This window comes from Sceloporus occidentalis, unplaced genomic scaffold (assembly GCF_023333645.1).
Source record: "Sceloporus occidentalis isolate IW3139 unplaced genomic scaffold, rSceOcc1.0.p SCAF_1, whole genome shotgun sequence".
NCBI classification, from domain to species: Eukaryota; Metazoa; Chordata; class Lepidosauria; order Squamata; family Phrynosomatidae; genus Sceloporus; species Sceloporus occidentalis.
The window spans coordinates 270,397,779-270,667,336 of record NW_028316981.1 but is presented as its reverse complement, the minus strand read 5'-3'; the positions used below and the strand labels follow the sequence as shown (position 1 = coordinate 270,667,336).

Genomic DNA, 269,558 nt, shown 5'->3' with positions numbered 1-269,558 from the left:
CAAAATGTTAAAAGACATAAATATAAAAAATTTAAAAACCAATTAAACATTTTATTATTATTATTATTAGCATAACCTACATAAAATAGTATTTAAAAATATATTTTACGTAGCATTCCACATACAATATATATAATAAATCACATTACCCTCCCATTTTGAGCAGGAATTTACATTTATATAAGTGTTTTTTAGCTTTTGTTTTGGAACTGATTGGCCTCCTTTGCAGTTAGGATGTCAGGTCACCCTGGACTTACGTCAACCTTATCACCGGGTTTCCTTGACAAGATTTGTTTGGAGGAGGTTTGCCCTTGCCACCCCCTGAGGATGAAAGAGTGTGACTTCTCCACAATCTCCCAGTGGGTTTGCATGGCCAAGCCAGGATTTGAACCCAGAGTCATAGTGCAACGTTCAAACCACTACGCCATACTGGCTCTCTGGATATCCTGTTATGTTTACTCTGATTTAAGTAGGGTGAGAGCCAACATGGTGTAGTGGTTTGAGTGACTATGACTCTAGAGATCAGGGTTCAAATCCCCACTCAGCCAATGAAACCCAGTGCGTGATCCAGGCAAGCCACACTCTCAGCCGCAGAGGATGGCTATAGCAACCCCCCTCTGAAGAAACATGCCAAGAAAACCTCATGATAGGTTTGCTTTGGGTTACCATAAGTCGGAAATGATTTGAAGGTACACAACACTAGTTAAGAATTTTGTGTTTACAATCCCTTAACAGAGGAATTTAAAATAATAGACTGGGAAAACATGTTAGCTTTTTGGCCGTGATTGCTTATGGGAGCACAACACTATTGCATCTCGGCAATGAAAAGTTCTTACGCTACTTCTTTGCTACAAAGCAAAGTCAAATAGTCAAGTGACAAAGAAAAATACATGCCAATGGAGCATGGCAAGCATCAGTGCAGAATCTGGCAGTATGCAACTCTAGACAGGAAACTTACTTGGCGCTGCACGAATTCTTCTAGATTTCTCAGGAACATTTTGCTGTTGTGTGCCCTTTCAGGACATTTCCAGTTTATGGAGACCCTAAGGCAAAACTATCACAGGGGTTTTTTTGGCAAGATTTCTTCAGAGAGGTTTGTCTTTGCCTTCCTCTGAGGCTGAGAGAATGTGACTTCCTCAATATCACCCAGTGGGGTTCTATTATTTACAACGCTTTATAAATAAAATGTAATAATAATAACATTAGTGCTGCATAAATATTCAGTGGAGTGGCTTTGGGCATGTTAGTCTGTGGAAGCAAAAACCCAATAGGCTTTTTCTTCTTTCCTCTGAGATAAGATTGTGTTGGTGATTTCATTCCTACTTCTCTTAACTGTGAACATAATTTTCAAAAATGTGGATATTTAAAGGAGGATTACTTGTCTCCAACAATATTCAATAGGTCCTTCCTATTGGGAAATGGGAATTAATACTGTAGCTGCACAGAGTAAGGTCATTAGTCCCTCATTTCCCCTGTCAAGACGTTATATAATATAGAATAATTCAGGCACGGGTAGAAAGTAGATCTGGACCCACTCTCTAGCTGATTTGCAGCTGATTGGCAAGGATTCCTATTGTACCAATATGGAAGGCTTCATTCAACAGCTTGGTATCTTATATATTAATATGTAAAAATATGCCAAATGGATTGTGGTCAATAGGGTCATATCTATGAAAGAATGAAAAGTATGGAACAGAGAAGCACTGGTAAAGATAATTGGAGTTAACATCAGCAAAAGCTACAGAACAGCCTGAACTGGTGGGAACTACAATCTAATGCCTACTTAAGTAAAAGTAACATGTAAAAGTGAACTCAGTGTTCAGTTCTCTTCTTAGGAGATATATATAACAGAGCAATCATTATGTGATGAGGAGACTAAGACTGATATATGGAAATGTATATGGAACTGATCTGCCGTGTGCTTTCAAGTTGTTTCTGACGTATGGAGATCCTAAGGCCATAACCTGTCACCTGGCAAGATTTTTTCTGGGGGGTGCCATTGCTTTCCTCTAAGGCTGAGAGACTGTGGATGTTATCAGACAAGGGAAATTGGAAGTATAATCCAATGGCAATCCGAATGCAATCATGGGGTTTAACGTTATTGCATGATAGACTACCACACACAGTTTCGGGCAATGGGAAGTCTGAACGCAATCATGGGGTTTCATGTTATTGCGTGAGAGGTGATCACACACAAATTCAGGCAATGGAAAGTCAATTCCAAACCAATTCGCATTCACGTAAATTCGCTGAACTAGCTAATTCACGTAAATGTGTTCTGGCCCCACTTTCTTTTCATTCAAAATTAAGAGAAATTCCTCATGTGTGATAAACTCCTGTGATTGGCCCAAGGTCACTCAGTGAGTTTCTGGGGATGAGCAGAGTTTCGAATCCTGATTTCCCAGAGTCCTAGTCCAGCAGTCAAATCTCTACACCACACTGGCTTCTGGACGTGATGTGGTGTAGCATAAATGTAAAATTATGGATTCATCACATTGGGCTATAAGACATTGTGTCTTGCATCTGCCAGTGCCACTTGTGTCAGATCAAGAAGCACAGTGTCTGTAGCTGTACATTTAAAGACTGTGGCGCAGTGGGTAAATGCCTGTACTGCAGCCATTCACTCGAAATCACAAGGTTGCAAGTTCAAGACCAGCAAAAGGGCCCAAGCTCGACTCAGGCTTGCATCCTTCCGAGGTCGCTAAAATGAATACCCAGACTGTTGGGGGCAAAGTAGCTTACTTGCTAATTAGCTTACTTGCTGTTCACCGCTATGATCTCTGGAATAGCGGTATATAAATAAAACAAATTAAGACTTAGCACAAGAACAGAGTTCAGTGCAGTTGGCCATTGCCCATCTGGTTCTGCAAGAATTGGTATATATACAGAGTTTCTGGTGCTTCTAGGAAACCAACACAATTTAACCAGCAAAGTTTTTTCCTGTCCTCTATGACTGCATTGGATCTAGACTGTCTCTCTAGAACAACCTATCGCAATCTTCTGTTGTTTTGTTGTTGTGTGCCTCCAAGTTATTTTTGACTTATGACAACCCTAAGGTGAACTTATCATAGGGTTTTCTTGGCAAGTTTATTCAGAGAAGGTTTGCCATTGCCATCCTCTGTGACTTACCCAACATATCCCAGTCTGCTGTCCTCCAAACATGTCAGACTGCACCATTCTTTCCACTGTTCCTTAGCCAAAATGTATTCTGGGGTGTATCACGTTGATGCAATTCTTGAAATACCATTTACATAGAATTTAGTCAAGGTGTAGTCACAAGCAGTGGTGACCCTGCTCCTTGTTTTAGAAGCAGCAGTAGCAAATTTATTTCATAAAATTTGCTAAACCATTAAGGGAGGGGAGAATAATACAAATAAATAAAACCGCATTGCTTGGTTTAATGGCACAGCTTTAATGAATGAATCAGAAAGATGCACCACTGAAAATTAAACTGGAAACTGAAATGTGCTAGTTAATTATGAACGGCTGAATTGCTTGTTGTGCAAATTGTCCACAGGCAGGAGAATTAGAAATGCAGTGTTAATTTTACAAGTATTGTAATCTCATTTTCATAACTAGCTGTAAAAGTTATTAATCAATTGCTCTGGCCAATCATGTGTAAAAAGTTCTTAGTCTATGAAGATGTTTTATTTTGCCATTAAGCATTACATATGCTAGAATATTTGGTCAGAACTATGGGAATAGTGGAATGGCAAAGCAAATTTGGAAGATAATGAAAATTATCCAATTACTTATGCCTTTAAAATAGGCTACCTGAGTTATTACAATATCTGACAGAGAAAAAGAATTTTGCTAAGCTATTTCTTTCTTTCTTTCTTTCTTTCTTTTTAAAAGGCACAAGAACTTTTGGATACTTGTTGAATTACTACAATAGTCCTACATATGCACACAAATGCACACAGAGAGCACCCCAGTAATTTTTTTAAAAAGGCATTCTGTAGTGAAAAGCCCTACACCTACAGGTTCTTTTTGCAGGATACTGATTTGAATTTTGTCCTCATTTTCTATGAGAGCAGGAAGGTCCAGTGGGCACAATGATTGAGCAAGCTCAGTCTTCCACTTCACATTTAAAATGTATGTCATCTATCAACATGTTCCCAAACAAAACCCTGCAGATCCTATGGTGGTGGGCAAATGTGGTAGAGTTAAGATAACCTACAAGCATAGAACACTGAGGCAGTCTGTACACTTTTTAAAAATGAAGTCACATGCGAAATCAAGAAAGAGGTGTTGCTTGCAAGAGTTGGGAATCATGTATCCCTCCAGGTGTTGTTGGACTGAAACTCTAAAAATTATTCACCATTGGTAGGATTACTGGGACTTATAGCCCAGCAGTATCTGTAAGGCTTTTATATGATTCCGATCCCTGTTATTGAAGGGTCTGGAAACCATGCCCTATGAGGAATGACTTAGGGACCTGGGGATGTTTAGCCTGGAGAAGAGAAGGTTAAGAGGTGATGTGATAGTCCTGTTTAAATACTTGAAGGGATGTCACATTGAGAAGTGAGCTAGCTTGTTTTCTGCTGCTCCAGAGACTAGGACCCAGAGCAATGGGTGCAAGCTACAGGAAAAGAGATTCCACGTCAACATTAGGAGAAATGTCCTGACAGTAAGAGTTGTTTGACAGTGGAACACACTCACTCAGAGTGTGGTGGATTCTCCTTCCTTGGAAGTCTTTAAACAGAGGCTGGATGGCCATCTGTCGGGGATGCGTTGATTGAGATTTCCTGCATGGCAGAATGGGGTTGGACTGGATGGTCCTTGCAGTATCTTCCAACTCTATGATTCTATGTACTATGATTCTATGATTCTTCCAACATTAGACAGACGAATATTTTGGCCAAGCAACACCAGAGTATGATCAAGATGGCAAAAGGTATTAATGAGGAGAAACACACAAGTTAGGAAAGACTGTAGCAGTTTGATTTTGTCTAAGCCTACTGGGAAAGGCAGGATTTTACCTGTCCTCTACATTTACCCCTGGTGAGTTAGCAGAGTGTAGTCTACTTAATGTACCATTTACATTACTCTGAACTCTTTGGCAGAAAGATGAGATATAGATATAATAAATGCATATGATGAAAATTGGCATCCTTTGTATCTAATGCCAACTTCTGCTCTTGTCCACAAATGTAAGAACCTACACTGCTCTAAATACCCTGATTAGATTTTGGAAATACAGCAATATGTAATTCCAAGTAAACATAATCCTGCCAAGATGGAATATTACTAGCAACGAGGGGAGCACAGATTTTGAGGGTCCAGGAGAAAAAAAAAACTCCATCCCAGACCTCACTAAACCACACACCCCTTTTAGGGGAACAAACCTATTTTTATTCTGAAGTAGGCTTTTTTGGAAATAGGAAGTGACCTTCCTCATGGCTTACAGTTTCTTAGGAGGGGAGAGGCTTTTCAGTGTCTGAAATATTTTTGGGAGGAGAAACTATTTAAACGACAAAATGGGCTCCCTCTTAATATTCCTGAGGCTGCTATTTGTCTGAAGACCTGGTGACCATGGATCACATGTGGCCCATGGTCTATATGTTGCTGCACATGCTCAAAGGTGAGCAACCTGTGGTCTTCCAGATGCTGTTTGTAGCCATTTCCATCAGACCTAGCCAACATTAACCATTGGTGAAGAGTGATAGAGTGAGAGGAACTCTCAGTATTCCTCACCATTGGTTATGCTCGGCATATGCTGAGGTAATTGCACCTCAGCAACATCAGGAGCAGGGGTGGACAACTGTGGTGTCCAAGGACCACACTTCGCACAGAAAGATCAAATATTTTTGTTTCCTCTTCAGGCTCTCTCAAAATAGCATCAGGAAATGACAATAAGTTCCAGTTATTTTTATTCAATTAGGGCTACGTTTTATTGCCATATTAACATTACAGGGGCTTTTCAGGGATTTTGACTGAATATTTGGTGAGATATGGGGGGATTTGGTGAGTTTTGGCCAAACGTTTGGGGAATTATCTTTGAGGCTTGTTGGCAAGAGGGAGGGTAGTCTGGGGTTCTGAGGTGCTTGTGAGTGTGGGGATATTTTGCCATATTTTCACAAGTTTAATGAGCTTTCTAAGCTGCTTTGGGACAAAAAATACCCCCAATTGCACCATTTTCCCTTTAAAATTGAGGGGTTGGGAGCTCCATGGGACTGGTTTGGGGGGGGTTCAGGGGTCACAAAATTAGGGATCAGGCACCACATGTTGTCCATAGACCTTTGTCCATCCTGATCTAGAGGGCCATAAGTTACATACCTGTAGTATAGGTAGAAAATTATCAGCAACAAACAGGCCTGGTACTTTCCTGTTTTTATGCATTAGGCAACCTATGTGAGCACTCCCCCCCCCCCCCCGATCCGACCCCTGGCTCTGGACATGAGAATGGATGAGATTTTATCACAAGTGGTATTATCCTTATTTACAATTAAATGTTATGCCACTAGGCTGAAAGTATTCCCCTCATAAATATTAGGAGCAAACGGTCCCATCCCGCCCCCAGATTTACCATAAAACACTTGAGCAAGAACTGGGCCACCTGCCTTGTCAGTAAGAGTTTCCTCACTTTGTCATCTGAAGGGTTAGGCTCCTGAAGACAGCTCAGTTCTTTTCCCCTGTAGCTTTCCTTACAATGAAATTCATGTGCAGCTGTGGTGCCCTTACTGATGCTGTTGTTGTTGCCATGGTTATGTCCTCAACCCGTTTCTCAATAGGGATCTTCCCCTGTCCTGCTTGCCCATGTAATGCATTAAGTAGGAATAAGAGGTGTGTGTTCATGTGTGTTCAAGAGATTGTAGAGGAAGAACAGGAATAACATGAAAGAAGATATAATGTTAAAGTGCAGTACTACTTACTAAGGGTTATTAGGATGAGAGAGTATTTATGTGGTCATTGTTTATTGGAAGCAATCCCCTGTGTAGATGGAAGGCAGCCATGATGCCGGCGCGGTCCCGTACTAGGGTTAGGGAGCATGCAGATGGTGTGCACTCCCTAACCCTAGTATCGGCGTGAGTACACCAGTTTATGGCGGTCTGTACCATGCCTAAGGGAGCCAGCATGGTGTACAAGTTTGAGTACTGGACTATGACTCTCAAGACCAGGTTTCAAATCCCCTTTCAGCCATAGAAATCCACTGAGTGACCTTGGGCTGTTCATACTTTCTCAGCCTCAGAGGGAGGCAAGATCAAATCCTCCCTGAACAAATTCTGCCAAGAAAACCCCATGGTAGATTTGCCAAGAGCAAGCATGTTGTGGTGGTTGAACGTTGGACTATGACTCTGGAGAACAGGGTTCAAATCCCCACTTGCTGCAAAACCCACTGGGTGAACTTAGGCAAGTCACACTCTCTTAGGGTTGCCATAAGTCAGGACCTCCAAACCGGGACAAATGTAGGACAAATGTAGGGCCACATTTTCAAATGAAGGACACGTTTTTTAAAAAAATGGAGGACACATGAAAAATTTGATTATTTTTTTAAAAATGTTAATATAAATGCTTGTTTCTTAGGCATGCTCAAAATGGAGGACATTTTGGCATTATTCCTAGACAGATGGCTGAAATGTACTTCTCTTTCTGGCCAAACACCCCCCCCCCCTGCCCAATTCTACAACTACATTTCCCACTCCCAAGCAGGCATAGCATTTAAAGACCACAGGCAGTCCCTTGTGCCACTGCAAACTACATTTCCCAAGCAGGCATAGCACTTGCAAGACCACAGGCAGTCCCTTGTACCACTGCAAACTACAGTTCCCACTCCCAAGCAGGCATAGCATTTAAAAACCACAGGCAGTCCCTTGTGCCACTGCAAACTACATGTCCCACTCCCAAGCCTTCTTAGCAATTCCCCCCTTCCTCCTTTTCCTTGCCTCCTCCAACCCCCCACAAAAAACCCTCACCCCCTCTTTCCCCCCAGGTATGTCTCAACTTAGGGGGGATTTATGGGTCAGATCCCTTGCAAAGTCTTTTTTCTTTTTGTAATGGGGGCAAAGCCTTGAGAAGCCCTGGACCCCTGAGAAGAAGAGGAGGGGGGCTTAGAGAGAGGGGGGTAAATAAGGGGGCTAGAGGCAGGGTTGCCATAAGTCAGAAAGGAGTTGGGCACACAACAACAACAATGCCAACAACAACAGCAGAGGAGGAAGGGGGAGGAGGAGAAAAAAGAGGAAGGAGAAAGAAAAGGAGGAGAAAGAAGAAGAATAGGAACAAAGAGAAAAAGAAGATGAGGAGGGGGAAGAAAGGAAGAAAAAGGAGAGGAGGAAGAGGAGGGGAAGAGGAGGAGAAGAAAAAAATGGAATAACAAGAAGAAGAGAAGGAGGGGAAGGGGAAAGAGAAAGAGGGGAAGAACAAAAAGCAACTTGCCTTGCAAAGCCCTATCCGCTTGGAAGTTGGAGCATGCCCAAATAAGGAAGCAGAGGGCTGGCTCCTTGAGAGGGCTGGCCAATAGGGGCAGGGCAGAGCAGCAGACCCCACCCCCTGCTAGCTCCAGCCACTGCTGCTGCTCCAGCCCTGCCACTCAGCACTGTAGGAAAGGGAGGCAGCAGCCCTGGGAGCCCTGAGTCGGGCAGCCACCCGGGAATGGGGGGGAGGGCGGGGCAGGAACGTGCACGCCCCCCCAGGAGGCGGGAAAGTCCCGCCCACTGCCGTGAAATGGCAACCCTACACTCTCTCAGCCTCAGGATTGTAATAGCAAATCCCCTGTGAGGAAGCGTGCCCTGGTGGAGCCCTGGTGGCACAGTGGGTGAATGCCGGTACTGCAATCGCAAAATTATGAGTTAGATCCCAGAGGGCTCAAGGTTGACTCTGTTAAAATATATTTCTATTTGTATTGAAAATGTTCAGATGTGTCAATGGTTAACTAAAGTTTAAAATGGTTCCTGTTGAAGGCCAGGAAGTCTAGGCCTGGAAGAACAAGTGTTCAAGGACGAACGACATAGACAAAATATAAGCAAAATATGTTGTTGTTATACTCTTGTGTTACATGGTGACTTCATGGGAAAGAGGTGTGTCCACTTGGTGGGAAAGTTGATCTTTTGAGAGAACAAAGACTGATGTCATGTTCAGGGTTTTTTTCTAGCATGGACTCTGAAAGAGAATAGATGTATAGTAGCCTTCTGTGAAAGTGTAAATAGCAACAAAGTCAATAAAACCTCATTTGAGTGAAAATCTGTGTTGAAGTTACTTTGTTCCTGAGTTCCAGAGAAGACTGCATCTGTTCCAGTTGGTACCAGTTCAGAACCACTGGGCAAGAGACATCACCCATAACAAAGAGTTTTTCTAACAGACTCAGCCTTCCATCCTTTCATAGGTTGGTTAAATGAGTACCGGACTTTTGGGGGGCAGTTGGCTTACACATTGTTAACTCCTTAGAGAGTGCTTTAGTTCACTATGAAGTGGTATAAAAATGTAAATGCTATTGCTATTGCCAAGAAAACTCTGTGATAATTCCACCTTAGGGTTGCCATATGTTGGAAACAAATTGAAGGTACAAACATCACCTCTGAGTCCCAGTTTCATTGAGAGACAAAAAACAAACACCATAAATATGTAAACTACATATCTAATTCTCTCTTCTTCTCCCATTCAGGTGAGTATCACACTCCCAAGGATGGAAAGAAGTTCCTGACTGCTAGGGACCATAAAAGCCCATTTATTATAAGGTTTGTCAATGAAAATCATGTCTTTAGCCTATTCATGCAAATCAAGACAGCCAAATTCATTGCAATATTATGTCATTTCACTCATGTAATGGATGACAGAATATATGGCATGAACGCACATATTTTAGCATTTATTTTGTCAGGTTAAATATTTCTTTCTGTTATAAAATTTGCTACCAGACAGGAGGTGATGGTGTGATTATTTCAATTCAAGTGATTTTCTAACATTATATTGAGCTAATTGTTCTAGAAAGCACTGGGACAAAAGCTTAGAAAAGAGAACATGCTGGCTGGAGATTTTGGGAGTTGTAGTGCATAAAGAAACTTTTCCAAGCTCTGGTCAGGAATATGTAGCTCTTGCCCATATATAACTCAGTTGTGTCTTAGACTGTAGTGGTTTTTAACTTTTTTTTAAAACTGGTTTGGTTTTTTTAATTATTCAAGTCTGTTGGCATTCATACTGAATCCCATAAATAAAGTTGGCCCAAATCAAGGATAGGATGCCTGTTTGCTTTAGAAATCAGCCATTTGCAGATGTTTTGGGTACCATGGACTGCCAAAAAGGCAAATACACTGGTGCCTCGGGTTACGAAATTAATTCGTTCCGCCATTCCTTTCGTAACCCGAAACACTTTTTCCATTGAAAATAACTAATGCGTTCTATGACCTCAGACTGAACCTGCAAGTGAAAACAAAGGTACAATAGAGGCCTATTAAGCTAAGTACCCTACAATACAATGTAATACAAAGTTGCCTGAGGCACTAAAGAGCTTAAGAATGACTTGCAGGTCCATTCTAAAGTTTCTAAAGGATAAAGAAAAAAAGTTTTTGACTTATCTTTGCTGGTCTTGGCATCTGGTCCTGGCATCTCAGAGTGAGGCAGGAGGAGGAGGAGGAGGAGGGGGTGGCAGCCAAAAAACCAAATTTAAACCAATTTAACCAATTCAACCAATTTAACCAATTCAACCAATTTAACCAATTCAACCAATTTAACCAATTCAACCAATTTAACCAATTCAACCAATTTAACAAAGTTAACCATTTTAACAAAGTTAACCATTTTAACAACATTTTTTTTTTAAATTTGGTGTTTTTTTTAAGGGTCATCACCACCTTTGCCCTTCTTGGATGACGGTTCTCCCTCTTTTGTGAAGAACTGGTCCAAGGATGTCTGCTTTTGCCGGGCCTTAAGCAGGTTCCTAAAATGGCTAAGGCAGACATTATCAAAATGGGCAATGGCATGGCTGGTTAACACCTTCTCAGGGTGATGCTTCTCAACATAAGAAGACACATTGTGGAATTGCCGCAAAATGTCTTTAATTTCTGCCGTTGGCAAAAATGCCCCCGCCGCCTCCTCCTCCTGGCCCCTGTCAAAATGGAGCACGTCCTCATCCACGGCCGAGTGTTGCATGGCCGCCAAGGCCTTCAGGTCCTCTGTTGTCAGGTCCTCGCTGTGCTCCTCGATGAGTTCCTCCACGTCCTCGTTGTCCACGTCAAGTCCCAGGGACCTTGCGATGGAGACAATCTCAGTCACCTCTTCTTCACCTGGCTCAGCACCCTCGGTCTGTGACCCTTCCAAGGAAGAAGCATCAGGCCACAGCTTCCTCCACGCAGCAATCAGGTTGCGCCTGGTGATCTCCTGCCAGGCCAAGTCCACCATCTTCAAGCACACGACGATATCAAAATGCTGCTTCCAGAACTCTCGCAGGGTCAGCTGTGTGCTCTCCGTTACATCAAAACACCGCTTGAACAGGTGCTTGGTGTAGATCTTTTTGAAGTTGGCAATGACCTGCTGGTCCATGGGTTGCAAGAGGGAGGTCGTGTTGGGCGGCAGAAACTGGACCTTGATGAAGGAGAACTCAGCAAGGATGTCCTTTTCCAGGCCATGCGGGTGCGCAGGAGCATTGTCCAAGAGGAGGAGGCACTTCAAGGGCAAATCCTCTTCCTCCAGGTACCGCTTCACAGTCGGGGCGAAGACACTGTTGATCCACTCCACGAAAAGGAGGCGTGTGACCCATGCGCGGCCATTGGAACGCCACATCACTGGCAACCTGTCCTTTTGAATGTTGTGTGTCTTGAAGGCCCTTGGATTTTCCGAGTGGTACACCAACAGGGGCTTGATCTTACAGTCCCCGCTGGCATTCGCACACAACGCAAGTGTGAAGCGGTCCTTCATAGGCTTGTGGCCTGGCAATCTCCTCTCCTCCTGGGTGATGTAGGTGCGGCGAGGCATCTTCTTCCAGAAGAGGCCCGTCTCGTCGCAATTGAACACTTGCTGCGGGACGTAGCCTTCCTCCTCCATCATGGCCTTGAACTCGATGACAAATGCTTCGGCGGCCTGGTGGTCTGCGCTGGACGCCTCGCCGTGACGGACGACAGAGTGGATCCCGGTCCTCCTTTTGAACCTTTCAAACCAGCCACGTGAGGCTTTGAATTCCGGGGTGGCTGGCTCCTCCTGGGAAGAAGTTCCTTCGCCTGCCTCCTTGCTGGCCAGGTCTTCAAAAATGGTGGTGGCCTTCTCACAGATGACCGAGGTGGTCACAGTGTCCCCGGCTCGCTCCTTTTCTTTAATCCAGAGGAGCAGCAGGCGCTCCATCTCCTCGTGCTTTGGTGTCCTCTGCTTGGCAATCGTAGTCACGCCTTTCGCAGGAGCCACAACGGCTCTGATGGCCTCCTTCTGCTTGAGGACAGTGCCAATTGTCGAAGGGTTTCTTCCATACTCCTTGGCAATGTCCACCAAGCGCACGCCCCTCTCATGCTTGGCGATGATTTCCTTCTTGTCCTCCAAGGACAAGGGAGCCCTCTTCTTTTTGTCACCGCCGCTTTTATCTGTGGCTTTCTTGGGAGCCATAGCTCAAGCCTAAAAAGGACAAAAGGCACAGGCACTGAGCAAAAGCCACAATTGGAAACCACCCCCACCCCCAAGGTCACACTCTGTGGCCCACATCAAATCAAGGCCAAACATGCAAAACTCTCACCCCACACTTTGAAAACATCACAGCCATGACCAAAGCACCCCAGAACCCAAACTCAAAGGCCAGAAACCCCAAATCTAAAAATGCAACCCCAAAGTCACACTCTCTGGCCCGCATCAAATCAAGGCCAAACATGCAAAACTCACATCCCACACTCTCAAATCATCACAGCCATGACCAAACCACCCCAGAACCCAAACCCAAAGGCCAAAACCCCCAAATCTGAAAATGCAACCCCATGGTCACACTCTCTGGCCCACATCAAATCAAGGCCAAACATGCAAAACTCACATCCCACACTCTCAAATCATCACAGCCATGACCAAACCACCCCAGAACCCAAACTCAAAGGCCAGAAACCCCAAATCTAAAAATGCAACCCCAAAGTCACACTCTCTGGCCCGCATCAAATCAAGGCCAAACATGCAAAACTCACATCCCACACTCTCAAATCATCACAGCCATGACCAAACCACCCCAGAACCCAAACTCAAAGGCCAAAAACCCCAAATCTGAAAATGCAACCCCATGGTCACACTCTCTGGCCCACATCAAATCAAGGCCAAACATGCAAAACTCACATCCCACACTCTCAAATCATCACAGCCATGACCAAACCACCCCAGAACCCAAACTCAAAGGACAAAACCCCAAATCTAAAAATGCAACCCCAAAGTCACACTCTCTGTCCCGCATCAAATCAAGGCCAAACATGCAAAACTCACATCCCACACTCTCAAATCATCACAGCCATGACCAAACCACCCCAGAACCCAAACCCAAAGGCCAAAACCCCCAAATCTGAAAATGCAACCCCATGGTCACACTCTCTGGCCCACATCAAATCAAGGCCAAACATGCAAAACTCACATCCCACACTCTCAAATCATCACAGCCATGACCAAACCACCCCAGAACCCAAACCCAAAGGCCAAAACCCCCAAATCTGAAAATGCAACCCCATGGTCACACTCTCTGGCCCACATCAAATCAAGGCCAAACATGCAAAACTCACATCCCACACTCTCAAATCATCACAGCCATGACCAAACCACCCCAGAACCCAAACTCAAAGGCCAGAAACCCCAAATCTAAAAATGCAACCCCAAAGTCACACTCTCTGGCCCGCATCAAATCAAGGCCAAACATGCAAAACTCACATCCCACACTCTCAAATCATCACAGCCATGACCAAACCACCCCAGAACCCAAACCCAAAGGCCAAAACCCCCAAATCTGAAAATGCAACCCCATGGTCACACTCTCTGGCCCACATCAAATCAAGGCCAAACATGCAAAACTCACACCCCACACTTTGAAAACATGAGCAAAGCACCCCACCACCCCACAGCAAAAGCATGGTCACACTGTCTCACCCCACAAGAAGAAGGTAGAAATCCATCCACCTACCTGTAGAGAAATTCCTGATGGCAGGTCTTGATCCGAAGTGTACACCTGGCACTGTACACGTACAGTACAAAGCCAGAACAAGTCCAAAGGCAGAAAGCCAGAAAAAGTCCAAACCTCCACTGGAACAAAGAGTTAGAGTTCAGAAGCAACTCTTCCTCTCCAGTCCACAAGGCCAGACAAGGGGGCAGATCAATGGAAGCCGGCTTTTGTTTCTGAAGCCAGGCCACCCCCCCAATTTCGTTAGCCAATCCAGATGATCAGCTTGATTTCTCAAGCCAATCACTACTGCTAACGAAATTCAAAATTCGCACCAAAGCTAACCCCTAACCCAGCCCCCTTAGCTAAGCTTTCCGTTAGCACTTTTCCGTTAGCCTATAGCTGCACTTTGCAGCATTTGAATTTCGCGCCGAAATGTATTTCGTAACCCGAAAAATATTTCGTAACCCGAAACAGTTTTTGCCAATCCAACTTTTTCGTATCCCGGAAATTTCGTAACCCGATCATTTCGTATCCCGAGGCACCAGTGTAATTGGGTCCTGGCAGAAATCAAGCCTGAACTCTCACTGCAAGCTGAAATGACTAAATTGATGCTACAGTATTATATTTTGGACACATTATGAAACAACATGACTCACTGGAAAAGACAATAATGCCAGGAGAAAGGGAAGATAATAGAAAAAGACGAAAACCCCATTACAGATGGATTGATTCAAACAAGGAAACCCCAGCCCTGTGTTTTCAAGACATGAGCAAAGTTCTTGATGACCAGGGCTCTTGGAGGTCTCTCATTCAAAGGGTCCACAAAACTTGAAGCCAACATGACAGCAGATAGCAGCAACAACAACCTTTTTCAGAGGAGAGGAGAAGAAATGTATCAGGACTGTGGCAGTAGGTAATAAAATTAACTCTTCACTCTTGAATTATTTTCCTAGGATAAACTGCCCCCATTCAGTTTGCTCTCTGCCTCACTGGAAAACAAACACACAAGTTTAAGCTAGTGTTTTTCCTGAAAGGACAAAGAAAACAGGGAAGGGATTTACATTCTGAAAGAAATGTGAATGAAAGGGTTATTTTCTCCCCTCACCTCCCAACCAGTGTACTTGTATAATCTGGGTCTATTGTGGAATAGTTTTTAAAGAAATTCAGACAGAGGGCAACTGGCAATATCCACAGTGTTACCTAAATGGGATGCTTAATGAAAAAGTAGAGCACACTATGGGAAATGTCATAACTTAGATATTGTGTCTCTCGGTGCTGTGCATGCAGTTATCTTACTTGAATGTAGGCACCTGGAATATATGAGTCATCCTTATAATCTTCACAATATCCTTATGATAGATTTATCTGCTGCTTATTCCAAAGGCTGTCACCAGTGAGTGACTCATCCTCTTTTTCATTTTTGAGATCTACCTTGTTTCCCTCTTCCCTCTGTATAGCATAGTGACAGGAGTTCCACAACCCTTCTTTCTTCCTCACTTAACCATTTATCCTCTTGCTTAGTACATTGAGGATACCTCCCCATCCCCAAGACCCACTGCTTCTTGTCTGCATCTCTGTTTCTGTGTCCTTCTCATTCCTACAGTGCATCAAAGATCTTATTGTCCTAATAAAAATAATCTACTAGAAGAACAAAGGTAGTCCCAGATTTAAATGGGTTCACATCATCACTGGATTTAGGTGGCCAACACTCATGAGGACGTATTATCCAAGAAGAAGAGATTCGTAGAATGTTGAAAACAGGGAAAATAATTTGGGTCTGTTTCCCACTACACAATTATATAGCAATATAATTTAGCCTTGATGGTCACAACAACTTCCTAGTGTAACAAGGAGCATTTGCAGTTCTCAGCCAGAGACCTCTAATACCTCACCAAAATTACAAATGCCTGGCTTCCATAGTATGTAGATATGGCAGTTAAAATGGAATCATAGTGCTATAACTGTGTAGCATGAAAGGAATCCAAGACAAGGAACAAGCTTCCTTTGCAGCAGAATCTGAACTACCTCTGTTAAAACAATCCATTTCCCCCAAAATGAATGACTTAAATTTATAACAAATACATTTATTGCTCCAAATAGCATTTGACATGTGAAGATATGTGTGAGAACAAATGTTATCTCCAGGCATGTGTGAGAACATTTGCAAGAAAGAAGGGATCACAACAACTATCTTCTAAACCAACCTGAATCTGAGAGCTATAAGTAGACAATGTTTGTGAAAATACAGATACAGGAGAAAAAAAATAGTAGAAATATTAGTGCCTTTGTGAAATACTGTTCTGTTCTTCATTTCTGGAATTGACAAAAAGATCGACAGTTTGGAAACAGCAGTTACATGTACTAATGTTCTTCCTCCAACTGCTGTGGGATCTGAGGCCGACAAGTATATCACCAATTATCAGTGCCAGGGTGGCGGGAGCAGAGAAAACTGTACACCATCTGAAAACCACTGACCTATGCAGTTTGTTTAGTTAGCAGGACAGAAAGCATTACAATTTCTGTAATTGGTTCTGATGAGTTTCTGAATATTTTGCTGACTAATATGTTTGCCTTCAGTTTTTGCATGAATTACTTCCAATAGTATTTTCTCTCTGGGTAAGAGCTAAATGAGGCTTTGCATCTCATTGCAGGCAGCTTAAACAATATATGACAATTAATAACAATAAATTTGAAAAATTCATGCACTGCTACCAACTTTATAATTCCTAAATTTTGTTGCTTACCTAGTTATTTCAATTGGCATTGAAATTGTTTGAATTAATTTAATTCAGATTGCTGGACCATGATATCATACCTATCATACCTACTCTCAAATTATGATGTACATAATTTTAGGGAACAGACAATATTTCCTAATCATAGCTGAATGAGAACCATTATTTAACTATTTATTAAAAAAAAAATAATTTGGGTGGAAAAGAGACAAAATAAGCAACATCTTTATAATGCAAGTTAACTGTCTTCCTTGCCGCATAATTTGTTTCTCACATGTTTCCAAAAAATATTTATATGCAGATGTCACTATTTTTACTCTGTTCATATTAAAATTGCATTTAGTATCCATAAATAATTGTCATTTTGAACATGAGTTGTCTTGATGGAAAGGTGGCCATTCTGTATGGGTTCTAGAATATATTCTGATCCATCCCAGTTGATTATGCTGTTTAGTAAAAATGGTAAGTTTTAGGGAGAATAAATTCTTATCAAAGAGAGCTCCTAATATTACTTTCATCCCCACTATGTGTTCCCATATGTATTTTAGTGAAATCGGCAAAGTGTGCCTCCCCCAATCTGTTTTTGTGGCCCTTCAACCATCAAAATTCTCTGTATTCCACCATTTTTCCTCCTATCCAAAAAGTGAATTACTTCTTCTGTAAGCTCCAGAATGGCAATTCAACTCTTAAATAGACTATATCTCCCACTTGAGAACCAGCATGGTATAGTAGTTTGAGTTGGATTATGACTCTGGACACCAGGGTTTGAGTCTTTGTTCAGCCATGGAAACCCACTGAGTGATGTTGGGCAAGTCACAGTCTCCCAGCCCCAGAGGAGGGCAAAGGCAAATCTCCTCTGAACAAATCTTGCCAAGAAAACCATGATAGGGTTGCCTTAGAGACACCATAAGTCTGAAACAACTTGCTGGCACACAGTGACAACAAACATTTTCCCCAAGCCCAGATGGACTTCTAGACTCTTCTTTTTGGGGAGAGGGGGGTGGTGGCAGTTCATGTGGCCCCTGGAGACACCCACAAATAGAAACTTGACCCCTGGACCCACCACAGTTACCTTCCATTGTTAGAATATTTGGAATGTAACTCATGTCATTACTTATTCCATTGTTTTAAAAGTGCCCAATTGCATTGCTTGCTTCTTTTTTGTAACTTTTCATTACTTTTCTTTTGAACAGAAAGAGAACAGCATAAAACATGAAAGAAAAGGTTTTATCAAAATGTTTCTTAAAATGTCATTCAAAAGTAACTTTGGAAAATAATCAGAAAATGTAATTTATTCATTGCACTGATAAAGTATTTTTATTTTAACTTGCATTGCTTTAAAAATTTTTAACCTCATTATGTCCTTGTTACTCTTAAAGTAACATGTTATAGATGGATGTATTACTTGGAACTTGATATTTGATAAGAGATTTTGTTATTAAAGAAACTGAAATGCACATTCTTGCATATACTGAGCATCAAAGCAGTTGAACAAAGAAACTAAATTTTAAAAAATAAACACAGTTTTCATTATGCAGAAAAATGGTTGCTATATTAACATCCCTAAAATAGTTTTAATACCTTGACTAGTTTCTCTAAAGTCCAAATTCATATATGTTCAGCTCCTTTAAAGTCCAGACTATATTCTGGATTCACTGCTCAGCTAACACGGACCATGATCGCCTTGACTGTGCATGAGAGGAGCTCCGATCAAAAATCCACCAAACAGTGATACCTTTATTGGCCAACCAAAATGCACAATATAACATGTTGCAAGCTTTCAAAGCTTCACTGGCTTCTTCATCAGGCAAGGTGTTATGAACCAAACCATGAGAGAAGCTGTAATCAAACATAACTGAAGGACACTAAGGACTTGAGAGGATTGGTATAACACAGGGGTACACTCTAGGGGTTTTTTTTTTTTGGGGGGGTGAAGCCCCTTCCATACTTCATGAAGTTCGCCCCCTGGGGGGAAAATGGACAAAAGGTATTATTTCTGCTGCTAGATGCACCACCTGGGTGGAGAGCCACTTGACATCTAGTTTTGCCTCATATTCCCAAATCCCTCAAAAGGCAGTTTTACAAAAGCAAAAGAGCCCTATGGGTTTTTCAAAAGATTTCTTGACCTGTCAATTTTTCTGGGGACCATGTTGGGTCTTCAAAGCTAGACCTAAACCTTTAGTACTTGTCTTGCACATGGAATCTCTCTCCAAAGTCATTGCATGCCTACATGCCTACAAACCTGCAACAGCCAGTGGTGGCTTCCATTTCAGTGTGGCAGTGAATCCACATTTTAGTCCAGAGTTTTTGAAAACCTATCCAAGGTGCTGAACCTGCTTTGAGGTTAAGATTCCACACCTGTATTGGTCCATTAAAATTCATACTAGATTAGGTTAGATTTGCTGCACAATTGACATGGGAAGCCACTAGAAGCTACTGTTGTAACCCCAACCTGCATGCTATGTGTTGTCAATGGAACCAAATTGAACAGCATAATATCATTTCAGCTAGTGGTTTTTGTGTATCTTCAAGTTATTTCTGACTTATGGCAATTAAGGTGAACCTGTGCTCTGGTCAGAGGTGTAACATTCCCTTTCTGTGAATGGAAAACAGTATGTGTATGTGGAAAAACATGTTTGTAGTCAACCGATTGGCTTGGCTCCCAAGATTAACCTTTCTCTGCCATCTATATGCTTTAAAATAATAAATTTATTTTAATTAATATTTATAAAATGTGTATTTAAATGTGCAAATTAAAATAAAGCTTTCAGCCATTGCTATAAATATTTAGCAACTGCAACACTGTCTTTGATCTGTAAGTGGCAGTGTTTATTTGTTGTATCTGTCGGCATGTTCCTCCCCCCTTGATATTTGTGAAATCCTACATGTCAGAGTTTCATTTTCAATCATACTGTATGCAAATAAGCTGTAGTACCATGCAAAAGAGAAACCACAGCTTGCAAAATAATTGCCAACATTTTCCAGCAATTCCATTCTTACACATGGAACAGTCTTTTGAGAAATTACATCTATAAATAAATCCTTGCAATTGCTAGAAAGACATTCTACATCTGCACTCCCCACCCCCCACCCTATTTCCTATGTGGAAATATGTTAGCAACAAATTAAAATGGAAAAATGTTGCTGTTTTATACAGGCTGCTCCAAAGACATGTAAGATGGCTGGATCAAAATGTGCAAACTGACTTCTTTTATCAAGCAATGATGGTGCTGAATAATGCTGATGGCTGTGGAACTCCTTTCCAAGGGAAGCTAACCAGTCTCCTCCCTAGGGTCCTTGGCCAAAAAGCAAATCCCTTTTTCTCCCCTGTAGACTTTTTGGCTCTTGAAAAAAGCCAAATTATTAGGACAGCACTTGTTTTTATTACGTTTTTTACTGATGTGTTTGAAAATTGTTAGTTAATTCAATAATGTTTTGATATCAAGGTTTGTTCAATTGTGTTTTAAAATAATACTCTTCCATACAGTCTTATGCCTGCCATTTTTTCCCCATCTGGATATGTAAGCCACCCTGGTTCCAACTTCTGAGAGAAAGGTGGGCTAGAAATCATATCGTATCAAGTCATATCAGTCAATCAATATAATAAACAATACAGAGTCAGGCTGTTTGTATAGGTGTATGTGGATAATTTACTCTAAGAATAGGCAAATTGGAGTCCTTCAGCTGATTTGGACCACAGTCCCCAGAAATCTCCCAATAGGCAATAGTTCAGGATTGTGGGAGGTATAGAGATCTGCCAGATTGGCCTAAAGAGGTAGGAGTGATATAGTTGCTTGAGTTTTGTCAGGTTGCTGTCGACATCATGTCTCATGTCTACTTGTTCCATTCTTTTTGTGGTATATCTATAGCTATTTCTTGGATTTCTTGGATCTGCACTGTGGCTGTTCAGGTTTTCTTTAAATAAGAACAAAACACAGACATGGTTTGCTGAGGTCCGGTAGTTTAATTTCCTACCCCCCAAAAAATAAAACAAAGCCCAATCAGTAAGAGGAAATTATTATTATTATTATTATTGTTATTATTATTATTATTATTATTATCTTACATTTCACCTTCAAATTGCTTTTTGTCACTGTTTTTTTTTTTTGGGGGGGGAGGGGAAGACTTATCAAGTTATAGTCTCAAAGTGAGATTTCACTGATGTACTACAGCACCAGAACCGGGGAGAAATTTAAAGAGAGAAGAAAAAAAGAATATATTGTTCTGATATATTTCAGAATTGAAGAGAAACCCACTCAAGGATGGAGGTAAATGTTGCAGTTGCTGACAGGAATTACCATAAAATAGTCCAGGGCAACAGAAATGTTGTTTGGATTTAAAAAAAAAAAAAGACCCTGGGAACTACGACAATATATATTGTGACCACCTGAAACCTTTGCCCCACCAAGAAGAGGCCATGTTGCCAGACAGGGTCTTCTGAGTTTTGCTATTTCAATATTTTACCCAGGGAGGATCTAGAACCTTGGGTATATCCACACAGCAGAATTAAAGCAGTTTGACAGCACTTTAGCTGCCATGACTATCCTAAAGAGGTCTCTGACAGACCAGGCTGAATACCTCACCGAACTATACTTCCTAGGATTCTGTAGGATAGAGTCATGGCAGTTAAGGTGCTGTCAAACTGCTTTAAATCTTCGGTGTGGATAGTTTGTATTCTGTCATTGGTTATGATTCCTTCTCATCTCAAGTGAGTAAATATCTCAAGGTGATAAAGAAGAGTTGACTATAAGGTTTTCTATATCATCCCTAGGCACACTTGTACCTTTCCCAGCATTAGCAGTTCATGGAACAAGCAGGTTATGAGTGTGTCTTTATTGGATGGTGATGGTGGTGGTGGTGGTGGTGTTGAATCTCCTGGCACAAGTGGGGGAAATATGAACTCCAGCTGTGTCTGTGAGCTACCAGTGATTCCAGGCCAGAGAACCACTTATACAATAGATGCTTGACCACCTGCTACTTCAGAAAAAAATTTCACCAAACAAATAAAACCGTAACAGTGTGGAGGTGGGAAGAAGTGCCTGGATCAAGTCTGTCTTTCCCTGGAGACAGGCAAGTAACACTGTCAGGGTTCACTGAACCTAGTCAACAGTACATGTGTGATACACGGTCATCATGCATGCATCTGCACCTTTTGACATGTGGGACCAAACCGAAAAGAGTTATATATATATCCAAATGTGGGGAAGATTGACAAGATAGCAGCTCTTAAAGAGATGCAGGGTTTGTTCCACTCCTGCTCTTTCTTTTTCCTTTGTTCTCATTTTAAGCAGTAGATTTTGTAATAAAAAGAAAATGAGTTTTTAAATAAGACAGTAAGTTAAATGTATGATGCAGTAAATGTCCCTGGCACTCACAAATGACTATTAGGTTGTGAGGTACTAAGAGGTCCCAATACAATTTTATCAGCACTTCCAGGTGATGGAGAAGGGGATCCATGCCAAGCAAGTGGGGCACTATCCTAGGGTGATGCAGAGCACAGGAGGACGCTTTGCAGAATGGCAAAAAAAACCCCAAAAAACCATATTAAGACATAAAATCACAAATATCCACAATATTTGATGGGAAATGATTCATTAACTGATTAACAAAATAGATACCACAATTGTTGCAAAGAAGTATATTTTAGCTCCTCAGCAAGTCTGTTATGTACAATAATTTAAAGACTCCAATAATAGTTTCAACTACCATTATTTACTGGTTTTGCTTCACATCAACCAAAAATGAGTAGGAATCAAGGTCACATTTATTAATCCCTGAACTGTCATTATTCAAGGTATTGACAATAGCAACACCCTAAAGCGTAAAACCAATTTGAACACATTTGAATTTCCTGGAAAACTTTTTTGCACTAATTAGTACACTGAAACTAGATATCAAACTCTGAGATAACTTTCAGCAGATTTGAGACAACCTCAAGGTTTGCAAGAAGCACAAAACATCTTAGGAAATAAATCAGAATGAGTATTTTGAGCATATTCAGTGGCTTTGGAATGTTAACTGTTGTGGAGATTTGAGAATCCTTCCCACTACACAATTATAGCACTGTAAATACCATGGCTGCATCTTCTGGAATCCTGGGGATTGGATTTTGGTGGGGCACTTTGGTTGTTGTTGTTGTTATTCCCCCACAAGTTGATCTTGGTCCGTGGTGTCCCTTTAGATGAGACATCTCCAAGACTCCTTCACTGCTCTGCTCAGTTCCTGCAAAGTCATACCCATGATCTTTTTGAGAGAGTTCATACATCTAGAATGCAAACTTCCTCTCTTTCAGCTTCCCTCCACGTTTCCAAGCATTATTGTTTTTTTCCAGTGAGTCCTCTTTTCTCATGATGTGACCAAAGTATGACAGCCTTAATTTAATCATCTTGGCTTCCAGAGAGATTTTTTGTTTGCTCTGTTCTAGGACCCATTTATTTATTTATTTATTTATTTATTTACTTACTTACTTACTTACTTACTTACTTACTTACTTACTTACTTACTTATTTATGGTATTTATACTCCACTCTTCAGCCCTAAAGGCTCTCAGAGCAGCTTACAATTATTATTAAATGGTTCCCTGCCCTCAGGCTTACCATCTAAAAAGACACAACACAAAAGGAGAAGGGAATGGTGAGGGGGGGGGGGGGATCAGGTCCAGCAGTTCTTCTCTCCCTTTGAGGCCTGGACCATGGCAGATGGACTGGAGAGAGGGCTCTGTTTTTTAATCTAATGGAGCTGGGCCTGCATCTCTCCCTCCATGGCTGGATGGCACCAGATGGACTGGAGGTCAATTGTTTGACTTCTTGGCTGCCCATGGTATCCTGAGCACTCTTCTCCAACACCACAATTTGAATGAATGAATTTTCTTCCTATCCACTTTTTTAAGCGTTCAGCTCTTGCATCCATTCATGGTAATAGCGAATACAATGGCTTGTATGAGTCTAACCTTTGTGCTCACTTGTATATCTTTACATTTTAGGATCTTTTCTAGTTCTTTCATATCTGCACCCCCCCCCCCCCCCATTCTTAGCCTTATAATTTCTTGACTGCAGCCCCTGGGCTGATCAATGTTTGATCCTAGGTATGAGAACTCTTTTACTAGTTTTCTATTATTGAGGCACTAGACCTCCCTAAACTGCCAATGCCAGGATTCCAAACGATTGAACCAAGTGGAATCATAGTGCTGTAATTGTGTAGTGTGAATGGGCCAAGGGAAATAGAAAACCAGAGCTACATCCTCAGAAATAATCCAGTTTGAGACTGCTTTAATTGCCCTGGCTCAGTGCTAAGGCATCCTGGGCAATGTAGTTTATTTGGGCACCAGAGCTCTCTGACAGAGAATATTAAATGTCTCAAAAAACTACAGTTTCCACAATTGCATAGCACTGAGACATGGCAGTTAAAGTGGTATCAAACTGGATTATTTCTGCAGTTTGGATGTTTCCTAGGTGAAAGAGGAAATTGAATTAAGGTTTATTGATGAATACAAAGTCACCGGACCAGTACTCAGCACAGCCTTTTTGTGTATATAATTTCTGAAATATTTAAAAAAATAACTGCGAGTATTAGGTTTTGGAATATTGCCTTTTAATTTTAAATGCTCCCCCTTCTCTTTTGTTAGGTACTGTCCAGATAATGCAAAACCCAAACAAACTCAAAACTCTTCTGGTTCCAGCTGAATTGAGGTCAACGTACATCAGAAGTGGGGAAAATTTCACATGCCATTTGGCCAGTTCAACAGACATTCAGCCAAGTCTGGGACTTTTACCAGATACTGGTTTCCTTAATGAATCACTGCATTTCTCTATGGTCCTTATCACACTAGAACAGAAACAGGATTTAAATTAAAATTAAATTAGAAAAAAACCCACAAATGTGGGAAGTTTATCATAAGATGTTACTGCCAAAGTGAAATAACGCGAAGATAAAGTGAAGGCAAAGGGGATAAAAACGGCAGCTTTTTAACTTTCAGAACTTCCTGAAAGTAAAAAGCTGCAGTTTTTTTCCCTTTTGCCTTCACTTTATCCTCACATTATTTCACTTTGTGAATAAACATGGTGTGATAAACCTCTCGCATTTGCGGGTTTTTCCCCCTAATTCTAATTTAAATCCCATTTCTGTTCGGGATTCCACAAGTGTGATAAGGTCCTATGTTTGTGTGGTGTGCACATGTGCATGTGCGTGCTTGTGTGATGCTATCTGGTATATGATTTAAAGAATTATAAGACTAATATTGATGAAGATCCCAAAATCTAAATAGATCAAAACAGATTTTGAATAAATAAGTTGCAGTAGCTGCATTTTGGAAGACAAGACAATGTACTGAATTAAAGCACAGCACAAAATCCCAAGATTTCAAATGCTAGGTTTTCAACAAATTAAACTGAGGGGGGCAGGAAGAGAGTTAATGGAGTCTTGTTTCCCTGAGTCTAATCATGATGCAGCCTACATAAAAGCCTTTTTGCAAAATAATAACACTGTGTCTGCCACAGAGGGCTGTGCTGGTCTGGCTTGAAGGTGTAGAGCTCATGCAAATGAACACTGTGCTCAAGTCTTTCTTCTCCTCCCCTTTCTCCTCCTCCTATCACTCCCTCAAAAGAAGAGTGGGGAGGGCAACACCTTTCTTTGTGTCTGTGCAGTAGGGTTTACCTGAACCCAAATCATGCCAGTTGAAACAGGGCTTGCATGTGGATTGAATGACACCTTGTCTAGTGTTCCTGCCAAGACAGAAATGTACCTCTTCTTTAACCGCCCTCTAAAGTGCCATGCTCTTTGTTTATTTTAGTATGATTCCCCCCACCTCACTCTGGCTGAAGACAGTTTTAGATTGGCATGTGTTTAGCAATAATAACATTGTTACATGCACATCTTCCTTCCTCCTTTCCTTTCCAATTTGCACAGCTGTATTTTATGGTCCCATACCTCTGGGATAATGCCTCCCCCCCCCCCTTAAATAGAGGAGCACATACACAATTTCTTCTTGGGACATCATCTCTCATATATATATATATATATATATATATATATGAAGTAGGTTAGGAATGGCATCTCTGTTAACATACAGTTTAAGCAAGGTATTTCCCCCATCATTATTTCACCTACTAATACGGCTTTACCATATACTTCCGCCTTTGTTAATTTGCATAAACATGCATAGGCGATGAATAATGCATAAGACTTACTTGAAATGCAGGGTTTCCAGCTTCCACAGTGCAGGAGTATACACAACAATTTGATTGGCTCTGCTCTGTTTTCATTACTGGCAATTTCTTGGAACACAAAGGAGATGGGGGGGAGCTGACAAGAATGGACAGTATTTATTTTGTGAGAAATATTTGTTGCCTTTTCAAGGCAATTGTGTTGCAAAGTTTTTGCCTTGTGATTGTTGTTCCTCTTCCCCCCCCCTTGAAAGAATGCATTAAACAGTCCATGATTGCTCTTTTGTACATTCAGTCAGTCAGATCACTGGTATGTGTGTGTGTATTTTTAAAGCTTGCTACGGGAGTTGTTCCTTATTTGCATAAACGTGAGCACAAGCTATAAATAAATAAAGAACCATCAGATTTCTTAAGGCCTCTCAATTAAACTGAAAAGCAGCCAGGCAGTCCTACAAGGGGCGGGGGAAGTGAGAGAAATTATGAGATGCCTCAACTTTCAGAATATAGAAAGAAAGTTTTGCAATGTTTGCTTACAGTCTCTCCCTCCCCAATGCACGGTGGTGGTCTTGTTATTATTTTAGCATATTTAGCTTGGGTCCGAGTTACTTAAGGGAACGCTTCTCCCTACACAATCTGCCCCACATTCTCAGAACATCAAGGAAGAAATTATTGGAATATATGAAAACTAGACTAATTACAACTTCCCATAAAGCGTTTACAGCCATGGCCCCTAAGTTATGGAACAATTTACCGGAAGAGCTCCGTCTTATTACCACCTTAGAAGCCTTTAAGAAGGCACGTAAGACGAATCTCTTCCGGCGGGCCTATCCATCTGACCTTCTATAGATGATCTCAAAGAACACTCCCACTTTTGACTTTGATAGCATGGAAAACAGTAGTAGTAGTTTTGTTGTTTGTTCTATTGATTGTATTTTGAGATAATACTGTATCTTGTATTTTATTGTTGATTTTATTCTCTGTTGTAATTTATTATTATATTGTGAGTTAATATTGGATGGTGTTGTCCTATCTGAATATCAGGCCCATTTCCTTGGCTTTTAGCTGAATCAACAGACCATATTAGATAATGTTTAATGTGTAATCCACCAGACCTGAACAGGATTTTACTAGAGGTACAGGTAACTTAAAGGGGCTGTTGTCATGCACAAAGAAGCCAAAACAAAAGAGGTGTCAAGCACTTGGTGGCAGCTGAGAAACATTTATTTGTCTTTTGAACTAAAACTCCCAGAGTCCTAGGAATCCTGGAAATTGTAGTCCCCCCAAAGTAACATTTCCAAGCTCTGGTTTAACATATGGCAACCAGGTGCTGTGTGCATAGAGTCCTGCTTCCGTTGATAGTCCTGCCACCTGAATCATATAAATCTTCATATAAGAGGAAACGCAACATGGGGAGAAAAATGAAAATACAGCTTTGTGTAAAAAGTGCACATGCTAATTTACAGTATTATTTAATCTGTACAGGCCAATTTAGAAATAAGTTTACTCTGTTTTAAACAGAAACCCAGCATCTCTCACCCTAGTGGGGAGGCCAGTTGACCAAATTATGTGTCCTTCGGCCAGTTGATGGGCACCTGCAAAGCCCTCACTTTCCCTTCTTCGTGGTTCTTTATCTTTAAAATGGATTTGACTGAACAGCTGTTTAAACAGAGAATGTTTCCAAAGTGAAAACTGATCAATGACAACTCTTCAAAAACAGCGCAGGAGTCCAGTCCTTTAAGGCCTTAACTAACTGTATTCCCCCCTGAGGGTCTGCTGGACTTCCCTGGCATTTCCCCCCCCCCATGATTTTATAGCTGATAAACATTTTCCACTACCCTTCCAGTTATCCTCAGTTTGCTCTCCCCCTTCTGCCATGCACCTACCGCTGGTACTACTGAGGAATAAAACATCTGTCCCTGAATAGCTGGTGTCTCTGTGTGCTTGCATAGATACATGCATGCATGTGCATATGGTTTGTGACTCCCATAGCAGTAGGCAATTTAGTTCATGGAAACAGAAATATGTACTCTTATAATAGAGGACTGTCTTCTGTAAAGTGGGACACATGGCCACTACCTGACAGCCAAGATACATTTTTCTGTAGTTTAATATATCGGGACCAACCTGGTGCTGAATGCCCAGAGTTACATATATGGCAGGAGCCCTGCTTTTATGATCTTTTCTGTTTCTTTGAATAGTATACTTAGCATGATTTTGGAAAAGGTGCACCTACAAGTGGTGAAAAATGTCTGTTGGTGATAGCATGTGATTTTCCTCACCTGCAGGTTCTACATTTATTCCTGCATTGTTTTGTGATTCATTAGAAGGTATATGGGGTTAATCTGCAAGACTTGTGTGCATTTCTGAGGAAATTCCATTTTTGGAAGAAAGTTAATACTTGGGGGGGGGGGTCCCCTTTAACATCTAGCTTCACTTTTAGATAATTTGTAACGTTGTTTCTGACCTCCGTTTCATCCAGACCCTAATTTACCTTTGCTATTAATTGGCAACAACGTGTCTTGCCTATATTGGTTAAATCTTTGTTTTATCCACAGCCTCAGTCCACCTTGTTCCTAATGAGCAAAATTACACATCACAGACAGCAGGTAGTATCACTGTATTTGTGTTCTTTTTGTTGGTTGTCACTGTTTTATGGCTGTTTTATTTAAATGTCTTTTCTTGATATTTTACTTATTGCTAGGTCTTGTTGTTCCTTGATGTTCTCATCTCCAGGGCTGTGGAAAATATAACTTTTAAGTTTTACTATAACTTAACCAAATTTCACAACAAAATCCAACAAATATGCATGTTAGTAATTGTGGTTCAGGGTTTCCATTGGTCATTCACAATGAAAGTAATTAAATTATTTGGAGTCCATGGTGGATTTTCTGCCAAGAGAGTAGAAAGCAATTTTGGATCCCTGACTCAGTTATAGCCTCTTCAACCTGATTGTCTTCAGCATGTGGCCTGACCTTTGTTATATACCTTTAGATCAATTATGGCTTATGGCGACTCTTCAGAAGACATTTGTCATTTCCTTCCTCTGAAGCTGAGGGAGTGTGACCTGCACAAGGTCATTCAGTGGGCTGAGCAAAGATTTGAACCTTGATCTCTGTCCCTGTCCAACTCTCAAAATACCACCTCACATTAGAACCACAGAGGTGCTTGCTTTTGTTTATTTCATTGCAGTGTAATACATGACCCATGTGTGCGTGTGTACCTTCATGTTACCTGTCAACTCATGGCAGCACCATGAATTTCATAATAATTTCTTAAGCAAGGAATACTCAGAGGTGGTTTTGCCAGTTCCTTCCTCCTGTCTAATTATACCTGCAAAGTTTACATTTGGGGAACAACTTTTTATTTAACTGACTGCAAGTCTTTGTTCTGTTTTTTTTATTAATAAACATAACTTGGTTAACACACATTTTTCTTGTTGTTCTGAAGTGATTTTGAGCCAATCTGTGAATCGTTTAAAGCAATTGTATAAACAGGTTGAGAGTTGTCAAAATTATAATTCAGCATCCCTTTAGATTTCTTTCTTCCACAATACTGTACTTATGTGCTCTGGTAACTCTATAGATAAGACATGGGGAGCATGTGCAGAAGTTTCTGGACTACAGATACAATCATCCGTCGTAGTTGGTGATGCTATCAAAGGCTAATGAGAATTGCTCTCCAACGATGTATAGAGGGCCTCTCTAGGTGGTTCCACCACTGATTTAGGGTGGATCTAATCACAGTGGTAAAGCTGGAGCAACTAGTTCCATCTAAGATCTACCAATTTCATGTAGCATCACCTTTATGATTGATACTGCACAGTTATGCACTCCTGATCCCACTTTAACTGTCCTGGCTCCATCATAGGAAATTCTGGGATTTGTAGTTTTATGAAATACTAAGAATTCTCTGCTAGAGATCTCTAATCTCATGGTTCTCAAACCTTTTGCCCTCCAGATGTTTTGGACCTCTGCTCTCAGAATCCCTGACCATTGGCTGGAGCATCTGGCAGCTTCTAGAGGTTTGAGAACCACTGCTATGGCCCACTTATCTGAACTATCGACTAGAGGATTCTCAGTACTTCACCAAACAACAAATCCCAGGATTCCAAAGGATGAAGCCACAGGCAGTTAAAGTGGTATTCTAGTGCTATGATTGTGTGATATAAAAGGGTTCCAGTACAGTAAAGGTGGTATGAACCTAATACAATTATATAAAGCATATATACTCAAAGAGAGCAGTGGGAGCTTTCCATTGGATCCTAGAAATCCTACAGGGTTCAGTGATAATCTTTACTGTTCTTTACTGTCCATACAGTTCTTAAGTGGATGGGGGAAATTGTGATTGATCACTGCAATAATTTAAATAGTTTATTTTTTTAAAAAATATCCAAGATGTTTTAAAATAATATTTGGTATTTTTAAAAAGGTACTTAGCTGCCCCTAAGCTTCTATTAGAGATGGCAGGTTATTAATCTAATTAATTGTCTAGCCTAGAGGATGATCTATGATTTATCCACTAACTCTTGCACAGATCAGTCTCTATAATATTCACCACCCCATGTCAAAAGGCAAAAAAAGAGGAAAGCTATAGAAAGGAGTTGGTGGGGCAAACAGCTTGCAATGAGCTTTGCAAAGAAACCAGACCCAGCATACAGAAAAGATGGGTAAATCTCAGTCACCACGATCAGTCTTTCTTGCACATTGTTCACCCCAAATGAATATTTCGGAAAATAACATTATTGGGCCAAATGAATGTAATCAACCACAGGATAGAGAATGCTTTGTCAACAGAGAAAACTTATTCAGATGTAGGTGCTTCAAGACAAAATGAAGAGCCCCCTGTTTCACCCTTCCAGAATGAGGTTTACATGTAACAAGGGCCCGGGACAGACCACCCCAAAAGGGTGGCCTGCTGGTGGCCTATTTCCCTCTGGAGGGAAGCCACAGCTGCCAAACCGCGTGGCTTCCCTCCAGAGTAAATAGAACATGGTGTTTTGGGGTTCGTTTTAAGGTGTTGGAGTGATGTTGCAAGTGCTTACGTCGCAATGGTGGTGCCTGTGTACACGGGACGCCGCCATTAGTACACCGCCACTCCGTACTAGGGTTAGGGACCATGTGGTTGGTGTGCAGTCCCTAACCCTAGTATCGCTACTGCCAGGCCTCTTTTGGCCCATCTGTCTCAGGCCTTAGTTACAAACTGCATTCTGTTCAAAATGAAAGGAAGGAAGGATAGGGAACGTTTTGAGTATTATCTTATGTAATAAAGGTAGGAATTCCTATGTGCAGCTAAATTAAAAATTTGGTTTACATAAGCTTTTATTCCATGCATCTTAGTTTCACCTGCTTGCAGAATTAACTATATATTAAACTTATTTAACTCAAAGACATGTGTAAGAGTCCCAGTACCAGCAAAAGGAGAAGAAGAAGATGCAACTTCAGAAAATGGAGAGGATACGTGGCTGCTAAGATCTCATCTGGGAAAACATCAGCAAAGGAGAATGAAAGTGTGCGAAGAAGGGAAAGAATTAAGCATATCTTTTCACCACCACTTCTTTACTTTATGTCTCCTCAAACATACACAACAGGGATGGGGAAAAATATACAAAAATATTCCAAAAATGTGTTTCTCAAATGACAGGAAATCCTGATAAGAATCATAGACTGACAAGAATCTTTGCAGTTTAGAACTTACTCTGTGCAAAATTATTATTATTATTATTATTATTATTATTATTATTATTATTAACCTTTATTTATAAAGCGCTGTAAATTTACACAGCACTGTACATACAATCTTTTAGTTAGACGGTTCCCTGTCCTCAGGCTTACAATCTAAATTCAGACATTTTTGCAAAGGAAACATGGGGGTTTTTTAGTCAGGAAGAAGCACTTTCTGCAACAAAAATATGACTCTGCAGTATAATTTTACACACAAAATGTTGTTACCTGAGCAGAAAATACACAAAAACCATTTGCACCATATACGTCCTCAACTAAGCTAATATTTCTGTGCAAAAAAATTATTTTTGTGCAGAAAATTTTGTTTTCGGCACAGAGAATGGTATTTTCTATACAGAAAAATACCATGTATGATTTTGTGCAGAATAAGACCTGAACTGTGAATAGTGTTTGAAAACTGCACAGTTTCCATAGACTTACTTGTGGTGGAAAGAAAATTCCTACTTTTTTTCATTACTTCCTTCCAGAACAAAATTAGCAAAGAATTATCTCCTTAACACCACAGCCCAAGCCATTTTTATTATTAAAATTGGCATCGGGTCAATGTGACACATGTTGCTGTGTGTAGTATATATACACATCAGGACATGTTCTATTATTAGTCCCTGAATGTGTTTCCAACACAGTGTTGGAACAGGAGGGTAGAGTTAATTCCTTCTCTCTGTATTATTCTGTTCTATTCCTTGTGAGTTGTGTGGGGGTGGTTTTGCAAGGAGGGGGGGACTTCCTTTTCCACAGTGGCTCTTGTATTCTTTCTTTCTTATGGGAACTAAGGAGGCAGGGCTGTAATCTTACATTTAGTAAATAATGTTTCCAGTATACAATGGCACTGAGAGCACTTTAGAAAAGCAAGGTGTTGTTCAGGTGGGAGTAGAAGTAATTTAGCATAAAGGAAAACAGTGATGCTTAGAAAAGTGCCATGCATGCTTACTGAACAGTTACTTTTTACTGTTAAAAAAAGCTCATCGGGAGACCTGCCCTGTACAGAGGATTTTGACACAAACACAAGCATTTTATATACCATGTATTCTGCCTTGTGCTCAGGAGGGTTGTCTTGGAAGCCTTGCTTAAATCAATTCCTCTGCTTCTACTTCTTTTGACCAGGCCTGAGATAATTTATTCACATTCTGTGCTGGCACAGCATTTGCATGCTAAAACAATGCTCATCTGTGAATTTATAGACCTATTGACTTCCTTCGAAGGACCCGCCTACTGTGACCAAGACGGTGTCTAATCATATGATAAAAAGCAAGAAGCTGCCATTCTCTCCCCCTCCCAACTGCTGCCATATTATTACTGAGCCTGCTCATTTTCAGAAAGCATCCATATTGCCAGCCACTGCTCTAAGAAAAAGGGGCTTATTACAAAGAACTGAGTGGAGATTTTGCATGTTTTAAAAAACAGCAAGTGATCTGCAACAAAAGGGGAAAATTCAGGAGGGAGCCTTTCTCACCCTTTCCCTTTCCCTTTTTTTTTTCTTTTTCTTTAAAGAACTTTTACAGTTGCTCTGGGCCTGACAAATCTCATCAGATAAATCTGATACTGCAGAATCTCCAAACACAGATGAGGAATACGAAACATGAAGTGGGATTAAGACCAGGCATGTTTCTCACCTGCTGTGATGCTTCAGGTCATGGTCAATCTAGTGGCAGAATTTCAACAAGGGCACAAACTACTTCTGCTTCTGCCTGCTGGTTAATGGTGTGTGTGTGTATGGTGTACCCAAGAAAGAAAGAAAGAAAGAAAGATGCAAATCTGAAGTTTTCCATATGACTGCTGCTCCCATGCCCTGGATTTCTTAAACTGGAGAACAACATAATATTTAATTAGACTCAGGAAAAATGTCAGTTAAGGTCAACTTGTTAATAAATTGTTAATTTGTTTGCCATTTTCATTTTTTTTCTTTTAAACTGCTGATGTTTTCAGACTGCTTCTTCTCTTCAGCAAACATGGAATGAGTTGATTATGAAGCCCTTTAATAGCATCATCCAAGCAGAAAGCTTAAAAATTATATGTTAAGTCACATCTTCGTACTGGCTGGTACTCTGCCTTTCCACTATTTATATCTTATTTTTCCTTCCTTTGTAGAGGAATTGGAAGTGGAATATATTTTTCTTTCATTTTATCTTTTTGTTGCAGGTGTCCGGAACATATACACACTGCATTACTCCTTCCATAGGCAACACTAGGCAATGAGATCTCATCCAACTATCTCAGGAGCGCCAAAGAGTTTAAAGTTGATTAATAGTATTATTAGTATCCAAAGTTATCACTTTGCCTTACTTTACAGGCACTTCCTTGTTGAGGAATTACTAGTTTTTAAAAAACAATATTAGATGTGGCAGACTATTAAAATACAGGCCAAAAATTCTGTATGACTCTTATGTACTAGGGAGATTATCACATTGTATTTAAAGTGGGATAAAGTTGTGTTTAGCTTTAAAACAAGGTGTTACTGCACATAGCTGCAGTTGGACGAGTGCAAACTGTATAATAATAACAATAAAAATTTTATTCATGTTGCCTCGCCTCTCCCGGTTGGATCGAAGCGGGGTTACAGATAAAACCACAAAATATACACTAAAAATCTCTAACGAATTACAAACATTAAAATATCCAGTATATAATTATCAATTAACAATTAACAGTACAAACAGTAAATAAAACAAGGTCTCATTCGAGGGAACAAGTCAGTCGATATGTTATATCATGTCAGGATATGCTTGGCGAAAAAGCTTGGTTTTAACTGCTTTCCTAAATACCTGTAATGAGGTCGCCGAGTGAATGTCCTCAGGAAGGCTGTTCCACAATCTCTGAACCCTTATGGAAAAGGCTCTTTGCGAAGTGGAAACGTATTTAGAATTCGTAGTTTCCAATAGATTCTTGCTCGATGTTCTAAGAGTGCAGGGTGGATTATGTAGGTAGAGGCGGTCCCATAAGTAACTCGGACCCAAGCCATGTAGGGCTTTATAGGTAATAACCAACACCTTGTATTGTGCCTGGAAGCTGATAGGGAGCCAGTGAAGATCTCTTAATATAAGTGTTATATGGTCATATCTCAAGGAACCAGTGACCAATCTGGCTGCCATAGTTTGTACTAACTGAAGCTTCCGAACTTGGTACAAGGGTAGTCCCAAGTAGAGGGCATTGCAGAAGTCTAGGCGAGAGGTTACCAGCGCATGTACCACTGTTTCCAGATGTCATGGCTAGCCAAGATCAGCTCTCGTAGGAGGAGGAGGAGGATGAGCCTCCTCCAGAGCAAGGACTGATTGAGGCAACACCAGGTGCTGATCCTGCTCTGCCAGGTCCCAGCTGTGCTCTTCCAGCCCCAGAGGAGGAGGTCCAACCAGGTCCTAGTGCTGAAGAGAGGCCTCCTATGGTACCACAGCCTAGTGGTGACTCTGGAGACGAAGCTTGCCTGCAGGTGCCTTCTTACCAAGAGAGAAGGGCCGAGAGTGCTTGCAGGTGCAGATCAAAGAGGATTGCCGAGAGGCAATTAGCCAACCAGCCTCAGGTGGCACGAGGGAGAGTTTCCCTTACTTAAGTGGGAGAGAGACTGTTGCTGGTTGCTAGAGTTTATTGCATGATCCCTTGGCGTGATTGCTGCTGGCACTAGCTCCTCGCATCTTGATTCCTTGTTACCTTGACCTCGGACTGGACCTTCGTTATCTCCTGGCTGTTTTGACCTCGGACTGTTTGACCACGCTGTTTCCTGGTATCCTGACTTCGGCTTGACTCTTGGAACGTTCGGACTTCTGGAATCCTGACCTTGGCTTGTATTCTCGGACTGCTCTCAGACTGCTTCCTTACAAAGTCTGCTTTACTTTCACTGGGCTGAAGGTACTGTTATCAGCACTTGTCAGTGTTTGCTGGCAGCATTCCCGGACACCAGATCCCTTTGGTCCAGGTAGGGTCGCAGTCGGCGTATCAACCGAGGTTGATAGCAAGCACTTCCCCGTCTCATCTACATGAGATGTCAACTGCAGGGATGAGTCCAGAAGTACTCCTAGACTGTGAACTTCGTCCTTCAGGGGAAGTGTGACCCCATCAAGGACGAGTTGACAAATTTCCTTCCTTAGACCTTGGGGACCTATCGCAAGTACTTCTGTTTTCTCAGGATTCAATCTGAGTTTGTTTTCCCTCATCCAGCTTCAAGCAGGCATTCAGAGTAGAGATGCCTTTCTGAGACACTGCATCAGTCAGAGACTGCAGGCCGGATCCCAGCGGTGCTTATCCTGTAGCTTTTCGAAAAAAGCAAGCTCTGGTTTTTGAAAAGCCACAGGAAAAGCATGGCTGGGATCTGGGCGGCATACAGGTTGCACTCACCCAGTTGCAGCTGCATGCGATAACACCCGGTTTCAAAATTAAACGCACCTATATCCCTCCAGGGATATGTCACTTTAAATACAATGTGATAATCTCCTAGGTAGTGCCCTAAAGTAGTGAATCTTGGACAATCCTCAAATTTCCACTTAGCTGGCATCAGCCTCTGCAATCAACAGGGGTCTATTCCCCTGTCACCAAGAAAGTGGATGATAATCGTTTCTATCCCTCTGGTGAGCAATCTCAAGTGCAACAGGCAGAAGCAATATCTCTGTTTCAAATCCCCCTTGTGCTGGATTTTGCTCATGTGAGACGGGGTGGGAATGGCAGCTAACTGCTTCCCAAGCAAGAGGGGAACAGACTCCAGTCAGTCACAGTGGCTGCTTTCTACTAAGTGCAGATTGGGAGATTTCACAGCCCACACATAGCCCTTAAATGAGGGGCTCTATGTAGGCATCATGAATACCGTAACAATCATGAGTGCCTAATTCCAAGTTCTGCTTTTGTAATTGTGATACAGAATTCTGGCCAGTGTGTTTTTCTGCCATTTCACACATTATTCCAGAATCAGTGAAAATTCGCTGCTTCCTGAATTAGTTCCAGATCAGGTCCAATTCAGATGACAAAGAAGGCTCTTCAAATAACCTGTATTTGAAGAGCTGTATAGGGCTTTATAGCTCAAAACCAGCAATTCAGATTGTACCTAGAGACAGACTGGCAATCAGTTGTGTGCATTTTGTAGTTCCCCAGTTAGCAGTCCAGTTGCAGCTCTTTGGATCAATTGAACTTTATGAACATTACCAGGCTGTAACTGAGATACATGTCACTGAAGCCAAATTTGACATCTCAAAGAACACCTGTTCTTTGAGATGTCAAATTTGGCTTCAGTGACATGTTTATGGGCAGTTGGCCCATAAACTTCTACTGTGCAATGCACTCCTAGCCACTGCTGAAACTTGCGCTTCCAGGGTCAGAGTTGAATCCAGAAGCAAACCCAAGATGTGGGCTTGTCTCTTTAGGGGCATTTTAACCCCATCAAACACAGATGAATCCCTATTACCTGATCTTTCGGCTGACCAGGAGAACATCTGAACGCTGTTCATCCTCATCCAATCAATTATTGATGACAGGCAGTGATTCTGGACCAAAACAGCTTCCTTGGCTTGTGATGGAAAGGAATAAAAGAGTTGGATGTCATCAGCAAACTTATGGTTTCATGTATATGACCATATAAATGGGGAACACAACTGAATGCTGAGAGATTCTGCAGGCCAATGGCCAAGGATTCAAACAGGAGTCCCTCAGCACCATTACCTGGGTTCAGCCCTCAAGGAAGGGACAAAGTCACTGTAAAACTGCTATGTACCTTGCTCTGGCTATTGGAAGGGCCAGCCTTAAATGCAATTTAAGCAACGAATCACATGATAATGTGCCATAGTATACCAGTGGAGCTTGGAAACACTACTCCCAATTAGAGCCTAGAAAAAAAATTACCCAGAATTTCTGAGATAGATTGGTTTCTGGCTTGTTTTAATGGGGGATTCTTGATGCTGCAGTCCAAAAAAGTAACTTTTTCTGATCTCTGACTGGAAGTGTGTGGATTTGTAAGTTCCATGGTGAAATTGAGCCACAGTTTATATACAGCAAGCATCCTTCCAAGGGCAGGCAGCCAAAACAACAAGCTGAGACCATCTCTGAAAAAGAAACTATCAGAGTGGTTTATGGGCCTACTCCAAGGCCAATCCAGAGGAAGTGGCTTGTAGTCTGTAGCTGAAATATGATCTGAAAAACCACCAGGAAAAGAAAACACCACTATTAATCACAACAGGGTTTACAAGGAGAAAGCAACAACAGAGAGTTCTTGGAAAAGTAGGGTTTTTGTCATGTTCTGATTTGTTTACATTTTATTCTGTAAAATAAAGAGTTGCAGCATTGATAGCACAATCCTGTGTATCAGGAATAGTAACAGTAAAGCATACAGGAACTATGTGGCCCTTTAGAGTGGCCATGATGTCTTCTAAGCTACAGAACATGCTCACCCCTGGTGTGTGTGTGTCCCGTATAGGAGTACAATTAGATTAGTAAAAGCCCAGTAGATTAAAAGATGATCTGACAAATCAGAATGCTTTAAAACATTTTTAAAATGAATACATATGTAAAAGCAAACATATGGATGACAGAATTCATAGACAAAGCTGTGTTAGTCTGGAAAAATATGCAAAGGGATGTTGGTAGCATGAGCATTCAGAGACTTGAACCTACTTCCTCAGATGCCCAGACACAGACCTATATTCGGCTGATACGCCAACTCTGTCCCTGCCTGGACTGAAGGGACCTTGAAACTGTAGTACACACACTGGTAACCTCTCACTTAGATTTCTGTAATGCACTGTACATGGGGCTACCTTTGTACCAAGTTCGGAAGCTTCAGCTAGTCCAAAATGCTGCAGCCAGATTGGTCTCTGGAACCTCAAGATCAGACCACATAACACCTGTCTTAAAATCACTTCACTGGCTGCCAATTCGTTTCCGGGCCCAATAAAAAGTGTTGGTTATTACCTTTAAAGCCCTACATGGCTTGGGCCCGAGTTACTTGAGGGAACGCCTCTCCCTACACAATCTGCCCTGCACTCTCAGAACAACTGGGAAGTATCTACTCGAGCATCCCAAGGTGAGACTAACAACTACTCACCAAAGAGAATTTACGGCCATGGTCCCTATGCACTGGAACAATCTTCCGGAAGAGATCCAACTTATATCTATTTACCCTAGATGCATTCAAGAAGGCGCTGAAAACTCACCTCTTCCAATTAGCATACCCCCTGACTCACTATAATAGAATATCATTCCCAAACAGGAGCCTACCTCAAAATGCTAATTAGGATTTCATATTGCCTGTTTTTAGACAGATGGTTATTTTTATACTTTGTTTTTAATAATTGTTATTGGAATTGTTTGTAATTGCATTTGTATCTGTATTGTTATATTATATACCCTGATGTAATCCCGCTTCAATCCATCAGGAGAAGCGGGAAAATACAAATAAAACTTATTATTATTATTATTATTATTATTATTATATAACAGTGTCTGTGTGACTATTACTGTATTATTATTATTAATTTATAGAGCACTGTAAAATTTACACAGATGTAGTTACAAGTTCAGTATTATCTATCGTTGGGAGACAAGGCAGTAAGAAGAATGTTGCCTAAAGCCAAGATGAGTGGATAACCATATGAATAAGTATTGGGATGTAGAGTGGAAACTAAAAAGAAGGAATGATGATGAACTGGCCAAGAGAGTCCTCATGAGGCCGAGGAGTTAGATAGTGTTATAATTTGTGTAGTGTGTTAGTCTCTATTGAACCCACCGTTGATGGATAGCAGTTTGTTGATACATTCCAATTTTGCTGTTTCTCTTTCCAATCTTCTGTTGTAGTTTTTTGTTCAAGAAACACTGTTCTGAGGTCCAAGATGGAATACTCAGGAAGGTTGAAATCTTCTGCAACCCATTTTTGTGTTTTCCCATTCCCAATATCTGATTTATGTCCATTTATCCTGTGGTTCAGGGATTGGCCTGTTTGCCCAATTTCTTAAAGGTGCTACAAGATCCCTTTGTATATGACAGACAGTAATCCTCACATAACGTCTCTCCAATCCTCTCTCCGACCTTTCCCTAACCTCATCTTGAAGGAAGATTAGGTCTCTAGATAGTACGATAGGCTATAATCAGATCTGAATTAAATTCATCAATCCATTAAAAACTCAAAACAAAAGCCACAAGATATCCCCAAGATACACACTCCTAAGAGGTTTTTTTTTTTTTTGGGGGGGGGGGAGTATCCATGCCAACCTTCAAATGAATAGTTTGCATGGTTCTGTGATGAACAAGTGAACACACATCTTTTTTTTATTATAGTATAAGTGTTTTTGTTTTTGCAGCTCAAGAATGAGGAAAATATTATTGAAGAGGTAAGGCCATATATGCACTCAGGACCTTAGCGCACCGCTTTAATAACCCAGCTTATCTCTTCCATACTGAAGTGCAATTCAGACTGCAGCTGGATCCTATCACAAGGATTTTGCTGCTGAAGCTGCTGGGTGAGTTCAGCCCAGCTGCAGCCCGGGTACCAGGCATGCTTCAGGAGCCTCACTTCAAAACCAGGAGCTTTCCGATTTAAAAAATGGCTAAAAAAAATCACTTTCTCCATCTGTAGTACATCATCTTACAGCTTCAATTCAATCTAAACCACAAGCCATCCAACCCACACTGATCCACACAAATCCAAACAGACAAACCCACACCAATCCAAGAATCCACATGTGACCTGTCTCCTGGCCCACTTATATACAGTATTGGTTGTGAGTCATAATCTGGTGCCTCACAGCATGATGCAACCTCAGTGGAGTTTGCATCATGCCCTGTGCTCTGATTCAGCATTCTATGGTAGTCCCACAGGATATGATGCCACCTGTCAATCAAAATATTTTCACAATTATTTAAAGAATTTTTTTCTAACATAATATTGTGGTTATGTGAGTGGGTCCTGTGGTAACATTTCTCAAGTGGATGTGTGGGCAGAGTTGGCATCTGGGTTTGTGGCACGGTCTTATACCTGTCTCCCCACATGTGTTGTGACTCCTCTTGTCAGTATGTAACTATTTGAGATAGGGAAGCTGTCTGTAGGCAAGTGAAGGCCTGCCACCAAGAGCCTTTGTGAGGGCAGCATTCTTGTCCAAAACAGGTTATAGTTCAGTGAAGATACATCTGTTGGGAGCTGTATGTGACCACTAGTGGATTTCTGTAATTTTATGTCTTCAGTCTGTTCTGTAATAGACTGGTCCTGGGTACAAGACTTGCATTGTGAATTTGTTTATTTACATCATATGGTAGGTACTGTAGCCTAAGGAATGCTTGTTGTAATTCCATGAGTTTGGCATCCCTGTCCTATGGATCTAAGCAGAATTGATTGTATCAGAGGACTTAGCTGTGAAGAGTGGCTTTGATTCAGGATGGAAACTGGAGGCATGTAAGTACATGTAGCGGTCAGTGTGTTTGTGATATAGGGTGGTGCTCAGATGTTTGTTGTGTAGCTGTACAGTGGAAAGTGGACTTGTTCAGTAAATATTTCTAGGCTAAGATTGATGATGTGAAATTTGATGTTTCTTTTCTAACAGTCAGTTGTAATTAATGAAGATGATGGACTTGATTGCTCAATCATTACTGCTGTGTAACCTGGCTAGAGAGAGCCAGTGTGGTGTAGTGGTTTGAGAGCTGAACTAGCACTCCGGGTGATCAGGGTTCAAATTTGCACTCAGTCATGGAAACCCACTTGGTGACCTTAGACAAGTCACATTCTCTGAGCATCACAGGAAGGCTATGGCAAACTTCCTCTGAACAAATCTTGCCAGGAGAACCCTATGATAGGTTTGCTTTGTGTGCGCGTGTTTTTGTATGTGTACGTACCCTCAAGTTGTCTGTTAACTTATTGCAACCCCATGAATTTTTCATAGGGTTTTCTTAGGAAAGGAATCCTCAGAGGTGTTTTGGCCAGATCCTTCCTCTGAAATATAGTTTATTCGCCTTAGGGTTGCCATAAGTCAGAAGCAGTTTGAAAGCCATGACAAAAACAAGAAACCTGACCATGCCTCCATGGAAATGAATAAAGGCTGCATAGCACCACAGTGTGTCAGATTGTTTTCATGGTCTCTTTTCACCCATGCTCCTGCACACATACCCACCTATAAGCAGGTGTCCCCTGACTCAGCCTTCCTAAGAAAATTAGAAATAAAGCCAATGATCCTACTGAAAAACACCACCAGGCTGTTAACAGAGGAATAATATTACCATGATGTGTAAATCTACACTTCAAAATTCATTATTAACTTTAATCAGACTTACTCAGGCTCATGACTCTAATGACTCTGGTGACCTTTAAAAAAATGTCAGGCATGTTTGCCAGGTAGATTTTCAGTATTTGAAACATATGCAATTATCATAAAAGTTATGAAGATGGAAGATACTATTTTTCAGATTCTGTCCTGAAGAAGATTGCTCTTTGAGGTCCTTGTCTTCCGTAACAATAGTATCAGCCTGACTCACTGATTCCTGGTTTCTTTTTGGCAGTCTTTTCAATCCTGTTTTAACAATAATTCCTTTTGTGAGCTGATTATGTAGGGCTTTCTCAGACATTGATTCCAGATAGTGTTAGGTTGTTGCTAGTCTTCTCTGAAAATGGACTTACCCCTGGTTTTTGGACTATTAATTCTTAGGCAGTTAGATTCTTGAAATCTTGATGCAATCAATTCAACCAACTCTTTCCCGTCTCAATATACTGCATGCAGAAATCCAGTTTCAACCACACCCTGGAAGATGTTAGTGACAAAGAGCACTGCCTGGCCTTGACCATGACTCCATCTTTCTGCCTGCTCCCTCCAATTTAATATGGATGATGGTTAAGGAACTGTTCTGGTCTGCTGCCTACTTCATACAACTTTTATTAGCACAGAATAATGTCTGCCACATTCTTTGAGAAGACTGTGTTGCCAACTTCATTACTTTTAGAAAGCAAGAGTTAATGAATCAAGATTTTGGTGAAAGAGGTCATTTTTATTTGTTACTCAGAAACTGTTGCTTTGGAAGTTAATGTGGAGCTGTTCTTGTACTTTCAAAAATATGACTAAACACCTTTAAATATTTTTAAAATAATGATGTTTTTTTTAAAAAAAAACAGCAAGTATTAAGAAACAAATTAAAACATTTTAAACCTTATAAAACTACATGAAAGCTTCCAAAATGCATCTAGGAATTACTTTTTCTTGTGCCAGCCTCCAAATTTTTAATATCCATTTTGATGGCCAGAATTATAGATCTTTGCTACTTTAACATGATGGGAGTATCTCATGAGGAAGATTTATTTGCTTCCCCCTTTTCATTGTGTTCATGCTGTACACTGCATGCTCAGAAGGGGTTTCTAGAGGCTGTTGCTTTTTTATTTTTCCTGCAGTAAGCAGGCAGACACAACTATAGTAGGATCAGCTGGACTATATTGGGCACAGTATCAGCTGGGCTTTATTGTATTGTTAACTGTTAATTTGCTGCTGTAACGTGACATTGAAAGTCTATGTTTCTCCAGCCTTCTTTTACCACCTTCCCAGTGTCAATGTTGCTAAAAATTCTTCCAAATAGATAGATGAGAAAGAAGGAAAAGGAGCTGAAGGAGTAATAAAAAGACTGTAAAATAAAGGAGCTTCTTTGTCAGAAACTTTGGCCCTCTCCAGACGAGCCTTTGTGGCGCCCCCGTCACATGCTAGGGGTTGGCCGAAGGTGCACCACCCATACTGGCCTCACCCCTAGCACGTGACAAGGGCATCAAAATGGCAGTGCCCTATAGACATGGGCACCGCCATTTTGATGCGACGGACACTTAGTGTCCACATGTCATGCCCTCATAAAGATGTCACGAGTGCGCCACTGGCACAGTGCGACCTCCTTATGGCACCGCAAGAAGGTTCTTTTTAAGGGTTCTTTTTGCTGTGTGAGGGAGCCGCGTGGTTTGTCTGCTGCAGCTCCCTCACACAGCAAAACAAGGCACGGGCAGACAGCCCTTTTGGGGCGTTCTGTATCCTGCCTATGTTAACTGAGGTTTCTGTAACATTCTGGGCTATTAATGGCCACTAGTCATCACAGCTATTAAGAACATCAAAGTTACTATTTGTGAATTACCAGTTCTTTGGGAGAGCACAGATAAGAGGACTGTTGTATTCTTTTCCTGCTTCTGGACTTTCCACAGTGAACTGGTTTACCCATGTGGGGGACAGGATGCTGGACTAGATACAAGTTTGTGAATGTATGTATACATGTATGTAGGGCATTTATCACCTCTTGATCCACCAGGGCTCTCAAGGCAATCTAGAATATCCAGCATGGCTGATCCTATGTTCTTAGAAGAGAAACAGGCTCATGCTTGGCATCAGTTATCCAAAATGCTCTTTTCCAAAATCACCATTGAAACTTACCATCAATTTGTACAAAGCAAACTGTGTGTGTGTGCATCAGTGGGGAACAGAGAAGGCAATTGCCACTTCCTAGGTGAGTGATGCCCCCACAGATTCTGATCTTCCTTAAAAAATAAAATCCCCAGTCATTGTAGAAGCTGAGATGTGAAGTGAAATATGCAGCTGCAGTAGTGTGTCTGGTAGTAGGAAAGATACTTTCATGCCACATGAAAGATATGAAATGCAGAGATAGGGATATGAAGTTGTGCCCATTCAATTTCAGCAGCAGTAGAGTTTAAGTGATCTACATCTGATCGTAACAAGTGTTTATATAGTTTGAAGATTGTTTCCAACACCACCCTTCAACATTCCATCTTAATACTTTGACCCTGTAAATGTCATAACTCCATTTTCAAATCAGGTGTTGCACTCTCCTCTTTCCTCTACTTTTTTGTTTGCTTCATCTCTAATGAAGTCATCTGGTTAAGTTTCAGACTTGCAGATTTTCTATCCTGAGTTGGCTTAAGAAAGGTGTTGCCCTACATTTTACATTTCCCTCAATGACTAAAAAGGCTACATCTGCTATCTATGGATTTTGTTTTGTTTTGCAGAAAGATTTTTTTATGCCTTTGATATGCAGAATAATTTCTTGAAAGACATTGCAGAGTGTGAAGAATCATTCTGCTTGTTTGTGCTTCTTGCTAGAACGTCCCAAACATCATTATTTGGCTGGGAAATTAATGGAAACAAATATTGTGAAGTTGAAGGCTTTCATGGCTGGCATCTATAGTTTTTTGTGAGTTTTTCGGGCTATGTGGCCATGTTCTAGAAGAGTTTCTTCCTGACATTTCATCAGCATTTGTGGCTGGCATCTTCAGAGAATGCTGGCCTGGAAAGGAGCTGGGTATATATATATACTGTGTGAACCTGGGAAGGGAGGAGCAATTTGCATGTGTATTGTTCTGTTGCTAATGGCAGGCCTCAAGGTGGGAGGGTCTGCAAAAGAGGATTAGTGTCTGCTTGATTAGTGCTCATTGTCTGCTGGGAAACCCCTGACCCTGGTAGATTTCTAATTTGCATTTGTTGAGTTTTAATCTTGCTATTTTCCAGGACTGGTAGCCAAACCTTGTTTACTTTAAGGATTTCCTCTTTCCTGTTGAAATTGTCCAGGTGTTTGTGGATTTCAATGGCTTCCCTGTGCATCCTGACATGGTATTTGTTGGCATGGTCCAGAATTTCAGTGTTTTCAAACAGTATTTTATGCCCAGGATGGTTTGTAACATGTTCTTCTACTGCTGATTTTTCTGGCTGACCTGGTCTGCAGTGTCTCTTGTGTTCCTTGATTCTTGTTTGCACACTGCATTTGTTGGTCGCTATGTAGACTTGTCCGCAGCTGCATGGTATGCGGTAAACTCCTGCGGCTGTGAGAGGGTCTCTCTGGTCCTTGGATGAACAAAGCATTTGCTGGATTTTTTTCGCCGGTTTGTAAACCATTTGAAGGTTGTGTTTCCTCACCAGTTTCCCTATTCTGTCAGTGACTCCTTTGATGTATGGTAAAAATACCTTCCCTTTGGGTGGTTGTTTGTCTTCCCTGCTCTGGGTTTTTCTGGGCCTGGCAGCCCTTCTGATGTCTGAGCTGGAATAACCATTAGCCTGTAGAGCCTGGTCCAGGTCCTTCAGTTCTGATGAAACATCAGGAAGAAACTATTCTAGAACATTGCTACATAGCCCGAAAAACCCACAAAAAACTATGAAACAAATATTCTTTCTATACCTTCTCAAGACTTTGTAATCTGTCTAGCTATTTGTTTGATTTGTACACTTTCTTTCTCCCTCACACAATGAGATTCAGCTCCTGAGTTTTTCCACTACAAAGAACAGCAGGCATTCTGTCCTCCTCGTGCTCTAACACAGAGGGGGGAAATGTGATTCATGTGGTTATTTTTGTGGTCCCCAGGGTTCCAATCTCCCAAAAGGTTTTTCTTATTAACTCAAAATACCCTCCATTTCCTCTAGGAAGTGTAGGGGCAATTCCACCACATGGGACCTTTTTCAGAACCAGAACTGATTTGTGGTTCACTTTCTGGTTTAGAGAAAGTCTTATTTGAGACCTAAAATGTCCTACCCTGGCCTGCAACATCTCAGAATTTTACATTTTGAATATTTTTTATAGTAGTGGCACTATGACTTTCCTGATCTAATGGAAGTACTGCAGCTCAGACAAACATTTCTTAAGAAGAAAGGTGAGAGGAAAATCCCTTCTCAAATCAATTCAAGTTTAGCCAACTGTACTATTAAGCAGAGTGATATAGGCACCTTAAGTGGTATATGCTGAAGAGTGAGGAGTACCAGCAAGGTTTTGGAGGACAGAGTTGCATGTGCTTTGCAACTTGCTTTGGACCACCTAAACTAGCCTGTTACCCTTGGATGCAATGGAGAAGAATGTTTAATCTTTAGTGTTGAAGAAAGGTTCATTTACTTATAAAACTGGCTATTTTTACACAGAATTGGCCATCATATCCTTCACTTCAGGCAGGAAAATAACTTGGACCATTCCTGACTCTCTTACACATCTTGATGTGTGGATTTTAAATACAGAGCAGAAGCTTGGTTCCAGTGGTTACCCTCTCTCCTCTTTGAGGAAACTATGCTTAGCACAAGCAAGTGATCGAAACACCAAGCTATTTTTGATATTTGGAATGGTCTATTTCTTGGCAGCAGAGAGAGAGAGAGAGAGAGAGAGAGAATTCTAGTGACATCATATGAGATGCGTTAATATGATGCTCAAGGACAATAGAGGACAATAGGAAAACTGAAAAGTCATTTACAGGGCAACATTTCCTCCCTCTCCTTCACTGAAAACCACTGAAGGCTGCATGCTTTGCTATAAAGCAGTCCAGCACCCTTGGGTACAATCTAGCCTTCTGCTGAAGCCCTTGGCAAAATTCCCATGGGTTGCAATGAAATGCAGACAGGACTGGTTACCCTTGGTCTAGACCTTTCCACACACTTTGAGGTGACTGTATTCCCCCTGCCTCCCATCCTTCTATGATTAAAGTTGGTGGCGTCTTCAAATCATTATAATGCCAGGAGAGATGACTTTTGATTGAGCTCCACACATAGAAAAAGGGATCGGGGAAGGAAAGCTTTATGGAAGGAAGTTATGAAAATAAAAGCATAAAATATTATTTCAGTTCAAGCTGGGCTTGTTGGCTTCAGAAGAGATGGCTTATCCCAGAAGTTATTAAAACTATTGCTCTCCTGAGGAGTGGCTGAGGTAGCACTGCAGAAGCACTGTGTAAATTGGTTCTGGCAACTTGTCATTCCAACAGTGACACTGGGAATCTTGTTTTAAAAATATGTTATCAAGGATAATCTATGCAACCTACTGCATGCAGGGCCATAGGTACAGACTTTGGGAATGATTTGTTGGTTATAAAATTGGCAAGCGTTTCTCCCCTGCAGAATCGATATTTCTTCATGCTTGCTGCTTAGTAAAATTTACAGAATGATCAGGATGCAATTACTCTTGTATGTACTTTATTGGCATTTATTTATCTCAACACATCTGGAATGGAATTTCTTATGAGGAATAGTTGTTCCCACAAGCAACAGTCGCCTGCCTCGCTGGGCAGACCGTTTTGCCGCTAGACACGGCTGGACTACAAGCCCCAGACTGCTCTGGGGCTTGCCTGGCTCCCTATTGGTGCGCGGGGGCGGAAGGGGCGGCCCTTCCGCTCTGTGACGCTCTGGGAGATGGTTTCGTTGGTGCGGGGCTTCTGGTCCTCCAAGGCTGCCCATTGGTGGGCTGGGCCTTGGAGGCGGGGCCCCACACAGTACGCAGGGAGGGAGGGGCCTAGGCCTATATAAGGCCGTGTTGCTGGCCCTTTCCCTCAGTCGGTTGCTTGGCTTCGAGCAGAGCGGAGCCAAGCTGTGGAAGGGAGCAAGTCTTGGTGCTTCTCCCGCCCACCCACCACTGTTGTTAGGTGGTTTTTAGTCACAACTTGGCGGCAGCATAGGCCAGGATCTGCACGTTGTGGTACCAGGGCTATGGAGCTCTGGTTTGGGAGTCAATAGGTACCCGGGGGCGAATAGGGCAGGCGTTTGGCCATTGCGGGGGCCAGAACGCAGGAGCGCCTCCCAGTGACTAGGGGCTTTGTGAATTGGTGAACGCAAGACAATGTTTGCGGTCAAGTTGTGTTCCTTAGCCCCTAGGTCATCCCAAGCACCGGGTGGGTGCCCGGTTTGGATAATCAGACTACATCGGGTGGTTTGATTGCACAGATCCTGACCTTATGCTTTGTGCCAACCCTACCAATTGTTTGCAAATAAAGTTGTGGCCTTACTTCCAACATGTTGTACTGTGGTTATTTGACAGCAACATCTGAGGCAAACAGAAAGCAGATCTTTTTAATTTTATTTATTTAAATCTTAAATTTATCTCCCACCTCTCTTTCAAGGAGCTCATGGTTTCATACCTGGTCTTCTACCCCAGTACTATTTCCACCACATGCTGCTGAGAGATATTGACTGGAACAAGGTCAGAGAGTGAATTTCATGGCAAAGTAGCAATCTTTAATTGCAATATTAAATGCAATTTTCCCAAGCCTGCACTATATCAGCTCACACAGTGAATGTGACGAGAGATCAGGAATTGATGTGAGATAGTGAAACTCTTCCTCTCTTTCCTGGAAGAACCAAGTGAATTGCTTTTGGAGTCTGAGAAGGACATGATGGCTCCTCCCCTCAAGTTTGCTGCATAGAAACTGACTAGTCTGGAAGCTGAATCTTATTTGCACAATGGAAATAGAAAAGTATTGGTGCACACTAGCATAGGGGGTACTTGTATACCACTCTTTGGGTTCTGTTGGATTACTTTTTAAAGGAATATTGCAAATGTATTTACAATGTTATAAAGATTTTCAAATTCAAATTAGATACAATAAGCCCCACCAACAACCAGATACAATGCAACATAACTGAATATGACACACTAATTTTTTGTTATTCCAAATACAAAATATAGCACCACTGCAAGACTTGCTTTCAAAAAAACATTAAGACCTGTAGATCAATAGTGGTTGAAGATATCTCCTTAAAGCCCTAAATAAAAATTCAAGATAGATACATAATGCAAACACATAATATGAATTCTACTCTGAGGCCCGGTACACACCACCAGGAAGCAATGTCCTGGCAGCGATAGTAGGGCTCCGGAGCACGCACCAACCACACACTCCCGAGCCCTACTATGTGGGGGTGGCGCCATTATTGTGTGGCACTGCCCACACAGGGGCGTATCTATGACATATGGGTGTCTGAGTGTCCACATGACTTTTACAGCAAGCAGCATCATAAGGATGCGTTGCAGCCCTTACAGTGCCGCAAAAAAGAAGCTGCTGTAGGCGGCTTCTTTTTTGCTGCGCAGCTGTGCCATGCAGTTTGGTTGCTGAGCAGCAAAGAAGGCCGGCGTTTCCCTACTGGCCAATACCAGGCCTATCTTTCCATTCCTCCTACATGCATAAATTAAAATACTATTATTTGATTCAAGGTGACAAGGCCTAATTCTTATTTCATCACAGCTCTTTTCTCAAACTCTCTCTGTTTCAAACTGAGCTGGACCAGTCAGTAAACCCATTCCTTAACGTTTTCTCAGCAACTAATCCAAACCAATAACTCAGCTTGTCTTCTAACACCCTTCTACTCTTCCTTCTACCTGTGTCCGCAGCCTGAGCATTTATCTCATTCTGGAAGATGTCAAGTCCAGCTTTATGAGTGAGGAGGTGGGGCCAAAGAAATATGTGTAGTGTCTCTTTAATTAAATGACCAATATGCTAGTTCTTTTTAATGGCTTAGCACTTTATACTTTCTAAAGAGTACCTTCTTTTAAAGAATACCATCTAATTGAACTACTGTAATCCATACCAACAGAGTCAACTCTAGTGCTAACCAACATTTGTCAACAGATATGGAAAACAAAACAAGAGATTGGAAGCCAACAATATACACCCCCATCTACAAAAAAGGAGACACAAAAGACTGCATTAACTATGGGCCCATACAGACAGGCCAAAATAAAGCTGCTTTGGGTCACTTTGGAGGTATGCTGTTTCAATGATGCATGCGTCCTAAGAGGCCAGAAGCTGCGCCAAAGCTGCACTCTAGTCCTTAGGACTGGAACATGGCTTTGGCGCAGCTTGCAGCCTCTTACGATGTGTGTGTCATTTAAACAGCATACCTCCAAAGTGACCCGAAGCAGCTTTATTTTGGCCTGTCTGTTTGGGCCCAATCTAACATATGCAGATGACACCATAGTACTAGCAGAAAACTTCACAGACCTGGAACACCTACTAAGGAAGATAAAAGAAGAAAGTGCAAAGGCAGGCTTAATGTTGAACATAAAGAAAACAAGAATAATGACCACCAAGGACCTTCACAAGTTCAACTTAGACAATGAAGAAATAGAACTAGTAAAAGAATTCTCATACCTGGGATCAAACATTGATAGAAATGGGGATTGGAGCCAGGAAACCAGAAAAAGATTAAGAATGGGGAGGGCATCCAGGAAAGAACTAGAAAATATTCTAAAATGCAAAAATATACAACTGAGCATAAAAGTTAGAAGCATATAAGCTATCATATTCCCTGTTACTGTCATGGCCAGCCAAGATGAGCTCTCGGAGGATGAGGAGGAGGATGAGCCTCCTCCAGAGCAAGGGCTGATTGAGGCTACGCCAGGTGTTAGTTCTGCTCTGCCAGGTCCCAACTGTGCTTCCCCAGCCCCAGAGCAGGAGGTCCAACCAGGTCCTAGTGCTGAGGAAAGGCCTTCTATGGTGCCACAGCCTAGTGGTGACTCTGGAGACGAGGCGTGCCTGCAGGTGCCTTCTTATCAAGAGAGAAGGGCCGAGAGTGCTTGCAGGTGCAGATCCAGGAGGATTGCAGAAAGACAATTAGCAAACCAGCCTCAGGTGGCTCGAGGGAGAGTTTCCCTGATTTAAGTGGGAGAGAGGCTTGAGTTTGTTGCTAGAGTTTATTGCATGAGCCCTTGGTGTGATTGCTGTCACTCTAGCTCCTGACATCTTGTTACCTTGCTACTTTGTTATCTTGACCTCGGACCGGACCTTTGTTATCTCATGGCTATTGTGACCTCGGACTGTTTTGACCATGCTGCTTTCTGGCTTCCTGACTTCGGCTCGTCTTTCGGCACGCTTGACTTTCTGCAACCCCGACATCGGCTTGTTTCCTCGGCTTGCTCTTTGACTGCTTCTCCACAAGGTTTGTTTTGCCTACACGTGTTGGCTTCAGGCTTGGTTATCAGCATAAGTCAGAGATTGCTGGCAGCAATCCCGGACAGTTACCATGTATGGATATGAGAGCTGGACAGTCAAGAAAGGTGATAGTAATAAAATCAATTCATTATTATTATTATGATTATTATTATTATTATTAATAATAACCTTTATTTATGAAGCGCTGTAAATTTACACAGTGCTGTACATAGAATCTTTTTAATTAGACGGTTCCCTGCCCTCGGGCTTACAATCTAAAAAGACATGACACAAAAGGAGAAGGGAGTGGTGGAGGGAAAGGGTAAGAGGTCCAGCAGTTCCTCTCTACCTCCAAGGCCTGGACCAAGGCAGATGGACTGGAGGGAGGGCTTGGCTTCATAATAGATGGTTAATCTTCTTCCAGGGAAAATACCTACTCTCAAGTAGGATAATACATATACAGTACATAGCAATACAAGAAATGGTTCAATAAACAGGCACCAAAAGAATATCAAATAGTAAGCAACAATTATGCAATGCCTGGGAAGGCTTCTCTGAACAGGATGGTTTTCAACTCCGTTTTGAAGCTGGTTAAAGAAGTGATGGCTCTTGCTTGTGGGGGAAGAAGGTTCCAGGAGTGAGGGGCAGCAAGTGAAAAGGGGCGAATCCGGGATGGGGGCAGAGGAAATCCTGGGCTGAGACAACAGATCTTGACTACCAGAACGGAGGGCCCTAGTGGGAAGGTGAGGAGAAAGAAGGTCTGATAAGTAAGGAGGGGCCAGTCCATGGAGGGCTTTAAACGGTGACAGCAGGAGCTTATACTGAATGCGGAAAGGGAGGGGGAGCCAGTGAAGGGATGTCAACACAGGAGAGATGTGGTCAGAACAGTGGGTGGAAGTGATAATGCGTGCAGCTGAATGCTGGACAGAGATTAAAGGACAGAGGTGAGAAAGAGGAAGCCCAGCCAGGAGGACGTTACAGTAATCAAGTCGTGAGACCATTAGGGCATGGACCAGGATCTTGGCAGTAGAGGCAGAGAGATATGGTCGGATTTTGGCAATATTGTACAAAAAGAATCTACAAGCCTTGGCTGTGGTCTGGATCTGAGGGATACACGGCAGAGAAGAATCAAAGATGAAACCAAGACTGCGGGCTTGCTGGACTGGTTGAATAGAAATGTTGTCCACAGAGACAGAAAAGGAGTGTTGAAGGGTGGACTTAGGAGGAAAGACAAGAAGCTCCGTCTTGGATATGTTGAGCTTCAAACGCCTATGGCGCATCCCCTGCGAGACAAGACGAAACTTGCTGTTCAAGCCTTGGAGAGAGGTCGGGGTGGAAAGATATAACTGGGTGTCATCAGCATACAGATGGTAGGAAAAACCAAAAGAGCTAATGAGTTTTCCTAAGGACAGTGTGTAGAGAGAAAACAGAAGGGGACCCAGAACAGAGACCTGGGGAACTCCAACAGATAAGGGAACAGGAGAAGAGATGTGGTGTGGAGAAGAATGTTGAGGATCCCATGGACAGCCAAAAAGTCAAACAAATGGGTCCTAGAGCAGATCAAGCCAGAAAACTTCCTGGAAGCCAAGATGACCAAGCTGAGGCTCTCGTACTTATGACACATCATGAGAAGGAAGGATTGTTGGAAAAGACAATAATGCTGGGAAAGGTGGAGAGAAGTAGGAAGAGAGGAAGGCTACATGCCAGATGGATGGGCTCTATTAAGGAGGTAATGGGTATTGAGTTGCAGGAATTATGCAGAGCAGTGGAGGACAGAGGGTCTTGGATATGTCTCATCCATAGGGTCACTGTGAATGAAGAGTGACTTGAGGGAAGTTAACAATAAAAAACATGTTTCTGCAATGAAATTCTTTAGGATATAAATCTGGGCAATTAGAATGTGCAGAATATAAATCTAATTGATTATGATATTTTAATTAATTAGCATTTTTTTAAATTATCCCATGTTTGGGAGCAAATGACCTTTTTGAAATAAAATTCTCAAATGCAAAAAAAGAAAAGAAAAAACTATTATTGAAGAATATGCCAAATTTCTTGTAATTTGTCATGTATAAAGAAAACTTTTGAAAACATTCATTTGTGCATGTGAGAATGAAATAAGCAAAGATTTACATATCTATGTCAGAGTATGAGATGAACGGCCATATACACTCTACATAGCACAACTGTTACTAAAGATTATTTTATCCAAAAAAAAAAAAAAGAAAAGAAAAAAATGTTTAGACTGAGGGCTTACACTGGCCAGAATATGCTGGGCTACTCTCAGAGTATTCTGCCCTCAGATCTGCCCCCCGATTCCCCCTATTACTGTAGTGATACTGGGTGGTTATCTACACATATATCCCACTTGCTGCCTGGTGCCATCACTGCTGGTGCAACTCATTCCCTTTGGGGTCAGAAACAAGGCACCTAGCATTGATCATATGGCTGGGCGCTTCACTGTGGCCTCAGGGAACAACTTGTGCCAGTCGGGGCAGGGCTGGGTGGCACAACAGAATGCATGTGTAAACAGCCACCCCACATCAAGATTTTCCTGCCAAATCTGGAGCAAAGGAAAAGGTTTTTTTTGTTTGCTTTAAAGTGATTTAGCCAAGGACAGGGCAGATTTTGTTCAGAACTGGCCTTCCCTTGTGATGACAGGCTGCATTTGAATTGAGGATTTGGCCGTGCGTCAAGTAGACAGGTGGTGATAAGGGGAGAGGGAAACTGGTTTAATTGGTCCATGTAGACATGTTTTGTTTGTTTTAATTGGATTATTTTAATTGGTTTTTAAATTGTTGTTTTAGTGTGTGTGTGTGTGTGTGTTGTGAGCTGCCTTGGGTCCCAACTTGGGAGAAAGGCAGGATAAAAATAAAATAAAATATGAAAATAATAAATAAACATGCCCCTAGTATACTTTAAAATTTCACTGTACCATTTGCCTTTTAAAAAAATGAATTGTCCCTTTGTGAACTAACAAAGATACCTAGACTATTTGCTTTCTGGGACAGGGTAAGTTAGATTTACCAAGAATAACAATAAAAACCAACTTCCCAGGCAACATTTATGTTGGAAGGAGGGAGAAAAACAGTTGTAGGCAATCCAGATATTTCTGGTTTTGGTACTTTGTATTTCTGATTCAGCATATTTATGCTGCTAAAATGTGCTGATCTCATTTTCTTAGGAAGCTGGCTTGTTCTGCTATGTAGGGCTATTCTTTGGTCCACAAACGTGATGCTTGAAATGAAAACTCTCACTCACCATCCCTTACTGGAAAATATAGCAGAAAACACCCCTGGATCCAGGTCTGTCAGAAGGAACACATGGAGATTTTGGGCATTAGTTCTGCAGAGTAAGGTACCTATCAGAATGGCGAAGAAGACAATGCAGGGTGCCACTGCCATCTAAAAATTACCATACATAGAAGCATGTTCATTATGGCATCTCTGAATGCTATCCAAATTATGTAGTCTTGAGCACAATTATTATATTTATTTATTCATTTAAGCATTTCTGTCAGTACTCTGTCATAAGATCTCAGGGAAGCACACAATGGAAATAATATGAATGATTTAAAACAAATCCAGATAAAAACAATAAAATAATTTAAATAACTTAAAAAGCCAAGGCTGGAACAAACTTGCTTTTAAAGGGGAAAAAAGTATATTAAACAGATCACCAGGACAAAAAAAACACAAAAGGCTACAACAGTTAAAACCAGAAGGCCCTCTACCATGCCCCATGTCCCACTAGGAATGCAATTGAGATTCCTGCTCTGCCTGCATTAGGAGTGACGACAAGACTAGTAACCAAAAGGTACTGCTCTAAAATCAAGGTCAGTTAAATGGCAGTACTATTGCCACTCAGGGAAAACAAATCAGATCATTTGCTTTCATTGATCAGATGTTGAGGTTGCAAATAGTGGAACACCAAAGGGGATGGATTCAAGTACTGACTTGCATTTTCTATGCATCCACTTTGGCAGCAGATGCAGGTCTCTGTCATTCAAGGGAAAACAAATTTTACAAGCCATGGGCTTGTCATGGTTTTAGGACTACAGTGTTTTTAAATGTTCTTAAGGTTGAAAAGTAAGGGGCTGTATTTGTCAACAAAATGGTCCGCTTGCCTGTGAAATCTCTATAAATCTTTTAAAAGCAAGTTTCTTCCAACCTTGGCTTTCTAAGTTATAGGCTGACAAAGCCACACAAAACAAGTTCTTGGAGATTACAAATACATGTTAGCAATGCCACAATAAATGGCACATCACATTTCATGTGTTTTTATTTTTGTGCTCTTTACGGGTCTTGTGCAGCACTGCTATTGATTTCCTGATGGCACCATAGAATTTTAATAGTCCCAATTTCAGGCACAATTTGTTTTGTGTTGAAGTGTCAGCCCTATTTTAATGGGGCTAAAGCCATGCAACTAGTCAGGTGCAAAACAGTTTAGGGGCGAAATCTAAGTGACTGGAAATTGTTCTGACAGACAATAGCACTGACATATGCACTAGTTCTTGTAAATATATATTTCCTTAAAAAACAAATTAGAGGATAGAAGATAGATAGATGGATAGATAGATAGATAGATAGATAGACAGACAGACAGACAGACAGACAGATAGATAGCTTTTCTCCCCCTGTGATACTTAGCATAATATTACAACCAAAAATACTGTGGTCCCAGAGATGTGAATGGGACCTCAGATTAAAACTCAGAACACCTAAGATTTCAATAAAATAGCAATTTTTCCATGTTTCCAGTATGACAGAACAGGAATCAGATGATTTTGACAGCTTCCTAAGTGTGGCTGTCATGTTACAGGAATCTGAAGATCATAGCTCTGTACTGATATATGCCCCACAAATTGGGTTGCCATATTGTGCTTCTTCAAATCTGGATATCTAATTTGTGGATTATATTATGCAAATTATTGACAAAATATTCTACAAATTTATTCTAATTATGCAAATTACTCTGATTTGTGCTCTAATTAAGTATATTAGATTAATTGTTGCATTTTTTCTTTTTCTATGTTTTCAGCTTCATACCCTTTTTATAGTTACATCTGATCTGAGAAAACCATTACCAAGTAATGTTTAAAATGTTGGACATTGAACAGAGAGTGTGTGTGTGTCGGTGCCCTTCAAGTCACCTGTCAGCTTATGGTGTCCTCATAAATTTCATAGGATTTTCTTAGGCAAAGAATACACAGATAGTTTTGCCAGTTTCTTCTTCTGAAATACAGCCTACAACACCTGGCATTCATTGGTGATATCCCATCTAAGTACTAACCAGAGCTGAGTGAGCTTAGCTTCCAAGATCAAATGGGATCTGGTATCTTTAGAGTATGTAAGAATCTCTACAAAGCGCAAATCTCTGTTTTGTCATGGAATTTACCATGTGACCTTGGCCCATCACTACCTCTCAGTAAATCCACTTTGCTGGGATGTTGTGGAGATTATTTTATTTTATTTTATTTTATTTTATTTTATTTAGCTAGCTAGCTAGCTAGCTAGCTGCCTTTCTCCCAACATGCCCCTTTGAAATTCATGGACCCACTTGTTTCTTGCAGAGCACTTTAAGAGAAGAGCTACTGCAATGGCTAAAGACCATTATTTAAAAAATGAAAGCTTGAAATCTGGGCAAGATGATGGTTCAAATGGGCACTGGGTGGCATTCCTAGAATCCAGATAAACCCTGGCCAAACCAGGGGGTATGTCAACCCTACACACATATCCTTCCCACATTGCTGTGACTGCACTTGCTTCATGCAAAGAACACAAAAACATAGGTACTGAATCTTCATTACTAACTATTCTGTGAGAATTCTCCATTGGGAGACGCAGGAAAATACAAATAAAATATTATTATTATTATTATTATTATTATTATTATTATTATTATTATTGAGCTAAACAATACCACAAAAACATATTTGATCTGGGTGTCCTACATGTTGTTTTATAAACAGGGTGTTAATATATATTAAATTAGGTATTTATTTATTTACTACTCCCAAATCCCTTTGGCAAAGCAGAAAAACATTCTGAGAGGTGGGAAAAGACTACAAGGACGTAAACAGAATGCTTGAATCAGGTATAGCTCCTCACACCTATGCAAGCTGTTTGCAGTGCATCTAAATCATTGGCCTGTTGTTCATTCAAACCAGAAAAAATTAATTGAATCAGTGAGATTTACATAAAGATTTACTTACCATTCCACAACTGAATCAGTGGATCTACTCTGCAATTGAATGTTGTCACATCTTTGAGATGTCACCGAACAGGTGAGCTGAACTCTGGAAGAATCTGATGGCAGGCTTTCTAAACAGTGGTAGCATTACTGTGCCAACAGGGTCTCCCATGGCAATTTAACACCATGGCCCTCCAGCAATTTGTACACCAAGACTCCTGAAATTTCATATTTGTGACCACCATCTCTGTAACTCATAGCACTTTCCTCAGGGCCTTCCTGCTCTAGTGCAGAATAACGTATGAAGGCTGAGCTGACATGTGATTAATGATAATTTGCCACAAACGAAGCTCAAAGCACATGATTGTTTTTGACTTGTGGTATGAATACATATCGTTCAGTTATCTTGCTTCTACTAGGAGGCTGAGCTATGCAGGATCTATTTCTTTTCTTGAGAGCCTGTTAAGCCAGGGCTGAGAAAACTGTATATGGCTTCCTAGATATTATTGGATTCTAGATCTCATCAACTCCAGGCAGACTTGTTAAAAGTGACACATAATGGGAATTCATCATCTTCAACAACACCTGAGGCTCACAGATTTGCCCAGCTCTTGCTTACATGGGAATATGATGGTATCTTCCCAGGTATGGCTATCTAGGTGCACACCTTTTTGCCTTTCTCAGGCCAGGTCCTAGACATTATATTACATGCAGTAGTCACCCACCCAAGTACATGTACATAGCACTCAAAGCCAGTCAAGTTTGTCTGGTACATGAGACAGAAAATCCTTTGTAATCAAAATGCAAGAAAGTATTTGCTGCTTTTTGTGACACCTAAAAATCTGCTCTCTGAGATGGCCACCTCGTTCAGTCTTGCAATGAGGGCTACATAAAAATTCCAGGCCCTTTTTGTCATTATGCTTTCTTGAACAGTGGATGAAAATTAGCTGGAAGTCACTGTCTGAAATGAGTTTCCTACACACACTTTCATAGGATTTCAGCATGTATAACAGTCCTTCGGGAAGCTGTGCTACATGGACTTCTGTGATTTGTAGTCCCAAAAATGCAGAGTCAAAGTAGGTGGGAGAAGGAGGAAGCCAAGTTGGTATTAACTGGTGAATAGTGTTGTGTGTGTGTGTGGGGGGAGTAAACATAAAAGTAAAGGTTTCCCCTTGACATGAATGTCTAGTCATAACTGATTGTATGGGACGGTTTTCATCTCCTTTACTAAGCCGAAGAGCCAGTGTTGTCCATAGACAACTCCGGTGGTCATGTGGCCAGCATGACTGCACAGAACACTGTTGCCTTCCCACCGAAGTGGTACCTATTCATCTATTTGCATTTGCATGTTTTTGAATTGCTAGGTTGGCAGAAGCTGGGACTAGTGATGGGAACTCACTCTGTCATTCAGCACTTGGGCCTCAAATTGCCAACCTTACCATCAGAATTGGCATCTCAACCACTAAGCCACTGTGTCCCACCATGGGTGGGTAGAAACCTACAAATCTAAGCTTGTCCAGCCACACACAAATACCAATCTCAATAGGCAAACCAATGGGTGCTGGATTTTCACTGAGCAAAGGTTTGAACATTTTTGTCATTTGTATCCTCCCTATTTAGGAAGTGACCTTCCTATTATACCTTTCAATCAGTTTCACTTTCTTCCTTATATGTCTTATTATGACAACTGATATTAACAATGGAATTACACTCATCCTTCCATATTTGTGGCTTTGACTTTTGTGGATTTGATTATCCATGGATTTTATTAATATGCTCCCTCTAGGAATATCTAGGTCCTCCAGTACAATTCTATGGTCAACTTTGACTAAAAGTCACATGGAAGGACCTAGAGATTGCTAGAGAGAACACTCCACCAGGCCTTTGTAGCTCCTCCAGTGCAATTCTATGGTCAGTGTCTGGCAGATGTTGACCCCAGAGTTGCACTGGAGTACCTAGAGATTCCTAGAGAGCTGTTATCTCACGTGAAAAGCATAGTGTTTTGGTTATTTGTGGTTTTTACGCATTCGCAGGGGTCCTGTGCCCGGCTCCTAACCCCTGTGAATGTGGACGGATGAGTGTAGATTGTTGCTTTCATTTGGAAAATGTATGTAGGAGTGTGTGTGTGTATTTAGGCACAAGGCTAAATTAGCCTCCCTAAAATATGGAATCTGGAGTAGAGCTCATCAGAAGTCATTACAGATTAGAGAGACTCATGCAGGATGTTCTTACATTTAACAAGTTACCTTTTTTTTAAAAAAAAAAATGGCTCAGCATATAACTATTCAATTTATAACTCATTTTAGCATTGGGAATAAACTCCTTAGTAAAATGATCTACATCAGCCCAGACAACCAGTATACCCTCTGCTTACACCTGACATGTAGCAAATCTTAAACTGGAAAAATGATAGATTGTCAAACTATTCTGACAAGAAAGAACTCTCATGTATCTTTGGAACTACTTTTATCACCCTGCCAAATGGCAAAGAATTTTACCACAAAGAGGTACAAGAATATGGTGAAATGCTCATCTGTAGTCATAGTATTTTGAAACTGAAAATGAGATGCTATGAGTTATCACCCTCTTGTGAGGACACTCTTAAGTTCTGTGTGGAATTTTACTAACTGGTTGCATTCTAAAGAAATATTTTCAGGAATATTTTTTGTGTGTTCCGCTATTGAGTTCTTGTTTTTCTCTTTCCAGTGGTTTTGTTTTTCAGGATCTGATGCCTTTAGGGTATTTAGGCCACTGTCCTTTCCATAAATAGGGTGCCACAACCAAGAAGACCAGAAGATGCTCCACATAGTTAATCACATTAGAGGTGTTAATTGGCTTACTCAGTGTCAGGCTATAAGTGTTATTACCTGAGACTGCTTTGCAAAGGGCTAATGTTAATAACAGGATTGTCTCTGTACTTTCTGCATTTTATTTCCTTCTGGCCTTGCTCCTCTGTGGCTTTCTCAGCTATGTATGTATTTAACAGCAGCTCGGGCATTTAATGCATTGGATAAAACAGGCTGTGGTTCACAAGAGCTAGTGACATAATAGATGTGTGAGTCTTTAAGGGGCCACAGGACTCTGTTGTTTTGCAACAGACCAATCTGGTTGCACCTGCCCAAACAGATTCACAGAGTATTGTCCTTGAAACTTCTAGCACAGGTTATAAAACTGAACAAACATTACCCCCAGCATGAGGAAGAGATGCAAAATGCTGGGTGAACCTGAAAATGTATTATAAATGAAATAGAGCAAAAGAGATGCTAGGACTGCACTTTCTTCCACTTGAAGAGGCTAAAGGACTTGTTCTGTAAACAATAAAGAAACAACAATGCAATTATATGTTTGCTTACTGAAAACATTTCAAAACATTCCACAAACAGTTAAGTACCAGCAAAGCTCAAAGTGCAGAAGATGGTCATAATAACATTAATAATGCTGGTTTATGCTTTACCTTTCATCATTATGGAAGAATATTGTCTTCAGGGAACAGATGTGAATAGCGCTATTTATTACATTTTAAAGTGGACTAAAACAATTCAAGGTAATTATCCTTGCAATTTTATGTGCCCCGCTTTTGACACCAGTGCTACATCTTAACATTATCATTTTCTTTCCACAGTCTGGCTATGTACTGGATTTCTTGAATATAAAAAAGGAAACCCAGAAAACCAGAACTGGAAGACAGATGGAAAAACAAATACATCTATTATTGATATTACTAGTATCACTACAATGATCACTACTGCTGTTATTCTGTGCTGTTACTCTAAATAAAAAGAAGAGAGCCTAGAACTTCATACAAATGGCAAAAAGCATTTCCAATACATAGATTTGGAATAATTTGAGATGTGAAAATGCCATTTCCCTTGTTAATTACCTAATCCAGGGGTAGGCAACCTGCGGCCCGGGGGCCGGATGCGGCCCGGTGAGGCCTCGGGACCGGCCCCAGCCCGGTCCTGCCACCGACTGCCACCGGGGGCTTTGGCGTCTCGTGCGAGGGGCATGGTGGGGCAATTGTCTATAGAAGCCTCAGAAACATGCATTTATCTTAACATTTTTTTTAAAAATCAGCGAATTTTTTTGCGTGTTCTCCATTTTTTATTTAAAAAGTGCCCTCCATTTGAAAATTTTGTCCTACATTTGTCCCGGTTTATTTATTTATTTAATTTTTAAAAAAATTATTTAATTATTTATTTTTTGGCTTCGGCCCCCCAGTTGTCTGAGGAACAGCAACCCGGCCCCCGGCTCAAAAGGGTTGCCTACCCCTGACCTAATCATTGGAATATAGGCATAGCCAGGGCTCTCATACTAATCTTTCCCTATTATTTTTTGTATTTAAACTCCCCAAAGCCTCCACTAGCATAGACAGTGATGATGGATTCTGGGAGATGAAGTTCAAAACACCTGATGGACCAAAGGTAGTAAACCACTGGTCTAAAGAGATTTGTAAACAACCATGTAAACATTGCAGTGGTTACTCTGTCTTTCCTGTTCGGTGAAGTAACTGTAGGTTGCAAAGGGTGTTTGAAAAATTAGGATCTAAATTCATGGAAAAGCTCTTAACTGCAACCAATCTAACTTACCACCGAACCTTCAAAAGATCTTATATAAAGTCCCTGCAATTTTTTTTCAAGGAGATGTTGTTTTTGTGCATGTTGTGTACTGTCTCATTCACTAGCAAGTCAATAAAGCCTCAGTTCTAGCAGGCCATGCTAGCTTGCAGTTTAGAAAGTGTTGCTTTTTAGTCATAGACCCTTAAAGCAGGATCTGCATTGCCTCTTCAGAGGCTAAGAATAATTCTGGGCCTCTCTGACTGTTCTAGCAAATCCTGTTCAGTTAAGCTGTTAAGTTTCTTCAGAGTTAGGTACTCTGTATTTTAGGAGATTCTTTTTTTTATAAACAACTGCTAGTTACTGATATTTCTGCAAAAGGAGATCAGGGATGGGGCCATCCTAGCCTCTCTAGAGAGGGAGTTCCAGAGCCTGGGAGCAGCTACCAAGAAGGCCCTCTCTCTTACTCCTGCCAAATGGACCTGAGAGGGTGGTGGGACGAAAGAAGGGCTAATCCAAATGACCTCAGTGCTCTAGTGGGCTCAAAAAGAGAGATCTGGTCTTTCAAATACAGTTGGCTGTCCTTCACCACAGATTTATTATTCATGAATTCAAGCATCCATGGCCTGAAAATACTAAAAAAAAAAAAAAAAAAAAAAGTATACATTCGAAAAAGCAAACCTTGATTTTTCCATTTGATATATGGGGCACCATTTTGCTATGCCATTATATTTAATGGGACTTGAACATCCATGGATTTTGTTATCCACAGGAGATCCTGGAACCAAACCCCAGCAGATAACAAGGTCCCACTATTATCTGGACCCAAGTCACATGCTCTGACTTGTGGTGGATGTTTCATAAGTAACCCACATTATTCCAAGACATACCCTTTTATCATCTTTGTAAAACAATTCCAACATCAGAATTATCTGAAGTGTTTGTTGTTTGTTTGTTTTTATTTGTTTTCTTCTAACATATGACATTGTAGAAAGGTGGAGTGAGAGAAAAGAAATGTTAGTTATGTGTTGCACAAGTGAAGTAATATACAAGGCCATCGAAAGGGAATCCCCATAAAATCATTAAGTCCAGGGTCTAAAATTACCTAAATGCACCACTGATTGCAGTGGTGTGAAAGCTAAAAGAAAGAATGGCAAATCACTTGAAATCTGAATTTCATAAATCTTTATAGGTTCAGTGAAGAATAGAGTCACAGTGGGAGAAAGACAGTAATAAGTATCCCTTGGAGAACAGGTTAAAAGTACTGACTCTGGTGGGATTAAAAGTACCCTTTCAAATTCAATCTCCACTCTATCCCCCATTTATGAAAGTCTCTTTGGCCTGTTACAGACAGCCAAAATAAAGCTGCTTCGAGTCACTTTGGAGGTATGGTGTTTCAATGATGCATGCGTCCTAAGAGTCCGGAAGCTGCACCAAAGCTGCACTCCAGTCCTTAGGGCTGGAGCGTGGCTTTGGTACGACTTCTGGACTCTTAGGACGCATGCATCATTGAAACACCATACCTCCACTGTGACTCGAAGCAGCTTTATTTTGGCTGTCTGTAACAGGCCGTAGAAAAACTTCTGGGTTGTACCCTCGGCACAAACACACAGACCCAGATGTTTTTTTTTTTAAAAAAAAGCCTTTGGAAAGAAGAATAGGTGAAAGGGGCAATGTTCTCATCCTTCTCGATTTGTCTGCAGCCTTTGACACTGTTGATCACTGTCTCCTAGTTGACATACTTTCTGACCTTGGGTTCTTAGACTCTGTTCTCGACTGGTTTAGATCTTATTTGTCTGGCAGATCTTTTGCAGTGGTCACAGGTGGTCAGACTTCATCTCCTGTTCCCTTATCTGTTGGAGTTCCCCAGGGCTCTGTTCTGGGTCCCCTTCTGTTTTCTCTCTACACACTGTCCTTAGGTAAACTCATTAGCTCTTTTGGTTTTTCCTACCATCTGTATGCTGATGACACCCAGTTGTATCTTTCCACCCCTGATCTTTCTCCAAGGCTTGAACAGCAAGTTTCGTCTTGTCTCGCAGTGGATGCGCCATCGGCGTTTGAAGCTCAACATGTCCAAGACGGAGCTTCTTGTCTTTCCTCCTAAGTCCACCCTTCAACACTCCTTTTCTGTCTCTGTGGACAACATTTCTATTCAACCAGTCCAGCAAGCCCGCAGTCTTGGTTTCATCTTTGATTCTTCTCTGTCGTGTATCCCTCAGATCCAGACCACAGCCAAGGCTTGTAGATTCTTTTTGTACAATATTGCCAAAATCCGACCATATCTCTCCGCCTCTACTGCCAAGATCCTGGTCCATGCCCTACTGGTCTCATGACTTGATTACTGTAACGTCCTCCTGGCTAGGCTTCCTCTTTCTCACCTCCGTCCTCTAATTTCTGTCCAGCATTCAGCTGCACGCATTATCACATCCACCCACCACTCTGACCATATCTCTCCTGTGTTGGCATCCCTTCACTGGCTCCCCCTTCCTTTCCGCATCAGTATAAGCTCCTGCTGTCAACGTTTAAAGCCCTCCATGGGCTGGCCCCTCCTTACTTATCAGACCTTCTTTCTCCTCACCTTCCCACTAGGGCCCTCCATTCTGGTAGTCAAGGTCTGCTGTCCCAGCCCAGGATTTCCTCTGCCCCATCTTGGATTCGCCCCTTTTCACTCACTGCCCCTCACTCCTGGAACCTTCTTACCCCACAAACATGAGCCATCACTTCTTTAACCAGCTTCAAAAACGAGTTGAAGACCATCCTGTTCAGAGAAGCGTTCCCAGGCATTGAATAACTGTCACTTGCTATTTGATGTTTCTTTGTTGTCTGTTTTATTGAATCATTTCCTGTATTGCTATGTATTTTATATGTATTATCCTACTAGAAAGGCCCCTTCCCCTCCACTACTCCCTTCTCCTTTTGTGTCGTGTCTTTTTAGATTGTAAGCCTGAGGGCAGGGAACCATCCAATTAAATAGATTGTATATACAGCGCTGTGTAAATTTACAGCGCTTTATAAATAATAATAATAATAATAATAACGAGGAGCAGTAAAATTATATGAAATTCAGAAGTAGTCCCAAGTCCAGGACTGTATAGCTCTAAAGTTGGAAGACTTGGGACAATTACATTTGGCCCTACTTATCCACAGATTTTTTTTCCCATGGATTCAAGCATCCATGGCTTGAAAACATTCCAAAAAAGTATAATTCCAAAATTATACTTTTTTGATTTTGCCATTTGACATAAGGGACACCATTTTGCTATGCTATTATATTTAATGGGGCTTGAGCACCCAATGATTTTGTTATCCATGGGGGGCTCCTGTAATCAAATCCCAGTGGATAACAAGGTCCCACTGTACTAAGGAAGATCAAAGAAGAATGTGTAAATGCAAGCTTTCTGCCAAACATAAAGAAAACAAAAATAAATACTATGCAAAATCCACATAAATTCAACCTACACAATGAGGAAATACAAATTGTTAAAGATTCTCATACTTTGGATCAAACATTGGTCAGAATGGAGACTGCACTCAAGAAATAAGGAGAAGAGTAGGAATTGAAAGGGCAGCAATGATCATGGATTTGCTTTTACTTATCCAATATTAAAAGGCTATAAATTTTAGAAGAAAGAGAGACTTCAATAGTGGAAGAATGACATTAAGCAAACCACAAGGTGAATCTTACTACAACACGGGTGATAGGATGGTGGTCACAAATGGCTGCATGAAAAACAGTAAAGGATCCCTGCTTATTTAATAGTGGTAAAAAGAAAGAATTTCAGCATTTGGACCTTGTCATACAAACAACATGTCAGAAATTCATTCTCCACACAGCTGTTACAGATTCAGGAGCACTGCCCTCTTTCTCAGGTGGACACCCTAGTTGTCCATGTAGGAAAACAGGTTTGCTTAGAAGGTATAGAAGAGGAGAACTCTTCTGATGCTGATTTCCCCTCTATTATGGATCTGCCTCCTGAGGCAGGTAGGTGCTTTATTGTGCTGGCCCTGCACTTTGGCCTCCCTAAACTGTGCACCTGACATGGGCATGTTAAGTAGTCAGGCACATACTTCTGATTACTTTATTCCACAATAATACTCCATGATATAATATTTACTTATTTTGCACATACCTTTTATTCAACCAACAGAGTTTTAAAAAAACAATTTATAAAAATACTATGAATTAAGAAAATAGCTTTTGTTATGGGCTGCTGTTGTAGTAAGGGTCGTATAGCAATGAGCAGGTGAGCAAACTGGGGGAAAAAAGTCAAAATAAGAATCTCTTTTCAAAATATGTATGCTGCTGCCTTGGGGTCTTCTTTTGCCTTAGGGTGAACATTTAATCAAAATAAATCCTTATCACTATTAACCCTGAAAGTAGGAGGAAAAACAGAGGATGACGTGCAGTTCCATGTCTAGCATTTATTCCAGAAATTAAAATAGACATAAGTTGATGGTTATGAAAACACTGTTACCATGCATTTCCCACTTTGGCTTCCCATGTGTTAGAACTGCATAATTGTTCATAAGCTGCACAAAACAAATGCCTTTTATTGTGATGTTTTTCCAGGTACCTAAAGTCGACTTAAATGTCTCTTAGTCAATTGAGGGAACAAAGAAATACATTTATGGATCAGAATTCACTTTTCTTTCTGCCTTCTCTTCTCCCCCACATTGAAATCTTTTATTTTATTGGTCTAGTGAGTCTTGAAAGGTAAGGGATTGACAGGACTAGAGAGTAAAAACATTTCACCCAGTCAGGTCAGCTATGTACATCTCTTTTAAAACTCAGGCTGTGATAGTAAGACTATTCAACCTCTGCATGTTATTTAAAATTAAAATTGTCCTTGAAAAAATACAGATGACTTTTCAGTGTATTTTAAGATAGTAGAGGAAAATAATAATGTATGAAACCCAAAGCTGTAACACCATATTCATTGTGTGTGTGTGTGTGTGATACAGAGAGACAGAGATAGGAAGGACATTAGGACTGTCATGATGGTTAAACATTTGATATTTCATTATTGTTAGTTTTTGTTTGAAACCTATCATTTTATATTGCTTTCATAAATAACATAAAAGGAGAATTTTGTTTCATTAGTATGATGAGAGAAAGCAGCTCTTAGATGGATAAGAAGGTATGGCCAGATAATACTTAATGTCACCAGAAGTTCCCCAGTGTGAGAGTTGGACATCCTTAACTCGAAGGAAATGAATGGGCCTACAGTTGTCTAGAGAAACATTTTTTTTCTAGGAATCTCTAGGTCCTGCATTGCAACTCTGTGTTCAACTTCTGGTACAGTTTTGCTGGAAGACCTAGGATCTTATCACACGAGGCACTTAACGCTACCCAAACATTGCCCAAACATTGCAAAAGCGCTGGAGGTGGGATCATCTGTAGTGCTTCTAAAACGTAATTGAGGCTTCCCGCTTTCCTTCCGTTTTTGAAGCGTTCATGGAGAATCCAGGAGAAGCCATTTTTTGAATAATGGGATATCCTGTTATTAAAAATATGGCTTCTCCTGGCTTCCCTGTGAACGTTTTGACAATGGAAGGAAAGTGGGAAGCCTCAATTACTTTTTAGAAGCACGATGGATGATCCCACCTCTGGCACTTCTGCAATGGTAAGTGCCTCGTGTGATAAGGTCCCTAGAAATTCTGATAGAGAACATATTGCTCGCAAGTCCATGAATAATCAAATCCCAAAAGGTCAAAGCCACAAATGTGGAGGGCTAACTGTAGATGTAAAAGGGAGTGACAAGGGCAAAAAATTGGAGAATTACTGCCTTACATAATAATAATGTTCACCCATGACTTTGGGACTCTGTATAGTTAAAATGCAGAAAATGTTTCCAAAAGCTGTGATGATAGCCATCAATTTAGTTTTTGAAAGGAATTAAGATTCATAGAGTCTATCAACAGTTTCTGGTCATGAAGACTATATATTATTTTCAGTATCAAAAGTAGTATGCCTCTCTGTATGTTGCTGAGAAACATCAGTGAGCAGGTAGTGTTTCACTCATGGCCTATTTTTGTGATTCCCATAAGCATTTGGTTGGCCACTGTGGAGAAACAGGATACTGAATGAGACAGCCTCTGACCTCATTCACTAGAGCTCTTAAGTTCCCATGGCTGCAGAATATGGAATTTTACAAAAAGTAATTTTAAGGTTTAATCTTGTAATTAACATTTTATCTTCATAGCTGAACTGTAGTGTTTCTGTAAGTGTAAAAATGAGCCATATTCCAACATAGTGTTAAGCATAAGGACACTCAATAATGAGTTGGATTGCCTGCAACCCAAGAAGCCTGGTTAAATAACTTGGGTTGGCTTTTATAGAGAGAAGTGCCAAAGGAGGAACTACTCCTGTATTGTCTATATGTGTACATGAACAGCTAATGAAAGGGAAAAGCAACTTTGGTTCCACTTCTCCAGTGCAATACCCTCTCCATGCCTGGTGCTGCTTTTTCCTGCTTATCCACATCCACATAAGATGAATTTGCAATCCTATTTCTTGGAAGTGTTACCAAATGTCAACAAATGGCAGTAAAAATAACTGGAAACTTTGCATGAGAAGTGCAAGTAAGAGTAAAGCAATAGCATTTTGATGCCTTACTACTGTTGCTCTTGGGTAAGGATAATTTATTGGTGCTACCATTTTAAACCAACACAAGGCATACAGCACTTGGCTTGGAAAATAGGGCTATTATTTGTGCCACTTGTGTGCCAATACCAGTATATAGGGAAAGCAGAAGAATAGCACTCAAAACATTCATTTTGTAGTATTACAAGACAAAGGCAATAGTGATATGTTTTAATAATGGGTTTTGCTTAACGGGTTCTTCTAACGAAAATGTGATTTTTGTATTGGAATAGAAAAAGTACGTAATTATCTAAAAAAGAAGGAAGGACTTCTGTTTTTTTACATATCTTGCCTATCAGAAAAGTGGCTAAGCAGGTACAATGTAACCTTCTGAAGATGTATCAGACAGTGTTAACATCATGGGCTGTTAACAAGAAAATATGCAAATACAGTTGGTCTTGAATACGAGACTGAATTTTGGATGGAACCTTCACAGACTATCTGTCTATCTATCTGTTTATCTGTCTTTGGGAAACCCCTTTGACAGGGACGTAGCCAAGGGGGGGTTCTTGGGGTCCGGACCCCCCCTTCTGTTAGATAAAATGGTGTGTGCTGCCGCGCCGCTGCACCCAAGCCCCATTATAATGGTGGCACTTAGTCTGGACCTCCCCAAAATCCTGGCTACGTCCCTGCTTTTGAATTGGGGTGAAGGGAGATGAATGCATTAATGTAGAAACTAAGTACACCAAGGTGCTCCAACAGACTTGAAACAAAACATCCTTTGAATTTGAATTAAAAGTAATCTTCAGTAGTCTATCACTGACACCCACTTTTCAGGATTATTTTGCTTATAAAGGCAGCTACGCATCTGGCCCCTAATAAAAGGTAGCATGGGTTTTGTTCTCAACATATTATGCTTGCAGTTCTGCAATAATTATTATGATTTTATTTTATTTATTCTTTGCTCCTACTTCAGATGCTTAAGGACCTTGCTTACATAAACAGTTACCGAATAAATAAGGCTGAACACACTACTGACAGCATCTCTTGGAATGATGATAATTATAGATTACTGCACAACAGGGAAACATATGATAGGCCTAAAATGATATGATCAGATAAACCTGTTTAAAACAGTAATTCACATTAAGACTTTTAATAATTTGTTATTTTCAACATTGCTATTTCTGAACTATGAATTTCAAAATTTGTTGCCTTTCTTTCTGTGTGTGTATGTTTCTTTTCCTGCTGTACACAGTATTTGTGGGCTATGGCAACCAATCCCCTTGGGCTTTCTTTTGCCTTAATTTGCATAAACACAGGCATCATATGAATATTCAGTGAGTGGCTTTGCATTAAGTAAGTGCCCTTAATCAGCTTTTCAGTTCAGTTTTATTGGTTGCACCACAGTCAGTTATTTCATCCAGAAAATCTGAGGGTCCTACAAAGCTAAGCAGGTAAGAATTGTAATTCTTTTTATGCATTTAATGAAAGAGTATTATCATTTGATTATATAGGTTTGGGGGAATGCTTAAAGATTGGTGGCTGTGCGTTTGGTTTTGTTTTTCATATGCATGGTTTTGAGTTTCTTTTCCTCCCCTTCTTCTTCCCATTATTAACCCATGGTGGTCAGGTGGGCATACGCTTCTGAAATTTGCATAAACATCAACTCTCAATGAATAATTCATCAGGGTTATTTTAAACACTAGCTAGGCTTCTACTTTGGATGGCTCTATAACATCGCAGTTTGATTGGCTGTATGGTGTTTTCATCACCAGAAGAATTCCTATAACATAAAAGCCACTTTAAAAAAAAAAGAGAGAGAAGCTGGGTTGAATGTAGTGTATTAGGATGGGTGTGCTCATTGAAATATATTCTCAGTTCTTCTCTCCCAAAGCAAATTGTACAGTGGCTTCTGTCCAGCTCTTAGTATATCTCAGTTTGTGAGGTGGCTGATTTTGTTTTTTTGGGGGTGTGCAAAAGAATGAAAAATGCCAATTTGGAAGTGGTTTCCAGTTGCACTTTGTCTTGTTTCGTTGATTGCAATGGCTGTTGCCATCGTATTTGCATTTACCTTGCATAAACATGAGCTACATATAAATGAGACAGCACTGAATTTCTACTGCCAAACATTGTGCTCTTATATTCTGTACTGCATAGTGCTGCTTTAAAACTGGAGTTTCCAGGGTGTACCAATATGATGGTGGCAGAGTAATTACTCCCAGAATCGGTTTTTTGAATGGCATTGACAGGCAGAAATTGATAATTGTAATGCTTTGAGAAAGGAATGGGTTAATGAAATGAGAATGCACTGAAGATTTAGAAGACAACACCTTTGTGGGGAATCCATAACACATCTTCTTTTTCATTTCTAGTAAAATGAGATCAAGAGTACAGTTTTATTTATGTGTCTATGTGTGCATGCATATGTATCAGTGTATGTGTAAGTCCAAATTAAATCAGTTCCAGAGCTAAGCTACGTAGTTCCAGGTTGTTTGCATACACGGCTCTGCTCTAGAAATAGCACAAAAACAAGGTTACTGTTGATAAAAATTGCTATATAAAGTAGGGCATAATAATAAACAGCAGCAACTGTTTGGGTTATCATGGATCAACTGGGGTAAAAGCATGATGTTGATAGCTGGTTTTATCCAAAGGTAGACTTGATATTTATGTGATTACTTAGCAATACTCTGTGCAAAGGAATTCTACATGTTAACATGGCCTGATGTACCAGAGTAATGTTATGTAGAAGATGCATATATGCACTGATGTAGCACAGTCTTTTATTTGGGAATCTATAACGTTGTCACACTTCATCTGAATACAAAAAGAGCTTTTGAGATCTCTTAACAAACAACCATATGCATGTATCTAAGAAAAAACAATTACTAAGAGACAAAAGCAATTTGATGGTTGTTTCAAAATAATAATAATAATAATAATAATAATAATAATAATAATTTCATTTAGCCAGGGTAACATTTGTTAATTACTCTTTTGTTATAGTAAAATCAAAAATATTTTCAATTAAAGCTGATTGGAGTCCTTCCATAACATGGATATGTGTGTGGTGTGTGTGTGTGTGTGATTTAATTACCTGTTTGCCAGGTCATTCTTATCCTTCCAGTTCATGCTGCTTCTCAGAGCATGAAACATTAACATGTTACAAAATGTAGAAATTGATTAACATTCAAAATGTTTATAGAAGAACATTGAAAATACCTTCTATGGTCAAAGAGAATGCTAAAATATTTCGCTGAATGCAGAAAAAAATAAAAGTATTTTTAAATATAAATTCCTTTTGCCAAGTCCATAAAATTAGTAGGACTTAATAAGCCACTGTGCATTTAATCCATGGCCATTAGCCGTTTACTGCTGTAATAAATACCAAGACATTTTAAAAGCATTAAAAAGAAACTGTGGCAATGGTCATTTACACAGACAGAAAGACAGGCACACACACACACTTGTTTGGACTATAAATTAAATAAACTACAAAAAAAAAAAAAAAAAAACCCAACCCACTCCCACAATAATAAAACATTGTATGAAAGATGTAATTTTTGATTAAATATCTGATTACTAGACAAATCTTATTAAATAAAGAAAGAGAAAGTCAATAATTTTATGATTACCATTCTCTCAGTTTCTGTCATTCCATCCCAATGGAGCTTGTGATATTAATCAAAATAAGACTGGTAAAATACATCCAGAGGAAATAAAATTAAAAGTACAACATTTTTATATTTTTCTAAGACTTCCCGTGGTTTCTAATCAAGCAGAATTGTTCTAAATCTCTGTGGTATCTGACTATATAACTGACCCAACCAGAAAATTCGTTGCACCAGCAAATAATTGTGAAGGTTATTGGGTGCATTTATCATAAAACATGATATTGCTACAAGTTGTATTACAGGTAAGGAAACAGGTGTAAAAATAGGATTGGGATGTGCAGGTAACACTTCAATAATGTTTTCGGTTTACTGGAAACAAAAGAGAACATTTTGTCTTGTTTAAATGTACACATAGGCGATACAATACACATCCTCAAAACTACTTGAAATCACAAGATCATGACCATTAATGCATCAGGTTTCAAATATTATCTATAACAAGTTATAAAAATGATACAATTGGTTTTTTTCCTTGTGAAATGCCAGCTTCAGTCACAAGTAAAGATAAGGTGTGTGCTAGGTTTTTAAACTGCAGGAGGATACAATAATTAACAACCACCACCTGTACTGACAACCAATTAAATTTCACTGATCAACAGCATAGCTTGTTTTAACTCCTCCTTAACACTGATATTGGGCTTCAGTTGAGCAGTAAACACTGCGTCTTTGATATTGCATCTTTCGAAGCTATGATCGACCATTAGTATAGAGCGCTTTATTCAGATAACTTTACTAGCAGCTTTCTCTGGTGTAGAGAGACCATGGTCTGGTGTGAATTTCACTGTGATATGTAAAGGAACAAGTCTATAAGAATTATTTGGTTCTCTTAGGGAAACAAATGAATGACTGTAGCAAGGTCTTTTGAAGTTGATTATAAATAGCCAATTTTATGACCATCCGTATTAAGCCATAATGCTCATTCAGTTGACCACAGTAAAGTCCTGCATCATATTTATTTATTTAGAATATTTGTACCCCACTCTTCAGCCAAAAGGCTATCAGATGACCTAACAGCCTCTGAAGAAAACCATATTTTGGGCCAAAAGTGTGTTAGGCTATTTTTCAGAATATATATATTTTTAATGTCCTAAAAAGCTGTCTTTGTTTTACACTGTATGCAGCTACTTGCCATATGATGTGTTCCTTTCCATTTCAAAGTTGTTTCCTAAAGCACAACTATAACTTAAATCATGGGAATGCTCTTGCATTTTATGACAGTCACAGAGACTACGTACCAAACTGATCCTCAGTTCTGAGCCTATGCCATAGCTTTGGGCTTGTGCGTGTGTGTAAATGTATCCATGTATAATTTTTGGAACATTCCAGTGACTTGCATCACAAACATATTTACAAAGGAATTAAGTCTGCAGGAAGTCAGTGGTAAACTCTTTATGGGTAGAAGGTGTTCATTCACCAACATCACCAGTTAGAGGCAGGAATGAATTTGCCTGACAATCTGGAGAGATGTTGCCAGTCAAAGTAAATACTACTGGCTGAATGGACCAATTTTCTGACTCAGTATAAGGCTGCTTTTTATGTTTTTATGTCATGGAACATAGGGGTGCTTGTTTTGATTAAACATGTGTAGGATTGCACAGTTAAATCCTAAACTAGCATGCAGTGTACAATTCATGCCCTGTAAGGACTAGATGTGATAATTAAGATTGTCATGTTGATCATATGATCTGTTCCATTTCACCCAATCTCTCTTCAGTAGCAGTATCTGCCAAAGGCCCATTTTTTTACCTTTGCAGTCTCTTTCCAGAGCTTGGAAAAGTTTGTTTCTTGGACATACTGGCTGGAGATATGTTGGCAGTGAGAGTCTAGGACGTATAGTAAAACAACCCCACACAACCTAAATTTTCTGACATTTTCAAAAATATGTACCTTTGCATTATAATGAATAAATTGGCTAACATGTTATAAACTGCTTAGAGAGAGAGCAATATAGAAATGTAAAACACTAAAGTACTAAAATTTGTAGGGGTAGCTAATTTTTCAGTTGTTTGCCTAAAACCATAAATCTCCTTCAGGCTAAATATTAAAAGACATAGTCATGATAGTCTGGAAAATAAGCATGTAAAGGGATCTTGCAGCACCTTTGAGACTAACTGAAAGGTAGAAGTTGGTAGCATGAGGTTTTGTAGTTTTGAGCCTATTTCCTCTGATGCATCTGAGGAAGTTGGCTCAAGTCTACAAAAACTCATGCTACCAATTTCTATTTATTTATATTTTTAAGTCTCAAACGTGCTGCAAGATCCCTTTGCAGGCTAAATATTAGGCTTTCTCGTGGTGTTTTCTTTTTAATAAATTTAAATCTATCAAACATCTCATCCATAAGGTTTGAAATGGATGATGACGTTTTAAAGGAAATATATACATAAATGTACCAAGTGGAGTCTTTGGAGGTGGAGTAGGACTAGAAGAAGGTGAGGTGGAGATGCTAAAGTTTTTCCTTCTCTCATTTCTTTTCTCCCCAGGTATGCATCTCTGGAAATCACTTCTGTAAAGATTTATCTCAGAAGGACCAAGCAGATGCCACAGCCAGAGGTCTGTTTAGCTTGTGACTAAGAAGGCCTTAGATAGATGGAAGAGGAGAACTAAGATATTTCTGGCCAGTTTTAGAAATCACTAAGGGAGAAGGGTTTAGTGGAGGAGGATTTATCCTAAGCATATACTGGGGCTTAATTTAGCTTTTCAAAAATAGTAACAGATTTTAGTTTGAAACTTTGGAAAGTCAGTGTACTTCTTTGTGTTACTACTTTGCCATTTAAAATTAATGGTTTTGGCTACTCATATTTTAGACTTGAGGGGGAAAAATAGTGTTCCTCCATCATAATACAGTTATAGTATGGAGGGGGGTGAATTGAAGATAAAAATATAATTTGTTGTTGTAGTTGTTCACCTTCAAGTTATTTATGACTTGTGGCAACACTAAGGTGACCCTATCACTGGGTGTTCTTGGCAGAATTTGTTCAGAGTTGTCCTTGCCTGAAGCTGGGAGAGTGTGACTTGCCCAAGGTCACCCAGTGGGTTTCCATGGCCAAGTGGGGATTTAAAACATAGTCCTCCAGTGTCCCAGTCCAACAGTCAAGCCACTACACCATGCTGGCTCTGAAAAATATAATTAGCATTAGCGCTAGGCATTAATAAATCTTTTCCTTCTTTTTTATTTTTAGTAGAGAGAAAAAAATAGGTGACTAAAAGCCAACCATCACCTTTTATGTCTGTTACTGAAGCAGCATGTTCTTAAAATAAAACAACTCTAAACCAATCATATACTTAGCACTGTGTCTATCACACTGAGCTTTTTCAGATGAGATGAGGAGGAGGAGGATTCACTAAAAACACTTTATGCTAACTATTCTTAGTGCAACTTTTAAAATTAGTACAAATAAAAATACTGGTTTGGTTATGAATTTAGTCAGTGTACATCTATTGAAATGACTAGCAACCTAGATTTTACAGGTTCTTCCATAATTTTACATTTCAGACTTTCTTTAAACTAGCATGTTGCAATGTGTGAGATACCCATGACTGGGTGCTAGTCAAGCTGATCATTGTGTAACCCTATGCCATTCATGAGAATACGAGAAAAAACTATTCCATAATTCTCATGTCATTTCTTCTCAGTCCAATGATTAGCATGACCTCTCACAGTTATAACTAACTGGTTAAAAAAAAAACAAATCTCATAAGTTCATGCCCATTATGAACAATCACTTGATGTGGTGGTTTAAACAGGCTTCTACTTGATTTGAACTAATAATAATAATAATAATAATAATAATAATAATAATAATTTGATTCATGTTCAGTTCTAGGATGAGCCAGAAGTTCAGTTTATCAATTAAAAATGCAACAAAATGTAGGTAATATAATATTCATACATATAGACACACCTTTTGAAATGAGATAAAAAATAAGATGGTGCGCAGTTATTTATTTCTGGGTTTTTATTACTAGTCTTAGGGATGCTAGGCTCCGCATTCTTGCATTCTCTCAAGCTAGATGGCCTACAATTCCACCTCTAAATTCTTATGGCTTTAAGCATTGGTTCAACAAATCTCATTATCTCTTTCAACCTCTCACTTTCATCACCAGTATTTTCTAAGACATGCTTGTAGAGCTACCATTGATTTTCTCTCAGGAGAACAAGGCCTTATGTTTTCATAGCACTTCTAATGACCCAAAGCAACTTAACTCACCGATACAAACAAGCCATCATGGACCTTGAAGTACAATACTGCCATGCAGTATTTAAAATTTGGATGAATTTTATTCTTTTGTTCCCTACTTAGAAAAAATGATTACTGACACATAGCAAGCATTTTGAAACCATTAACACACCATTTTATTCTACCATAATGCATTTGTAGTCATTTAATTTTCTGCAAAAAAAAATCTCTATTTTGTTCTGACAGCATCAAAAATCTGAGTACTTTTGAAGACATTTTCCTGCAAACTGCTGATAATCAGGATTGGAACTGAAAACGCTGACAGATTATTAACAATAGAAAAATAGCTATAATGGGGTGGAGGCATTTTACCATAATGAATGAATTGTTAGCGTATCTAGAGTTTCATAGATGATCAGACTCATATAATTTCAGTTTCTCTAAATACCAACAATTCAAATTATTATTAGAGCTTTTCTTCTCACAAAGAGAGCAGATCTTATTAAACATGTTTCAACTCAGTACAGTATTGGCACAATTCTGTAAGAACAAAAGATATGCAGAACTGTTCCATCTAGCAGATTGTTTTATATACTGGATAGTGGTTGCTTTCTGCCAAAGGAAAAATAAGAATGTTTTTAAAAATTTGAACTATATTCCATTTATTTCCCATTTAAGTATATTTCAAAGGCTATACATGATATCTTGGAAAGATTCTGTTTTTGCAACTGTAATTTTCCATGAGATATTTAAAACTATTTAATTTTTCAAAAACCATGTTGAAATACAGCCTTTTTAATGATAACTCAGAAAACATTCTCAGTTTTGTAGTTCATTTTCTGGTCTTGTTTTCATAAATGTCTTCATAAGAACCTTGAGTCCTATTTTACAAATGGCAACTTGAGGCTGGAACATAAAGGCCATGCTTGAACCCTGGATTACCAGGTTCTAGTCCTCTAGCCTGCCCCAAGAAATGTCTGATTCTGTGGCATTCTTTAAGGGTAGAATAGTATTCTTGTGAGCATGAGTCAGTTTGAATTATGGGAAATTGCAAGGTCCCATAACTGTTTTTTATAAGCTGTGTTGCTTTGGTCATATCATTCCAATTCTTACTTGTGTTACAGTAAATATAACTTTGGTGCTCATGGTATCTCACAGTTCCACAATGATATCTTGCACATGGTGTGAGACACACACACAGTGTACTGTGATTTCAGTGTACTGTGATTTCAGAGGAATCTGACAAAAGAGCTTGAGATGAAAACAAAGCTGTCAGGGATGTAGCCGGGGGGGGGGGTTTCTTGGGGTCCGGACCCCCCCTTCCATTAGAAAAATGAATGGGGCGTGTTGCTGCACCGCCGCACCCAAGCCCCAATATAATGGTGGCACTTAGTCTGGACCCCCCCTTCCTAAAATCCTGGCTACATCCCTGAAGCTGTGATGAATAGTAGACAAGGGATTCCTTGTCTACTACTGAAAACAGTGGGACAGCATATAGTCTAAGAATGACTTCTGTTTATAATTTTGTCCTTCCGTGGGAAACTTGGGATAGCTGCATACTGGGGGAAAAGTAAACTCTGGAAAACAAACAAAAAATGAAAGTGGCCTATTATTTCTTTCTTTCATAAGATTTTGGGGGGGATCTGTTGTTGGCTCTGTAGAGCATTATAGTATATGCACCAACGAATAAACATAGTACTAAACCAGATCCTTTGAACTGCTAATTCCTTAAAGTAATAACTCCTAAATAGTAAGATATACTTTCAGCCATCAGCCATAGGCTTCAAGAATGCTGATTGTAGATAGCTAGGCAATGAAGTACAACATTTAAAGTTGATTTCTGGATGGGACAATAGTTGGCAATTGTGGAAGGGGCCAATTTTTACCCCCTGAGGCAGTCTATCTTAGCACATTTAGAGGCAAAAATTGTCTAAAAATGCAAACCTGAAGTGACTGTAAATTTACTTCGAGTTTGCACTTTGGGTTTTCCTGACAGTTTGGGGCATTTTAATCACATTTTGGTGGTTTAGGCTGTGTTTTGATACATAGCGTATTCTGAGTGGTGTTTTGGGAGGATTTATGAATGATTCTGCAACAATTTAAATTTGGGGCAGTGGTGGTCTGGGAATCATGGGGGCTTCTGGGAAGACTTCAGGGACCACAAAAAGCATCTGAGGCAGCAGGTGCTCTATGAAACCAGTTATCCTCTATCCCTGGGATAGGGGTGTGTGTATCATATTGATGGCTGTTTCAACTTAAAATCAATGAAATTCTAGATATTAATTTGAAAATTAAATCAGAAATATTGTTATTTAGTCTTTTGGTCAATATATCAGGGAAGAAATATGGCAAGGTGATTTTCTACGTGTTAACTGCCGCAAGATTACTGTATGCCCAATACTGGAAACTAGATAAGAGTTCACATATAGATGAATGGTTAGTTACGATATATGACATGAAGGAAATGAATTTATAATCTAAGAAACTAAGGGGCTAAACAGACCAGTGATAAATGCCAGCATTGGGGCAGAGTGGGAGCATGGCAACAGCATACCACACACCCCATCTCCTCCTCAATGCCAACATCATGCTACTCGTCCAAGCAAATGGCGGGAGGCATCACACCATTTCTTCGGCACAGCGTTTAAATGCGCTGTGCCGAAGAATCAGTGAAAAGCTACTGCTGCTGCAGCAAGCATGACTTTTTGCCAGTGCTAAAAGGAGTGGCATTTTGCAGTTCTTTTTAGCGCCAGCAAAGCGCTGGATCAGGGCTGCGATTGCTGTCACCTTGATCCAGCGAGGAAAGGGGCGGCAGGACACTGCTCCAAAGGGGTGGTCTGTTTGCCCCTAAGTTTTAGTTCAAACCAGGAGTTGACAAAGGATTGGGAAAAGGTCCTTGCATATTTGACTAAAAATGGGATAATAAAGCAACAATGGGGACTGAATTGGGTCAGATGTAAGACAATGACTGTAAAGATTTAGACCATTGATTTTGAGATTATTGCTATAAGTTAGTTTCCTTTCTCTCTTGTGTTGTTGATTGCCGTCTGCTCTCCTTAAACATATTTGAGAAAGAAGAGAAGAGTATATCGTAGTTATAAACAATATTAGAGGAATGTAAAGAAAGGTAAAGTAAACATAAATAGACAGTATAAAGAAGATAGATTTAGTAGTACCTATGTCTGTTAGATGGAATGTTAAGGATAATAGACTGCAAGTGTATGTATGTGAGATAGAAAGAATTTAAAATGTACTGAGAATTTGTTTTTTTAATTTATTTTTTAATGTGCAAGCTAAAATAAACAAATTTTGGGGGAAATGGCTGTTTCCTATACTTATACCCCATAAATGTGAAAGACAAAATGGATGCTGTAAGTGGATGCAACACATACCCTCCTCGACTCACTCTCTCTCGCTCTCTTACACACACTCACACAAACACACATACATGTCCCTTCCCTCTCCTCAAGGAATATGATTTCAAATGAGAAAAAGGCTAAAATCCTAAAGAATAGAGAAAGTCAAGCAGTAGTACCTTAATGTGTGTGTGTGGCATATAATAGGATATGTTAGAGCTTTTCATAAATGTCATTATTTTTGAGATTTGTGCATAAAATTACCCTGCAATGCTTTCCAAATGTACCCTGATGTGTCTTTACATGATTACAGATGTATATGACATGATGGGGCATGAAATGAATAAATATGGAGTCATTTAATTCGCATAATTAGCTATTCTCTTTGCAGCTGTTTAGATCTGTCTAATTTGTCGGTAGTGGTTTTTCCAGGCCCTTCCCCCAACTCAGCAAATTAGGGGAAATGCCAATAAACAAGATCCTCTCTTTCTCTCAATCTCTCTGTGTGTGTGTGTATGTTTAGTGTGTGCTTGTGTACCCATGTGCATTATATGCACTTGAGCCACTTTCTAAAGGACTGTGAAGAGGTCTTTCTCTTTGGCATAGAAAATAGCTAGAAAAATAAGAATACTAGATTGTGATTCATCTGGTTTCGACCAGATGCTTCCATTTTGCTGTGCATTCCACATCCAAACTTCTAGGGTTTTCTTTAAATTCAGGACTTGGAAAGTTAATTTATTTAAAAAGCAATTAGTTACAATTATGCTTCCAAGGCCACTGCTATAGTCATAGTTCTAAAAGGAACTTTACTTTCAAATTTGTTGAAAGTAATTAGGTAAGTTTTAAAGAGTCTAGTGCTACAAACAGGTTTCCCGCAACACATAATGCACGGTCCTTCTGTCTGTAACTTTGTTTTTTCAGTGAGCGAAAGGGCATTGTGCAGCAACAAGAAGTAAAGCACGAGCCAACACTTGAACCATATGATATTCCTTTCCCACTGAGGTCACATCTCCGTAACTATAAGAAATACTGTATTTTCTGGCGTATAAGACTACTTTTTAACCCAGGAAAATCTTCTCAACAGTTGGGGGTCGTCTTATACGCCGGGTGTCATCTTATAGGGCAGGTGCTGAAACATCTGAGCTGGACTGGAGAATCTGCAATCGCTGCATATGTAACTGAAGGGCGGAGCAGGCTGCAGGCGTCCGGGACGCCCGGGGTATGGAAAAAAGAACCGTGTTTGCAATACCACTCTGATAGTCTTGGAGACAGGGAGGGCTGGGCAGGCAGGGAGAGCTGACCAATCCAAGCAGGCTTTGTATACAACAAGTTTTCCTGCTGAGTACCTGCATGTCATTTGAATTAAAATTACCATATTGAAATCAAATCTGATTTTTTAAAAAAAATTATTTGGTTTGCATTGGAAGAGGGGTAGTCTTATACAGTGAGTATATCCCAAACTCTATATTTTAACTGGAAAGGTTGAGGGTCGTCTTATACACCCAGTCGTCTTATACTCCGGAAAATACGGTACCTAAAATATAACTGTCATTCTGCAAAAGGAGTGAAATTATAACTCATTAAGTTACTAAAGACTCTAATGTTGTTGTGTTTTTTGTTATTGGATAAAGGAATTAATTACAAGTAATGTTATTTATAAAGAGTTACTTCCCAGATTTGACAATTAAACATAACAGGGCAAATTAGTCATGATTAAATTAAGTCCTGATGATATCTGTGGGCCTACTCTAGGCGTAAGTAGGCTTGGATCTAGCATGTTGTATTTTAAAGCCTTTTTGAAGATTGAACAATTGTTAAAGATATTGGTAGGCAAACCATTTGAAGTATAGAGAACAATGAAAATATATAGTGACTCATAGGCCTATAGCCAATTTCCCAATTAGTAATCCCCTTCTGTGACTGCTTTCTTGGAAACCAGGAGTGGACTAGTGCAATACTCCAATATTATTGGAGTGCAATTACCATTATCCCTCATTATTAACTAGGCTGGCTGTGGCTGATGAGAGTTGCAGTTCTCAGGTCATCTGAAGGTCCTTACCTGTCAGCAATATCTTGTGCCAACACAGTACAATGGTGGTATGTAGGGACCATACTCCCATATTATTCTATTTTGGCTTTTTGTATGTCTGTAATTGATGAGTTTACCTATTTTCCTTCAAAAAAACATGGTTTCTACTTTCAAACAGCATACCTATTCCACATTAACAAACATTCATTTGTATAGCACCAGTTATGTCTGTGTTTCTAAACTGAGGCTTTTCTCTTGGATACAATCCACACACACACACACACACACACACACACACACATTGTATATGCAGATGCATTTCATTGTCCAGAATATAACAAAGGCAGTTTAAGTTATGTAAGCTCACCCAGGAGACTTCTGAAATCTGTGCTGCTCCAAATCCTAATCTTTCTTGGTCAGTTACTCCTCTTTTGAATGTTTCAGTGCCCTGTTGGTTCTATATAGCTCTTTCCCATCTTGTCCCTTATTTATCATTTCCTTTTTTTTTTTTTTTTTTTTTTGCACAGGTAAGATATCTTAAAGGAACTTTTTGAATTGTGAACATATTCTTCTTTTATGGATTGTTTCTTTGGTTAGAGATCTTCGCCTTATGATATTATGTCATAAATTTGTGAGTCTTCTTGTTTGTGGACCATGTCAGTATCGGCTATTTGTAAAGACAAGGAATCCTACAACAATGCACCACACTATCTGCTGTGGGTTTGTAGACCTTGCATAGTTCATACATAAAATCATCATAAGAAATTGACTGGGACGTAGATAAGTTAACACATATATCAGTTTTCTCTTTTTCATATGGCTAGAGACACGTCCATGGCAATGAGGTTTTTAAATCTCATTCAAGGAAGTCGGGAATCTCTCTTCAGGCAGAAGCAAATTCAACAAAGTAGGAAGTAGTAACAAATAATAGTAGTACAGGACCAGAAGTGTTTTGGCTTATTTTTGTTTTGGATTTGGTAATACCCGTATTTGCTTATATGTACATAATGAGATATCTTGCAGATGTGACCCAAGTCTAAACACAAAATTCATTTATGTTTCACATAAATCTTATAAACATAGTCTGAAGGTAATTTATACACAATATTTTAATAATTTTGTGTGTGAAACAAAAGTCTGTAAATTGATCCATCAGAAAGCAAAGGTGTCACTATCTCAGTTGTCCATGAAAAATGTTTTGGTTTTTGGAATATTTTGGATTTCAAATTTCTGACTCAGCCTGTAGTAGGAAGTATTAGAAAAAAACGAGAAAGACTCATGAATTAAAATTCTCTGTTTTAATGTTTGAGAGCTTGTATAAGTGTCTTACACTGTTTTTAAGAATCCACAACTATTAAAAGCTTGATCCAGAGGGAAGCAGATTCTCTACCTGTTCTTTGCAGAATCTGAACTTAACGGGAAGACTGAGATTGTAAAATACTTTCATCATATGGAAAATATTAGTCAAATGTAGTGAGACTGTCATATATATATATATATATATATATATATATATATCCTGTAAACAGTATCATAGATCATTTCCCCCTCTAATTGTGTAGCAAAATGCCTGCAAAAGTTTTTTGAGTATTTCTATTTGTGTAGGTAAAACAGAAGCTGTAGAAATAAAAATGTGAATAAAATAATAATTGTAAGTTATTAGTAGAACCTACAGTGAACACTTGTTTCAGAAAAGTTACGTTTTTTTCTGGGGTTTCCTGTTATGTTTTGGCTGTCCTTGAGAATGTGAGCAAAAATTATTTTAGAATTGCTGTTAACTGTTGTAAAGGTGCTATAAACTGATGAACTCATTGATAAACCCAGTAATCATGCTATTCACACTTTCGATGTATTAGTTTTAAGATTTCTATATTGTTATCTCTGGGAATTTGCATTCCCAAAATTGTTTTACTTTCTGGAAAAGTTTTAGTAGCTTTTGGTTGAAAGCGACTGTATTGGATTTACTAGGCATAGAAGATCGTTTGAGTTCTCAAACATTCCCATATGCTCTTGGAAGTAATATCCTCCTACAGGACTTAATTGCAACACTGTATGTTGATAAACTCTAAAACACATATCCATACACTCCTATTGAAATGGCTTGGCAGTCTTGAACAATGTCAGGTTTGAAATAGGATGCCATACCTTTCTTGTGAATTATCTGAATATCATCAGAAATGTAGACATTCAGAGGGAGAGGAGCACATCAGAAAACTGACAGCTATGTGGATGAGTTGAAAGCTGAAGTAGGAGATATTAAAAAACACCAGAAAAGGAGACTGAAGCACAGAAATGCAAAGAACTCGGCGATTAAGGTTGTTGTCAAGAGTGTGACAGTAGGTGAGAGTGGTGAACTAGAGTTTGTTTCCCCCACAGATACAGATGCTATCATGCTGGAAGGATAAACACTCATCTCTGGTTATTGTCTCATCCGTTTGACTTATCTTACTTACCTTGGCTCTTGAAGTCAATGAAGTTGGGTGTTAAAAAAAGAATAAAAGGAAACTAATTTTGACGGAACATTGGAAAGCCATGCTGTAGTCTATAAATGATTGCCATATATTTTTTTTGTTGCTGAGTGATAATTTTTTCCCTTGGTCAGGTTGATCTTTGCAAGAATATGTTCTCTTCTTTAAGAAGAATTTGAAACAAAGGAGGATGTTTGATGCCCTTTTCAAAATCCAAACAAAGAACTCTCCTCTAAACTGCTCTAGTTCTTGCCTCAAAAAGGATGTATAAACTGCAAGGAAAAATCTGTTTAAGTAATGGTTCAGCCTGGGATGCTAATTACTCCCTGTCTCTTAAGTGTAGAATCCTGCCTCTGGCAGCGGCCAAGTTACACTGGTTGCCTCTAGGCATGCACAGCGACACCTTTCATAATCCATCTTGCCAATTGAGCAATGACAAGGGATACCATTCTATCTAGCCCCTGCAGGTAATCAGCTTCTGCCTAATGCATTTGGTCTAAACTCCCTTGTATCATTCTCTTCACCCACATAAGAGCAAATGTTAAGCTTATAAAATTATATCCACTTCTTTGAAAGGCCTGTCAAATTATTTCTCCAGTGACCTCTTGCAAGCCCGACTGTAACAAATTGCAAATCCCACAGACTTTACTACGTTGGGCAGGGTAGATTTTCTTTTCTCCCTCCCCCCCAAATTACCCCTTTTTTTCTCACTGTTTCCTTTTTAATCAGAGGTGGGGGGCGAGAGAGAAGGGGAGGTTTCAATCTAGGCCCTATATTTCTTGTTCTGGCTTTTACCCATGCCAGCGATGCCTTCTCTTCCTAGTCAATAAGCCATCTTTCATTACAAGTATAATCAGAGCCATAATTAATCTTTTAATTTTTTTTCTTCATGAGCCCCTGCTATTGTGCTCAGGGTCAATCTTCTTTAGACCAAATCTTGTGAGGCATATGTTAAAATACCTCCCACCTTAGGATAAGTTCAGTTACAGAGAGCAGTATACAGTCTCTTTGCCAATGGATCATTTTAATACACCAAGGGTTTTGCCTTTCATTTCTTCTCTTTTACAAAGCTTTTCCTTTACAAAAGAGAGAGCTCTATAATTTAAAATCAATTCTGTACAAGGTATACATGGCATTCATTTTTTCCTTATGTGAAATACCTTTATTGACATCGTTATCCTATACTGACAGCCAATAAAACTTAAATTCTAATAAAACCTTGAGCCCATGAATCCTTAATTTTCATGTTTCTGAAAACCCCGTCTTTAAGGTTTTACTCAAACAGTTGTGTGTGGGTTCCCCCCCCCCTTCAAATGGCATCTTCATGATTATGGAAAAAGGTATTATTGTGGCCTTTGTCTGCTAATATAATCTTAGATTAAGACTATTTAGTGGCAGTGAAGACATTGGACCTTATCACACAGAGGCACTTACATGGGTAAAATATTGCTGAACTGTTGCAGAAATGTGAAGGTGGAATTGTCCATTGTGCTTCTAAAACGTAATAGAGACTTCCCGCATTCCTTTCATCAACGAAGTGGTCACAGAGAAGCCATAAGGGATGCACTTGGTCCAGTGTTTAGAAATGATCTATCCATCTTGTCAAACATATTATTTTGCAAAAACTCTTCCTAGCAGGTAGGGGCAAAGACACAAAATTTAGTGGGAAAATGACACTATTTTACATTTAAATTAAGAGCCTACAAAATTTCTGTTAATTATTTTTTACACGGAGAAGGGAATGCTTATTTTCAGTACCCTAATTCTAACCTTCTATTTAAATTTATGCTATATAAATTTATGTCTTGTTATATTATTGCACATAAAACTCTACCCAAGTGCAGGTTTAAAAACAAAATTCCAACCATGATTTCACACTTCACCTCCCTTGTAGCTGGTTAGAAAAGAAAGAAAGGAAATATTTTCTAAGGCCCATTTGTCATACACCCACCCAGTGAAAGTACTCCTCCTTAATAATTATTTATTATTATGTGTGTGTGATTTCTTAACTGGATCAATAGTTAAAGTAGTTAATACTGTAAAGAAATACTATGTCCGTGGTAATGAACCTATGGCACATGTGCCCTCTGTGGCATGCAAAGCCATTTCTGAGGGCACACAGAGAGACAGGAGAGTGGGGGGGGGGAGAGGAGGAACAGACATGTGCCTGTTCCTCTTTCCCACCACCACCACCTTCCCGGGTCTTTAGCTGTCTCCAAGTAAGTCCCACCCCTGGAAGTGTTCCCCACATGGCACCTGGTAAGACCCGGTGCAGAAACGCCTTTGAGTTTGGGCACTCAGTCTCTAAAAGGTTCTCCATTGCTGTCCTAGGCCCACAAAAATAACTAAATGTAATTATAATCAAAGTTCTATGCCATAGGAAATTCAGAGTTGTTGTTTTTAAAACAACATCCATGGTGAACATATAAATTTTCCAAAATTTGGAAATAATAGTTAATTAATTTATAATATTATTAATTTGTTATCCACCTATGTGGCTAATGAAAGTCAAATAAAGTCATAAGACAGGCCTACTGTTGAACATTAAGTAAACAAAAATAATGACCATGGAGGGTTTACATAAATTCAATCTAGATGAGGAAGAAATTAAAATTATCAAATATTTTCCACACCTTGGATCAATAATTGATCAGAAGGGACACTGCAGAAAAGAAATTAAAAGAAGGCTAGGACTAGGAACTCAACTGTCATCTCGGCGTCAGAGGGAGCCATCAGGCAGACCAGCAACATCAGGGACTGCCTTGAAGGAAGAGGCCCCTCCCTCCTCAACTGTCATCTCGGCCTCAGAGGGAGTCATCACGCAGACCAGCAACATCAGGGACTGCCTTGAAGGAAGAGGCCCCTCCCTCCTCAACTGTCATCTCGGCCTCAGAGGGAGCCATCAGGCAGACCAGCAACATCAGGGACTGCCTGAAGGAAGAGGCCCCTCCCTCCTCAACTGTCATCTCGGCCTCAGAGGGAGCCATCAGGCAGACCAGCAACATCAGGGACTGCCTGAAGGAAGAGGCCCCTCCCTCCTCAACTGTCATCTCGGCCTCAGAGGGAGCCATCAGGCAGACCAGCAACATCAGGGACTGCCTGAAGGAAGAGGCCCCTCCCTCCTCAACTGTCATCTCGGCCTCAGAGGGAGTCATCAGGCAGACCAGCAACATCAGGGACTGCCTTGAAGGAAGAGGCCCCTCCCTCCTCAACTGTCATCTCGGCCTCAGAGGGAGCCATCAGGCAGACCAGCAACATCAGGGACTGCCTGAAGGAAGAGGCCCCTCCCTCCTCAACTGTCATCTCGGCCTCAGAGGGAGCCATCAGGCAGACCAGCAACATCAGGGACTGCCTTGAAGGGAGAGGCCCCTCCCTCCTCAACTGTCATCTCGGCCTCAGAGGGAGCCATCAGGCAGACCAGCAACATCAGGGACTGCCTGAAGGAAGAGGCCCCTCCCTCCTCAACTGTCATCTCGGCCTCAGAGGGAGCGATCAGGCAGACCCAGCAACATCAGGGACGGCCTGAAGGAAGAGGCCCCTCCCTCCTCAACTGTCATCTCGGCCTCAGAGGGAGTCATCAGGCAGACCCAGCAACATCTTGGACTGCCTGAAGGAAGAGGCCCCTCCCTCCTCAACTGTCATCTCGGCCTCAGAGGGAGTCATCAGGCAGACCAGCAACATCAGGGACTGCCTGAAGGAAGAGGCCCCTCCCTCCTCAACTGTCATCTCGGCCTCAGAGGGAGCGATCAGGCAGACCCAGCAACATCAGGGACGGCCTGAAGGAAGAGGCCCCTCCCTCCTCAACTGTCATCTCGGCCTCAGAGGGAGTCATCAGGCAGACCCAGCAACATCAGGGACGGCCTGAAGGAAGAGGCCCCTCCCTCCTCAACTGTCATCTCGGCCTCAGAGGGAGCCATCAGGCAGACCAGCAACATCTTGGACTGCCTGAAGGATGAGACTTCTCCCTCCTTTAACTGTATTTTGTATTGTATTACGATTTTACTGTACACCGCTATGATCATCGCGGAATAGCGGTCTATAAATAAAACATATTATTATTATTATTATTAGGAAGAGCAGCTATGAACGAATGAGACAAGATTCTAAAGTGCAAAGATATAAAACTGAATACTAAAGTGAGGATAATCGAAGCCATTGTATTTCCCATCCCGATGTCTGGATGTAAGAGCTGGATAGTGAAGAAAGCTGATGGAAAGAAAATTAATTCACTTGAGATGTGGTGCTGGAGAAAAGTGCAGAGTTTACTGTGGGCAGCCAAAAAGATAAACGTGGATTTTAGAACAGATCAGGTCTGAACTCTCCCTGGAAGCCAAGGTGACTAAGCTGAGGCAGTCATATTTTGGCCACACGATAAGGAATGATTCACTAGAAAAACAATAGTGCTAGGAAGGGTAGAGGGAAGAGAGAAATATTGCATGCCAGATGGAAAGACACAATCAAGGAGGCCATGGCTCCAAGCCTGCAGGACCTAATCAGAATGATTGAAGAGAGGGGGGCTTGGAGGTGTCTCATTTATGAGGTTTCCATGAGTCGAGATTAACTCGAGGGTGGTTAACAACAGTGTAGCTTGCATAAATGTCTTAATTTATAATAAAGTTAATCCTACACTTTAACACACTCCCCCTCTCTCTCTGCCAAATTGGTAAAATAGGTATTTGCCCTGGGCCTGACTTAGAGACACAGTCAGAAGACTCAGACTCTGAAGAAATGGAGAAGACTGAGGCAGGGACAGATCTGGGGCTGCCTGGTCAGCAGTCTCAGAGGAGGCTCAGGAATCTATTGCTCAGGACAGCAGAGGGAATAACAGACTCTAGGCTGCAGGTGCCAGGACCTGTGGAGAGAAGACAGGTCAAGTAGTCTGTGAGGTGGTCTTCCAGGTTAGAAGCTAAGAGGAGAGCTAATAGGTTTCAGCTGAGAAAAGCTGAGGCCTTTTAAAAGACCTCCAGCTGCAGACATTCTTTCCAATCAACAACTAGTCTTGTTCCTGTATTCCTTGCTCTTGGATTCAAGTTATCTGACCTCTGGTCTTGCCTTGTGACTATGTTCTTGCCTCTGCCCTTTGCTGTGACTGACTGACTGGTAGTGTGTGACCCTTGGACTGGACTCTGGACTACTCCTTTGCATATTCCCCTGCTGTGCTGTCCTCAGTAGAGGTAAGCAGGACAATAGGAAGGCCTCAGGAGAAGAGGAGCTGTGCATCACATGGTTCTGTGCTGCCTGATTTGTTCTAAAGAAGGAATGCTTTCAATTTCTAATATTATTATTAATGAATAAATTTTCAAACATGGTGGTCCAAGCTCTGCTATCTGTAACTGTGAAGAACATTTTAATACAGTATTCTCTGATTCATTCTACTGAAATGTCAGATATTAATTTTATATTACATAAGAAGTGATTCCTGAATTTATGAATTCTGGTACTTTTAAGCTACCTTCGAAGCCCCATTTCTACCTCCTCTAACTGCTCCTCTGTCTCTTACTACTATAAAATGCTCCTGTCTCTTCCCCATTAATTCTTCTATTGGCCATTTGTCTTTGTTGACATCCTTTTCTACCATCCTGTGAATGCCATCTTCTGCTCATCTCTCTCAGTCTCTCTTCTTCTCCCTCCCTTGCTTTCTCATGAGTCTTTCTGTCTGACCATTCTGTTTTATCTTCTTCCCTTTTCCATGTGCCTTGTCCACTCTTCCATGTGCCTTTTGTGTCATGCTATTATTTCCCCCCCCCTCTCTCTCTGCTCTTTCTTTATGTGTCTCTAGCTTCCTCCACTCCAACTTTCTCTTTCTCATCATCCTTCTATCCGCTCTCCTCTTACTCTACCACTTCCTTGCCTCTAAGTGCCTCTGTCTCATAAGACCCCAAACTATGGACTTCCACTTCCCTCCCTCCCTCTTTTTTGCTGACCATTGTTCTTGTTGGCTATCCACTTATCCACTACTGCCACCACTTGCCACAAAGTGGAAAAACTCAGCCAAGGAGGGTGGTGGTAATGGCGGCAGGGTGGGGTAGGAAAACAATATGGCCAACAAAAGTGCTCTCATTCATTGCTTTGAAAATGGCCTCAGAATCCCACTAGGTTCATTTGGGAGAAAAGGTACTTTACATTTTGTCTTAAATCATCTTCCCCAAAACAGTTAATGCAATTAATATTAATGCATGGGGTTGAGTCTCTAGGAAGGGGGAAATTTGTATTCATTACAGCCTGGGAAAGAAAGATTATCTCTTCTTATGTGGACTCGTGTGTGTGATAAACTCATGAATTTCATAGGGTTTTCATAGGCAAGGAATACTCTGTGGTCATTTTGCCAGTTCCTTTCTCTATTAAAAAGTCACCCAGACTTTTGATCTTGGGCAGTTTCAACATCCCGTTTGAGACCAGTCTGTCAGGTGTAGCTCAGGAGTTCATGGCAACCATGACTGGAGTGCAAATGGCAGAAATATGACTTCAGTCTGACAAGACACTCTATAGAGAACATCTTTGTTCCTATAAGGTGGCAACACGTACAGTGAAGAAAGCTTTCTACTCTGCATGGATTCCATCTGTGAATTCACATCCAGCTGAAATTGTTCAGGGTGGTGAGAGGTTTAACTCAGGCACCCCCCTCCCAAATCCAGTACTAGAATCTTCAGCATTTTTCTGTGATGCTTTTCATGATCACTTTATAGATAAAATGTCATTGTAATGGAAGTTGATAGACACTAGATCAGTTCCAGTTAATGAGTAACACCAATGTGGACAAGTTGCTAAGGCAAGTAAGAGAGACAACTTATCCTCTTGATCCCTGTTTTCTTGGCTTCCAAGGTCATCCAAGGAGGAGATGAAATTAGCCTCCTAATATAATATCATCAGTTCATCTCTCAGGGAGGGAAGTTTTCCATCTTGTTTAGAAGAAATGGTGTACAACTATTTCTTAAAAAGCTCTCCTTGTACCTCCTGGACTTAAAAAAAAAAATAGATTGGTATCGTATCTCCCTTTTCTAGGCAAGGTGATTGAGAGGGCAATTGCCTTCCAAATCCAGGCACTCTTGGATAATACAACTTATCTAAATCCATTTCAAACTGGCTTCAGAGCAGGATACAGAGCTGAGACTGCTATGGTCACCTTAGTGGATGACCTTCAAGGGTGTGAGGTGGGGTTCCTGCTGGTGTTTTTGGACCTCTCAGCAGCATTTGACACCATCAACCTTCTGAAACGCCTGGGGGATTTGGGAATCAGAGGCACTGTGCTTCAATGGTTCTGGTCCTATCTCTTGGGCAGGTTCCAGATGGTGGTGCTTGGAGACAGCTGCTCCTCAAAAAACAAAAACAAAACAAAAAGTGGAGCTGTTATATGGCATACCACAAGGTGCCATCCTATCCCCAATGCTGTTCAACATCTACATGAAACTGGGAGAGACTATCTGGAGGTGTGGGGCAGGGTTCTCTCAGTATGCTGATGACACTAAAATATATTTTCCATGCCTTCAAAAGCAGCCTCAGTTAAGGATAGTGTGCCTCTTTTGAATGAATGCCCAGAGGAGGTAATGGACTGGATAAGGAAAAACAAATTGAAGCTGAATCCAGACAAGACGAAGATCTTTACTGTCAAAGGTCCAAATCTGGGCTTGGAGGTTTGACAACCAGTCTTTGATGGGAATACATTCTCCTTGAAAGACTATTTGCAGCTTGTGTGTGCTTCTGGATCCATTGCTTCAAATGCCATCTGAAACAGATGCAACAGCCAGGAGTACTACATATCAGCTTGAGCTGATACACTAGCTGCACCCCTTCCTAGAGCTGGAGGACCTAGCTCGTGCTGGTAACCTTAAGGCTGAACTTCTGCAATATGCTGTACATTGGGCTATCTCTGTACCAAGTTTGGAACCTTCAGCTAGTTCAAGACATGGCATATTACTGGGTTATCCAGGAATGATCACACTATACCAATATTAAAATCACTCCATTGGCTGCCAGTTACTTTCTGAGCAATGTACAAAGTATTGATTATTACCTTTAAAGCCTTATGTAGTTTGAGTCCACCTTATTCCATATAATCTGTCCTTTACGCTTAGGTCCCGTGGTGGATATTTACTCCAGTCAGCTAGGACTAGGGAGATTATCACACACCAAAAAAAGCATCTTAACACCGATGAGGTATGGTCACGTTTCAGACTTCAAGCAGGTTTTATCACACTCAAATCACTGCCACTTCCACTGGGCAACTGTAACCCACACGGAGCTTGGGTCCTTGCCACGCTTAGTCGGCCAATTTTCAAAGGCAGGAGCTTCTGTTAATTGTTGTTTTTCCTCACCTTCATCCATGGGCAGAAGCGGGTAAGAAATGAATACTATTATTATGTTATCATCATTGGTGGCACCACCCACATGTGACTTATATCCAATCTCTTTGTAGTTCAGTGATTTCTTTTCCAACAGGCATTGAGATATACTGCTGATTATATTGTGATGTGTGCATGTATGTTTAAATTTTGACTCTTTCATTTCTAGTTTCTTGCTTCTTTTTAACAGTGTGGTATTTATTTGTATTGTGACAGGTGCAATCCTATGCATGTCTATTCAGGTATGTGTCCCACTCAATTCAATATGATTTATTCCTAGGTAAGTTCATAGAGGATTGCAGTCTCAGTTTAGCCCTGGGGAAAATTACAACACAATTTACAGTGGACCCTTGTTATACGCTGGGGTTTGGTTCCAAGATCCCCCATGTATAACAAAATCCATGTATGCTCAAGTCCCATTAAATATAATGACATAGCAAAATGGTGTCCCTAATAAAAAATGGAACATCAAGGTAAATTTATACTTTTTTGGAACATTTTCAAACCGTGTGTGCTTGAATCCGTGTATAAGAAGGGCCGACTGTAGTTAGGTCTAGTGTACTTCCCTCTTCATGTGTGGAGTTTACTGAATGCCTGCCAGAATGCCTGAACAGGATACTCTTTTTAATTGATTTCATTATTTTGGCCTGTTTTTGATAGTTTTCTTGAGTATCACTATTTGGAGAAGAAATTTTGGGACAGAAAGACTGGGAATGTAATTTTAATTTTCCAAGATCCATCTTGAATGAGTTCCTTCATCCAACTAAAATATCAGAATTTGATCCTTGAAGTACTGTTAAAGAAACATTAAAGTAAAAGTGAAATTATATGAAGTGAGCAACGTAATCACATATTTATTTCTAGCTATCTAATATTTTATGTGTCATGGTTTCATTTGATCCATTACACACTTTGATCAAAGCCGTCCAAAGAAATCCACACATACACTGAGAGAGCCCTGGATAAATGGATGACTTTCAGCATGGAAACCTTGGAATTTACAGTGGTAATGTAACATTGTCCCCATCATGTCTTCCCCACAACGTTTCCAGGAACTGGATCATTCCCACAGTGTATGTCTCAGGATGAGGGCTAAGTGTGACTAAGATACTATATTAAGGATACAGAGTGTATCTTTACGCTTGCAGAGTGAGATGACAATAGTGAATTAATCAACTGCAACACTGCATAACTGAAGGTGAAAAGGTGAAATGTAAGATTGTAATGTGCAGTGCATATCTGCATATGCAATACATAAAGCACATGTGCATGTGCACAGTGACATTAGATATGTGATGGCACTACCTGCACCACTCTGCTTTTGCAACTTTCAACTGAATATGGACTTCTGAATCAGACAAGAATGATAAGGAACTTATGCATATGTAAGTCACTAACAAAATGCCAACCTACATCTGGCTGATAAATGTTTAAATGGTGCACTTTACAACCATGCCACATAAAATCACAAATTATAAATTAGGGACAGAAATAAAAGGCTGTTACACTAGTACTTCAAGCTGTCTTCCAGTGGCACACATTAAGTGTGTGTGTTACCTTGGACCATAAAATACAATAAGCATACAAGAAATGCCTCATTGTCCATTGTATTCCAAACACTCCCAACCTTCCCACCCACAATAAAATACAAATAAATTATTAACAATACTTAAAAAAATTAGTAAAAGCAGGGCAGAGGCAGTGGGTGGTTGCTAAATAAAGTTAAATTGACAGGGGGTTGTTGGAATGTTAAACTGGGTAGGCCTGCCACAAAAGATACATCTTGATTGCCTTTTTAAAGCTTTCAAGACTGGTGATATAGCGGATCTCCTCTGGCAGGCTATTCCATAACTTGGGAGTGGCCAAGGAAAAGGTCCTCTGAGTAACCACAGCTAGCCTAGTTTTGGCTGGCTGCAGTAAGTTCTTATTAGAGGACCTCAATGTGTGGGGCGGATTATACGGGATATGGCAATCTGACAATTAAGCTGGACACAGGCCATGAAGGGCTTTAAAGGTTATAACCAACACCTTGTACTGTGCCCTGAAATTAATAGGCAGCTACTGAAGAGACTTTCGTATAGATGTAATATGGTCTCCTCTAGATCTTCCAGTGACCACTCTGGCTGCCATATTTTGAATTAGTGGAAGTTTATGGACTTGGTGCAAGGGTAGCCCCATGAGCTGACATCTGGAGCGACAGATCCAGGAGCACGCCCAAACTGTGAACACAGTCCTTCAGGGGAAGTGTGACCCCGTCCAGGACCAATTGACAAACCTCCATACCTGGATTAGGACCCCCAACAACAATGAGCACCTCTGCCTTATCTGGATTCAGTTTCAATCTGTTTTTCCTCATACAGCCCATTACTGCCTCAAGACATTCATTCAGAGGGGAGATGCCTTCCTTAGTTGACACTGAGGTCTGGGGCATGGAGAGATATAATTCGGTGTCATCAACATACTGATAACACCCCTCCCCATGCCATGACTATAAAACATTAGATTGAAATCTACTCTCAGGGTGCTTAGGATGCAGTGGGTAGCAACCTCTCCCTTCTAGACAGACATACAATGCACATACATGGTAAAAGCAAAGCTTTAATGCAGTGATGCCCAAAGTGGGAAGTATGCAGCCCCCGGTGTGTGTGTAAAGATCCAAGGGGAGTGATGAGGGGAAAGGGAGTGGCAGGGGGGCCTTCAGTCAAAGTATTGGTGCACATGAAAGACAAGGGGAACTAGTAGCCTTTAGGACCATGGTGGGGATGAGGGTTGCATTAAACTTTTTTTCAGGGTCTCCTAAAACCACAGTGCAGCCTTGTTGCTCCTTTAATGTGGTGGTGTCTCCCATTCTTTGCCTGCTCACATGAGCCCACTCCCTTAGCTGCATCTTTCATTTGGTGGTGGCAGTGGAGGTTGGAAAACATCCAAGGCTTGGGCACAGGGCTTTGGGGACAGCCTGACTGAGCTGAGCAAGGAGTTAGAACATGTAGCAGTGGCAAAAAGGAGGTTTCAAAGTTGGGACCCTGCTTAAGCTTTGTGAGCATTGCTGGGACTTGGCTAGCAGGTTGGCGCTACTCTGCTGCTCCTGTTTTCTTTCATCGCACAGGCTGAGAGAAGAGGTAATAGAAGAAGCAATGTTTGTATGTGTGTAGGGGGCCAAACAATGGCCTGGAAAAGTCAGCTTCTGGGCAGCTTGGGAGCATTGTGTTTTGATGCCGCGTGCTCCCAAGACATCTGCAAGCCACCCAGCCGTTCAGGTGGGGGTGGCTTCAAGCCACTCCAGGGGTGTAGCATTTTGGCACCACATGCTCCTGGAGAGGCTTGAAGCTGCCCTTCGGTTGTGTTGGGGAAGCCTAAGATGGCCCTTTACTGGCCCAAATAGGAGTGGATCTTTTCCACTCCTATTTGGACTGGCATTGGGGTGGATTGGGACCACAGTGTGTGGTTTCTGGGCCGAGTGGCTCTGGGGTGTCCCTAATCCACCCTTTTGGGGTGGTCTGTTTCACCCCTAATTTGGTTATTTTGCAGTAGAACAGTAGACCTAATATCAAGGAATATGCATGGGGGGCCACTAGGTTTTTGCCCAAGATGAAAGGGGGTGGTAACCCAAAAAAGTTTCGGGATCACTGCTTTAGTGGTAAGTGGGAATACTAAGAGGTGTCAAACATTTCTCAAATCAAACAGATGCAACAGATACAAATAATAATCTAAAATGAAAGAGCTAAGTCCAATGTTAGCTCCAACTAGTCTTGTATATCTGAATTGGTGTTTTCTAGTTGCAACTAACACTGAGCTCAGCTCAAAGAATGTTTTATTATTTATATACCCATTTTTGAAATTTAGACTTCAATCTTGTCAATATACTTACCTGAAAGAAAGTCCCATTTAAGTCTATGTGGTTGGGCAGAACATACATAGTAGAACATAAGCAGACATGAACAGGATTGTACTATTGATTGAATAGACGTCATACACTTAATTTCTTTAAGTAGGGGACCTTTCATACTATGTGATTATAGCTCTATAGTTCACTTTAACTGCCATGGTTCTATCCTATGGGATCCTGGGATATTCAATGGAGAGAAGGGTATTCAGGATGCTCAGTCAGAGAGCTCTAGGGCCTCACTAAACTATAAAACCCAGGATTCCACAGGATACAGCTATAGCAGTGAAAGTGGAACGTACTACTATAATTGTTTAGTGTACAACAGCCCTAGGTAGCAACCCCAGTGAAAACTGGCTTAGGCTTTTCTTTAAAGCAGGGGTTCCCAGCCTGTGATCTGAAGTACCCTTAGGGCTCCATGAGCACTTCCCAGGAAAATGAAAGAAATAAAATTGAATGAAATTAAATAATAAGAATATATTGTTATATATACTCCTAAATACCACTAACCTGTAAGACATAGGGTAGGCCTCTTAGGGGCTCCGCCATAGGAATAAGGGCTCTGCAAGTCAAAAAGGTTGGGAACCCTTGCTTTAAAGAGTGTCATGTTCATTAAACGTTTGGATGCTACTTATCTTTTGTACTGTAATCCCAAAGGCAAACAAGAAGGAATACTATGCTCAATATTTGTGGCTGTAGGCTAGTTTTGGCTTCATTTTCCATCCTTCTGCTGCTAAATCTATATACATTATTGAAATGGACAAAGACTCTTGGAAAGAAATCTTGATTTTCTGCTACTCAAGAGTTGTTCATTCTTACAAGAAAACATTACATAAGCCTCCAGTGTATGAAATTAATGATAATACAGTGTCTCCATTTATAGCTCATTTCCAAAAATAGTATAGCTATAATCTAGAAAATAATTCCATTTAGTATCATTTCACCATACTGAGTTTAAAAATGTGACAAGTTTTTATTTTTTATTTTTTAAACCCTGTTACGGTTGTCTCTCCTGATAAGCAATATGAGTCCTCTGTCTGTTTCTTTAATCTAACATAATGTGCTGGCATTTATTTAAAATTTGTTTTTAAGTTCTACACAATAAGTAGTGCATCTTGTTATACAAATGCAACACAAGTTGGATAAATGTAATATTTGCCATTATTTCTAGTGGTGTAGCCTAGCATTTTGTCTCTAGGACTTTAAATATATTGCATTAACACCTATTGTGCTTTTAATCTCTTGTTACTGCAGGGAAACTCAGCAGTAGGTAGAATCCACAATATACTAATATTTTCATGTGCTATTGCTTCTAATTCAGCTAAATGGCATTCCAGCCTAATATAGAACTTTACCCCCCCCCCCCAAAAAAAAAATCTCCTATGGATAAAAAAAAGGTGTTACAAGGGCTTCCTGGTTCGGTCTGAAAGCCAATTCAGTGATTTGGGTTAGTTCAGACCATCCAATATCTGATATACATTCCAATCACAATTGATATTCAGAATCCAATTTTTGTGTTTCTCATTGACATACACTGAGAAACCAAAGTGACAGTACATTTCCTGGGGGGGGGGGGGGGAGTGTTCACATAAATGGATGAAATTTTGTAACAAACTAGACACTGCCAAATTGCAGATGAATGAACTAGAGGAGTTACACCTATCTACCTTAAATAATGCTTTAATATTTTAAATATATAATGCAGTGTTTTGAAATGTATTAATGTGTTTAACATGCAACGTGCATCTTTTCTGTACTGTGAAAACGTCCATGATGTACAACTGGCACGCACACACACTGACTGACAGACGGACAGAGAGACAGACTGAAGAGTGAGCATGAGGACAGAAAACACAGACCAGCAAAGAAGAAGTGAAAGTTACCTTTGGAAGATTGGGACATGGGGAATACTATGATCATTGCTGAAGCCTGATGGTGAACTACCTATAAAGTAAAAAGTAACAATAAAATAACATCTTGTGGCAGAATATCACATCTGCTAAAACATCTGTAGTTTCAATAGAGCAAGAACAGTTTTTATGGAAATGAGTTATAATCTGTTGTTTTTATTTCTCTTGAAAAGTAATTAGAAAAAGTAAGTTCTAATTCTGCCTAATTTTGATTGTCCACACATACTAATTGCTCTCTACAAATCCACAGTGCAGTGCCTGTTAAAGCATCTCACCCTTTCCATTTAATCTTTTACATTCTTTCCCAGGGAATTCTGAATTTTGAAAACAGCCACTTTTTGCACTCATGGAAAAAGCAATATTTACTTTACATGGAACTGTACTCAGAAATATTCAATCCAAGACAATAAAGGAGATAATAAAGGGAATCTGAAACATAGCCTTTTCAGTTCAGGAACAAAGACAAAGGATCTTTCCATATACTTTGGTGGATTATTAGCCTATGAAAGGAGGAGACTTAGGTTGCTTGTGAATCAAAGGAAATCTTTGGAATATGTGATTATCTTTAATATACATGGTGTCACATCACATTTATCCCAGTCAAGCTGAGGCTTGTTTCAGAATGAATGGGGTAGATGCTGGACTTCTGGGATATTAGAGGCATTAGCATTTTTTCCCTTCAAAACCAGAATTTTGTGTTTGGATTTCAGAACAGTGCAGTTCTTTAAAATTTTATTAATTCCTCCTCCTTTTCCCCACTAATATGTGACAGTTCCTTTCTTTCAAAACAATCTATGGTCTAGAATAAAGTTTTAATTAGTAATTTATATATTGATTTACAATATATACCACTAAGAAATGAATGAAATTCAGTGTGAAAAGTCTTTGTCTGTCTGTCTGTCATTTATTGTCTGTCTATCACCCATTCAGCCATCTACTGTACTTATCATTTAATTGGATTTACAGCAAAAGTTTGCCAATTGTTCTATGCTAGCATTCCCTATCCCTAGCAGCCAGTTAAAACAAAAGAGGATCATATTGCTTCTGGAAAACAAACGTATGCTTTGGTAAGTCTCTAAGAGAAGAGAATTCAGAAGAGAAAGGACAAAAAGAATGCTTCTCTGTGTTCCCTTAAAAATTTGACTTGTACAAATGGAACATATAACCTAAGATAGAACCTAAGACAGAAGTTCTGGTTTTAATGGAGTATAAGGATGGAGGAAAACATTTAAATATGCTTGCTAATCGCAAGCAATTTAAGGTTTTATATATGAAGTGTAAAATTCAATCTTTGTTCTGGAGAAGGGAAAATACAGCGACATCTCTAGAGCATTTTTCTTTCTCTTTTCCTTCTTTTCTTTTCTTTCTTTCTTTTAATGATACAATATAAGTTTTAGCCAAACATTTTGCACTGGCTGAATCTTCAGTGGCTAGCTTTTTCTGTAATCAAGTAAGGCTTCGGTATACATAAGCATTGCAGCTAGATGGCCATTTATCTGGGGTGACTGGTTGTGGCATGTAAATAATTGAATGTGGCTATGGTTAGATGGGACCAGTATGATTATTATATTTCTGCACAGTAGATTACACCAAACTTGCTTATTAGGATGTTGTCTGGACTTTAGTACTAGGTTAGTATGATGAACAAATTAGAACGACAAATATGATACCCTAGTAAGTTAGAATAAATCCAAAGTGTTAGCATGCTGAAAAAGAATATGACAAGAAAATCATTCCTATAAGCAATTTCACATGAAACCTGCTTTTGAGGGAAACACTTTTCATAATGATTGCAGTGAGGAAGGTATCTTATCAAGACTGCTAATGTGCATGGATAACTTTGGAAAAGTATGTTTTGAAGAATGTGAGTGTAATGATCTTCTACCAAAAATTCATCATCATATCACATAGTGTGGTCTCTTTCATACCACACAGTTATAGCACTGTAATTCTATTATAACTGCATGGCAACATCCTGTGGAATCCTGGGATTTGTAGTTAAGGGAGGGGTATTTCAAATTCTCAGACAGAGAACTCTAAATCCTTGATATGTGTGTTAACTGCTTTTGAATCAGCTACAACTCATGGCAACCCTGGGAATGAGACATCTCCAAATTCCCCTATCGCTCACCACTCTGGTTAGGTCATGCAGATTCAGGCTCATGACTTCCCTGTTTGAGTCTAGCCATGTGACATGCATCTTTTTCTGCTGCTTTCTACCTTCCCTCAAATCATTGTCTTTTCTAATGAGTCATGATTTCTCATGATGGGGCCAAAATACGACAGCCTCAATTTCATCATCTTGGCTTCTAGAGAGAGTTCAGGTTTGATCTGTTCTATAACCCATTATTTTGTCCACAGTATCCTCAGCATTCCCCACTAAACTAGGAACCCCAGGGATTTTGCCATGACAGTTAAAACATAATCATAGCAGTATAACTGTATAGTGTGAAAGGGCCCCAGGGCACTTCATTGTGTGCATCACACACAGCTGTCCAGGTTATTTCTACCAGTCCTTAAAACCTTATTTATGCATTCTTCATATTCACTTGATGATTGAAGGCAGAATTATGTCCTTGCCTGTCTTGTCTGTCACTTTCTCTTTATTTATAGCCCTTCATGTATAAATAACCCAAATGCACTAGATCCTGTCTGCTTTTGGAAGCTAAACAGAATCACCCCTGGTTAGTACTTGGAAGAGAATCTGTCAGTGATTACCAGCTGATGTAGGCAATATTTCAGAGAAAGGAATTGGCAAAACTACCTCTGAGTATTCCTTGCCTATAAAAAAAACCTATAAAATTCATGGGGTAACCATAGGTCAACAGGCGACTGAATGCATGCACAGACATCTGTGTAGAAAGGCAAAATCCTTCAGTGGAAAGCTTTCTCTATTCATGGAGGTTCCCTTCATCCCTCCATGATTTAGAACCCTTATCACCCTGCATGATTTAGAACCAAGATGTTCTTGGTTCAATCCCATCTCTGTTGGCAAATCCCTGAATGGACAAACTGTAAGAATATAAGAAGAGATTTTCTGGATTGATACCTCTTGTCCAGAATTTTCTTCATTTAGTGACCAGTCAGATACCGCTGAGAAACCCACCTGAAGATGTGTCCTGGACTGCAGCCAGCATACATAAACAACACTGATAAGGATGTCTCAGAAAGGTAATTAGCAAGCACTAAAACCAGTCCACAAACCTTGCAAGGAGTCAGAGTTAAAGAGCAAGCCGAAAGCCAGAGCCGAAGTCAGGAAAACAGAGGTCAGCGTAGTCAGTCCAGTCCAGGGTTAGGGCAGCAGAAGGTAGCAAGAGTCTAGTCTGTTCCAAGGTCAAGAGTCAAGGCAACAAGGAGTCAGGATACACAGAGCCAGTGCCGGGAGCAGTCACACCAAAGGATCATGCAATAAACTCTGGCACTGAGTTGGTGTCTCTGCTCATTAAGTAAGGGAAACTCTCCCCCGTGCCACCTAAGGCTGATTTGCTAATTGCCTCTCTACAATCCTCCTGGATCTATGCCTGCAAGCACTCTCAGCCCTTCTTTGCTTGAAGGAAGGCACGTCCAGGCATGATTCCTCCCCAGCGTCACCACTAGGCTGTTGCACCTCAAGAGGAATCCCACCAGCACTAGGACCTGGTTGATCTTCCTCCTCTAGGGCTGGGAGATCAGGGCTGGACTCTGGAAAAGCAGGATTAACACCTGGTGTAGCCTCAACTACCTCTTGCACTGGAGCAGGACCAGCACCTGGTGTAGCCTCAATTACCTCTTGCTCTGGAGGAGCCCCATTCTCCTCCTCATCCTCCAAGACCTGATCTTGGCTGGCCATGACAAGATGGTCACAATAGCACTTCCCTGTTGATATCACCACTATGTGTGAAATAAAGCAGTTTGGCATCACTTTAACTGTCATGATTCTATCCTACACAATCCTGAGATTTGTAGTTTGGTGAGACACCAGAGCTCTCTGATAGACCAAGCTGAATCCCTCACCAAATTACAAATCCTAGGATTCCAAAGGCTTGAGCCATGATGGAGTGATGTCAACTGCTTTATTTCTGCAGTGTAGATACATCCTATATCTTAGGGTAGTTTGGCTATGCGATGAGTAAAGAAGTACAGTTGGCCCACTGTATCCACAGATTTTGTATCAATGGATTCAACCATCCATGGCTTGAAAATATTCCACACACACACCTCCCTCCCTCCCTCCCTCCCTCCCTCCCATTTTATATAAGGGACATGATTTTACTTTGCCACTGTATATAACAGGACTTGAAAAAAGGTAAAGGTAAAGGTTTCCCCTAGACATGCATGTCTAGTCATAACCGACTGTAGGGGGAGGTGTTTATCTTTCTTACTAAGCCGAAGAGCCAGTGGTGTCTGAAGACAACTGCAGTGGTCATGGGGCATGACTGCACGGAACACTCTTGCTTTCCCACCGAAGTGGTACCTATTTATTTACTTGTATTTGCATGCTTTTGAACTGCTAGCTTGGCAGAAGCTGGAACTAGTGATGGGAGCTCACCCCATCAGGTGGCACTTGGGTCTCAAACTGCTGAACTGATGATCTTGCAATTGACAGAAACACCGTATTAACCACTAAGCCACAGTGTCCCTAATGGGACTTTAACATCCAGGGATTTTGGTATCCACAAGGGTCCTGGAACTGACCTCAGCATATACAATGGACGCACTGTACTTCCTTTTATCTTTCCTGAACCTCTCATCGTTTACCTTCACCTACTCCTGCTAATGCAACCAAAAATTTCTACAATTCATGCTCAGTTGTTGCCCTTCCACTTCATGGATCTGTTCGGCTGTTCAACCAAACCTACCAACCATTGGTATGTTGAAGCCAGAATCTCCTTCTCAATTGGTCTCTGTACCCCATTGCTGCAAGGGCCACTTGTCACTGCTGGCATTACAGAATCAAATCCTCTGCTGCTGGAATTACTGAAAGAATGTTTTATATTTGCCAATAAATTAAATATTACTGTACATTAAATCCCATACCTCTAGAGATATTGATTAAACCACCTCATGTCATCTATATCTTCTGCCTAGTCACTCAAAGCCAGCCTTTTTATTTTAAAGAATCTACTGTCCTCTGGATAAATTAAAATTATTGTTTTTCTATAAAGCTTCTCTTAAGAATTAGTAAAAAGTTGAATGTGAAGAGAAAAAGTATTGATATAAATGTTAGTCTACTCCTGTGAATAGACTCTTAGTTCAGGAAATGAAAATTTAAAACCTGAAATCCAATGAAGAAGTCAGGCAGAGCAATATTTGTTAATGATCACTAGAAAGAGTTTCTTTTTAAGAGTGGTTTCTGATATTCCCCCTACTCTCTTCTGACATGAAAACTACCAGCAAATTCAATATGCTGTTCTAAGATATCCTTCTGACATAGGGGTTGGTTTATTTGGTGTTTGTTGCTCAATGAGCAGCAGTGCAAACCTCCTGGGATGATACAGTTCCAAAAACATAAGATGATCTTGTGGAGAAGTGATCCTGGTTGTCTTCTGTCATTCCCAAAAGCTAGACAGAGAGAGCCAGTTTATTACTGATGTGTTATTTTTTTTACTTTGATTTTATCTGCGTGATGCCAATCCAAGTTAGTTTAATGCACCTTCAGCTGAAAGTTGAGTTTCTGAGGAGAAAAGAGTCCAATTGCTCTAGTGCTGCTGTGTCACATAACTGATAAACTCCATTGAGACTTCTCTATCAAAGATAGCTCTGGTCTCACAACAAACTAGAATTCGCTAGCACTGAGCCAGGGCAGTTAAAGCAGTCTGGAACTGGGTTATTTCTCCCGTGTGTTTTTGACCACAGGTTCAGGGTGTTGACCTTTGGTGCGTACCATCTCAAATGAAATAATTCCTAGCCTCCCCTTTCCTGATACCCCGTCTGCTTTTCTGTGTCCAAGCAATCTGAAGTGATGAACCATGTCTGAAACAGACATTTATACTGCAATATGTTATTGTTAACAGAGTAGACCCATTAAAACACGGGAGACTTGGTAAGTCAACACTTATCTAAATCTCATTGCTTTAATGGTCTACCTTTTTTCTAGTTGGAACTATCAGCTGGTTTTCGGTTATGCAAAATACCAGTCATGATGTGCGTATATCCAAAGTACTTCTTGTTGTTGAATATCAGGTAGAGTGAGGCAACAACCTCCTGTGCCAGATAGTGTGGAGGATAGCAATGGTAACCCCCTTCAGTGATGGCGAACCTATGGCACACGTGCCAGAGGTGGCACTCAGAGCCCTCTCTGTGGGCACACATGCTGTCGCCCTAGCACAGAGTTTGCCAGAGTTTCTTACTAGAAAGCCAGAGGGACGTGGCACTTTGCAATAAATAAGTGGGGTCTGGGTTGCAGTTTGGGCACTTGGTCTGTAAAAGGTTCACCATCACTGCTTGTTCTTCCTCCCATTTATTCTATGTGCCATTTCTGCATGGTAACACTAAAATGACTCACATATTGTAATGCTACAGATAGTGGTTCTAAAATTACTGAAAATTCTGGGAATGTGCTTATCTTTTTGTAGCAGTGGCTACAAAAGCATTGATAGGCATGTTAAATGAATGTAAAATGGCAACTAATAAAGATAATATGCTATTTTCTGAGCATTTGTGCTCTCATTGAAAAAAAAAACAACAGGTGTTCCTGTTAGTTCATTCAAGGTCATCCAACACAAATATCAACAACATGCTTGATTTGATGGGAAGACATGGATGCAATGGGATCAAAGCTAGTTTCATTTAGTTTCTACTTTACAGAGGACAATAGACTGTGCTATCTATTCAAAGCACAATTAGTTCTCTATATGAAGTTGCCCTCTGAATAACTGATCAGTCAAAGGCCTGTTACAGACTGCCAAAATAAAGCTCCTTCGAGTCACAGTGGAGGTATGGTGTTTCAATGATGCATGCGTCCTAAGAGTCCAGAAGCCACACCAAAGCCAAACGCCAGTCCTTAGGGCTGGAGTGCGGCTTTGGTGCAACTTCTGGACTCCTAGGACGCATGCATCATTGAAACACCATACCTCCACTGTGACTCGAAGGAGCTTTATTTTGGCTGTCTGTAACAGGCCAAAGTCTGGTTTAAGGTTTTAGAACCATAAGAAGGAAGAGCAACAGCCATGAAGTTGCCCATCAGTTGCTGCAGCTTGAACAGTTTTCAGTGAGGATTGTAGAAATTAATTGGAATATTAATTTCTGTTTGTCACGATAGGTACATTTTACTTCCAGTACCTGCAATAATCAATCTCTGTACAGGACAAAACAAAGTACAGTGGACCCTTGTTATATGCTGGGGTTTGGTTCCAAGATCCCCCATGGATAACAAAATCCATGGATGCTCAAGTTCCATTAAATATAATGACATAGCAAAATGGTGTCCCTTATAAAAAATGGAAAATCAAGGTTTGATATCTGAAATTTATACTTTTTTTGAACATTTTCAAACTGTGGATGCTTGAATCAGTGTATAAAAAAATCTGTGTATAAGAAGGGCCGACTGTAGGTCCATTGAATCAATGGGATTTATCCACATGTTGAATCAGTGTTGAATCAGCATGGTGTAGTGGTTTGAGCATTGGATTACAACTATGGAGACCAGGGTTTGAATCCCAGCTCAGCCAGGTAAGCTCATTGAGGTGACCTTGAGCAAGTCACACTCTCTCAGCCTAAAAGGATAGCAATGGAAAAACCCCTCTGAAGAAACTTGCCAGGAAAACCCTATTATAGGTTTACCTTAGGGTCACCATAAATTTGGAAATGACTTGAAGGCACACAACAACAACAACAGTCAATCTCTATATAGGACAAATTAGATTAGGTCAATTGAATCAGTGGGATTTATCTGTTGAAAAACCACTGAACAATCAATTTAATGGGTCTACTCAAATTGGATCTAACTAGTAGAATTCAAGTGTATGTATTTCTGGGAAGTAACATTGTTGTGTTATATACTGTATTATATATTTCTGTCCTCCTTCTGTGCTTCCTATGACACCTGTTGTGAACCTGCATCCTGGATATCCTAGATGTGATAGGTCACTAGTTTGTTCCAGAGTGACTGTTATTATGTTTGTTGTTTTGGTGATGCATTTCCTCTTTTTGGTTACGCATATATAAGACACCTTGCCATAGGATACTGCAATCTCTTTCTGAAGCCACAAACCAATCTGTCATACCTGTGATCCAGTCCCTACACCTGCTTTAAACTACCTCATCATTCTTCTACCATTCATCTCCTCTGTCACCCAAATATTCTAAACTTGCTTGCATGCATTGTATAATTTATTCAGAGAATACATTTTGTGTTTTCTGGGTGACAAAATTTTGATACTCTTGGCACCCTCATGAAAATGATATAGTTAAAGTTTGAGTAGAATTGATTTGAAAAGAGACATCTGCTTCTATTAAATATTTCTCATCTTTCATCAACATTTCATTACAGGCTTTTCCAAGCAGCTGTCATAGCAGGCCTTTAAGATTTGGTCTTTTGATAGTGTCCTAGCTCAGATAGAGAAACTGAAGATAAGAAAGTTGGGGTGATTGGATTGAATTGTGACAGCATAGATGCTGTTTTAGAAACTGGATTGTTCCCCCTCCTCCTCGTTGCTATGCAGTTTCCTCAGAAGAGCAGGAATATCATTTGCACTTAAGACAAATTCATTTGAAGGAAGTGAATGACATAAGATGGAGCTGCTAATGACAGAGCCTAACTTCAATTAAGCAAACAACAAAAGCTTAGATATCACTGATGATTGAAAGACACTTACCAAACTGAATGGATTGGTGCTTTTCCAGACAGAACATATTTTGTTTTGTTTTCATCTTGTTCATGTTCTCTTGTTGTCTGTTGATTTTGAATTCACAATTCTTCAGTCACCTAGCCTGAATTTCATTGCGGCAGTTCAGACTGTAGAAGGGAACATTGAAACTACAGTACTGACAAATGTGAATACAGTGAATACAGTGATTGAGCCTCATAGCCCTATTCACCACTCAGTGGAGCACCCTGGATCCAGGAGGCTTTCAGAAATGATTCTGGGGTTGCAATTTCATACCCTCTGAAAAGAAGAGAACCAGTATATAGTGGTTTGAGGATTGGACTTAGATTCTGGGAGAACAGAGTCTGAATCCCTGCTCAGCCATGAAAACCCAGGGCAACTCATGGTCTCACACCTTAAGACGAAGGCAATGGTAAATCTCTTCTGAAAAAAAATCTGTTCAGTAAAACCCCATGATAGGGTTGCTATAAATCAGAGGTGACTTGAGGGCACCTAACAAAAACAAAATCTGAACAAAAATCCCAGCCATCCAACCCATTGGAGAGTTTCATTGCACACTATGAGATTTAACTGCAATTTAGGTAAACATTGCACTTCTCATTTTAACACACACACACACACACACACACACACACACAGTCACACACATTGTCACACTCATTCTCATTAAAACAAACTTGTTCATCTGGTTTATGCAGCATAAAATGTGGAAAACAGCAATTTGTAATTCAAATAATGAAATTGCAAAATGTGATCTATTTAATTTGGATGATCTGGCAAACACGTTCTCTTGCTGCTACAAAAAATATACAGCCATAAAGAAGCTAACTATCAACTGATGGTTTCTTTTTTTCTTTAAAAGAGGGAATACAGAATATAGACATTTTGTAAAGTGATGCAGGACCCTTCGCACAAGACAACTGGATAGCTAAAATTTCTAAAAGCATCTTTCCCCCAATATTAACTTTTTGACATGTGTGACATGGGTAGATGTGACAGATAAAACCCAAATAAAATGATTTAAGTGCCTATTGTGAAAAGCTGGTAGGAAGAGCTATGTTCAGATCCCTGAGCAACTGTGGGATTGAGAACATGTCAGCTCTCTCTTGGCTTCATTTTCCATTCTGAAAAACAGAAATGCTGATACCCTGCATCATGGGATTGTTTTGATAGCAAACAGAAATAAATGATTCTATGAATCTATGAAATACTAGTTTTCACCAGAATGTACCCATTTGTCTAAACGACAATAACAACAACAAAGGAAAATGTTTGATGCATGTCTTATCTACATTTTGCTAGATTAGATCGTCCAGCTTTCCTATGTTGCTACCTGACAGTTATGTTCTCCATCCCCTAAGCAGAAGATGCCTTTCTCTATAGTGGTGTCAAGGTTGTGGAAAGCCTTTCCTTTTCTTATTTGGAGGCCTGCTGTGTACATCCCATTACTTTTTAGTTTTAAGGTGTTTTTTTCAAAGAACTACTTCGTTCAACAGGTTTTTAGTATGTGGCTTGAAAGCTGCAATGTTTTATATCTGCTGCCTTGAATTTATTATGATTTTCACTTACTCTTTGCATTTCACTTTTGTGATTGTAATTTTGCTGACTGGCTTATTTTTTAAAATATTTTGAAATGGCTTTGAATAGTTGTCAAAAATTAATAACAACAATAGTTACAACATACAGGTATACAAACTCTTTAAAAGTAAAGTATGTGCATCAAGTCTGCATATCAATTTCTGCAGGAATATTGGTTACAGCTGTGCATCATCTGCTTATCTACATGACAATTTAGCTGTATAGCTAAGCAACGTCTGCCAGTCCAACAACTTGCCCCAGTATCCACTTACTGTACAACAGTTTCTGTGAGCAACAGGGCTCTGTTTGTCAGTTTGGAAGTAACTGACTGACATTTCCACACCCTGATATGAGTGCTCTCTAGTGTAACACTCAGAAACAGGGTCTGTATCACAATTCCCCCTTGCAGTGGAGATTACTCATGGGAGAGATTATGGAAACATCAGTTAGGAGGAAAGACAGAAGAACAGACTTCAGTTCTTCTGCCTGACAAGTGAGGTTTAGGGGACTTTCACGGTCCTTACATATTCCCTGCATAAACTAATGAATATATAGGGATTGTGAACATGAAACAGTAAAAAATGTGTAACTCTGGATTATGCATGTGTAACTGTTTTAGTGAATTCTATTAGTTTATGCTCAGAAAGTGCTGTTTAATAATAATAATAATAATAATAATAATAATAATAATAATTATTTACATTCCGCCTAATCACTTGGAATCCAAGCAGATTACAACAATAAAACAAGATACAGTTAAAATTCTAAAAATGCCTATCCCTCCCCCCACTATAAAAACATAGGCCCATTACAGACGGGCCTAAAAGTGCACGCTCCGCGTGTGCTAGGGTTAGCACGCTCCTAGCATGCTCGGAGCGCGCACAAAATGGCAGCGGCCATTCCACACGGCCGCCGCCATTATGACATCATGACCATACCGCCTCCAAACGAGGCGGCGCGGACGTGATGTCCTTGTGCCGCGCGAGGGTGCTTAGAGCGCCCTTTACGTGGTGTAAGAAGGAGCTCTGAAATGGAGCTCCTTCTGGAGTTTGCGTCGCTGGCGTAGCCTTCAGACGGCTGCACCAATGGCGCAGAGGAGAAAGGGGCCAAGTGGCCCCTTTCTCCTCCTCCCCGCTGCCACGGGGTGTCCTTGGGCCTTGAAGACCCAAGGACACCCCTTTCCAGGCCGCGGGGAAGCAGCCTTTTGCTGCTTCCCCGCGGCCTGGAAAGCGGCGGATCAGGGCCTCGGAGGCTGCCGGCCTGGCAGCTGAGGCCCCAATACAGCAGGGAAAGGGGTGGGTGCAGGCCACCCCAAACAGGTGGTCTGTAATCCGCCATAGTAATACTAAAAAGAGATTAAACCAGAAAGTTATTAAAACAATAGTATAGAATACAGTCTGCCCTTCTTATACGCGGATTTGCCTTCTGTGGATTTGAGCATCCGCGGAAGGCAAACCCGGAAGTTGTCTCCAATGGCGGCCTCCTCGTGGCTGCCCCCTCCGCAAAAGGGCTGGGTGGCTGCCTAGAGGCCCTTTGGCATCCAGCGCCACCCGGCCTTCCCGTGGAGGCAGCGGTGAGGCAGAGGAGGCCGGGCTGCAGGGCAGGCTTTGGCCTCCTCGCGGCTGCTGCCGCTGCCTCCGCAAAAGGGCCAGGTAGTCACCCGGCCCTTCTACGGAGGCAGCGGCGAAGAAGTAGAGCCGCCGCCCGGCCTTGGCCTCACTGCTGCCTCCTCCTCCTGGCCCTTTTGTGGATGAAGCAGATTCTTCCCAGCAGAAGAAAGAGTGCAGGGAGGATGATATGGGAGAAGGCGGTCCTGCAAGAACTCAGGAGCCAAGCCCTGTAGGGCTTTTAAAGGTTAAAACCAACAATTTGTATCTTGCCCGGAAACTAACAGGCAGTCAGTAAAGGGATTTTAAAACTGGTATAATGTGGGCAAATCTAGATGTGCCAGTAACCAGCCCGGCTGCCATATTCTGTACCAGTTGAAGTTTCCAAACTTGACACAGAGGTAGCCCCATGCAGAGCGCATTACAAAAGTTGAGCTGAGAGGTTACCAGCACATGTACTACTGTTTCAAGGTCTTCCTGCTCCAGGAAGGGGCACAGTTGGCATATAATCCAAAGCTGAAAGCAAGTGCTCCTGAACGTAGCATCCACCTGAGCCGTCAGATGGAGAAATGAGTCTAGGAGCACCCCCAAATTGCGGACAGAGTCCTTCAGCGGAAGTATGACCCCATCCAGAACTGGCTGGCATAAGTCCATTCCTGCATTGGGAGTCCCTATTATTGGTACCTCTGTCTTACCTGGATTCAACTTGAGTTTGTTTTCCCTCATCCAGTCCATTACCAATTTAAGACAGGCATTCAGAGGAGAGATGTCTTCCTTAGTCACTGCAACAGTCTGAGACATAGAGAAATATATTTGGGTGTCATCAGCATAATGATAACACCCACCCCATGTCTCCGGATGATCTCACCCAGCGGCTTCATGTAAATCTTGAACAGCGTTGGGGACAGAATCGCGCTTTGAGGGACGCCCAACCTAAGCTGCTTCTTGACTGAATAACTGTCCCCAAGTGACACCATCTGGAATCTACCCGAGAGGTAGGACCGGAACCACTGCAAAGCAGAGCCTCTGATTCTCAGCTCTCTCAGGTGTTCCAGAAGGTTACCATGGTCGATGGTATCAAAAGCCGCTGAGAGGTCCAAGAGCACCAGCAGGGTCACACTTCCCCTGTCAGTGCCCAGACGGAGATCATCGACTAAGGCAACCAAGACAGTCTCAACTCCGTAGCCTGGCCTAAAACCACGCAGATGATGTTTTCAGCAGAAAACAACCACATGTGATTTTTATGCAGAATATGTTCAGGACTGCAAAGATTTTCCTTAGTCCAGGATTCCTCTCATCGGGGTTTCTTGACACTAAAAACAAACAAATACACCCCCCAAACATTATTTCTCAACCAATTATCAATTGTTTTTGAACATTCTTTCTAGATTTGTTGTCTACCTATACTGAATCCATGAAATTCATAGGTGAGAAATACTAAAAGGTGGGCTGATACTGTCTTCTTCTGAAGAAAGCCTACAGCACTTGATATTCACTAAATAAATTATTTTTTCAATAATAGGTCAAATGCTTAGAAAAGCTGAATTTTACAATCCATATAAATTGAATAAAAGCTAGCAACTTTAGTTATTTTTTTTTATTTCTACTTCTGTCCATCAGGGGGAGTTTGTACAGAGCATTAAGGACATCTTATCACTGCATGTATATGCACACCACTAAATTTAGAGATTTAATTTTCCATATGCTTCCATGCTTATTTTATCAGCTTCAGGAGCAGAGATTTTTCCTTTTCAAACAAGCTAAAACTTTCATAATGCTGAGTAATAGTATGGTGTACCTAACAAATTGATATTTTGTTTTATTTTATTTGCTTTATTTTATGGTATAACAGGAAAACTACAGAATTGATAAAACCTTGTTTGTATTCTTTTCCTTCAGTCAGGTTTTATGCAGTGGTTACACAGGCCAAGGAGTTTCTGTGCAAGAGAATAAATGAACTCGAAATAAAATCTGAGATGGAAAACATTCAAGACTAGTGGCAAGAACATTTCATTTTGTCATGACAGTTTATAGCTGACCTAAGAGTCACCATACTTTTAAGAGCATTTGGAGAGAAGCTGGAACGTGAAGTTGCTGAGTTAGAGTTCATTAGGAAAATTTGATACTCTTCCCACTTGGGTTGAAAAGGCATTATGAATGGTTTTCTCACTACGGACAGTAATTGTCCCTGTGTGGTGTTAATGCTATTTTTCTAGCTATGCAGATTGAACACTAATTGGCACAAGATGGCTGCACTATGTGCCCTCTGGCAACAGTGGAAGAAGGGCCAACCTACGTCTGAATGAATCACACATCCACACATCATCTCAGATTTTTATAGAACCAGGATGCTTCATTCTGATTGACCCATATCCCTATACTGCTATCCCTTCTTTGCATGTAAACTTCAAAATATTTAAGTGTTTTTCTTCACTTGTACCCCTGTTTAAAGTATATTCTCGCCACCTTTCCAGATCATCATACACATGTGTTAAAGCAGGTTGTAGCCTATAAGAGTTCATTCCATAACATTGACTGACAGAATAAGCTGGGGCTTACTTCTGATCATATACAGGCTTATGCTGTGAACCATTATTGCAGCGATAGGAGACACTTCCCCTTCACAGAAATTGTTGGACTGCAATTCCCATCAGCTCTAGTTCTTATAGACAATGGTGAGGGATCATAGAAGCTGCATTCCAATGACAATGGGAGGGTTACACATTCCCCTCTCCTGCATTATAATGTCATGAGGTTCTTTTGTTGTTACTTCACAGGAAGTTTTACCTTCAGATAAATTTGAAAATACAGACAGTGAAAAGGAAGAACACCAGATATAAAAGATACCATAACTTAAAAGCAAAAGCAGAAATGAATTTCACTTACTGTAGTTCCTATCAAAAGTTTGGTTGTGTTAATTATGTACTTGAATTGATGTAAATTCAATTTATGTACTTGAATGGACCATATTGATTGGAATACGCTCAGAACTTTGACAGTCTTCCATACATGAAATAATCAGAATCTCTGGTAAAGGAAAGCACACTGCCCCATAAAGTAATTGGATCCAATGGCGAGCTGCTCTTCCAGCAAGATGTTTTTTTCCTAATAGGCAAGTGAAATATTAAAAACCTGTAAGTTAAGCTCAATAGATCTAGTCCTGACATCTGGGGCAGCAGAGAGGTATTTACCATCTTCTGTATGAGAACCCTTCAGGTATTCAAAGATTGCCATTCTTGTTTCTATTCATTGTGTTCAGTGTAACAGAATTAAAAAAAATTGCCAAAGGAAAAAATGACCTTAACAATTATGCATTGGAAATCTCTTTATGAATAGATGTCCATATTAGAGAGCTTCCCGGCTTTGCAAATATTTTCTCTGTCCCTTCTCTTTTGTCTTCCATCCCCCTCCCACCCTCAATTCTGTTGCATTTCCTCAAGCAGTTTTGACACATTCATGCAAAGTAAATGGTATTCTATTCATTCACTTGTCATTGTTGAAAGTTGTTTATAAGTTGCTTGTCAATACAGAAACCTTCTAGTTTAGTATATTTTTGCACAACATTTGCTATGGTAAACCATACACCTCTCACTCACATATTTTGTGGAAGAAGCAGTTAGAAACTTGAATTGTGCTTATCATCTGGAAGCCTTGGCCAAGATCCAAGCAGTTGAGATCCCTTTGCATACTGTCTTTTTATTGTTCATGCAGTGAGGTATTCAGAATCTCATGGTACCAGCAGAAACTGTGGCTACCTCTATATGGGCAATGGCAAGCAGCTGTGATTCAATGTTAGCTCACTGGTAGGACTTTTTGTTTCACTAGTATTCAGTTTCATCTTGGCTTTATGCATTTGCACAGTTTATTCCTGTGCATTCCAAAGAAGTTTCTTCCAACAGGGTTATCTATGAAATCCATTCTATTAGAACTAGATCGTATATAGATGTGGAACAGTTAGATTATTAATATACATAAGAGGTGGGAAAAATGCAGCCCACAAAGACCTGGGCTACCTTCCTGAAAAAGTATTTAATTAAAAATGTATAATTTTTGCTCCTGGAATACTTTGAAACAGTGGCATTCCCACACTGGGTGACATCCCGTGCAGGGGATAGGACTTCTGCGCTGAGACTTCTGGCATGGTTCCCAGGGTGGGGGAGCGCATGGGAGTGTCATGCGGGCCAAAGGAGCACCCACACAGCCCTAAGCAGTGACCACGCAGCCTTAAAGAGCACCTGCATGGTCCCAAGAAGCTCCAGCAGGGGGTGGAGCAGCAACTGTGACCCCGAGCAGCAACTGCATGGTCCCAAATAGTGCCTGAATGACCCCTGGAAGCTCCAGTGGTGGGCAGACCGTGGTGGGTGACCCTGGCCCCAAAGAACACCTGCATGGCCTAAGAAGCGCCTGCAGGAGCAGAGCATCAACTGTGGGGTGAAGCAGCTCCCGCACAGTTCCAGACAGTTCCCTTGCAGGCCAAAGCAGTGCCTGGGGTGGGGTGGGGTGGGCAGATGAATGGGTGTCACCCCCCTTCTAAGGTGTCACCCGGTGCAGCCTGCACCCATCAGTGAAAGCAGCATTTTCCCAATAAAAACTAAGAAATGTGGTACCTTGTTTTTTCCATGCCCCCTTTTAAAATTAGAAGTGGATTTCTAGGTACGTTTGGTTGGGTGGTGTTCAGTGAGGTTTGTATAGGCTTTGGGGGGCTGAAAATTAGTTCTCCAACTACCAGAGCTTTACTACTCCAATATACACCAATTCTTCCCTCATGGCTATTTAACACTGCAGTGCCTACCAAATATTTTTTTAACATATTTTTTTCTTAATTTCATACATCCATTCATATGTTTTGTATTTTGGTTTCTTGGGATATGCATTCCATTATTGCTAAAATTCCAATAGGTGTATATGCTTCTTCAGCACAAGGCACCAGAATTTGGCCTTTCAGAAGATGATTGCATTGAACTCCCAACTCAGTTGTGCTCAACACTGAGTGCCTAACTTCACCTGATTTCCTGTTTAATAAGCTCTGTGAGCAGCTAAAAAGAACAGCAAAAATGTAGCAATGAGAGGTAAAACTATGCTGTTAACATTCCAAATAAAAATTCTGCCTCCCCAAAGAAATTTTTCCTTCAATTCCCAAATTTCTAGTGCTGCATTAACTTAAAACTTCAGTTGAGCATTCACAAATACAATTTAGGCATACAAAGGAAAGAAACAGGCAAAATTACCAAAAGGAATGTTAACACAGCAAATATAAGAGTTTTAAGTGTGGATGAATTTCAACGTCTGTGGAATGTCAGAAATTTGGAGACTGAAAGAAAATTTTGAGGGGTCAGAATTCTTATTGGGGGGAAGCAATGCCCTCATTTTGTTCCCCTCTCATACCCATACCCTTGAAGATCTTCTAGATGGCTAAACCTGTGAAGAATCTTGGTTCAAATCTGTAAGGTACCTTTCTACATCCCAGACTTTATGTTTTGAGGATCCCATTCCATCTTCTTTTTAATAAGCCTCCAAACAGAATAATTAATTGGAAAAGGAAGACAAATATTTCCTGCACTCACATGTAAGAGTGTTCAGGCCATTGTCAGAAACACAGTATCCTGTGGCTTTGTATTCTGTTATCTCTACAACCATCTCCTTGTTTGCCCCGAGCTGAGTTTCTTCACTTTGGGAGAAGAGGATGGTGCAGCCACAGCACCCCCTTCTTGAATGCCTTTGGGTCTTTGTGATTGTCCACCTGGAGAGCCTTTGACCTTTTCCCCCACACAAATTTCATGTTTGAAGAGAACCTGCATATGTACAGCCATAAGGGTATGGGGTCTTGAATTTGCAGCTTCAGCTTCTTCCTTTTGTAGAATGTTGAATATGTGAGTATCTATACTATTCAAGTATAGTAGTTTGATATAATGTAACTATCATGGATCCATCCTGATGAATCCTAGGATTTTTTTTCTTCCTTGTGCCTTGGGGAGGCACAGTGAATTCTTTGCTGGGGAGTTCTAGCAGCGTAGATCAAAGGAATGCACTAGAATCCCCCAATAGAGAATTCTAAGTATTCCTCCAAACTAGAAATCCAAGATTTCCATAGGATGAAAGCACATTACAAGTGATATCAGCCAAGAATGGTCTCCATTGTCACACACAAAGGACACAGTCATTCTTTTGAAGCCCATAAACCAGAGCAAATAGGCAATATAAGGCACATATCATCTGCCGGTTTTTCTCTGAGGATAAAATTTGGGAAAGAAATCAGTAGTCTGCCTATGACCGCACTCTTGAAAAAGAATTTGATGAGAAAAGGACTAGAAAGGCTGATAAGATCAATTGTGTTACCATGGAATAAATGGTTTGATTGCAATGTAATAACTGTAATATTGGGTGTCCCCCCCCCCCCCCCCCCCGTAAAACTGAAATATGACTATCTATCTTGGATTATGGTGGAATATTATATAGATACTTATTGTGAATGAGGATCAAAAGATTCCTGTAATTTAAGCAATGCTTTCTGGTCTGATAGAGAAGTTTCTTCTCTGGAGTTTGTAGTTGTCTCCTGGCACCAAAGAACTTGCATATATAATTTTATCCCCTTTAAAAATGGAAGTGACTCTAAGTAGCAGAGAGAAAGGGTTATATCACAATGTCAGCATGATTTAACTAGCATTCCCTCTCCCACACTAAGGCACCCAGACCACTGTCATTCTGTGATGTGGAATTTAAAAACTCCAACATGGAATGCTCAGCACGACTTTAATCAAACCACAACTTCTAGTGCTCTTTAGGTAAAACTGTGCTTGTTAAAGTGATATAATACTAAAAAAAATAAGCTTGTAATGAAAATATTGTCGAGGGTTAAATCCAGCACACTGAGAAGTGCTTGGATGTGTGTGTGTGTCTGACCATGAGCATCCAGCAGCAGAAGGACAAGGCTGATCAAGCACAGCTGATGTTCATAGCCTCAAGGACACTCTGGTGCCTGCATGCACTAATCCCTGGATGATGAAACATCTAGCTGGATTGCACAGGGGGACACTTTAGACTGTAACACAGGAAGTCACTGGGTTTGGGAGACCGCATGGTCTGAAGGCTATATAAGCTCAGGAGCTTCCAGTGATTGCTTTTGTGGGTTGTAGTAGGAGTTGGTATTCATTTGTGATCTGTATTATAGCACTGTAAATAAAGCACTTCGGGAGACTTGGCTTGTCTGGTCATTTATCAGCTGAAGCCTAGTATCGGTCGCTGAGAGTCCCCGGAGGTTCCTGCATTTCTTCAGTTCCTGGAAGACATCCAGCTACTGTTATCTCAACTAAGGACTGAGAACCACGTTTCTGAATTTGCCAGTTTACTCTGCCGTATGCCAACATTGGCTACAGGGCTCAGATGAGTTGCCCAAATATACTCCATTGGGAGGAAGTGCAGAAAAGATATACGGGTAAGAATGCTGTCTGGATTTTGGAAGAGGAACAACATTTGCATACTTGTCAATATTTCACAGATGAGAATTGGGGCATATGATCAAGCAATATCACAGTGTATGCAAGATTATGAATGTTGTTAATGAGGAAAACCACAAAAGCTTGAAGAGGTTGTATCAGGTTGCTTTTGCCTCAGCCTACTAGGAAGGGTAATTCCCCCCCCCCTCCCACAGCTGAGTCAGTTAAGTATAAACTACTTTAGCACTTTAGATTCCACTTACAGCAACAGCAGAAAAGTTGAGAACAAAGAGGGAAAGTGGGAGGAAGAGAGAGAAACTGAGACCTTTTAAAAGCAGCTTAAAAAGTGGGACAACAAAGGATTAATATGGACTGAAACATGAAAGATTATTTAGATTAACTCTAAATAACTATTTAGATTAACTCTAAATATTTTTACACAATTATTATGATTATAGAATGTACAGTTTCAAATTCTGCATCAGTTAAGCACTTTACAGGTCTTGGAACAAATTACCATCCCTGGCCCAAACTTACTTCATGTTGTTGTTGAAAGGTTAAATGAGAAATAAAATAAACTATGCTGAAAAGTGGTATAATTGGCAAGATGAGAATATTTTTCTAGATGCAACTTATTTGTACATTCATGTCAGGTATGGACAGTAATATTTATTATGTTTCATATTTTGCCCTTATGCCCTTTCAATTATTTAAATTTAATTCTGACTTTGGGTACAGGAAGAAGCACCGTAATGCATTACAAAAAGTAAGAATGTGCATTACAAAGAGAGAGAGAGAGAGAGAGAGAGAGAAGAAAAGGATATAAATGGCATATAATTTGCATAAAGTTAATGTATTGCACATATGCAAATTTATAAACTATTATTATAATTAAATACTAATACAATACAACTCACTATAGTAGGGAAGTCTGAAACCAGAAGACTTTCTATGCCTGCTCTGTCTGTTCTCCAGGTGTTTACCACTGCTAGCCAAATTCAAGGGACTTGATATTTATTATTATTGGCCAAGATTCAGCATCATCAGCTATAACTATGATGGTGGAGTTATGGCTAACAATGGCCCGGGACAGACCACCCCAAGGAGCAGCCTGCCAGTGGCTTATTTCCCTCCGGAGGGACACCGCGCAGTGTCCCTCTGGAGTAAAAAGAACCCGGAAAAAATTGGGTCTTTTTTAGCCGCCGGACAGACATCACAAGTGCGCCAATGGCACACTCATGATGTAAGCGATGTGCAGCTATGTGTATATGCTATGTGTCACTTACGTCAAAATGGCGCGCCCGTGTACATGGGATGCTGCCATTAGTCCACCACCTCTCCGTGCTAGGGTTAGGGACTGTGTGGTTGGTGCCAGTGTTACATCTTCAAACCTGCCTCTTCAATCTGTCAGCACTCAGCTGAGAAGCTTCCAGAATGCAGTGCTGGGAACGTCTGAATACAGTGCTGGGAAATGATCACTGAAGCACTCTTCCTGTCAGCTGGAAAGACCTCCTCAGTGTCCTGCTGCAACTGCTTGGTGCAATGCACCCCAAGGCCAGAGTGTACTGCAGATGTCATTTCCCTTTGGTTGGTGCATTACCATGCTGAAAAGATAGGTTGGGATGGCTGTGTTCAGTTGTTTAGGACCATAAATGTGAATCTCCAACAGTTACAAAACTATACGTCCAGCTTATGATCTCTAATTACTGAACAGGATGCTAACCACTAGTATTAGTATTTATTTATGGTTGCCTTTTTCCAAGTCTAGGAGTCAAGGCATCTCTATGATTTTTGGTTAGTGTAGTTGAATTAAACCACATGTGCACTGGAGAACTCTTCAACTAGAAAACAATAATTCAGCCATTTGTGTAGACTATTTTCCTCTATAAAGGCCATCCTAAACACACTTTTACAGCGTGATCAGAAGCATCTTGTCTACTGCTACTGTTGTTATTTCTCACAACTTCCTATTTCTCAAAGTTCATATTTACAGAATATCTTCTAATACACCTGTTCCTGAAGAACAGGCTATCTGGAAGCCGATGTCTACAGAGATGCCATCTCATACTTATGTTGGAACAGGAACACAGCTGCTTAAGTGAATTTTGTTGGACTGGTTATTCAAACTAAAAGTTAATTTTGTTTGGCATCTGTGTTCCTTCTGAAAAATCACAGTGAACATATAGTTCTGTAGACTGTCTTCTCTTTTTGTCTTCTCTAACAAATAGATTTTGTAACAGATAGTTTATCAAAATTCTCTTTAAAGAAACAGTAGCAGTAACAGTAAACATAGCTGCTACTTAGTTCCACATTCCAGTGTTCCTATAATTTCACTAATTCTTATCAGGCATTCATGCAACATGTAGAACAGAGGATTTGTGTGTGTCCACTAAGTCTTCCCCTGGGATAGTTTCAGTGGTTCTGAATTCATGGTGGTTGGAGATGGAGTTAATGGAGTGTGGCCCTGATCTCATCTCTGTATACTACTCTATATACTTCATTGTAAACTGCCTCGATCAGTTGGGAGAGGTGGGATATAAATAATAATAATAATAATAATAATAATAATAATAATAATAATTATTATTATTATTCATTGCTATCTACATGAATGCCTGGACATGGTGTCTTTTCTGATACAGTACTATCCAGTACAGATACATCACTATCCTAAAAAATCCTGTGGTTTATGTTTGAGGAGGCACTAAAACTCTCTGGCCAAAAATTCTAAATGCCCCTCCTTAAACTGCAAATCCCAGGATTCTATAGGATATTACCTAGCAAATAAAATGGACTCATAGTGCTATAAGGGTTAGCGTTGTGTAGTGGTTTGGGTGCTGAATCCCCACACAGCCATGGAAACCCACTGGGTGACCTTAGGCAAGTCACATCTCTCAGCCCCAAAGGAGGGCAAGGGCAAGGGCAACCACCTCTGTAAACAAATTCTACCAAGAATATCTTCTGATGGGTTCACATTAGCATTGCCATAAGTCAGAAATGACTTGAAGGCACACAGCAACAAAAGCTACAACATAGTGCTATATTAATATTTTGCAAAGGGGCCCAAGCCTGTTATGTTGAATCCCATGCTTTGTTCATGGATGCATTGTGTCCAACAAGTAATTTAACACCAGCTGACAGACAAACTAGACATATGTACCACAACTTGAAGAGCAGATGAATGGGATGCTCACACAGTATTTTCACTGTGTGGTAATATTGGCTTAAGCTAAAATTACAGTCTCTCACACATGCACACACAAAAAGCCATAATTGTGTCAGTAATGGCTGCATAGATCATGCCAGTGTGTCAGAGGTTATAACTTATGGAAAAAATTGTGACATTTGAGAGGCTTCAGAAGGAGCTCCCTTAACTAGCATCTGTTTCATTCACTTCGTTTACGTATCTAGATCTCTATGTGAGCCTAAGAAATGTGAATCCAAAAAGCATTTTGTTTTCATAGAGCTGTGAATACCATCTGTTAAACATTCACCATAATGTAAACCTCGGTTTTGATTATATGTTAAAAATCTAAATACCTAGCCCTTATGGTGTGTAGAATTTAGAAAAATATGGAAATTCCCAGGAAGGAAAGTCTGAAGGAAAATATTACTTTGGATCAGAATATACATTCAGGCCTGAAACAGACGAGCAAACGGGGGTGCTTTCTGGTGACTTCAGGGGTATGGTATTTACATGATGCACGCCCTCTGGGCACCCAGAAGCCACCCCGGGGCCATGGCAGGGCCTCCTGAGGTGGTCCTTTTGGGACCACGGCAGGAGGCACCCTTGGGCTGCAGCACATGTTGATCGGGTTGGGAGTGACTTCTGGCTGCTCCTTCCTTCCTATCTGCTTCAACTTCGTCTTGACTGAATGATGCTCTGCAATAATAATAATAAAAAAGTACTTGTTCTTTCTCTTAGAAGCATTATTGCTCCCAGCCTTCATCAGGCTCTGGTCACAGTTACTGCTTGTACACAATAAGAAAAAGTAAATATGAAGACTCATTTCACTAGCTTCATAGACTTGAAAGAGACCTCAGAGATCATCTAGTGCATTTTCCTGGACAACTGCTGCTACAGTATTGCTGTCAGATGAACATCTAACCTTTACTTGAAACATGAAGGAGAGTTCACTTCTATCCAATGCATTCTGTTCCCGTTGAACAACTCATACCATCAACAAGTTTGATTTCCCCCCTTATAATTTGAACTTAATGTCCCCCACCCTCCAGAGCAACACAAAACAAATTTCCCCCATCACCTACATTATAACCCCAAATATTTGAAGAGATCTATCAAATCACCTAACCGTCTATTGTCTAGGCTAATCCATCTGTCATAGTTTTGAAAATAATTGTGGTTGTCTCTTACTTACTCTATTTACTCTCTAGAATTTACAGTCTAACATTTGTTAACACAGAGATGTACCACCATTTTCCTGATAGGGCTGGGTGTTTAATGTTTGGCAGTTGATGGCTTACTTATCCAAGCATAAGTAACACAATTCAGGGTAACTCATGAAGTAGCAAAGACTACTTGTTTGGACCAGATGATTCTCTGCATTCACATGTGGAAGACAGTGTGTTTTCATTCTCAATAAACTGACACACTGTAAATAAGCAAAAGACATATACAGGAGATCCCACACTGCTAACAAGGGCATTATAAAAAGCGTATTGTAATACAGTAGAATAACTTGTAAAATCAAAGCGCTCTCTCTCTAATTCGTTCTCTCTCTCTTCCTGTGAGAGAGTTCATATTAAACATGATTCCATTTTCCTCATTCTTCTTGTTATAGTATTTTATTTCTTGTATGTCCAGTGCAGTCACCATAAGTTGATTCCATCAGGACATCAGATAACAGCAAGAACAACAACAACAAATGTCCATTGATATGGAGCCTGCAAAGGAAATTGAGATAGGTTTGTGACTTCACACATATGCATGTAGGCGGGTCAGTACAGAGATTTTGGGGTAGATTGGGATGTTGTGTTAAGATAGACTGAGAGATGCTGAAGATTTAAGAATGTGTTTGTGAATTGCATTTTTTTAAAGGAACAAAGATGTAAATTTCCTAGCATTGCCAGCACTATGGATTAAATGAATTAAAAAGAAAAGAAATTCTTAATGGTTATATTGCCTTTTAATATTTGAGGGATTTTCTACATCCTCTTCATACTAACTTAAAAAAAAAAAGAAGCAAAACAAAACCATACCAGATCAAATAGTAGGTTTTCAGTTCTGAAAATTAGTAGACTCTGGAGAGCCAATTAACCACAGCTCCCATCTCTTGGCCCAGTTTAATGTCTTCATTGCCCATTCAGATTTTTTCCCACCAAGCACAATCCAGAGAGGTGGTGTAATCGGGCTAATTTTTGGACAGTTATCGTGCTAATGTAGTCTTTACAATTACATAGCCGACCAGGTGGCAAGACGGTGTGGCTTCGCCTTGCCAAGGTGCAAAACAAATTCAGTGTTCAATCAACCTGAGAGAAAAAGGACAATTCTCATTTGCATAAACATGTAGCCACGGAAACTGGAGGCACAGAGGTATAAGGAAAAGAGACCTATTTTACATGATGTGCATAGAATATTTGACAGTTTAGATTGGAGGCGTCATTGATGTGCGTAGGAATGATACGGGTGGTTGCCATGGATATGGTTTTCCCTACTGGCAGCACAAAGATTGGCAGGGATGGATGGGGGGGGGATAGACATGCACGTACACATACAAATGCTTAATGCTCGGCAACTCCCTGGCAGACCCATTCTTTTCTTTTGTTGAAAAGCTATGTATCCTTTCTATGCTAATGACAGCTCATCTAGTATGCTGTGTGATCTAGTAACACCGATATTTCTATAATAAATCATTTATGTGTAATGTGTATGTATATACTGCATAAACATATATAAAGTCTAATTTTATACATACACATTTTCATAAAGCGGTGACACAGATGGAGACTGTAAGTGAGGTGCAGATGCATAATATATAAGGGAATATATTTATATTTAGTTTGTTTCCCTGATTTGGCATATACTAATAACACAAATTACTACTACTACTACTATTACTACTACTAGTACCCATGCTAATATAAGCAGCAATCTGTAACTCATTTGCACAGAAGTAGTCCTGCTAAAGTTTAAAGGTTTATATAAGAGTAAACATGGTATAGATTGGCTCCTAATAAGCAAGTGCGTATAATTCTATAGAATGCAAGTTTCTCCAAAAGAAATAACTTTTAAAGCTTAGTTTGATACTCTAGACACTCTAGTATCAAACTAAGCTTAACAAGTTATTTATAATATTGTACAGAGTAAATCAAGTGTTAGAGGAGATCTTTTCGTTTCCAGTCCAGTATATAGGTTTGAAGATATGCTTTTGTTTAAAATAAAAAGTCTTATGGGTAGCACACAGTTATTCACTTCATTAAATTGAATAGGGGTTTCATATCCTGAAGCACAGCCCTGTTAAGTCTGTATAACTTGAACTAAGCCAAGGGAGTCTATCTCAATACTTATTCTTACTGTTCAGGCCATTGGGTGTGTAACCAAAATGGTATCATCTACATGAAAGAAGAAGGTGTTTACACAGACCTTTGATGTTTGTGGAAGTTCCAAAAAGACGCTGGAAAAAAAAACCCCTAAGGGATATCACCAAATCCCCAAAACCAAATGAGAAAAGTGTGTTCAAAGAGAACGCAATGTTGGCTGCTAGGAGAAGCTACAAAAGGAAAACCAAAGAGAGGAGGATGGAATGGAATTTCCTTTAAGAGGAAATGGATGACTGAGTGGAACAATTAATGAGTGTGTGCCAATTTGACAGCAACATTTTGTTGATGGTTCTATTTGTCAAATTGGAAAGCCAATATAGAATCAAGAAAGAACACTCAACAATCACCACACTTGGTAGATATAATGCTTATTTGAAATTTATTTGTTAATTTTTAAAACAAATAAAAGTTAAATGTATGTCCATTATTTACATTTTACAGACTTTGCTAATCTGTATTACTTATATTGATGACAGCCCTACAGCTGCAATGTCATTAGACTTGTGCTCAGATCCTAGGGTATTATTTTTCAGAATGTCTAAATAAAAATAACACAAAGCTACAGGAAACAACAACTGCATGTTTAGTGGCAAGAATATATAAGCTTTTTACATGAGGTGAGACATCCTTGTACTTTCCCCTAATATTTCAGTTTAAAAAGGTCACTTTCTCCAGCATATCAGTGGTATATCTCCATCAACTTCTCAGTGTGTGAAAGCCAAGTGACAACATTCCACTTTGTCTTGATATATATAGATAGATAGATAGATAGAGAGAGAGAGAGAGAGAGAGAGAGAGAGAGAGAGCGAACACAACTAGAATGGATTCTGTAATTTTATTCTAGATATTAAGTGACTTTCCAAAGAAAACATCATGGCTATATTTTGTTTTGTTTTTTTTAAAAAAGAGCACCAGATATAATTTATCATAAATAGTATTTTATTTATACTTATACTTCTGTTCCTCTGTACTTTAACTTCACAACTGTATGAGCTAAGCTAGGCTACAGAAAGTGACTGTTTCAGTGAATTCTGTGGTTCAGTGAGAACTAGAGCCTGGATTTCCCAAGTCTCAATTCAACAACTCAGCACAGAGTTCTGCCCATTGCAGAATACAATAATAGTTTTACGTTAGTGAAAAATAAAAGAGAAACTGTTCTCAGATGAAGAGGCATCCTCCCAGAGTGTGAAATAGTCCATAGATGACCTTCCATTTAAACTAGCACCAGGTGATCTGGATGGAAGTTCTCAGATCCAGGGGTTTGGCTACTGGTCTCACAAAGTGGACAAGATTATCCTCTTATATGGCAAACGGCAACAGAAATACTATTGTGGAAAGTGTGAGGACGCCATGCTCCTCGTGGTTTTCATTTTCATTTGAATTAAAAGGCTGTGAATTATGCCAAGTTAAGTGTTGAGAAACTGTGAGTCAAGAAGAGAGATACTAAAACATCAACAAGGAAGAGATGTAGTTCAGTGGGAGAGCACATGCTTTGATTTCAAGTCCATCTCCAGTTAAAAGAGTAATCATTGGGACAGGCTACTGCCTTATGTCCTGGGGAGTGGTTGCTAGTGATGGAACTTGAACTACATTGAGAAATACTCTAACCTTGTATACGTAAGTTCTCAAACAACACAACCCTTCCCTAGAAGAGCAAATACAGGATCCAGTTAGACAGCTGGTGTCTTTTCCAAATTTTGTGCAAACAGACTTCTAATACCAACTTGTGCAAGTACTGTGCAAGTATTCTCCAGCTTGCTTACATGCTGGCTGGGTGCAGGTCTACTCCCCATAAATGGAGACAGCCATTGATTGGCTGGGAGTGCAGGTAGAAAAAGCTCCCCACTGGCTCTGCAATGTTGGAACAGCCCACTGCTTTCCCAAATATTATTCAATATCTCCATCCTCCTCTAAAGCTTAAATACATTAATGGAGTTTTTCACTCTGCCAGAATTATACCAGATCTTGGATTTTATTTTTTATTCTTATATACTCTCCCCCATATTTATTTACTAAATCTTTAAGCAGTCACAAAGCAGGAAATACCATTGGCCCTTGGAATCCAGTGGGATTTGGTAGATACAAAAGTCAAGTCTCTTTATATATAACAGAGTAGTACAAAGACATCGCTTGCATAAAATGGGAAAAACAAGTTTGCTTTTTGGATTTTTTTTTTTGGGGGGGGGAATACTTTCCAGCTGTGGATGGTTGAATCCTTGGACGCAGAATCTGTGGATATGAAGGTCTGAATGTATTCCTTCCTCCCCCCCCCCCCCCATCTCCATTCTCTAAAAACAGCAATACCCTTTTGGCTGGGGGGGGGGGGCTCAAAAGCATAACATAGATTATGCAAGCTTTTGAAGCTTCACCAGCATCTACATCATGCAGTAATGGGAGTGGCCTCTGCCTGCACTGAAATCCCTCAGTTCCATCTTAACTGACAACATCTCAGACAAATTGTAGTCTTGTCATCACCATTCTTCTTCTGTATGATTTTTAATACATTTGTCTAATGAAGAAGACAGTGAAGCTTTGAAAGTTTGCATGACATATTTTATGCTATGGAGTTGGCCCAAAAATGGTATCACTGCTTCTGGAGTCTGAATTTTGTTTTGTTTTGCTGCACAGCCAACACAGCTACTCTGAATATATGTATATTTCCATTCTGTGACTCCTCACCACATAAATGTATTATGGCAGGCCTTTTCTGCTCTGGCTTTGTCCTTTTTTATGACTTTATTGGGATTAAATATTGGGGAGGGGTAGAAATGTACATGTCCAAGAAAGTCACTATGCTATAACCAAATTCTTAATTCTGTAGGAGCACAGCAGGATTGTCCTCAGTGTGTTGGATAACCACCTCCAACATTTCAAGCTGTGAGCATAATTCCTAGCATTCAAAAAAGAAATTCTGCCAAGATCTGCTACTTGTGGACAAGCATATGCTTGCCTGAATTTCAGCCAAACACTGGCATATATTATCATGTGAGTTCCTAGAATATTATTCATTTTTAAGCCATCATAAATATGAAGTGACTTGTAAAAAATCAGTCATTGGGCATTCATTAAAATACTCAGAGAAACCTTCTCTTTTCTTCTCTTTATACTGATAAATTTACATTTGGACTACTCAAAGCTCCTACTGATCTTATTCAGGTGTGCTATTGTCCCAATCTCAGCATAGTACAATTCCTATACTATAGTGAGATTAGCATGTAGTTTGCATGAGCAGTGGAGCAGGGAAGGAAGTCTTGGGTTTGTTACCCTGGATTTGATCCTGACTGAGTAATGTTTTAGTTTAGTTCAAATCAAGTTAACAAGTTAGTCATACTCCATTAATTTCAAAGGGGCAAAATTGTGCCTAACTTCATATATTTATACTACAATGTTATAGCAGTTCAATTCCATGTTATCTCTCATGGATACAACTTACAAAATCCTGAGATTTGTAATTTGGTGGCAGACTTAGAATTCTAATGTCTTTCTATAGAGAATTCCAAGTATCGTATAAAACTGTAGATCCCAGGATTTTGTAGAATGAAGCCCATGATAGTTTATGTGGTGTGAAATTGATATAATTGTATAATGAAGGTTCACCCCTTTTTATTTTTTATTTACTCCCATCTAGTTTTTGTAGAACCTGCCTGCACTAAGTCAAGGCATAGTCTGAGTAGAAGCAATTCTAGAAGACTTGGTCTTTGCTAGCCCAGATGGTGATCTTTGTAACTTACACCTGCAAGGTATTGAACTTGGAATTTTTGTATATGTTTGCCAAAAGGCAGCAGAGGCAAGCACTTTAGATTGTAGATGCTGACCTGATGCAGTAGATTCTGACTCTTCTGCCTGATCCTTTGAACCATTTTCTTCTCATAGAGGACAGAGCTGTGTAGGCAGAAAGCTTTTCCTTGTCCCCTCAAGATGTGTTAGAGAGGACAATCCCATTGCATTCACTGAATTCATTTTTAGCCAGATGTCTAGTTAGTTTCTGTATCTGGAATGAGGTGATGTATTTTACTTCATCTTACGTAGAAAAACATATTGGCCCAGCCCTCCTTCCTTTATCACTGAATTATAGGTATTAAAGAAGTACTTTGACATTATATACATAAATGCAGACAGAGTTTGCCCCCAGGTCCATCTGCTTAAAAATGTGTAAACAAATTGTATAAGTAGAGAGTCCATGCAAAGACATTTGTGCAGGTACATCCCTGTTCACATTTGAGCTTCTAGATGTGATGGAGGAGTGTGTGAAAGACTTGAGGGTCCTCTTGTGCTTTTTTATCCCACCATATCAGCAACTTGCATACCAGGTCCATGTATAAATTGGTCGTGTGTGGCATGCCAATCTATCTAATTAGTTATGTAAGCAAGCATCTAACCTACTGTTGTAATGAGGAGTGCAGTTAATAGGAATACTGAATACTACTTTAATATTTACCTTGCAATTTCCTCAAAGCTGGGATTCAAAATATGAGAGTATTGTGGCCATCCTTAGTGTCTTCTATATAACTGCTTTTGCATATAGCAGTTACTACTCTAGACTTTGGGAGTGTGTATGGCCAGTGTGGTGCAGTGATTTGAGCACTGGACTGTGATTCTGAAGACCATAGTTTGGATCCTTGCTCAGCCATGAAAACCCATTGAAGCAATGCAGGATCTCAGCATTCATGTCCATCGAGAAAAAGGGATCTATTCCCTATACTTACCTTGAATTCAACAAGAAAAGAGATCAGTTAACATTGAAATGTCAACCTAACAAAAATAGACCAGAATGTTGTTGAGTGAAACCACTCTTACAAGGATTGAATTGTGAGTGAATTAGTGATTTCACATTCTTGCTTCTTTCTCAGTGAAGCATCCAGGACCTTATTGCACAAGTGGAAGGTGTTTCTTCCAAATAAGGATAGATGTGTGTGCAATGGCACACAAGCTTCAGTTCCATGTTATTACACCAGTGGGGCCTTCTGCTCTGCTAGTGTTCAATACTGGCCATTATTTTCCCTGGCAATAAATCAAGAAATAAATGAAGTCTTCTTAAGAATAACCATTGATATCAGTACATGAATTTGATCCTGGCATAACTGGAAATTTATATATTTCAGATTTTTAAATGTCATATGTATCACTTTGTGACTGGCATTGAACTATGTCAGCCAAGATGAGTCAAGCTTCATTCCTCAGTATGAACTCCCCCTTATCCATTGATCTAGATAGAACAATGTCTTCCACTGTTCAAATTAAATCTGTGTTCTGTATTAGTGCACCTAAACCACTATGCATCTGTTTTTAATATTGTCTTGTAATTCTGCTGTGATGTTTCTAATAAATTTACCTCTATTTTTAATTTTACTTATAGATAATACTAACACTGAGTGATATGATTTACAACTGAATAGGTTTGTGTGTTTTTTTTAAAAATGATAAGCTAGAAAATCATTTTTTTATATAGTTTGCAATTTGCTGATTTGCAAGTGAACTCAGTATGCAGCCTTTCTGTGGGATCCCAAGTAGTTTAACTGCTATCATCTGATAATCTGACCTGGTTCTCTTCTGTCCTGGTTTCAATATATGCTACATTGCACTGTGAAAGAAACACCAAAGCAGGCAGGTTTCCTCCCAAGGTTGCTGTTTTGGCAAAATGGAAATGGACAGAACAATATATCTTACTTTAAGTCCTTCCAAGAAGTCAAGAAACAAGCCCATCTATACATCTTTGTAATGACAATGATCCCAGTTTAGCTATCATGATGATATCTTTGCATGTTTCTCATTATAGGAGAATATTAAAAATAAAACTGAAAATTATTTTATAAAAATGGCAATGGTTGAACTAAGAAAAGAAGCTTGGTTTTCAGTCTACTTGAGAAGGTATATAATTATGCCAAATTTCAAACTGATTCGATAACATTGCCACAAATTGTTCTAGAAAGCCAGTAAGGCTCAAATATGCTTCATAAGGCAAAACAAGACCAGGAAACTCTGGTCTACCTTTGTTGTCCTTTGTTGCCATTTCTGAAAGACCATGTGTGGGCATGAGAATAAGTTGTAATCAAACATAAAAAGAGAGTTTGTGAACATCTAGAAAGCAATGCCATAATCACAAAAAGTCAACACGGGTTTCAGAGAACGAAGTCATGCCAGACAAACCTGATCTCTTTTTTTGATAAAATTACCATGTTAGATGAAGGGAATGCTGTGGATATAGTTTATCTTGATTTCAGTAAGGCCTTTGACAAAGTTCCCCATTATATTCTTGCAAACAAGCTTGTAAAATGTGGGCTAGACAATTTGTAATTGGTTGACTGGATGAACCCAAAGGGTACTCAACAATGGCTCCTTTTCATCCTGGAGAGAAGTGACCAGTGGGGTCCCACAGGGCTCTGTCCTGGGCCCAGTGCTATTCAACATCTTTATCAATGACTTGGAGGACAAAATTGGGGGCATACTTATCAAATTTGCAGATGACACCAAATTAGGAGGAGTAGCTAATACCCCAGAGGACAGGATCAAGATTCAAAATGACCTGAACAGACTAGCAAACTGGGCCAAAGCTAACAAAATGAAATTCAACATGGAGAAATGTAAGGTACTGCACTTAGGGTGGAAAAATGAAATGCACAGGATCTAGGAGTCCTAGCAGACCACAGGTTGAACATGAGTGAACAGTGTGATGCGGCAGCTAAATAGGCCAATGCAATTGTAGGCTGCATTAATAAAAGTATAGTGTCGAGATCAAGAGAAGTAATAGTACCACTGTATTCTGCTTTGGTCCGGCCCCACCTGGAATATTGTGTCCAGTTCTGGGCACCACAATTTAAAAAGGATGTTGAGAAACTGGAACGTGTCCAAAAGAGGGCGACTAAAATGGTGAAGGGTCTGCAAACCATGCCCTATGAAGAACGACTTAGGGAGCTGGGGATGTTTAGCCTGGAGAAGAGAAGGTTAAGAGGTGATATGATAGCCCTGTTTAAATATTTGGAGTGATGTCATATTGATGAGGGAGCAAGCTTGTTTTCTGCTGCTCCAGAGACTAGGACCTGGAGCAATGGATGCAAGCTCCAGGAAAAGAGATTCCACCTCAACATTAGGAGGAACTTCCTGACAGTATGGGCTGTTTGACAGTGGAACAAACTCCTGCGGAGTGTAGTGGAGTCTCCTTCCTTAGAGGTCTTCAAACAAAGGCTGTGTGGCCATCTGTTGGGGATGCTTTGATTTAGATTTCCTGCATGGCAGGGGGTTGGACTGGATGGCCCTTGCGGTCTCTTCCAACTCTACGATTCTATGATTCTATGATTCTAATTTATGAAATTGTATAGCATCACTACTTGCGGAATCAGCAGCACGTGTGACAAAGATGAGCACAGACTATGATTTGTTGGAATGGAAAGATCCACAACTTTATTTGTTGCAATTGAATATTTTTGACCCACAACATTGGTCCAGATCCCCCAAATCAGTCGACTCACCTGTTAACTGAGAGCAACCCATTCATTAGTTGACACATCTGCCAAGTGATGGAAATCCACTCACCTAACCCAACTATTGGGTAGCACTGGAATGACAGATGTGAGAATCTACTTGAGCAGAAGCCACTGTGTGGTTCTGCTGACACTTGAAAGTGAGACAGAGCCAACTGCTGTTGACCTGAATATGATATCATGGCCTACACTACTTGAGTCCTTTAACGGAACCCACCCTCCTTATTGAATATAATGGACACATAGGCCCTGCTTAATCTCAAAGTGGATCCTGCCCTCATGCCAATATCATTGAAAGCTGTGACAATCAATATTAGCAGATGATACCACCAACAAAGCCATCATCTATACAAAACTGAAAGATTTGTAGAGATGCTGAGTAGGGACAATGATCAAAGCTGGATGACTACTGGTGTGGTGGAGAAAGCCACTCAAATGGGCCAGGAGTGGATCTGAAAGAACCTCAGTTTGCCCCTAAGTCTTGATGTCTACCAGCCAGCCAGGTTGCCCCTAGTCAGCTTTCCTCCTACTCCACAAAAGAACCTGGGGAAACCATGCAGGCCTCTGAGAAAGAGAAACTTCCCTAGTGCTTGATACCTATCATAGCTTCACATGCAGTTGGTTTTCCCAATGAGTGAGGGAACATATTTATCATGGACACATATGTGTTAAGGCATGAGCCTTTGCTGTAATGTTGAAGTTAAAGGTGACTCTCTTGTTTAAACGTGCTGAAACTTGCACCAGTTGCAAAATGTGGTCTCTTGTCATTGTGGCTCACTGAATGGTTCATGTGTCAGGAGGAGACTTTGACTTTTGAAATATCTGCCCTTCATCACTGACCACATCCATTCTTTGCTCAAAAATCTGAAAATGTATTTTGATCTGATGAAGGGAAAATGAGCATAAAAGATTCTAACATAGTGTGTTTCACTTTTTGTCATATGTACTTTATCACACAAATGGCACCTCAAAGGCAACTGAAGCAGCAGAGTTTCCCTGAGAAGAAAACATCAGGTCAAAAATACACACAAGAACCAAGGCATAAATCAGCCACTGAAAGCTGCTAAGATAACAATATATGCTTTCCAAATCCAACACAAAAAATACACTTAATCGATAGACTATGGCTGCTGCCACAGTGCAGATGTAATGCAGTTTGACATCGCTTTAACGGTCATGAGAGGCATCTCACATTGAAAATTATTTCTAAGAAACTAATTTAATTTTGTGGCTCTTAAGGGTCAATAATGAAGTAGATTTTTTTATTGCTTCATCTCAGGCCCTGTCTTCAGGGGCCAAATAAAATACTGTCCCCTTGTCCTGTCAGCAGGGAGTTCGCATGACCCATGGCCCAATCCTCAGTTCTGGTGTGAACAGACCTGATGATGTCTGGCCAGTTCAGCACCAAAGCTAGGGTATAACACCCTTAGAATGAATTTTAAAAACTCACTGTTTGCTCCAGATCTTCTGTTGCAGTGTCAGGTGTCTATCTTCAATGTGTCCTACTATGCAGCTCAGTGCAGTCGCTTCAGCTGTAAATCTCTTGCCCTGTGGTCAGAACAAAGTGTCCGCCTTGTTGTAACCACAGAATGAATGACTCTGCACAGCAGTGGCCACACCAGGCAGCACAATGGGACATACATGCAAACAGAAAGCCTCAGGTAATGGGGGAGGATGGGGCAATTTTGGGTTCAGGATACTCCAGGCTGCTCCTGGAGTATTCTGGACCATGCAGACAACACCACAGAGAAGTGAAAAATGTGGCTTATGGGCCACATTTAGCACCCAAGGTGAATTTTGCATCCCATACCCCCAAAACACATCACATTTGATAGGTGGTTTTTTCCTTCTAATAATCAATTTGCCCTCCCCTTTAAATCCTTTATGTATTTATTTATTGGATTTATATCCCACCTTTTTCCCAAAATGAGATTCAAGGTGGCTTTCCCCCAACCTCACTCCCATATAGAAAAGTCCTATATTGGCCTGAAATAGGTAATAGGGTGCTAAAATACCTCAAAATGCAGTAATATGACCCATAGCAAGACTAGGCTTGATGGAGCGTTATTTGTAATTTTGGGTGAAAAAAGGTATGAACCTCTCATGATTGTGTGTGTGTGTGTGTGTGTGTGTGTGTGAAAACAGGCACTGTGGTCTATTACAACCTCATGGAAGATAATACTGTCACCAGTCCCTTGCAACTGTCCACTTTTGGTTTATCTGTACATGAAGACACATCAGTTTTCCTCACCTCCTCAGAATTCAGTGTTTATCCTATTTATTATAGCTGATTCTGTTGATGGAACATGGAACTGCACAACACCTAGCCCAATGCTCCATGTTAATTTTTTCAGGCCCCACAATGCAATGCAGGATTCCCCAGTACTCAACGTATCTGACAAACCTGGCATGCAATCTGAGAAAATTAACATCTACCCCAATTAGCATTTGCCACAAGCAAAGAATAGGAATGGAAGCATGTACTTCGGCAGCAAAAGTGTTTACTAGGATGAGCAATTTTAAAGAAAAGTAAAATAAAGCTAGATATTTTAATATCAGATACCTTCTGTATTCTGTTTCCAACATGGGATAATAATGGCCTACATGACAGGATTTCTGTGAGACTGAATGACATGTGAAGCAATCAAGAGTCTTTTGCATATTCCCCCTCAGATGAAAGATTCTCTGCCAGAAAATAAATAAGGGGTTTCTGAATCTGGAGAGTTATTTTATATGCCCTACCATTTAGGGTTCGCAGAGTGAAAACTGGAGAGCTCTCCTGTACCTTTAATGCTTGTTCAAAAATGAGGACTTCAGCAGCTGTTGCTTTTTAACTAGTTGCATGACAAACAACACCTGATAAAATTTCCTCTTCTTTTTCTTGGCTTTACTTCGTGAACGAAGATTCAGGAAGGACTCATCCGTGCTTTCTACAAGCACCTTGATGATGTTGGATGTATCCTTCGAGCCTGTGCAATGGATTTTTCTGGTGGAGTGCAGCGTGCACAGAACTGGCCTCACCCTTTAAACCAGAGGTTCGACTGCTGAGGCCTTGACAAGCATGTACAGTGGCAGCAAGATCCTCGGGTCGTAGGTTTGATTAGAGTTTCCTTCTCTTAGATGGTTGACCTTACAGGGTTAGACAAGCACCATCTGCCCGGGTTTGGGATTAGAGTTTTCCTTCTCCTAGGATGGTTGCCATAAGGCTAGAGAGCCCATCCTGCCCTTTGGCGCTCTTGGTCAGACCCTTCGGTTGTGACCTGTCTGGCATGGGAGGCCCTACCGGTGGCAATTATACCACCGCCAGCATAGCTCACAACTTCATTAGGGTACGCAAGCCTCTCCCCCATACAGTCAGAGCATAGCTGGAGGGGAATAGGAGGCCGGAAGATGACAGTTTAGGAGGGAGGAGCCTCTTTCTTCAGGCTATCCCTGGTGGAGCTGGGTCTGCCTGATCATTCCCTCTCAGGTCGGAAGATGACGCAGGCATTAAAGGTATTCCAAATGTTTCCAATTTTCACTATGTCAGCCCTATTAAGTATCTTTAGGTAACATGAGGCAGTCAGCTTGGCCAGCAAATTTTTGGAGCCATAAAAGGGTTACAAATAGGTACTTTATTATCATCATACATTTACTGCCAGGGACTTTCTGGAATTTTCTCCCTGGTATGCCAATCTTACCTTAACTGGATTTGCGTACTGTGCACCTTGATTTGTGGAGCTGGAGGAGACCTGTTTTGTGTTTTGTGTCCTGGATCAACTCTCTTAGGTGTCCCCAGGTCTTGAGTATAGCCAGTGAGAAATTTTTAAAAAATCAACTATCATGACATGTGACAAAGTCCCACCAGTGTGTAGTGGGGATTTTGTTTAAGCAGCACAATTGAAAACTCTTTTCAAGCACATAGTAGTATAGTTTCTTTGGATCCCCTTAAAACATAGGAGCATGTACTACCATTATTGTTGTTGTCATGCTCCTTCAAGTCATTTCCAACTTATGGCAACCCTAAGCCAACCTTATCATTGGGTTTTCTTGACAAGATTTGGAGGAGTTTGTCTTAGCATTCCTCCATACACTATACTAAATACTTCAGTGAAATCTTCTTTTTTTAAAATATTATTAAAATAACAACAACAACAATAATAATATACAATTATTCTCAGATAGCAATAATCCTCAGGTATCATTGGAAAATTACAACTATTGAACTTTACTTTGTAATAAAATACAGAAAGCAAAAACCTTTGAATTTATGTAGAACACATAGATTGTGTTCTGTGCTCTGTGTATACACCAGCTAAAGATTAGTTCCTGTACTATTTATATTGAAAAAGATTTAAATTACATATTAAAGCAGAATGGAGATTTTTCACTGTTGTGTCTCTAATAACAAGGATATAATTTGTAACACAGAAGTTCCCATGTTATTTCCAACTTCCAGCAAAATAGATGTATTGATGTCAGATGGACAAAACTCAGCTAGAAAGTGCTTTATCAGTATGAAGAAAGTTAGTTGCCTACAAAAAGAGAGGGAAGTATTTATATGATCAAAGAATCCCCAAATCCAGGCTGTTTCTTTTTATGAAGAACCTGAGCAGGAAAAAGTATAATATGAATCAGTCCATACTTCCATTTTTACACAGTTTTTATATGCACTTTCCTGAGCTATGCTATGTTAGTTTTGTGTGTAACCCACCACTGACAAGAAGCAGAATTCTTCAGGGTTATTGCAGAAAACAAGTCTTAATCCACTTAGTTTTCCCTGGGTTATCTCTTCTACAGCTTTGCAGTTTCAGTTTTTGCACCATTTCTGGAGACTTTCTTTGTTCATTTTTGTGCATAATTTGCACTCCACAAATATTCTGGGTTTACATAAATGCAAAATCCCACCCTTCCAAATGAGTGTTGGTACACATCATTGCAGTTCATTGCAAACTTGTATTTGCTGCCTATAATTTTACTCATGTTTCCAAAACGTTGTGAGTCCCATGGAAATAAGCTGCTCACTTGTGGCTGTGGAAGTGTACTGGCAAAGAAAAATATAAAAGTTTCAGGTTATTGTTGTTTGTTGTTAGCTGCCTTCACATAACTGTCTTCAAGTTGACGTCAACTCATGGCAACCCTGTGAATGGGACATCTCCCTGCCGCCTCTTCTCAATCTCTCTGCTTGAATCCTACAGGATCAGGATTGTGACCTTCCTGATTGTGTCTAGCCAGTAGGCATGTGGTCTTCTTTTCTATCTACTGCTCTCTAATTGTCTCTGCATCATTGCCTCAGTTTAGTCATCTTGCCTTCCAGGTAGAGTACAGGCTTGATTTGTTCTAGAATCCATTTGTTTGTTTTGGTTGTCCACAGAATCCCAGCACTCTTCTCCAGCACATCTTAAATGATGATTTTGTTCACTGTCCAGCTCTCACATCTATACATGGTAATGGGGAATACAATGGTTTGGACAAGTCTGACTTTAGTATTCAGTTGAAGGTATAGATGTCTTTCTCTTGCTTGCCAAGTCACTAAGAGTAATTGAATACTTTATATATCATTGCTGCTTTCAGATGTATGGTTATGGGCCAAAATCCAAAAGCCCAGTGTGCTTACCTAAACCTTTATTTCTGTTAGGCAGTGAATGAGAAGAACAATAAAATTTAGGTGGTGTGCATGTTTTTTCCTGACCTGTTTGCATTAACTTAGAAGCTAAGCACTGATTGTAGAACAAATTGAGAATGAGAGCTGACTGCATCCTGACTGAATTACACTCACAGTTAGGTGTCAATGTGATTATTCAACCTATAGTTACTATTGTTCTGCAGGGAGTTTGTTGAATGATAGCAAGGTGTATGTGAATGATGTTGTAGAACTGTGGGGGGAATGTAGATCATCATTTACAAAGGAGTAATTTAGCATAGTGTGTATATAACCACTTTGTAAACCAGCTGCCTGTTTTGTCTGGCCAAATGGTGAAGAAAATAGACTTCTTTTTTACAACCAATCAGACATGCAAAGAAATAGAAGAAGTGAAAAAATTCTTGTCACCACTTGTCAGGTCAATAGTGATGTGCCAAGTGGTTAAATGGGTAGTATGTTCTGTAATCACTTGGTGAGATGTTATGTCCTCCATTGGCCTTGTTGGAGGCAAAAAGCAAGTTGAAATCCCCACTTAGGTATGAATCTCAATGGGTCAAGTCAATACTTCTCAGCCTAATTTATCTCACAGAATTACTCATGCAAGAATACAGCTGTAAAAGCTCTATATTCCTTGGAGGAACATCTTCTTCCCTGGCCCTTCAGGAAGGCCAGCGTACAAATGTGATACAGACATAAAATAAATACAGTGTAGAATTCATGCCTATAAAATCCCAAATAAGCTTGTTCACAATTGTAATATAACAGTTTAGTCCTGTCTCTTAATTTAAAATAAACTGCAGGGGCAATTCTGCAGAGATATACCCAGATGAGGTAGAAGTCATACAGGAAAAAGAGTAGTTTTGCTCAAATAAATGTCAGATTCTATTGCATGAGTACAAAATTTTCACAGATACTATTAGTATAAGTGGAGCAATGAATCCATTCAAGGTTTTAGTATGACTTTCAGAAGGTGCTATTCAAGGTGCTTTTGAAATAGGGATTTACAGCTCATACAGCTCCTTTGAAGTTCAAACAAAAAGCTGGGGTCTTCTCATACTACACAATTATGACACTATTATTCCACTAACTGCCATATTTCTGTTCCATGGAATCCTGGGGTTTTCAGGTTAAGGGAAGCATATCCAGTGCTCACCCTGTAACCTCTAAGTGCTTCACCAAACTGCAAATCACATAAGATTCCATATGATGTGGCCATGGTAGTCAAAATGGAATCATAGTGCTTTGGTTGTATTTTGCGAACAGGCCTCTGGAGCAGATTTACTGGTATCACAGCCATCAGAAACCATTGGCTATAGTCATTCCTTAGACCAGATTTGTTTTCAAATTATTTTCAGAGGCATATGTGGCATCTTAAAGAGAAAAATGATAGGCAACATGGCGCCCTCAAGACATTTTGGGCTACAATTCCTATACTCTCTTACCTTTTACCCAGGATTTATTATAGAAATAGCATCTAATTATCTACACTGCTTCCAGGGATAAAAGTCCACTTCATCAGACACTAATAGGTTGTCTCTTTCAAATTGCCAATACACTTGTCCCTCCACATTCACTGGGGTTAGGGGCACAGGACCCCCATGAATGTGGGAAAAAACTGCAAATAACAAAAACACTATGTTTTTACCTGAGAGAACACACCTCTAGGAATCTCTAGGTCCTCCAGTGCAACACTATGGTCAATACCTGTCAGCCATTGAGTATAGAATTGTGCTGGAGGAGCTACAAATGCCTAGTAGAGTGTTCTCTCTAGGAATCTCTAGGTCCTTTAGTATGACTTTTGGTTAAAGTTGACAATAAAGTTGCACTGGAAGAGGACCTAGATATTCCTAGAGAGAACAAATTCATAAAATTTGTGAATAATCAAATCCGCAAAAGTCAAAGCCACAAATGTGGAGGGACAAGTGTATTTGTCAGACAGAACTGATAAAGTGGACACTAGTCCACAAAAGCTTATGCCACAGTTGTCTTTTAGACACCACAAGAGTATTCATTGTTTGTACTAAATCCATTGTATCATGATGATTCCTAAACTACTACACTTACTCATGCATGTAGCATTCAGTAGTGATATCAGGAATAAGAGAGAACGATGTGTGAGGCAAACTGTCAATACAGCATGGCTTACTAATCTTCCTTGATGTGGCTAAGAGAAACAATTTCACATAAACATTCCCATCTCTATTGCTCATGGCATTTCTACTCACCCAGTTTACCAGGAGTTAGTATTTCTCATTACTGTTCCTCAAATTACTATACTTCTAATCATCCCCATTTCCATCCAATGAGGGGGAAATGATCTGGTTCACAATAAAACCTACCCCTTCATAATTTGTTGAACACTGAGAGCAAAACATTAAAAATTGAGTGCTGTTCAATAATGCATACTTTCTCAAAAGTGAAATCCATCACCTAAATTCAAAGGCTTTACTCTTCTCTAGTAACAGGAGTGATCAGGCTGGAGAAGCTCCAGACCAAACTTAGCAATAGTGGATGATGAATTATAACCCCCTTTCCCAGTTTCACACTGTTGCAGTATTGCTGAGGAAGACTGTTCTGGGGATGCTCTGAAACAATGCATCTCCCAGCTGCCCTAGAGGCAATTTTCTCAAAGACTTCCTTTAGGCTATATTTAAACTAAATCTCAAGCTAAGTGTTTCAGTTCAGTCTGCATGCTTTCGTTGATTAATCTGTATGATTAACTGATTGAAGTACTATTTTTGGAACTAGATTCCCCCACCCCAATCAACCAGTTAGGAAATGTTCAAACCATATGAGGATCTTCCTTCCTTCATCCTTCTTCACTTATTGGATTGATGTTTAGAAGTAAGAAGGCATGGTGGCTAGTAGGAAGCTGGAGTGACATTAGTGCTTTAGCAATTATTTTTCTTCACTGCCAGAATCAATTCATCACCCTCTTTTTCTTCCCCATACATTTTTGCCACCAGATGCAAACTGGCACAGCTGATGAGATTATAGGTGCTCTAGTGGTGGCGATACATCGGTAGAATCCACATACTTCACCAACATCTCTACTGAACTGAAAACAACAAAGCCCTTTTTCAAATAGGTAGCCACTGTCCAGTGTCTTAATTTTATATTCAAATTCCTTTAGGTACAGGTGGTTCTCATTTACTTATTTTTATTTGAGTCAAACACAGATATTCAGAGTCATATAAACTAAGAGATATGACGAGCTAGTCCCCCCCCCCCCGCAAAAAAAAATCCAAATCCCAAGAACATATATGCATACTCATGCACACACACACACACACACACACACACACAGTGTTTCCTTATAGTGACCCTTGGTTTGTTTAGCTGAAAGGATGCCTAAAATCTCACTCCAAGATCTTTTCATGTTCAAAGCCCAGGACTCCTGGAAATAAGAATGTGGGGTCATACCAAGCTTAGAAAACACAAACTCTATATTATAGTTCTTTTCTTGGCTACAGCTATAGACTGTGTGATTTGCTTTGCCAGTCTAATAAGAACAGAAGGGTAGACTTTTGATAATTCACCCAAAGCATTCCGAAAATCTGGCCTATATCAAGGGATGGATCTGCCACAAACGTTGTATCTTACTTTTTGCTGTTTTGAGTAATAAAACCAGAGATGCCAAGGATTGAAGTTAGCACCTTCTATTTGAACGACTGGTGAACTATGGTTCCTCCCTCTAGGCATGCTCAGTAAAATGCAGCCGTACACAGGTCAGGACATGTCATTGGAGAAGAGGTAGGGAAACTTTGCTTTCATTAAACTCTGGATTACAGTCAATGGCCTTGTTCCCACTTACCAGAAAATCTGTTTCCTGAAGTGATTCTTGAAACTGATTCTGAAAAAATGTGGTTTCCACTATGTTTGCACCGGTTTCAGGAATCAGTTCAGTGGCGGGAGGCAGCTTGATGGCCCGTTCCATCTCTGGCCTCTCCTGGTCCCAAAATCCCTGGCCCAGCCTCCTTACTGGCTTCTTTGGCCACTGACCGGGTTCCCTGGGATTTTTAAAAATTTCCCACAGCCGGGGAGGCCGGAAGGAGGTCACAGAGAAGCCGGGGAAAAGCTGAGAAGGAGGTTGCAAGGTTTCCGGCATCTCTGCAACCTCCTTCCAGCCGACCTGGCCATGGGAATTTTTTAAAAAAAACAAAAACAGGGAACCCGGTAAGGAGGCTGGGCCAGGGATTTTGGGGCCAGGAGAGGCCTGTCCATGCCAACTGTCCTCCCCCAGGCCGGGCTGCTAGTGGGAACCAGGGCAGATTCAATTCTGATTTGAATCCGCCTGGTACCCACTTGGGTTAAATCGAGTTATTTCTAAATAAATCGATTCAGCCCCCCAAACACCCCATTTTTCTAGAGTCTTTTTGATGTGGGTTAAATGGGCAAAAATGGGCAAAAAGCATGCCCCCTCCTTTCTGAATCGATTTCTGAAATCAGATTCAGTGGGAACCATGCCCGTTTAACCCGGGTAATGATTCGAATTTAAACGTAGTGGGAACAAGGCCAATGTCTTTAAGATTGAGTGAAGTCTTCAATTTAATTTCTTTTTTGCCTGCAGTTGAGTCACAAACATCTCCTCTGTAAGACAAAATGTAAAGTTGCAGTTCAGGCATTACGGTAACTAGTTTCAGTCTTGAAAATCTTTGAAAAAGGTGAGCATCTTTATTGTGCCAAGTAATGGTTACCTTTGGAAATCTGTTTTAGATGTTTTTTCTCCCCTGAACAACTTTGAGGAAATTATATATATTCAGTTATATCACCTTAACCAAATGCATATCTGAGAATAATTATATTATTTCTGAATGTATAGCCTCATTCATTTACAGCAGTTGGTGGGATTAAATCTTCCTCAGATGGATGTTCCCTGACTGAATATTCCATGTTGTTTTTTCTATACAGTTTTCTTCATATTATAACACAACTATTAGCAGTGTTATCAATTTTACATTTTAATTTTATATTGCACACATAATAATAATCTACATCTTCTATTGGCAAGTTGACACTTAATTGGCTGGCACGGAGTAAAAGATGATGGTCAATATGCAATTCCTCTTCCATTTTGCTTCAGGAGAATTTTTTGTGTGTTTCTTTGTATTCCACACTGTGAAAAAATAATTCATAGAGGTAAATCCTGGTCCTAATAATAATTCCACACTTTATAAAAATGTACTAATATGTAATTTAAATAAAACTGTAGACTAATTTCAGCCCCAGCAATTAATTCTATAAAGCATCCCCACCAGCTCCCCCTCCCCATATTTTATGAAGACAAAGAAGAAAAAGAAAAACAGCGCCAACAAAGGAGCCAGTTGTACAGCCTGATATATCCAGCTATAATTTGAACAAATATCCTTGAACATTATTTTGCAATATCAGATGTACCATTGTTGAATCATTCTGTGCTAGATATAATCATTGCTTTGTGGATGTATCTGCATATAGACATGTGTGGGTGTGAAATACAGAAAACCATGGCCACTGACCATTTTCTGCTTGGGGTCTGGCACTGATTTTCAACATGCTTTTATGGGGTTTTATTTTAGTAACATTAAAATATTGTGATAGATGGCAGTTCGTCTCCATTAATTGCGCTAAAAGCAAAAAGGCCCATTCCTTAGGAAAATTCACAGCTTGTATAAATACAAATCTCTCCCCCCACCTCACTTCTTTTCAATATATGTACTAAGCCTCCGTTAGTCTAAAGGATAATTCTGTCTGCAGTCACAGTCCTTGGTAAGCTGCCAAGCACAATAGGGCATTAATTAACATGTGCCAGGGATTCATCAACATGCACAGTTGTAGAGAGCCATTGCAAACTCCCCCCCTCCTCCCCATCCCTCTTCTCCTTTGTCCATGTAATTCATGAAAGATCCTCTCCAGTATGTAAATCACTTCTTGCTAAACACCCAGCAATACAGCTCCCTTTTATTTTCCAGAACTATTGTTGGGTTTCTTAAACATCCAGGAAAGACATTGATTCTCTCTGTCTCTTTCTAAAAGAAAAGGGTAGGAAAAGAAGACATATTTAAATGCATGTTTAAAATACATTTGAGGGGGCGCCAGTCCAAGAAAAAATAAAATAAAATGTCATTTGTTTACTTGCTGTACACTGCTCCATAAATAAATCACTCAATGAACTACAAGTTTAATAGAAGAGAAACAGTATGAGATTCATTTGTGCCACAGGGAATTGTGGAATTATTCTTCCCATTAGCATAGGGCGAGAGTATGCATCCCTGCTAACTTATGGGAAAGCAGACAAAAATATACTAAGTCATGGAGTATCAATGGTTTACTTCATGACTAAGCAAATAAATCAAAGAAGAAAATTAAATTTCAATTAGTTGTTGGGTTAACCCCATTCCCTTTTATTGCTAAAGATTACTCGACTCCCATCCTGTTTTTTCAGTGCTATTTATATTGTTCGAATAACAGTTAATCTGCATTTATGTGAAAGCAGTGGAGTATTGACTAAATTATATCATTACATTATTGTATTACTTTATTGTTATTTGAATCACGTCCATGCTTTTGGTCTGAGACAAAGAATGAACTGGATGATGTGGGTTAACCTGTAGTGTAATTAATGTGTTGTGTGGATTTGAGTTGATAATACAGTACATAGAATCTCCTGCTTTAAAGAGGGGGAGTATGTGCTATATTATCTTCAGGTCAGCCCCTTAGGATTTCTTGAAATCCCCAGAAATCTCCTTTTCATTATTAAACTGTGAACTTCATGATGAGATAGTGTGGATGTCCTTCATTCAGACTCTTGCCTTCAAAGATGCAAGCTGGGTATAATACATAACACAAATGTCTGTTTTGTCTTTCTTGGACCAATTGAAAACCTTATCCACAAACCTGTTAATTCAAAATAATTGGTTCATAGCATTATTCATAATCCAGAGGAGAGGGAGCAATTCTAGTAGTAAATATAGATCAGTTTCGTCATTCAAAACTATTTAGTAGTTGGTGCATAAAGCCAGGTGACTCTAAAGTAGTATGTATGCAAAGCTCGGGTTTCTACTTTTAAAAGAATGATAAATATACTTTTATTGGTTAACTTCAGAAGCTATTTTTAGGCCATGGGACTTAATCTGTAATAGAATGTTTCGCCATGAAAGGAGGGGAAAACTTCAACCACAAAACTGATTGATAGGGAGCAAAGTGTCTTAAGGTCTAGAAACTTAATGATCACAATCTAGGGCACATTCTGTATGTATGTGCTCTTGAATCCCATGTAAATAAGCAGCCTCATGCTTCAATCCTATATCTTACACAATTGCCTGGAAGAAACACCACTGAACTCAATGGGATTTAAGTCTGAGGTCCAAAACATACTGCAGAAATAATTCAATTTGAAACTGCTTTAACTGCCCTGGTTCAATGCTAGAGAATTCTGGGAACTGTAGTTTTGTGAGACATTTAGCATTCTCTGTCAAAGAGGTCTGGTGCCACAAAAAACTACAATTCCCAGGATTCCCTAGCACTGAGCCAGGGCAGTTAAATCGGTCCCAAATTGGATTATTTCTGAGTAGATATTCGTGGGATTAAGCATGCCTAGCTCTGATTTAGATTGTGAACAGTGCATCTAGAATTTTTTCCCCTAAGGCTCAGAAAAATAATGAGGACAATCATACTATTTCAGAATAAAATGGACTACTTTCTATGATATGAAACACAAAATAGCTGCTGTTTCCCAGCTGTATTAACTTCCTTCATGAAACTTTTCAGGAAGTAAATTGGAGGCAGACCAAAAGAAGAAGTTTTTCCCCCCCAAAGTGGTTTACTGTGTTATCTTTAACTAGAACACGATGCTCTCCTGTCAACACTCATTTTCTCATACTATTTATTTCAATTGTTGCTGCTACAAAGTCAGCATTTGCCTTCATTTTTACACATGGTGATATATGGAAAATAATGCCAGTGTCTTTTGTTTCCTCTTACAAAAGCAAATAACTGTGGCAACAGTACAACAACAATGCTTATTTAAGGATGCTGTCTTGCATGTGTGTTTGTGTGTGTGCTGGCATCCTTGGTGATCTGTTGTCTTTAGTAAGAAAATGCCATATAGACACAAATAATTTTAATCACCTTACCTATGAATTAGAAGGTTTATCCAAAGACAGTCTTCCCATTTTCATATACATAAAGGGATACTTTGAGAAAGATGACAAAATACCTTTCTGCAAAGGGGGTCTGGATCATAACCATTGATTGTGTGAGTGCCTGGTGGAAGGAAATATGCTGGACCCTTCTCTAAAATGAAATTCCAGTGAGAGGGTATGAACTGCACAGCTTAGAAGGGCTAGTCTCAGCTTCCCAAATTCCCAAGCCTCGCATAGCCAATACAGTCCAAAAGAGTAACTTTCCCAAACTTTGGTGGCTCATTGTGGAAAGCCACACAACTCTCCCATTCACAAATCCTTCCTTCAGGACAATATATGAAGGGCCAGTTTGGTTAAAAACAGTTCTAATCAGTAGGCCATGATCATGAAAGTCTAAGATGGCTTTTTAAACCTTGATTTGCAAAACTGATTTTTCAAAATTAATGTTTATGTGGTCCATATCTGAACCAGACGATTTGAAATTAGAAGGAAAACGAGGCTCAGCAGCTAAAATGGCAGCTCTGTCCTGAAAAGTAGAGCTCTCAAAGCTGATGGAAAATGTGGTTGCCATCAATACCCCATGCTCTACTTATGATTATTCAATTGCAAATATACTTTAGAAGCTTCAAGTCAATGGGTTTGATTTTCAATAAAATAGATATAGGTTGGAAATCAACAAAAGACAGCAAATCTGTGTACTCATAGATCCACTACTGTTCAGTTTTATATTCCATATAGATTATCATATGGTCTTTGGAATAGCAAGCCAGGGAGCATAGAAGAGATCAGAACTCTCTATAGTGCTTCTCTAACACTGGAAATCCAGTGTGGGAAGGGGGAATAAATAGGAAGGATCAGGGATGCTATACTGGTGGAATGGAAGAGGCATTTAATATGTATAGTATCTCAAACCCTCTTGGTCTTTGGCTATGCAACAATGAGGCTCTCAATGGAAATAGTTTTAACAAAGAGAAAATGAAAGAAGATGCCAGGGCTGCAGATGGGTAGGGTCTTATTTCAGAGCCTAGCAGTAAGAAACTGTTTCATGGAGCCATGAACATAATCAAAGTTTTTTTTTGCCTGTAACTAGGGTTGCCATAAATGAGGACCTCCAAACCGGGGAAAATGTAGGACAAAATTCTGAAATGTAGGACACTAAAAAAAGTGTCCTACATTTCAGAATTAAATCGCTGGCGGCCCAGCGCCCTCCTTCCCGGCCTCTGCGATCACCGGGGCCTCCCTTCCTTCTTGGCCTCCGGAGGCCAGGAAGGAGGGAAGAGGCTGCAGGGAGGCGGGGAGGTTGGTGCGGCTGCGCACAGGAGGCGCCGCCTCCCCCTTCTCCTTCTCCGCCCCAGGCCTCGCTGCCCTCCTCTTCCTCCGCGTGGCCATGCGCAGTGGAGGAGGCCAGCGAGGCCCCACGGGTTGCGGAGCAACCCCGCTGCAACCGGGTTTTTCCAGGTTTTTGGCAGCACCCATGACGTGAGCGGGCAGGTGCCGCCAAAACCGGGAAAAACCCGGTTGCTGCCGGGTTATGGCAACCCTACCTGTAACTGGATGTTATAATTTGTACAAGGACCAGATATACACAATTGAGACATAGAGTAGTGTCTTTATGCCTCCCAAGATAAGAGCTCTGAAAACATGTTTCCTTCTTCTTTCAACTACTTTGTGGGATGTAAAAATTATAAAATTTATGTCCCACTATTCTGCAGAATTTAAGGAGGTATATATAAGGCTCCTCAGCAATGCCCTATGCAATCCCCAACCAAACCAAGCCAGGCCTAACTTTTATAAGGTTACAGCATCCATACTAGTAATATGTATGCATTTGGAACCCAAAAAGGAAATTAATGTGAAAGCAAGTAATGAAATGGTCTAGAGAATATGACTGTCCAAATTGTCCACAGTGTTATACATGATAGGATTATCCCATTGCTTGATCCAGAGCAGTTCCTTTCCTATCTGCTTGCGCATACCCTCAAATGGTCCCAAATTGGCAAAATAAATCACAATTAATCCTCTGGCATCCCACTTTTTCAGCTACTTTAAAAATGTCTCAGTTTCTCTCTCCTCCACTTTCTCCTCAGAGTATTTCATTTGCTATAAACTAAGTGCAGAAGTAGTTTGCGCTCAACTTAGCAGGAGCAGGTGGGAGAGGCGGATAGGTGGTCCAATCTTCCTCGTTAATGTAGACTCTGGCACAAGGAAACTACTGCAGCCTCTCCTAGTTTGTGTGTTCTTCCTCATTTTAATAACATTTGCCATTGTGACCACACTCTGACATTTCTTGACTACACGTGTCCCAGTTCTGTGAAATGCTGGATGATATGCTGGGTCACACACAACATAGCATTCACATGCTTTGTTGGAACTAGTGAAAGAAAATTCTGTGGCTTAATAGACCCACAGTTTCCACACAACAGTCACTGCATTCAGGCTACCCTCCCACTGCAATTCCTCTTACCCTCTTGTTACAGCTGGAGATTACGTAGTAGCCGAGTGAAAAGGCAGGGACAGAAAATATATTATAGCCCAAGCAAAAGTAACCTTTAAAGCATTTCCAGAAAGAATGGGCTGTGTGTGTGTGTGTGTGTAAACTCCCTTGAAGGACTGAGGAAAACTGGAATATATATATTAATTGAATTAATTGGGACTGTCATTTACAGCCTTTCCAGAAAGAGGGTGACACACACACACACACACACACACACACACACACACACACACTTTCTTCAAACAAAGAGTCCTGCTGGGTCAGACCAAAAGCATATCTATGTAGTCCAGCATTCTGTTGTAAAGTTGCCAATGAGACACTCAGCAGGAGATGACTGTAAGAACATCTTCACAACAAGAATATGTGTATTTAAACATCAGTCATATGTTCCTAGAGAAATCTGCTTTTCTTCTGGATACTCTAAATATTGCCACGGGAGGGGTGAGATGTTTATGATGCCATCATCCTTACTCATTAAAAATGCTTTTATGATGTGTACTGTGGCTCCACTACACCATCTAGGGGCTAAACAGATTGCCCCTTTGGAGCTTCCAGCTGCCGCCCCTTCCAGTGCCAGATCAGGGCAGTAGGAATTACATGCAGCAGCCCTGATCTGGCCTTTCCCCGAAGCTAAAATGAATGGCAAAATGCCATTCCTTTTCACGCAGGGGAAAAGGCACCATTGTCACTGCCATGGCACTTTTTGGCACTCCTCACTGCATCATCTGGATCCAGCGTCAAAGGAACACGTGACACCACCGGCCGTGCGGTCAGGCACATGCAGTGATGGTGGAATCAGAGCAGCATTGGGACATGTGTCGTGCAGATCTCACACCCCCACTCTGCACCGAGGCTGGTGCATAACGCCATTCTGTACAGCCAGTTTAAGCACTAAAGCACAGAGTATGGTCCACTCTAATGTTTGCAATATATTAATTCCTTAATTCTAGCCAGGTTTGTTACTATGTCCTGGACTAAGAATAGAGAGTCCACCCCAGATTTTCTACAGTGTGTCTGGTAAGGCTAAAAGAATCGACTTATGGCTTTGGGGAGGAAAAGAGCAAAATAAAATAAAATATGCACTTTTTTCAGTATTTGAGACATCCACATACTTAACTCCCAAGAACTCCAACCCTCCAAACAGGAAATTCACCACATGGAGTCATGACATAATGGTGAAAATGCTTATAACTGTAGTACCACTTGCCCATGGAGCCTAATACCAATGGTACCCAACAGGAACTGCACATCTCTGAATTTCGAGATGTTTTTGACTTTCCATTAGGATGTGTTGCTTCATTTATAACCTAGAAACTCAACATTACAGCCAGAATGTTTTTTTTTTCCTCAGTCATAATCATAACCTTAACTAGAACACAGTAAAGAATTGCCAGCTTCTACAAGTAAATAACACAAAATATAAAACAAGTAAAATACAAAACACTTTCAGCTATTATACAATTGTTTTGAATAAACATGCAAAAAGGGGTACATGTTAGTCTTGGCCTCCTTCGTAATTATTTCCGTCACTTTTTTACCGGAGAAGGACAATAATCTGAAAAGGAAAGCTACTACTATCTGTGACTTGAAATCCTGGTCTTCTAAGGTTCTAATTTATACATAACTGAGATTCTCCTCTTCATCCTGTTATTCAGCACAAGTAGGGGTGAAAATGATGGTGAGGGTGTCCCTCTGCATGTGTTTATTCAACAGGGTATTTGTAAATGTTGGATATGGGCTCTTCTCTCCCCACACCATAGTATATAGAAGGATATGGTTGTTTCCATGATCTGGAAGTAGCCAAGCTAACTAAAAACAAAAATAAAAAGCTGTGGGATGTACTGATCCTAATTTTATGAGTAAAGAAGAAGGGAGGTGTCAGGGACAGGCCCAAATACACTAATAAAATATGCTTTCAGGATATCACTGTACCACTTTCATGAAAACATATTTACATACACAAATTACTGTATTAAGTCATAGTAGGATTGACTCAGATACTGTAGCTCTGTCAGTACAAGCCACTTTGTCAGCTGGTGAAGCTACATAAGCCTTTAGGATCCAGACTGTGATGTATTGGAATGTCCTTTTCTAACCAATTTTTCTTTTGTACATTTCATCATACCCAGCAGCCAAAGGAAAGCAGGTCAAAATAATTAATACTGTGGCAAACATGAAGAATACTTTAATAAAATAGATAAATGCTAGAACAAGGAAGGGCCTTAAATACAGTGCACAGACAATTACACAGTATTGCCGCTGGTCATAACAGCCAAAATGGAAAGGGACTTTTAGAGACCATGCATTGGTTTTAGTTGTAAAGGGCATGCCATTATAGAGAACTGAAGTCCATTCACAATGTGCTTTGCTGTATAATAATAATTGAGAATTACCTGAAAGAAAAACTGCCTGCAGTCTTGAACTGGCAAAGGGGATGGAGTGGCCAGGAAATGAATACAGTATTAGCAAAGTGCAGGGTGTAGGAGGATGTGATTGCCAAGATAAGCGCGGGTTGAGAAGGCAGGATAGCCTTGAAAGTGAAGTGTAAACAAATGTAAAAAAATAAATTAAATAAAATGGAGCAACAGAGAGAGAAAATAAATAACAAAATAGACCTGAAAATGCAAACAGAAGGAAAAATAGATAGTAAGATGTATTATTTTGTGGGAATAATAATAATGGCCAGAATTTACTTGGACACTTACAAATACATAACCACCTCAGTTGCACAGCTAAGTAGTGTCTCCCAGCTATACTCCCCTAATCTCTACTCACAGAACAGCAGCCTCTGTGAGCAACAGGGGTCTGCTCCTCTGTCAATCAGAAAGCAGCTGACTGATGATATGATCCATCCTATGGGTAATTTCTGGTGCTACTGTCAGAAGCAGGGTTCCTATCACAATCACCTCTTGCACTGGAGATTGCTCGCATGAGGTGGAAGGTGGGTGGGAACATCAGTCAGCGGCATCCCAATTGATAGGTAAACAGATGCCATTGATCATCCTTTTTCATTTCTGTTTGAGCATGAAGCTTTATCAGTTCTCATTTCTCCTGAGAGTCAACCCATTCATATGGCATGATGTTGCATATACTGTACATATACACATTATCATTACACTTGCATATACATATTTCATACAGTAACCCCGTGCACACTACACCAACGCTTGGAAATAATGAGTTAGAAATCATGTTACTTGTAATTGATTCCTTTGTACCATAATGAAGATTTAAGTAAATTAGATTACAACTGTGAGTTAATAAGGGATAACTTCATTTGGGGTCTAAATGTAACATTTAGTTATTTTTACAGTTACAGGGTTATGGCCTCAGTCAATGGTGGATAAGAAGTACCACATGGTCTCTGCTTTACCTTTTGCTGCTGAATGGTATTCTATTGTAGATGTTGAGATTACAATGAGCAGGCTGGCATACCTTTCAATATTTGACAGATAAAACCCAGGACACATGTAGCCAAGCAACATCACAGTGTGGTCAAGATGGCAGAAGTAATTAATGAGGAGGAACATACACGCTAGGAGAGGCTGCAGCAGTTTGCTCTTCCCCAAACCTACTGGGAAGGGCAAGATTCAACCCTTCTTCTTTCCCTCCTGCTGAGAACTGAATACAAATTACTTTGAACTCTCTTTGCAGCAATTGCAGGAATGGAGCCCTGGTGGCGCAGTGGTTAAATGCCTGTACTGCAGCCATTCACTCAAGACCACAAGGTTGCGAGTTCAAGACCAGCAAAAAGGGCCCAAGCTTGACTCAGGCTTGCATCCTTCTGAGGTCGCTAAAATGAGTACCCAGATTGTTGAGGGCAAATTAGCTTACTTGCTAATTAGCTTACTTGCTGTTCACCGCTATGATCTTTGGAATAGCGGTATATAAATAAAAAAAAAATGAAGTAAATCAAGGATGTTGGAGGGCAGTACAAGGAGGAAAGTGAAACTGAGACTTTTTAAAAGCGGCTGAAAAAGTGGGACAGCAGAGGCTTAATCATGACTGTCACTGCCAAATCAAGATGAAGGATATCAACAGGAGAAAGTTATGTGTATTACTAAATGAGGGCACCCTTGATTTATTAGTCATATTCTTTTTAATTATTGTTTATATTTCAGTTGCATTTCAATGCTGTAAGCCAGGTTTGCTTCTAGCATTCAGATATTTTATTTTTTAAACAACAATTTAGTTATGTTTGAGAAACAGGGAAGTTCTGAGATACTTTTAAATACTGCAACTCTAATGGCAAATAACAAGGTTTCTTGGGCCTTGAATCTACAAGTTATTATTTTTTTAAAAAAAAATCTCTGAAACTCTGCACCTTACATTGCTCAATCATATCTGTCTTTTTTTTTTTTTAAGGATTCAAATTTTCCAGGTCAGGATGTATAAAGCCCAGCCCTCAAGCCACATACCCTATAATTGTCAGACTGTAATGATTGGTACTTCAACATCTCTGGAGCACATAGTTTTTAGGGCCAATTAGATTACACTGTTGTAAGTGTTTTAAGTGTTCAGTGAACTGCCTCATAATCTTCAAATCTTCTCTTGCTTCATTTGGGAGTAGGATCACAATAGTGTAAGTGTTTCGTTATGTATATGTTCATTGTACTGAGCAGAATAAGCCTTTCATCTGGATTACGGCATCGAAATGCAACTGAAATACAAACAATAATAAAAAAGAATATGACTAATGAATCAAGTGTGCCCCCATTTAGTCATACACAGTACATATTTTAAAAGGCAATGACATGAATGAATCAAAGTGTGGACTCAGTGCCATTTCAAAGGTTTAGGTTCGCAAGCATGTAAATGACAGGATAATTGGACCCCAGGACTTTGAGGCTAAAGAAGAATCCAGATACTAGAATGATGGGCAATAAATATAGACAGTTTACTTTGAGTCTCTAATGACACCTTCTTTAGAAAAGTGCTAGCTTCCATGAATAAATGGATATCCTCACAACCATAATGGAGTGGCAGAAGCAAATAATGGAGTAGTGTAGCTGCAACCAACAAGACAAAGACATACATTAGCATCAAAATGTTTAAAAAATAAAGAAATGATGGAAAATAGATTATTCTAGCAGTGTAAGAAAATGAGAGAATGAGAAAGTAAAAAACTGAGAAAGAACAAGAATGCATCAGGGTGGGGGGGATATGTGGGCCTGGCTTAACCTTCTTTCACATCCTCTCTGCATGAATACAACAAAATTCAAAATCTGCAAGCAGCAGTACCTGTACTGAGCTGACTAAAGCATAAAATACATTAGTCAAGCTTCCAAAGCTTCACTGGCTTCTTCATCAGGCAAATATGTTAAAAATCATACAAAAGAAAAATAGGTACCATGTTAGAGTCACAGACCTACATTCCATCTGAAACATTGCCGTTTAAGATGGTATTGAGGGATGTAATTAATTTATTTTGTTTTATTTTAAAAACTTTCCTTTAAAACAAGTGTAATCAGATATTTGATGGGACTATAAATTAATGGGATAGGCTTAAGTTTCATCTACTCATTTGGAACAATGACTTGGGTCATTAATACCTGGAAGAATAATTCAAGATTTTCCAGATGACTCCTCAACTTTCTTCTAGTCTGTTCCAGGATAATTTTTGAAAGCAAATCCAGTTACTTTCAAGTTCTTATGAAAATCATAGAGGTATAGTAAACAATGTACCACTACTATTAAGAAATCTACTATTCCCATTAAAATGTTTTATCTTGTCATTTAATTTTTATTTTATTTATCTTTTTTTAAAAAAAAATGAATTGCCTCTCTACTCAATGTGTTCAAGTCAATTTACAATAAAACTGGAAAGTATTACCATGACCTTGGCCATGAAAAACTCGTGGTTCTATTTTCCCTAGGTAAGGCAGGCAATTTCTTTGGCTATTGTCCTTTAGCCTTTTGGCTAAAGTATCAGTTAAGATGTCTTGGCTGTGAGTGTGAGATGTGTGAGTATGATGGTGGTAGAAATAATATTGACAATAAAAGCATTAGTAATGACAAATTGCTAAAAGTGTTATCAGGAATGCGCAAACGTATTCATCTTAGATTCAGTGCCACTAGTTCATCCACAGAACACAAATAATATATATATATATATATATATATATATATATATATATATATATATATTAACAAACTCTTAGATTTGTTTTAGGAAACTCCTAGTCCAATGGTTCTTAACCTATGGTCCCAGGAGAGCTGCAATGTCCTCACAGGGAGTTTGGAAGGCTTGAAAGCTGTTCAGCCTATCTCCTCCTTGCTGCAGAGCATCCACATGAAAGGAACCAAAGCAAAGGCTGGATGGCTGGCTGGACCTGTGCATTGCCTGTCTCATGACTTTGATGCTGTGAGGAGCAGCAGGAGGGCCAGCCTTTCCCCTTCTCTTTTTACCTCTCCCTCTCCCTCTCCCTCCCCTCCTTCCCAGCCAGGAGCAGTCCATTCTCCAGTCAGAAATTTTAAAAACTTCTTCATCAGGAGGGAGGAAAAGAAGGAAAGAAAGAGAGAGAGAGTGGGGGGGGGGGGCGTATAACTCACCTTTTAAAACTCAGAATGGAGTCAGGGGTTTTTGCTCACTAAATTGCCGCTGCACAGCTGGCCACTATCAGCCTGGGTCCCAGCTACGTCCAGGCTGCGTTCCGCCAGCACTTTTTAGAAGTCGGAAGCTTTCCAACTTCTAAAAGTGCTGGCAGAGCACAGCTGGGACCCGGGCTGATGGCGGCCGACAGTTCAGCGGTGATTTTGTGAGTGATAATCCCCACCTCCATCCTGCGTCCAAGCTCCAGCAGTGCTTTCCTTTTCAAAGTCTTTGCTTTGTTTGCTTTTAGTTCATCGTAGCAAAGAAAGGTGTGCCAGCCAAAGTGTAAATTATCACCCTCTAACTCTAATAATCTTTTATTTTCCAAGAGTATCCAGTCTTATATCCAAGTGAGGTTCTGACATTATAATATATTTGCAAATTTGGTAGTCCTAACACTCCTTTCTCCTTTCTATCCTGCATAGCACTCATTTTGTTCCTTGCTTTCTTCCCTTGCCATATGAATTCTGCTAGGTCTTTTCTCCAGGATTTAAATGGTTGCTCATTCATTATTATTGGAATTGTTTGAAAAAGATAAAGCATTCTTGGCAGTATATTAATCTGAATGGCTGTTATTCTCCTTAACGGTGATGACCCCAGCAAATTCCAATTCTTGAGGTCATCCTTTATTTTCTTCCAGGTTTTAATATAATTATTCACATATAACTCTGAAGGTGTTTTTTTTAAAAGATTATTTTTCCTATATATTCCATCTTATTTACTATTTTGATTTCACTTTTCTCTTTTAGTTGGTCATCCTCTTATTTATCATGTTCTTTGTTAATATTTCACTTTTACTTTTATTCACTTTGAATCACTTTGAAAATGGCAACATTGAGGTTTGCTTCAACTAGACAATGAGGAAATCAAAATAGTTAAAGAGTTCCTGTCTTTTGGTTCCAAAATCCACAGATGTACAAGTCCCATTAAATACAGCAGCATAGTAAAATGGTGTCCCTTATATATATTAGCAAAATTGAAGTTTGCTTTTTGGAATTTACATATTTTAAAAATATTTTTGAGCCATAGATGTTTGAATCTGTGGATAAAGAAACTGTGGAGACATTATTATTATTATTATTATTATTATTATTATTGGTTTTAAATTTTGAGTTAAGTCGGGGGTGGTCCCATGGCAACAAAAGATATGGTAAAGAAAAGGTTAAGACCCACTGTCCTAGTCAATTCTATTTAATTTATTTGACTACTGTTGCATAACAGAGCAATCCTATGCTTCTTCCCTTGGGAGTAATTTCTGTTGTATTATGTAGGCAGTACTCTCTAGAAAGTGCATTTGGGATTGCAGCTTTCAGGCAGAATCTGGATAATTTTCCATTGTTGATGAAAGGGTTCTGTTACCAAAACAAAGGAAGCATGATTTTCAGTAATCCCTCTTTATCCAGGGATGTACCTATGGGGAGGTGGCAGGGGGCCAGCATGAGCAAATGGGCCTCATCCAAATCAGAATGCCTCCATCAAAATGAGATTTTCCTTCAGTTCTTCATTTCTAGCATTTCAGTAACCTAAGACGTCATTTTTACTTTGGGAAATGCAGTTTGGGTATCTAAACAGAAGAAACAGGCAAAAATACCAAAGGAATCTGAACATAGCAAATATGAGAATTCTAGGTGTCAGCAGTTTTCAGCATTGCACTCTTTGCAATGCTAGAAATTTGGGAACCAAAGGAAAATTTCATTTGGGAGTCACAGTTCTTAGTTACGTTTTGCCCCCATTACTACATCCCTACCATCATGTTTGCAGTTCCTTAAACCACCTCAAAAATTGTTCCTGAAGGCTCCACTTACTTTCTAGAATAGATTTAGATATGGAGCAGAAGGGTCTGCAGGGAGGAGGGAGAATCACATAACATCCTGCCTCTCCCTTTCTGCTGATGGAAGTCTTTCATTTCCAGAGAAAAACTAGTTTACATTTAATTTTTATTTACTGTTGCATGAATTATTGTATAAGAGTATATTCATCTGATGCTATAATAGGCAGATTCTGCAGAATTTCTCATACCTCTGCTTTTGTTAACAGTTTGTGCAACTTCTTGCATAAATAGAAGGGCATGACTGAGTTTATCTTCATTTTTCTCATTGGGAGACTAGTGCAAGGTGAAAGAAAAAAGACCTTCTATGGCTGTAAGAAATCTTATGCATTTGGGACCTTTAGAGGCAACCCTTTACTACTGCCTTTTATTCTATTTTGTTATTCATTTGTGTCATTGACCTAAGAATCAAAAAGAATCTTGCATCCTATTTTGAGCCACTGAATCAACTAAATCTGACTGACATTGTAAAGGTCTTCAAATTCTAGGATCTTAAGAATTTAAAAAGTGAAGGCTGCTATTTCCATATTGTCCTATAATTCCACAAAGTTGGTTTGACTCTCCACTTTGGTTCATCCTACTTTAATAAAAGAAGCAAGGAAAGTTAATAAAATCTAATACAAGAAAAGATTAGAAAGAACTAAGAGCTGCATATAATAAAAGTTACAATGACTTCTTGTAGGGATCGACACCAGGAAGGGACAGGATATCCTTGGATCTGCTGAAAAGATAAAATGGTCCAAATCTTTCAAGAGAAGCATACACTCTATTACTAAAATGTGCTGGTTGGAAATATAAAATACTGTCAAAGCAAAGAAAATCAAAGCCTCGGTTTAAATGTTGAGGAGGAGTGTGGCTTTGCTCTGAAATTCACTTATGTGACCAGTAGAATCAAAACAGTGAATAGGTGGCAAAGAAGCACTTCAATAAGGCAAAATAATGACTACATTTTAAAAAAATATTTGGGTTAGGGATAAAAAGGTTAAGGGGGTAGGCTTTATGTCACTTAGTGAATTGCTTCTGTGCTTGACTCTGCCTGTCACCTGTTATTTGCTCTGATTTAGAATGTTGCTAATATGTTGTCTGACATGAAAATTCAGGTAGCAGAGATTACTCTTATTAGGGTTCTAAACAGTATGGAATCTGAAAGAAGGATATTTTCCAATGTTTGCTTTCCCATTTAAACTTGGTGTTTAGTACTGTAGAATTGCTGACCCTTGCAATACTGACTACTGCAACATATCACAATAACTATAATCTGCTTAAAGAGACTAAAATAACATGGAGCATAAAGTGACATCAATGTAGGCTGTGTTTTCTGGTGCCATTAATTTCCAAATGCCAATTCAATTTTCATCATAATTGAAAAACAGTTGCATTGAAGCTTAACCTGAAAAGGCTGTTCTGTTTCCAGTCCAAGTTTAGGGCTCTTTTACATTAGACAATTATAGCACTTTTTTGATACCACTTTAACTGCCTTGACTACATCCTATGAAGACTTGAGATGTGTAGTTTCACAAGGCACAAGTGCTGGCAGAAAATTCTAAGTACATTTCCCTAGACTACAAATATCAGAATTCAAGAGGGATGTAGTTATGGCAGTCAAAGTGATATTAAAGTGTCATACAGTGCATGCGCATCATACGCGTGTGCGTCATATGCAGTTCCCAGCATATGCTGGAAGCCACACCAGAAATAAACCTCACGTGCCCCGGAAGAAGTAATGAGGCATGTGACTGTGGCATGCGTGAGGTGCCACATGGAGGCATGTGTGATACTTCCAATGGGGCTCAAGCTTATGCGTTTTTTTTTCTTTTACGTGGGGGGGGGGGTCTGCAATGGATCCCCCATGTAAGAGAAGGGCTGCCTGTATCTGTCTAGTGTGAAAGGGTATGAGATCTCTTCCCTTGCCCTCAGGTATCAAGGGCATTGAAAAGATTAAGATCTTCCTAAACTCATTCATTCATTCCAAAAATGATACTGTTTTCAGAAGAAAACTACAAGAACATGAGAAATGTTCTGTTAATGGTTTTGATCTTGCAAGGTGATAGGTGTATGTGCCTTCAGGTTACCTGTCAACTTATGACAACCCCATTAATTTCATAGGGTTTTCTTAAGCAAGGAACTTGCTTTACCAATTCCTTCCTCTGTAATATATATATATATTCCTGCCTCTCCCAGGTGGATCGAGACGGGATTACAACCCAGTATAATATACCATAAAAGTACAGCAATAAAATATATAGCATATATATGACCTACATCACCTGATATTCATTCCATCCAAGTACTAATAAGGGCTGCTATGCTTAGCTTCCAAGATCAGATGGGATCTGGCTTCTTCAGGGTATTTATATGGGTGCAGAATTAACGTTATCCATTTTCAACCATTTGGCTACAGAATATCAAGGCAATTCAGGAAGACAAAATCAAGAAAATAAGTGAACAAGATACGTATACAACACAGGGCACAGCAGAAAAATATGTGATAAAAGCCAGCACGAAGAATGTAAACGGCAGAATAAAACTGAGTAATTGACACAGTGTAGCCAGGGCAAATCAAAAGTATTCTCTTGATGCTGGAAGGGGGGCATCAAGCCTGTTGCCAGATAAAACACTCATAAAGGACATTGTCCCTAAATTTATCAAGATAATTCTATTGGTCCAAAGCTATTGGATTGGATCTAGAATGAGTTGAAATCAGTGAGCAAACCAAGTCTTTACTATGTTGAACCAAATTTCAATGGGGATTAGTCTCAATGTGTTGGATATATTTTGTTGACATTTACTGCATCTCCCCACCAAAAAAATACCTAGTGTAAAAGTTTGTATATACATATTATCAAGAGTCAAAAGTACTTGCAAGCAATTATTTAGTAAAGAGGGGAAAGGAAGCAATCAAAAGAACTCAAACTGAAGAATTTAGCCATGCAACGAAGGGAGAATCGGAGTATACATTTTCCAGCCCTAATAAGAGATTAAACTCTTGCCTCTCAGGCCTATCTGGTCCTATGTAGCTGTAGGCCTCAGCATACTACTCTTTGACCTCAGAGCTGCTGCTGAATTAATAAGATCTTTTGGCTGCAATTCTCTTCTGTTGCAGGGCTTGGAAAGTTATTTTATAAGTAATTAGTTACCATTTTAATTTCATGGCTCACAAAATAGTTAGTGAGCATTATAGACACAGTTTTTATAATAACTCTTTACCTTTCCATTTCTAAAGTGCAACCTTTGAACACACACATACCCAAACGCTACAAAGCGTTGGCCTGTGATATAAAATATATATCCTTTTTAACCATATGGTCACTGTTTCAGTATCTGTAGCAGAGCACAAGGCAGCAGCATGAGGCACTTGAATTATCTGATAGTCTTTCTCTGCCCTTTAGTAAGGCAAGGCTCTTGTAATTATAAAAATAACCAAAATGTTACAGTTGTTGCTGGACACAGAATTACTTCCGTGCTCCATGCTGTCCATTTTAACTCATTAGAGCTTTACATTCTGTTGGTCTCTGGCCTTTGTGAAATCTTTTACTGCCCTCCAGAGTGTCATCAAAATGTCTTACTAATATTTCTCTATGTCATTTGCTATATATTGGGAGAAACTGATTCTATGGCAGTGTCCAGCTGTTCCAGAATCTCTTTCTGAGCAGTTTTGAACAGTAAAAGAGAGAGAAAATGAGAAAGCAGATTAGTTTGTCTCATCAGATACCCCCATCCACATGTTTGGCCACCAAAACTGAAATCATAAGAAAAATTGAGGCTTCTGAAAGGAAGAAAAAATAATCCTTGAATTAATTTTGGAAGAAAGTTGTGAGTGATCTCTAGAATGTTCTCATTGTTTTTGTTTACTTATGAAAGGCTTCTCACCTACTTGCTTTTGATTTGACCAAACTTTGTATTGAAGACTTATACATGTGTGAAACTCTAGCTTAGTGCTGCCGTTGAACAAAACCTGCTTGAAATCAGCCATTTTCTCTCTGTGTGCATGTGTACGGGCTTTCATTAAGAAGATGGAGCAACCTCATTTTCTGTTCCAGAGACTAGGATTCAAACTAATGGATTCAAATTATAGGAAAATAGATTCTTACTAGACTTTGATAAGAAAGTCCTGAGACCAAGAACTGTTTGACAGTGAAATAGACCATTGTTACTCATAATGGTGGTATCTGAACCAGTGCTGGTCCCTGAGCCATTGACTACTGGTTTGAGGTGAGTTTCTGGGATTTTTTTAAAAATTGATTATAGCCAGTGGGCACAAACATGGTGGCAGTCAGGCACAGTAGGGGGGAAATCATTCTCTTACATCAGCCTGAAAGTCACTAAAATAGACTGTATTTGAATGTGGAGGTTTTACTGGGGGTTGTAAAACAGGCATTAGAGTGCAGATTTGCTTCAGTAGTAGATTCCTGCACTGGGAGGGGATTGAACTAGATGGCCCTTGGGGTCCCTTCCAGCTCCATGGTTCTTTGTTTTTATGGAGCAGTATTCTATATAAGCTACTTAATTAAGGATACTTTATTAAGAGATTTTGTAGCACCTTTGAGACTGGAAAGAATTTTTGTAGAAATGTAAACTTTTGTAGACTTAAGTCTACTTCATCAAGATGCTTGACATGAAGTGCCTAAGAACAGAACTTTATAGCTATCAATGAGCTGGTTGCAAGTGTGAACAGCAATAGAAATGCAAAGATTGTGGGTTCTTTAGCTATAACGTTATATACATATAACTTGAAGGGATATATTATTACTAAAAGTGAAGTAGTTGAATGTGAAAGCAAAGTGGCAAACCTTGGTGTCCAGGTCTGTTACGGTTGCTTCTGGTACAATGTTCTTGGCAGTTTGTAGCCCATCCTTGTTTGGGATGTTGTTATATAGAGATTCCACATCCATAGTGGCTAAGATGGTGTTCCCTGGAAGGTGGGCTGTAGTTTCTGCATAAAGTTGGTAGTGTTCTTCATAGAGCTTGGAGTGGTGATGGCATATGGTCTAAGAATATTTTCCATATATCCAAAATAACCAATTGTGAGTGTGTGAATGCTTAGGTGATGGGCCATCCAGGGTTGCCCTGTTTATGTATTTTTGGTAATAATTAGAATGTGCCTGGTTGAGGCTGCTAGGGTATCAATTCAGATTTGGCTTTACAACTCCATGGGAAATTACCTGAGTACTTTGTGTAATTTCTTCTAATGTTCATCTGTGGGGTTATTCAGGATTCTGTAAAATTTAGGGTTGGACAGTTGCCTCTTATTCTCCTGTATGTAGTCAGATTTGTCCAAGATGACTACAGCACCTCCTTTGTCAGCCTATGACTATGGCCCAGTACACACCACCGGTTTGCAGCATCCTGGGGCTCTACTAAGGTTACGTGATGGCACAGCCACCGCACGCCACACAACCCTACTTTGTGGCAGCGGTGGCATGGATGTGCCTACATGGGGCACATGTCCATGATGTCACTTGTGCGCCCAAAACAAAAGTCGGGGTGCATAAGAGATGTCACCATGCCGCTGGAGGTGCCTATGGTGCCCTATCAGTGACATGAAAAGAGCTCTGAAACAGAGCTCCTTTTCGCCACATGCATTGTTTCTGTGGCAACCAAACTGCCGCAGGAACAATACCAAAGAGAAAGGGCCTGAGTGGCCTCTTTTTCCCATAGCTCTGGCTTTCTGGGTGTCTGGGAGCATGAAGCCCTAAGGGCACAATTTTTCCATGCCCAGAAAAACTATGGATTGAGGCCTCAAGGCTGCCCTGGCCCCAATCCAGAGCGAAAAGGGGCAGGTGCACGCCACCCCAAAGGGGCGGTTTGTACTGTGCCTATATTAGCATTGTTGCTGAGACTGTTTTTAGTACCTTGTTCCTTGGGGCTAAGACTGTGTAATAAATTACATGTCTTATTATTTCTGTCTGGATATGGTGGCAGAAGTTCCATGTATCAACCATCAGGAGAAATCCATGTGGAGTTTTTTTCCTGACACTGAGAGATATTTTCTTGTACATCGGTATAGTGTCTATTGTTGTATTGTAGATGTGGGGTGATCCTTGTGAGGAGTTGTCCTGACTACTATTACTGTTCTTGAAGTATTCCTTGGGGCATAGACAGTGGAAGAATGTCTCTAGTTCACCACAGAAATGTATCATGTGTGTGGGTTGGAAGGGAAAAATGGATAAGCCTTGTGTCAGAACAGATTCCTCTGCTTGAATCAGGGTGTGGCTCAACAGATTTACAATACTGCGATTTGATTTCACAGTACTCCTGTTTCAGGTCATGGATTCTTGTAGAATAAGAAAAATTCCTTTTCCTGTTTTATTCAGCGGGGAAGAGAAATGTGTCTCATAGGCCCGTTACAAACGGGCCTTAAAGTGCACGCTCTGTGCGTGCTAGGGTTAGAAAGGGGCATCCTTTCCGGACGCCCCCAACCCTAACACGCGCGGAGCGTGCACAAAATGGTGGTGGCCGTTCCACACGGCTGCCGCCATTACGACGTCATGACCGTGCCGCCTCCAAATGAGGTGGCGCAGACGTGACGTCCTTGCGCCACGCGAGGGCGCTTAGAGCGCCTTTTACGGAGCACAAGAAGGAGCTCTGTTTCGGAGCTCCTTCTTGGCTTTGCGTCGCTGGGCGCAGCCTTCAGACGGCTGCGCCAGTGACGCAGAGGAGAAAGGGGCCAAGTGGCCCCTTTCTCCTCCTCCCCGCCGCCGCGAGGTGTTCTTGGGGCTTGAAGCCCCTAGGACACCCCTTTCCAGGCTGCGGGGAAGGGGCCTTTTGCCGCTTCCCCACGGCCTGGAAAGCGGCGGATCGGGGCCTCAGCGGCTGCTGCTCTAACCGCTGAGGCCCCAATACACCGGGGGAAGGGGCGGGTACAGGCCGCCGCTTTTCGGCGGTCTGTAACCCGCCATAGATGTGTTTTCTGTTGTTGGAGAAGTTATGTCCATTGATGACTTTTGTAGAGGGCTTGTCCCTACTTGTGCTTCTAGACTGGAGATTTCTTTCTTGATCTTTTCTTGTTTGCTGTACAAAATGCTGATCAGATGTTTTTAGTAGCTTCTTGGAGATAACGCTACACAGTTTGATGCTGTAGTCTATGTGATATGTAGTCCATAATGGGTTCCTCACCCATAGGCCTTAAGTATAAGTATATACATTCTCTGAAGATGCCAGCCACAGATGCTGGCGAAATATCAGTAAAAAACTCTTCTAGAACATGGCCATATAGCCCAAAAAATCCACAAAAAAACTGTAAGTATACACTTAGTTAAGTATAATTAAGTATACTTAACTAAGTAACAACTCTTGGCCCAAGCCCCTGTCAACTGGCAGAAGTGTCTTTCACCCATGCTCCAATCACCAGCAGTCTGGACCTCCTTCTCCACATGCAGCTGATGCCTAGTAAAGCAGGTAGCATTTTAATACATTGTACACCACAACAAATGATCCATTTTGGCCAGACTTTCTCTAGATATGGATCAGGCTTCTGAGAGAGACATTTACTTGTGGCTTAAGTTTAGCTTTTGTATTTGCCATCTAAAATTCCCTCCACCCCAACACTAATCCAAGCAGGTAATAGTTTTAAGAATGTATTTATCATCTGTAAATCCAAGTGATCTTTTTCCTTTTCAAAAGACCTCCCTGTAACCATTAAAAAGACCAACTATTATACTCAATTGAACACTTGATGTACGGTGAAATGAACAGATTCAAAATATAGTTGATCTTCCCTATCCACAGATTCTGCATCCACATATTCAACCATCCACAGCTTGAAAATGATTTTTTAAATCCAAAAAACAAGCCTTGATTTTGTCATTTTATATAAGGGACACTATTTTACTATGTCATTATAAATAATGAGACTTAAGCATCCATGGCTTTTGATATCCATAGGGGGCCCTGGATGCAAAGCCCAGTGGATACTAAGGACCTACTATAGACAAATAATTCAAAATCAATCCATATTCTCAAATCACTGCTCTCCAAGGGCAATGTCAAAGATCCCTAAAGGGTCGTACAGATAAGTGTAAAAGTGTTATCATCTAATAACAATCCCTCTGCAGCTTGAGTGGTCTGACAAGCTACTCATCCAGAACAAGTGGACAAGTGGCTAATTGCAAAGCTTCCTTAAAATGGGATTTTAAAGCCCAGCTTATTGTATCTGTCACTAAGTTGTACTACTCAGCTGGGACAAGTTTTGTCAAATATTGTTTTATAGATTCTGGCCAGTGACATAAAGCCCCACCTTCTAAGCAGTCTGCCATTCAATAAAAATATTTCTGCAAAGAAAGAAATGTGGAAATGTAGGCATTCAAGTGAAAATTCAATCCTTCACAGTACAGAGCTTCTGCGAAGTCTTTTAAATGACCCTTTTTATCATGGTGCCATGTCTTTACCTTCCTCAATAGTGAAACCTGGTAAGAAAAATAGATGTATGTATACAAGTGGTTGAGTAATGTATTAGTCGTGTGCACTTTGTTCTTTTTGGCAAACTGACCTTATCAAAGAGAAGAAAGCTATACATTGTGACAAGAAGGGCTTTCTGGAAAGAGCCAGAGAGATTTACCTTTATCTTGTTTAAAATTATGATGAGTGATAAAAATTTTAGTTCTTCAGACATGTGACAACACTAACATGATGTCCCTCCCCTTTCCCCTCCTATTTATTTTTTTAAAAACCCATATATATTAATAATGATATAAAGGAGAAATACACATGTATATGTTTTATTTGGTTTTCTTTTTCTTATTTTATTCAAAAAATGAGTTATTAAAAGCAAACTCGAACTGGCTTTTTGCACAATTCACAATGTTCAGTTGTATACTCAAATTGGAAGAGTGTGATAATCATCAGTTGGTTGTTGATCTAAAAACCTGCAAAGTAAACCCCTGAAAAAAGTTAAGAACAATCTTATTAAGAACAATTTTAATTCTCCTTTTATTTTATTTTTAAATTTCATTATTAAAACAGATCCTACAACAGCAACTGTATCCTTGAATAAAAGAAAAAAATATCACGTAGAATCATAGAGTTGGAAGGGACCACAAGGGCCATCCAGTTCAACCCTATGCACATGTAGTCTTAAAATTAGTAGTTCTCTAAAAAGTAACCATTAGAAATGTACATACCACACTATGTCCTCCTTTTTACCAGTTGGATACAAGGAGTACACCATTCCTCAAATTTGCATGAGACTTCAGAGGATAAACATCAGAATTATTGTTGATAAAGTTAAAGTATGGAAACCTAGTACAGTATAAATTATCTAATAATAAATTAATGTTTTAATACTATAGCTTGTGCTCTTAACTTTTCAATAAATGAAATATTCCAGTGCTCTTAGTTTTTTCAGTAAGTGAAATTCTTCTTTTAATGATGAAACCAGCAAACAAACAAACAAACACAAATTCAAATGAACTTTTCACATAAAAATTTACTGTATCAGGAAGGTTATGCAAAAATCCTTGAATTGCTAGTTTTTCCACATGAAGGGAATGTTTCACATGAAATAATATTCATATAAGGTTGAGCCCTTCCCACAAAATCACACTACAATCTCAGGACATTTTAAAATAAAATTTAAATAACATTTTACTGGTTATCCATTTAGCCATTCCAAAGGTTCATAAGTGGGTGGTTCTCCACTATATACTATCCCAGCATTCAGATTGTGCTAATTTGTTTCAAAAAGAGGGGGGAGTTAATACATAGGTGCAAAAACATTTACACATATTATTAGTTTCAATTTTCATTAGCCTGTCCATCATTTGAAAATGGAACAGAACAGAAAACTGGAAAGCACATGCTCACAATGGAAGAATGAAAGGAGACAATTGGGTTAAGCAGACAGGCGGGAAAGAGTTGCCTCTGGCCACTCCAGCCACAGTTGGCCCGCAATAGGCCTGGGGCCACTGCAGCTGCATGGCCCGCTTCCAAAGTGGGCTGCTGCTGCAGTCCCAAATGGGCCATCAGCAGGAGCAGATTAAATGCACTCCTTTTTGGGGTGGCTTTTCCTCCATTGGCATGGCCTCAGAGCAGCTTCCAGCCTCTTTGGAGGCAAGCATCATGTAAATGACATGCCCCCAAAGTGACCAGAAGCCACTTTATTTGTCCCATCTGTTTCAGGCCAATGGCTCCTGTGCTGTAGATTTCATTATTTCTTTAAAAAAAAAAAGCCCAACATGTTCTGCCCTTATCACCACTTGGGCTTCTATTATAATACACACACACACACACACACACACACACACACATGCACGCACACACTTATGTATGTGATGTTTGCGACAACACATAAAATGTATTTTTTTAAAAAAAAATCTTAAAAATCAAATAGTTTTTATTATACATATAAATATATGCATACCAGTTCTCAAAAATTTCTGGAATTCCAGTCTGCACTCTTTATACAAAGTTCTGAGGATTTTCTGTACTCTCTAGAAACTGGAGGGAAATGTGCCCAGTTTCTAGTTTAATGGTTTCTGCTCCATGATTGGCTAGCATAGGGTTAGCAAACATTTTTTTTCCTGGACATGTCCTCATTTTCAGAGATAATTTTTTTGTCTAAGCAGACTTTTAAAATGTCCAGGATTTAAAAAATGTCCACTGCTGCTTTGCCTTATGCTGACCAATGGTGGCTCTTTATCACTTTCTTGCCAGTTCAGAGACCTGCAAGAGAAGGGATGCCAACTGGAATGACAGAGAAATCAGAGAGAGAGAGAGAGAGAGGGAGGGAGGGAGGGAGGGAGGGAGGGAGGGAGAATGAATCAGGTGATGATAGTGGGGGAGAAGACAGACAGACATGGAGAGAAATTGTGAGCTAGCTGAGCAAAGCAACTGAGGGAGTATAAATTCTGAATTGTGAATAGCCTTCGAAAGCTCTGTGGTTTTCAAAGACTTTCTTACAGTGGGAAGAAAATTATTCATTGCTACCTTCAAGAAGAAACCGAATGAAGAATTACATCCTTACTCTGGACCAAATAGCCTTACCTACTCCCTTCTTTTCATTATTTATTTTTTTCAACCAACTCTAGTGTGTTTGAGGGCCATGCTTCTAAGTAAGGTCCTGAGTTTCTGAATGGAGATCTTTGTCTTGACAGCACCACAGCTTGTGAGCTTGATAGTTAGTCAATGTCGAGGCCCAGACTATCTGGTGAATTAAAAATGGTTCCAGGATCTACTGCTGTTGCCCAACTTGGCCTTACTTACAGTACTCACTATTGTATTGTCACATGTCTTGGCAACCCTTTGCCACTCCTTACTTGGCTCTGTAGCTAACTCTCCATTGTAAGTTCCAACAGTGCCCTGACAGAAAATTGCTCTTGGAGAAGTTAAAATGACAGTTTTTAGTTGCCTAGCATTGCTGCTACCAGCTTTAATTTCTACCAGATTTCTGCCCATAGCTTCCCACACATTTGGTGTCAGAGATGCCTGGTTTTAGGCTTCCTTTGGGTGCCTCCACCATCTGAAGTAAGGCAGTTTGCCAGTTGACTGAAGACCTTTTCAGCTGTGGCATCCCAGTTGGGAAATTCTCACATATAGTAGACCCACCTATATGCAACAGATAAACTAAGCAAAGACTTAAAAAAAAATTCTTAGTCCTTTATAACAGTTCTTTAATGCTATTTTTATTCTGCTTTTTAATTTTCTCCTGTAGTAGTGATTGTTTTGTACCTTTTTAATAATAATAATAATAATAATAATAATAATACAATTTATTTATATTCCACCTTTTCCTTATGGAATCAAGGCGGGTTACAAAACAAAGGCATTTTTAATGTGAACCCTCCTAGAAACAGTTATTGAAAGGAGATATAAACATTCATAAATTAAATATAGTACAATACATAATAGAAATCAACACCAGAGTGCCCAGATATTTAATAAAGATCCTGCATTTATACTAAAGCATTTACCATGATACAGTAGAAGGGATTTGCATACAGAAAGATGTTACTGTTGGCAGATTTTCCTCTTTTGCAGATGTCACATATTTGGCACCTGTGCTATGTGCATGAAGTATCCCTTTGCAGCATGGAACTTTTAGTACAGCTTGCTATGATAGGAATGATCCATGTGTTCATGTCCCTGTGCTGGAGGGGGAAAGAAACCAGATATTTAAGGTGAACACTATTATTTGAGGTCAGATAAAGGTTTCGGCAGCTCTATCAGTAGGGTTGTAAATCCACTCTGGGTTTTAGTGTGAATTTTAAAGGAGCTATCCAAGGTACTAAGCCTAATTATATATTGGGTTCAGAGCCTTAGATAGTGCATTGAAAGTTCCCACCACTGTCCCCTGGCATCAGAGCCACCAGCCACAAGAAGGTAAAGGGAAATCAGGAGTCTGGTCACTGTTCAGACTACATTTACAAATCTGAGGTCCACAGCTATTTACTCAGTAAATTCCACTGTGTTCAGTTGACTCAAGCCATCAATAAAACGGACTTCCAAGTTAATGTATTTAAGATAAGGGTCTTCAAACACATACAGTAAACTTTAAGACATGTTTAAGAAAGTCATATGGTGGGATATAAACCAGCTTCAGTTCTAGGGCCTAAAATCAACTTCCTGTAGGTTGACTTCAGGATTCATTCAGGTGAAACAGAAATCATGCTTTGCTGTTATGTGCCTTCAAATCATTTCCAGTTTATGGCAACCCAGTAGTGAACCTATCATGAGGTTTTCTTATCAAGATTTGTTCAAAGGAAGTTTGCCTTTGCCTTTCTCTGAGGCTGAAGGAGTGCAACTTCCCAATGCCACCCAGTGGATTTTCATGATTGAGTGGGAATTCATAATGTCTAGAGTCATAGTTCAACAGTCAAACCACTATACCATGCTGGCTCTCTCTTTTTACCTAATGATCATGAAACCCCATAAACAGTAATAATACAGTGCATATTAATTATTTTAAAACTTGATCACCTGATATGCTAATGGTAATTTTATGCAAACATGGGCTGGAGATCTGCAAAAGCTGACTAATTTAAGAACTCAGGTGTGGATTTTTAATGGTCTTAAATGAAGAAGGAATCTTCAAATAAGCCTCAGAGGAAACACTACAGTTTTTAAAAGGAAATGTTGAAGCTTCAGATCTGGAATCACATGAGAAAAGGGTTTATATCTGCTTTTGGTCTTTTAATAAAGCTAATACATCTTGATTGTGCTCTGAAAACCAAACTACCCCAAAACACTTTGTATTACAACATGGATAGTTCACAATAATATACTGCTGCTGGGAAATCCATTCCAAACCCCAACTACCTACGATGAAGACTGTAAATGAACTTGGTGGGAACAGGATATCCTAAGAGAAGCAGCTCATATCAGTGGGGATTATCAGACGAGGGATGTCCCCGTCCCTGCCCTGTCATTTGCCATCCTTCTGGCACAATCACAGGAAGGACTTTCAGATGGAATTTGCGCTTATGCCATCTGGGAAGTGCGAATGACAGCCATCATGGAAATGACTGCCAGAGTCCTGCCAGAGAGAGGAGAAGGAGAGGAGTAGCTGGGCAGCCATTTTGAGAATGTGTGCTTGTTGCTGAAGGAGTGGAGCTTCTGTGAGTCACATCTGTGAGTCACTAGGGGGCGGAGCTAGCAGACTAGCTCTATACAACTTCTTCCAGAGCCGCGTGAAAGAAATCTATACCAGTGGCATCAGGTTTAGAAGCAGAACTTGAGTCAGAACCTTGACTTTAAGTACAAGCTAGCAACCAGCACATTCCTATAAAGTTATGTTCCCAGTAGATTGAGCTCGCTGCCAGAGACTGGTGAACAGGCCAGATCATTAGGGGCCTTAACGTTGGTGTTTACCAGAGGATTTTTTGAGGAGAAGACCACAGTCCTGTTTCAGTCATTACTAAAGACTTCACAGTATGGACACTGAGGGATCTGCTGCAGTCACATGCAACACTTGTGGGATGTTTGTCTTCTTGACGACAGAAGTAGAGAAATTCTCCACTTCACATGCACCAAGTGCAAGTTGGTAGCACTCTTGGAGGAGAAAGTATAGCAGCTGGAGTCCAGCGTAGCTACACTTCAGCATATTAGGGAGCAAGAGGATTTCCTGGACAGAACGGAACTAACAATCTTTGATGAGTACCATGCAGACGAAGTTGCTGGGGTGGAGGAGGTCACTACACATACACAGTAGGCAGACAGCTGGAGGAATGTCACACAGAGAAGTAGGCCAAGAAGGGATTGTTCTGGGAGCTTGCAGCTAGAGAATCAGTTTGAAGCTTTTTCCCTTATGAAGGAGGATGAGGAAGAGCAGCATGGACAGATTTCAGGGACAGAGCAGGGGAGCCTGAGAGTTCCACCAAAGGGAACAGTTGCTGCTAAGCCTCGGAGGAGGCGTGTGGTCATAGTGGAGGACTCCTTGCTGAGGGGTACAGTGATTTGTAGGCCTGTGATTTGTAGGCCTGACAAGATGTCTCGAGTGATTTGTAGGCCTGACAAGATGATTTGTAGGCCTGACAAGATGTCAGGTGATTTGTAGGCCTGACAAGATGTCTCGAGAGGTGTGTTGTCTTCCAGGTGCAAAGATCCGTGATGTGACAGAGAGGTTGACAAGACTGGTCAAGCCTACTGACCAATACCCCTTCCTTTTGGTCCATGTGGGAACCATTGATACTGCAAGACACAGCCTTCAAAACATCAGAAGGGATTATGAGACTCTTGGTAGGAAGCTGAAAGAAACGGATGCACAAGTTGTCATCTCATCTCTTCTGCCAGTTGAAGGGCATGGTCCAGGAAGGGAGAGGAAAATAGCGGATGTGAACAACTGGCTCTGCAGATGGTGCCGCTGAGAACAGTTTGGATTCTTCAATCATGGGCTGCGGTTCCATGAGGAAGGACTTCTTGCAACAGATGGGTGGCATCTCACACCAGATGGAAGAAATGTTTTTGCCAACAGTCTCAAGAACTTGATCAGTAGGGCTTTAAACTGAGTTCCGTGGGGGAGGGAGACAATATTAAGGAAGGCGAAAGGGCTGGAGAAAATAGTCAAAATGACATAGAGGAAACAAGAAAAAAAAAGTGCAAGGTCCCAACAGTGGGAGGCAAAAAAACTTGCACAGGCAGCAAGTAAAGGGGACCCATGGTCTGCGATGTCTCTACACTAATGCACCGAGCATGGGAAATAAGCAAGATGAACTCGAACTCCTAGTACAACAAAGCAAATATGATATAATAGGCATCACTGAAACCTGGTGGGATGAGTCTCATGATTGGAATGTGGAAATAGAGGGGTATAACCTTATTAAGAGAAATAGGCCAAACAGGAAAGGAGGAGGAATAGCACTATATGTCAGGGACATTTACACCAGTGAAGAGATCCAGGACATCAATACTGGCAGCCAGGTGGAGAGCATCTGGATAAAAATTAAAGGGGAGGGAAACAACAAGGATGTTATGGTGGGAGGCTACTACAGACTCCCAAGTCAGATGGAGGAATTGGATGATGCCTTTTTAAAACAGATGACCACACACTCAGAAAAGAGAAATGTAGTAGTGATGGGTGATTTCAACTATCCTGATATTTGCTGGAATTCAAACTCAGTCAAATCCTCAAGGTCTAGCAAATTCCTCACTTGCCTCGAAGACAATTTCATTGTCCAAAAGGTGGAAGAGGCAACAAGGGGATCAGCTATTTTAGATCTGATCCTAACCAACAGGGATGACCTAGTTAATGGCGTGCAAGTGATGGGATCCTTAGGTGGGAGTGATCATGCACTCCTGAAGTTTGTTATACAGTGGAAAGGTGAAGCCAGGCATAGTCAGACATGCATTCTAGACTTTAGTAAAGCGGATTTCAGTAAACTTAGAGAAATATTGAGGGTGATCAGAAATACGAAAAGAGAAGGGAGTTCAGAACGGATGGGAGTTTCTCAAAAGGGAGATACTGAATGAACAATTTCAAACAGTTCCAGTGAAAATGAAAAATGGGAGGTGACTCAAGAAACCAGGATAGATGACTAATGAACTTTCAACTGGGCTAAGTTTTAAACGGAACTTGCATAAGAAATGGAAAAGGGAGGGAATCATGAAAAAGGAATTCAAAGAAATAGCAGGCATGTGTAGGGGTAAAGTCAGAAAAGCTAAAGTGCAGAATGAACTCAGGCTTGCTAGAGAGGTTAAAAAGAATAAAAAGGGCTTGTTTGGATATGTCCGCAGCAAAAGAAAGAAGAAGGAAATGGTAGGGCCATTGTGTGGAGAAGATGGCAAAATGCTAACAGGGGACAGCAAAAAGGCAGAATTACTTAACACATTCTTTGCCTCAGTCTTCTCAGAAAAGGAAAAGGGTGCTCAACCTGAGGATAATGGAGCAGAGGACAGATTAGGGGAATTTCAGTACAGATTAAGTAAAGAGATAGTACAGGAATACCTTGTTAATCTAAATGAAGTCTCCAGGACCAGATGAACTACATCCAAGGGTATTAGAAGAACTGGCAAATGTAATATCGGAGCCCTGGTGGCGCAGTGGTTAAATGCCTGTACTGCAGCCATTCACTCAAAACCACAAGGTTGTGAGTTCAAGACCAGCAAAAGGGCCCAAGCTCGACTCAGGCTTGCATCCTTCCGAGGTCGCTAAAATGAGTACCCAGACTGTTGGGGGCAAATTAGCTTACTTGCTAATTAGCTTACTTGCTTTTCACCGCTATGATCTTTGGAATAGCGGTATATAAATAAAACAAATTATTATTATTATTATTGGCAATAATCTTTGAAAACTCCTAGAGAACAGAAGTCCCAGCAGACTGGAGGAGGGCAAACATTGTCCCCATCTTCATAAAGGGGAAAAAGGAGGATCCCAAAAATTATCATCCAGTTAGTCTGACATCTATACCAGGAAAGATTCTAGAGCAGATCGTTAAACAGAGAGTCTGTGAACATCTAGATGGCAATTCCATAATCACAAAAAGTCAACATGGGTTTCAGAGAAACAAGTCATGCCAGACAAATCTAATCTCTTTCTTTGATAAAATTACCAGCTTGGTAGATGCAGGGAATGCTGTGGATATAGTATATCTTGATTTCAGTAAGGCCTTTGACAAAGTTCCCCATGACATTCTTGCAAACAAGCTTGTAAAATGTGGGCTAGACAAGGTAACTGTTACATGGATTTGTAACTGGTTGACCAGCTGAACCCAAAGGGTGCTCAACAATGGCTCCTTTTCATCCTGGAGGGAAGTGACCAGTGGAGTCCCACAGGGCTCTGTCCTGGGCCCAGTGCTATTCAACATCTTTATCAATGACCTGGATGACAGAATTAGGAGCATACTTATCAAATTTGCAGATGACACCAAATTAGGAGGAATAGTTAATACCCCAGAGGACAGGATCAAAATTCAAAATGACCTGAATAGACTAGAAAGCTGGTCCAAAGCTAACAAAATGAAATTCAACATGGAGAAATGTAAGGTACTGCACTTAGGGCAGAAAAATAAAATGCACAGATATAGGATGTGGGACACCTGCCTGAATGAAACTACATGTGAAAGGGATCTAGGAGTCCTAGTAGACCACAGGTTGAACATGGGTGAACAGTGCGATGCGGCAGCTAAATAGGCCAATGCAATTGTAGGCTGCATCAATAAAAGTATAGTGTCGAGATCAAGAGAAGTAATAGTACCACTGTATTCTGCTTTGGTCCGGCCCCACCTGGAATATTGTCTCCAGTTCTGGGCACCACAATTTAAAAAGGATGTTGAGAAACTGGAGCGTGTCCAAAGGAGGGCAACTAAAATGGTGAAGGGTCTGGAAACCATGCCCTATGAGGAATGACTCAGGGAGCTGGGGTTGTTTAGCCTGGAGAAGAGAAGGTTAAGAGGTGATATGATAGCTCTGTTTAAATATTTGAAGGGATGTCATATTGAGGAGGGAGCAAGCTTGTTTTCTGCTGCTCCAGAGAACAGGACCCAGAACAATGGATGCAAGCTCCAGGAAAAGAGATTCCACCTCAACATTAGGAGGAACTTCCTGACAGTAAAGGCTGTTTGACAGTGGAACAAACTCCCTCGGAGTGTAGTGACCTTCCTTGGAGGTCTTTAAGCAGAAGCTGGATGGCCATCTGTCGGGCATGCTTTGATTTAGATTTCCTGCATGGCAGGGGGTTGGACTGGATGGCTCCTGTGGTCTCTTCCAACTCTACAATTCTATGGGCAGCGGCTTGGAGGACTTTCCCTCGCCGCCGGAGCAGCGTTTCCAAGGGGCGGGGCTGGTGAGAGCGGCCCCATAAAGCCGGCTCCCGGCCTCCCTAAGGAGGACGCCACCGCTTGCCCTCTTCCATCCTGGGCAGCGGCTTGGAGGACTTTCCCTCGCCGCCGGAGCAGCGTTTCCAAGGGGCAGGGCTGGTGAGAGCGGCCCCATAAAGCCGGCTCCCGGCCTCCCCAAGGAGGACGCCACCGCTTGCCCTCCTCCATCCTGGGCAGCGGCTTGGAGGACTTTTCCCTCGCCGCCGGAGCAGCGTTTCCAAGGGGCGGGGCTGGTGAGAGCGGCCCCATAAAGCCGGCTCCCAGCCTCCCCAAGGAGGACGCCACCGCTTGCCCTCCTCCATCCTGGGCAGCGGCTTGGAGGACTTTCCCTCGCCGCCGGAGCAGCGTTTCCAAGGGGCGGGGCTGGTGAGAGCGGCCCCATAAAGCCGGCTCCCGGCCTCCCCAAGGAGGACGCCACCGCTTGCCCTCCTCCATCCTGGGCAGCGGCTTGGAGGACTTTCCCTCGCCGCCGGAGCAGCGTTTCCAAGGGGCGGGGCTGGTGAGAGCGGCCCCATAAAGCCGGCTCCCGGCCTCCCCAAGGAGGACGCCACCGCTTGCCCTCCTCCATCCTGGGCAGCGGCTTGGAGGACTTTCCCTCGCCGCCGGAGCAGCGTTTCCAAGGGGCGGGGCTGGTGAGAGCGGCCCCATAAAGCCGGCTCCCGGCCTCCCCAAGGAGGACGCCACCGCTTGCCCTCCTCCATCCTGGGCAGCGGCTTGGAGGACTTTCCCTCGCCGCCGGAGCAGCGTTTCCAAGGGGCGGGGCTGGTGAGAGCGGCCCCATAAAGCCGGCTCCCGGCCTCCCCAAGGAGGACGCCACCGCTTGCCCTCCTCCATCCTGGGCAGCGGCTTGGAGGACTTTCCCTCGCCGCCGGAGCAGCGTTTCCAAGGGGCGGGGCTGGTGAGAGCGGCCCCATAAAGCCGGCTCCCGGCCTCCCTAAGGAGGACGCCACCGCTTGCCCTCTTCCATCCTGGGCAGCGGCTTGGAGGACTTTCCCTCGCCGCCGGAGTGGCGTTTCCGAGGGGCGGGGCCGGCGGAGGCCGCCCATGGATGAACTGTTTTTGCGCAATTCTGGCACGCCTCCTCGGGAGGACCGCCCGCGGACCGCGGAGTACCACACCTGCGCAGCACTTGTGTGGGAGACTTGATTGGCCCTGGGAGCAGAGGATGCCTGCAGTGGCTAACCTCTGCTCCTTTAATAGCCATAGAGGGGCGGGGGGAGGATAGGGATGCGGGGGATGCCTGGGCCAGGGATAACACCTTGGTGGGCGGAGCTCCAATAGAGGTTGTGTGGGGCAGGGGGAGGTATGGCGGTGGGAGAAGGGACTTGCGTTCCAGGGGAAGGCGTGACAGATGCGTCATATCTATCTCACCTTCCTGTCCCCCTCCCAACCTGAAGGACCTGAGGGTCTCTCCAACCGTGCCACAAACCCTGTCGCTGCTCCTGTGCAATGCCAGGTCCCTTAACAACAAGTCCCACATCCTCCAAGATCTGTTGGAGGACTCGAAGTGTGACCTGGCTTGCATTACCGAGACCTGGCTGGGGCCTGAAGGAGACGCTGTGTGGGCTCAGGCCCTGCCTGCTGGGTACTCGGTGAAGGACCAGCGCAGGTTAGGTGGGCGGGGGGGGGGGAGTGGCCTTGGTACATAGGAACACCGTGTCCCTCTCCAGGAACCACATCCGACAGACTTCCTATATCGAGTGTATTTACCTGACCCTAAAGGCTAGGGACAGTCTAGGGATTCTGTTAGTGTATCGGCCACCCCGTGCATTAGCGGACTCCCTTAACGAGCTGACACAGCTGGTCGCTGAGCTGATGCTGGAGACGCCCAGGCTTCTTGTCCTGGGCGACTTCAACATCTCCCTCACGGCCAGCTATGTTCCACCCGGTGTGGCTCGGGAATTCATGGAGACCATGGCGGCCATGGGCCTGTCCCAGCTGATACAGGGTCCTACGCATTGTGCGGGTAATACTCTTGATTTGGTCTTCTGTTCGGAGGCGGAGAATCCGTGGGCGGAAATAGTTAATGTTTCCCCCCTGTCATGGACGGATCATTTCCTGGTAGAGGTGAAACTCAAGGCCTCTACCCAGATCCCCCCCGGGGGTGGTGGACCTGTTAGGATGGTCCACCCTCGAAGGCTGATGGAACCTGAGAGGTTCCAAGAAGCCTTAGAGGGACTCACGGTTGGAAATGACGGCGACTCTGTTGACGCCCTCACCGGTATCTGGAATACCGGTCTTTCTAGGGCTATACACGGGATCGCTCCCAAGCGCCCTCTCAGGCCCGCTTCCAAACGTAAGCCCTGGTATACGGAAGATCTCCGGGCAAGGAAGCGAGCTCTGCGACGGCTAGAGTACCGTTGGCGCAAGCACCTTCGCTTAGACGACAAGACTCTCCTAGACCAATTATTAAAGGACTATGGAGAGGCAATACGAGCAACAAAGAATTCGTTCTATGGTGCTCGTATTGCGTCCGCTGAGTCGCGTCCGGCAGAGTTGTTCAGAGTGGTCAGGGAGCTAACTCAGCTCCCTCCCACCCCGAACCAGATCCTTGAACCTTCTAAGGCCTGCTGTGACTTATTTAACGACTTTTTTGCTGATAAAACTTCTCATATAAGCGAAAGTCTGAACGCCGACGTTATAGCAGAACCTAGGGTAGAAGCGTCCAGAGCCTCCGTGGACTATGTTAAACTGGATCAGTTTGAGTTGGTGAGTACCGAGGATGTGGACAAGATCCTCGGAAGTGTTCGGAAAACGACCTGCTCTCTTGATCCCTGCCCCTCGTGGTTAGCGGCCCAGGGGGGACCGGCGGTAACATTATTGTTACGCCGGATAATTAATTCATCTTTGAGGGATGGGCAATTTCCATCGGATCTTAAATTGGCCATCGTAAAACCGATCCTAAAAAAGCCCTCCCTCGACCCCCTGGTACATAATAATTACCGGCCAGTTTCGCTGCTACCATTTTTGGGAAAGGTGATCGAGAGGGCGGTTGCCATCCAGCTTCAGGCGGTCTTGGATGAAACGGATTATCTGGACCCATTTCAAACTGGCTTCCGGGCGGGCTACGGGGTTGAGACGGCCATGGTCGCCTTGGTCGATGATCTCCGTCTGGGCATCGACGGGGGAAGCGTGTCCCTGCTGGTGCTCTTGGACATCTCAGCGGCTTTCGATACCATAGACCATGGTATCCTTCTGGGACGCCTGGCAGAGGTGGGAATCGGGGGCACTGCGCTCCAGTGGTTCCGGTCCTACCTCTCTGGGAGGTCCCAGATGGTGCAGCTGGGAGACGTGTGCTCCGATGAGAGGCCCCTTAAAACTGGGGTCCCTCAAGGAGCTATTCTGTCTCCCATGCTATTTAACATTTACATGAAACCGCTGGGAGAGATCATCCGGAGACATGGGGCGCGGGGTTATCAGTACGCTGATGACACCCAAATCATTTTCTCTATGTCTCCGACTGATGCAGTGACTGGGGATGGCGTCTCTCCTCTCGCGGCCTGTCTGGAGTCAGTAATGGGCTGGATGAGGGAAAACCGACTCAAGCTGAATCCAGAGAAAACGGAGGTACTAGTGATAGGTTCCCCTGGCCCAGGAATGGCGGTGGTTCCACCTGTCCTGAACGGGGTCACGCTCCCTGTGAAGGACTCTGTGCGCAGTCTGGGGGTGCTCCTTGATTCGTCGCTTCACCTGACTGCTCAGGTGAACGCGACGGTCAAGAGCACCTGTTATCAGCTCCGGCTGATTCGCCAGCTGCGCCCATACCTGGCCCAGAGGGATCTAGAAACTGTTGTACACGCTCTGGTAACTTCGAGATTGGACTTCTGCAACGCACTCTACATGGGGCAACCCTTATACCAAACTCGGAAACTGCAGATGGTGCAGAACATGGCAGCCCGGCTGGTCACTGGTGCTCCCAGGACCAGCCATATAACACCGGTCTTAAAGGACCTCCATTGGCTGCCCATCTGTTTCCGAGCTCAATATAAGGCGTTGGTAATTACCTATAAAGCCCTAAATGGCTTGGGCCCAGGATACCTAAAGGACCGCCTCTCCCCGTATATTCCGCCTCGCACCCTCAGATCGACTGGGCAGCAGCTATTGAAGGTGCCTGGGGCTAGGTTAGCCTCCACTTCGCGGAGGACGTTCTCCACAGCTGCCCCAGCCCTTTGGAATGCGCTGCCCATTGAGCTCCGCTCGTCTACCACCCTGGCCCAATTTAGGAAGGACTTAAAAACCTTCCTTTTTCAACAGGCATTCCCCAAATAGATATCCTGTGGGCCTCCCTCCTCTTTTCGTGGCCAAGAGGTTGGGTCATGGGGCTTTTTTAATTTTTTAATTTTTTTCCTCTACTGTAGGATTGTGTATTGGATGTTTTTATTGTATTCTTATTGTAATTTTTATTGAAATTGTCTGCTTTTACTGTTGTGAGCCGCCCTGATCGAAGGAAGGGCGGCATACAAATAAAATTTATTATTATTATTATTATGATTCGATGATTCTATGACTTTCAGATGAAGTTGCACAGATCCCGTCATTATTCCCCCTTCCCCATTAATCTGTCATTAAAGTGACATTAGCCGGCATTTTGCGTTAACTGAGGTTCGCGTTAATGCAATGCTGCTTTAAAGACATGTTAATGGTGGGATTGGCGCTACAGTTTGAAAGCCATCACAATCATGGATGAGTTAAAGACAGGATAAGGATGGGGGAGCAATCCCTATCCTGTCCCTGTGTGTAAATCTCCAGTGTCTCTGATAATCAAGTTCTGCTGCATTGATCCTACAAGCCCTGGTTCCATTACAGCCTTGCTCCCATACGTTTTGTTATTGCTCTGTTCAGGCATAACACTTGATTTCATTGTGTTATGAAATCACTGAGCCTGTGTTAGTCTGTTAACCCTGCATTCAAAAATGCACCTTTATATTGCTTGAATAGGGCTACCGTAGATCCACTGAAATTACCAAGCTTTGAAAGAGAGAGCCAGCAATTGAATGGTGGATAGATGGAAATATATAGATATAAAGGTAAAGGTAGTCCCTTGGCATGAATGTTTAGTTGTAACTGACTGTAGGGGCTGGTGCTCATCTCCATTTCTAAGCCGAAGAGCCAGCGTTGTCCAAGGACTCCTCTGATGTTCATGTGGCCAGCATGACTGCACCGAATGCTGTTACCTTCTCACTGCAGTGGTACCTATTTGTCTACTTGCATTTGCATGCTTTCAAACTGCTAGATTGGCAGAAGCTGGGACTAGGGATAGGATATCAACTCATCATGCAGCACTCGGGCCTCGAACTGCCAACCTTCTGATCATCAGTACTGGCATCTTAACCACTAAGCCACTGCATCCCTTTTAGATATAGCAAGAGAAGTAAAAAATGGCATAGAGGAACTGATTTGCAAAAGATAAATAACAAACTAACAAGGCCAAGAAATAAAGAAGTAAAATCATATACAGCACACCTGTGTATTACGTGGGCACACCATATGTGGCTTTCAGCTTATGCTGAAGGACATGTTGGAAGAGCCTGTCACGCACCCCGGAATAACTAATGGGTGTGGGCCCATGGCATGCGCGTACTACTGTGCAGCTGCGTGCCACAGGTGCGACCCCCATTACTTACTATGGGGCTTCAGCATATGCCGATTTCCCCTTATGCGGAGGGATCCGGAATGGATCCCCACGTAAGGGGAGGGTGCACTGTATGTATGTATTAATTTTTTAATTATGTAAATCTACAGAAACAGTAAATGATCCTTATATAATAAATATTTAGTCCATACAATTCTGTAGCACTCAAGGTACATAGAATCATTGGGCCCATACAGACAGGCCAAAATAAAGCTGTTTCGGGTCACTTTGGAGGTATGCTGTTTAAACAATGCATGCGTCCTAAGAGTCTGGAAGCCATGCCAAAGCCATGCTCCACTGGAGAAAGGCTTTGGCGTGGCTTCTGGACTCTTAGGGCGCATGCATCGTTTAAACAGCATACCTCCAAAGTAACCCAAAGCAGCTTTATTTTGGCCTGTCTGTATGGGGCCATAGAATTGGAAGAGACCACAAAGGCCTTCCAATCCAATCCCCTGCCATGCAGGAATAGACAATCAAAGTACCCCTAAAGATGGCTATACAGCTTCTGTTTAAAAACCTCCAATGAAGGACATGCCACCACTCTCTGAGGGAATGTGTTCCACTGTCAAACAGTTCTTACTGTCAGGAAGTTCTTCCTAATATTGATGCAGAATCTCTTTTCCTGTGTTTTGAATCCATTGCTTTGGATACTATTCTCTGGAGCAGCAGAAAACAAGCTTGCTCCATTTTCAGTATAACACCCCTTCAAATATTTAAACAGACACCTCAACAGATGTGAAGGTCCAGTGGGTATTATTCTTTTCACTGGGGGAAGATTAATGACCACAGGTGTAAATAAAGCAACAAAATAACAGCTGCCAGATGCATTTCAACTTTACAGTTTTCAACAGTAACGTGTATCAAAGTCCAACCCTTTATATCTTCTAATTCTTTCTACCAGTAAGAGCCAAACACATTGGAGTAGTACTATATGTACTAAAAGTATGAATTCCTCTTGCTTTCACCATCCTATGGATATTGAAGGCAAGACACACTTCTTACAGATCACTGAGTATTTGTGTAGATATACCAGAAATAATAATAATAATAATAATAATAATAATAATAATAATAATAATTGTTTCTTACCCAGCTCTTCCCATGGACTCGGGTGGGAAACAGCAGCAGCAGCAGCGACAACAACAGATTACTTTTAAAAGTCGACTTTTAAATTAATTTATAATATACACATTTATAATTTTACTTATTGATTTCCTGATAGATGGATAAATATAGACAAAATCTGAATTGAGGTGCTTATTGATTTTAATTCAAAGTACAATGACTCCAATGGTTTATGGATATTTCTGTTTGTTACCTGACTCTCTGAGGAAAAAAAAGAAGAAGATACGTGCTCTTTGACTTTTATGCTTCAGGAAAAAATTCTCCTATAACACACGTTCATGAAGTTTGTGATCTGAAGGAGCACATAACTGAGAAGGGTGGTGTGGTAATCTCTTTCACTTTTTCTCATTAGGGGTTATCTGTGCAGAAGCAGGTGAGTCCAGGGATAGGAGGCAAGAAAGTGGAGTGGCAAGGGTTTGTCATCATTCCATCCCTCTCCCAGGTGTGTTGTTTCATGACCTGCCAGGTTTGAATGTATACATCTAAAGATGGTAGCTGGGACTGAATAGAGATTCTGTCGGTGAACAGTTCATCTCATGGCTCCTTGCTCATGATACCGGACACACATATATCTTCTATACTGGGTCAGATGATGGCAATCTTGCATGGACAATCATGAACCTGGATAACCACTTTTCAGTGGTGGTCAGGGGTGCATTAAAAGTAGGGTGACAGCACTGCTCATTGCTGGAGATGTCTGATCTGGCTTCGTTGACACATTTCTTAGTTGCATTTCATTTGGATTTCTGTAACATGTTCTATATTGGGGCTGCTTTAAAAGAGCATTTGGAAACTACAGTTGGTCCGAAATGCTGCAGCCAGGCTGCTGGCCTTCCTATAGGAAACATGTTTCCTTTGTTGGACTGGCTTCACTGGATACTGTTCTGTTTCTGTGCACAGTTCAAAGTGCTGGTTATGACCTATGAAATGCTACACAGCTTGAGTTCAGGCTATCTTTATATTATATATTATACATAATATTTATATGTTCCCATATGAATCTGCCCAAGCATTGATTGTATGGAATGACCAAGCATTCCATTTGGCTGTTTGCAGTTGTGGAACTCCCTTCCATTTTGCCTTTCCATCTTGTCCTCTCTTCCATATTGTCCAGAAGAGAAAGACCTTTCTGTTCAGGTTTGCTTTTGACAAAAGACTTGGCTGTTACAGCCAGAGAGGTTACACTGACATATTAAACTTTCAATTGCTATGTATTATTAGTGAGGAATTTTCAACGTTTTTAATTTAGTGTGTTATAATAGTGCAAAGAATTTAATATACTGTATACTGAATATTTATCACTTACTGTGGTTTTTACTATAACTATTTTTAGTCATGTTGGAAGCCACCTTACATTGCAGCTATTTGAGAAAGGTCCTTCTGTGTGTATGAATGGATGGGTGGACAGATATACAAGATGGACAATATTAAACATAAATCCAATCTGCTCAGTGTGTTTCCAGTTGTGTTACTGAGAAATGATTAATAGTGTTGAACTTATTTCTGTTTTATATCATTTGTACACATATATACGCATCAGTAAAAAACATTGTGAGCTTCTTCATTAGATGCATACATGAATTCCATTAACACTATTCTGTCCCCCCCCCAAAAAAAAACAAGCAAAAAACAAACAAACAAACCCCAGATTGCTGACTAGACCTCTTGGGCTTATTTTGTGAGCTTTGAGGACTTGGGAAGAGTTCTGGCCTGTCTCCACTAGATGGCATGAAAGCACTGCCCTGCAAAGGAACTCTGGAAACCATCTGTGGGCATTTGTTGTTTGAACAGAGTTTAGCCATGTATGATTTCTTGCTTTCTGAAAGAGCTTTTTTCTCTCATGTCTGATTATACACACACACACACACAAAACAGAGGGGAGAGAGAGATCTGTGTCTTCACTATCTTTGTATTCCCCACAACAAAAACAAGTTTGAACTATTAAAATTAGTTAGGCAGACATCACCATCTAAAATAAAAATCCCTCCACATTATTCTGCATAATAAATCGAACTGTTATCTAGATATCTTTCTCATATCTTAGCCATTCAATGGAGTGATAAACATATCACAAACACACTCTTCTTCCTGGCATTGGCAATCTCTTTTCTTCATTAAGGCTTAGATTTGGAAGGATGAAAGTGTAGATACTGAAATCACAGCCCAGTTAAAATTTAGAGTTTTCCAACTCGTTGTTCACTAATTAATTTCAGCTAAAGGTCTTCAGTTTGACTTATTCCTCCCACAAGGACTATACAGGTGTAATCCTATATGTTTTAACTAAATTATATTATGGCCTGGCTATTGAGGAGAGGGGACTTGATATATAGCTTTTGTCAACAATCCAGCAAATACCTCTACATCTTTTCCAGATCAGCTCTAGACAGGATTTTATTTTAAGATCTCAGATCAATTGCTAAAAATAGAGGCAGGCTGCATACTTGGTTTGTGGGATCACTTTCAACATCTGTATTTGTCCCAGGAAATTTAATATACTCCTCAATATGAACTTCTAGTTAGAAAGTGAAAGAAGAATTTTTTGTGTATTTCTGTACTGGTGAATCTCAATCAAGGCTGATAGAGACATCTGGATGCTGAATGATGATATTTAGATTACATGAAGGATTAATTTGGCCTTGTGCAGGGTTTATGTTCATGGCATACCTATCAGCCCTTTACTAGTACCTATCTTTACTTCCGCTGTAGGAAAATTACCATATTCCTACACATATTATCATTTTCTCCATCACAAAAATGTCCATTTAAAAGCTGTTTTGATCTTTGGGATAAGTGCCTTGATTTAAAATAATAGCAAAAAAAGTAAAATTAAGCCTCTATGCTCAGCAGTGCATGAATGACAAATCTGTTGTAGTTTGGAGTATATTTTAAGCAACTCCTTTTAAACCTCTTAAAGCAAATTTACATATGCTCAGAAAAGATATTACACCCTGGGAAAGTGAGCAGCATAATTTATTTCCCTGTGCTACTGATATCGTTCTGTTTATACAGAGACTGCATAATAAATTTTATACTTTTTTTTTGAACTGCTATCATATGAATTCTTAGAATCTAAGGTGTTTTTTTTTTAAGGCTGCATCTCTGTTTCAGGATCCTTGATATCTGCATGCAACTGCTTTCCTTTCTGGTCCACTTAAGAATCTGAGCTAATTTTCTATGGGTTATGTCAGGATGAGATATATATTATCAATTTCACCTGGATATGAGTGTGCTCATATTTTTATAAGCAAAAGCTGGGGGGGGGGGACACTAAGACAATACCATGTGCATGCTGTCTGCTTTGTGAGGGTTTTTACTCTAAAAGCAGGCTAAAGAAAAAAAAAACAATTAATTTTTCTTAATGATTACAAACACAAGGCGTCTTGCTATAAGAGGTAAGAATATCTAGCGACACATCCAGCTCTGTAAACCAACTCAGTATCTGTTTAGAGCAGTCTGACTCTAGTTTTTGGGAGGTTCTTGGTCATGAGGGTTTTTGGGCTCTCCATCTATCTCTGTTGCCCATTACATCTGCCTCATCACCTTAGGACAAGGTAAACTAGATAAATGAGATAAAGAGGCAATGGCATATTTTGCTGCTTGTTCTTAACAAGGAAGAGGAACATAATAGATGATAAAGGACAAAGCATTAATAGTGAGGCAAGGGAAATCTGCTCTTTAGCAGTGATGCCAACCTGTTATATCAGCCCTGATCTGATACTGATGCACCACTATCTGGCTGCAGCTCACCTGGTAGGAACTCAGGAAGACGCTTCAGTGGAAATGAAATGGTCTGGAGTCAATGCACTGTGGTGACTGTTAAATGAAATGAAAGGCAGAGAGGCTAGCAAAAAGTTATGTACTCACAAAGGAGGCTGTGTTCGAGACCACACCACCCTGTTTCTGAAAAACCATATAAATCTCACCCATCTTTGTTTCCTCAATGCTCCCCACCATTTCTATTTGCAAAAATATTTCATAAGGAGACATAGGATCGAACTAGAAGACAGGCTTAATACTATTTTAGAACAGGTGTTCTCTAAAGTGGTAAAAAGTGTTCATTATAGCATGCTATTTTTCCCATCTACATATCTTGACGTAGGATGTTTTGTTATGTGATTGGTGTTAGAAAGTAAACATAGGCTTAATTTGTTTTGGACCAGTCCAAAGGCAAAGACAGCTATGTGTGAGAATCATGTGCGACAACCATGAAGACTAACAAATGAGTTCTAGAACAAATCAAGCCTGAACTCTCCCTGGAAGCCAGGATCACGAAAGTGGGGCTGTCTTACTTGGGCCACATCCCAATATGTGAGAGGAAAGAGATTGGTTACAGTCCTCCTAATGCCTGATTTGCTCTGTAAATAGAATTTAAAGTACAAATGTTTCTGCAACTGTACTTTTTATACATAAGGGCTTAAAACAGTTTTTAGCATTTAAGAGTGAAACCTTAAACTTACTTTAGTGATTGTCTGCAAAGCAGTCAAAAAGTTCTTGCAAGGGTTCAGTGAGGCTGTAAACTGTATAAAGATGAGGCAGAAAATGCTATATATATCCTGCTTGTTGCATTAGTTATCTTTTGCTGAGGTTGAGCAAATCTGTCAGTTTTATTTTTTCTCACTTTCATGTTCTGTTTATACATCATGGTCTATTCACCATAATCAAAAATGAAGTGAAACAAAATTATTTCCCAATCCTAGGGAATGGGTAAACATCTCATTTTGGAGACAGGTGGTGGCAACATTTTAGCATCAGTTATGATTCCTAAATCACTCAGTCAGTAACCACTGTGGGGGAATTCTGTTGGGAATCTCATGACTACTGCCCCAAAGTATTTTTTTTCTTAATTCTGCAAAAGGGAAGTCAAGGAGAAGTATGAAGAACCTTCATGTGTTTTAGCATCTCACTGTTTCTTTGCCTTTGTAACTAATGAGGAAAATATGGCCTAAATTGACAACCATGAAGACAAACAAATGAGTTCTAGAACAAATCAAGCCTGAACACTCCCTGGAAGCCAGGATCACGAAAGTGAGGCTGTCTTACTTTGGCCACATCATGACAACAAATGGTCTAAAATCCAATAATCACAACAGAGCCATTAGATCAATGGAAACTTGATAAAGTAACACTTATCTAAGCCCCATTTATGGCTCTTAACCATGGGAGACTTAATCTACTTGATACAATCTGATGAAAAAGCAGGTATAACCTTATCATATGGAAAACTATACGTGTAAAATACTGAGTTGAGTAATTTAGGGACATCAGTTTGACTGTATTTGTTTTCTTGATCACAAACAGTCCATCCCAGTTTCTTTAAAGAGCTCACGTGCCTAAATATGCTTCACAGCTGGTCTTCCACCAAAGCGACTGGACTGAGACAATCTACTTTAGTATTTCTGTGAGTAACAATAATCTCCACATAGAAAGAAACAGGTATGCAATCATATTTGAAGGGTGCTATATTTACTAAAAATAGAAAAATCAAGTAACCAAAACACACCATCACCAACCCATCCATGTAGATGCAAGTACAATGGGTTCTTGGTATCCGTTGTTTCAGCACACACACCTTGGTTACCAAAATCCATGGATGCTTAAGTCCCATTATATACAATGGCATAATAAAATGGTGTCCCTTATATAAAATAACAAATTCAAGGTTTTCTTTTTGTAATTTATATATTTTTGGAATATATTCAAACCATGGATAGTTGAATCCATGGACAAAGGATCTGTGGATATGGAGGGATTACTGTAACTATACTCTGAATGGAATGGTATGCATTCCCCCCCCCCCAAAAAAAAAAACCCTAGGGTGAAAGGCAAAATGTATAAGTGATCTAAAATGTGCACACCTGAGTATATGAATGAATTCTCAAGCTGTGAACTGACTCAAATCCATTAGGAACAAATTTCATCAAATTCAGTTTGATTTGAGAGAGGGGGGGAGGGGTTTCTACTAGAAACATAACATAATGTCAATGGAAAAACTTTTGGATTATCTCAGACCAGACTAGATGGAGTTCCAACAGTTCCATAGGCATATAAACAGATTGCACAGAAAGAGGCACATGGGTGCATGTCTGAGTTTGGATCTTTGCATATTCAACCATGTTAGTGCTGAATTAGTCTTGACAGCATCCTGGGAGCTTCCCTACTTTTTACAAGTACAGAGTGGGAAGATACAAAATTGTCCTCTCTGTACTGGTAATAAATGCACATATTGAATCTAGCTGACACAAATAACACAGAATTTTGTTTCTTTTTATTATTATTTGAAGAACTTACCAAAATCCAAAAAACCTTCATATTTAGAATAGAAAGAATTTGAGTTTTAAAACATTCAGATGCAAGGGAGACAGTGAAATGAACAGATTTTTCCCTCCCAATATGTACATCTCATCATATGGGTAGTTACTTAAATATAAGTGTTTTTGTACATTTTCTAGTGTGAGATGTTAAGGAAACCCTCAATTAATTTGGGATAGTGTCTGTATGTTGATGCATCTAAAGACAGTAAACTGGGATAAGATGAAGTCAGAATTCTGATTTCAAGAATCAGCTAACAGCTCATTTGGGGAGGACAGCAAACAATGAGAATAAAAGCCAGAGGTATAGTTATAAAATATGATACTGATGAATCAGCCCCAAATTGCACTTTTCTTTCCTTCTTCTTCTTCTTCTTTTGTATAACTATGCACATTTCACTGTGTGTGGTGGCACAGGATGGCTTTTCATTGCTACATAAGTAGATGGTGTGGTATGTTCAATGCAAAGAGTGTCTTTTAATCCCCATCTGTATAAACAAGGATAAGAAATATTCTCTGGAACCTGCTTCACTGTAGCATGTATTGGAAAACAGCAGTTTGTCTAATAGTTGTTCACAAGGCAATGGGATTTATATGTATACAGCTCAATATCATCTTTAGTTAGAAGCAACTCAAGAATTTGTCAAACTGGTAGCTGTTTTCTCTGTGTGAAAGTCAGCAGAAGTCATTGGTGTGAGCCAGCCTTTTTCTTACAGATGCGGTAGAAGATGTTGTCCTTTCTCCACTGTTGAATTAATGATCAGTTGCCTGTATACTTGGAAGAGCGGATCCTGTCTTTCACTTCAGATTCCCCCCCCCCCTTTTTTGGACCGTGCAATTAAAAATATAACTTATACAGCTACAGATATATCTGGATGTGCTCCAGATTTCATTGTTGTTGTTGTTGTTGTTGTTGTTGTTGTTGTTGTTATTATTATTAACCTTTATTCATCCATTCAATTCATATTCCACCTTATGTCATACATATTTCCAGAACAACACATTACAAATGTTTGCACAAATGCAATAATTGCAGTACCTCTCCCCCACAAAATCACACTTATTTCCCCAAAGCTTTGGCGGATACATATGTTTTAAATAGGTATCTGAAAGATAGGAGTGTTGAGGACAACTGGAAGCCTGCCTCTTCTAGGCTCCACTTCTCTGAGTCCCCATTGGAAAAGAGTCCCTGGTTGACCTTTGATTTTGCTTAGGTTGCTAGTGTGGAAGAAAATTATTTATGAATACCTCAATAAAGAAATTGCTAGAAACACAGAAATGAATGGAGAATTTTGTGGGAGCTGGGATATCTCTCCATTAGAAATCCTGCTACCTGTATAGTTTCTAGAAACCCTATATTCAGGAAGAGATATGATGGCCAGTTGGTGCATAGATGGATCTCATTTTATTCTTATCACTTTGGGCCTGTACAGACCAGCCCTTTAAGACGCCCTCGTCACGTGTTAGGGTTGCCTCAGGGTGGTGCTTCCAGATGCCCCTCAACCCTAGCATGTGATGAGGGAGTCAAAATGGCAGCGCCCTGTACACATGGACACCGCCATTGTTACGCAAGTGCCATGTGGCATCCGCATGGCACCATGCGGCGCTTGTGTAATGAATGAGCCAATGGTGCACTTGTTATGCCGCAGTTGCAGCGTAAAAAGAACCCACTTTTTGCAGGTTCTTTTTAGTCCGCAGGGAAGCTGTGCGGTTTGGCGGCTGCGGCTTCCCTGTGGAGAGGAAAAAGGCACCATTTTTCGGCATTCTGTGCCATGCCTTTATTACCCAGAGTCTCATGGGCAACTATATAAGTAGTTGCTAAGTGTGGTTGATTTCATGTGCAGCTAGAAATGAATGATGAATCAGGAAGTCCTTGTCTTGAATCTTGCTTCTGTCATGGACTCACTTGACAGCCTTAAGCAAACCACATCTCATCCTCAGCACCCTCATCTTCAGGACACAAGAGATAATTATGACATTACTATAATGATTCCATCTATGGCCTAGATTCTAGATTGTGGGTGACACCTCTGAAGTGCTTTGAACAGCTGAAAATTAAAGTGTTTCCGTTCTTCATGGCAGTTTGCAGAACAAAATATTATAAAACCAATTTTTACAATGGATTTAAAGCAAAATATACAACCAAAAACAGCAAGATTTTTTTTAAAAAAATCAACTTCAAATTATTATTATTATTTAGATAGGAAAGGAGGATGAGGGAGGAGGGGAGGGGAACAGAAGAGGGTGGGAAAGGAGGAGGGGGAGCCAGCTTTTTCTGTTTACTTTCTCAGAAATGGGATTAAATTTAACCAGAAGAGAATTTTGTAACGATGGGGTGCCCACAGAAGGAAAGTTCCCTTTCTTGACTACAACTCCCAGATTCCCCTTTCAGTGGCCATGTTGCCTGTGGCAGGGTGGAGGAGTTGTAGTAAATTTTTACATCACTTGATCATTTCATGCTTTCACTTCAAGCAAAGTTCTTTGGATGGTGGAACATTAATCAGAGCCTCAGAAAATAAATACAACCAGTGGGAAGTTCATGTGGGAGGAGATGGTTCTTCATTTATTCACGTATATAAATCCTTCCCTTATTCTTTTAACAATCTTGGAACAACTGTTGCCTATGTTGTTGAATGGCCATGTGTATCTCAGCATATTTCATGCACTCTGAAACAGACCATCATATTTCAAACAAAAGGGTTTTGTTGTATCTACGTTCTTGCCTAAATTAGGCAAAATTATTTCTGTTCCAAAATATACAGTGTGAGCAAAATTCCTTTCTGTTCTGATATTAAGTAGGGTTAGCTGTTGTTTGCTTAGCTGTGTTCATCAGTGACATAAAGCCACTATCATGCTTCAAATTTGCTCTCTTTTGTGATTCAAACATTCTAGAATAACCAGGATTGTTGAAGTTTGTAAATTTCTATACAGTATCCCAAAATCAAAGAGCAATGTTATATATAACATTCAGGACACTAATTGAAAATGGTAGTGAGGACATTAAAAAAAGCAATATAGTCTTGTGAATTCTACTTTCCCTCTCAGGGTTAATGCAAAAAGAGAGAAATGCCAGGAGGAATGCAATTTCCCCCTCTGTGCAAAACAATAGTAGCTCCAAAAATGGTTTTGCTTTCCGACAGCCAATTGTATCAGCAAAACTGCTGCATAACACAAAGGGGTGTGTGTGCTATTATCCTTTCTCCCATTCACTTCTCTATTCTGAATTAACAGTAAAATTTGACTAACAACAGCACTTGGTCCCCTACGCCTCTGTCTGAAACAATCTGCCAATCATTTTTTGTTGAAGGGTACAAGATCTGACATGGATTCAAAGGCAGTGTTGGGATGAATGAAACTGAGACCATAGCATGTCTTGCTCTATCATGAGGATGGTGTATGGGGGAAGGCTGTCCTCACAAATAACCATGAGCACCATTGGAGGCCATGGTCCTGACTGCATATTAGAATGTGCGTTTCTTTGTTGTGGTCACGTTTAAAGAATTCCTTTCCTTACAGAGTGTTCTCATTACTTCTGGTGGAAAAAAGTGTATAATTTCCCCCTCCCCAAGCCTGCAAATTCACACATACACACAAGCAACCTTCTGTGAGGGGGAATTAAGAAAGGCTATGTCAAAATGAAAAAGACCTAATCCACAGATATTTGCACAAGTTACATCTTTTAAATAGAATTTCTGAATAAATAGAAAGCAATGTCAGCTTTGACACCTCTCCTAAATATTAGAAGAAAGGAAGGGAACCTAGATTTAAGCTTTTAAGTGCCAAAATATCAGAATTTACACTGTCAGTGCTTCATCTGTCTGTGTAGTGTGTGTGTGTGCGCAACACAAAAACATGGATGTACACACACACACACACACACACACACACAAACCAAAAGGGGTCTTCACATGTCTGGCCCTAGATTCTTTTTCCTTTTTTACCATAATAATGCCAAACTCCTCTTGTTTTTTTGTGAAAAATCAGTGGATGTATTGCATAACTTTAAACTCAGCTCACTAGAATTCAGGCAAATTGATTCAAACAAGACGTTTCATTTGCCTGGAAATTTCCAAATTGGGGTATATTTGGGCAACACTGGTGGACTAGTATGGAAGTGAGGGTTGACTTGTGTCAGTGTTTGCTGCCTGTCATGGGTGGAAAAGTCAGTATTGAGCATTCTAAGATTTCCCCTGCTGCAGACTCTGTAGTTGAAAAGGCTGCTGCTGCTGCTGCTTCCTCCTCCTTCCTCCTCCTCCTCCTCCTCCTCCTCCTCCTCTTTTCCAAAGTTGGAACTCAAAGATGCTTACAGTTTAAAAGAATACAATTTAAAACACCGAAAAGTGAACATTATAATAAAATTAAAATGTTTCAACACCTTACTCATTAAAGGAATAAAATGCAATTAAAAATATAAAAGCACTTACAAATCTGAATTCTTGTTGAATTCAGATTGACAGCTTCCTTTACAATTGGTCAAGTGGGCAATTCTGTATCCAATACCTATACCATCTTGCCTGAGGAAATGCCCCTTTACACTTAGTGGGATTTGTTGCTGGGTATCTATGCAGAGGATGGTGCTCTAAATCAATCATACTTAGATTCAAAAGTTGCACTAAAATCAGCAAGACCTCCTGCCAAGTAATAGTGGCAGAGGCAATAGAGGGGAGAGGTGCCATAGTCTTACCAATAGCATTGTATTATCAATGGTTTGTGGACTAGAATATTGTTTGCCAATTTTAACCGCTTTTGGAGTTTGCATAAGAAACATTTTAGAAATTAAATGAATGAATGAACCTTAACCACTACAATTTAATTGGGCAGGGTTGCTTGCCAGAGCTGAATATAATGAACCATAAAATTGAAAAAAGGATTGAAAAAAACAACAATATTTAGTTATTCAGCTACTGTGGCTCTATAAATTTGAACTTGCTAGCTGGGCTTCAAAGAACTGATTCTTATTGCCTCTCCAAACCACTGTAATCTCTCTACAATGCTTGCCAAAGGTCTCAGTAACTAAGGACCTTATCACACTAGCGAAATCCCGTTCAGAAACGGGATTTAAACTAGATTTAATTTTTTTAAAAAAAGCACCCCCACAAATACGGGAAGTTTATCACACGATATTGCTGCCAAAGTGAAATAACACAAAAATAAACCAAAGGGAAAACATAGAAAAACAACAGCTTTTTATTTTTGGGAAGTTCCGAAAGTAAAAAGCTGCCATTTTTCTCCTTTTTCCCCTTCGGTTTATTTTTGTGTTATTTAACTTTGGCAGTAACATTGTGTGATAAACTTCCCGTATTTGTGGGGATTTTTTAAAAAAATTTAAATCTAATTTAAATCCCGTTTCTAAACAGGATTTCGCTAGTGCGATAAGGTCCAAAATGCTGTACCACACTGTGCACTAATATTCAAAATGCACCCATTATATTTGTGGAGCACTTCATTTTTCCAAAATGTAGTGTAGCTGTCATAGTTGTTACTGCATCTGTGATCTTCAAGTTATCATCTCATGAACAAGATTATTCTCTATGGTGATTTCATTGAGAGAAGCCAGTTGTAAACTAGCTCCATTGTCTCCTTTGTCACTGAATGAGATATAAGTTACCTGGACAAAACTTGATATAAATAGTTGAGAACTGAGCTCATTCTCAGAAGGAAAGAATATGCTGTTCATAGCATTTTAATTTTACAGAAACTGATAGAATAGGCCTCTTAATTTAGATGTAAATAAAGAATATAGATACTAATAATAATGTTTTTGTGATGAGATAAATACAGTGCACCCTTTGTTTACGCGGTGGATCTGTTCCGAACTCCCCCGCATAAAACAAATAATGCGTATGCTCGAGCCCCATTTGGATGAATGGAGCTTGTGCATGCGGCAGTGCGGTGGCAGGCAGGGCGCACGCACCATGAGCACACACCCCATTCATCCCTATGGGACACGCGACCCCTTCCTCCCCACGCGGCTTTCAGCAAGCACGCCCGCATATGATGCGGCCGCACTGTATTTTGGGACAGAAAAAAATGCAAAAAAAAAAAAAAAAAAAAAAAAGTAAGGCAGGGCCAGGAAAAATCAAAATGTTTTTTAATGGGTGTGTGTGAAAGAGAGAGGGGGGGAGTGTAGTGGTTTGAGTGCTGGACTACAACTTTGAAGATCAGGGTTTGATTCTCTGCTCAGCCATGGAAACCCACTCAGTGACCCACTGGCTGACCTTGGGTAAGTCACACACTCTCAGCCCCAGAAAACCCCATGATAGGTTTACCTTAGGGTACCCAGAATTCTGAAACAATCCGAAAGCAAACAACATGTGTGTGTTTGTGTATGAAAACATGGCAATGAATGTTTTGCTGTCCATAGTTTTTGAGAGTCTCTTTGGACATACATATAAGTGGACTGACGTTTGACATACATTCATAAGTAGACTGAAGAGGAGTGCGGAAAGACCTGTTTGTGAAAGTAGCTGATGCAAATTAAATTAAAGCTGGCTTTTGTATCAGGCAGATGTTTAACTTCGAAAAAATTTAGTTGGTAGCATAAGCTTTTGTAAACTTCAGTCTATTCTTTGGATATATCTGAAGAATATAATGAAGTATACAAAAGCATCCTGCCAACTAAGTTAGTCTCAAAGGTGATAGAATAACCTTTTGCATACTGGATTTAGAATAACACGGTTATACAGTATCTTTGAATTCTATGTAAACATTTGCTTTTTATTAAGATGCAGATATCTTTTGGAAAGTTATCAAAATTTGGTGTTTACTTAGTGTTTGTTTTCAGTCCAGGTTGCATTTCTTAATAGGCATCTTGCAGCATCGGCATAAAAAATTCACTTTTGGGGCATCTTTTGGAAAAATTGTATTTCACCACCTCTGTTTCCTGCATTAAGCCACTAATTATAGCTTACTAATAATGTAGTTTAGTGAAACTGTAAAGGTCTCCCACCCCACCCCAGGGCAGAATAGTATCCCATTACATCACTGCCTCACATACATTCATTCATTTTCTTTACTGCTGTTGGCTGCTGCATCAGGTTAACTACCAAAATTATTTGCCCGACAAGCAAGGTTTAATTGTCTTACAACTACCTCTGTGAAATACAATAGGGCTAACAAGTACCCATTGATTACACTATTGGATAGAATAAGGGACTCCTATTCTTGCGTTTCTCATTCATTTTGTCACTGCATTCTCTTTGAAAGAGACCAAATGGGTCCCAGCAGGTGAAAGCAAAGAAATGTGAAAGGGGGCCTTTGATGAATGACAATAACACAACTGCCCTCCCCTTCCCCTAACACCCCCCATTTTTGTAGATTATAAAACCTTATTAAATCATGCCCTGTTAGATATTGATTGAGAAGGAGCTAAACTAAAGGCAACAATAGTAGCATGGATCAGAGAACTGTGCTTTTTTCATTGGGCACTAAATCCATCTAAGCTTCTTCCCCATGCTTTTTGCTGTGGGTACTTTAATACACAAACATATATACACACACATCCTATTTACTCCAAACCACACTATAAGACATATGTGCATTTATACCAGTAATGCCAGTGCCAACAGTGTCTGTCTTTTGCAACTGTAGCAGTAAGAAACTGTGCTGACAGAATTCATAGTCAAAGAATTCAAGTTTGGAAGAAGGGAAAATTGGAAATATTTAGAACACCTGTTGCTGTTTCCAGACAACAGAAAAGCAGTATTGAAAGGTGATATATAAATAGTTTTAAAAGACAGAGATGCAGAATAATTCCAAGATATTATTTGATGCCAGACCTATTGGGCACCTTGGCTATTTATACTAGACATCAATGAACCCTTCTGCTAATAATCCCCTTTATTGCAATCAGTTTGGTCTAACTTGAATGTGTCAGCTTAAAGAACACTTGATAATAACGCTGGGTGTTAATTAACTGCCAGTAGTAGATTTTTCTTTTTATCAAAGCGCATTTCAAACTGTAGCTGGAAATAACATAACAAGGCAGAAAAGCATCTTCTTGTACACTGCATCAAAGTCAGCCCTGGTGCTCCTGGCTGACTACAGTATGTCTGGGTTAAACTCATATAATACATTTGAGCTGTGACGATCTTTGTCACAGACCTATGTTTACTTTCCTCAAGTATATTGTTTGTGTATTTTTCTCTGCTAGGGGTCTATATGCCAGAGGAAGCTCCCAGACACAGTTTACAGTGCAGGAAAAATACTGATTAAAACAATCCTTTTCCAAATAGACCCTATATTATACGATGATCATATCTCATGGCTAGATTGAACAAACTGTGCTGACGTGATACTTCTCAAATTAACCATTAGTGTGGAATGAAATAATTGTCCAGATAGTAATGATACCGATACTAATTCTGCTCCTAGCCTGTAAAGATAAGGCCTTTTTACTATTTATTATTAATAGGCTGATATGAAGGAACAATGTGTGTGCATGTGCACATGCACATGTGTACACACCCCCATGCACACACTTACACATAATATAAGCCCTGGGAAGCAGCAGTAGATCTATAAAAATTAAGAGAATGAAGCAATGTGACCACGCATTCAAAGAAAAATGTGTGGCACCTTCCTGATAGCTAAACTGTTTTGATGTCTGATGGTTTAAGAACCCACATATATGCACTCATCAATGAGGTGGTTTATGATATCCATGCAAAAAATATATTAGGGCTTTTGTTGTTGCTAACATGCTGCATGTTTAAAATATTAGTATCAAAAACCATCTGACAGACGAAAATCCTTGGAAGGATAGAAAATGCAGCAGCGATAAAAGAAGTGTGATGAGACATGAAAGAGATGCATACAAAGTGAGCTGCTTTTGAGAGGAAGGCATACAAAAGAAAAGAATTAATTATCTTTTCACCATATGTTTATGCTGGTATTGATTTTTTTGAGCGATCTATATGCTTTTTACTCTAATAGTTGCTTTGCCTCTGTTTACTTGTCTTCCCTTTGTGACGTCTATCAGTGTTCACCTTTGATTTCATACAATGCCTGTTGCAGTCCTCCCCTCCAGTGATACGACAGTGTATCTCCATCTCTGTGAAACGTACATAGTGAATAAATATTTTGATTATGATTTGAGTGTGAAGTTTGAAATCACTTGTAATTTTATTTGAAACTAACAGTGAAAAGGGTATACACAGCACAGAGCAACAGCATTCATCTGAGAAGATTTGAAGCCTACATTGCTTAAACTGCAATGGAGCTTGTTTCCAAAGCAAAAGTTATAAATATAGTGTGCCAGCTACAGATCTTTGGTCTGGAGTTTTCTTTAAAAGCCATTTAGGATGAACCTATAGGATAAATTATAATGTTAATTGTATTTGATGTGACTTTTGAAATGAAAATACCACATGCTATGTTTTTATTACTAATTTTCGGGGGGGGGGGTAACATTCGTGTTCCTTATGTTTCAGGTCGCAAAACAATGTGCTAATTTATTCATCACCTTTTACTTTGCAAATGTGTACCTATCCATGACATACAGTAGCACACTAAAATATAAAAGACTGTGTATAAAAGAAGGCTCTTGCTGTCTTTTTGTACCTCCCTGTCTAGAAAATAGATTCTCATACACCTTTCTTCCAAATTACATTATGTACGCTGAACAATACAGTTGTCAGCTAATTGAGGATAAGCTATAATGAACTATTGTGCTTGCCCTTATTGCCTACCAATTATCTACAGTGATTATAATTAGGACCAATATTTTTCTTTTCTTCAGAGCTTAAGGGCAATCATTTACTTATGGTTACTTTATTGTTCCACTGTATTTTGATATTGTTCTCTAAATATGGTAAAATGTAACAAGAGTCAACATCTTAGATATTAATTTTAAAGAAAGCATTCTTAAGGAGAATGAATACACATTTCATCCACATTTCAAATTTTAAACGAGTTTCAATAAATTTAAGAGAGAAGTATCTAGTTTGGTGTGAAACAGCTGTCAATTTTTTAAAAAATGTATTTTTCCTCTTGATTACAGATTGTAGATGGATTTATGTCAGCTATAATACCTGTCAATACAAAATTATGAATAATCAAGTTCTCTTCCTTTACATAAAGTATGGTACCACTTAGTGATACTAAAGCAGCAAATTGCATTGAACACAGCTGTGGCTTGGACAGCAGTTCTTTGCAAAATAAACAGGAAAACCAAAAATGTGTTGTTCTGTATTCTTCTGAAAGGTACTTGAACCTATAAACCAGCCAATTAACTTGTAAATTAAGATTCCCAAGATATGGGCCAGGCATTCTGCATGTCTTCTTCCAACATTGATAATATTTGATTTATAGTGTTATGTTACACAGTGTCCATGAATAGAGTGCATTTACAGCCACATATCCCCTTTCTGACACTTCATTTGAGAGGAATATAATGTAAAATCAGCAGATTCATCTGTTGTGCATCTAGATGCCAACTTGCCACTTTAACACAAGACAAGTTGAGGGATATTAATACCTGTAGAAGCTCCTCCTTCTATAGGAACTTCCTCCCTAGGATTAGGATTAGCATTAAATGTTCTTCTGTAAAAAAAACTTGTCTACATTATGTGGCAAGAGGGGAGAGACCGTTCTTGGTTCTGATGCCCAACTATCATATGCCACTGATGCCAAATCTAAAATGGTGTCAACATTCGATGCTTAATATCTATCTCTCCTTCCATCCACTCTCCTAACCAAAGAGATCTGAGGGTCAGCCCAACCATACCACAAACCCTGTCTCTGCTCCTGTGCAATGCCAGGTTCGTAAAAAACAAGACCCACATAATCTACGATCTATTGGAAGACAAGAGCTGTGACCTGGCTTGCATTACTGAGACCTGGCTTGGGTCTGAAAGTGAAGCTGTGTGGGCTCAGGCCCTGCCTGCCGGGTACTCAGTTAAGGACCAGACCAGGTTAGGTGGGCGGGGGGGGGGGGTTGCCTTGATTCATAAGAACACCCTTTCCTTAACCAGGAACCATGTCCGGCAAACTATCCATATCGAGTGTATTTACCTGACCCTGAAGGCCAGAGATAGTTTAGGGATTCTGTCGGTATACCGGCCACCCCGTGCGCTAACAGACTCCCTGGCCGAGCTGACACAGCTGGTCTCAGAGCTGGTGTTGGAGTCCCCTAGGCTTCTTGTCCTGGGGGACCTCAACATCCCTTTCAAGGCCAGCCACAGTCCAACCAGTGCGGCTCGGGAGTTCATGGCTACCATGACTGCCATGGGCCTATCAAAATTAGTTTCAGGGCCCACGCATTCTGCTGGTAATACGCTTGATATGGTCTTTTGCATGGACATGGAGATTCCGTGGGCGGAAGTAACTAATATTTCCGCCCTGTCATGGACGGACCATTTCCTGGTTGAGGCTAAATTCAAGGCATCTACCCAACTCCCCCCGGGGGTGGCGGACCTACTAGAATGGTCCACCCTCGAAGGCTGATAGAACCCAAAAGGTTCCAAGAAGCCCTAGAGGGGTATTTGGTTGGCACTGACGGCGATTCTGTTGATGCCCTGACAAACATCTGGGATACTGATCTCTCCAGGGCAATACACAGCATCGCTCCCAAGCGTCCTCTCAGGCCTGCTTCCAAAAAACAGCCCTGGTACACGGAAGATCTCCGGGCAAGGAAGCGGGTTCTGCGACGACTAGAGCACAAATGGCGAAGACACCAGGACTTAGTCGACAAGGCACTCCTAGATTCTCTTTTGGAGGACTATGGAGTGGCGATAAGCGCAGCAAAGAATTCGTTCTTTTCTGTGCGTATCGCGTCCGCAGAGTCGCGTCCGGCAGAGCTGTTCAGGGTAGCGAGGGAGCTTACTCAGCTACCCTCCTCCCTGAATTCTATTCTGGAACCATCCAAAGCCTGCTGTGACGAATTTAACAACTTCTTCGTGGATGAAACCTCTCGGATAAGGGCTGATCTCGACGCCATTATTTCTACAGAATCCAGAATAGAAGTCTCCAGAGCTTCCATGGACTCTGTTGTACTGGATCAGTTTGAGTCCGTGAGTACTGAGGAAGTGGACAAGATCCTTAGAAGTGTTAGAAAGACAACCTGCTCTCTCGATCCCTGTCCCTCTTGGCTAGCAGCTCAGGGAGGTGCGGCTGTAACTACTATGTTGCGCCGCATAATTAATTCATCTTTTAGGGACGGGCGCTTTCCATCCAGCTTAAAATTGGCCATTGTAAAACCGCTGATAAAAAAAAGCCCTCCCTAGACCCCCTGATTCACAATAATTATCGGCCTATCTCTCTGCTGCCATGCTTGGGGAAGGTGATCGAGAGGGCGGTTGCCATTCAGCTTCAATCGGTCTTGGATGATACTGATTTTCTAGACCCATTTCAAACTGGCTTTCGGGCGGGCTATGGAGTTGAGACTGCCATGGTCAACTTGGTCGATGATCTCCGTCTGGGCATGGACAGGGGAAGCGTGTCCCTGTTAGTGCTCTTAGACATCTCAGCGGCTTTCGATACCATTGACCATGGTATCCTTCTGGAATGCCTGAGAGAGTTGGGAATCGGGGGCGGTGCGCTCCAGTGGTTCCGTTCCTACCTCTCGGGTAGATTCCAGATGGTGCAGCTGGGGGACATGTGCTCCGATAAGAGGGCCCTTACATCTGGTGTCCCTCAAGGAGCCATTCTGTCCCTCATGCTATTTAACATTTACATGAAACCGCTGGGAGAGATCATCCGGAGACACGGGGCGTGGTGTTATCAGTACGCTGATGACACCCAAATATGTTTCTCTGTGTCTCTGACTGATGCAGTGACCAGGGATGGCATCTCTCCTCTAGATGCCTGTTTGGAGTCATTAATGGGCTGGATGAGGGAAAACAGACTCAGCCTGAATCCAGAGAAAACGGAAGTACTTGTGATAGGTTCCCCGGGTCCAGGTTTGGAGATTTGTCCACCTGTCCTGAATGGGGTCAGACTTCCCCTGAAGGACTCTGTTCGCAGTCTGGGGGTGCTCTTGGACTCGTCGCTCCACCTTACATCTCAGGTGGATGGGACGGTCAGGAGTACCTGTTATCAGCTTCGGCTGATACGCCAGCTGCGACCCTACCTGGGCCGGGGGGACCTTGAAACAGTGGTACACGCTCTGGTAACCTCTCGGTTGGATTTCTGTAATGCGCTCTACATGGGGCAACCCTTGTACCAAACCCGGAAGCTTCAGTTAGTGCAGAACATGGCAGCCAGACTGGTCACTGGATGTTCCAGGTCCAGCCATATAACACCTGTTCTGCGAGATCTACACTAGCTGCCTATTCGCTTCCAGGCACATTACAAGGTGTTGGTTATAACCTATAAAGCCCTAAATGGCTTGGGCCCAGGGTACTTGGAGGACCGCCTCTCCCCATATAGTCCGCCCCGCACACTCAGGTCAACCGGGAAGCAATTTCTGAGGGTTCCACCCTCGAAACGCTCTACAACTGCACAGAGGGCGTTTTCTATCTCAGCCCCGCAGTTATGGAATTCGCTTCCCGAAGAGCTCCGCTCGACCCCCTCCCTCAACCAATTCAGGAAGAGACTCAAAACCTTTCTCTTTGAACAAGCTTTCCCCCAGTTGTAATCGCTTTTTCTCCCCCCCCTCCTTTTGCACCTGCACTTTGGCTAGTTTTTGTAAGGTTTTTAATCTGTGTTTTTAATTCCTTGTTTTAATCTCTGATTTTGTTTTATATTGTATTGTTGATATTTATCGTTTGTTGCTCTATGATGTTGTAACCTGCCTTGATCTCATGGAAAGGTGGGCTAGAAATAAATGATTTATTATTTTATTTATTATTCACTTAAAGCCCTTTTGTTTTTCTGGGTATTTTGACTGACAGACTCTAGTGTGTGCTTTTTTATATATATAGTTACTTCTTTGTTTTATTCTAATGGGTTTTTGTTGCTGTTGTTTAACTATAACTGTACGTATAAAATCATAATTAGTGTCTGTAAGAATGAAGAAGACAGTGCTTTATTTAAAAACAACAACAACCCATAACAGCATGGTGATAGGTGGCCATGTAATGAAAAATTGGGATCTTGTCACAGGATGATGCAATCACCTCAGATTTCACCCTGTTCTCTGGAGAGAATGAAACATATATTTTTTCCAACCCATATCTTCCTTTCCTTTTTCTCCCACTCATTATGATTTTTCCAAACATGTAAATAATCTATTACATAAAGTATGACATAGTACACCTTTTTCCCAGTATGCATCCAGGATTAACATTCCTCAGGATTACCCATGTGTGTAGATTGCCACATGTGGCCTAGGTTGGGAATAATCTTGAGAATGTCTGTATTGCTCTTTATTTCAAAGTAAAGTGAAGAATAAGAATGTAATCTTCATAAATGTTGTTCTTCTATGCTAAAACAAATAATTATTCTCAATGTTGTAAGAAAACTACATGGTTTTCAAGGACTATTCACAGCCTGGGTTTTATTTTGTGAATAAAAAACATTACATGTAGGTTTTTGAGGTTTTGTTTTTGTCAATTAATGGCATTTTACAGGAAGAATTGATATTTTCTGCACAGAAAATCATGTTTTCTATGTGGAACACCTGTTCTCTGAGCAAAAAATGCCCTTTTCTGCACCAAAAAGTCTAGAAGCATTTTTTTTTTGTACTGCATCAGTCATGAACTATGAAGATTCTAATCTTTCCAAAATGCTCCCTGTCAAGATTTTCCAACATTTGGGAAATCAATTTTTCATGTATTATTTAAATATATATTTAATATTCATTTTGTCTCTAGTGATGAGATCCATTTCAGTTTTGCTTCAGGTCTAGTTCCAGGTGAGAGACAGCTTTGGTTACCTTGGTGGATAACCAATGCTAAGAGCTGAATGGAGGGAATGCATCACCATTGGTTCAGCAGCTATTGTCTATGGTATCCTTCAGAGCCATCTATCCACAACAGGACTTTGACACACTGTTTTTTTCAGAGAAAGAGGTGCTGAGGGGTTTTTTGTTTGACATCCAGGCTGTTGTCCTGTTGGGTCCCACAGGGCTCACTTTCTGTTCCCCATGCTATTTTACATATACATGAAGTCACTAGGCGAGGTTATTTGGAGCTTTGGGTTTTGTATCACCAGTATGGTGAGGGCACTCAACACTATTTCTCTTATCTATCCAATTTCGAGGAAGCTGTTTCAGAGCTACTTGTGCCTCAACACACAACATTCCACCTGAACATTAGGAAGAACTTCCTGACAGTAAGAGCCGCTTGACAGTGGAACATGAGTAGTGAGGTTTCCTTCTTTGGAGGTTTTTAAGTAGAGGCTGGATGGCCATCTGTTGGGGGTGCTTTCCTTGTATGTTCCTGCATAGTAAGGGGTTGGACTGACCCCTGTGGCCTCTTCCAACTCTATGATTCTACAATTCTATGAGGCTGCATTAGATTGAAGAGATTAAAGCTTCATCCTTGGAGGTCTTTAAACAGGCTGGATGGCCATCTGTCAGGGATGCTTTGATGGAGGGTTCCTGCATGGCAGGGGCTTGGACTGGATGACCCTTGTGGTCTCTTCCAACTCTATGATTCTATGATTCTATGATCCATCTGAGATAGAGATGCTCCTGGTAAGTTGAAAGGGATATTAGAGAATTCGGCATTAATGTCCCAGCCAGCTGGGCCAACTGAAGCAGTAAATCCTAGATTTCTTCTTTGTTGCAGGTTGATGGGTAGGCTAAAATGTGGCACTGATGATGAAGTAGAAAGCCATGCAAGAAGAGTGGCATTGGTGAAGCCCCATCATGCCCTGTGGGCTGCAGTTGCTACTGCACAGGTATAGCACTGCCACCTTATTCTTCCTTTCCCTCTCCCTACACCCAAAAAGCCAAGAAGGTAGAAAAGGAAGGTGGCAAGCAGAAATGGCCTGGTGTTGTGAGGTGATTGTGTCAATGGTTTGAGGGGCTAGAAAGACCTTTGCTTCCAAACAACCTTGAAAGAGTAAATGCAATTCCTTTATTCTCTTGGGCAGCTTGGAAGCCTCTCTCTCTTCACACCAGCTAGGAGAAAAAAGAAGGAGAAAACAGCTCTTAGCTTGGTACTGATACTGAAGTTGAAATATAATGGTAGAAAGGTCAAATAATTAATGTGTTGAATTTGCAAAATCAGAATGCAAATTAATAATAGGCATAATTACAATAATTTTATATATTATAATTTGCATAATATGCAAATTAGATGCTTGGATATGGCAATCCTTACTTTGAGGGAGGGCCTTCTCTCAGTCCCACCATTGTCACAGGCATATCTTATGAAGACATGTGAGAAGGCCTTCTAAGTGCTTGCTCCAACGTTGTGCAGTTCTATTCCACAGCAGGCCTCCTGCTGTTCTTTTCTCAGCAGGCAAAGACCATTTTATTTAGATAGGCTTTTGGCCAGTAACTGGTTCTTGCAGAAATGTCTTTTAGTGGGGAAGGCCTTTATTTTTTATTCTATGTTTTACATGGTTCAATCTGTTTTCAATTAATGGTTTTTATAGGATTACTCAATTGATAACTTTAAAAAAAACATTTCTAAATTATCATTGTTTGTAGCTGTATTTTGTTTTATTCCAGATTGTCAGTTGCTTTGGGTCCCATGTTGGAGGAAAGGTGAAATATAAAAGAAAGTGGGTGGGTGAAGAAAAGAAAAGAAAAGGAAAGGAAAAGGAAAAGGAAAGAAAAGAAAGGCAGACAGACAATTCAGAGCATGAGTTAGTCTAGTTCTCTCTCTTCATCTGTGAAGAACAACATACAGTATTTATAATTGTACAGAGAAAATATTAAGTATAATTAATGAGGAGTCTAAACTACGAAAAAGGCATTGGTTCACCAGCTTGTACTCAAATGATAATGGCTTGTTAATATTTCTACATGTTTATAGTCATGAAACTCTGCAATACAAGGAAAATCTTGGCTTTCCAGTTCATTCTTTCACTTCTGATTATACATCCCACATTTGTTACCATTGTATTTAACTCCAGATGAATTAATTTTCACTAAGTGCCAATTTACACATGTGCATCAGAGGGAGATTATTCCTCATAGGCCAATTAACATCTCCTATGGAAAAGCTCAGATAAAGAGGTTTTTCTCAAAGGTGACATGTGTGTGTGAACAGTAGAAATGTATGTTTAGAAAGAAGGGGTTCTTTGAGCTACCTTTATGAAACGAACCTTGACTAGTCTTTCGATGATCACTGGCATCCCTCCCCCCAACCTTCACGGTCAGAGATTTCACCATGAGGTCTTCCTTATGCCATTTTAATAATTCCTGTCCATGCTACTGCTGCTCTTGTGTAGTGCAGTGAAATTATCTTAATCCTTTCCATGACGACAGGCTTCTTCACTATGGCTGCAAGCAAGGCATCCTCAAATGACATATAATATAAAAGGTGTATATAATATCTATGACCTCCAGGAAAGAGTTAAAGATGAAAAGTGAATTACTTAGGTATATTGTAAAATATTCATAGTGCAGACATCTTAGCCCTATTCAGGGATTGCCTTCATTTATAGTTTAAACATGTGAATAAGGAGGGTGAACTAGCCCCAGTCATCTGACATTCACTTATGCAAGGAGGGCAACAGACTGAAATGGAAAGTCTCTGTTTCAGACTGTTTCAGACCTTCCAAATGTTGCAAGTGGCCAGAAATACCATTGAAGCAGGGTGGCTAGGATGCTCCCCCCCACACACATTTAATATATACATTAAACTAGGAAAGCATAAATAGGGCAAAGATGTCTGCAGTGAATATATCCTACAATATATCTCAGTAATTTACTTTCCATTTCTAACTCTTCCCTGGAGATAATAACCATCATACTCTGATATTATATGTCTTTTGAGGATGCCTTGCATTCAACCATAGTGAACAGAAGTGTGGATGGAAAGAATTAAGAGTATTTCATTAAAGAGAGAGTGGAGTATTCTCCTTCTCATTCTATGTTTAATGTATACAGAAAAGGAATACCTGAATAGGACTCATATGTGCTTGACAGGTTTTCAGGATTCAGGTTGAAACATGAAATACACTTTGTTCAAAATTTGCCTGAACTGATAGCTTTTAATTTCTTTTATATGCCTCAAAATGCAGCAAAATAAAACCAATCAATCAATGTTTATTGATTAGCCCTTAGGCCATATCAAAATAACACAAAAGCAGATAAAACACACTATAAAAAATTTGTTAGAAATTCTATAGAAATTAGAAAAAGCTAAATATAATAAATCTAAAATATGAATAAAATACCATACAGATACCATGTGAATGCCATACAATTTAAGTACAAAACCCATAAATGAAACAAAATTATAAAATTTGATTATAAAAATCTATATAAAAGATTCAAAATACAAAAATGGGTAAAATAGAGAGGGGGGGGGGAATATGTCTTTAAAATGATAGTACATAAAACAAAAGATTGAACATCAGTTATACATCAAAATTCCTCATCACCTCTACAGTTGACCACAATTGTCCCCACATATCTAGCTCTCAACTGTATTGCTTTATATAGAAACCGAGCCATGGTAATAGATATTTTTGAATCTTGACCACTCATGAGGTAAGAAGTTCTAACTTGGGTATCCCAGAACACTGATTGTTTGATATAGGGACCAAGATACTGGTCTCTTTCCTGTTGGTATAAATTACACTTGAATAGAATATGAGCTAAATCTTCAATCTCTTGGTCTCCGCAAATACAAGTTGGGTCATCGTAAGGAATGCGATTAAATCTACCATATCTTACCATTGTGTCAAGTTGATCAAATCTAGTTCGAGTAAATGCCTCCCTCAAGTAGTTTGACATTTGCATTTTTAGATAGTTAGGTCTTTGAAAAGTGCATTTAAAACAGCTCAGCCATTTTAAATTGCCTACCTTACTAAAATAAAAACAAGAAAACTAAAAGAAAATGTAACCACATACTAGGATAATTCAGAAATATTTTTTGTTGAGACCCGATAAGCTTATTGCATGAGCAGAAGACAGAGTGAAGAACCAATGTGGTATAGTGGTTTGAGGGCTGGGCTAGGATTTCAGGAGACCAGGATTCAAATCACTGCTTGGTCAAGGAAACCCATTGGGTAACCTTTGGCAGCTCACACTCTTTCAACCTTAGAGGAAGGCAATGGCAACCTTCTCTGAATACTTCTTGCCAAGAAAGAAAACTGCATGATAAATTCACCTGTTGGTTGCCATAAATTGGAGTCAGCTTAAAGGCACACAACAACAACAACAATGAACACAAGGCACAAATACCAAACTCTGAAAAATGTGTGGGATAATCATCATTTTTTCATAGTTTGGAAAATGTAATAATTTAAAACTTAACAAAGTGATAGGGAACCTGCCCCCCCCCCCCCTGCAGATGTTGCTGGACTACAACTCATCCCCCAGTATTGGATATACTGTGTTCTGGGGGTATAGAACATGGCCACATAGCCCAAAAAGCCACAAAAACTATGGATGCCAGCCACAAAAGCCTTTGATTTCTGGGGGTATGTTGACTAGAACTCTGTCCCTTCTACAAAGGACATCACTACGCACACAGTAAACATAGTAATCTCCAAAGCCCAGAATAGGAATTGGTGAATGTTTCCTTCTTCAAAAAGAATCAAACAGCATGGTTCTAGGTCATGAGCTGACTATTACAGTTCTATTACAGTCTTTGACCATAATAAAGAATTTCATTCATTCATATATCCACTTAGCTACATATCCACATGGGCCTTTTTGAATGAAGCAGAATGTTAAATTCAGTCCTAGAAAAATGGCCATTACGTTTTCTGGAGAAGTCACTGGACTCCTTCATGGGTTTGAGAAAAGAGAGAACGTGATTCTGATTTTGCAGCTTCTCCATTACACTTCTGAATTAAACCATTACATTAACACAATTTGTGCATTTAATTTTCTCTGTTAAAACTAAAATAAAGTTGATGATGCTTTTATAACACACATTTAATGAGAATGCTAAATTATACACTGTTACATTGAGTTAACATGTTTCACACTGATATATTTTTATTCACTTGCTAAAAGTTCTTCTTCCATGAATACTTGTAACAATGAAGCATTTATCCACCACTCTTGCATGCTGAAGAGATGGTTATTCTAGTAAAGAAACCCAATTTCCATACATTACAATTATTTGGGATTGTTACTAATGTATGATAATGTAAGGAAAGTGTAGGCTTTCTTCTTCAGTTTCTAGGGAGGAGTTATTTTATATCATTAAGTTACAGTACTTTCACTTTGCACCAAATTCTCTAGATCAGTAAATTTATTGCTGGCTGATTATTCAAACAGAAAAGAACAGGAAAAATATATATATCCAACTTGCTTTTCTGTTCCCCAGGAAGGAATATTTAACTCCAAAGTGGCCATCACTATAGCATTTAGACACTAAATTTTATTTGAAATAATTTCAACAGAAAAAAAAACAACCCTAAAAACAAAATAGCAGCTGTGGCAGACTCTCATGTCCTCATCCTAATGTAGGCTGGTAGAAATATAATTTCAAATATTAAAAGTCAGCAAAGAATCTATCTTTTCTTGTTTCATCTTTTAGAAGATCCCCAGCAACTCACATGAAACCCAGAAACAATTTATTTTAGTGGTCCCAATCACAAGCACTTTCTTCTTTATCTTCTGTCCATTTATTGCTTACCTCTCTGCTCTTAATATTGACATGATTCTCGTTTTAGTGATTGCTATGATGTTTGTAATTCAGAACTGGAGGAGGGATGTTTAATTGATTATATTTGGTTTCTTGTTATGTGTCTTAAAGTCAGCTCAAATTATGGCAATCCTATCATAGGGTTTTCTTGGCAAGATTTGTTCAGAGGGAGTTTGCCATTGCCTTCTCTGAGGCTGCAAAGAGTTGATTTGCTGAAGGTCACCTAGTGGGATTTTGTGGCTAATGTGAATTCTTTTCTGACTTCAGTGAGAATTCCAGAGGTATAAATTGCAGCACACTATGTCCACAGGAATATTCTATAAGGTGGAAAATCAAGAGTATTCCACAATAGCCAACACCCAGGAAGCACATGTTCACATGGGGTGGGATATTTGTTTTGAGTAGCTATCAGCTTCCCTTCCTCCTTCTCCTCTTCTTTTTGGCAAAATAAATAAAGTAACCAAGACAAATGCAAGAGATTTGCCAGGGGAGACTATGCTTTCTGCCAACTTTGTACTGATTGTTGTTTAAAATGGCAGAGGGCTGAAACCCAGTGATCTCCATGGGACTCTGCAGAACCAAAGTTTTTCCTGAATGAGGAAGATTGATTCGTTGGATTAGCTCATTGTTCAGAGAACTTTACACAACCATTCAAAAAGAGTACACTTTCAAGCAGAGGACTCTCCTCTGTAAAGTAAGATACATGTGTAGTCCATTTTTATAAACACATGACCTTAAATCCAAAGGTGGAGGAATCCTATGCTCATTATGAGGAATCATCTATGCAGAGTGCCTGCCTGGCTGATTGGCTGGAGGATTAAGATGTTCTAAAATAAGGACAAATTGGTTGAACATACTCACATTGGATAATTGTATTGTGCTGCACCATTTGGCAGTGGAATATATTAACCTAGAAAAATTATTGACCTGAAGAGGGGACTTTGATTCTGTTTCAAGGAAGTTATTGGAAGATTAATTTTAAAACCCATCTATGGATCTATTGTTTCTTCTTCATGACTTGTCTTTTATTCCTGATATGTACACCCAAACAAGTCTTGAGGTGGACAACAGACCCAAAAGGAAAAAGATTAAGATTAAGGAGATTATTGCACATGCTTTATTCCATCATTTTCCTGACAGGATACATACATGTTTAACTTCAAAGATGGGTCTTACCGCATTCTCCCATATGCAGCCAATATGCAGGATTTTCCTGTCCTTGAAAAGCCATGGGATAAGCCTGGGTTGCATACAGGCTTCATATGAGAGAATGTGGTAAGACCCATCTTTGAAGTTAAATGTTCATGTATCCCATTGGGAAAATGATGGGAATTAAGTGCATGTGATAATCTCCCTAGTCAAATCAGGGTATAAAGGAAGGATGCATTTTTGCACCCTGATTCCTCAGTTCTTTGAGTTAATTAGTTTCATCATTGTTGAAGACAGGAGGGCATCATGTTTAGTTTAGCATGAGACAGACTTTGACTTGATTGTCATGTCCAGTTGTAGGGGGTGGTGCTCAACTCTGTTACTTACTTGAGGGAGCCAGCATTATCAAAGATGACTCTGTGATTGTGTGGCAAACATGGCTGTAAGGACTGATGTTACCTTTCCACTGAAGTAATACCTATTTATCTACTTTACATGCTTTCAAATTGCTAGGTTGGCAGAAGCTGGGGCTAGTGACTGGAGCTCACTCCATCATGTGGCAGTTTGGTCTCGAACTGCTGACTTGAAATAATCAAGAATCAGCATCTTTACCACTGAGCCACTACACATGTAAACCTCAAGGCCTATGTGTGGTCAGATGCCACTGAAATATTTGCACATTCAGTGGAAAAAAACCCTGAAAAGTGCTTAGTAGCCATCTTTAATTGAATCTGCAAAGGGACTTCTGTGATCAGAAACTCTTAAAAGGGTTGGCAGCACCAATGAAAATAGATAAATTAAACCTACATATGTGTTGATTTATTACATTCCTATTGATTTGATTAATCTGCTCTAGATGGGAATGGCAATTGGATTTAGGCCATGAGTTGACAAAGGGTGGCCTCCAGCTGGGTTGACCAGATAGCCTCCTTTTCCAGGACATACTCTACATTTCATATCCTGATCAGTAGGAATTTCAAAATACATTGAGTAACAGCATGTTTGCTCTTTCTCTTTGAGAAATTTGTCTACTTGGTGGCCTGCCCTAGCTGCAAATAAGGAGATAGGATGGATTCTTCTATATATATATTAAAAAAAAATTCCTAGGAGGAGCAGGAGAAAAACTTGCCCCCAGAGTTTAGGGTGTTTCTTGGAGGTGAAAACAGCAGCAAATGTGTTCTGCTGCTTGAAGACACAATGCAAATGTTGTTGTTTTTTGCCTTAATTTCAGCACAATGGATAAATTAAAAGAATAATTTAAAAGTAGGTTTAGTTAAGGGTTTTAGTAAAGTACAATTTTTGCTCAGAGTTCTATAAGTATGTTGCAAGTCAAGGAAGGATTTTAACAAAGATAAGTTCATCAGAAAAATACATAATAAAAGGCAGTATATGTAATCTATGTATGTCCTACATTTTGCGGTGCCTTGTCCTCCTTTGTGGTTATGACATCTGGTCACTCTTCCTCCAGCTGTTGTTGAACCATGATGACCAGCATCCCTTACCATTGGCTGTGTTGTTTAGGGCTGCTGTGAGACTCTGTCTAACCATATCTGGAAAGCTGCACAATTCCTTCCTGTGATTTAAGCTAAAAAAAATTGGGGGTAGGTGTGGGGGAAAGCAGAAGTGGCTAGAAATCTATGCTTGTATTTTTATATTGCTTGTTTGCTTGTATTTTTATATTGAACAGTTTGGGAGAACTGTTATATATTCAAAAAGTGAATCACCGTTTTTGAAGGTGGCCAGAAAAGACAATTCACCCCCTCCCCCTTCTTTTTGCCAGAATAGCTATGATGGGACTTGCAGGTGGGTCAGGTCCATCAAAACAGACTTCAGGGCTGAACTTTGCCTATCTCTGCAGTAAATGTTGGCATATAACCCTATACAAAAGTAATTCAGTCAGTGTCCTGTTTTAATCCCCTCTGCTGAACCAACCAATTGATCCAAAGAAGCATTCATACAGTTGACTCAGTTATTACATGATACTGAATGATAAACTTTGGTCAGTGTCCTGTTTTAATGCTCTAGCCACAGAACTTTGCCTCAAGTGTCTCATGGAATTCTACCTGAATATGGGACTTCACAAACTTAGCTTCTTTCCCTTCAGGAAATGTAAGCTCATAGAGGATTAATACTTGTGTGAGACTTAATGTTCTGTGAGCACTGGCATTCCAGAACAGATTTTTCAGAATTCTAACTCATTACAAACACTGTTCTTACAACAAGGGAACACTTAAAATCTGACCCTTGTGTTTTAATACTGAAATTTTAATTCTAAGCGATATAGTACAGGATTTACTTTCTTTTTATTTCTCTACTAGGCTGTTCACGTAAAGACTGGTTATGCATAACTTGTCCCAGTACTGGGATAGTGCTGGCCATCTGGATGTTGTTGAACTGCAACTCCCATTAGTCCTAGCTCTCTTAGACAACGGTGAGCAAAGGAAGACCTTATATGTTACCGAGTAAGTACCTACTTTGAAAATTTTTAAGTACATAAGAGCTCAGTTGATTTTTATTAGCAAAGATGGATACATATGTGTGCATGTGCATGTTATGTAGTTTTAAATCAATTTGGTTGAGTGACTGTAAGAAAGACTGTTCCCTGTTATGTGAAACCAAAGAGTTTGCACTGAGCTCTTCTGGTGCATTGAGAAGTCGATGTACACTAGCCTAGGAGAAAAAGTAGAAAGCAATTACACTTTGGTTGGGAGAAAAGTATGTCTTTGTTTCATATGGAATTGTCCCCTACTTCTATATGCCTTGCATCCTCCCAGTGACTGAGCTGACTTACTGAAAATGAAGCCAAAAAAGCATGCTGAAATAAATCAAATAAAAATTAAATTGTTGACTCAGCAGAAATAAAAATCCAGAAAAAAATCCCACTTTTGAAAACCTAGAAAAATAAAGGCAGCATTAGTAAACACAAGCAATCTGAATGCCCTGAATTAAAAGCCTGTAAGAACAGAATTTACTCAGAACCAGATTATTGTAATATTGGCAAAAGTAACACTGAACTCAGAAAAGTGATTCACAAATGGGGTGTCACCTCCACGAAGGCCCAGTCACCAGGTGTCTCCTATTAGATCTCAACAGGAGGGGAAAACCTGAGAGACAGACTCATCAGTTAGCCTTAAGAAGTTAGGAAGTCTACCTGGGATCTTAAGAATCTACAGTTTGGTGACCATAGTTGTGACCAGCTCAGCAACTATCTGCTGGCAATAACATAAATTATGATTATACAAAGCACCTTTGAGTCTGACTGTGTGAAATAAGTTGTAGTATAAGCTTTCATAGAGTTGGGTTGCATCTGCACTGCAGAAATAATCCAGTTTCACACTACTTTAACTGCCATGGTTCAATGCTATGGAATTCTGGAAATTGTAGGTTGTTGTGGCACCTGAACAGAGAAGGCTAAATGTCTTACAAAACTACAATTCCCAGAATTCCATAGCATTGAGCTATGGCAGTTGAACTGGTGTCAAACTGGATTATTTCTGTAGTGTGGTTGTAGCCTTGGTCTGAAGACGTAGACCTTGGGCCAAAACAGACAGCCGTATATGGGCGACTTGACACTATTACTTTGATCACCAGATTGGGGCCGTGGCAACCGCATGCTGCAGTCTTGACCTGGCTTTTTTCTGGCACACAAAGGAGCAGCAAAATGCAACTCCTTTTTGCACTAGAAAAAGGGCTCCTTTTCTGCCTCCACTGTGGCTTTTTGGCACTCCTGTGGCTTGCAGCATCTATACACCATGCTGCCACAGAGCCAAAAAGCTGATGCTGGGTAAATGGGCGGGCGGCTTCACAGCAGCTTCCTACTGGCTTGGGGGTGTGCATTGTGTGTATGCCATGCCCACAAGCCACTGGGGAGCCAGCTTTTTTAACTGGTCTGTTTTGGTCCCAAGTCTACAAAAGCATATGCTACAACTTCTTTTGCACAGTAAGTCTCAAACAGACTACAAAATCCCTTTGCATATTGAAATTCCAGACTAACATAGCTATGCCTCTGAATAAATTATGATTTCTTTTTCTTTTGTATATTTTCTTCACTCTATCTCCCTCTCTGTGTCTGCAGAGGATTTCTTCATGTATTCCCAGAGGTGTACTGGAACTACAGCATCAGCAACATCAGCTGCATTCTATTGACAAATAAATTTCTGAAAGCTGATCGGCAAAGGTGTTCTTTGATCAGTTTTATTATACTGTTCCTATTCTTCTCTCCCTCTTTAGTTTTTTATTATTTCTGTATACCTTCTTCAGTACATGTTACCTCTAGAATGTGTCTACACTACATAGTGGCAGTTTGAGCCTACTACAACTGCCATGGCTCTATCCTATGGAATCATTGGATTGGTAACTTCATGAGGGAATTAAACATATCCACTAGAGAATTCTAATCAAATTAAACCAAACTACCAATATAAATATTTTAATAAAATCAATAACATTTTTTTAAAAATCCCAGGATTCCCTAAGATAGAGCCATGGCAGTTAATGTGAGACTGAAAAGCTATAACTATGGCCCTGTGCAGACTTGTGCTTTGGGCCGGCCTGGGGGCAGAGTCGGGGTGTAGCATCTACATGACATACACCCCGGCTCTGCCCCCAGGGCACCGTGACACCGCACAGTGCACCACATCACATGTGGCATCACAGAGCTTCTCCGGTGCTGCATCTGCATGACACAGTGCCGAAGGAGTGCCATATAGCCATGGTACTGCAGCTATCGCACCCTTTTCAGTACACAAAACGGAGCCACTTTTCGGGGTTCCTTTTTGCACCCTGGAAAGGTCAGATCAGGGCCATGGTGTGCAGTTGCCGTGGCCCCAATCTGGCTGAAAAAGGGGTGGCTGGAAGCTGCCCCTTCGGGGCTGTTGGCATAGCTCCTGTCTCAAATTATTTAAACTAATCTTGGTTGAGAGATTTTCTGCCGCTTACACTTCTCTCTCTTTTTTTCTGCCTGTTTCCCTGCACCTCACCTTGTGCCCTCACAACACATCTCTTTCTGCAAGGCTAACTTTCCCTGCGTTCACATCAGAAAGGCAGAGGCAGACTTGTTTCTTGCATGACAGTGTGCCCGAACAGACAGACCAAAATATAGCTGCTTTGGGTCACTTTGGATGTATGCTGTCTGTGCCAAAGCTGCACTCCAGTACTTAACACTGGAAGGTGGATTTGGTGTGGCTTTCAGACACTTAGGGCGCATGCATCATTTAAACAACATACCTCCAAAGTGACCCAAAACAGCTTTATTTTGGCCTGTTTGTTCAGGCCCAGTGTCATAGGAGAGTGCCTCCATATTTTGTTTCATTTCTTGGCTCCTACAAGGGCTAGAGATTCACTTTTTAAAACAAACAAACAAACAATAAAGTCCAGATTCCGATGGTCCAAAACTGCACCAGGTATCATGCATACAATCTAAGGCTGAATCTGCACTGCAGAATTAATGCTGTTTGATACCATTTTAACTGCCATGGCTCAATGTTATGAAATTGTGTGATTGTAGTTTTGTGACATTTTGAGCATTCTCTGTCAGAGAGCTCTGGTGGCATGGCAAACTATAAATTCCAGGAGTCCACAACATCGAGCCATGGCAGTTAAAGTGGCACCAACTACATTATTTCTGCAATGCAGATTCAGCCTGAGTCAACACAGCCAAATTAGGGGCATGACAATCCTATCCTCATCTGAGTAACCATAGATTCTGAAGATGGCAATATTCCCAAAGCTTTCCAAGGCCTTATAATGTGTGGTACTCACAACAGAAAACATGTAACATTATTAATTAATTCATTGTTCATTCTTTTACTTTTTCTGTAAATTCTAGGTGTGTCCCCATACATTGTGAGTTCTGTGGAGATATTTTTTTTATCTTGTGCTCTGATTAAAAAACAACATTACTTCTACTGGTTCCATTTAATATTTTCTGTGCTTAATGCTTCTCCCTGATAATGTGACTCTAAGCAAATGAAGTAAATGGGCTTTCCCTTGGTGGCTTAAATGGGATGTGGATTGAATCCTGAAACCAAAATCCTGTAGATGGTGACTCAGGAGTTAGTGTCTGACAGCACTGAAACCCAGGCAAATGTGTGAAAGATTAACAGCCTAAGAATGCAATCTTATGTTTCTGTTTAAAAGTAAGCCCTATTAAATTCAACTGTGTTACTCTCAGGTAAGTGGCTACAGTATAGCAGCTGAAGAGCTTTGCTTTTGGAATTAATCTGAACTGTTTGAAGAATGACATTGGATCTTTGCTTTGAGAACAATTTGCTGAATAATTTTCAAACTTGCTATGATAGTCAGGCAAAAAAGGTAAGACAGTCTCCAGTTAAATGTTACCTCTGTGTGTGTGTGTATGTGCACACGCATGCATGTGTGTGTAGTCATTAACAGTATTTGACACATTCAGATCTTTCCCATGCTTTCATATTATTTTCTGTTTCAGAGACTCCTCATATTTCAAGCTCCTGCTGTTTTCTCTGTTCTGTCAGCTAATTAAACATACAAACCTGTGAGAACGGCCCTTTAAATCCTCCTTGCTAACAAAGGAGATTTCTCAATAGGGCTGATGTCAAATGCATTTTGAGATGTCTGGTGAAACCTCTTCATGAAGCAAAATGTTTAGCTACTCTTCTGCCTCTTGAGATTCATGATTCTCCAGAATTACAAGGAATGTACTGACAGAGAAAAATGCAAGCTTTGCATGGCAGACAATATTACAGCTACTCCAAAACAGGGCTTCTAAAAATGTGTTGTTTGCACATTGGCCTCAACTTATGAGTGTGATATTTTTTAATGGGGCAACTAGCCTCTAAAGCCACCACTGGGAGCCTAGGTTCCCTTGCCTCCATTCCCTCCCTCCATTCATGCCACCATATATGGACAGAAAATATTCCAAACGTTGGAAAAGTTCCTTTTGTGGGCTATAACTCCCAGAATGCCTCAGCAAGTACATTATATGTTATTTTAAACAGATATCAGCAGAGAATAGAAGATGTGCTTATCAAATTTGCAGATGACACCATATCAGGAGATGTAGCTTATACCCCAGAGGACAGGTTCAGAATTCAAAATGACCTTAATAGATTAGAGTGTTAGACCAAAACTAAGAAAATGAATTGCCTCAGATGCTGCTGCCGAATAACCACAGGAGACCGTGCTGGAGGAAAGGCCACAACTTTATTAAGCAAACCATTGGTAGGGTTGGCACAAAGCATGAGGTCAGGATCTGCGAAATCAAACAACCCCACATTTGTCTGATTAACCACAACCTGGCACCCACCAGGCATTGGGATGACCTAGGGGCTAAGGAACACCATATGACCGCATCTCTGCCATGCGTTCACATATTTGCTAAGCCCCTAGTCACCGGGAGGCGCTCTCGCGTTATGGCCCCCGCAATGGCCATACGCCTGCCCTATTCGCCCCCGGGTCCCGACTGACTCCCAAACCAGAGCTCCGTAGCCCTGTTACCACACCGTGCAGATCCTGGCCTATGCTGCCGCCACAAAGGCCGTTCGAAGAACGCCTACTGCCAACCCTGCCAAGAGAGATATAAAAGTTCACCACAGGGCCAAGTGCGGACGAACAAAACCAGCGAAGGCCTTGATCTCCAAATTCCAATAGTCCTGATATCCTGTACAGGCACACGAGCCTGAGAGACAGCAGTGGCCACACCATTGCAGTAAGAATGACCTCCAAAATTGTCAGCTGGGAGAACCAATCCTAATGCAGTCATTCTTAGCACAGCAACACATGGTACCTGTACAAAGGTAAACCAACCAAATGTACAAACAAAATTGACAACCATAGGCCAAGATTCCCAAAGATTGAATGGCCTAGATTACCCATGCAAATGAGCCATGATGGTGACGCAACACCACTGTTTGCCCAACTCCCAATTGATCGCACTCAGACCAGCAAATAAAAGGACATACCATGCTTCAAAAGGCAATGACAGAAGCACAAGTGTCCTCCCAGCAAATCGCTCTTGGACCCAGCTAGCAATTCCCCCAACCTGAATGACAATGGGACCACCGCAACTGAGTACAAATTACTTGCTGAATTACATAAACATGCAATTGTATACAATAACTCGATAATATAAGATAACAAAATGGCTGCAAGGCCATAGTACCAAATTCAAACATTATACAATGGCTTATGTATAAATCTTGTGTTAGGCAGAAGCAATTGGAAGCCAAAACTCCCTCCATTAGATTGGAACGTAATGACCTGTGAAGGAAATATTGTAATTAAGCAACACAATACAAAATTTAAATCAAACCCATAACTATCAGATTTTAAGGCTTGTTTGTTCAGAACAGCCACCACTGTCTGATTATCACACAAAAACAAACTTTTTAGTTAGCGAATTTCGGAACACCAAATTCCTTGTTACGCCAAAGGGGAAGCGGCTCCCAAATTGTCATATCCCTCAGGATATTTGTAGCATGCAATCTTAAAGCCATATCAGAGCACACCAATGGCCTTGAAAATACACACAACCCAATGCTCCCAGCTGCATCAGAGTGGACCTGCAACTTATCACCCAAGCATCAGGACCTTTGCCAAATGGCATTCCCATCAAAACCTTTTAGGAATTGAACCAAATCAGCAAGTCATCATACATATAGCTCTGGACATATTACATACTGATGTAAAAAACTTAGGGCCCGCCAGAGCTCAGGCTAGCCTGGCTCAAGAGGCTATACTAGGAGCCACCACCTTGTAAGTAAAGTAAAGGTGACCCAACAAAACTGAATATGTTTTAGCGTGAGCTGGGGACACCCACAGCATATCCCAGCAAATAACACAGCTTAGCAAACTATCATGAAGCTGTGAGGAGAGGCCAATAACAAAATCCAAAGAAAGCCCAAGAAGGGCATGGGGGAAACGGGACCCTCGGCCAGAAAGCAGCCAACTGAACCCGAGATCCAGAAGCCAATAATGTAAAGGTATTAAACAACTCACATTCCAAAAGGTCTCAAAGTCTCAAAGGCTGAATGGCCTTGTCGAAATACCAGTTACCATCAAACTGGATACCCAAAAGATGAAAATCATCAGGATGGACAGGGAGTAACCTGAAGGCAGACTGGATGTCGCACTAGCCAAGAGTGCACCCTTCCACAGGCCCGAACAAGTCGGACAGCAGCATGGTCAAAGGAGGCATACCGGACTTGAACACAGCTCATCTGGTATGGCATCGTTAACCGATGAACCAGGGGGGTGAGAAAGGTGATGGATAATCCTAAATTCACGAGGTGCTTTCTTGGGAACTACTCTCAGCGGAGAAATATGCAACTTGGTCAAAGGTGACACCGAAAAAAGGACCTGCAACACGCCCAGCCTGCATTTCTTTGTTGATCTTGGCTCTAAGGACCTCAGGCATGGACCTAGCAGACTGCAGGTTCTTGGGAAAATGGTGAGCGAGGGGTGCAGAAACTGGTATCCTGAAACCAAAAGAAAACCCTCAGCTAAATAAGAAGCAGCCTCCCTGTTAGGGTATGCTGCAAGCAAAGGGATAAGGGCCTTTGTTTTAACAGAAGAAAAAGCCAACAAGAAAACCTGGGCAGGAGAAAAAGCAACTGAGCTACTTACGGCCCCCTGCACTCCCGGTTTCGGGTCCCCCAGGACCCTCTTTTTTGCTGGCAGTCGCCATAGCAGGGTGCCCTCCCCGAAAGGGCTGGGAAACCTGAGCAGAACGTGTGCAGGAAGACCTGGGATGAGCCCCTTTACAATTATTATAACAATGATAATATCTACACTGTGTACGAGTATAATGTCCTGCATTAAAGTCCCAAGGAAACAATGGCCTTAAAGACCGTAAAACCATCCATCCAGTTGGCAAAGGTGTGCTCAGCAGGATCCACCTTTGGCTCATGCTTTGGCTTCTTCGTGGATGTAACAGCTACCGCTTCTTTTCCTTTAGGCTGAAGAAGGGAAAAAACATCCACATAGCATCCCCTCAAAATGCTCTTGCGCACTCTCTTCGACAAGTGCGTACCAGGGGGACACTCACCCGGAGAATAGAAGGGGAACTCAGCAGCCAATGGATCAACCCACACACCCTGAAGTCCGGGGCGCCAAGCCCTCCTCTTAACGGCCCAGCAAGGCAAACCAGGAACCAAAGCATGCTCGACCCAAAAACTATCCCTCCCCAACGGCACCGCAGGATGATCGCCACCTTCAGCGGCAGGCTGGACGGCCCCATCCAAACGAGCTCTGTGACGTCTCCTTTTGGCCTTGTGCTTTCTTTTCTTTTCCTTTCGCCGATCATCCGATGAAGAAGGTCCCAGCATGTCGTCCTCTTCCGATGACGTGGAAGACGACCTAGAACTGGATGAGCTGGAAGAGCTGGATGCGTGCCGTCTAGAAGGTTGAGATGCAGGAACAGATGAGCTGGACACCTGACGTCTGGAAGGCTGAGATGTAGGAACAGGTGGTGATGACACACTAGCAGATAGCCCTGATGTAGTGGCCTGCTGAATAAGCTCCGCAATAGACTTTGACAGGGTGGCCAAAGCCTCTGGGAACAGTCCTGCAGCCGCACTAGGCTGTGACAAAGATGTATCAGTAGAAGGCATACCCACAGAGAGATGTCCCACATTCGAACCTCTGCTGGAGCCCGATGACCTATCTGGCCGAAATGGCACCTCACTGGGGCTTTCTGTTGAAGTCAAATGCTCCGAATCTTAGACCTCTTGGGAGTCTTAGGAGGCATGTTAGAAACTATTCAAGCTCTCTCAGAGGAGAGCAATCAAGTCCAAAAACACTTGTCCTTAGGCCCAAACAAGGCCTGCTGAGGCTCCCTCAGAGGAGAGCAATCAGGTCCAAAAAACACTTGTATTTAGGCCCAAGTGAGGCCTGCTGTGGCTCTCTCAGAAGAGTGCAATCTGGCCAAAACAGTTGAATATAGGCCCAAGTGAGGCCTACTGTGGCTTCCTCAGGGAGAGCAATCTGGCCAAAACAGTTGAATATAGGCCCAAGCGAGGCTTGCCGTGGCTCTCTCTGAAGAGAGCAATCAGGCCAAAACAGTTGAATATAGGCCCAAGCGAGGCTTGCCGTGGCTCTCTCTGAAGAGAGCAATCAGGCCAAAACAGTTGAATATAGGCCCAAGTGAGGCCTACTGTGGCTCTCAGGGAGAGCAATCTGGCCAAAACAGATGTATATAGGCCCAATTGAGGCCTGCTGTGGGAGAAGGCTCAGCTCCTCCTCCCTTCCTGCTTGGCTCCTAACCATCCGGAGCCAAGCGCCAACTGAGGGCCGGGGCTGGCATTACGGCCTATATAGGCCTAAGCCCCGCCCTCAGTACCACCTGACCAAGAGACTCCTCCTCCAGGGCAGCTGAACCAATCATCTGCCCTGGAGGACCGGAACTCCCGGTCACCGAGCCCAGCTCCCAGAGCGTCGCGGGGCGGAAGGGCCTCCCTTTCACCCCGCGCACCAATAGGGAGCTGGGGCAAGCCCCAAAGCACTCTGGGGCTTGTAGTCGTTCACTGCGTCTAGTGGCAAAGTGGTCAGCCCGCCGAGTCGGGCAACCGCTTTTTTCAGCAGAGAGAAATGCAAGGTACTGCACTTAGGCAGAAAAAATAGATGGTTCAGATGCAGAATAGGTGACATCTGGCTTGATAACAGTACATACAAATGGGATCTGAGAGTCTTAGTAGACCACAAGCTGAACATGAATCAACAGTGTGGTGCAGCAGCTAAAAAAGCCAATATGATCCCAGGCTGCATCAATAGGAGTATAGTGTTTAGTCTGAGGGAAGTCATAGTGCCACTCCATTCTGCTTTGTTCAGACCTCACCTGGAATATTGTGTCCAGTTCTGGGCAGCAAAATTTAAGAGGGATATTGACAATCTGGAACATATCCAGAGGAGGATGGCCAAAATGGTCTGGAAATCATGCCATATGAGGTGCGGTTGAGGGAGCTGAGTATGTTTAGCCTGGGGGAAAAGTTAAGAAACGGCATGATAGTCCTGTTTAAGTATTTGAAGGGATGTCATACTGATGATGGAGCAAGCTTATTTCTGCTTCTCCAGAGACTAGGGAGATTATTGCATGGACAAATAACCTGACTGCTCCCTAACAGGTTGCAGCTGGATTGTGGGATGCAGGTGGGTATTATCACATGCAAGTTACCACTGATTCCACTGGGCAAGTACAACCTGGCTGCATCCTGGATCCCAGGCATTCTTCAGAGTCCACTTTTCAAAGCCATCTTTGAAAAGCAGTCTCCAAAGCATGCCTGGGCCCCTGGGATGTGCCAGGTTGCACTCACCCGGCAGAATCAGTGGCGACTTGCATGCAATAATACCTGCCTGCATCCCTGCTGCATCTTGTTAGGGAGCAGTCAGGTTATTTGTCCATGCGATAATCTCCTAGGACACAGTGCAATGGGTTCAAACTACAAGGAAAGATGTTCCACCTAAACATTAGGACAGTAAGGGCTGTTCAACAGTGGAATATGTTACCTCAGAATGTAGTGGAGTATTCTTCTATAAAGGTTTTTAAACAGAGGCTGTGGTTTGGGATTGGACTGTATGGCTTGTGGTCTCTTGTAGAACTATGATTCTATGAATTGCAACATAACATGTATTTATTTTTGTTAGTATCACATTTTGGCCTGTTTTCTCTCTAGATTATGAACCCAAGCCAGGTTACAGGCACATTTTTTAAAAATGAAGAAAAATAAAATAAAAACAGAAAAAGTCAATGTTTCTGAGTTCAGGTTCATATCTTCTGTCTATTTTAAATATAGGACAAGATCCTGCACTGTCATAGCTACGTCTCTCTGTTTTCGACTTCTCCAAACCCACCTTAGAAACCAGGCAGCTGCACCAACTGAAGCAATTCTAAGGTGCAGGAGAGTGGGGTACTGAATGATGATACTTCCCACCCTCCTCTCCCTAGAAAGGCAAGCTATGAAAGGAAGTTGCAACAAAAGAGGCACTCAGAGATCTCATGGTTGGTTTTGCTGCCTGTCTTCTAAAGTGAGTTGGGAGGACATTTGCAGTTTTTGTAACAGTGTCATGACTGTAGATGCACAGTATTTACAATGTTGAAAGCCTGGTTTATGACATCATAAATACTGAACAGGATAGGATGCCAGCCTTACTTTGTTTTCCAAGCAATTTTTGGAGTGATAGTGGGAAGAAATGGGAAAAAATAAGACAGTAGAAATAATGTTTGTTCACTTTTATTTTAGTAAAAAGCCTAACTAACTAGATGTAGCTGAATTTAACATAAATAATTGAAAATGGAAAAGTTCTAGAGAAATGGTGTGGAAAAAATAGCTGGCATCACTCTCTGAAATGGGACAGTTAGAAACTAGTTCTCAACTCTTGTGTGAGAGGCTAGAGAAATAATTTTCTTTGGAGGACAACATTACTGCTTCAAGTACTCACTTACAAACCCCCTAATTATATTTGACATGACAAACTGAGGAATTTTCAGCTGAAGCGTCTTAAGCAGCATCAAAAATAAGGTGGCACAACATTTACCATGACCCCAAATCTACTTTTAGATTCAGATCGCTCTTAATGTGAAAATCTAACTGCTGTAAGTCTCACATGGAGCATCACCTGTAACTAAGCCTACACACTGAGTCAAGGTTTATCTGTTCTGGGAGGAAAAGAAAGCCTCTTGCAGCTGTTGAAGCCACAACTGGTCTATTCTATTTCATAGAAGTAATTTGCATCTAGAGAAGCCCATTAAAAATGGAAATAAGCAAAAGAGAATTAAGTCCATCATTTTACTGATAAGCTCTTATGTAATCAATATCTAGCCTGAAGATAGAGGCTCCTCCCTCCATAACTGTCATCCTTCGGCCTGGGAGGGAGTGAATAGGCTGTCCCAGCTCCACCAGGGCTAGCCTGAAGAAGAAGAGCCCTCTCTCTAGTCCATCTGCCTTGGTCCAAACATCAGAGGGAGAGAAGAACCACTGGACTTCATCCCCTTCCCCACCACCATTCCCTTCTCCTTTTGTGTCGTGTCTTTTAGATTGTAAGCCTGAGGGCAGGGAACCGTCTTATTAAAAGTAATAATTGTAAGCCGCTCTGAGAGCCATTAGGGCTGAAGGGCAGGGTATAAATAATGTAAATAAATAAATAAATAAATAAATAAATAAATAACATCAGAGCTTCATCCTGGCTGGAGCCAGGATGAAGAATGGAGGCAGGGATTATCACTCACTAAATTGCTGCTGAATCACCAGCCACCATCAGCTCAGGTCCCAGCCACACTCTGCCAGCACTTTTTAGAAGTCAGAAAGCTTTCCAACTTCTAAAAAGTGCTGGTTGAATGCGGCTTGGACCCGGCTGGAACCCAGACTGATGGCAGCCAGCAGTTTGGCAGCGATTGAGTGACAGATAATCCCTTCCTACATCCCAGCTCCAGCCCAGGAGGCTGGAGCCAGTTTAAAATCCTGAGTGATAAATTCATCTGTGGGAAGGGAGCTCCAGAATTGAAGGCAACCACTGAGAAGGCCTTCTCCCATGTTCTCATTGGATGTACCTATGAGTCATTGTTTGTGCTAAGTCATAAGCCAAAATGATTGAAGGGAGATGTTTTAACATTTCAGATTCTTGCAGAATGGAGAATGGGAAAACATCATATATCTGTTTCTTAGCAACACCACTTCATTCCAGACATTATTCTAACATGCAGCTGGACACATTTTGTGCAATAAGAAAATAAGATGTCAGGTAGGAAACAGGATCTTATGCAGCTGATGATATGAACTTTAATCAGGAACAAGGTCATTTCTGAAAGCAGATTTTTTAAAAAATGATAATGAAAATGGCCACTATTACCTTTCAGTCTCCATACCTTTATATTAATAGTATATTAATGGGACCAGATACTTAACAGTGCCAAGGAGGACTAGCACTGTTGCTTCAGTCATTGTTGGATGCATCTAACATCCTTTTTGTACCATAGATGTAGGGCTGACACCTAGAAAATTCTGCTATTCATTCCCAAATTTTGTTGTGACTTTCACCACAATCCCCTCCCCCCAAAAAAATTCTGGTTTGATACACAGTAAGTTCACACCTCAGGATCGGTGCCAATGCAATTTTGGTCAGTATCTTGATGGAGCTGGGTCTTATTATTTTCTGTATACTGTTCAGAACTCACAGTTATAGTCAAGCTATTAGAATCTCATCTCCTCAGTTTTACAATCTTTGTCTTTCCTTCTCCTCACATTTTCCTGTCATTGCCTCGTTCCTGTCAGTGTCTTAATTTCTTGAGTTATTATAATTTTGCTTTCCCTCTTTCCTCCTCCTGCCCCAGTTTCTGTAGTTAGGAAAGATTATAGCATTGAGGATCTTGTGCCACTACTGGGATCTGATCACAAGTTAGTTTCTCCTCTCACAGCTTTGTAGATATGGGGGGGAGTGTTACCCCCAAATAAGAATTATGTCCCACAAATGAAATTTTCCATCAGTCTCCAAATTTCAGGCACTGCAGTCAAAACTTCTATTACCATTCAGAAATACAGTTAGGCATCCAAAGAAAAAGGGCAGGCAAAATGAACAGGGTAACATGAACACAGCAAATATAAAAGATCGAGGTGAGAGCAATATTCACTTTCTGACTCCGTGCCATGCTAGAAATTTGAGGATTGAAGGGGAAAAAATCATTTGAAGCATCAGAATTCCTCATTTGGACCCTCCAAGTAGCTACAACTCTGACCCCCTGATTGAGTACCTTGCACTGTTTTGTATGGCTGGACACATCAATGCCCTGCTATGGCCTCATACCCTGGAAGCAGGAGACATTGGGGCTTTTCTGGATGGAATCACTCCCTACACACACTACTAACATTATGCTAAAATTAGAAGAAGAAAAAACAGGTTCTCCTGCTTTGGGGAAGGGGTCGTATTAAGATGTATGGCTGTGCAAAGTAACCTGTAGTATTGGGTGGATCAGGGCGAACCTTCCCCTTGATACTAGCCTCTGGGTTTCTTGTGCAGTAGGAAAGAAGACGAAGGGCCCATTCACACTACCTTTTACCCCGGTTTTGAAATTGATCCTTGCACGTGAAGTTCATATTGGGCCAATTCTGTCACAATCCAGTTCGAGGCATGCACAAGGAAATGCCCCTTAGCGCGGGGTATCGAGATTCAGGCTAAAATCCGTCTTTTCTGAAAAGACCTGGGTTCCGCGAAATATGAACTTGCCCCTGATCATGATCGGAGCAAATTCAGGGAGGGATTAAGGTCAGATGGCGGGTAGAGGTCAGAGCATTCCCTCACCTCATCAGAGGGGAGGGGGAGGGGGAGGGGGAGGAGGAGGGGGAGGAGGAGGAGGAGGGGGAATCTGGAGGCAAAGGGTGACAGGAGGCTAAAAGGGGAAATCAGGGTGACTGACGGGGGCTGCAAAGGGCTGTGAGAGGGAGGGCGGGGGGGAGTGGAGAAAGTGATGATGGAGGAGGAGGAGGAGGAGGAGGAGGAGGAGGAGGAGGGAGCCATGGGAAGAAGGGAACCATGGAGGGCATTCTATAATGGAGCAGGAGGAGGAGGAGGAGGAGGAAGGAGCCAGGGCAGCTCAGAGGGAGGGGAGAGTTGGAAGGAAAGAGAAGGAGGAGGATTGCCAAGGGAAATTGGGCTGCGGGGCCAAGCCGGAGCAGGGATGTAGGGAAATCAGGCTGTAGAAGAAACCTCTTTTTGACAATTTATGCGCATGATTTTTTGGGTGACATGTCTGTGTGCTTGCTTGTGCTACTTTCATTTCCTCTTGCTCCTGGATTATTATTATTATTGTTAGTGTTATATGAGGATGCTACAGTCAGAATGCCTGCGCTGCATTTCCCTTTTATTCCCAATTGATTTCATGGGTCAGTTGGAACTGACAGGTCACTCTCTCTCAGCCTCAGTGGAAGGCAATGGCAAAGCTCCTCTGAAGAGAATGTAGCAGGAGGAAAGGGATCAGTTCAGTTCAGGTCACAGGCAGGGCACGAACGGAGCTCCCATCAGGCACCTTCCCCCCTTTTTTATTTTTTTAAATTATTTTTGACAAAATACGTGCATGTTTTTTTTTCTCGAGGCAGATATATAGATGGATAGAACATGGCTAGCAGCTTGTTCCCTTTCCCTTTTATTTGCTCGCTACCAGCAAAGGGGAAATGTTGCAAAGGGCAAGACTTGTGAATGAATGATACAATTCAAATGTTACATTTGTTGCTCTTGTCAATTTGGCAAATTGGCAAAATAATACATGCTTTTGCTACTGTCTCTAAGGAATTCAGGGGTAGCCCTGAATTGCTTTTGAAAGCAAAAAAGAACGCATGGTGATTGCATCCTTTTCTGGCATTTCCGAGGTGAGGAATTTATTATTATTATTATTATTATTATTATTATTATTATTATTACATGTGTAAGAGGCTTTCTGGGGTGGCATGGAGGGGGGATACAGGGTGCATTAGCTTGCATTTTGGGGTTGAAAATGGGGCCAAGGGCAGATCATAACCTGCACTGACCCAAATGCCCACAACACACACACATACACACAAAAGAGGTTTTTAAATTTGACAAAATGTGCGCATTTTGGTGCATTTTGTGTCTGGTTCTTTAAAAAAAAAAGGAGGGGGGAAGCACACTTCCGATGCCCCAATGAGTGCTGCAAACATCACTTATGACGATCGCTTGATTGACAACAGGCGCCTTCATGTTAAACCTGATTTCTGAAAAAGGCATTCGGTTAAAATGCCCCTCATTTTGTAGTGGGCACTCGCTTATGGAGAGATTCGGAAGGGGACCCCCCCGAATTTGCCCCGTTCCTTCAGGAGCAAAACGTCCAGTTGGAATGGGGCCTTAGAATAAGCCCTGCCTCAGTTTTGTGTGTTATGTTACCTTGGTAATTTTCTAAAATTTAGACAATTTTCTGGAAGTGGAAGGAGATAATACTTTCCAGAAGGTGAATAGGAAATTGGGATGATCACTTTTCATTCTGAAGTCCATGTTAAATCCTATCCTGATCTATGCTGGGATGCATAGCAAAGAACACATGGTTCAAAGTATATTGCTGAAAGAAGTTTACTTTACTTTCCTATGATTTGATTGATGAAAAATAGCAGCCTGTAAGTGTCCACTACCAACTTGATTCATAATCCACCTAAACCAACCTGGTGGATTTAACAGATTTTTCTCCCATTAAATCAATGGAACTAAAGGCCTACTTCTGAAGAGTCTGTCCTCACAGCAACCTTTCAAGACTGTAGGCCAGGGGTGAGTGACATGCTGCCCCTAGACCCTGATTTGGCCTTAAAGCCACCAAGAAGTCCCTTAGAATCCCCAGCCTCCAATCTTTTAAAATATATATTTGCCTCAAAACCATGCAGAAAGCCCCTCTAATGAATGGAAATACCTTGCTGCCACTTGCACAAATACCACAGAGTCCTGTACTATCCCCAAATAACACTGTTTTCCTCTGCAGTCCCTTTTAAACTGGCAACAGGAAATTGTCATTTTGAGAGAGACTGCAGCAAAAAAACAGGTATTTCAACTTGCTAAGTATGTGAGGAGTGGACAATGGCTTCTATGTAGTTGCATACCCCTTCTGTAGGCACTGTGTGATGGATGGGGCTAATCATATTCCCCTCTACACACACACACACACACACACACACACACGCACACGCACACGCACGTCCATCATACAACTGGCTTATCATTCATATATGCAGCACGCAGACTTCTAGGATCATATGACAGGGTGTGTCATCTCAGTCTATAGCAGTCTATAACTTGCTCAGTCTATAGTAGCAACATGTGAAATTGCCTAAATCCAGATCCTCTAAAGCACCTCATATTCCTCATTTCTCAGAACCAGACTCTGACTTAAAAGATTAATCCTTTTCTCCCACTAGACCTATACCTCCATTTTGTTATTCATATTTAGCAGTGTGTTAACAGGAAGTAAGTGACAATTTCCGATTAATTTCTGCCCTAGCTTTTTCAAATGCAATCACTAATACTTTTTGGCTTACTTTTTTCCCAATCAGTTACAGAAGCTCTGAACAATATAACATTTCAAGTACATCGTGGTGCCTAATGAATTACAGACCTCTTGATTAATGGCACTTGTTCAGCATCACATCAATGGAGTATGAAATATAAAAGAATGGTGGTGGTGTTTCTGCCTAGCATGTTTTCTCCTCCGAGACAGGCCAGGTATTATCAAAGCTGATTTTTTTTATTACCTTCTCTTCTGTTCATCTGCTGGTGTATTTTTTATTCTACAAGTATGCCTTTCTGTCTTGGGCTGCTGCTTGCTATCAGAGTCTTTATCATTCAAGTGGCTTGCTGCAGATTCTGCTGAAACATCAGTACTGAGCAATGACTGTTGCAATCAGCAAACCTCAATTCCCCCAGCCTGGCATGTGCTGTGGAGAACTGGGTTGGGAAGGAAAGAGGGCAGGCAGGAGGGAGGACAAGGAGGAAAAGCCAAAAGCATACAGCTTCAGCCAGAGCCAGCATCAAACAAACTGCAGCGGCATATCTGTCACAAAGCCCCTAGTGCATTGCAGTTGATGGAAGGCATACCTCATGCCTACTGTATCAGAGTTTATGTATTTTGTGAATCTTATTTCACTGGGTTGAAGCCAAGAGTTTTATGGGGAGAGGGGAACTACAGTCTTTTACCAGTCTGAAATAAATTCTGTCTAAGATTTATAGGAGAGTTCGACTGTAGTCTTTGGGCCAAGCATGTGCTGGTATTTATTGGTAACTTCTGTCTTATTTACAATGATGGCTGGTAGCTTGAATGAATGGTGGATGAATGGTGGATGACAAACATAGGCAGGGAACCTATGGCTCTCCAGATGTTAATGGACTACAACTTTCACATCATGTCAGATGACTGATCTGCCTGATGCCAGATAGGAACTGGGAATCCAAAATCAAGAAGACTAGAGAGGCAGAATCTATTGATCTAATTCATGGATGAAATGAATGGAAGCGAAGAAGATAGCCACAAAATCACATTCAATCCTAAGGGCCATCTAAACCAAATCCTTGCCAGCAGAGGGATGTACAGTGGACCCTTGTTATACATTGGGGTTTGATTCCAAGATCCCCCATGTACAACAAAATCCGTGGATGCTCAAGTCCCATTAAATATAGTGACATAGCAAAATGGCGTCCCTTATAAAAAATGGAAGATCAAGGTTTGATGTTTGAAATTTATACTTTTTTGAACATTTTCAAACCATGGATGCTTGAATCCATGTATAAAAAAAATCCCTGTATAAGAAGGGCTGACTGTACAGCCAAGGAACAGCCACTTGACCTCTGTTTAAAAACTCCAATTCAAAAGAGTAAAAATAGGGTCTGTTCCAGCCCTCACCCTTTTATAGGGGGTAGAATTAAGTTGAAATAAGGTGCTTCAAAGTTAAAATGCAACAACAATATATACTATATCAGAACACTAAACTAGATAATCCCATAGTTTAATTCAGTGGGTACCTTCTCAGTTTCAGTTGGGGAGCAAATTGCCAACAGTAGCTTCTTTTGTGTCTACATTATTTGTTGGGGAAGTGGAAGAGAGAAAGACAGCAATTGCTACTGGTAAGTGCTCTCTTTTTCCATCACATGGGTTACACAGTTGTTGCAAATTGTACTTTTATAATAGCAACAACAATTTGCTTTCAACTAGTAATACAACAAACTGGTTTTCTAAGGACTAGACTGTACTAAAAATATAAAGCTTCTGAAAGAAACAAGCTACGGAAAACTGGTTGTCCCTTGAATAAGTAAGAACATGGCTTTATTTTTCTATATGGATGGGACCTTGGCTGCATTGTATATACAGTCTGAAAGGTCAAGGTACCATCTGAGCTGCACAATAAGACCACATTGTAACTGGGTCCCCTGGCACAGCAGTATGCATTTGTAGTAAAGTGAAAACCTTCAGTGTGCTGGCTGCTACAGATCACATTTCCTTTTCTCCTTTTTCTTTTTCTCTGCATACACATGTGTGCACAGAGACATACACTGTGCCCTGAGGACATCTCTAGAGAATCCTGCTTCTCCATTTACTGTGTTCAGAGGTGCTTTGATTTAATGACAGTCATTGTTTGTCAAAATCTGTTGATCTGACGAAGTGCAGTTAAACCTTCTGCAAGAAATAAAAAAAATGTGTGTTTTTGAAGAAAGAATGGAGACAAAGGAAGCAACCCAGAGAACTGAACACACTTGTGGGGAGTCAGACTATTTTCATATTTGTCTGGGGTGCAGTTGAGGGATCTCTTATTTAAAAAAATACTGTTTAGTTATTCAAAGATGTAGGGAGCTTCCTGGGGCAAACTGGGAGCTTCCATGCCATTGTGCCTTGAATCCGTTCGGGGCTTTATTTCAGACTTTAAAGACATTGAATTCTATTCTCCAAAACAGGTTTGGCACTTTGAATAGGTCATTTGGAGTCTTGAATAAAACCCAGAGTGGATTCCTCATAGCCCTGACCTGGACACTTCCAGCTGCCCATCAGCTTCCAGATAGAGAGCTCCTACTGCTAACCAGTCAAAAGGCACTGTATATATCTTCCTTTCCCTTTGATTAATTTATTTTTCGGGTTTCAAAGATGGAAGAATCACTGAAGCTCATCTATTTGATAGTTCATTTTTAGTTGTTGCCAATCCTGATGCAGAAGGTAGAGAGGGTCAAAAATTATGCCACCAGTTTTTTAAAGGGAAATGTCACCCTAACATGAAAAGATGGTTGAAACATGAGATTAGAGTTTGTATTCTTTTCAAAGACCTATCAAGCAGTCTCCTCTTTTAGAACTAGTTAGGTTCTTCACTCTCACAACTTTTCTGAAGACACAGTTCCACAGTTTGGCTTTGCTGCTACTTAGGAAACAGCAGGAGGGCTGTGCACCATCAATTGGAGATGAATTCCATCAGCTCTGCCTGAGTGCAAATTTGGATGTGACAGAAATTCTCAAAAATGAATATTGCAGTGTCATAAATTGGATCTTCCTAATTTATTCAAATCTGCTCTGGACTTTAAAGGATTCTTCCTTCCTCCCCTCACCAGCCCTAATCACATCATCCCTTCCAAATTTAATTCCTTTAATGCTAAATGACGTACCAGGATTGTGTGAAAAAGAACTTGCTGCCTTTCGTATTTTACCTTTTGAAATGTCTTGTGGAGCTTCACAATGTTCCATTATCAGCTGATAAACCTTGTCAGTGGTCCTATTGGCCAGTTTGGGGGGGTGGGGGATCCAAAATTTGCTGGATTAGGAACAATTAAAAAGTCACATGGAGTTAGAAAGCTTTCAAGTTTGTCAAAACTCATCCAAAAGGATCTGCATTATAAAGATGCTATAATTGATCAGCCCAGTTACCTGTAGATTTTATCTATTTCATAGAGTCTCAGATTTAGAAGGCACTCCTAGCACTGGGAAAGATTGCCGGATCCCATCTTGTTATGAAACTTTGCTTATGGTAACACTACATCAGCAACTTGTCTCCCAATTTGTCTTTTGTTCAAAATACATCTGACATGATACTCATAAATTAATCACCAGTGGTGATGGATGGTGATGGATGGTGGCTCCCATGTCAATAGAGTGATCAATCCATTCTGGGTTTTAGTCTAAACCTTAGTGGAGCTCTTCATGGTGCTGCGACTATTTTGGTGAGAACTTTTGCTTGTAGCTCTTTGGACAGCTTGAGATGAGAATGTTCATTCATGTCTCTCCTGTGGAATTTCCTCCCATGGGAAACTATGGCTGCATCCACATCCAGTTTGATCCCATTTTAACTTTTATGGCTGAATGCTAAGGAATTCTGGGATCTGTAGTTTTGCGAGACATTTAACCTTCTCTGTCAGAGAGTGCTGGTGCCATAACAAACTACAATTTCCAGAATTCCATAACGTTGAGCCATTGCAGTTAAAGTGGTGTCAAACTAGATTATTTCTGCACTACAAAGCAGCCTAAATTGGATACCTCTCTTTTCTTCTACCTTTACATTTATCCAGTCCTTTGACTATTAATTTGCTGTTGCAGAAGATCTTTTAATTGAAGGTGTGCTGTATTTTCATCATCATTATTATGTTTTAATTGCCTTTTTAATTATTTTATATTAATGTTCTTAATATGATTGTTTATGTAATTGCTTTTAAGAAACCTTTTATATTATCCATTGTTTTAATTATATTTTAATTTATATTGTGAATCCCTCTGGCCCCATATTGGGAAAAGGGTGGACTATAAATTAAGTACATGAAGGTTGAGTAGCCTTTATCCACAATTCTGAAATTTGAAATACTCCAAAATCTAAAGTGAAGGCTTTCATGGCTGGCATCCATGGTTTTTTGTGGGTTTTTTGGGCTATATGGCCATGTTCTAGAAGATTTTCTTCCTGATGCTTCACCAGCATCTGTGGCTGGCATTTTCAGCCTCATGGGTTGCTGAGATAGTGACACCATTGTTTTCTGGTGGTTCGGTATGTACAAACTTTGTTTGGTGCACAAAATTATTTAAAATATGATGTAAAAAATTACCTTCAAGGGATGTTTATAAGCTGTATATGAAATGCAAATGAATTTATGTTTGGACTTGGGTCCCATCTCCAAATTGTGTCACCCAGTGCAGGGGGCAAGGCTTGGGAGTGGGGTGCTCCCACCTTCCTGCCCATGACTACTCAGCTGGGTGTTACCCCTCTTCTGGGGTGTCACCCAGTGCAGTCCACATTCCCTGTGCTGCCCCATCCCCCTAGTGTCACCACTGCTGCACAATAAACTATGGCTTGAGCAACCTTGGAAAGTAACAATACAGGAGAAGTGGGAGTGTATCAGCCCAGAGAGTACTCTCAATTTCCAAACCAAGCTATGGCTGCAACATCTGCACTGGGCTATATTGACATAGTTGCATTCTTCTTCCTCAATGGCTTCAGTAACCCATTCATTTCTAGTGAAAAGGAAGATAGCAGTTGGGGACAGATAAGGATGCTCCCCAGGTAAATTCTGCCCCCTTTGGGGCAAGTTAATTCTGTACAGGTTGTAGACTGTTTTGATCTGTTTAAACTGTTAATTAAAATGTTCTATTAAATTGTTTGATATGTTTGTAGACTGTTTAAATTATTCGTCATTGTTTTAAGCTCAAATTGTTATAAATGGTATAAAACGACTTCATCTGTATGCACTCATTATTCTGTGCTATTAGGTGGGCTATAATAAATAAATAATCCCTGTCTGTCTGAAACCTGAAAGCCAAGTTCTACAGAAGTGGAGAAATAGTTCTGTTCTTGACTGCTTTTGTCTTATTCTGTGAACACCGGTTAGGATACATAGCAAACTGCTTTGCATGGTTTAGTTGGTGGTGCAGTGGAGTCTGAGTGCTTGGTTTATTTTGGGTTTTTTAAAATTATTATATCAAAGGTGATGTCACCTTTTCTCTACTCATTTAGCCTTCTTTGATCGCTTGAGCTTACCTGCAATCCTCTGGAAGAGAAATGGATTTTTCCCAGCAACAAGATAATGTTGTGAGCTGTTCTAACACAAACCATTTTGTTGCAACTTATCAATGAATGGGTAATTCATCTCTGTGTAAAGGTGACAGTTGCTGGAATCGGTTTGCTGATATGAATCAATACAGCTGCCTGCAGTTCTGGACTCTCCTTGGTGCTGTAGCTTTGAGATTGCTATGATGACAATACACATTCCAAAAATTTACCTCTCTAGTACTTCTGTTAATGGGTTGAAGATAATAAAATATAGAGTGCTAGAATGCTGTGAATCATATCTGGCCATTCAGAAGAAAGACCACAGCACATAGTTAAACTGTAGAATTCACTGTACATGGCTACCAGCTCTGATGGCTTTAAAAGTGGATACATTCATGGAGGATGGGGCCATCAATGCCTACTAGTTGGATGGCTAAATCTTACTTTGATTATTCAAGGCAGTGCACATCTGTATATCAGTTGCTTCAGAGAATAAGATGGGAGGGTGATTTGCACTCCTGTTCCACCAGTGGGCTTCCCAGAAGCAATTTACTGACCATTGTGTGAACAGAATGTTGGACAGGATTGGGCTTGGGTTTGATCCAACTTGCTCTTCTTGACTTCTGTGCATAGCTGTTTGCTTTTTTAATGCACTATTAAGAATTAACATTTCTTAGTTTTCTCCTTCAGAATGATAAAAAAAATTGGATACTTTCATTTCATTGAATGACCTTTTCTAGGCAGAACAGAACATCTATAAACCCATGAAACCCATCAGTCTGTCCACAAGATGTATGCACCATTCACAGGTGCATACACACTTGCCAAATGCAGTCTTAATGAAGAAATAATTGGTTAAAGAGGAAATATTGACTGACATGAAACTCTGCCTTCTCATATTCCACAGGTAACAATGCATTTAAATCAAATGTGTGGAATAATTTACTTGCTAATCACTAAAAATGGAATTCTATAGCATTCAACAATTCATTAGTATTCCTACTATTTCAGTTTGTCTCACCATGATATGGTACTCTAAGGAGTAACAAAAGAGAAGGAGGTAGGAAGGTTGCATGTTGAATATTTTATCACTGGATTTTATGTCTTGTGTTTTGTAATGTATGGCTTTAGCTTGGATTTTGTTGGTACTTTATTATTCTGTTGTTCTATGCTCCTTTTGGAGAATTTTTGTTTTGAAATTAAACAGCCTGGGTTATACTATTTCATACCACGGAAGCAGGGAATCACATGGTTGAATGATTCCCCTGCTCCCCATGCACACAGAAAACTAGCATATCAAAAGAAGTCTAGGTCATCTTATTTTCCCCTAACATGCTTATGTTCTATGTGGTGGGAACTGTTTTTGTATAGAAACATTGAGGCCAGAGCATGATAACTATAATGTATGTAGCATACATGGCAACTCTCACTTGTTTTGCACATTGTAAGGATAACATTCCTTCGCATAAGCAGCATTTCTACTAGCCATTAATGTAGCTGTGGAAATGTTGTCATTAGAGTCACAAGTTGTAAACTAATGTTATGAGATATCCTCAATAAAAATGAATATTAAACTTTGATGCATACAGCAGGAAGTTGTCTGTTTCCAGAGTCTGCACAAATTGTTAAGGAGGCATGATGGACAGGGTAGTATTGGTGGCTTGGATCCCTGACCATCTTGGGAAAATGTCAAGCCTCATTTCAAAAGTACAAACTTGAAGATGTACTCCAACCCCTACTTCTGCTGGCAAGGAAATGGTCTCATTGTTGAGAGAAATCAGTACTTAACTATCATGCCTCCACCAAAATTGCCAAACTGGCTCAGACTGGTACACCCCCATTGTGAGGTATTGTGCACTTCCAGTGATCTTGGGCAACCCTATCTGGATTTGAAAGAGGGTAGATGTCTACAATTAATTGGCTTTGTCTTGTGTATGCAACTCCATTGTTCTCTACCACCCAGAGCATAAAAGAGTCATTATCAGGACCTAAAGTGTATGTTCAACTCTGCCCTTTGCAGGCACATGTTTTGTTTTTGAACCCACTATAGAACAACACTGAGACCATGTTTTGTCCCACCCAGAGGTGTTTCCCTCACTTTAGGAGTTAGGAAAAGGACAAACTCAGAGACAGAGAGGGATAGTCTCTCTCTGAGACCTGCCTCCCTGCCTTTTGCTGTTTTGATCTCCAGTCATTCAGACTCTTCTTCACATCAGATAGTGAGAAAATCAATGTGTGTTTTAGTCAGTAGTCCCTTAATCCTAGCTACACCCTTCTTAGATTGGTCAGGAGTAAGGTTTTTAATTGTCATGTCATTCTCCCTTCCCTTTTACTTTGAGAAACAGTTTGCACTGAATATATACTGTTTTGTTGGTTTCTGCTGCTATTTGTTTTTCTGTCTTTTAAATAAAGTTTTGGGGTTTTTTTTGCTGCAAAATCAGTTTGTGTTTCTACCTCATTTTCACTTGCAGTCACTGTGGTTAATTGTGCATTTTTAAAACTTTCAGCATATAAGGTCCTGTAGACAGTTAGTGCCTGAAGGAGCTTTTTCCTCCAGAGCAGTAAATCCAACGTACTGCTCTTAACACTAGAATCTGTACAATGTATAGATCACAGGCTGGGGAAATGGTAGTGTATACACACACACACACACACACACACACACACACACACTCATTTTAACGTAAACTTTTGTGGATTAGAACCCTCTTCCTTTAGCTTCCCATGAAGTGGATTTTAGACTCCTCCCTCCATAACTGTCATCTTCCGGCCTGTGAGGGAGTTGACAGGCAGCCCAGCTCCATCAGGGCTAGCCTGGAAGAGACTCCTTCCTCCATAACTGTCATCTTCTGGCCTATGAGGGAGTTGACCAGGCTGGCCCAGCTCCATCAGGGCTAGCCTGGAAGAAGAGACTCCTCCCTCCATAACTGTCATCTTCCGGCCTATGAGTTGAGTTGACCAGGCTAGCCCAGCTCCATCAGGGCTACCCTGAAGAAGAAGAGCCCTCCCTCCGGTCCATCTGCCTTGGTCCAGGCCTCAGAGGGAGAGAAGAATGCTGGACTTGATCCCCTCCCCCCCTCACCATTCCCTCCTCCTTTTGTGTCGTGTCTTTTAGATTGTAAGCCTGAGGGCAGGGAACCGTCTATTATCCCCTCTGTTGTAAACCGCCAGGATTCCCAGTGATTGGGAGGTATATAAATAAATCCTATTATTATTATTATTATTATTATTATTATTATTATTATTTCACAAAAGGCTATGTTATCTGGTGTTCTTAATGGTTCTTAATGTTACCTTCTGAATATTGTTTTTATAGGGACTCCTGGAGGGCAGATACAGGAGCCCTATAACTGTCATCTCTAGTTGAAAATGAGGTGTAAGTGCATTTAATAAAATATATCTAAGCAAAGGTAATACTTACTCTAAAGAATGGTCACAATTCTACAGCATGATGTACATTATGTAACTTTTTCAACATTAAATTTTTATTAATTTTTAGCATGAACAATATGATTTACAATCAGAGTACAATATATGCAAATATAAAGAAATGGGAAGAAGAAAACAAGAAAAGAAGCATACAACTAATACACAGTAGGGCTCTGTTTCCCCCCCATCTTGTCTACAGCACGCCTGCGTCATACGCAGGTGCACTTTACGCGGACTTGAGCTTACGCGCGCAAGCTGCAGGAAGCGTGCAGGACGGAAGGGGTGGCACGTCCCATTCAATTGAATGGGCGCACGCTCCTGTGGCACCCACATGCTGCTGTGCCGCCACACCGTCATGCACGAGCCCCATTGTTTCCAATGGGGCTTGAGCATAGGCAGAATTCGCCTTATGCGGAGGGGTCCGGAATGGATCCCCCACATAAGGAGAGGGCCAACTGTATAATTAAAATAAAAATTAAAAAGAAAAATAAATCTACCTTTACATATTCAACTAAATAATCCTACTAAAATCATTAATAACCATATACAGATTATTACATCATTAGATGTATTTCTTATTTGTCAGGAAATCCATAAGTGGTTTCCAGTCTTCAGTTGGCTTTTTCTTTAGAACCCATGTTAGTTTGGCCATTTGGACTAACTCAGCAACCTTAACAATCCATTCTTTCATTGTCAGTGCTTCAATCCATTCTCAGGTTTGAGCAAACAACATTCTTGCTGTTGTTGTCATATATTGAAGAAGTAACCCATATTTAATATCCAGTTCTTTATCCATAATACACAACAGAAAAATTTCTGGTAGTATTACAGAATATATTTTTAGAAATTTCTTTAGATTAACATATAAATCTTTGACCAGTAATTTCTTGCTTATAAGTCCATCACATATATTTTCTTCATTGTGTAACTGTATGCATACTTAGATACATAACAGAGGCACTAAGGAATGCTTGCAGTAAATTGCAAAGGTGCATATCAGGACACTGGCAAAAGTCTCCCAATGCATATCAGGCTTTACCAATACACATTAGCACTCCCTAGCCAGTGTCCCAATGCATATCAGGCTCTACCAATACACATCAGCACTCCCTAACCAGTGTCCCAATGCACATCAGTCCTGTTGTGCATTGGATCCCATTATGTATTGGTCCCAATGCTTCTTGGTCCCATTGTGTATCACATCCCATTGTGCATAAGTTTGTACACCATCGGGTTAACTGCGGCCAGGAGGACATTTGCCACCTGCCAGCACCACTGGGCTTGTCAGGAGGACCCTCGCCGCCTGCCCAGCACCACCGGGCCTTTTCCAGCAGTTTGGAGGACTCTAGCTGCTTGAAAGTGGCGCTTTAAGGAGGGGGAGGAGCCTGGTGGCAGCAGGCTCTTTAAAACGCCGGCTTGTTGGCTCCCCTCCAGGAGCGTCGCCCTGCCCAGCACCATCAGGCTAACTGCGGCCAGGAGGTTTTGTTTTGGGTTTTTTTAAAAAAAAAATCCTTGGGGGAGGAGGGAGTTTTTGAGGAAGGGTGGAAGCCAGCTTGTCAGGAGTTTGTAGACATGGTTTGTTTTTGGCTTGGGGAGGGTTTGGGAGGTGCAGCTGTGTTAAGCGGAGCTCCTATAGATGTAGTGTGGGGCAGGGGGAGATAAAGCGGTAGGAGGGTGGAGACATATTGCAAGCGAAGGCGGGATCGATGCATAATATCTATCCCACCTTCCATCCACTCTCCTAACCAAAGAGGTCTGAGGGTCAGTCCAACTGTACCACAATCCTTGTCTCTGCTCCTATGCAATGCCAGGTCGGTCAGAAATAAGACCCACATTATGTATGATCTTCTGGAAGATAAGAACTACGACCTGGCTTGCATTACTGAGACCTGGCTTGGGCCTGAGAGTGAAGCGGTGTGGGCACAGGCCCTCCCTGCCGGGTACTCAGTTAAGGACCAGATCAGGGTGAGTGGGTGGGGGGGGGAGTGGCCTTGATCCATAAGAACACGCTTTCCCTCACCAGGAACTATGTGCGCCAGATTGACTCCATCGAGTGTATGTACTTGACCCTGAAGGCCAAGGACAAGTTAGGGATTCTGTTGGTCTACAGGCCACCCCGTGCGCTAACAGATTCCCTGGCTGAGCTGACACAGCTGGTCTCGGAGCTGGTGCTGGAGTCCCCTAGGCTTCTTGTCCTGGGGGACCTCAACATCCCCTTCGATGCCAGTTATGTTCCAACCGGTGTGGCTCGGGATTTCATGGCTACCATGACTGCCATGGGTTTGTCCCAATTGGTGACAGGGCCTACGCATTCCGCCGGTAATACACTCGATGTTGTCTTCTGTACGGACATGGAGTCTCCGTGGGCAGAGGTAACAAATACCTCTGCCCTGTCATGGACGGATCATTTCTTGGTTGAGGTGAGTATCAAGGCTGCTATCCAGATCCCCCCCGGGGGTGGCGGACCTATTCAAATGGTCCACCCTTGAAGGTTGATGGACCCCAAAAGGTTCCAGGAAGCCTTGGAGGGCTACTTGGTTGGAACTGATGGCGATTCTGTTGACGCCCTGTCTAACACCTGGGATACTGATCTCTCTAGGGCTATATACAGTATCGCTCCCAAGCGTCCTTTCCGGCCTGCTTCCAATAAAAAGCCCTGGTACACGGAAGATCTCAGGGCAAGGAAGCGGGCTGCGCAACGACTAGAGCGCAAATGGCAGAGACATCGGGACTTAGCCGACAAGACACTCCTAGAGTCTCATTTGAAGGCCTATGGAGTGGCAATAGGTGCAGCTAAGAATTCTTTCTATGCTGCACGTATTGCGTCCGCGGAGTCGCGTCCAGCAGAGCTGTTCAGGGTTGTGAGAGAGCTCACTCAACTGGCTCCCCCCCTGAACCCACTATTGGAGCCATCTAAAGCCTGCTGTGACGAGTTTAACAACTTCTTCGCGGATAAAATCTCTCGGCTAAGGGCTGATCTTGACGCTGTTATTGGTTCAGAATCAGGAGTAGAGGCGTCCAGAGCTTCCGTGGACTCAGTTATACTGGATCAGTTTGAGTCTGTTAGTACCGAGGATGTGGACAGGATCCTCAGCAGTGTTAGGAAGACGACCTGCTCTCTCGATCCCTGCCCGTCTTGGCTGGCAGTTCAAGGGGGAACGGCGATAACAGAAATGTTGCGCCGTATTATCAATTCATCTCTCAGGGAGGGCTGTTTTCCATCTAATCTTAAAACGGCCATTGTTAAACCTTTGTTAAAAAAGCCCTCCCTAGACCCCCTAATTCAGAACAATTATCGGCCTGTGTCACTGCTGCCATTTCTAGGGAAGGTGATCGAGAGGGCGGTTGCCTTCCAGCTTCAGAGGGTCTTGGAGGATACGGATTATCTAGACCCATTTCAAACCGGCTTCCGGGCGGGCTATGGGGTTGAGACTGCCATGGTCGCCTTAGTCGATGATCTCCGTCTGGGCATGGACAGGGGTAGCGTGTCCCTGTTAGTGCTCTTGGACATCTCAGCGGCCTTCGATACCATCGACCATGGTATCCTTCTGGAGCGCCTGGGGGAGTTGGGTATCGGGGGCACTGCTCTGCAGTGGTTCCATTCCTACCTCTCGGGTAGATTCCAGATGGTGGAGCTGGGGGACTGTCGCTCCGATAAGTGGGCCCTTACATCTGGGGTCCCTCAGGGAGCGATCTTGTCCCCTATGCTATTTAACATTTACATGAAGCCGCTGGGAGAGATCATCCGGAGACACGGGGCACGGTGTTATCAGTACGCTGATGACACCCAAATAGTTTTCTCTGTGTCTCCGACTGATGCAGTGACTAAGGATGGCATCTCTCCGCTCAATGCCTGTCTGGAGTCGGTAATGGGCTGGATGAGGGAAAACAGACTCAGCCTGAATCCAGAGAAAACGGAAGTACTAGTGATAGATTCCCCTGGTCCCGGGAAGGAGGTTTGTCCACCTGTCCTGGATGGGGTCACGCTCCCCGTGAAGGACACAGTTCGCAGCTTGGGGGTGCTTCTTGACTCGTCGCTTCACTTGACTCCTCAGGTGGATGCGACAGTTAGGGGCACCTGCTACCAGCTTCGACTGATATGCCAGCTGCGCCCCTACCTGGACCGGGGGAGCCTTGAAACAGTGGTACACGCTCTGGTAACCTCTCGACTTGATTTCTGTAATGCGCTCTACATGGGGCAACCCTTGTACCAAGCTCGGAAGCTTCAGTTGGTTCAGAATATGGCAGCCAGGCTGGTCACTGGTTCTTCCAGGGTCAGCCACATAACACCTATCTTGAAAGATCTGCATTGGCTGCCTATTCACTTCCGGGCGCAATACAAGGTGTTGGTCGCGACCTATAAAGCCCTAAATGGCTTGGGCCCAGAGTACTTGGAGGACCGCCTCTCCCCATATAATCCGCCCCGCACTCTCAGGTCAGGAGGGAGACAACTTCTGCGAGTTCCTGTGACGAGATTGGTAATAACAGCGCAGAGGGCTTTTTCAGTCGCTGCCCCGCAGTCCTGGAACTCTCTCCCTATCGAGCTCCGCTCAGCCCTCTCCCTTGAGTCCTTTAAGAAGAATTTGAAGACCCATTTGTTTCGGCAAGCTTTCCCTACCATGTCCTGAATTATCTGCTCCTGTAATGATGTTTGATCGTGTTTTAGCTAGGGGGTTTTATTGATGTTTTTATTGGTCTTAAGTTAGGAATGAATGATGGCTTTTATGATGTTGTATGGTTTTATCTTGGGGGGTTCCTATGTTATATAATGTATTGTTATTGTTTTGTTATTATTGTTAACCGCCGTGATCATTGGAACAGCGGTATATAAATAAACCTTCATTCATTCATTCATTCATTCATGATGCACAATAGTCATTTTGCTGGCTCCCTTTTGTAGTAACATATCAGCCCCATGTTAAATATGGACATTGTGAACCTATTCAGAATATGTCTATTCCCCACAGACATAAGTCCACTTGGGAAGACAAAAGTCCCCAAGTGAATTCTGGCCAGTGCTCATCACAATTAGAGAAGTCCAAGAATGGAACCAGTTACCTGCTGGGATCTCCCTCATTTAATGTGTTCAAACAGGTTTGACAGACAAGTGCAGAACAGGATAACCAAAATGATTAAAGGTCTGGAGCAACCCTTTTTTGAAGAAAGTTTACAACACTGGAGGCTGTTTAGCATTGAAAAAAGGAGACATAATAGAGGGTTATAAAATAATGTGTGGTGTGGTGAAAAATGGGTAGGGAGAAGCTACTGTGGTGGGTAGTTCCAGGGTTCAGCTAAACTTTTTACAGAGCTATCCAAGGTGCTGAACATGGATAGATCGATTAAAGTTTAGTATAAATGCTGGGGTATATTTATCATACCACTGATGTCATAACAACCTACTTCCTCTGAAGAAAAGGATTTCACCTTCTTCCATGATGCCATCCAAGATTCCAAGATCATAAAATGAAGCTAAATGGTCAGTGTTTACACTGAAACTGTGGGATTTAGTGTCACAAGGACATTGTGATGATTGAAGACTGCGATCACTTTAAATTCAGATAAATTCAAAGCGGTTAGGGTCACAAATGGCTACCAGTCCAGAAGGTGATACATAATTTTCCATATCAGATGGAGTGTCCTCCTATTTTAGTTGCAAGGAAATGAGAAATGTTCCTGTCATATTTGTGTTCTGCTTGTAAGCTTTCCATTAGATAAATTCTTGGTATTGTGTGAGCAGAATTCTGGACCAGATAGACATTTGGTTTACTCCAACAAGGCTCTTCTTATGTTCTTATAATGTAAGTCATCCATTGAGAATGATCCAGCTTTCCATTTCTTGTAATCAAGTAGGGCTTGAATTAGATTGTGTACAAGATCACCTCTAGCTCCATGGCACTACTTTGTACTAGTGCTGGGATACAGATGGTATTGAAACCCTGCATGTGGTAGTGGTTTGAGCATTAGACTATGACTCTGAAGACTAGGTTCAAATCCCTGCTCAGCCGTGAAATCTGTTGGGTGACCTTTGGCAAGTCACATTCCTTCAGTCTCAGAGGAAGGCAAAGTCAAGCATCCTATAAACAATTTTTACCAAGAAAACCCATGATAAGTTCACCTTAGGGTCACCATAAATAAAAAATGACTTGAAGGCACACAATAATAACAACAAAGAATAATACTGCTAATAATCAGAGCTGGACTGATTATTATTGCCTGAATAAATAGGATATCCTTCCTATTTCATGCACAGAAGTGTCCTGGAATAATAGTTGACATTTTCTTCAGGATAATGGGAAAGCATCATCCATAGCACCCAAAGCATCAGACAATATGTTATGTGGCACACAATTCTCTTTTGCAAAATCTTGTTGCTGCACCTCACTTTGATTAATGGGAGGGCTGGCCCTGAAAATATTGCAGCTCTTCTCCAGGTCTCTTCTTAATTTTCAGTTCATTTCAAGGTAGCTTGTAACATCAGACTGCCTGTGTCAGCTGTGCCTGTAAGATTTTAACAGAAGATGAAGTTAAAGCACAGATTTCAAATGCAATATACCAATATATAAACCTGAAATGAGCCACTTAGAACCTATTTGTTTGGTCCCCAAAGAACCATACTACAGATCAGTGGTGGTTTTACTGTTTGGGCAGGTGGGACACTGATCACCTAATCCCCAACCCCTTCCCAACAGAGGGGGGGTTAGTACTAGAGCTGCCAATGCAGGTGTTTGTGTGGAAAACTACAAGTAATTGGCCTTATCCCTGGGGAACCCTTGTCTATTTCTGGTGACCTCACCCCCTGACTCACCAGTCCCAGTGGCAAAACCAGAGCGCTCAGTTGGCTAGGGAGCTCATATTGTTGTTGGGATTACATACTTCTGTAATGCTATCATGGCAGAAATGCTCTTGGGGAGATAGAGGCTTTAGATATTCCTTTCCCCTTGTTCCCCAAGAATTACTAGTATTTATTACCCATCCCGGCCACACAGGAGCAAGTGAAGATGTAATCTGCAGATTGGGGTCAGATTTTGGCCTTAGTCACAGTAGCTGGGACACAGGTAGGGTTCAGGCTCCTTCAAGCCCGGAAACATCACCAAACCTGATCTGCCATAGCAAAAAAAATTGGTTCTTGTGTGGGAGAGTTTGCACACATACATAAAGGGAGCCCTTATTTTTGCCCAGTGAGCATCATGGCACAGCTACACAGTTTTTAAAGTAAGGCTGTCTTTTTTGTGGTATTCACAAAGAAACTTTTTTCATTTTTTTTTTCCAGAGCAGTACAAATCTAGTGTTCAGAACTGGGGTCAGATCATTTGAGGTTTTCAGTTTTGTAATGAAATAGTCCTCTTGAAATTAGGCACATCGTGCCTCGTCCTCCCTTGCCATTTAAGTAATTGAACCATCTTAAATGTTTCTAATAGAAGAAATGGGTCATAAGGTATGTCATTAAGCTTAAGAGTAATTTGTTCAGTTTCCCAAAGGTCCCTAGAGGATTTTCTGAGGGTACATTCTCACTGTATCAGTACATAATCAGAGGACCACAGGCCAATCTATTTCTAGATATTAAGAATACCATGATGCTTTTAAAAGCATAGGGTCACTTAATGCTGTAGTGGTGAATTTGTTTGTTTGTTTGTTTGTTTAGGTAATGGTAACCATTGACCATCAGCCAAAGAAGTTAAAACATGTTTTTAAACAGAAGTTAATGACAGCAAAGGGTGTGTGCAATGGTGTGGTAGATGTGGCATATAAAGCTCCTACCATCACAACTGGACTCACTATAGGTGGTGTCTTGACCCTTCTGGCTAATTTTGATTAATTTTGACCCCTTTTCTTTCTGGGGTTTATAGGTTCATGATAAGTTTAGGGGGTGGTCCAAACCACTCCATTTGCAGGCAGTTTGAGGGGCTTTTGGCTGATATGGTGATGAAAAAATATGACAAATATTGGTGTAGACATTAAAAGAAACACATATACAAATGGGTGGTTAGGGAATTTGGGAGCTCATCAGAGGCCATGATGGATTTCAAAATTGGACCTTTGATGCTGCATGTATAAAATCAATTGCTAAATGGTCAATCAACATTCCCATTAAGTCAGTGGTTTACTGAGTTGGGGCTATTGGATTTTGATCTGTACAGTTTTACCTAAGCTTACCTGTTTGGGCATGGGCAGTACTTTTTTTAGCTACATCAGCAATGGCATAACCCGCCTTAATCCTAGAAACAGAAGGTGTGATGGAGTAGCTTCTTCCAGGATATTACAGCTTCATAAAACCTAATGGTTCTGGCCAGAGAAGAAGATACTTTTAAAAGTACACCTTCACAGACATACAGAAGAGCTAACCCAGCTCTGCCTAACTGTTTACACTAGGTTTCTGCAGTATTGACTGGCACTCTTGAGCAAAGAAATGATAGCTCCATCAACATGCTCACATAAATGCCAGTTAAATATGAAATGATTTTATGATCCCATAGAGTTTAAAGCTTAAATTCTGGAATAAATGTCAGGAGCTCTTTATTAAGACTGTGAAAGGGCTGATTTGAGATTTATTTATTTATTTATTTAGAAAAAGGACACAAGAAAAGCCATTTTGGACCAGACCAAAGGCTTACCTAATCCAGACTTCTGTTCATTTTCTTTTATATTGCTTAAAGGAAGGGCACAAATAGGATGTGACGACAATACCACTCTCCATTTTGTGGGTCCCAGCAGCTGATATATAGAAATGTGCTGTCTCTGATACTGCAGATGATACACAACCATCATGAGAAAGTGATCTCCAAAAATCTCTGAAAGTGCCTGCTATTGGTTGCCTCAGGGCTTTGGGTGCACCCGATTGGCTACAGGGCCAGGAGGGCCGGTGCCTTCTTCCTTCTCCTGGCCCTGATTGGTTCATAGGCCTATAAAAGGCCACATGGCATCCTGCCTGGGTGCCATTTTTGTTTGGCTCTCCCACTCTCCCTCCCTTGGTTAGGGTGCGGTGTTGTCACAACTTTTGAGGGCGGTATCATAGGTCCTGGATCTGGTGGGCATGGTTTCCAGGGCCACATAGCACTGGATCGGGAGTCCTTCAGGACCCAGGAGCAATGAGAGCAGTCAGTGTGGCCATTGCGGGGCCACATCAATTCAGCATCTCCCGGTGACAAGGGGCTTAACAGCGAACATGCGATCATCTGGTTGCATGTCTATAGAGGGTTTTTTGTTTCTCCTTTATCATCCTGAAGCTTGGCCGTAACCAAGCAATATGGTTCATCGACCAACCAGTGGTTGATTGATGACAGATCCAGACCTTATGCTTTGGGCCAACCCTACCCCTGTTCTGCTTGGTTATAATAAAGTTGTGGCATTTCATCTAACCTTGTGTTTGGGTTTTATTGATGACTTCCCTCCACAGCAAATCTTCCTTCCATTTCTTTTTCCATCATGAATTGGATGTTCGGGTAGATGTTGTTCAGATGGTTCAAAAAGGAACACGGGAGACACTATAGACTGGGCCAGACAGAAAAACAAGCAGTCGCAGAACATGCTATATAAGCCAACCTGGGCATAAAATGCTATTTGAAAACAGTGTAATTCTGGACTATGCTAACAACTCACAGGTCAGAATGCACAGGGAAGCTGTTGAAATCCACAAATATCTGGACAACTTCAACAGGAAAGAAGAAACCCTAAAAGTAAACAACGTTTGGCTACCAGTCCTGAAGAACACCAAAATCAAGACTCAGAACATGCAAATGAACACCTCCCAGGGTCAAGGACTTTCCCACCAGACAATGGATTACTAATTGAATAGACACAAATCCTCCTTGTGTGCCCCACCTTTTCTGGTGCCCTGACCCCCCTTGTTCAAGCAAGCCATGATGCTGAAGAAGTCAGGAATGGTGTGCTTGCATTCACTTGCTCCTCCTTCTCTTATGTCTTAGTCCTTCATCCAGAGAAGGGAGGCAGGTGCATGTGCTCATTCGCCTCTCCTTCTCCAGTGCTTTGACTGCCTTGTCCAAGTGAACTACAACACCAGAAAAAGTGATAGAGATGGGAGGAGGGCCCAAGGGTGCCATGCCTCCTTGGATATGTCACATGGTGTGGTCTACACTCCACACACCACCCTGGTATCTAGTGCCTCCAACTGTCATGAATAGGCATGGACAGACAGACCCAATGCAATCCCACTTTTCCAGCTGCTTTTTAAATTTCCCAATTTCTCTCACGTCCTCCTACTTGTCTCTGTCTACAGCTTATTTCAGTTGCTGTAAACAGAGTTCAAAGTGTAAAAGTAGTCTGAATCCAATTCAGCAAGGGGAAGAGCAAAGGAGGAGGCAGAATCTTGTGCATCCCAGTAGGCCTGAACAAAAGCAAATTTCTATAGCCATTCCTAGCTTGTGTGTTCTTCCTCATTAAGCTTCGCTGTCTTGACCCTACTCTGATATTTCTTGTACATTTATGTACCCATCTTTATTTGTCAAATGTTGAAGGATATGTGATGCTCTGAAATCCAGAGCATCATCCTAGAACTGCTCAGTTTTGAATGATTTTGGCAAAATCTCCTTGCACTCAAAGCAACAAACCACTCTTACTGCTTACCCCCTACTGTGTCTGCAGCCAAGCTTCTCAATCCATCCAAAGCCTGGAGTCCTCCCAGTTAGTACTGGTATACTTTGGTGCACATGGTCCAAAGGTTATCCAAGCCTCTTGCAAAGGTAATTTCCCCAATATCTCAACTATTGGTGACAGTTGGTAGGGACCCCCAGTCCTCCCACCTGTTCTTCAGGTAACGCTTTGCACAGGTGATCTCCATTGTGACAGTCAAAAGTGGAGTCCCTGTCAAAATTCCCCCTTGAGCCAGAGATCATTCACATGAGATTGGGGAATGGGAATGGCACTGAGCTGCTTCTTGGTGTACAAGGGAACAGACCCCTGACAGTCATTCCAGCTGGAGATTGGGGACTTTTATGCTTCCTACATAGCCCTTAAACTAGGGCCACATAGGGTTTGTGAATATTAAGTCATAGAATCAAAGAGTTGGAAGAGACCACAAGGGCCATCCAGTTCAACCCCCTGCCATGCATGAGTCATGAGTGTGTAACTCTTGGGGGATTATCACACAAAGGAACATAAGAGGGTGAAACATTGCTGTACTGTTGCAGAAGCGTGAAGGTGGGATCGTCCATTGCACTTCTAAAACGTAATGGAGGCTTCCTGCTTTCCTTCCATCGACGAAGTGGAGCGTTCACAGAGAAGCCAGGAGAAACCATTTTTTGAATAACGGCCCCAAAAATGGCTTCTCCGTGAATGTTTCATTGACAGAAGGAAAGCATGAAGCCCCAATTACATTTTAGAAGCACGATGGACAATCCCACCTTTACGCTTCTGCAACAGTTCAGCAACATTTTGCCCATGTAAGTGCCTCCGTGTGATAAGGTCCATTGTTACACCTTAATAACTGCCATAGAGGAATCTAGCCATCATCATCATAATCAGATCAGAAGTATTCCACCATAAACTAGTCATGCCATAGTACAGTAGAAAACTAAAATTTTCACCAGATAATTGTTACTCTGCATTGACTGCTTAGGTTAAAAAAAAAGTTGATAATTCAAGCTTTTAGGATATGGCAAGACTGAAACATAGAACTACTGAATCAGTTAATAAGGGCTGAAAAGAAGAGAATGCTCCCCCCTCAAAAGAGCAGATGATCAACTATCTTTTTCATTGGGGAAGATAACATAGAAACACCTCATCACCCTAATTATACAGTGGTTGGGCTACTGCATAAATAATGTTGAATTTGGATTTTAAAATATGCTCAGGATTTTGATCAACTGTATGATTTTGATGTCATATTTATACCTGTTTATTCCACCAAATTCTTCCTCATTGTCTGGCACTGTTTCAAAAGAGGACATCTATAGCTTCTGGAGATAATTTCTATTTTGTTTCACTTGTGCTTTCCATTATACAAATAAAGCAATAAAATTGTTTCAGTGTTTAATTTGAATATTAATGGGCATCCAGCATACAGATTTCTGATCAAAAGATTTCTTCACCTGTTAGTCTCACAGTTAATTAATCACAATTTAATTTATTTCTCATTTTAATAAGAATAGATACTATCATGTGACATCATTGCCTTCTTTTGTACTGAAACTATTTCATATCAGATTTGTTTTAAGTTTGGAAACTATTGCTAGATTAGTAATAATGGAAAACTGAAGAAACTGGCTGTTCAAATAAATACGCAAAACTTGGTCCACAGCTTTTGGGAGCGTTCACCTGTGGAGTTGCTAGAGTAAGAGTAGAAGCCACTGATGTCAAGGTTTCCCTTTCATGGTTCTAGATCTGAGCTCTCCAATTTGGTATCCATAGGCCAGGGGTAGACAACCTTTTTGAGCTGGGGGCTGGGTTGCTGTCCCTCAGACAACTCCGGGGCCGAAGCCGGGGGGGTGGAGCTTCCACCCTCCGGGGGCGGAGCCGCACGCCAGGGGCAGAACTTCCACCGAAGCACTGCGGGGAGGAGGAGGCATGTGCCCGCCCTCTCCTCCTCGGTCTCTTTCTGGCCAAACACCCCCAACCTGCATTCCAAAACACACACAACAGCACATTTGTGCATTTCACATGGCTTTACTTAACGTGGCCTCTTGCATATTTCAGAGGCTTATTCCATAACCAAACCCCTTGGGTTTAACACTTAGCATGGTTTAACATGGCTATGCATATTGAACATGTCAAGGTGGTTTCACCATTCTTGCACCAAGTGTACTTCTCAGAAGTGTGTACTTGGTCAAGGGACTTTGGTATTTCTTCACTGCGCATGAGTTTGTAAAAATCACAGCGATTTACATTGGCCTTGCCTCAGAGGCTTTCTGATATCAATGTCACCATTAAAGAACCAAAAACACACAGAAAAGGCACTTTGGAAAGTCACACTCTCTTGGCTTCAGAAACAGTGCGTGCATGCCTCTCAAGCTGACTCATATCATCATCATCATCATCATCATCATCATCATCATCATCATCATCACACTATCACTGTCAAAACAAGGGAGACTTGTTAGCATTAAAAGCACCCAAAACACACTTTGGAAGGTGACACTCTCTCGGCTTCTGAAACAGTGCCTGCATGCCTCTCAAGCTGATTCATATCATCATCATCATCATCATCATCATCACACTATCATTGTCAAAGCAAGGGAGACTTGTTAGCACTTAAAGCACACAAAACAAAATTTAAAAAAACCTTGAGGCCTCTGGCCACTCACCACCTCCTCCTTCTGCTCCCCCTCCATCTCTTCCTCCTCCTTCTGCTCCCCCTCCTCCTCTTCCTCCTCCTTCTGCTCCCCCCTCCATCTCTTCCTCCTCCTTCTGCTCCCCCCTCCTCCTCTTCCTCCTCCTTCTGCTCCCCCCTCCTCCTCTTCCTCCTCTTCCTCCTCCTCCTCCTGCTCCCCTCCTCCTCTTCCTCCTCCTTCTGCTCCCCCTCCTCCTCTTCCTCTTCCTCTTCCTCCTCCTCCTCCTTCTGCTCCCCCTCCTCCTCTTCCTTCTTCTCCTCCCCCTCCTCCTCCTGCTCCCCCCCTCTTCCTCCTCCTCCTTCTCCTCCCCCTCCTCCTCTTCCTTCTCCTCTTCCTTCTTCTCCTCCCTCCTCCTCCATGCGCCGTGCGGCCTGGGGGTGGGGCGGAGGAGGCAGAGGAGAAGGAGGTGGGCAGCACGGGGCCGTGCGGGGAGGCGGGGCGGGCGGCGCGGGGCTTCCCCCTTTGCCTCCTCTGCCCCAGGCTGCGTGGCCCTCCTCTTCCTCCTCCATGCAGTGGAGGAGGAGGAGGGCAGCACGTTTGCGTGGCCCAGGAGGAGGTGGAGGAGGCGGAGGCGGCGGCGGTGGCAGCGGCAGGACTGGGCTGGGGCCGGTCCTGCCGCCTCCGTGGGCCACATCCAGCCCGCAGGCTGGGGGTTGCCAACCCCTGCCATAGGCAATACTGTGCTCCTGATATTCAGAAGAGGTGGTGAAGAATGAGGTGTGCATGTTTGCCTGTAGTCTGCATGTTTTTGCCTGATGTATTTTTCTCCATGCATCACTAATTTGCCTCCTGTGAAATGGTTATTTTTGGTGCTATTTTTGTGGGCATAAATGTATATACGTACTGAAAAAAACTGAGCAAACACCTGAACAAGACTTATCAGTGGCTAAAATCCACTGGTGCCCTTATGCCTGATGGGAGCAGTTTTTTCAGCAGAACTCAGAAAGGGAATCTCCTGTTCTCCCAACACTGCCACTACTACCATCATTCAGACAAAACTACTGTATGCTTTCATGGTTTTCGCTGAAGAGTTGGGAAATCTCAAAGACAGAGAGAAAGGGGAGGAGAGAGGGGGAATGATTATGTCCCTTTCTGGTTATACTCATGAGACTGCTTCCATAAGTGAAAGTGCAGTGTTGATTCCTGGCTAGTACATTTGATCTTCCTCCTGTACTTTTTACTTAATGGATGAAGAAAGAAATCTCCTTGTTTGGCTTAACATTTCTGGTACATTTGGGTTGGAACACTTTTTACTTTATGAGTCTTGTCCTGAAGTACAAAATGCCATCTGTCTCCATTTTAAAAGTATCTTCCTGAATATTTATATTTGGTGTGGGGGGGGGGATTAAAATGTGATGAAGATTGATATTTCCAAACAACGATTTCAATATTATCAACAGAATTTTGAGCCCAAATTATTTGACCAGTTCTGTTTAACATGTGAGCCACAGGCATGATGTAGTTGTAGTTGGAGTAGGAAAACAAAGTTCAAATCCCTGCTTAGCCATGGAAATCCACTGGGTGAATCTGCGTGGACATACTGTCTCTGACTTAAAGGAAGGTGATGGCCATTCTCCTTTGAATGGTGAGAAAACTCTACAAATAGGTTGCCATCAGTCAGTGTGAATCTGAAGATACATGGTAGTTTAACATTTATTTTGTAGAAGCAGTGTATATTTTTGGCCTACAGATGATGAGGAGAAGGAGGAGGACATATTCTACAGTCTTCAATAACTTAAGTTTGACTACGTATAAGAATAATTTAATTTTTGTATTATTAACTGTTTGGGGTGTCAGTTTTTGAAGATAGAAATATAATGGAATTTTTTTTTAAAAAAATGAATCAATAAAATTAGGAAATATTCTAGCCTCATTCTATTTAATTCAATATATGGACAATTTCTTTATCTATTAACATTAAAAAAATATCAGGCCCTTATCACCAAGTTTTGGTGAGCCTTTGTACCATCTGCCTGATCAGCATAGTTGTTTCTTAAGTTAATAACATGATTGCATGCAGTGGAAATATGTGGAAATTTCTATAACATTGCTACAACTTGTCACTTTTTCTTTAAGTCAGGCCACTTAGAGCTCACTTTCAGTACATCAGGTGGCCATGTGTCTTACTGCAAAGAGGATCTCTATTTGTAAGTCTCCTCTCTTTGAAGGTCTTTTAAAGAAAAGGGAACAATAAGAAAGGGAGCACAAGGGCCTTGAGGATGCTCATCCATAGATCTCATGTAGCCAGCAGATAGGTAGAGAACCTGGCCAGTAGCTGCAGTCTTTTTCATGAGGGTCAGCTGTACTCTTTTCTGTTTAAATTATATAAAAACATTTCTAAATATGCATCTATACTTACAAATTGGCATTTGTAAATGTTAATGCAAAAACTGTGACCTCTTTTGTCCACTTTTTGATATTGCATTTCCCCTTTTTTGACAATGTATGATGTCAATGTATAAATGTCTCTTACACAGTGTCTCTTACTCAGAAAGCAGAAACTATTATGTGTGGTAAACAGTTCTCTGTGTGCAAAACAAATGTCAGTGAAGGTAATACTAAGGTGCAATGTGAGTGTGTGTGCATGCATGTGCGCACACACACATGCACATACTCCTTTAATTCACTTGGCAGTCCCATGAATTTCATGGAGTTTTCTCAGGCAAGGAATACAGTGCTACCTCGGGTTACGAAATTAATTCGTTCCGCGGCGCCGTTCGTAACCCGATACATTTCGCAACCCGAAAAGGCGCTGGAAAGCCGCTGGAAAGCCGCTAGCCGCGCTTCCGATTTGAATTTCGCGCCGAAACGCGCCGAAATTAATTTCGTAACCCGAAAAATCTTTCGTTACCCGGAACAGTTTTTTTAAATCTAACTTTTTCGTACCCCGGAAATTTCGTAACGCGGTCAATTCGTATCCCGGGGTACCACTGTACTGAGATGTGATTTGCCATTGCCTTCCAGATTCAAAAGAAAAAGAAGCGGGGGGGGGGGGGCAATAAGTAGCCTAAGATTGATCTGGTATCAGACATTTTAGATTTTAAAAATACACCCTAAAAAAGAGACAGAGATGTTAAAAATCATGAGAGCTGTAAATCCTTAAGAGACCGTGATGAACTATAATGCAGAAATGTTCATGACTTGAAAGCAGGTGTGTTGAACAGAATATATGCGAGAGATACCTTGGAGATTCTGGTTGAGCTGAAATATAAGTTGCACCCTGAAGGAGCAAATGCCTCCCTCTACATTTGCACACATCAATTTTAATTTCTTTTAGCTGACTTCCAGATTGGTAGAATTAACTCCTTTCCAATTAGACTTGCCCTTAAAATAAAATGTCCTTGATCTTTGCTAATATTTGTAATGGAATCCAAATCCCTAAGGATAAAGATTTGAGGATTCTGAATCATGTCTATTCTGCTTTTTTGTATTTACTCTTTATTACTATTCCATGGAATTAATTCATATATTTCATGTTGAATTGCAGTTCATCTTGGAAGACCAAACCACACCTACTGATCAAATATCTGCCCACCCATCCAAACACACACTCTCACACACAGAGTACTAATGACACAGAGTTTGTAATGCCGTGCTAGTTATAAGAGGTGTGAGTTGGGTTCTTGAGCAGCAGAGTAGAAGCTTTCTAGAGACAAATCAGCAAACAATAGCTGTGAGTAAGCGTTATTTCACACATGATATGATGGCAGACATGCGGTTGTTTGGGGGCTTGCCACTTTAGCATGAAGGCACAGACAGCTATGCCTGGGTGATAGACACATTTCAGGGTATGCAGTAGATTTGTATCTATAAAGTAAAAAGGATCTCAGGCAATATAATCCAGCTAAAGGATCCTGAGCAATGCATGTGTATGTTTCTGCTTCTAAATAATTATTTAAGGTATTTATATATAGTGGGTCTTTGGTATCCACTGGGGTTTGGATCCAGGACCCACAAGGATACCCTATGAATATCTGTGATGTTCAAGTCCCATTAAATACAGTGGCATAGTAAAAAGTTGTCCCTTATATAAAATGGCAAAATCAAGGATTCCTTTTTTAAAGTTTATATATAGTTCTTCAGAATTTCAAGCTTCGGATGGTTAAATCCATAGGAAAAGAATTCTCGGATACAGAGAGCCAATTGTATATTTTTGCATTCTACAGAGTATTTGCATATTTCTGTCTCCCTGTAATGTTGAGAATAGACAGAATCTGGTTTATACACACTGCACTCATAATGGTCCATTATGAGCATTTTCATTTATTCCAGACTTATGGAGGGAGGAAAAGCAGTGCAGCACCAAGAGGAAAAGGCTGCTGGATCTGAGCTGCATATTTCTCCCATGCCTGGCTTTCAGGATCTTAGCCAATGTTTGCTATTGCTTGCCTTGGGGCTTTAGAAATCTAAGCAAATTGGGCTTATGTTTGTATAGATATATCCATATATACTATGTCTGGGTTTTCCATGACATGGGATTTGACATACTTCTGTACATTTTTAAATAAAGTGGAAGTCTTTATCCTTCTTTTGAATAAATACATTATGTTTTATTATGATAAAATATGCAAGAGACAGGATCTGTATGCCAGGGAATGGCTGCAGGCAGCTGTTGTACTCTCACATCAACTGGCTACCTGAAGAATTTGCCTCACTCTGCTTGATCATAGGGCCAGCTTTCCTCTCCCCAAGCTGAGAAGACCTGGGCTGAAAGACTAAACCAAAGTGTAAATTCATGGAACCTAAGTGCTACAAGAAGAGGTCTAAAAGGCTAGAACATGGTTTTAAAAAAAGTTTTACTATTAGATGTGTGTAAATAGGACTATCCTTTGGATTTATGCATCTGAATTACCATTCACACAGATAAGACATTCACACAGACAAGACCAGTCTGTTTTGCTAAACAATTCACACAGAACTAGACCTAAAAAGTAGGCATTTTATAATATTTTGACATGAAGAATTATTCTAAAGGATGACTGAGATCTGACATGGTTGAGCATAGCATTAAGAGTTTTGTATGCAGAACTTTATGACTCTGCTGTCATCACCCACAAAACTCACCATTGCACTGAGTTAGCCTCCCTCCCACCACTCCATTGCTAGTAGACAGTTGGGGAAGAGGACTAGAGAAGCATTTTTTGTTTATATTCCCATAGCCAGATGCAAACTGAGGAATCTTCCACTGAGATATGCTGGGGTCTTCCAGAAGATGGTGTCATTGGTCTGCATCTGGCTACTGGTACATAACCAGACACTTTTCCAGTCCTTTCACTCCCCATCAGAATGTGTGTGTGTGCTTTTGTCACTGTGAAGAATCAAAGACAATAGCAGTCTCCTCAAGGACTAAAAAATAAAATAAAACACACAAGCATAAGTTGGACTTATACTTGCTTGTCTCACTAATAGGATAGCAGACAAGTATCTTGCCCCCAAGTTTCAGCTATTTAATATACAAATGTTTTTAATGAAACAAAAACTTCTGAGACAAAGGGGTTAAGCAGAGGGAGCAAAAGGTGTGGGCAGAGAACGCTCCCATCCTGGATGCTCCCCATTTGGTGTGGGACTGCAGTGACCAGATACTGTGGTCCTGAGGCCAGCCATCACTGCAGTACGCAATGGGCCACTGGCAAGGAGCACTTTTTTGCACTCCTTTTGTGGCCAGGTTTGGGTCACCTTAGATGGCTGCGGTGCAGCTTCTGCCCAATCCAGGGGTGTGCATCATCTTAACACCATGCCCCCAAAACAGATGGCCCAAAATCTGTCCTGAAATTTCAATTAATTTTGTTCATACGTAGGTAGTGACATAGAATCATAGAATCATAGAATCGTAGAGTTGGAAGATACAACAGGGACCATCCAGTCCAACCCGCTGCCATGCAGGAACTCTCAATCAAAGCATCCCTGACAGATGGTCATCCAGCCTCTGCTTAAAGACCTCCAAAGAAGGAGACTCCATCACACTCTGAGGGAGTGTGTTCATTGTCGAACAGCCCTTACTGTCAGGAAGTTCTTCCTAATGTTGAGATGAAATCTCTTTTCCTGTAGGTTGTATCCATTGCTCCAGGTCCTGGTCTGTGGAGCAGCAGAAAACAAGTTTGTTCCCTCCTCAATGTGACATCCCTTTAAGTATTTAAACAGGGCTGTCATATAACATCTTAACCTTCTCTTTTCCAGGCTAAACATCCCCAACTCCCTAAGGGCATGGTTTCCTGACCCTTCACTATTTTAGTTGCCCTCCTTTGGACATGCTCCAGTTTCTCAATCTCCTTTTTGAATTGTGGTGCCCAGAATTGGACACAATATTCCAGGTGGGGCCTGACCAGAGCAGAATATAGTGGCACTATTACTTCCCTTGATCTAGACACTATACATTGATGCAGCCTAAAATCTCATTGGCCTTGTTAGCTACCGCATCGCACTGTTGACTCATGTTGAATTTGTGGTCTACTTGGACTCCCAGATCACTTTCACACATAGTTTCATTCAGCCAGATGTCACCCAGCCTATATCTGTGCATTTCATTTTTCCAGCCTGCAGTACCTTACATTTTTCCATATTGAAATTCATTTTGTTAGCTTTGGCCCAGCTTTCTAGTCTACTCAAGTCGTTTTAAATTTTGATCCTGTCCTCTGAAATATTAGCTATTCCTCCTAATTTGGTGTTATCTGAAAATTTGATAAGTATGCCCCCAATTCTGTCATCCAAGTCATTTATCAACATCTTTATCATGTTGAATAGCACTGGGCCCAGAACAGAACCCTGTGGGACCCCACTGGTCACTTCTCTCCAGGATGAAAAGGAGCCATTGTTGAGCACCCTTTGGGTTCGGCCGGTCAACCAATTACAAATCCATGTAACAGTTGCCTTGTCTAGCCCACATTTTACAAGCTTGTTTGCAAGAATGTCATGGGAAACCTTGTCAAAGGCCTTACTAAAACCATTCCCTTCATCTACCAAGCTGGTAATTTTATCAAAAAAAGAGATTAGATTTGTCTGGCATGACTTGTTTCTCTGAAACCCATGCTGACTTTTTGTGATCATGGAATTGCCATCTAGATGTTCACAGACTCTCTGTTTAATGATCTGCTCTAGAATCTTTCCTGGTATTGACATCAGACTAACTGGACAATAATTGTTGGGATCCACTTTTTCCCCCCTTTTGAAGATGTGGACAACATTTGCAAGATGGAGACAACGTTTTCAACAACATCACTAGGGTTGGTGTCACTTAGTGTGGTAATTTATGGTGCCACCCTCCCCCATTGACCTCCTCCCACATGACACCATACAGAATCCTTAGTAATGTTTTTTGTAGTAAAATTACTCATACATCACAATTTCTGTATATCACTGAATGCAATGATAATTGCCTGAGAGGGCGGCACCACAATAATGACAAAAGCCATGTGTGAACGAAAGGCCACAACTTTATTTACGCAAACCAGCAACCAAAGATAGGGTTGGCCAAAAGCATGAGGTCTGGATCATCGTACAACCCGCTGTTGTAAGATAAAGGCATGTCATATAGAGCAAGGCATCGAGATGAGTTGGGGCTAATCTAACGCCCTCTCGGAACCATGCAACCTGCTGATTGCATTTGAAATCAAGCCCCTAGTCACTGGGAAGCGGTGTGATGTTATGTTCCCCCGCAATGGCCACAACGCATGCCCTCATCGCTCCCATGTCCCATAGTGACTCCCAATACAGTGCTATGCAACCTTATAGACCATGCCTTTGCTGCCGCCCCAAAGTTGTGACAACAACCACGTACCCTAGGGAGGGCAGGTGGGAGAGCCGAGCTAGAATGGCGCCACGTGGACGCTACATGGCCTTTATATAGGCCACATCCACAGGTGGGGGCCGGGAAGGGGTTGCTCCGCCCCCAAGAGCAGCCAGCCAATTGGCTGCCTTGGAGGACCGGGGCAACCATAGAGAGGGGCCTCCGCCTCCCAGAGCATCCCCACAAGAGGTGGATGTCCCTCTTCCCCCTCCCCCGGCTGGCCAATTAGAAGCTAGCTGGGGTGCGCCGAGGACGGCAACGCGGCCAGCCCAGGGGATTCAGGCAGCCGCCTTAGTTGTGACATAAACAACTAGCAAAATTAAATTTATACGTTTAAATTACAGTATTAAACACACAGCCTAAAGTTAAAATTTGGTAAGATTTTTAAAATGAAATTTTATTTATTTATTTATTTATTTATTTATTTATTTATTTATTTATTTAAAAAATATTCTTTTAACTGTTCATAATGCTTGGAAATCTCCTAATGTTTTTGATTTACTTATTGATTAGTTTATCAAAGTACACCCTTTATAAAAACTTAATAAACTATTTCATGACCCTAAGGGTGAGCCCACTATCCAGCATAGAGCAATTTAATATTAAACACATAATCTTTGAAATATATATATATATATATATATATAATGTTATAATCAAATTTCATTTTTATTACTATGATCTGGAAAATAAAAAAAAACACTTTAGAGTGATAAAGCTGAATTTAAAAGAAAAGTATTTAGTCATTTACAATGACTAAAACTATACAGTCTAAACAGATTATTTGTAGTCTAAGAAGTATTGTGTACTATTGATGAAGCACCTTATAATTAGCCCCACAAGGGTATAGCAAGGTGAGCACTGTTTATTTGACAAATATACTTGGCCCTATATCTTATTCAAGACATATCTGAAAGTAAATTTTTAAAGGTGTTAAGACTTCACTTAAAATCAAAGTTTCTTTTTTTAAAAAAAAATATCTAAGAATTGCACTTAATCTAACCTGAGCATTACAATACTTTCACTTGTTCTGATGGCCTTGGACAATGCGTCCAATGAAAGGGCATGCAAGATCAAGGCCTGAAATGGAGGATGACCTGTTGCTTCACACACACTGCTGAGACCTTGTCATTAATTCTCTGCCCTTTCACCTCTATAGAGGTGTTATATACACTGGGGACTCAGCTAATCAGTAGCACTTAGTACTTACATGGACATTCTGTCATTCCCGGCTGCCTGACCACCTCTTCTTTCTGTTGTTTGAATATTGGCAGCCAATGTACTGATGTTGATATATAAGCTGTGCTCCCCAAGGAGGGAAAATTGATGAATGGAGGGGGGGGGGAACAACACTCTTATTTCAAATATATTCCCTTTTACAATCAACAGAACAAGTATGTTTTATATGATTACTATTGCTATCACTAATCTCTTTCTGCTTCCAAAAGTCTTTTTTGGTGTCTGAAAAGCTAAGAAATGCAGGTTAGGTATTGTTTAATTGTATTTTAATAATAACATTTTAATGTGTTTTAATTCTCTTTTAAACCTGTTTTTAAGTGTATTTGTAAACTTTTGTAAACTGACCTAAATCCCAATATTGGGGAAAAGGTGGGATATAAATGAAAATTATTGTTCTTATTTTGGGTAGAGAATTTTTCATGTGAATTAAAAAGGTTGTTTCCAATAATGTTTATAGACGCTTATTTTCCAGGGTGAATAAGGGAGTGGTTTTAGTCAAGACCATGGCATGAGAGAAAAAGGTTTGCTCCAATCTGTACTCTGGGTCCCAACAGAAGTCATTCCTTTTTTGGATGATTATAAATCATCTCAAAACAGATACAGAATTTCAAGCTATGCTTTAAGCATGTTTTATTTGGTTCTGAGATTATTTAATGAGCATGTTTATTTTATTGATGCAAGATTCTAAATCAGGCAAAACTCTTTCCCAGGTCTTTGCAGTGTTTAAAGGGCAATCTAAGGTTTCAAAAATCAACAGATGTTTTGAGAGAGAGAGAGAGAGAAACAGACAGACAAGATGAATCTAGTCTTTCTTGTTTCAGTACAAATAGACTACGCAGTAAAGATCCCAGTTACAGATGTTAAGAGTGTTAAAATATAAAAGCGGGTAGGTAACTAAATTAAGCCACAATTTGTACCACCAGAGCTAGAATGGACACAGAGGATCAGACTGTCTCATTTCAGTGGGGCTAAATCAGCTTAAATATGAGTGATTCAATTGGACTGAGATGTGAATGAGGTCGTGTGATTCCTTTGACACTCCGTTGGCACACAGCAGCTGCAAAAATTTTCAATGGAATTAAGATGAATTGACCAATGCATATTCATGAATGGAATTTTTCTATTCATGTGCCCCTGATCAAAACATGAATCCAATTTCATGCAACACCATTAGCAAAGGCTACAAATGAATGTGCATTTTGCAATTTGAGCACTCCAGTTCTCACCCTCTTCTGTACTTGGCTTACATTTCATCATGTAATGTAGAATTAGCCATTTGTTTGTGGACCAGTGGATAGCTGTAGTGAACATGCACAATGAACCAAGCAATCATGAAAACTGTGAGAGTGAGCCTTGGAAACTCGTGATCGTCTATCCTACTTATGCAAGTATTCTCCTTTAGAGCTTCACAAGGCTGAAGTGGATTAATCATCCACTCAGGATCTGAATCGAGAGTTGATTTACAGATCAATTAATTTTTAGTTATTACATTTTCCATCTTGTGTACCTTAATTTTACTATTGGTGGGGTCAGTTTAAAAGAATGATTAATAGCAGAAGAATTAGAAGAATATGTCAGCATATGAACAACATCATAACAACACATTGTGGGTATATTTACAACATTCTGAATTCAAAATGCCAACATTCATATTTTCCATACTGCAGTTAAAGATTTTTTTCACTTATTCATTATTTAGACCTCAGCAAAATAAATATTAACACACCCAAGAGACAACAAATTCCCTCAAATAATACTTTTTTGTCACCCACTGTACCTTTTTAAACTCTTTGATACAATAATTTATAGTTTTTCTCTCAAGAACAACATTCCAAAGAAGTCAGATTGAGTTCTGCTGGCATACAAGCTCCCTTTCACATTTTCACACAAGCAGCCACATATGCACACCCACACTATTCTTTCACTCTGTCTCTCATTTTATTGTGTTCCCATCCAAATAAGAGACTGAACAGTGGAAGCTAGTAATTTTGCAGTTGGTAGGATCTAAGTATCATTGGAAAATAGTATTCTCTTTTCTCCTTAGCACTTTTGTAATTGCTTTGAAAATTTATTGGTTGTCTGAACATATATGAGAGCCAATGTAAGATGGTGTCACCATCCTTATAACCATTGTCATCGTCGTCATCATCATCATCATGCCGTGTTTAAATATTAGAAATCAGGTCACATATCCAGAGTATATGAACTGTTAATGTGTGCTGAAACACATGCTCCTTAAATGTAGTACAAGAAGCCCTCGTTTATTTGCCAGTTTAGTGACCAGAGGACTGTCAGAAAGTGGAATTGATTGAAAAGTGGAACCCAGGGCTTTTTAGTTTGCAAATGCATTTTTGCCACTGGAAAAAAAAGGAAATAACACACTATATATCATTTTTGAATACATGCAAAAGCTAAATGACATACTACACAAACAAGTAAAGTAAAATGAGCAAAAGCTGTATACTGTATTATAAGCACAAATACAGTACAGCAACACTGTAGGACATGCACTGCCCACAGTCTCAGAAGCACCACAAGCTGAACACAAATTGAAGGAGCAAAGATGGTGTGCAGTCATTGAGGAGGGGGGAAGGTGCCAAGATCACAAACAAGCCTCTCTAGTCTACTTGTCACTTTCTGCTCCCTCTCAGCTTGCTTTGCAAGCAGTGCATGCAATGCATGCAAGTTGTCTAAAGTGAGCCTCCATAGGACAAAGAACCGACAACATTCTGTTGTTTCCACATTTTCAAATTACTCAGATAAGTTCCATTAATTCAAGAAGAGGCATGTTCTTTCAATAGGCAAGGCTTGGAACTACACACACACATACATATGAGTGGTCCTGGGTGAGCCTTGAATGCAGGATGAAAGAGCAGATATTCATCAAATGAATGGAACTTGTTTGTAATTTGCAAGTGTCAAAAGAGTGAGTTGTCAAAAAGTGAGTTATCCAAAGGTGGGGGAAGCCTTATTTGTCACTTTTTTGGTTTGTGACATCAGGTTGGTATAATTCAAACCTGCTGCCTAAAAGGAGATTGCTTTTCAGCCCCAGAGTGGCTGGTGGATCTGCCACCACAGAAGTGAAAAATCCATTCTGGGCTTTACTGCTGGTCCTCACACAGCTGCTTTGAGTTGAACAGGAGCTCTGTCAATACTGAATAGAGTACTGAACTCTGACAATACTGAATTCTGTCAATACTGGACATCAGGGGTGTAGTTGGGAGGAGTGCAAATTGAAGGTATTCCCTCTATATGAATTCTGCTCTCCTAATGAAATTTTCATTGATTCCCAACATTTCTAGCACTGCAGCATTTTAAAACTTCAGTCAGGCATTTAGAAATACAAAGAAAGGGGTCAGGTAAAGTTACCAGGGGAATCCGAATATTGCCAACATCTGACCATATCTTTCCGCCTCTACTGCCAGGATCCTGGTCCATGCCCTAGTGGTCTCACGACTTTACTGTAACATCTTCCTGGCTGGGCTTCCTCTTTCTCACCTCCGCCCTTTAATTTCTGTCCAGCATTCAGCTACATGCATTATTACTTCCGCCCACCGCTCTGACCACATCTCTCCTGTATTGGCATCCCTTCACTGGCTCCCCCTCCCTTTCCGCATTCAGTATAAGCTCCTGCTGTCACCGTTTTAAGCCCTCCATGGACTGGCCCCTCCTTACTTATCAGACCTTCTTTCTCCTCACCTTCCCACTAGGGCCCTCTGTTCTGGTAGTCAAGGTCTGCTGTCCCAGCCCAGGATTTTCTCTGCCCCATCTTGGATTCGCCCCTTTTCACTCACTGTCCCTCACTCCTGGAACCTTCTTCCCCCACGAGCAAGAGCCATCACTTCTTTAACCATCTTCAAAACGGAGTTGAAGACCATCCTGTTCAGAGAAGTGTTCCCAGGCATGGCATAATTGTCACTTGCTATTTGATGTTCTTTTGTTGTCTGTTTTATTGAATCATTTCCTGTATTGCTATGTATTTTATATGTATTATCCTACTAGAGAGGCCCCTTCCCCACCACCACTCCCTTCTCCTTCTGTGTCATGTCTTTTTAGATTGTAAGCCCGAGGGCAGGGAACCATCCAGTTAAAAAGATTGTATGTACAGCGCTGTGTAAATTTACAGCGCTTTATAAATAAAGGTTAATAATAATAATAATAATAATAATAATAATAATAATAATAAATGTTCTAGGTGTGAAGAGTTTCCAGTGCATCACTCTGCAGTTCTAGAAATCAGGGGGATATAAGAAAATTTATTTGGCCAGGGAAGTGGGGGAGAGAATTCCTATAAAGGAGGCAATGCCCTCATTCCTCTACCCCACCCCTGCCCCATGATCAGCAGAGCTCCTGAATAACATGCATTGCTTTAAGAGGAGCAGCAGAAAAATCTGTTCTGGGTTTTCCATGTTTGCAACAGCAATTCCACCAACTGCCCCTGTTCAGCTGGTAATAAACTTTAGACTTTCCCAACTTCAACAATTATAGGATAGTCCCAAATTTGCCCATTTCTGGAAACGGTACACTTGAGGATGTCAGAAGTCAGACAATTCCAGCTATTAGTGTATGGTGGTCTATCTAGATCTGTAGTGAATTAAGTATGATCTTGGGGTCACAAATGATCCCAATGATCTTACCACTCCCTCTGTCTTCATCAGATGTTTCCTATGTCTGCCCCCTCAGAAAGGGTGTGTGTGAACTGTCTTTTTTCAGACACCACTAGGAGTAGTAATTAAGCCTTAAAATTGGTTGCAATTTTCAAAACCCAGAATAAATTTCTTGACACTTTGGGTCTTATTTCCCTTGGGGGGGGGGGGGGGCCATTTTATTAATCCATGTGAAGGTCACAGAGGCTGAGTAGTAGCCCCCAGATCCCCTGCAGTACCCACCATAACTTTCGTTCCTCTTCAAGAGACTAGTTTTTCCATAGAGATTGTGTCAGCTGCTCTGTCTGATTGCTTACATCAGGGGAAGGAGACTAGAGGCCTTTTCACGCTACACAAGAATAGTACAATGATTGCACTTTAGCTGCTATGGTAACATCCTATGCAATTCTGGGGCTTGCAGTTTGATTAGGCACTAGAGCTTCCTGGCTGAGAATTTTAAATACCATTAAACTGCAAATCCCAGGATTTGTTGGGATGTTTCCATGGGAGTTAAAGTGTAATCACAGTGCTGCAATTGTGTGAAAGGGTCTATTTATTAACACTTTGTTGGTGGTGATGGCCAGAACTCTAGCTGAACCAGCCATCTGCTCAGTACTTGTTCTATTTCATGGTGAGAAATATTTAATCCCATATCTCTCTAAAGGAAATGTCAGGGCATGATTGCTAAAACTCAGGGCCTGATCCTGATTCTTGAGTTTACATGGGTCATCTCCAGATGAGAGACAATGGTAAAAATTCTCCAGTTATGGTGGGCTCAGGTCCCAGCAAGAGGAAAGAGCTGTGTGCAAATCTCACACTCAGTAGAGCAGGAGCTTCCTACAGTTTGTAGACTTAACTGATTTGTTGCTCCAGCTTACAAAGACACCCCCCTCTTCATATAGTTAGCTTCCTCTTTCTCAGTTGTTGTACCACCAGGGTTCAGACTATGATAGAGACATGGAAACAGAATGAGGGGATGGGTGGGACATAACAGTGACACTCCCCAGCAGCCACAACACAGACATATGGACTTAAGAATACTTCCGCAGTGGCATGTAGGTGGGAGAAGGAGGGTTTGTGACACTCAGAGCATTTATATAGGAAATGCTCATTAATCATGCAAGAGTTGTACAGGCTGCCAGGCCATAAATAATCCATCAACTCCTTAAGGGAATCATTGTTGACAACTGACCATTCAGAAGGAAGCCACATTCTGGTCTCTTGATTCCTGACTCATTTCTGAAGAACCTTGGATCCTGCATCATAAGTTGACCCTGCTACTGGACACTCCCTTGGAAAGATGACTTGAACTGCCTGGCTCCAATAACTGTAGCTGGCTTACCAAGCTTCTGTATATGACTGGGGCTGCTACTGTCTCTTCTCTGATGGACTTTGCTTGGTTCTTTGGCCCTGGTTGGTCTCCAAGACAGGACATATCCTAAGGAGCGCTTTCTCTAGTGCAGTGCTGTAGCTGACAGCTGGCAGTTTTACCTAGCAAATCCATTCAGTGAAATAGGTTCTTATTCCTATTTATTTATTGTAGTAGTTCCATGGAACTGTTTTAAAAACTTGTTCTCTTTCTGGAATTGGTTGGATTTATGGGTTACAAATATGGTCATCCTGGGTTAGAGAAAATAAAATTGTCAGCATTACTTTGTTCTAATTCAATGGTAAAGAATGCCTGGGGTTCTTTCTTCCCATCTCTCCCCCAAGAAGTATATTTGTGGACTAATGCAGAAAAGGTTGTGCTAGGAAACAGAGAAATATGACCATTTGGCTGAAAATAAAACACCTAAGGATAATAAAGCTAATAGCTAATTAAATGAGTGACAGCAGCAAGATGTACATTGAGTGACTGGTCAGCTCTCTCCCTGACAGAGACAATTTAATTATGTTTCATTATGATAACATCAGCACTTGCTAGGCTGTAGTTAGGAGGCTGTCAGTTCCATTTTAAACCATGGGTTTTGGTATTTACAGTATTGGCCCATTTCAAAATACAAGAGGCTGGAATCTGGCACATTGTCTAAATTGACAGCCAAATGCAATTTTGTCTCTTTTTCCAAGAAGGGGGAGTGAAGTAGTTATGGTGTGGGAAAGGAAGAAAACCATTCTTTGGAACAATCAAAAGAAAGACAACTTTCAAGACATTTTCACAGGTAGCATTTCCCAGCTTTAAAAGCATTACAATTACTACTCATCTTAAAGCTGGACAAAATGTTTGTGTTGATTTCTGAGAGTTCTGTTTGCTTAATGCTTTTTAGACTAAACTGCCATCTAAATGAGATCTGGAACAGACCTTGAAATCTAACAGTAATGTTGCTAAACTTTGGAGGAGAAAAATTAGAGATGTGTGTTTCATTTTTCTTATTTGTGAACTATGCATATATTATTAGATATTAAAAGTTAGATATGTGTGTTTCATTTTTCTTATTTGGGAACAATGCATGTACTATATATATATATATATATATATATATGTATATATATATATATAATTACAAATTAAAGCAAATATATAGCTAAAACATACACGTTAATATTAACCTGTGCTTATGTTAGTTTTAAGATGGAAGAACAGAGAGCATGTCTGTAGTCCATGCCTGTTTCCAAAGGAGAAAGTTCCACATAAAAAGTGTTCATTCTGTGTCTTGATTGGAAGAAAAAATATTATTTTAAAATATGTGAGGCATTCCATATTAAACTGAGCTAGCAAACATTTCACTTGAAAGCACTGCCAATGGGAAAACATACCACCTAGAGGTCCCCAAGCTCAGACCTAAGGTCTTCTCGTAGATCCGGGAAAGACTTCTGCCTGAAACCTTGGAGAGCCATTGTACAGACAATACTGAGCTGGATGGAGTGATATTCTAACTTGGTATAAGGCAAATGAACTGAATCCATTCAATTCCAATAAAATGTCTCTGCAGTACCTATCACCAGGGTATACATGTACAAATACATAGAGATCTTGAGGCATGTTCCTTGTAAAGAGAAACTTTAAAGAAGATTTCCTATCCTAGAGGACTCTCAGTAATGGAAGTTAGATGATAAGAAAAAGAGAAAGACAGAAAGGAAAATTTTGGCGCGTTACAGACGGGCCTAAGAGGCGCCGTCCTTGCGCCGCAATTAAGCGCGAGGGGCGGTGCTTCCGGACGCACCTTGCCCCTTGCGCGTAACCGATACGTCAAGATAGCGGTGCCCTATACAGATGGGCGCCGCCATCTTGATGTAGCGGACGCTCTGCGTCCGCACGTCCCAACCCAGAAGAGATGTCACGAGTGCGTGCTTTGGCACTTGCGACGTCTCTTCCGGGTTGCCGGAAGGAGTGCAGTTTTCGCGCTCCTTTTTTGCAGCGCGGAGGAGTTGCGCAGTTTGGCTGCTGTGGCTCCTCCACGCTGCAACCGGCAGCGGCCTGAGACCGCCCCTTTTGGGTGGTCTGTAACGGGCCAATATTTACTTTTTGACATATACATGTTCAGGAACATGCTAGGTGGTTTAAATGAATTTATGGTATTGGTATCTTGTCCTTTGAAAAGAGACAAGTATTTTCTGTTTGTGTATAGTTAAACTAAAATAAAATAAAAATAAATTTAAATTAAATTAAATTAAAACCTTAAATAAAGTACCTTGAATAAAGTACTTTGAGTCTCAAATCTGCAGGAAAGGTTAGCTATAAAGTGAATAATCATCATAATAATAATTAAATAGCAAAATGAATATCTTAAACCTACGGTCAAGAAAGAAAGAAAGAAAGAAAGAAAGAAAACCTATCTTGCTTAGTTCCTGAATACTTGTTTTCTGCAAGTCGCACTGATACATCACTCAAGATTGTGTAAGGCTTAATTTTTGCAGTTGTTGATAAACTGAGTGGTTAGGTTTGGACTGGGACTTGGGAAATCCAGGTTCAAGTCTTCACTGAGCCATAAGTCTCAATCGCTAACAATGGGCCCACTATAGTTTCTTAGCTTGACGTGATGAACTTCACAGAGTTCGTATGAAGATATAAGTTAGCCAGAATGGGGAGGAGCCATGTGTGCTGGCTTCAACTCTTTGGAGGAGAATCAGGATAGAACTATAAAACATTTTCATCATCTGTGTCGTCTATTTGTCAAATATGAAAATACTGTCATGACCATTTGATTTGATTTGACTTATTTTTCTACCAGCTCCTGATATTGATAGTATCAAAAGGAAACCATCAGGAAGTTGTACAGAGCTTTAAAGTTCATTCTTAGTTTGTCAGTGTGTTAAAATCAAGCTAAACAAGTAAGTTTTAATAATCAAGAAAGAGCACGAGACCAAAGTTTAATATTACACGTATTACTGTAACCCACAACATTGATATTACATAACTAATCTAAATGTCAAATCTGTGGATTAGTCTATTAGATTATTAAATTTAAGATTCATTGTACAGTGAAGTGTGCGATTAGCTGGGGTTTTTTTTAATTTATTTTTAAATCAACCTCAGTAAAAGCTGGCTTCTAACAAACTCAGTCTCCTCTATAATTTTCAGGCTGACTTTTCTTGTGTTGATTACAGGACTGAATATATTTTTGCGTGAGGAAAATTTACAAAATAAGAGATATGGAGAACCCTGAAACTAAGGTTCCAAGTGGGAAAAATGCTCAATGTCAGTAGAGGAATAATTGCCACTTAATCATAGTGGAATAATCACCATCTTTTTTTTTTTTTAATCTAGGCCCAGTAGTAATATAACAAGAACACAGAAATTGACATCTTTAAAGAAAAAACTCTTTTCAAACAAATCTCTTTAACCAGCACATCCACTGAGAAGGGAGAAAAATGAATATGCTTAAAATGGCCATGGTACTAAGCTTTAATGACTGCCTTCTCTCTGACCCTAAGCTGGGCCTCTGAAGGTGTAGTATATAATACGGATACCAGGGACAATGTACCTTCTCACAATTAATAGAAAGTGCTGTTTTGTAATTAAAGGGTGAAGTGGGGCATGATGAACATATGGAAAAGGAGACCCTTAATAAGTGATAGAGCCTTCAAAAGAAATTGCTA

The 269,558-nt window shown here is 40.9% G+C and overlaps 1 long non-coding RNA gene across 1 annotated transcript; it reads left to right on the top strand.

Annotated features, from left to right (window-relative positions):
* Positions 1–69,963: 69,963 nt before the first annotated feature.
* Positions 69,964–213,851, top strand: LOC149323861 (uncharacterized). Its single transcript, XR_016280255.1, has 4 exons — positions 69,964–70,051; positions 74,752–74,821; positions 212,002–212,145; positions 213,759–213,851. It is a non-coding gene; the product is annotated as an uncharacterized LOC149323861 (long non-coding RNA).
* The last annotated feature ends 55,707 nt before the right edge of the window (positions 213,852–269,558 follow it).